Source organism: Budorcas taxicolor, chromosome 3, assembly GCF_023091745.1.
Source record: "Budorcas taxicolor isolate Tak-1 chromosome 3, Takin1.1, whole genome shotgun sequence".
NCBI lineage: Eukaryota > Metazoa > Chordata > Mammalia > Artiodactyla > Bovidae > Budorcas > Budorcas taxicolor.
Window position 1 is genome coordinate 112,603,861 of NC_068912.1, and position 288,358 is coordinate 112,892,218.

The following is a 288,358-nucleotide window of genomic DNA, read 5'->3' on the forward strand; positions in this document are numbered from 1 at the left end:
GGATCTTCCTGGACCAGGGTTCGAACCTGGGTCTCCTGCATTGGCAGGCGGACTCTTTACCGCGGAGCTACCAGGGAAGTCCCCAGATTCCCTCTTTTTATAGGGACACTTGTCATCCTGAATTTTGGTCCACTCTAATGATTTCGTTTTAGCTTGATTACCTCAAAGACCCTATCTCCAAATAAAGTCACTTCCTGGGGTACATTCTGAGGTTTGGAGGCCAACATATCTTTTGGGGGGGCGGATACAATTCAATCCATAAGGATATGCTCCAGTCACTATTGCTATGTAACAAATTATTCCAAAATTTGGTGGCTTCAAACAACCATTTTATTATGTTCATGGATCTAGTGGACCAGAATTCAGACAAGGCACAGTGAGGATACCTGTCTCTGCTTTATGATGCCCTGGGCTTGGATGCCCGGGTACGACTTAGCTGGGGCCGGCATCATCTGGTGGCATTTTTCACTCAAATGTCTGGTTGTTGATACTGGGACTTTAGCTGGGGCTATAGATGTGGACAGATACTTGGGTCTCTCCTTACTGTCTGGACTTCCTCCCAGAATGGCAGCCTCAGGACATTTGGACTTATCATTTGTCAGCTCTTTTAAAAAATTATTATTATTTTACATCAGCTCTTGCCTTAAAAGGGACTGTGAGCAAACAAGCTCCATCACCTGTATGATTTAGTATTGGAAGGCATCTTGTTTCACTTCCACCAGGGTTTACTGGTTATAAGGGATTGAGGAGAATTAAACTCTAGTTCCCCGGTGGCTCAGTGATAAAGAATCCGCCTGCACTGTAGGAGACATGGGTTCGATCTCTGTGTCGGGAAGATTCTCTGGCGAAGGAAACAGCAACCCACTCCAGTATTCTTGCTTGGACAGTTCCATGGACAGAGGAGCTTGGCGGGCTACAATCCATGGGGTCCCAAAGAATCAGACAACAAACAGCAATATCTGCAGAGGGTAGTGGGTAGGTTCTAGAAGAGTATGTTGAACAGACGTATTTTCTTAAGAAAAATATAATCTATCACAGTTAATCAAGCTGTGTTCATTTCAAATTAAATTCATTTTGAGCTAAGCTCCTTACTCCTCCTTCCCCACCAATGATCTATTATTTTCAACTTCTCTGTTTCTATCAATGATATAATAAACCTGAAACTTTGTTATTATACAATGACTAGGGCAGACATAATCATGAATATTCATTGGAAGGACTGGTGTTGAAGTGAAGCTCCAATACTTTGGCCACCTGATGTGAAGAGCCGACTCAGTGGAAAAGACTCTGATGCTGGGAAAGATGGAGGGCAAAAGGAGAAGGGGCGGCAGAGGCTGAGATGGTTAGATAGCATCACTGACTCCATGGACATGAATTTGAGCAAACTCCAGGACACAGTGAAGGACAGGGAAGACCACATGCTACAGTTCATGGGGTCACAAGGAGCTGGGCACGACCTGGTGACTGAACAACAGCAAGGCAGGCATGAGTCTACTGCTGTCATTTTAAAACTACTGTTGGAAGAAACAGTGGAGAGACAGAGAGGATGAAAGGAGAAATGTGCCTTTCCTGAGGAGTAGGTAATCAAGAATTTATTTGATTCTATAGGGATTGATATTTTTTGAGTGCTTACTGTGTGCCAGGACAATGCCAGCTGCTGAGGATGCAAAGTTGAACAATGCAGTATGTATAATGGTTAAAAGCAGGGGACTTTTGTTAGCTTTCCTCATCATCATCATTATCATGCCTTAACTTTGTTTCTTGCTCTCTGAAAGCTTATACTGGGTTACAAATATGTCTAAGGCACTCTGAAAAATGATTTGGCAGTTTCTGATACAGTTAAACAAATATTTGCCATATAACCACCAATTTCATTCCTAGGTATTTACCCAAGTGAAATAAAACCCTTTGTTCACACAAATACCTGCATGTGAATATAGCTACTTTATTCATAACCTCTCCACATGGAAACAACCTAAATATCCAACTGAGGAATGGATGGACAGATATAGTGCATACATACAATGAGATACTACTCAGCAATGAAACAGAAGAAAGTACTGAAGCATGCAGTACTGTGACTGAATTTCAGGCTCTTCTGTCCATGAAATTTTCCAGGCAAGAATACTGGAGTGAGTGGGTTGCTACTTCCTGATCCATAGCTCCAGTGTCTTCTGCACTGGCAGGCAGGTTCTTTACCAGTAAGGCTCCTGGAAGCCCTAAGTGAAAGCAGCCAGTTTCAAAAGGCTATATGCTCTATGGCTTTATTCATATGACACCATAAGGCAAAATTATAAGGACAGAAAACAGAATAATATTTTTAAGGGCTGAGAGTGGATGTTAGGGCTGAGTACAAAGGGTCATTTGGGGAAATTTTGTGGGAGATAGGACTATTATGTACCTTGATTTTAGTAGTAATTGTACACACCTATATAAATTTTTAAAAGTTGCAAAACTGTTGCAAAAGTATACTAAAACTGTTAAATTTTACTGTATGTAAATTATACCTTAAGTATATATATAAAACTTCATACTTAAAATGCTAAATTTTACTGTATATAAATTATACCTTAAATATATACATAATTTTGTGTATATATATTTTATACATATATAAAATTACAGGCACAGATGGCATAGTCTCAGAGATGTGGCATGACAAGCCACGTCAGTAACACATGATTTTGGCTTTCAAAGATGAGCAGGAGTTTTGCCTGTTGGCAAAAAGTGGAGTAAGTATTGGGCATGGCATCATAACAAGAGGGAACAACATGTGCAAAGGCTAAAACAGACCGGCATATTTGAGGACTTTCATACATAGTCATATCTGGAGCATTAAACTCAGGAGATAGAGGAAAGAAAGGGGGGCAATGTGGATGACAGAGATTCTAGAGTTCAGCAGATTGGGACTGTGAAGAACCTGTTCAAGATTCTGTGTTTCAACAAGTTTCCAAGTGATTCTGATACTGCTGGTCCATTGATGATATTTTGAGCAGTAAGAGCATAAAGGTGAAGGATACTGCTGGTCCATTGATCATATTTTGAGCAGTAAGAGCATAAAGGTGAAGGGAGAAAGTATTTCAGGAGGTAGGGAGTGGTCAATGACATTGAAAATGGGGAAGAGCCAAGTCAAGTTGTGTGTGTGTGTGTGCTCTCAGTTGCTTAGTCGTGTCTGACTCTTTGTGTTCCTTTGGACTGTGGCCCGCCAGGCTTCTCTGTCCATGGGATTTATCAGGCAAGAATACTGGAGTGGGTTGCCATTTTCTCCTCCAGAGGGTCTTCCTGACCACAACTCCTGTGTCTGCTGCATTGCAGGCAGATTCTTTACTGGCTGAGCCATTGAGGAAGCGCTTGAGTTAACATGAGGACTGAAAAAAAAAAAGATGAGGACTGAAAAACTCCAGCTATCAACTTGTAGGCTGAGCAAGCAATGGGTGAACAGTCAGGATGGAAGCCACATTAGAATGGCTGATAACTGCTTGCTAGGTACAGAAATCAGGAAAGTATGTAAAAACACCTCTTCCCTGTTTTTGACTTTTTAAAAAATTAAAGTATTTATTTAGCTGCACTGTGTCTCAGTTGAGTCACATGGGGTCTTCAGTTGCAGCATGAAAATTCTTAGTTGCAGCATGCAGGATCTAATTACCCGACTAGAGATTGAACCTTGGCCCCCTACACTGGGAGTGTGAAGTTTTAGCCACTGGACCACCAGGAAAAGTCCCATGTGCTGTTTGGCTTTGAAAGGGAACGAAGGGGTGGAGCGGTTGTTGTAGGGGGAATTGCAGGTTTTAACATTCAACTGTAAGACGAAAGATACTTGAGTATTTTAAAAGGTAAAAGGAAGGATCCTGTAAATAAGGGAGAGGATGAAGGCACAAGGAAATAACGGGATGACCTGAGAAGGGTAGGGTTGCCTTATGCACCAAATAAAAATACAGGGTACCCAGTTTAACGTGAATTTCAGATAAAGCAGTGAATAATTTCTTAGTGTATGTCCGTGATGCTGCCGGGTGGCCTGTATTTTAAAACCTGGCAATCCGCAAATAAAGAGATACTTAGGCGGAAGAGTTATATCCCGAGACGCACTAGGAGGGACTGGACCTCTAAAGTCCTCCCCAGCTGTCAGATTCCAAGACTCTAGAATGAATTCCCAGTTCTACCATAACCGTTAACAAGCAGACAAACTGCTTTGAATTTCAGCGTGTCACGTCCCCGTTTTTCTCTAGGATGGCTAATGAGCAGGGAAAACGCGGAACGAAAACCTGTGGAAAAGTTCTGGTGTGGAAAATCAGCTCCTAAACGATGCAGAGCGTTCTGAACTGCTAATGGGCTCTGGACTGGGCACACACGACGGTGAGTCACATGGCGACTGGCCCAGATCCAACTATGGACACCAACTCCACTCAACTCAAGGGCAAGCGGGGAGAGGTCTTGCCCAGGGACTCGCAGGCGCCTGCGCTCTGCCGCGGCCGCGCCCTCCTCCCGCCTGACATCCGGGGCTCGGGCAGGGGCGTGTCCAGGGAAGACCGGAGGGAGGAGGGGGGAAAGGAAGGACGTCGTGGGAGGCTGGCGGAGCGTGGAGGGAGGCGGGGCGGGGCGGGGGCGGAGCGGGGGGCGTGGCGCAGCCAGCGCGCTGTCACGTGACGTGCGTGGCGACGTGTCGGCCATCTTGTGTTGTTGAGGCTGAGGACTGACGGGTTCCGAGAGTCTCCCCTGTCCCGGACCGCAGGTAACCAGCGACTCGGTCTCACTCCCTTTGCCCGGATCCGCTCTGCGGCCCAAGCTCCGCCAGCCTGCCTGGCTCTCCTGGGCCTGCCGCCCGCTCTGGCGTCCCCGCCGCTCCGGCCCGACCCGGCCCAGCCGCATGGATACCCCCAGGCCGCCCGGCAGCCGCCTCGGCCGGCTGGGGCGTCAAGCGAACGGACAGGTCAGGTGCGGGGCCGGAGGGAGCCGCCTCCCCGGCCGGGGACACGCCGGGCCTTGGCGCGTCTCTGCCGTCGAGCTGGGGAGTCCCCTCCTCCCGGGCCCGTTGGCATCGCAGGGGGAGCCGAGGAAGGGAGGAGGGTGATGGGTGGACAGTGTCAGGCCGGCTCGCTCAGGGCCAGAGGGCTCGCCTTTCCGCTACCTGCTCCTCCGGGCCAGCCGCCCGGCCAGCCTCGGGGTGCCCGGGGTAACAGCTGCTGCGGCCAGACAGCTGCTCCTGCTCGCGCTCCTCCCCACACCTGGCCTCGGGGAGATGCGCCCCTGCCTGCCTCACCGAGCATCTGCACTGGGGAGACTCCTTCCGCGGCGAGAGGACTGGGTCTGGACCAGGCCCGAAGCCAAGGTGGAGCCATGATCGGAACCTGGGACGGAGGTCGGGAAGAGTAGAACCCATGGCAGCTTTGGGACCCGAGCCTTCACGTCAGGTTGAAATGGGCATTAGCCTTGAGTGACAGCAGTTCCCCACGAAAGCACTCAGATTTATTTCAGTTTTCTGGCTGAAACATAAACCAAGCGACCAGAGAAGAGGGTGTAGAGAAGCAGGTTGTCTGACCGTGTTCGGGAAGCAGTTACATTGCTTTGCATTTATCTAGCACTGTGGGTTTTTGTTTTTAAAACTCTTTCTTTCCCTGAAAGAGCACTTAAGCACATCTATTTTCTCTATAAGTAAGCACATCTATTTTCTCTGTAAGAAAGGTAAGTATTTCAGTTTAACTTGCAAGAGATTGAGGAAGGGGCCGGAACCAGTGACCAGCTTCTTATCCAGTGTTGTGTACCTTGGATTATACTTACTCAGTGTTTTATACCTTGGATCACAGGCAGCTTTGGTTCCCTGTGTGTATGCATGGAAGATATTTTTCCCTTACATAGTATTTCCTTTTTAGAATCTAATGATTTTCTAGATTAAAAAAAATTGTCACCGTTTTTGAACACTAACTTTTATCCTAGTATTTGCAGCTCTGGCCTGTCAGGGTTTGTTGATTTCGAACACAAATATGTTGCCTCATTCCTTGATGTTTTTATGCGTTTAACTAGTGTAGTGCTCAAAGTGAAACGTATACATTTCTGTCCCAACAAATGTTGACTTCAATAGAAGACACTAGAAAAAGCTTTAAAAAGTGGGAAGTATCTGGAAAAATGTCACACAGTCCTTAATGTCACACAGACATTTAACAATGGGAAATACACAGGTAATGGTCATGATTCACTAGAGAAGAAAAGGCTTTGGACCTTTTCTGTACTTGGCCTTTTCTGTACATTTTAGGATTTTGAGACTGAGGAGGGAGAAGGTACTGTGTGCTTCCATTCATTTCTTCTGTCATTTGTGCATTAATTTTTTTGAAAAATACTGAGATCGTACTACACTATTAGGGGCTGGGAGCAAAACAGACCAAAAATTCCTGTTTCTGTGGACCTCATTCCTAGACAGGTAAATACATACTTTTGGGTAAGATATACTGTAGTGATAAGTGATGTGGGAAAAAATGAGACAGGGTAGTGGGATAACAGGGAGTTGAGGGAGGGGTTCATTTTAGGTGGAGTGCCCTGGGAAAGCCTTGTTGGGTAAAAACCAATATTTGAGGAAAGACTCGACACAGGTAACGGAGCTAATCTCTGTATCTCCATGGAGGAGGAGCGCCCCAGGCTAGGAATCCAGGGCCAAGACCCTGTGGCAGAAGCTGAAGTGAGCTGGTCCAGTGTGGTTGGGAAGGTACCAAGGTGGTCTAGCCAGAGAGGCACGATCACAAGGAACCTAGTAGAAAAAGTGTGCCAGCTCATCGGTCCTAATGAGTAGAGTTGTTCAGTTGTCCTGGAGTCTTTTTTCACACCTCTGTGACTCTTGGAAGTCAGAATCTGGAAATTTTAGCCAGTGTGCCCACCCCTTTCCCCCCAGCAGGACACCCTTCCCTGCCCCAATTTCGAAAAATTGAGGGGGCTCATATATTTCAGGAAATTGTCATGAAATAGCTTTCTCAAAAGTTTTTAAATGAGGTTGATGATGACCTGCCTAAAAGGATTTTTCAAAAGAAATTGCTTTCTAAAAAGAGGGTCTTTGAAATATTTCAGACTATTTGAAAGTGTAGAGAAATGAATTTCCTTTGAAATTTAGACACAGATCATTAAGAAATATATCCTTGAAGAAGTGTTTTAATTCACATTTTTAATGGTAAAGAATTCCTCTTAGTGATTTCTGTGTTGTCCAGCCTAGTTTTAAATTCCTCAGGGATTGGTCCACTAATTTGTTTGTGTATCTTTTATAGCATCTTACATGTGTAAAACTTTTTGTGCTGAGTTATTTGTTCATCAGCTTTGATCTTTCAGACTAGTTCTTCAGTAATTTTATGCTAGTAGACTGTTTTTTTGGAAATTTTTTTTTCCTGATTTTCTTTCAGCTTATCTCCATATTCTTATTACTGAGCTCTCACAAATGTCTTCTTTCCATTTTAATTCACTTGAGGAATTTAATATTTTGATTTTGAAATGCCTTTGTTGGTGAGTTGCATATGTGTAAAATAATTTGTCTTAGCTCGCCTGAAAATCATGCCTGAAAATCATGAGTTGTTAGGAATTAGAGCGTCAGGGATAGTGATGCTCGAGGGGAGGTAGTGTTTTTACAAATTGCCTTTCTCTCTTTTGTTCCTTTGGTGAATTTTTGAAACGACAGTTCCAAATTATGTCTTTGATGTCATATGGGTTCATTTGCTCTCATGACTCTGCATTTTAATATTCCATATGTCTTTTTTTTTTTTTTTTTGACCTTCACATTGGAAGATGACACTATTGGTAGTGATTGCTATCTGGGGGAACCATTTTGGATGATGAGATTATTACTGTCTTATTTATCTTTGCTGTTGTGAAGGATCTTTGATCTGTGCCATTTTTGAAGACTGACTTCATTTGTAGTTCTCCGTTAGACTCTAATGACTAAATTTTTGGTACTTTTCTGTTTTATTCTATCTCTTATAGATTATAGTGGGACCAGTCTCATTAGGTTGACTCTCCAGCCTATGTTGGTGTTAATCCTGGTATATTAGAGGCAAGTTCAATGTCTGTTTTCTTCAGCAGTTTGAATTGCCTTAACATTACTTGGCCATTGTTAAAACTCTGAACCCAAGTGTTTGTGTTTTTTTTTTCCCCTCCCCTTAACCCCCACTAGATTTTATGGTGATCAGGTCTTAGGATTTCCATTCACTTTTAATGCCCTGAAGAACTGCATGTCTTTAAAAATATAAGTAGACATACAACACATACAAGTTAGTTAGACTCCTATTATTTCTTGACCAGGATTGCATTTTTTAATTTGTTTATGCTCTCAGATGACGGAGAAATGTACTAGATTAATTACACAGGAATACAAAAATGTTACCTTTCTTGAATTGCCCATAATTTTATTTGAGGTTGAGAGAGAAGAGGGCAGATTTGAAAAACAAAAGAATATTATGCTGTAGCCAAAATTAATTTTATAAAAATACTTTCAAAGTATGATATGCTTCCTCACCTCAAGCAATTAAGTAAGGAACACAATTTTATATTTTCTGGTTAACTACAGAGTTTCCTTAAAGTTGAGCTTTGTTTATACTTATACTGAAATAGGAGATACACTAGAGCTTGTTCTCTTGAGTTAGGCCTAGAGAAGAGCTTGTTACCTAGTTCTCCCCTCTTTTGCTTCTGCTTGCTCTTATAAAATGTAGAGTGCGGTGGATAAAGTTAAATGACCTTTTGGACACTGTAACATGGCTACTTTTTTTCAAAATTAAAGATGAAAGTGGCTTTCTCAAGTTGCTTTCTTGCTTGAGAGTAAAATTGTCAACTTTAATTTTTAATTATTATTTTTTGACTCTTTAGTAGCAGCCTTCAAATCATTATTTGAATTTAGCTAAGAAATCTCTCGAAGCTATTGTTTCAGTTTGTCACTTGAAATATCACTGTCTTGTGGATGTTTAAGATATTGTCTCATCAGAGCGTTAAAAGAAGGTTTTGATTTTGCAGCTGAAAGCACTTCTGGAGCTTTGCTCCTTGAACATTTTGGCAGTGGTCATACATCTTGGGGCTCATTGATTATTTGCATAGGATACATATTATATTGCCATCTTGCTAGCTCTCAGTTTTCTATCAGATATTTGGTAGTTTTGAGTGAAAATGCCAAGGAATAATTTCCTGAAACCCTGTAGTGGTGCTCATTTATTAGCTTCATCAGAATCACTTAGAACTTTGGTTTAAAAAATATATTTTTCAGTCGCATTCCAGAGCTACTGGGAGAGACTATTTAGAGTTTAGGACAGGGACCCTGGATGAAAAGCATGTCAGGTAATTATAATGTTTTAACCAGGTTTGGAATCCATTTCTTATAAAGCATATTCACAGTAAAAGTTGTATTTTTAAAGTTTCCTAAGAGATTGCTGGGTCATTTACTGTGATACTTTTATTATTTACAGTGTTAAAAGGACCTGAACAAAGTCTGCTCAAACTTCCTGCTGTGAACCAGCAGAACTTTTGAACAGGTGAGTTTTGAAGGGAAGCACAAAACTCAGGGCTTATGCAGAGAATTTTTGCTTTTAAGGCTCTGGTTATTTTTGTTCTTATTATTTCTCCTGAACTTGCAGATAGTAAATAGAAGCAATTTCTATGGTACCATTCATATCACTTGTGAACCATAAATAAGAGTAATCATACCTTTTCTGCATTGATCTTGGTATGAATTTGTCTTAAAGTATCATCATGATTTTTTGATGACATAAGACAGGAAGAGGAGTCCTCTGAGGGGAGAGGTAAGAGGGTATAAGGAACCCAAGAGCACTTAACTTCATGAAGCACATGAACTAGGAACCGGGAAGCATTCAGGAGACAGAGTTAGTCCAGAGAGCACTTTTCTCCTTGCTGGCCAGTAGGTATCATCTCATGTCTCTTTGTATCTTGCTTTGGTTGTCTTCCCACACTCTGGCCTTTCTGCTTTAGCAAACACAGAAAAAAATTGCCACCTCATTCCTGGAGCCACGTGTATGTATAAACTCAGGCTCTAGTGTCACTAGCCAAATGGTTACTAGCTCAGTGTCCCCTTTTGAGATTGCTGAGAGGGAAAATTTGATAGATTGAACTTGGTCCAAATTTCCATCATTGGTCTAGTTAGTATGGCCATGGGGTTGGGGTCTTAAAAGGTCCCACTGCTAGGAGTGGCGGCATGTCTCAGAGAAGGCGTAATGTTGCTTTTCTGTGCAGAATCACACAGAAGCTTCTAGATGTTTTCCCTTTTCCTCAAAAAATTTTCCTGTTTTTATCTTGGTGGTTTTAATTTACGTGTCCTGAAGAGTTAAAATACATGTGTATATTTTGGTGAATGAAGCCTAGTAGGTCTAACCAACCATTCTTGGAACAGTTGGTTCCAAGTGCAGTGTTAACAAAATTTCTTGATTTTGTGGGTTCAGAGGATCATGTGTGATAAAGGTTTTATAAATAACTATAAGCAGATACGAGGCTTAGTTTGGAAAAATTAATTGGTTATTTAGTTTACATTGATTGCTTTTATAAATTTTAGTTTATGTGTACTTTTTACAGTATTAACGCTTGGATATGAGGAAGTCCATAGAGGATTTGAAGGGTAGGACTTCTGTAGATGAATCTAAATTCACATTTGAGTGGTACCAGGGATTTTCACTTTGGGGAAAGGATCAGGGAGACAGCATAAACTTGTATTATGTGTTTTTGTATACTAGAGTTGCTAAATATTGAAGAAAAACTTTTTTAGTGGAGCATTTAGAAGTACTGTTTATTTTTTTTGTAGCTTGCATGTACTTGGTGACATCTAATTGCTTAAGTCGTTTTTTTATTACTCAGATCTTATTGTGTTAGTAAATTAATATATCAAGATTTTGCTGAAAAGGATAGGGATTACTTTTATTTACTTTTATTAAAAGTGACCTGTTAGAGAATGATGTGTAGAGTGACAGACCGCAAATGTGACTTCCTATGATACTTTTTTTTTTTTTTTTCAGGCAAGGTTTCTTTAGCAGATTGCAGCTAAATTAAAAAATTTTTTTTTTTTTTTAGAGTGCTACTTTATTTTTTGCTGTGCTGGGTCTTCGTTGCTTTGTGTGGGCTTTCGCTTGGTGCAGAGAGCAGGGGCTGCTGTTCATTGTGGTGTTCTGGCTTCTCATTGTGCTGGCTTCTCTTGTTGGGGGAACATGGGCTCTAGGTGCTCCAGTTTCAGTAGTTGTGGCTCCTGGGCCCTAGATCGTGGCTCGGAAAATTTGGCACACAGGCTTAGTTGCTCTGTAGCATGTAGACTCTTCCCCGACTGGAGGTCAACCCCTGTCCCCTGCATTGGCAGGTGAATTCTTACCCACTATGCCACCAAGAAGTTAGCTTCTTTATCTATAGTTACAGGTAGTAAGTGACAGAAAATTAAACCCACACTTCTGTTTAATGGCCACAAGCTTTTTCTCTACATACTGACACAGTGTTCAATACTGCTAACTTAATTTTTAAGGTAGAAGAGTCATTTCTCGTATTGTTCATTTTCTTTATAACATAGATGTTGAGGTAAAGCATGTTCAGGGCTTTGTGAGGCTTAAAAAGTGTAAAACTTTCACAGGCTCTGGGGAGCCCTCACTGGAAAAGATTGGCTTGTGGTGAGATTATCAAATAACATGGTCATGTTTATGGCATTGTAATTTTTCTTGACTAGGTTATTAAGTTGCTGATTTTATTCTCCTTTCACCAAAAGGGGGAAAAAAGAAACATTTATATATTATTCAGAAGTATAAGGTGGGGAAAATGACAGTAACAGTAATAGCTTTTTGTGTGGTGATACTGTGCCTAGAGTGTTCTTTGGGAACAAGGCTCTTTTTATTCTAGTTGTTCTGATCTTCGAGGAAGTCTTGGGAGCTCTGGCCTCTTCAGTATTGGTCCTTTGGTTGTAGAGACTGACAGAATTGTCAGAGGTATTGTTTTGGTACTTAATGATTGGTAAATCTTGGCTCAATCCTTGAAGAGATGGTTACATTCAGGGGATTTCATGGTTAGCCCCTTAGGAATTGAGATGGTTTTGCCCAAACCAAGGCTAATTGAGTAACTGGATGAAGCCATCTTGTGAGAGCAGTAGGTCAGAGAGCCTTAATTCATGTTCTAGAATCTGACACTTTTTTAATCTCTTATGTTGGTTCTGCTATTGTTAATGAAAATTTTGATAGTGTGCTGTGAGAATATGTATTCTTCCCCAGCCACAGGGTTTGGGGCTTCCCCAGTAGCTCAGTCAGTGGTAAAGCATCCTCCTGCCAGTGTAGGAGATGCAGGAGAAATGGGTTCCACCCCTGAGTTGGGAAGATCACCTGGGGAAGAAAATGGCAACCCACTCCAATATTCTTGCCTGGAAAATCCCATGGACAGAGGAGCTTGGCAGGCTACAGGATATGAGGTCTCAAAGAGTCCAACAAGACTGCGCATGTATGCATTCAGCCAGAAGGCAGAGGGGCTCATTGTATTGCTTGAGTGACGGGAAGGAAGGATAGTGGAGGATAGTGAGAGTGGGACAGAGTGGGAGATTGGGGAAAGGAGAAAAAGTTACTTCCACAACTAAATTCCTCTGAAAATTGCAAGGAAATGGGAGGAAGAAAGTAACTAAGCAGTATTGAACACCGTGTCAGTATGTAGAGAAAAAGCTTGTGGCCATTAAACAGAAGTGTGGGTTTAATTTTCTGTCACTTACTACCTGTAACTATAGATAAAGAAGCTAACTTCTTGGAACCTTGTTTTCCTTACTGGAAAATATATCCTGTAGTGATTTGGGAATTAAAAGTCTAAAATGCGCAATACACTGCCTGGCATGTGGTGTTGATAAATAGGCTTTCAGTGATTGTTAGCGGGTATAACTGTTATTACTATGCAGATAGATACATTTTGATTGTGAAGTGTCATCTTTTAATTTGAATAGAGACCTCAGTGGGTTCTGTTTTTAAGTTTTTTGTCTTTTTTGTTTTGTTTTCAATCCAACAAATTATTTGAATACCTGCTTTGTTCCAGGTGCTGGGCTAGCCATAGTGATGAGCAAAACACTCAAGGTCCTGTCTTGTGGGTCTTACAGCCTAGTGGTAGAGGCAATAAAGAAATCATATAAGTAAATTTCAGAATGTGAAAAGTTTCTCTGTCTTTCGAAAAATATATTTTTAACCTGAGATACTTTTGAAGTGTCCATTTGGATTCTTGGTATTCTTGTCATCAGGGATGTTTTATGTCTCTTGATAGGCTTTCAAATGTATGTTTGTTTGTTTAAGTTAATTTATATATTTGTTGTATTATATTTTCCTCTTTCTCTGAGATAGATGCTGTCAACTTTTTGATTTTAGATCTCCTCTACCTTTGTAAGAATTAGAGGACCCAGAGAGCTTTTGGCTTTTCAGTTATATCTATCTTTATCACATTAAGGAATTTAAAATGATTTATTGATTTAAAAATAGCAATAACTTCTTTACATGTTAACATAGTATATTTTTAATGAAAAATACCAGTTTTCTAAATCATTTTTTAAAAAATTTGCTGAGAAGAGTGACATTGTTTCCCCTTTTTAAAAATTGCTTTTTATGTCTTACTATGGAGAAGGAAATGGCAATCCACTCCAGTACTGTTGCCTGGAAAATCCCATGGACAGAGGAGCCTGGTAGGCTACAGTCCATGGGGTCGCAGAGTCGGACACGACTGAGCGACTTCACTCACTCATGTAGAAGGCAGCTGGATTCTCATAGCTGCTTCTGCATCCAGTCTGTGGCTGTTTCTTACATTAGTTGAAGTATATGAAGGAAATTCATCCTCATGAAGCCATGCATGTAGTTGGAAAATGGAGGAATATTTTAAGAGCTTTTTCAGATAATTGCACATTTTCATTGATATTACACTCAAATTGCATAGCTAGTAGTTTTTAAAGGTTAGTTGCATTGTGAAATTTGAATTACTATATATCAGTGCACTTTTATATTCCATTACATTAAAATCTATTGGTCTATTTTGTCCATTAAATGGATATTTTATATTACACAGTATCAGACCCTCCACACTCATTAATGTCAACACACATCAGAAAATCCTTTACTTATTGGAAAGTATAAGTACTAGAAAAATCTGTCAAACTCATGGTAGTGAATAGAAGTTTTCTAAAATCTTAACTTTTGCTTAAAAGCTTAAGTTTTGTAATTGGCAGCAAATAGTTGTTCTCTTTAAAGTGACAATCTCGCCTTTTTCATTTTTGAAAAAAGTGTCTGGTATATACCTAGGTCTGGATAATTTTATTTGTGTGTCAGCCCTTTCAGCTCAATATGATGTTTCATGAATGAAAGTAGGTAGTTGAGCTTGTAACTCAAAGGCCCCTAAGTGCCTTTCTTAGAGACGGTGGCGTGCAGCAGAAGTGCTTCATGTGTACTTCTCATTTCATCACATTAGGACTACTAAAAAGATGTGTACACAGGATCCAAGATTAATTGGCAGCTTTTGCTGCCTTATTAAAGGCATTCTTAAGTAAACCCGGCTTTTTTCTTTCTTGGGAATATATGGCACTGGGCAGTGAAGAACATGGTGAGTATTAGCACAGTTTGGTGCCATTACTTTGAATGGTGCTAAAGCTGTCAACAGTTTTAGCCATGACTGGTGCAGTGCCAACATAGTGAAAAATGCAGAGAATATCTTAACAGATTTGACATCTTGGATACCTCGAAAGAGGTTCAGAGAATTGCACTCTGGGGAGCGAAACATTTTTCAGTGCTATGTTTATATATATTACATTGACTTTTTAAAAAGCGTTTTCAGAAAGTAACTGTTTGAATTAGAAGCTGGAATAAACATATTGAGGCTGTTTGGGTTTCGGTGAGGGCTCTTAATTCTGGGTAGATGTAGATCTGATCACAAGCTGTCGTCTACACCAGCACCATCTAACCGAATCTTCTGCTGTGATAGAAATGTTCTGTAAATCTCCACTGTCAAATACTGTAACCACTAGCCACATGTGACTGTCGAGCACTTGACACGTGGGTTAGTGTGACTGAGGGAACCTGCATTTTTTAAAATGCAGAAAACCTTTTTTATTACCACAACTCAGTAGGCTTTACTTTTTTAATTAAAAAAAATTTTTTTTTGGCTGTGCATCATGCGTGATCTTAGTTCCCTGACCAGGGATTGAACTTACGCCCCCTGCAATAGAAGTTCGGAGTCCTAACCACTGAACTGCCAGGGAATTCCCTTGGAGGCCTTATTTTTAAGAATAATTGTAAAGAGGGAGGAGATGATGTATACATATAGCTGATTTATGTTGTACAGCAGAAAGTAAAACACAGCATTCTAAAGCAATTATACTCCAGTTAAAAAAGAACAGTTTTAGATTCACAGAGAAATTGAGAATACAGTACAAGAGAGCTCCCACAGTATACCACACTCAGTTTTTGTATTGTTAATGTCTTACATTACTGTCGTGCATTTGTTAGAACTAAGTAGCCAGTATTGCTTATTCACTAAGTTTATTTCGATTTCCTTAGTTTTCCCTAGTCTGTTTTTCTGTTTCGGGACCCTGTCTAGGATATCACATTACATTTAGTCACGTATCCAATCCATAGGTTCCCCTTGGCTGTGTTAGTTTCTCATACTTCCCTGTTGTTAACAATCTTGACAATTTTGAGGAGTACTGGTTAAGTATTTCATAGAATGTTTCTTCCAGTTAGACATTGTAATTTGTCTAATGATTTTCTCCTGGTTATGGGTCATGGGTTTTTGGGAGGAAGACCACAGCAGTAAAGTGCCATTTTTATCCCATCATATCGAGAGCATATACTGTCAACATGATTTATTACTGTTAATACTGACTTTGATACTTGGTTGACTGTTACACTTTGTCAGGTTTGACTACTGTAAAATTACTCTCCTCTTGGAGGAACTAGATTTTAAATTTTAATTGATTTAGCCACATGTGGTTAATGAGTATTGTATAAGATGGCACAGTTCTGAACAGTGTTTCTCAGTTTTAAATATTATCCAAAACTTTATTTAACATCTATTTTAATAGATGTAAAGAAAGGCAGTTTAACACAAAAGAAATATAAAATGTTAGTCTTGTAATGCATTGCTTTCTGAGGAGGCAGTCTACTTTTAGTAAGCTTATTGTTTTTCAAAATTAACTTTTTGAGGTTTAATTTATATGCAATAAAATGCCTTCGTTTTAAGTATACTCACGCTGAGTGTACATCTTGATAAGTTTTGAGAAGTGTATTTACTTCTGTAACCATAACGACAATCAAGATATGTAACATTTTCATCACCCTCAGAACTTTCCTCCTGCTTTCTTGCAGTCCTTTCGCTTCTCCCACCACTGGTTTATTTTCTGTGACTATAGGTAATTTTGCCTCTTCTGCCAGTTTTATGTAAATGGAATTATCGCATATGTGTTCTTTTTGATTCTGACTTCTGCTTAGTGTAATATTTGTGATACGTCCATGTTGTTGCATGTGTCAGTAATTAGGTTTTTTTTTTTTAACTGATGAGGCTATTCCAAGGTATGTTTATTATAGTATTTGTTTATCCATTTATCTTGCTTTGGAGCTGTTAGGAATAAAGCTGACCTTAGTTTCATGGCAGTGGGTACTGATTCAGACCTTGTTGGATTGCAGTGTTCATTTCATGCTGTAAATTAAAATTTAAGTTCTTGAAGCCAATAGCATCTATAGTATTTTTGAAGACATGTCATAAAAAAGGATAATTAACATAGAATTAAATAATATTTTTGTGAAGTTTCGTACAATAATGTGTGATACAGAGAGATGTAGACAGTTTTGACTTACGATGATTTCCTAGGGAGTTGGGGAAGGAGTCCTTTGTTCTTTAGGATAAATGTTTAGTAGTAAAGCCTAATTTTGCTTCATGAATTTTTGTCATTAGTAGATGTGTTAACATCATATTTTAATAATTATTTTTTAAAGTTTGCATGTTTAAAAATGAAGAGAGTTGGTATTGTCATATAGGTGGGTGCAGAAGGAAAATGTGTTTTTTGCTCTAATAGGTGAATTTTTCCTTTTATTTTTGTACCTTAAAGTTATTTTTTAAAAGGAGTTAATGTTGAAAAGAAATAAACTTTCTTTGACATTCATGTTGAGACTGTAAAAGTGTTTCAAACAGGCAAGGCAGACACTTTGTGGGAGTTAAAATGTACTTTGCTGTAAAAATAATTGAAGAATATTGCTGCAAATCATGAAAACAGAAAAACAATTATTAATCCTACCTCATGAGCATGTCTTTATTTATTCTCTTTTTTAAGACAGTTGGCCCTCTGTATCCATAGGTTCCATGTTCTTGGATGTGGAGGGCAGAGTGTAGAGGATTTGTGCGTCCCTGAGTTTTGGTGTCAGATAGGGTCTTGGGACCAGTCCCCCTCGGTACTGAGGGATGACTGTGTGTATAGTTAGACTCTTTGTGCAAACGTTATTGTACCTGTATTATGTTGAGGGAGTGTGCTGCTTTTTATGAGATTGTTTTCAGTCTTTTATAATTATAAGTGATGTGATAAGTGTGGTTCCTTTCTCATGTTTGAACCTTTTCATTTTTTTAACTTAGCTTTTTTCTAAAGTTTGAAAAAATGAATTAGCCTACTGCCTGAGTCTTGCTTCATTTGAATGTGGACTTGTTTACAGTCTTAAAAGTTGATATGTTTATAGATTATGTTGTCAAGATAGTGGTATAAGATCTTTTTAATTACAGAAATTTAAGTAGGGATTGAATTTAGTATTATCAGAAGATTTGCCTTTAAAATAGTTTTGCTTCATGTCCATTAAAATATTTTTACTTGTACTATTTTCCCCCCTTAGCTAAACTGTTTATGGTTTATTGTAACCTTTTTAAAATTGAGGTATAAAATATAATAAATATATGCACAAATCTGAAGTTTATAGTTGGAAAATTTTTTACATAATGTATGAGTTCTGTAGTCAGCAGCTAAATCAAGATAGTGAGCATTTCTAGCACCCCAAAAGATTTCCTCTTCTCCTTTCCAGTAAGTAGTCCCTGCTTCCATGGTGAACAGAGTTCAGACATCTGTCAGAATTGATTATTTCACCTGTTGAACATCATAAAAAGAATGTTACAGTTTATATTCTTTTTTGCTGGACACAGTGACTAATATTCATGCAATATGTTGCAGGTATCAATTAATTTCTTCTTTCTTGGTCAGTATTTTGTTGTGTAAATATATACAATTAAAAAATAACTTTTTTGAAATAATTTCAAACAGAAGTACAGAAAAGTGCAAAAAATTACTTAAACTTTCCATATGCCCTTCACCCAGTTTGGTCACCATTTTTAACATTTCCTGATAAAACTAAAATTCTTGTAGAGATGGGAATACTAAACTGCCTTACCTGACTCCTGAGAAACCTGTATGCAGGTCAAGAAGCAACAGTTAGAACCGGGCATGTAACAAAACTGGGAAGGGAGTACGTCAAGGCTGTGTATTGTCACTCTGCTTATTTAACTTACATGCGGAGTGTATCATGAGAAATGCTGGGCTGAATGAATCACAGGCTGGATCAGCAACCTCAGATGTGCAGATGATACCACCCTAATGGTAGAAAGCAAACAGGAACTAAAGAAAGAGCCTTCTGATGAAGGTGAAAGAGGAGAGTGAAAAAGCTGGCTTAAAACTCAGCATTCAAAAAAACGAAGCTCATGACATCAAACAGTGACAGACTTTATTTTCTTGGGCTCCAGAATCACTGCAGACCTTTACAACAGCCATGAAATTAAAAAAAGCTTGCTCCTTGGAAGAAAAGCTGTGACAAACCTAGATAGCATATTAAAAAGCAAACATCACTTTGCCGACAAAATTCCGTCTAGTCAAGCTATAGTTATTCCATATGTATGGATGTGAGAGATGGACTGTAAAGAAGTCTGAGCACCAAAGAATTGATGCTTTTGAATTGTGATGCTGGAGAAGACTCTTGAGAGTCCCTTGGACAGCAAGGAGATCAAACCAGTCAACCCTGAAGGAAATCAACTCTGAATATTCATTGAAGGGACTGATGCTGAAGTTGAAGCTCCAATACTTTGGCCACCTGATGCGAAGAGCTGATTCATTGGAAAAGACCCTGATGCTGGGAAAGATTCAAAGCAGGAGGAGAAGGGGATGACAGGGGAAGAGATGGTTGGATGGCATCACCAACTCGAAGGACATGAGTTTGAGCAAGCTCCAAGAGATGGTGAAGGACAGGGAAGCTTGGCATGCTGCAGTCCATGGGGTCACAAGGAGTGGTACATAGGGACTGAACAGCATATTTGCTTTATCTCTGATTTTCTTTTTTTTTCTCCATATATGCAGATATGTATATATAATTTTAATTTTTTTGTAGTTTTTTTCTGTTCCATTTGAGAGTCTGTTACAGACCTCATGCTCCTTTTCCTCCAGACATTTCAGTGTTGTTTTCTAAGAATGAGAACATTCCTCTACATAATCACAGTAAAAAATTCAAAATCTCAGAAAAGTAACATTGGTATAATACTGTTGTCTAATCCATATCTCCTATTCAGATTGTTCTAATTATCTCTTTAATGTATCTTACAGCTTTTTTTTCTTCGCTGGTTCAGGATGGAATTATACACTCAGTTTTTATGTCTCTTCAGTCTCCCTTAATCTGGGATGGTTCTTCAGCCTTTGTCTTTTGTGACATTGGTACTTTTGGTGACTTTGGTAGATTGATTTTGTGTTGTCAATTTGGACTTACCTGATTTTTTTTCAGAATTAGTTTTAGTTGATGCATTTTTGTCAGGAATATAACGTTAGTGATACTGTGTCCTTGTTAGTGTATCTCATCAGGAGGTACATGGTGCCAGTTTGTCTCATTATTAGTGATGTTACCAAAGTCAGTAACAGCCGGATGGCAGGGATGCATAGGGCAAGGCGTGTGGGAAAGGGTGGATCAGAGTGCTTTGCGCCATCCTTTCCACATCTTCAGCAACCTTGAAGCTCCCATATATTTGCTTATTCATTCACCTGTTGATGGACATTTGTGTTGGTAAACATGATAGCCACATGTCAGGTATGAATAAAGCTACTGTGCATATCTGATACTCATCTCTAGGTAGGAATTTTTCTTCAGTGTATGCCTAGCAGTGGATTGTGGCGTCGTCAGATAGGTGTATTATTTAGATGTGATAGATAACTGATAAACTGTCTTTTGAAGTGGTTGAACTAATTTGCAGAAGTGGAGTTATTAATCTTGTGTTACCCCAGGTCTGGCTAAGATATGAATAGCTGGTTGCTGGAATGGGCACACAACTAATTATTTGGTACATCTAAAGCGTGCTAGGGGAGTAGTTCTTTTTTCTGCTTTTGGGAAAGTGAAGGTGGGGAAGGTGGAGGCAGATTGAGGTTCTTGGTGTTTATTCTGTGTTAGTCTTTTGACAGACTCTGCACAGTACTGGCTGGACTTCATCCCAGGTTTGCCGTAGTTTTTTTCTGAGCAGTTTTTACATTGATACGGGAGATATGCAGTAGCAGATAATTTTTTAAAGAAAGATTCAGGGGGGTTTCAAAGGAGCGTGTGTTTTGATATGTTAGTAGCATAGTTAGTTCAGTCGCTCAGTCGTGTCCGACTCTTTGCAACCCCATGAATCGCAGCATACCAGGCCTCCCTGTCCATCACCATCTCCCTGAGTTCACTCAGACTCACGTCCATCGAGTCAGTGATGCCATCCAGCCATCTCATCCTCGGTCGTCCCCTTCTCCTCCTGCCCCCAATCCCTCCCAGCATCAGAGTCTTTTCCAGTGAGTCAACTCTTCGCATGAGGTGGCTAAAGTACTGGAGCTTCAGCTTTAGCATCATTCCTTCTAATCAATATATCAAGACTTCTCCTGGGAAGCAGTATTGGAGAACACTTTCAGAGTAGAACCTGAGCCGTTGTGCCAGGTTTTGATTCTGCTTTGGCTTCTGATTTGTCTTTGTCCAGACAGAACTTAGTATGTAGAACTGTAGCCTCCTCATGTTGATAGTGGTCGTGTGTGCTTAGAAGTCATCTGGCTCCTCGGCACTGTGCCAGGTTGTGAGAAAATGGTAAACTTAAGAGCTGAGAGGCCAGGGTCTCTCTTGTCTTTGTTGCAGACCCAACAATATAAAAGAGCTATGTTGATTTCTTCTCTTTTCACCATTGGGCATATATTTGCACTCACACAGAGTGATAGATGAGGTCCCAAAGAGGAGTTGAGGAAGTTCAGGAAAGCTAGAAAAATAGATAGAAAAAAAGAAAAATAATTTCATACTAGTAATCAGTGCTAGTGAGGGCTGATTTAGAGTCTTCAAGAAGTTGACAAAAAGGCTAGATTAAATGCATTGTCAGGCGTAGGATGTAGTATATCAAAGACTGTCAACTTTCTGGTATTAAGTGCAGAAGAAATATATTACTTGAATTCACTTATAAGGAATTTTGAATAATGGGCAAGGTGTGAAATAGCGGTTATGTAGAAATAGCCTCTTGGCTGTTTTTAAGTCAGCTCTGTTTAAAATTCAAGGGTAGCCCTTTTCTCTGAGGTCCTTATCCCTAGAATTGGAGTAGTGAAAGGAGAGGAGGGGCCAGAGGGAGGGAGGGAGGCCCTATTAGTTCTCCGTGTGTTAAACTGCTCACAGGATGTTTTTCAGTGTTATTAGGGTTACTGAGGCCCATCTTGCCCTGATAATTTGACATTATACGTTCCTTTTATCCCTCTGAGGTTCTCTCCCTGCTGTGTTCCTGCCCAGTGGTAGGTGTATCAGCAGGCAGCATCAGGATCTTCATCCCCTTCCATTCACATGCCAGTTCTGTTTCTTTAGTCAGAGGACCATTAAGTCCAAAATGCTTCTGTTGTCTGTAGTTATTAATACCTTACACAGACATTTTCTGGTTTAGGTGGTAGATTATAATCACTTTAGTGATTGTTCCTCCTCCTCTGTGGAAAATCTCTTTTCCTCTGATGTTCATGCTGTCTGACAGTACAACTGTCTCTTTCCCCTTAATTATCATCAGATCTGGACCCTGAGGCATCATCCTTCGTTTACTTCTTTCTTCTCTCTGCCATTATCTTGAGGTTACTTCAGAGTCCCTGGGATGACCCATCCAGTCTAGCCAGGCTCCTGATTCCATGGCTTACGTCCCACCTCTTATTCTTCTAGTGCTTTCATTTTTATTTCTACTGTACCTGCTGGTTGACATTACCAGCATCTCAGATTTGTAAACTCTTGTTTATCCTTTCTTCCTCCTTGTGCCTCGTCACACTTTTGCCAGTACCCTCCCTTTGCCTTCTCCCATCCAAGTACCCCCTTTGCCTTCTTACTGTTCCATTTATTGTGGTGACAAAATCCTAACCCAGATTCAGTCCTGTCATCAGCTCTCTCTCAGGCTAGGCTGGAGAAGGAAGCCCACAACCATGCAGGTGGGTGCCATCTCCATCTTGACTGGGCCTTCAGAACTTCTGTGGGTAACTGCAGTGTGGTGTCCTGGATTAGGTGCTGGAACAGAACAAGGACATTGTTGGAAAAACTGGTTAAGTCTGAGTGTAGTGACTAGTGTTGTACCAATGTTGGTGTCTTAGTCGTGACAGGGATACTGTGGTAACGTAAGTTGTTTATGTTAGGGGAAGCTGATGGAATTATCTGTAATATCTTTGTAATATTTTATAAATTCATGTGTACTAGCTGTGTACTAAGTCGTTTCAGTTGTGTCCACCTCTGTGTGACCCTGTGAACTGTATGGCCTGCTAGGCTCTTCTGTCCATGGAATTCTCCAGGCAGTAATACTGGAGTGGATTGTTGTTTCCTTCTCCAGGGATAAATTAGTAATTATTCCTAAGTTTTATTTTATAAAAAACAATACTGTTGTAGATCACAGCAGCTACTATTTCTGCATTCTTCTCAAACCTTACCCTGTCACCTACTGGCATTTGCCTCCTTATCTGAGAGGCCATCGAATGTGAATTTCCACAACTTGCTATTCCCCCACAAAAAGCTTGCAGATATCTTCAGTCACCTGAACATATTTTGCTCTTGTCACAAGTGATAGGCATAGCTTCCCCCCCCCCCCATTTGTTCTTTGAAGCCCTGTCTAGCCTGCCTTCTCACAGCTGCACTTCCATCATATTTTTGCTAAATTGTTTCTTCACTTTTTGATTGTACTAGTACTTTTCCTTTAGGATGTTTTCCTCTAAAGTGAAAGTGTAAATTTTCTCTCTACTCTGCTTCGTTTCTCTTTGCTTTTTCACAGCTAAGATTCTAGAAAAGGTGGACTGCATCTGTAGTCTTCCCTTCCTTACCTCCCAGCCTCTGAAACCTCACTCTGTCCTCACCATGCTTCTTTAATTGCACTCTTGAAGTCACCAGTGACTTCATTATGGAAGCCAGTGAAGACTTTCCAGTCTATTTTTTGACTTCAACATTTGAAACTTCTGAATTCTTCCATTAATATATATATTTTTTTGGGGGGGGCAGTGTTATCTTTATTTTAAACACAAATTAGTAACTTACTAGGAAAAGAATTACTCATAATTTCACCATTCAGAAGTAAATATTACACCTGGGGGCATATGTAGATACCCACTAAGAATGAATTTTAAGATTTATTAATTGTAGTTATATCCTCTGTATCCTGTAATCTACCTGTCTTGAACACTTAATATATTGACATTTTTTTCAAATTGGTGAGTATAGTTACTGTCACTTCTCTCTCTCCTCTCCTGGTATGTAGATCCATGCTATCTGTTGGATTACTGATACCTCTCCTTTCTCTTAACTCTTGCTGGTTTATATCCTCCTGGCATCCTGAATGATCTTTCTAAAGTGTGAATTTCATCGTGGACACTTTCTGGCCCAAATCTTTTCATAGCCTTCCATTGCTCTTGAGACATAAAATACAAAGGCTTCTGTGATAAGGGCCATGCTTTTTCAAACTGCACTTTAATTTTTAGCCTTATTGAGCTAATGGATGGATAATCAGATAATCTCCCTGAAGAACCTCGCTGTTTTTCCTTTCTGCTTTAGATACAGTGGGTGTGGAAGAAGCTAGAGTCAGCGACCTTGACTTCAGGTGAAAGGTTAGGGCTCAGGATGCCCAGCTGCATGGTCTTCTCTCCTTCCTGTGTCCTAGTGCGTGGGGTTTGGTGAGACTCTGTCTTTTCCCTTCTAGACCTCTTCTTTGAAGTAGTTTTATGGAATATTTGGATGCAAGCCTGTAGATTTGCTTCCTAATCTCTGTCTCATTATGACTCCACACTGGAGTTCAAGATGTACGTGTATATTAAGTTATTTAGGATGGCTCCTCACATTCGTTTTGTCTAAAATGGTGTGTCCTTCCTCCCGATTTCTTTTCTGTTTTTTCTTTCCTTTCAAGATTTTCTATACAGTTTCCAAAAGCACCCCACCCCCAGTATTGCATGCTGTAGATTCCATTCCATTTTTGCATCCTTTGTTCAGATTTTCCTTCTTCTCCTTTGGGGAATATTTTATGGAGTGTTTATTTGAATGGATCCTTGGTTTTGTATAAGCCAGTGTAAAGGAAGGAGGATGTGAGGGTGGGCCTTCTAGGCTAAGAGGGTGGCATGAGCATGAACCACAGAAGAAGGAGAATGCAATAGAGAGTTGAAAGTTAGCATTTGGCTTTGAGTTTGGAGGTGAAACAGTGGAAGGTTGGGTTGAGAAGGTATAGATTGTCAGATTGATGGAAACCTGAAAATACGAGAAGTTTTGACCATACACAGAGGGTTTAGAAAGATGGATCTTGTTGGATGTAATCAGAGGCAGAGTCAGGAGAGCAGATCAGACATTTTATTGTAGTAATGCAGACCTGGGTTAACAAAAGTTCAGCTATAATGTAAGAATGCAGGTGGAATCTTGAAGGGAAATGGACTAAATTTCAGGCAAAATGATTACATATGAGGGACAGAGAAGAGGAGGGGGTTTCAGATGATTCTAGGCTTTTGAGCCTGATTGACTAGTAAACTGAAAACAGTGGTGTGTTAGTCACTCAGTTGTAACCAGCTCTTTGCAGCCCCATGGACTGTAGTCTACCAGGGTCCTCTGTCCATGGTGTTCTCCAGACAAGAGTACTGCTGTGGGTTGTCATGCCCTCGTCCAGGGGGTCTTCCTCACCCAGGGATCAAACCTGTGTTTTGGTCTCCTGCATTGGCAGGTGGGTTCTTTACCACTTGTGCCACCTGGAAAGCCCCAAAACAGTGATACCTTGATCAGTTGTTGATTAGATAGATAATCTGTAATTCACAGCAGGGGTGGAATTTGTGGGAGAGTTTTCATTGCTCTTGCTGTAATAACACCCTCACTTCTTGTATGTGCTTTGTCAAGGGGAAAATGAAAATGTTAGTTGCTCAGTTGTGTCCAACTCTTTGTGACTCCATGGACTGTAGCCCACCAGGCTCCTCTGTCCTATTCTTCAGGGAAGAATACTCGCGTGGGTAGCCATTTCCTTCTCCAGGGATCTTCCTGACCCAGCGGTCGAACCCGGGCCTCCCACATTGTAGGCAGATTCTTTACTGTCTGAGCCCCTGTTTTAAATTCCCCATGATTTAGTTGGCAGAGTTCTACCTGAAGTACTAGTGGAGAGCACCATTGTAAATAAGATTCAAGATAATATCTAAACGGAATTTATAGTTAAAGGATCTGTGGATACACTGAGGGAAGTTAGAGAAACTTGGGGAACGGTGACTAAATTGGAAAGGAGTAAAGATGGGGGAAATGTATCTGTAAAGGGCTGGTCGTGGAGGACAAGGAAGGAAATAGTTTCAAGAATAAGACTATCTAAAGAGGCAGAAGAGCATGGTGGGGGCACAGCCTACAGAGTCTGGTTCAGATTGCAGTTTGCTGTAAAAATCAACTGTTTCTAATGATCACAAGTCTCGAGGGGGGGTTGAGTTGACAACATGTAGCTTAGTGGGATATAAATGGTGGCAAAGCTTATACTCGTTTTGATACTTTACTGCATACTTAGAAATAGCAATTGAGAAATAAGTCCCACTTTCCATTCCAAATAATTTATAATTCAGAGATACTGTGTCAGACAATCCAGTACATAGAAATAAATCTATTAGAACTGGGCTCATTTAATTTGATTTGGAAGGAGCAGTCTGGGGTGGGGAATTCAGAATTAGAAGCTATAGTACCTTAAATTAGATTTCTTCAACAGTCATAATTTTTAGATTTCCTGCTTTAATTCATAAAGGAGAATGAGCAGAACACCATTCTGAGTAATGTAGGTCTCTTTAGTTGATAATTAAATTGCTTGGATTACTCTTAGGTTCATAAGAGTTCTCCAGAAGACTAGCATAGGGCATAATCTTACAGAAACCCACATTATAAATGGTAGTGTGGCTCCCAGCTCAAGGCATTAAAGAAACTTCTGAGCTTTCAGTGTTTCTGCTGTATGGTATTTTGACTCTTCCTGAAAGTTTGTAGGTGGAATGAATGACAGAGGACAGGAAAAGGATTTCCTTGGTTGATGTTCTTCAGGTGTTTCGTGAATCCAGGGCTTCTGTAACTTAAGACCGCTGCCTGTACAGCACAGCCTCTAGGGGCTCCGTTTGCATCCTTTGTGGTAATGACACTCCTGGAGTTTGTATTTCCAGGACCTGTGTAGCCTTGTAGTAATTTAAAGGGTAAAAGCACATTAAATCTCTTAAGAATGATTTTAGTATTTTCACAAATAGCACAAATAATTCCGTTTTTTATTAAGATTCACTTGCTTTATAAATTCAGTCTGGTTCAAGTCTTGACTTGCTTTATTAATTCAGAGCTGTTTTCCAATGGTCAAAGTCCCATAGGGGTTTGAATATAAAACAGTTGACTAGATGGGGCTTAAAATGGTGATAAAAAACACTCCTTCAGGATGTTCCATATTACAACAAGATCTTACAGTTGTAGTCTCTACAGGACAATTTAACGCCAAGTAGGTCCAGGATCCCCTGGAGAAGAAAATGGCAACCCACTCCAGAATTCTTGCCTGTGGATAGGAGCCTGGTGGACTGCCATTCATGGGGTCACAAAGACTTGGACACGATTTAGTGACTAAACCACCCACCACTTGTTGCTCAGCTGCTCAGTCGTGTCCGATTCTGCGACCCAGTGGACTGTTGCACACCAGGCTTCCCTGTCCTTCACCATCTCCTGGAGTTTACTCAAACTCATGTCCATGGAGTCGGTAATGCCATCCAACCATCTCTTCCTCTGTGTTCCCTTCTCCTGCCACCTTCAGTCTTTCCCAACATCATGGTCTTTTTGAATGACTCAGTTTTTCACATCAGGTGGCCAGAGTATTAGAGTTTTGGCTTCAGCATCAGTCCTTCCAAAGAGATTGAGGATTGATTTCCTTTAGGAATGACTGGTTTGATCTACTTGCAGTCCAAGGGACTCTCAAGAGTCCTCTCCAGCACCGCAGTTTGAAAGCATCAGTTCTTCGATGCTCATGCTTCTTTATGGTTTGGCTGTCACATCCATACATGACTACTGGTAAAACCATAGCTTTGACTAGATGGACTTTTTTTGGCAGAGTAATGTCTCTGCTTTTTAATACGCTGTCTAGGTTTGTCATAGCTTTCCTTGCAAGGAGCAAGTGTCTTAATTTCATGGTCGCAGTCATTGTCTGCAGTGATTTTGAAGCCCAAGAAAATAAAATCTTTGACGGCTTCTACTTTTTCTGCTTCTGTTAGCTATGAAGTGATATGATCGGATGAAGTGATATGATCGGATGCTGTGATCTTCATTTCTTGAATGTTGGATTTTAAGCCAGCTTTTTCACTCTCCTCTTTCAGTTTCATCAAGGGGATCTTCAGTTCCTCTTTGCTTTCTGCCATTAGAGTGGTAACATCTGAGGTTGTTGATATTTCTCCCAGCAGTTGTGATTCCAGCTTGTGATTCATCCAGTCCGGTGTTCTGTGTGATGTACTCTGCATATAAGTTAAATAAGCAGGGTGACAATATATAATACACCATCTTGCCATACTGCTGTCTCAATTGGGAACCAATCTGTTGTTCCATGTCCAGTTCTAACTGTTGCTTCATGCCCTTCATACAGGTTTCTCAGGAGGCAGGTAAAGTGGTCTGGTATTTCTGTCTCTTTAAGGATTTTCCAGTTTGTTGTGATCCACACAGTCAAAGGCTTTTGTGTAGTCAGTGAAGCAAAAGTAGATGTTTTTCTGGAATTCCCTTGCTTTCTGTGTGATCCACTGGATGTTGGCAATTTGTTCTCTGGTTGCTCTGCCTTTTGTAAGGAGGACACTTGTCTTAATTCACAGTGGGTACTTTACCTGAGGTCTGGTCATGACCACTCCCTTGACAAGTGATTTCAGTAGGGATATACCATAATTTAATTGAGTCTAGTATGCATCACTTGTGAGAGTCTTCATTTGTGTATTACTAAGAAGGAAATAATACTGCAGAGTAAACTGATGGCATAGTTCTTTAATTACTTAGAATTTTTATTTTACAGTTTTAAAAAAATTCTTTTAAATTTATTTAGCAAATAAGTCTAACAGATTTTCATCAGGCAGTACATACTTTTTGCACACGTTAAAAGAAGTATAGAAGTAAAATAGAAGTTAATAGAAGTAAAATCAATTGTTAAGGTATTCTTCAGCTTCTAATTAGATATTCTCCAGCTTTGCACATTTTATGACTTTTCTAAATCATGCAGAACTTAGAATTGTAGAAGTCTCCTTCCTCCTCACTCTCCCCACCTTTGTAGTGTCAGGTCATTAAGGGTATTGGTGATGAAACATTTCTTAAGAGAATGCTCCAGTATTCTTTCGTCTTTTTGAAATGCAGTGATTCGGTGCTGTGTAGTTCTTAAAAGCATTCTACGCTGTTTAATTTTTTTCCCCTTTAAATATTAATACTTCAGGGCTGCTGCATGGGGCCTTGTGGATTGTGCAGTGTCAATCTCACTAACAAACCACAAGCTTATCTTTTTTATGTGTTTTTTTTTCCTTTCTCAAGTTCCGTAAAACAGTTGCAGTCATTCCTCCAGTGATGGAGAGTTACTTTACTACTATCCCATGGCTTTATTTGCTTTCTTTTTTGATACACAACATGTTTCAATTTAGAATTATAGCATAATCTTTTTGAAGGCATTGTAAGCAGCCCTTAAAATCAGCTACTAGGAACAACACAATTAAGAAGATGACAGTAATGAGCAGCTCTGACCAGGCTTTATCCTTGTGCACACAATGACAACTGTGATACAACTTCCATTGTGGGCCAGTAGCAGTTGTAGCATGGCACTCATTAAGGTGCATTCCAGTTTCAGAGAGTTTAAAGTTAAAAGCCGTATGCCTTATGTTGTTTTGGAATCATCAGTTGCTTGTGAGGTGGTGAGGGCAGTAAGTTGATCTCATTTGAGTCTGATGTGCACGCTTATCTGGGCAGGGAAAGGTAATCAGGGTTAAGTAAGAATAAGGAACTCTGCCTGAAACCCACGTGGTTGACATCTGTTGTTGTTCATTTGCTAAGTCTTGTCCAACTCTTTGTAACCGCATGGACTGCAGTATGCCAGGCTTCCCTGTCCTTTGCTATCTCCGGGAGTTTGCTCAAATTCATGTCCATTGAGTCCATGATGCCATCCAACCATCAGAAATATCTTCCAGGAAGAGGGCAGATAAAGAGTTGATTATGGATGTTAGCATGTTTCTGCTTTGCCCTTTCTGTGTTTTGATTGGTATGTAGTTTATTGGTTTTAGATCTTTTAAAGAACAGTCAGGGTGATGTGATCAATCTTGTAGATATTTATCATGTGTTTACAATATTTATAGTATTTTCTATTTTCTAAACTCATATTATTTTTTTCAGCTTTTTTGAGATGTGAAATGACATAACATTGTCTTGGTTTAAGGTGTTCATGTGTTGACTTGATTAATTTTTCAATGTATATTGCAAAATGATTATCACCATAGCATACATCTCCTTCTCATCACATAATTACCTTTTCTCTTTTTGTGTGTGTGTGAGAATATTTAAGGTCTACTCTTAGCAGCTTTCATATGCATAATGCAGTATTATTAGCTGTAATAGCCATGCTGTACCCTGGATCCCCAGAACTTGTTAATCTTAAAGCTGTAGTTTTTACCTTTGACCAGTTTCTTACCATGTCACCCACCCTTCAGTCGCTGGTAACCACCACTTTACTGTGAGTTTGGCTTGTTAAAGATTCCACATATAAGTAATACACAGTATTTGTCCTTCCCTGTCTGACATTTCACTTTAAGTTCTGATATCTTAAAATTGCTCTTGAAAGATGACTCGTGGAATTGATTAGTGGATTATTTTCACTTAATGGTCCAAGATAATTTTTTAAAGAATCACTAGAGTGTAAAGTGCTAAGGAGACAGTGGGGAGAGTTGTGGCAGAAGCTGTGAGATAGATAAGGAGAGGTCTTTAAGAATCTTTGATGTACTTCATGGTGATGGGTGAGCCATTGCAAGCAAGTAATACAAGTTGTTAATAAAATGTAAATCTGTTACCCCTCATTCCTTCCCCACTGCCTAAAGGCTGAAAAAAGGAAATCCTTCATTTGGTCTCCAGTGCCCTGCATGGTCTGCTTCCACCTGTCTCACCAGCATCTCTTGTACCCTGCCTCCTTTTCCTGTGTAAGCATAAAAAGATGGTGAATTGGAATTAAGGGTGGATTTATTCATTTTACTTTGCCAGCTGTATTATAAATAGGCATTTAAAAAACCTCATTCTGGTGACTGGTTGAGAGGAGCATAAGCAAAACATGCTCCCTAGCTGTACTTTCTGGGCTGGAATTCTGATTCAATCTTGACCAACTGTATGGAGATGTTTTCTCTTGAACAGGTTTCTCTGCATATAAAAATCTGTTGTAAACATACGGAAAAGAATGGCAGCGGAAACACAGACACTGAACTTTGGGCCTGAATGGTGAGTTTTCAAAACCTCATCCTGTTCAGAGTTGCATGACTAGTTCAGTAGTAAGGTATTTGTGCAGGTGTTGGGGGCTTATAAAATGTGCATGTTTAGAGACTTTGCTTTATGTGCCTAGTTGAAAACAATATAACCAGTCAGGAATAATTTATATTTGGTTAGTGACTGCATTTGTCCTTTATTAAGAAGTCTTCCTGTTCTGGTTGTATAATGATAATGAATTTAAAAGTCCTCATAGTCCCACAACCCTAGCAAATTATTTACTTTATGTTTGAACCCTTAGGTAGGTTGGAGTATAATTTTATATAACTGTAACATTTTATATTTATATGTTTTCTGCTACAGTGTTTTGTGAGTGCTATTCATACTGATTTGGAAAAAATAGTTTTTACTGAATTATTGTTTGAGTTTTATTTTATTGATGGGCTACATAGGTGATCCAGAATTATACTGGCTATAGCCCATCTAGAATCAGGTTAGCATTTGCTGTAATACCAATTAATCAACCTTTGAGTCTCTTACAGATATGTTTGGACCCTGAATATGGAATTCTCATGGGATTTTGAGATCCATCACATTGTAGTGTGACTCTTTCCCCCTGTTCTTCCTTTCCCCCCAAAGTTGGTGATTGAAGATCCTCGTCAGTGGCGTGAATAATGATAGTTGCTTTTCCCATTCAGACCTTGAATCAGAGGCAGTATATAAAGTAGATGATCGGAATAGTGTCGTAAATGTCCTTGATTGTTTCAGTGGTGGTGCTTTGATAAATGTTCCAGACTTCCTATAGTAACTCCCTATTTGAAGACTCTTATTAACTTAAATTATTATATGCATTTCTTTTTATATGTAATTCTTTAATTTTCTTGGTCCTTGTAGCTAGCATTTGGAGACTGAGGAGAAATCATTCGAAGTTTTAAGAACTGATGCAAGTTATATGCTTTGAGAGTTTATTTTGGAATTGTTGACCTAAATCGCCTGTTCTAGTTCTTATTTTATATTTAAAAAATAACTTTATTACCAAATCAATGTATACTTCTAAAAAAATTAGCAATTACAAGTGATCCACAACAAGATATAATTACCGTAATTTCACTATCCGTGGTAACCGCTGTAATAGGTTGGTATATCATTCTAGGTAGCTTTATGTATGCTCATTTGTGTAAATGTACATTTATTTTCATAAAAATGGGATCATACTGTACATTCAGTTTTGTAACCTGTCTTAAAAAAAAACATAAGTATCTTTTTTATCAATAAATATTTTCTGTTACCTTAAATGGTTGCACTTTATGGATGTACCATCATTTATTTAATTAGTCTTCTAGATGTAGCAAATATAGGCTGTTCTCAGTTTTTCGTTACTATAAAAAATTTTTTGATGAATATTCTTGTAGCTAAAACCTTATTCACGTCTTACCAGGTGGCTTTAAATCGTACAGCTCAGTGTGTAAACCATTTTGTGTGCAGTTTTTTGCCTTCATTTGTAACTGCTGCTCTTTTGCACTTACACACTCACATGTCTTTTCTATGTGAAAACATGGTTAAAATCATCAGCTAATTTAAGGAAGTTTTTTTTCCCCTCTAAGTCTCTCTCTGTTAAGAGTTAAGAGAGAGAGACAGTACCAGTAGTTTATCTAAAACGAAAGGAAAAGAACCACTCCTGCTGATGCTCTCTGTAGAGTCATTACACATTTAACATGGTGCTAAATGGGTTGAAAACTATGCCCATGGGACTGTAGAAGTTTTGTTGAAACACAGCCACACTCATTTGTTTCCATATTATCTGGCTGCTTTTCCACTGTCCATGGCATTCTCCAGGCAAGAATACTGGATCCCCTCCTCCAGGGGATCTTCCCCACCCAGGGATTGAACCGGAGTCTCGTGCATTGTGGGCAGATTAGATTCCTTACCATTTGAGCCACCAGGGAAACTCCATATATATACATAATATATCTCATGTATTAAGTTACTTAAGTAACTCAGGTAACCCTGATCTAGACTGCTGCAGTATGACTAGAGACTGTTGCTGTGTTTTTTCTGCATGTACCATTTCATTCATTGTGAAACTTGAGGTAAGGAACTGTGTCCAGAATAACTTGAGAATCATAGTTTAGGAGGATCACACTGAATCAGTGTGTAACTCTGAAACATACAGAAACATTTACTGATACTGTATTCTTTTTACTAACATTTTTATCATGATGTAAAACACTGTATTTGGTAAGAGTTGTATGAAATGAAGAGATTGATTTGACAGTAGGGAAGATGAGAGAGCAAAGAAAATTGTGGTAGGGACAGACCATGTATAACCGTAAGCATGGACTTTTTAAGATAGTAGAAAAGATTGAATAGAATCCTTAGGTCTTAGGGGGTAGAATCTGGTAGAATCATTAGGTCTTAGCTTATCTTTATATTTAGCATAAAGAAATGTATTCCATAATTACCAAAGCAGTTTTAAAAAGAGTGTGATATACTTAATGGAGGAGTAAATCATTTTTATATATAAAACGAGTCATTTTAACTTCAAATGTTACCATCTTAGAGGTTTTCTGACCATCTATAACAACCCCCCCCCCATTCCCTACCTCCTTTCCCTGTTTAATTTTTTCTTCACAGTCTATATAAAAACATAACATGCCAAATATTTTACTGATTTTCTTTATTATTTATATGCCATCCTTTGGCCCCTGCTAGACTGTGCGCTCCTTTGAGGGCAAGTACTTTGATCTTGATTTTTGTACACTTTGTTCATTGCTGTAACGTCAGTGCCTGGCACATAGTAGATACTCAATAAATGTTTATTAAATGCATGAGTGAAGTGTTGGAAAGTAAAGTCGTTTTTAATATTTTGCTATTGTCAGTATTTATACACATCCTTTAATAGTTCTGTTTGTGTTACTGTTGATTTCCTTTGGAATAATATCTTGGAAGTGGAATTTTAAAATCTGAAGTTTAATTTTTAAGGCTTTGGATGATATATGGACAGACTGACCACAAGAAGGATTGTATGAATTTAATTTCCATCTGTTGCCTGTTTGTTTACTCTCGACAAAAGACAAAGTACTACCTTAAAGAAAAAAAACTTTTTTATTTCTAAATCTGGTAGGTTTCTTCTTTTTAAAGAATTTTTTGTTAGTCCTAGTAATAAGATAATTCACACTCAACTCCAGAAAACCTTGGAGGAAGCAATAGTTTTATTGCTATAAAAAAGCAATATTTTTCCTTGAAAGGAAAAATGGAAGATGTCAGTTACCCTTAATCCTGCCACCCAAAGAACCGTTGTTAATATTTTGGTTTCTACCCTCCTATTCTTTCTTTGCAAATGATTGTGTACTCAAGACATTTTAAAGGAGGAAAACAAATTCATTATAACCTGCTTTATTTTGGTATTTTATTTTTTTTATTTTGAGCATCCAAAATCTGTTCAGATAAATTGGATAATAAAGGAATTTATCATAAGGGAAAGAAACGATTGCAGACAGTTAGCTGGCTTTATGGAGAAGGAGCCAAGGAACTGGTTTGGGGTTTCTTCTGTCTCATCTCCATGGCCTTAAGGAAACGTACCCAGGTCTTCCCTTGCAAAGAATGAGGTACTTTTGTTTTTCCCAAAGCATTTTGTTTAGACCTGTGTTAAAGTGGTTATGACCTCGTACTGTGTCTGTTTATATCTGTTTAGTTTACTCAGAAAAGAGCTAGTTCCATTAAGAAAAGCACTGTATTTCTCAGTTTTGGTAAGTCCATTGTTTAGCTAGTGTGGGCACTTCATAAATGTTGAATGATTCAGGTCTTATGGTGGGGGGATATAGGGCAAGAGAATTCAAAGCTGAGATTTTTAGATTACTGTTCATGATCTTTGTGGAGCTGTGAGGGAAATGAGAGACATTCTGGAGGATGGAATTTATTAATAGTCCCAGTTTTCAAAAAGAGTAAAAAGATAACTGCCATCTGAAGCAATTTGTTGTTATCCTAGGGTGCATTTTAAAAGAGAACATTAAGAGTTGTTTAGAAAACATTTTATCAAGGGCCTCATGGTTTACATCTTGGGTTAGGTAAGGAGATAAGGAGGCAGCAAGGATAAGGAACATGAGAAAGTAAAGGCGCTCAGTTGTGTCTGACTCTTCGCGACCACGTGGACTGTAGCCTGCCAGACTCCTTTGTCCATGGATTTCTCCGGGCTAGAATACTGAAGTGGGTAGCCATTTCCGTCTCGAGGGGACCGTCCCAATCCAGGGATCAAACCCAGGTCTCCTGCATTGCAAGCGGATTCTTTACCATCTGAGCCACCAGGAAAGCCAAAGGATATGGTATCTACTTTTGAATTATTTATTTAGTGGGGAAGCTGACACTTAAGTAATTTCGCTGTCAGTGTTACAAGGGGGAAGATCCCCAGAGGATGTAATGGCAACCCACTCCAGTATTCTTGCCTGGAGAGTCCCATGGACAGAGGAGTCTGGCCGGCTATGGTCTGTAGGGTTGCAGAGTCTTAACAGGACTGAAGCGGCTTAGCATGCACACACGCACGTTGTAAAAGGAGTATAATGCTCATACAGGATGTTCAGCTGCCCGTTTGATGCCTGCAGGCTTCTCATCCTTTATAGTTTGCATCCTTTATAGTTTTCCAAAACTGAGCTCATGAATTTTGCCCTTTTAAATTTCCTCTTCTATTTCATCTTAACATCACAGTGTGCCCGTTAGCTCAAACCAGACATCTTGGAGTTAGCCAGGTCATTTTCTTTTACTTTCTATATCCCTGTGTCTAGTCCATCACAATGCTGTGTCAGTTCTACCTCCAAAATACTTCTTGAACCTATTCGTTTCTCTCTCTCTTCATTACCTCCAGCCTAGTGTAAGCCACCATCATCTCTGATATAAACTAAAGGACAGGTCTTCTAATGTTTCCTGTCTCCTTTTCTTCTGTGTTGTCCCCCCTGCAGCCAGAGTAATCTTAAAATGTAAATTGGATCAAATTGTCTCCAAAATCCTTCACTAGTTTTCCATTTGTATGACTGTTTATTAGCTTTTCCTTCCATTAGCCAATTAGTTCTGTGAACATTCGTGGATACTTGTGTGTAGCCAAATACCCAGGATCTAGATCTCTCCTTTCCCTCCTACGGCCCTCTTTCCAGCCCCCTGCTGCTGCTGCTAGGTCACTTCAGTTGTGTCCGACTCTGTGCGACCGCATAGACGGCAGCCCACCAGGCTCCCCCGTCCCTGGGATTCTCCAGGCAAGAACACTGGAGTGGATTGCCATTGCCTTCTCCAATGCATGAAAGTGAGAAGTGAAAGTGAAGTCCCTCAGTCGTGGCCCTACTCTTCGCAACCCCATGGACTGCAGCCTGCCAGGCTCCTCCGTCCATGGGATTTTCCAGGCAAGAGTACTGGAGTGGGGTGCCATTGCCTTCTCTGTTCCAACCCCCTACCCTCCTCCTGCTTCTCATCTTTTCCTTTCTTCCTTTCCACTTAACCTCTCTACTTCCAGGCAGTTCCCATGGCGTCCCAGGTGAAAACAATTAGAAAAAATACTCCAGACAACAGAAAGCCTGTGTGAAGACAAGTGGACGGGAAACTATAGGTTTAAGTGGGAAATTCCAAGACCTTTTGCCTTGGCTATATTGTGAAGTGTGGGCGAGAAGAGCTTGCAGGCAGCCTTTCTATGTTAAGTTTTTGATTTTACCTGATCATTGTGTGCCAATGAACTGTTAATCGGGAGCATTTTATTCAAATTTGCTTTTGAAAGAAAGAACTGGTAGTAACGTGGAGGATGGACTTTGACTGGTTAGATCATTTAGTGTAGCAGTTGAGGTAATGAGTGTGAACAATAGAAGGTTACTTGGCCAGAGGATGGTTTGAGAGGTTTAGGATTTAAAACTGATTGTTTAGTTGCTAAGTCCTGTCTGACTCTCGTGGCTCCATCGCATGTAGCCAGCCAGGCTCCTCTGTCCATGGGATTTCCCAGGCAAGAATACTGGAGTAGGTTGCCATTTCCTTCTCTAGGGAATCTTCCTGACCCAGGGATTAAACCCATGTCTCCTACATTAGCAGGTGGTTTCTTTACCACTGAGCCACCAGGGAAGCCCTTAAAACCTGGTAGGATGTGATAATTGGGTATGGGGGATGATTCCCAGACTGTTAACCATTTGCTCAGTAGATAGTGGTATCCTTACCTGCCTTTGGGAATACCAGTGATGAAGGAGGTTTTGAGGGAGGTTTGGGGTCTGTTAGACCTAAAGGGCTGTGAGTGGTTGAATAAGAAAGCCTTACTCTGTCGGGGAGAGTTCACACCTGGAACTGAGTCATGAGCTTACACAGAAGTGCTTTTAGATTTGTACATCTTCACACATCTACGTGGACATTCTAAATTACTTTTGTAAGCTGAAGTTTGGATTTGAACAACAGTTAACAAGTGAGGATTGTGGGTGTAGGGGAGGGGTGGTTTTGGAAGGTTGCTACCTGTCAGTGACTACTAGTACTCCTGGGATTAGCACTGGACCTCCTGTGTTAAACAGATCTCCATATAGCCAGGAAGATGAAGATGATCAGGAGAGGGAAATTGCATTCGGGCCTAGTGTGGAGGTGGTTGAACTTTTCCAGAGCAGTGGAGTAGTGGGGAAAAGCCATGTTGTGCTGGGTTTTGAAGTGGTTGGGAAGTAAGGTGATGAAGATATCTCTGAAATGAAGAGGAAGATGACCAGTGCTGCATCGCCAGAGAGAGATGCTGCATTAGAGGACTTTTAAACAAATCACTATTAGATATATTGAGAGATGAGTGGAACGCTGATAGGGAAGGATGGAGTTTCTAGAAGAGAGGGCTACATGGAGCACGATTCTAGAGGAGGTAAAGGTCACTGGTGGGTTTTTAGGGAAGGATGTTGTCTAGATATGTTTCAGCTTTTGCAGATAGCTGTGGGTGAAGGAGGACTTGGGACAGAATTTGTTGATTCCTGAGTGGAGCACAGCCATTCTCCTGGTTTAGGCTACCGTCTTCTCTAGGTTGCATTATGCTTAGCTTGCCTTTACAGTAGCTGGAGGACTCTCTTTAAGTATGCATTCCGGGTCATGTTACTCTTTAGGTCTGGTAACTGTAAGAAGTGTTCTGTTCCTAGGCATGGAAAGCCCCTGGGGGTTGTTCAGTCACTCAGTCATGTCCAACTCTTTGCAACCCCATGGACTTCAGAACACCAGGCTTCCCTGTCCTCACTATTTCCTGGAGTTATCAAATTCATGTACATTGAGTCAGTGATGCCATCCAACTATCTCATTCTCTGGGGATTGTTGGGTGGATTTGAAACCTTGTGAGGAGCAGATGAAGAAATTACGGGTGTTGGATGAGTGAGCTGGAAAGCCTCTAGTGAGATATAATTGCAGATGCTGGAATGATTTTTCCATTAGAAAATGGAAGAGCGCTTAGATGTGCCCTCTAGTGGTAGTCACTCTTAGGGAACATATTAAGATATTTTAAACTGATTTTAATTATATAGATGTATATTTAAAAATTAATTTTTGGCAGACTGAACCATGACTATTTTAAAACTTTGAGATCTCACTGTTGGAAAGATTTTGATCTTTTTAGTCATAAAAACCTTTGTTTCTGACTCTTGGTTCTGCTGGCTGTGATTGTGGATAAATGGCTTAACTCCTTGGCTTTGTTTTCCCCATCTGTCATATTGTGGGTGGTTGTGAAACTTAAATGAGTATATATAACCGTCCCACCTTCAGTTCTCAGTGGATATTAATGCCATGTTTTCAGGGAAGAGCCCAAATGTTGATGAATGTGATGTGAACCACTGTGCTGGCAGGTCCTTCAGCAGTGGTTGGTTGGGTCCTCCTTTGTGGGCATGTTGTTTTCTTACTGACTTGTTTAGCCTTACAGGGAAAGACTAGAGATCTCTTCAAGAAAATTAGAGATACCAAGGGAACATTTCATGCAAAGATGGGCTTGATAAAGGACAGAAATGGTATGGACCTAACAGAAGCAGAAGATATTAAGAAGAGGTGGCAAGAATACACTGAAGAACTGTACAAAAAAGATCTTAACAACCCAGATAATCACGATGGTGTGATCACTCACCTAGAGCCAGACATCCTGGAATGTGAATTCAAGTGGGCCTTAGAAAGCATCACTACGAATAAAGCTAGTAGAGGTGATGGAATTCCAGTTGAGCTGTTTCAAGTCCTGAAAGATGATGCTGTGAAAGTGCTGCACTCAATATGCCAACCAATTTGGAAAACTCAGCAGTGGCCACAGGACTGGAAAAGGTCAGTTTTCATTCCAATCCCAAAGAAAGGCAGTGCCAAAGAATGCTCAAACTACTGTACAGTTGCACTCATCTCACATGCTAGTGAAGTAATGCTTAAAATTCTCCAAGCCAGACTTGAGCAATACGTGAACCGTGAACTCCCTGATGTTCAAGCTGGTTTTAGAAAAGGCAGAGGAACCAGAGATCAAATTGCCAACATCCGGTGGATCATCGAAACAGCAAGAGAGTTCCAGAAAAACATCTATTTCTGCTTTATTGACTATGCCAAAGCCTGTGACTGTGTGGATCACAATAAACTGTGGAAAATTCTGAAAGAGATGGGAATACCATTACCACCTGACCTGCCTCTTGAGAAACCTATATGCAGGTCAGGAAGCAACAGTTAGAACTGGACATGGAACAACAGACTGGTTCCAAATAGGAAAAGGAGTACGTCAAGGCTGTATATTGTCACCCTGCTTATTTAACTTCTATGCAGAATACATCATGATAAACGCTGGGCTGAAAGAAGCACAAGCTGGAATCAAGATTGCCAGGAGAAATATCAATCACTTCAGATATGCAGATGACACCACCCTTATGGCAGAAAGTGAAGAGGAACTGAAAAGCCTCTTGTTGAAAGTAAAAGAGGAGTGAAAAAGTTGGCTTAAAGCTCAACATTCAGAAAACGAAGATCATGGCATCAGGTCCCATCACTTCATGGCAAAGAGATGGGGAAACAGTGGAAACAGTGTCAGACTTTATATTTTGGGGCTCCAGAATCACTGCAGATGGTGATTGCAGCTATGAAATTAAAAGACGCTTACTCCTTGGAAGGCAAGTTATGACCAACCTAGATAGCATATTCAAAAGCAGAGACATTATTTTGCCAACAAAGGTCTGTCTAGTCAAGGCTATGGTTTTTCCAGTGTTCGTGTATGGATGTGAGAGTTGGACTGTGAAGAAAGCTGAGCACCGAAGAATTGATGCTTTTGAACTGTGGTGTTGGAGAAGACTCTTGAGAGTCCCTTGGACTGCAAGGAGATCCAACCAGTCCATTCTAAAGAGATCAGTCCTGGGTGTTCTTTGGAAGGACTGATGCTAAAGCTGAAACTCTAGTACTTTGGCCACCTTATGCGAAGAGTTGACTCATTGGAAAAGACTCTGATGCTGGGAGGGATTGTGGGCAGGAAGAGAAGGGGCTGACAGAGGATGAGATGGCTGGATGGCATCAGTGACTCAATGAACGTGAGTTTGGGTAAACTCCAGGAGCTGGTGATGGACAGGGACGCCTGGCATGCTGCGATTCATGAAGTCACGAAGAGTTGGGACACAACTGAGCGACTGAACTGATAGGAGTTGGACTTGATGACCTCTAAGTCCGTGAATAATTGGAAAGAAAACAAAGAACCAGCCCAATAACAATGAACACTTTGAGCACCCAGACTGTAGTTTTAATCTGTTTATTACCAAAGAGAGTCAGGCTCCCTGGTGAAATTGTTATTCCACATCTGAGGCAAGAAATAAGCTGATTTTCGAACATTTGACATACCAGATAGAAATGAAGCTCTCAAAGACTACTAGGGTTGGGTCAGAAGGACTTGGGAGCTAACCTGAAGCCTTTCCCACTAGACGGAGATGAGAGAGTTTGAGTATTGTTAAGGATAATTGCAGTGAAATGAAATACATTAATGAAAATAATTTTACTGTTGGAGGATTGTTAGTGAACCAAGTCATTATGAAAACTAATAAAGGAAAGAAGGAAAGCTGTGTCTTTTCTTATATGAGCTGTATTCTGTTGGGTAATACCAGATAGTATAAGAGGGAAGTTTCTCTTTGTAGAAGTACTCTACCTAGTAAATAAAGAAATGACAGAATAAAGTCAGTCTGTAATCTTAGTGAATTTGGGGATCTAAGCTTCGCTCTTGAAGGACTGCTTAGCCTTGCAAAACCAACCAGACAGTATGTGCCTCCTAGTGGAGTAACATACCACCACATGGATGTAGTCTTGCCAAGTCTACATCACCTGTTTACATGAAATGCAGAGAGCAGAGAAATGTATTAAATGTATTAAATTATACACAGGGATAAAGTTAGCAAAATTCAGACTTAAAGAAAAATCCTTATCTTTTAGAGATAACATTTTGAAATATTTGCAGATGAAATGAGATAACTTTTCTTAAAAGAATTGTTTCCAAACTTGAAAATAATTTCCTTTAAAAATTTTGAAAGCAAAAGAGTTCCTTCAGAATAATATTAAAGGAGGGTTAGATAGGGCTGTAGAAGGAGTGGGATGGCCTGGGGACTGGGTTGACGGGTACAGGAGAGTTTCTTCTTGATCCTTTTATATATGTTCAAAATTGTCTGTAATAAAACATTAAAAAAATAAGTAAAAAGAAACTGAAATAAATAAAACTTTATTAGTCTTACTGTACTAATGCATACTCCTTTTCCCCCCTTGTTGTTGCCTTCTACATGTAGACACATTCTGTGTATATACTGCGTACCTGCTGCTTTTTCTGCCGTTCTTGAACAATGTGCCAGTATTTATTAGTCTGCTTGACCTTCATACTTTCTGATGTACAAGTTGTAGACCAGTCCCTCTTTTTTTTTTTTTTGGTCAATACAGCTTAGCAATTTGGGGATATATTTCAATGCTTCTGTTGAATTTTCTTTGGGCTAAACTGCTTACTTGCAGTACCTTGGTCCCTTTCACCCTTGTTATCTATTACTTTATAGAACTTTCGGCTACTCCTGATGGTAGTTTTCCCTGGAGGAAAACTTGCCATTTTTTGCTGAGATTCAACTCCTTTTTAAAATAATAACATCTTATAAAATTAACTTGTTCCCCTTTTCCCAGTTTTCTTCCTTCGAGGTAATTTCTGTTATCAGCTTGAAGTATATTTTTACCTTTCTTTTTTTCCTTAGCAGTAAATATGGTTTTATTTTTTTTTCTCCTTGTACTTCACCTTTTTTTCCCCACAGTATTTTCAAATTCTCTACACTGATCATTAATTTCTTTTATTAAAAGTGAATTATGAAATGTTGGGGGCATATTTAAAAGTATCATCTTTTTTATAAGTATCTGTGTTTTGCATTTTCTTTTGGGGAGCAAAAATATTTTTTTAAGTATTTTGTTAAATATTAGAAAATCATTCTTTGAAGTCACTGTTTTAGTTTTTAACTCCACAAGTACTACTTAAGAATTTGTGTCATTTTACATCCTTGCCAATAGCTGGTATTGTTAAGAGTTATTAATTTTTATTAATCTAGTGTATGTAAGGTGATGTCTCACTTTTGTTTTAATTATATTTTACTTTTATAGTTTGGAAAAAGGTGTCTCCTCCTTACTCCCTAAACCTCTCAGGGATATGGCACAATACTTCTTAAGTTAAGGAAGTTGTCTACTTATTTGTCAGTGAACTCAATGAACTATTTTCTTAGTGAGCTATTACAGCAGATTGCCTTAGAGCTAAAATCTTGGCTACCTTGAGATAATGGCTTTTCCTTTCTGTTCTTTCGAAGAACTAAAATGAAAATCTTACATTATGTGGAAATAAAAAGTCCTTACTGCCAGCACTTTTGACACTTTGTTTTTCTATTCTGTCTGTTGTTTTAGGCTCCGAGCTCTGTCCAGCGGTGGGAGTATTACATCCCCCCCTCTTTCGCCAGCATTGCCGAAGTATAAGTTAGCAGACTATCGTTACGGGAGAGAAGAAATGTTAGCACTTTTCCTTAAAGACAACAAGGTAAGAAAGTAGGAAAGAGTTCAAAATTGCAAATGCGATTTCTGGGTGTGTACAGTTAGGTATTGCTACATGAAATAGCTATGGTTCGCTCTTTTCTTCCTGTGTGAAAACCTGCAGTAGTTCACAGAGGCTCTTGTAAATGATGCACACTCTGTGCTTTAGAGAAAACCTAAGATTTCATCACAGAAGTAGAAAGCCTCATGGAAGCAGGAGAGTGGGCAGGACTTAATGCTTTGTCTCACTGAATTCTTCACAGCCTTTATTTTTATCCCATTGTGATGGCTGAGAAAGTTTTCCCTTCTCTTTATTGCATCTGGCATTCGTCTCTCCAGTTAGATACTAGGAGCCAGAAGGGCAGATGCTTCTCTAGTTCGTTGCTTTTGAGTTAAATGTAAAATTTTTAGTGGGGAGAAAATCTTAAAATATAGTACCTCATTTTGGTTACTTATAAATGATCAAAACTCAAACAGTAAAAAGTATACTTCTGTTATATAACTAGTGAGAAAGAACATTTTCTACTTAAGTGTACTTTGCTTTTAATTTTATTAATGGATTAAGGATCAAATTTTAGTGATCGTTGCTAAGAACAGATACAGTTGCTTGTAAAATTCTCCTTACCATCTGTGGTGTGAGTTAAATGTGCACTCTGGAGTATCAGGGTCAGTGCTATATATCAAATCTGAGCATGGTAGTCAGATGGGAGGATGGGGTGAGTGACTGGGCTTTTTAAAAATGTTTGACCCTGTCAGAATATTAATTGTGACTGAATAAGCTTTTAATCCATATCTTTGATAATCAGCAGCAGATAAACCAAACAATATTTTCTTGTTTTGGCTCCATAGAATTGCAGGGATAGCATTAATCTCATGGTCATGTGTTTGGTCAAACAGATCCCTTCAGACCTTCTGGATAAAGAATTTCTGCCTATCCTACAGGAGGAGCCCCTGCTGCCACTGGCTCTTGTGCCCTTCACGGAAGAAGAACAGGTGTGTGCGTAGCTTTGAGCCTCAGGTCCCACCCTTGTTTGCTCCCACTGAGGCATGAAAATAGGAAGTTCCTCCTTAGGCTCTAAGGGGTGTCCTCCTTCCCCAGGCCTGCTTCCTTCTACTCTTCTTGGCATATGGATGCCTCTCTTAGTTGACTAGATTCTGATTGAGATTTGAGGCTGTTGAGTATTATGTAGAGATAAGGATGTGTGTTAGAATAGAGAGAAAAAGGTATTTTTCTGGGGAGAGGGCCTTCTTTTCAGAAACTTGTCGTTTTTTCAGAAGTAATCTGCTAAACCTGAATTCCCACCAGTTTTTACCACTAAAGGAAAATGTAAATAATCAGCTCACACAGTGTGCTTAAAACAGTGCTTTTCTGTCACAGATTTTTTAAAATGATAATTGTGAGAAAGTTAGAGTTTTGGGCTGTAAAGTAACAGATTCTGTGTTACAGTGTACGATGTCCATAGATAAATAGTGGAGTTTCTGAATGCAACGAACTGTGGTGATTATTGGGCTTCCCTCATAGCTCAGTTGGTAAAGAATCTGCCTGCAATGCAGGAGACCTGGGTTCAATCCCTGGGACGGGAAGCTGCCCTGGAGAAGGAAATGGTAGCCCACTCCAGTATTCTTCCCTGGAGCATCCCATGGACAGAGGAGCCTGGTGGGCTACAATCCATGGGGTTGCAAGAGTTGGACACGACTTAGCGACTAAACCGCCACCACCGTGGTGATTATAGTAAAATGAAGAAAGAAAGAGCTTTTTTGGAATGCCACTTTAAATGAAGAATCATCATTACTTTTTACGAAAACTGCTTTATTGAGACCTAAGTTACATGCCATAAAATTAAATATTTTTGTAGTTTTTAGTAGATGCAGAGTTGTGTAACCCATCACCACTATCTAATTGAGAACATTTTTCATTATTTTTTTGGGACAGCTCTGGGTGTTCTCCCTGCACTCTTGCCATGCTGTGCATGGTGAAATCAGTCTATTAAGAGGGAAAAGCCTATTAAAAGAACTTAGTGAAATGTCCCTGGTGGTTCAGAACTGATGGGGAGCTAAGATCTCACAAGCTACGAGGCATGGCCAAATAAAAATTAGACTTCTGTTAACCTACGTTAAGTTTTAAGAAAGGTGTGATATTTATTTGGTGACTTTGAGCATCATCCTTCTGTAAGCAATTTCGTTTCATTTGCGGTTTCTCCTAAATCAGGCTGTGCGGTGTGCTTAGTCGCTCAGTTGTGTTCGACTCTTTGCAACCCCGTGGACTGTAGCCCACCAGGCTCCTCTGTCCATGGGGATTCTCCGGGCAAGAATACTGGAGTGGGTTGTCATGCCCTCCTCCAGGGGATCTTCCCAACCCAGGATCGAACCCAGGTCTCCCGTTTTGTAGGCAGATTCTTTACCATCTGAGCCACCATGAGAGCCCAGGAATACTGGAGTAGGTGTCCTATCCCTTCTCCAGGGGATCTTCCCCGACCCTGGAATCTAACCAGGCGGATTCTTCACCAGCTGAGCTACCAGGGAGGTCCAAGATCAGGCTAATAGTTCCTTCTTTATTCATGAAACCCAGTATCATCTAGGGTCATCAATAAATATTTTCATTGATCAAAAGTTGTTTTAAAGAATTCATGGGAAAGGAAGGGTCCTGTCTCCAGTAATTGCTGAAAAGTTTCTTTTCAAAAATGGTAAATTTCCTTAAAAAAAATTAGACATCTGGTTATATTTTGTTTTAATTTTTCTCAAAAATATTTTTATTATGAAGCATTTCAAATAGTATAGAGAATGTTATTACAAAGACCTGAATATTTTCAACTCACATACATCTAATCTTAAAATAATTTGTGTACCTTTGTTTTAAGAAACAAATTTCTCCTTCACCACAGTTGAGACTGCCTGGGGTGTACCCCTCTCTGCATTTCCAGGGATTACTATGAATCAGATTACTTCATCATTCATGTTTTGATATTGTCATTACATATTTGTGTGTCCATATACCTATAAGAGTTTCCTTTTATAGGGTTATAAATTTTACATGAACTGTAGCCTGCCAGGCTCCTCAGTTCATGGAATTCTCCAAGCAACAATGCTAGAGTGGGTAGCCATTTCCTTCTCCAGGGGATCGTCCTGACCCAGGGATTGAACCCAGGTCTCCAAATTGCAGGCAGATTCTTTACCATCTGAACCACCAGGGAAGCCTATATTGAAGATAGCATACTGTATATTATGGAGGAGGAAATGGCAACCCACTCCAGTATCTTTGCCTGCAGAATCTCATGGACAGAGGAGCCTGGCGGGCTACAATCCTTGGGGTCACGAGAGTCAGGCATGACTGAAGTGACAGCACTACTGTATAATTCTGTTCTGCAGCTTGTTTTTTCTTTGAGTAATTTTTCGATTTCATTGTTTTTAGATTTCACATTCATACATATGGCATCAGTTTGTTCATCTCTGCTTTATAATATTTCATAAGTGAAAAAAAATAAAATACCTTTTTGCTGTAAAAGATACTCATATTTGATGATAGAAAATACAGAAAGATATGAAGAGGTAAACCTTTCCTATAAAATCACCATGTAGAAATAATTACTTGTTAACATTTAGTATCTTTAGTTTATTTTTGTGTATCTTCAGTTGTCAGAATACACCGATAATGCAGACTGAATCCAACAGCGTATCAGAAGGATTATACACCGTGGCCAAGTGGGGTTTATCCCCACAATTCCAGGGTGGTGCAACATAAAACCAATATAATATACCCCATTAATAGAATGAAGAAAAGAAAAGCACTTGATCACCTCAGTTTCCACAGAAAAAGCACACAATTTCAACACCCTTTTGTGAAAGCAAATGTAACGAACTGGGAATGAAAGTGAACTTACTTAAGGGCTTTTATGAAAAACCCACAACCAATATTATACTCAGTGATGAAAGACTAAAAGCTTTTCTTCTTGGATTGGGAACAAGATAGTATATCTACTTTCACTACTGATATTGAACCTTGTGTTGGAAGTTTCAGATGAGCTCTTAGGCTAGAAAAGGAAATAAAAAGAATCCAGATTGGAAGGGAAGAAGTAAAATTATCTCTGTTTGAAGATGACATGATCCTACATATAGAAAATCCTAAAGAATCCACAGAATAACTGTTAACACCAGTAAGTGAATACAGCACAGTTGTATGCTACAGAATCAGTACACAAAAGTCAGTTGTGTTTCCATTACTGTGTACTTAGTCGCTCAGTCGTGTGCGACTCTTTGTAACCCCATGCCCTGTAGCCCGCCAGGCTCCTCTGTCCATGGGAATTCTCCAGGCAAGAATACTGGAGTGGGTCGCCATGCCCTCCTCCAGGGGATCTTCCTAACTCAGATATTGAACCCAGGTCTCCTGCGTTGCAGGTGGATTCTTCCCTGACTGAGCCACCAGGGAAGCATTTCCATCTACTAGTAATGGACAGTTTGCAAAGGAAATGAAGAAAATTCTGTTTACAATAGTATCAAAACCAAAATACTTAGGAATAAATTTAAGGAGTATGAAACTTTATACAATAAAAAAATGAAACACTATTGAAAGAAATTAAAGAAGATCTTAATAAATGGAAAGGCGTTAGCATTTTATTAAGCGTTGAAAGACTTAATATTTAATGATTTGCTGCCAGTACAATACCCACCAAAATCCCAGTGGCTTTTTGGGTAGAAGCTGATCTTAAAATTTATGTAGGATTGCAGAGGACCCTAAGTTGTCAAAACAGTTTTGCAAAGAAATAGGACCTGTACTTCCAGTTTCAGAACTTAACTGCAAAGCTACAGTAATCAAAACTGGTTTTAACTTCCCTGGTGGTCCAGTGCTTTTGTGCTTCCAATGTAGAGGGCGTGGGTTTGATTCCTGGACTAAGGGAACTAAGATCCTACATCCCTTGTGGCAAAAAAAAAATTAAAAAATTCCAAAACAGAAAAAAACCTGTGGCTTAAGGATCGATGCACATACCAGCTGATTATAATTGAAAGTTTGGAAATAAAACCAAATCACTCCATACTGCTGGATCACTTTGAAGAAACGTTGTATGTGGGTTTGTATTACTTTTGTTCACTGCTGCCATACCTATAGTGTTTTACCCTTGCTTTTGCACTGTTACATGATTTCATTGTTTTTTCATGAGCAGTAGATCATGTGGAATTCTCCAGGCCAGAATACTGGAGTGGGTAGCCTTTCCCTTCTCTAGGGAATCTTCCCAACCCAGGGATTGAACCCAGGTCTCCCACATTGCAGACGGATTCTTTACCAGCTGAGCCACAAGGGAAACCCAAGAATACTAGAGTTAGGGAGCCTATTCCTTCTCCAGCGGATCTTCCCAGCCCAGGAATTGAACTGGGGTCTCCTGCATTGCAGGCAGATTTCTTTACCAACTGAGCTATCAGGGAAGCCCAGATCATATGGTTTAGAAATAAAAATTTCTCTCTCTCCCATCCTTTCCACCAGCCGTCTGTCTCCTTTTCTGAAAGGCAGCCTGTATTTGCAGTTTCTTGTGTATTTTTCCAAGTAAATATTGAATATATTTCCCCCTTTTTGTGCAGGTGGTGGTGTATACTAAGCTTTGTTCTATATTTACATTATTTTTATTGAAAAATATTCTCTGCAAATTTGGAAAAAGTATTCTTTTAGTTTGCATTTCTTTCCCCAGTGCAGAGTTTCTCAGATACTTGCATTTATATTTCTTTCAATTTTTTGTTCTTTGCCATTTTTGTTGGGGGGGGGATAGTAATCTTTTTCTTGAGCTAGTCCTAAACCTAACCTGTTAAATTTTCTTTTTGTGTGTGTGTTCAGTTTCTTTTTTATTGGAGTACAATTGCTTTACAGTGCTGTGTTAGTTTCTGCCGTACAACGAAGTGAATCAGCTGTATGTGGACATGCATCCCCTCTTGAACCTCCCTCCCACCCTTCATCCTACCCATCTACTAACTTGTTCATTTTTCTAAATTTAAAATTGCATTGGTTTTCATTTATGATATTTTTTAATACAGAAGCTTATTTTTATATAGCTCATTATACTAGTTTCAATCTTTTGTGATTAGTTTTCCAATTGTTTATGAATATTTTTTAATAATTGTTTTTTATTTTTTGTTAAATGACTGCCTAGATTTCTTAGAGATGACATGAGTTAGAAAAACTTTTTAGTAAGTAGGCAGAAGGACTTGGTACTAGTTACTAACATGATATACTTTAAGGGCTACACAGATTACTTGAGCAATCAAAAATTATTCAATAAATGATGCTGAAAACTGTTGGTTTTTTAAAAAGGAATAAAGTTAGATATGCAGTACACCTTCACATGAAAATTAGTTTTAGAATCACTAAAGAAGTAACTCTTCATTTTGTTTTCTTTTTTTTTTATTTTGTTTTTATAATGGAAAAGTTTATCTTAAGGTGTTAAGATTTGAATGCTGTAATTACTAGGGCTTAGTGTAAAGATTGGCTTCCCTGGTGGCTGAGACAGTAAAGAATTCGCTCACAATGTGGAGACCTGGAGTCTGATCCTTGGGTGGAGAGCATCCCCTGGTGAAAGAAATGGCAGCCCATTCCAGTAATCTTGCCTGGAGAATTCCACAGACAGAGGAGCCTGGCGTACTGCAGTCCATGGGGTCACAAAGAGTTGGACATGACTGAGCGATTAAGCACAGCACAGCACAAAAATGCAAAATTTAGGAATTCTTGACACTTGCTAGTCTTTCTTTTTATAATGTATGTTGGAATAGGACAGTACTTAGAGCTGGCAAAAGATTCATTAATATTTTGAAATTAACATCTTGGATGGTTACCTGTTCAGGAATTGTTTAGACCTTCCTAGGCTAGAGTTTTGCATACCTATTCACCCTGTTACTCCTATCCGGGAGGTAAATAATTCTAATAACCTAAAATAGCTTCTTGCTATATACATTGTTTCCTGATGTTACCTGAAGAGGCTAGTTTATCTTTAAAATGCAAGTTAACTGAGTGTGCGCACTTCATGCCCACACCCTCCCCACCACATATACTCTTAAACATACATGTACGCACATATATGAATGCATGCATGTGTAAAATATAATTACGTAAATGGTTTTCTTTGAACAAAATCAGTGCTCGAATAAGATCTTCTGGTTGCCCTTTGATTGGACATTTCCCTGTATGTCTTTATCACGTTTTAAAAGCATTCAGTTCAATTGCTCAGCCGTGTCCGACTCTGGCCTCCCTGTCCATCACCAACTCCCAGAGTTTACCCAGGCTCATATCCATTGAGGCGGTGATGCCATCCAACCATCTCATCTTCTGTCATCCCCTTCTCCTCCTGCCTTCAATCTTTCCCAGTATAAGGGTCTTTTCCAATAAGTTAGTTCTTCTCATCAGGTGGCCAAAGTACTGGAGTTTCAGCTTCAACATCAGTCTTTCCAGTGAACACTCAGGACTGATCTCCTTTAGAATGGACTAGTTGGATCTCCTTGCAGTCCAAGGGACTCTCAAGAGTCTTCTTCAACACCACAGTTCAAAAGCATCAATTCTTCGGCACTCAGCTTTCTTCCCGATCCAACTCTCACATTCATACGTGACCACTGGAAAAACCATAGCCTTGACTTAGACGGACCTTTGTTGGCAAAGTAATGTCTCTGCTTTTGAATATGCTGTCTCGGTTGGTCATAACTTTCCTTCCAAGGAGCAAGTGTCTTTTAATTTCATGGCTGCAATCACCATCTGCAGTGATTTTGGAGTCCCCCCAAATAAAATCTGACACTTGTTTCCCTATCTCTTTGCCATGAAGTGATGGGATCAGATGCCATGATCTTCGTTTTCTGAATGTTGAGCTTTAAGCCAACTTTTTCACTCTCCTCTTTCACTTTCATCAAGAGGCTCTTTAGTTCTTCACTTTCTGCCGTAAGGGTGGTGTCATCTGCATATCTGAGGTGATTGATATTTCTCCCGGCAATCTTGATTCCAGCTTGTGCTGCTTCCAGTGCAGCGTTTCTCAGGATGTCCTCTGCATATAAGTTAAATAAGCAGAGTGATAATGTACAGCCTTGACGTACTCCTTTTCCTATTTGGAACCAGTCTGTTGTTCCATGTCCAGTTCTAACTGTTGCTTCCTGACCTGCATACAGGTTTCTCAAAAGGTAGGTCAGGTGATCTGGTATTCCCATCTCTTTCAGAATTTTCCACAGTTTATTGTGATCCACACAGTCAGAGGCTTTGGCATAGTCAATAAAGCTCTATATATTACGCTTGTAATTTAAGTAACTGCTACCAGATTGTTGTATTTTATTTATTTTATATGAAAGAAAGTCACTTCGTTTATACATTTTTTATTAGATGATACATGTGTATACATGCAAAATTCACAAAACATATACAGTGAAAAACAAGTCTATGAGTGACCTAGGCTTTCTTCTTCCTCAGAATTAACTGTTATTTTCATTTTCTTATGTTCCCTTTCTAGGGTATTTAATACAGCTGCAGCTACTTTTGTGTTTATTCTTTAAAGCACACACACACATGGCTGCTATTGTACAACTGCAGCTACTTTTGTATCTGTTCTTTAAAATGCACACACGTGCACGCGCACGCCTGCTATGCATACAGTTCTACACTGTTTTTACCTAATCATCTATTTGGGAGATAGTAACAGATATTTATTCAACTTTTGAGATGTGTCACTGTTCTAACTACTTGTTGCCTGATGTGTTAAGTGCTTACAGCAGCCCACGAAGTAGGTTCCTTTTCACGCTCTATGCATGAGGGAGACGAGGCACAGAGTTGAGCAAAGGATCCACAGTTGACTCTCAGGCAGCCTAGCCTCTCCATGCACTTCACTCCAGCTCTGCCTGTTAGGCTGACTGTATGAAACTGTGGGTTCTGGATCAGAAATGATTGAATATTAGCAGTTTTGTATGATGATGGTGGTGGTGCAGTTGCTAAGTCATCTCTGACTCTTGCGACCCCATGAACTGTAGCCTGGCAGGCTCCTCTGTCCATGGGATTTCCCAGGCAAGAGTACTAGAGTGAGTTGCCATCTCCTCCTCCAGGGGATCTTCCTGACTCAGCTTTCACCCGTCTCCCCTCTTGCATGCAATCTCCTGCACTGTCGGTGGATTCTTTACTGAGTGAGCCACCGGGGAAGCCAATTTGTATGGTTAACCCTAATAAGTAAGAGTTGCCTCATATTTTTAAAAAATTGTGTAGAATTCCCTGTGTAGATAGCCGTGATTTTTAGATCAGCTCCTTTGGATTGATACTTAGCCAGTTGCCTTTTTTGCTTTCACAAACAGTACTGCAGTTAAAATCTTTCTGCTTATGTTATTTTTCACATGTGTAAGAAGAGAAATTGTTGTGTCAAAAGGTGTGGACATTAAAATATACTTTGACAAAGGTATCTGATAAATATATATATATTGCCTTTTAGAGATTATACCAACTTTCACTTTCAGCTGCAATGTGTTAGGATGTGTGAAAGAAAGCATATGAGTTTCCCTGAACCCTGTAGATGGGTGCGTTTGAGTTTCATACATGTAATACTTTGGTTATGAGGTATTCAACAGTGTCAGATTCTGGCATGTACAGTACATTTAACACTGACTTCTATTTTTTCAGTATTAGAATACATGAATCTAGATTCTGGGATTTCACAGTCTTGCTTAATTGTGATCCCAGAAGAGTTATTCAGTAACACTGCTGTTTACTGTGTGCCCCGAGATAAATTAATGCATTTGTTTCAACTAGCTTTTCTTAAAAATAATTTTTATTAAAATACAGTTTGAAATAAGTATTGATTAAGTTTGGTATCTGCCTCTAGTTTTCCATTATTAATTACATCTTGGTCTTCATGTTGTGAAGTTAACTTGATTGTATCATTATATGCCTATAAAAGTCAAAGGAAAAAATAAGTTTCTAAAGTTTACCTGAACAAATTCTATTGAATATAGTTCTCATAAAGACAAATAGTGACAGGTAATGAGGAGAAAATCACCCATATATTAAAATAAGAAATTTAGTAATGAAAGTAGAAGTTTTTCAAACCAAAATTACATGTTGATTTCTTTAAAATAGGAAGATCATATTTCATTTGATTTTGAATCCAAACACAGTGGAAACAGTTTGGACTTAAAAGAAGTAGTTGAATTGCAGAATTTTATTTCCCCGAAATTCAGTTAGCTGCTACTGAATTTGTGTACTTTAAGCCTCACTTGTTGTCTCTCTGTCCAGAGGACCCTTGCTGCAGCCATGCTGAAGCTGTGTTTTCCACACTGTACCATACCACTGCATTTTTGCACAGATGTCTTTTAGGTTCTGTGCTGTGCTTAGCTGCTCAGTTGTGTCCGACTCTTTGCCTATAGTCCATGGAATTCTCCAGGCCAGAATACTGGAGTGGGTAGCCTTTCCCTTCAGGGCATCTTCCAGACCCAGGGATCGAAGTCAGGCCTCCTGCGTTGCAGGCGGATTCTTTACCAGCTGAGCCACAAGGGAAGCTCAAGAATGCTGGAGAGGGTAGCCTATCCCTTCTCCAGTGGATCGTCCCATCCCAGGAATCAAACTGGGGTCTCCTGCATTGCAGGCGGATTCTTTACCAACTGAGCTGTCAGAGAAGTCCAAGTGTATAGAAGGTATTCAGGTAAAGATGTATTCCAAGTTTTTGGGTTTAAAACTGTCTCATTAAATTGTTTCACATGCCTAGGATTTTTATATTTCATAGATCATTTTCCAGTATTTCTATAATTGCTTCCTGCTTTACCTTTTCCTAAGCCCTGTGTGTTCCATTTATCCAGAAGTATCAACTAAACTTATTTTTGAATCCCAGACCTCCTGTCTTCCTGTGTCCCCTCTTCATGTTTGAAGGATGCCCACCCACTACTGTTCTTGTCATATTTGACCCTTTTCCACATTGACTGTGGGTGCAAATGAAGGCTAATGACCAAGTGATTGGGATTTTGTTTATTCCTCAAGCATTCTCTTCCCCTACCCACTTCTTACTTTGCCTTTCCCCGTTCATCCCTGATACCTGTCATTCTATTAAACACTAGTTGGCTTTGCTAATTCACATTGATGAGCAGAATGAGGCAAAATGATCAGTATTTTTTTCTTTATTCTGTAACTGTTGATTCAGACCTTTCGTGACGCCCGCTCATTTCCACCTTTCAGTAGTTAACCCTTTCAAACAAGATCTCTTTTACTGTGTATTCTCTGTTTATTATGATGATGCATACATATCTTGCCGCCTCCTGGGTACGTACAGAACCTAACATGGTGTAAGCATTGGTTGTTCAAGTTTGTTGATCTGAAATAGTTTAAAATTTCCAGCCAGAACCAGATTTTGGAATGTCTTAGTGTGCCACGTGGTGAATGTTTCTCATCGCTAATAGTCATTAGATGCCGGTTTATAGATGCTGTGGGAGATGGTGAGGAACAACATGCGTTTTATCTGTTTTATCCATTTTTTTTCTTTCTTTTCTTTCTCTGGCAGAGAAACTTTTCCATGTCCGTAAATAGTGCTGCTGTCCTGCGATTGACAGGACGAGGAGGAGGAGGAACAGTGGTGGGGGCTCCTAGAGGTCGAAGTTCTTCACGAGGGCGAGGTGAGCTTTCATGTGGGAAAAAAGTAATAACGGAATGGTGGAGAGAGAGAGGAGGGAAATAAATAAATCACTTTAAAAATATTTCGATATTTGATTTTCCAAAACTGTCCTTTGACATTAACTACATAATGTCCTGAACGTTTGTTTTTGGAACCATTTCTCAGTGTATCCGCTCCACAACCCCTGGTCTGGAGTAGAAGAGGGTGATTTGAGCCTAGAGACTGGAGTGTGAATGATTCTAGATGGTCCTAATTCTCTTTGGCAAATATTTGTGATCCATGTTCCTCACCCCCAGGGGACCTTACGCTGTGAGAGCCAGGGCTCCCTGAAGTGCCTTGGCTGCTGGAGTGGCACCCAGGTCCCTGCAGGCCTCTTGTGACTCGGGTCTCCATATAAGGCCATGTGCCAGGAGTGTCCCCACCCAGAGACAGGCTTTCGTAAAAGCCGTCTCCTCAGTACGAGACCTTTTTAGGGTGCAGAAGAAAGAAAAAATTACGCAACAATCCTTTATATAATCTGTAGTTTTGTATTTTATAGATTTGTCTTTCCTTAGAAGAATAATTGATATTACTTGTTCTTTGATATCTTCTCCCTACTTGGAGTTTGTTGATCTTCTGCTACTTAAGGGCATTCTTAATGTTTGTAATATAAATATTTATTTGAGCTTTTACTTCTAAGTTGGCTAAATCATAGCAGAAGTCTCAACATACCTTGCAGTTTTAAAAGGTGCTTTTGAAAGAATTGGATGTCTGCAAAAAGAAGAAGCCATTGCCTCCACACATTGCGCCGTCCAGGGTGGCATGATCCTGAATGTGGAGTATCCAAATTCTTATAGTTATTCTTTATGAAAAGAGCGATTTATACCCACTCTTTATAGAGACTGTATTAAATTGTGCATTCCTATAAAGGGGTTTCATCCAGAATGTGGGAAAGCAACTGTTCTGAATAATGAAGAGGTTAACTGAAACTCTGCTTGTAGATCAAGTGCTGTTACTAGGTTGTCCATTTGTTTTCCTTCTGAATTCGTCAGTCTCTAAAATGGTGGTTTTTAACCTGGAGAGTTGTTAGACTCAGCAGAATATACTGGGTGGTGAGATTTAAGCATGTGTGTTTCAGAAGGTCCACAGGCCATTTAGATTCCCAAACGCAGTTAGGTTCTGTTGGTCCAGAAATCGTCTGAGATCTGTGCTTCTTGGTGCTGTGATGATGGTGTTCTGAGGGTGACTGTGGCCTGCTCCTTGGATGTTGCCTGGGTTTTTCTGCAATGGGCTCGCACTGAGAAGAGGTTGCCCCTGGGGAGCTTTTCCTCTAGTGCTTTTCAGGGCATGACGGTGAGAGGTCTTATTAATTAAGAAGTGTGGCCCACAGCAGCTGTTTTTTGTTCCTCAAGTGATCACCAATGTTGTGTGTTGCAAATACCAACCAATGTCTAAATAGGTGTTAAAAACAATTCAGGTCTAGAAACTGATGAAGCGTTGATTAATTTCTTCCTGCCTTCTGGTTTGAAGTGTATATTGTTATCACATAGGATAGAACTCTTACATTCAGAATTTAAATGGGACTTGTATGAAAGATAAATACTGTAATAAAAGCAGTGACTTAATTAACATTGATATGAATGGATGACATGAAACTAGTTAAATGAATGAAGTGACTTAGTGAGAAATACTTCTGACACCATTGTCCCAGCTGTGATTCTTACTGGTTTCATGAGACCTTTAATCTGTGGTTTTGTTTTCTTCAGTTACAGCTTAATTTTAACCTGTTGGTTAAATAAATAGTGATTAGTGTAGTTTTTTTTTTTTTTTGGGGGACACGAGCAGTCCTTGACATCAGATGATTGCCCTGGCTCTTTCCAGCTTGAGAGAAGTTTGTTGTGAAAATCAACTGACTTTCATACTTCTGAATATCATGAAGCAGTAACAGTTAAATAAACGAACAGGGAAACAACTTGAATTTGTCATCTTTTTATTTTATCTGGTGAAGAGGTTTAAAAATAAAGCGTATCTATACAATCGTCAGCCACTGTCTTCCTCATTATTAAAGGAGGTATTTTTAATCCCCCCAAAGAAGAGGGTGAAATCTCAGAGATTAGGGCAGTCATTTAAATTTAACTTTATGAAAGATTCTCCATGTTATAGTTACTTGCTTCTCCTCATATGGGAACTACTTTTATAGATGATTATGGGCCTTGCACTTTGAAGAGTGTTCCTTACGTTTTACAAGCCGGAAAGCTCTAGAATCAGATTCTTTTTTTGTGCCCACTTATAAAGCTTTGGGCTCATAAGGAGGACCAGTGCCAATGCTAGTTATAACTGGCAGGAAATATTTTGTGGTTTGCTTATTTTTCTGGCAAATTTTGAACACTGTTTTTCATATTCATGTTTCCAGAATAAAATACTTTTTCAGGGTGCTATGTACTTAATGGTTTTCTTGACAAAATTGTTCTCTAAAAGGACAGGGGACTTTTTTCTTTCTCCCTAAAAATATCTTTGTAAATATCACCACAGCGTTATTTAACAGTTTGTAGCAGACTGTTTTAAGGTAGATCTTAAATAATACATCTATATTTCCTAAGGATAGAGGTACAAAACTGTACATTAAGTTGAAGTTAAGTTGATACAACTGAAAGGTAACTTTAGGATTATTATAGTTCAACTCTAGTCCTCACTTCCATTTTACAGATGAAGATACTGATACTTAGACTAAAGAAGATATCATTGTTCTATGATTACATACATAAAATTATGCATTATTATATTCCATCATAAGATCATATAGAAGTATAATTGTATCCTGAGTCAATTCTTGATAAGTGATGCTAGAAAGTAAAAATACTGTATGGATATTTGAAACAGTTATTTAATTCAGTTGTATTTAGCTTTGGAATGCATTCATTATTTTATTCAAGATTCATCATTTTTCCTTGGGTGGTTTTTTACTGTTGGAGAAGTGAGTTGGGGATAATGGCTAAGATTTTATCTAGGTATAAATACATGCCTAGGCACAATTTTTACCCGCCTCCCCCCAGTTTTCAACTTGTGTGTTGGATACAAATGGCGCACATTAGTTGGGAAATCCTCACAGTGCATAGGCAATATAAAGCTGAAAGCGCATATTGCCTTCTGCCCCCAGATGCAGTATTTGGATTTATATCCTTCTTGATCCTAACTATGCAGTCATATCATTTATATACACTGTAATTTTTTTTTAATGTATTGCTCTTTGGCCTGCTTTAGTTGTTCAACAGAATAATGTAGATTCCTTTTAATGACAATATTTTATCTTCTGTGGCTTCCTAGTATTCTACTGAACTGTTGGATCAGAATTTACTTAGCCAGTCCTTTACTGGTGTATGTTTCTGTTTTTCAAAAATTTGCAACAAAAATCTCCATATATATATATATTTGCATATTTGTGCAAGTCTTTCTGTTAGGATAAATTCTAATTAGAAAGTTGAGTCAAATTTGATAAATGTAATCAGATTGCCTTCAGTACAGGCCAGTGTGCATTTGAGTCACTGGAGCCTCTGTAAATTCCTACATGCACACTTTCTTACCAGCTCTGTGGTTTGAATTTAGTGCTGCCTGATAGTTTTCTCCAAGATTTGCACAAATGGGAAAGAGTGCCTTTGGTTGGTGTGGAATATTCTTTAAGAAGTTAGTTCACAAAATTGATAGTTTAGTTGACCCTATTAAATTATCCTTTCTATGGAGTTAAAGAAATTAACATCTATGCCTAGTTTTTTACTTTGTCTGCTCTCTTCTCAAACTCCTCACATTTTCCATTTTTATTGAAAATAATCCAATAGAAGGTTTGATTGTCATAATGGTTTACTGATCTTAGAATTTCACTATTGAGTTTTCTGTTAAGGAGCTTGATGTTGATACTGTTTCTTGTTCAGGACTGGAACTGGTACTCTTACACAGTTTTGTTTTTTTTAATATCCTCCTCTGGTCTGGCTACTTCACTGCTGTCATTGCCGTTATTGGTCTCACTGGTAAAGATTCAGTGGGCCTTGCTAAATATTAAATGTAGATATCCTGCTTTGTATATAGACATCACTTCAGAGTTGAATGTTTGGTGTTCAGCTTGTGCCAGATGTTGACATCTGACCATCATTTTCTCTGTGTTGTTGTTTCAGGCAGAGGCAGAGGCGAATGTGGTTTCTACCAAAGAAGCTTTGATGAAGTAGAGGGGGTGTTTGGCCGAGGAGGCGGCAGGGAAATGCACAGGTCACAGAGCTGGGAGGAAAGGTAACTGGAGGAGTCAAGTCTTGGGGTAAAGATTCTTGGTGTAAAAGCATTTCTTCTCTGCTTTCTGCAGAGGAGAATGTTCTTTGTATAGTTACAGAGTTGCACTTCTCAAAAAATGCTACTAATTAAAGAAGAGTTATGTTAGAAGTGTTTAAATGATCTTTATTTAAAGGAAGAAGCATTCTAGATAAATACATTAATATTTTTGTCCCTGCATGGATATTTAATAGTTAATTAGATATGCTGTTTGATTAGTACTCAGTGAGAGGCATTTTCATTTTATTGTTTGTTGCTGTTAATCAAAGCATCTTCTCTATATTGCTTGTGACTTTATATGAAGTCTTTCAAGATGAGCAAAGGCAGTTGCGCAGATAATATACAAAGATGTCTATGTGATAATATTTATAATATAGAACAATGGGAAATAAGCCAAACAACTTAATTTCAGTGTGGTTTCTTATATAATGGCATACCCACACAGTAGTTATTTGGTCACTAAGTCATGTCTGACTCTCGTGAGCCGATGAACTGTAGCCCAACCAGCCTCTTTTGTCCATGGGAGTTCCCAGGCAAAAATACCAGAGTGGGTTGCCATTTTCTCCTCCAGGGGATCTTCCCAACCCAGGGATCAAACCCGTGTCTCCTGCATTGGCAGGTGGATTCTTCACCTCTGAGTCACCAAGGAAGCCTTGTCCATAAAAGTTAGAAAGAGTTTGAGAATATTTAATCATGTGTGAAAACACATTTTCTGAAAACAGTATATAAAGCTCTGTACAGCAGATACCTAAAGTAAAACATGAATTTAATTAGAAATGTACCTAATAAAAAAAGTTTCTGGGTCTGTAAAGCTAGCTTTTGGTAGGTGAGACATTGGACATTTTTGTTTTCATATTTGTGCTTTTCTGTGTTTTCCAAATGTTAGGCAAAACCCATATATTTGTTTTATAATTTGAAAAGGAAATGCTGTTAAAGATAGGAAGGTGGGTGTCATGGATGGGAAATCTGTATTACTCTCACGTATTTTTTGAAACTTAATTTTACCTTTTCTAGGGGTGACAGACGTTTTGACAAACCAGGACGAAAAGATGTAGGTAAGACTTTCTTACTGTTTTGAAGTATTTTTATATGGATTTCCATGGCATTAGTTTTTAACAAGGCTCACAAAGGATACCTTAATTAAAAATTGACTCAGTTACTTGCCTCTCTCCAGTAGATGGGGTTGTAACATTGCTTGCTTTTAGAGTTCCATGGTTATTTGAGGGCTGTATTGCATGAAACCAGGGATAATAAATAACAACCATTAGGATTTACTTGGTTTAACTTTTTAAGTCTGTGTATTCTCTGCAAGACATATTCTTTATTAAGGCTACCTTATGAACTGAAATTTCAAGTTAGGAAGCAGCCTATTTACTCCTTTTCCAGTGCCTCTCACAGCTGAGAAGAAATAGAGAAAATGCTAGAAGGTTTACTTTTGTATCTGAGAGCAAAGGCTAAAACTGTGACAGTTTTTACTTTAGTCATTTATTCATCTGGTCTTTTTGATAAATGACAGTCTTTCCTTTTTTTTTTTTTTTGCTTAAAAAAAAAAATGCCATGAAACAACAGATGAGTCAATTTAGTAATTAACAGCAAGCTCAAATGCAAGTGAGCACTAGATAAAAGACCATATGTATCTATCATTGAAAAGTAGATTTCCCTTTTTTTTTTTTAATTTTTATTTTTACTTTATTTTACTTTATAATACTGTATTGGTTTTGCCATACGTTGACATGAATCCACCACGGGTGTACATGCGTTCCCAAACATGACAGTCTTTCTTAAAGGGCAATTTTCACATTAGGTCTATAAAAATATTTTATAGTGGCTTTTATTGAATGTTTTTTAATAAGATGTTCACTTCTAATGACTCTGGACTTTTATAAGTAATCCACTTTTGTTCAAAATGTTGTAAATTAAAAAAGAAAATGTTGCTCCTGCTATGTCTTACATTCTACCAGAATAGCAGTACTTGACTAGTTTGTTGAGACACACTGACATACTGATCAGTTGTGAGATACCCTTTGACAGCAAATTAAGATAATTTAAATACTGAAAGTTCCAGAATGATTTGTTCTTTTTAAAATTAGAGACTGTTCTTATCATGTATTTGCTTCTTATGTGTGGAGAAATGGGTGGAATTAGAAACATGTGGGTAAGAATTGTGCATGACCTTTGTGAATACCCACAGGAGAATGTAGAGGCAGAAAAAGCCCTGTAATACTCAAATTATAATGTCTGTTCATTAGGAATCATCTCACAGTAATGATTCTGTGAGGATGGAATTAAAAGATCATTAAAGTCAAATCCAGGTGGTACAGAAAGGTTCGACTCAGTGCATTTTGAAATACTTTGAAGCAGGCATAGCACGTTTTGGCTGTTAGGTTGTTGCTAGCAGTTGGTGATAAGGGCTTGTACATATATAAGGTGCTCCCCTGGTGGCTCAGATAGTAAAAAATCCACCTGCAATGCAGGATACCCAAGCTTGATCCCTGGGTCGGGAATGTCCCCTGTTGAAGGAAATGGCTTACCCATTCCACTGTTCTGGCCTTGAGAATTCCATTGACAGAGGAGCCTGGTGGGCTACAGTCCATGGGGTCAAAAGAGTAGGATGCAGCCGAGCAACTAACACAGCAACCACGCACGTGTAAAGTGGGCTTTGTGGGTTTTGGTATCTTCTTGCCTTCAGTTTATTGGGACTGTTACGCTATCTGTATTGGTTTCCACAAGCATTTTTAACATCATTTCATTGTGGTCTCCTGGACCATGTGTCCGAGACATTGTGGTCTCCTGGATCATGTATCCAAGACATTGTGGTCTCCTGGGTCATGTATCCGAGACATTGTGGTCTCCTGGATCATGTATCTGAGATACTCTCACTGATTTCCCAGGTGGCTCAGGTAAGTGAGCAATAGAGCCAAGAGTTAGAGCTGCTGGTCCCACTTTCTAGTAAATTTCCCCTCTTTCAGTTTGCACTCCATTCACCTGAAACGATAATGGGGCCTTTGCAGAAAACTTAATCCCCTTAACACAGAAGATGTGATTCTTTGAAGTGAAAGAATCATTCTCTCAGAAGCTTTCAATCTCCTAGACAAAAGTATTTGATTGCATTTTTTAGCTGTCATTAAATAGCCTTAGTATACCAACAGAGTTTTTTGGGGGGCTAGTGCGTATGTGTCTAGGGAAAGTCATATCTAATTTTCAGATGCAAAGTTTATGTATAAATAGTATGGTAGGAGATTCCTTTGGCTTGAATGGAGAAGGTCCTGCATCTGTATTGAGACTGAGAGCCCAGACAGGCCTGTCCACTTCCTAGTTATGCCACTTTGGGCATCCTCTCTGTGTGACCTGTGTAAGTGATGTGAGGCTCTTAGGAGAAAACATAACTTGTAAATCTTCAATACTACTTTATTTTCACAGGTTAGGTGAATTTTGTTACTTTATTATAGAAATAAGAAATCCTGTCTTATCTGTGTTACAGCAGTCTTGGGTTGGAAGATAAACTGTTGTTCTAGCTAGTATTTAAGAATGCCTAAGGTTTTTAAACCGCAAAAGTTATCTATTAAGTTTCTGTGTCCTTGATATACCTTGCTATTATCAGTCTTAGACCACTTCAGAGTTCTTTATTTTTTTCTCCTTTCAGTCAAAGAATAGGAAAACGTGACTTGCTGCTGTGCCCTGCTTTTCACAACTGCTTGCCTCTTTCCCTTTGCCCGCATAGGACTGGATAAGGGAGATTTCAGAAGAGTAGCAACAAATGTGTTTGAAATCTGATAGGGTGACATTTTTGGGTCTTGTTTTGGTTGAGGACAGTTTGCTTTTTTTTTTTTTTTCAATGGAAATGACAAGGATACAAAGATAGTCTTAAGTTAAACCAGAGGTAAGGGAAAGGGTTCATCCTTGCACATGTAAAATTAAAATAGCAGAGAAAGCATAATTTTCATGGAGTATTAGATTTGGAAAGAAATAATAGAGTTCATCTAGTCCAACCTCCTACTGGTGAATAAACACTCATTTTGTGTTTATAGAAAAAACTATTTGAAGTTTGAAACAGGAATTTGGGTTTGAAAATGCTTCATTGCCTAATTATTTTTTGCTTTTTCTAGTGGAGGTTTTTTCCCTGAGTTAAATTATATGTAAACCTTTTTATCTACAAAAACATAAATATGTTTGCATCTATGAGGTTTTTATACCATTGAATGGATCCTAAGTAGAAAGGTAAAGTTTTTACTTTGGTCGGAAGTCATTCAGGTGAATAGTTGTAATTTTTAAATCACTGTCAGATTAATGTGCACAATAGCTTTAAAATGGACAAAATTTTGCATCTCTTTGCCTGATACCACCCTGCAGTTTCCATCAGGTTAGTGCTTATTTTACTTGCTCTGATCACTTTCTGCCACAAATATATGAATATGTGAGTGTGTTTGAGTGTCATGCCCAAATGATTTTATAGTTAATGGTTAAATCTGTTTTTTGCTGTTTTCTTGTGAATATTTGTTCTTAGCTGTTAAAAATTAAGGGGGTAATACTTACCCCAGTTTGGTTTTATAAGGAACCGAAGGTATGATCTTTGTTGTCTTAAAAAAATTAGCAGTTTTAAAAGGATGTTCACTAAATATTATGAAATCATCATTCTACCCAGGGAGCTAGGTTTGAAACTAGACTGTTGCTCCAACTGGCAGATGAAAATGAAAAATTTATGACTGATTTACCTAGAGTTCAGCTGTGTAGAGTGTGTCCCTTTTACCTTCATTACTGGTATCATACCACATTCATACAAACTCACCAGCAGCATTTCTGTTGTTATACATAATTTGTTACCTTCACGTGCATTGATTTCAGCAGATAACCACAGAGAGAAACTTTATATAATGTTATATTTCCACAACATGTATTGTTAGCTCAGCCATTTTTTTAATGGGTGGAGGCTTGATCACCATGATGTACTCAGAAAGATGTAATCAGCATTGGAAAAAGAAAACATGAGATACGATGAAGGAAAAATAGCTGCATAATTGGCTGAGTGTATTTAATACATAAGAAAATAGGGTGCTGAAATAGATACTTCTTACTCTATCAGTCCTGTTTCAGAGATCTGAAAATTGTCAATGCTTTGTCCGTTGATGTGGATATCCAGGTCAGTCCTGTTTGGGCTCTTGGAGACCAGAGGAGTTTGAAATTCAGGAATAGTCTTGTCAAAATTCTCCATCTTGATTTGATACTCACCTTTGGAGCCTCGGGCCAACAGAGATGCAAAACAGTGATGTAACATGATCTCGGAGGGCAGGTAGGATGTCCTCCTCTGACACGTTTCTCCAGTACCTTCCTGCATTGCTGAAAGGAATACAACTAATTCAAAGTGGGGAGGATTTTCATGCTGGAGCAGAGCAGCCAGAGGACTTGATGGCGTAATAGAGTGGTAGTAGGTGAGTGGAAAGATAAAGAATGGACACTCGTCAGAACTGATGCCATCAAGGTGAAAGTCCACGCTGGTCTGGTAGAGTTTGCCGTTTTCTTGCTCCTGATAGAGTACAGCTGAGACCCGAACATTGGTTAGAGGGCTAGGTCGAGTGTTGGCCACTTGGAAAATGAGATTAGGTTTGCCATCTATGTGAGCTACTACTGCTAAGTCAGTAAAGCGAATTGAGAAAGCTCGATTTTTAGGCCGGGCAATCTTCGCCACAAAGGCACCTAAATTAGAAACCATTGAATTTCTTTTTAGAACGAACACTAGAAATGTCATTACCTTTTCTGAATGACAAGGATCTAGCAAATTGTTATACATTTCTTAGTGTCGTGCCTGCCAAATAATTCAGGAATTCAGCTTACCGATAATTTCTCATTAGCCTGAAGAGTTTTTCAAAACAGTACATATATTCTTATTTTAAAACTGATTTCAAAATGGATAAGGAAGATTCATTTGTCACGTAGAAATGTAAAACTTTAAGTTTGTTACGAGGTCAGAGAGTGGTCATTGCCTATATTCCTACCCCTGCTTTAAAAAAAAAGGTAACAGAAAATAAATGCAATTTAGTTGCCACCAGATTACTTCTAGTTGAAATAGAGATTAGATTCATATTAGAATGATTTGGGGTAGGGAAGGGACCAGTAGAACAAGTGGTCCATTGAAAAACGTTTAACTTTGAAATTTATACAAAGCCTTTTTTCTTTTAAAAAGGCTCTGGTTCTCAGGTGATTTGAGTGTATGCTTCAAGTGCATCCTCCTCCCTACCCCCCCCCACCCCCACCCCCAACTGTAGATCAGGGTTTCTTAACTACTACTGTGCCTCAGATGTTGGCAGGCTGGTGAGGTCTATGTACCTCTTATCAAAATTATGCTTTAAATGCATTAAAATAAAATACATAAAAAGGAAACCAAATATATATATGTATTTTTTCTTTTCTTCTTTCTAAGGATGTGTATTCTTGTTCTTTATCATGCAGTACTGACTGTGGTATTCTCTGGGCTCACTAGTATTGAGTAAATGTTGAAAAGATGAATTCAGGAGAAAATTCTAGCCCAGTAAAGGTTAACCAAAAAAAAAAAAAATCAAATTCCTCTGTTAGGTAAAATGACTGTCATAATATGCATTGAACATATTTATTCACTTATTCAAGAAAATATTTAGCTCCTTTGAAAAATTCCTTTTAGATTTTTTTGTTCATATGTTTTTGGCTTCTGTTATAATGATCCCTTTTTTCTTAAGTTAGGTAAAATTTAAATATAGTCAAATTTTAAAAAATTTCTCCAGTTGTTTGACCCAAGACTCTTTTCTAGTCTCAGGCATTACTTGTCAATAATGCAAATAATTATTCTGGAATATGATTACTTATAACTGACTATACCCATTCCAAAACGTACCTATGCTTTTTTAAAGAACAAAAACAATTACCTGTGATAAAAGCCTCTAGCATGAGGCCTAGGAGCATTTGTATGGCAAGGAGGGCGATTGCACTTGGACAGTCACCACTGGGGAACATGGTGCCGTAACCAATTGTGAGCTGTGTCTCCAGGGAGAAAGAGAATGCTGCTGTGAAACTGGTGATGTACTTGACGCAGATAGTGTGGTTTTCAGGTGGGGCGTCATGATCTAGTCCCAGGTCACCGTTCATCTCAGCGAGAACATACCAGAGCACTGCAAAGACAAGCCAGTGGATAACAAAAGAGGCGGAGAAGACCAGCATCATCCAGCGCCAGCGCATGTCCATTAGGGTTCCCCAGGCGTCTCGAAGATAGGCAAGGCCTGTGTGGGCGCCATCCATTTGAAGCGTGCTGTGACCATCCTTGGTGACCATCCTCCGGTGTCTCTGAGTCAGGAGAGGAGCAATAACTTTGCAGTGACTGCCATCCATCTCAGGCTGTAATGCTCTGAAATCGAGAGTGCATTAGTAAACCCTGAACTGTTTCATAGTTAATATTATTTAAATTTTGAGACTTAGTTTTATAATTTTTTTTTTGGAATGCTTCCTCGACTCCCAGGCAGGCTTTCCCAGTCTGATAGCTCTTTCTGTTTTCACATAAGGGAGCATTTACTCAGTCATTTGTTTGATAGCTAATCATGGATTGCCTTGAGATATCTCTTACTGGTTCCTTCAAGGACTGTTAAAAGTATTGTTTGTCATTTTAAAAAATTTCTGAGGGCTGGGGTTACCATTCATGTCTTTTTTGACACTTTTGTATTTTGCTTGCACAAATCCAGGCTTCAAGTATGTATTGATTTGACTAAACATTATGTGTAAATAACTTTTCATAATTAATTAATAGCTTATAACTGAATAATGAAAAGGAATGTTAAATATCTGTTGCTTTTTAAAATAGAAATCATTCAGAAGTATAGTGTTTAGCTGACTAAAAATGTTTTGAAGCCAAACTTAGTGCTAGGATAAGATTAAGCTTTTAGAGATCTGTAGTTCTATTGTATGCTTTATAATTAGCCTATTGAAAGTTTTGTAATTAGATTTTGTTTGTTTTTGTTACTTTGTGGCCTTTTTCATGGAGGCTTTCCTTCTGTGGTTGGTGGATTGCCACCCTTTTGAATATTCTAGATTCTGACTAGATAGTAAATAATTTTCTCTCTACCCAAAATAAAAAACTCCAGGTGGAGATTCCAAGGTAATATTAATTTTGGAAGTAAATGAACCAGTAGAAAAAGCTTCAAGTTCAGTGAACTAAAATAATCATTAAAGCATCAAATGGCAGTTTTTAAAACATATTCGTAAAACTAGCTTTTAGCTGTAGTCAGTTTTCAGCTGTGTTTATGTTTTCTCGTGTGGTGCATAGAAATCTAACATGTGCTTTCCATGTGACCATCCTTGCATACGACAGAGGTGCAGAGGACTTAGGCAGAGGCAGCCAGGAACAGGACAGGAGATACGACTTTGCTTCCCTTGAGTGCTCCTTTCTTCTCTGCCTCAGTCCAGTACTTGGGGCTTATATGTGACTCTCTTTTTTGAGGCTTCTTCCTTCAGAAGTAGATGCCCTTGGAAGGGTTGCGTATCACCTTCCTCCCTTTTGAATGACTGTGATATTTAAGAAGGTAACTGGAGGCGTGTGGAGCCAGGCTATTGCTTGAGTTTGCTGGATGCTCCTCTGTTTAGGAACTTTGGGGTTTTGGAGACTGCCTTCCCATGTCGGAATTGGACCTTAGCAGCTGGGTAGATACTTTCCCTTTTGTCCTAAGGCTGATTTAATATTTATTGCTGATATTAGAGACATTCTCTTATATTTTCTTTAGATTTGAGTTGCTGATGGAACACTGGGTGGACTGTTAAATTTATTTAGATTAGATGGTCATTTCAGTTTCATATTATAAATTTTAAAAATCTTAGGGCCTTAATGTCTTATAATTTATTATCCTAACAAGTTTTCATTATCATTTTATTTAGTGTTTATTTTTTTTTCTTGGCACACTATTTAATGACTCATTTTATTAGATTTTTTGATGTTTTAGAAGACCTGATCTCTACCCTTTTGTAAATTATAATAATAATAACAAAATATTCATAAATATTTCATATTACATTGTCTCTAATTCTTTGGAATCTCAGCAAGATAGATATTCCTATCCCATTTTTCAGGTGAGATCACTGAGGGTCAAAATTTTCACAGGCCATATGAATTATTTTCCAAGTCTGGCTGACTTTACGGTTGGCTTTTTGTTTTGTTTTGTTTTTAAAAATTCCAAGAAGCTGCCTAATTTAGAGAGTTTGGCAAGATACAAGTCTTCTCAAGATAATTGGTACTGCATTCACAAGACAGTCTTTGACAACCTGATTTTTAGCACCTTTAGTAGATGTTCTTCCGGTCCCCAGAAATGTCTCAAGTATCCATTCTAAACCATTGTTAGCTTTATGCATGATTTTTATGTCAATAACAATTAGTTGGATTAGCTAATATAGATTGTTGATTATGTGCCCGGAATCATACCAAACACTTCACCTGTATTGACTCATGTGAAGCCAGTAGCTTCACAGAGTACCAGAGTAACTTCTCGGGGTGTTTCTTGTTTTATTGGTATTAATACTGTTTCTTATGCCTGCATGTGTGCTTGGTCATGTCTGACACTTGGTGACCCCATGGACTGTTGCCCGCCAGGCTCCTCTGTCAGTGGGATTCTTTAGGCAAAAATACTGGAGTGGGTTACCATTTCCTCCTCCAGGGGATCTTCCTGACCCAGAGATCAAACCAGTGTCTCTTACGTCTCCTGCATTGGCAGGCAGATTCTTTACCACTGAGTCACCTGGGAAGCCCAATGTTTCTTAACTTTCATACTAATAAGTACCATTATTAATGACATTTTATAGGTAATGAAGCTGAGGCACAGTACATTTCCTAAGATCATAAAAGTAGTAAGTGGTAGTGAATTTCTGCTCAGTCCGTAGACCAGACCAGAGTCAGTGCTATATTGCCTTGAAAATAGACATTTTGACCTAGTTATTAGCCTTTGTGAATAATACAGTCTTCCATTTGACTAGTTTGTCCAAGAACCCTACTGAGTGTTCTTCAAAAATGCTTAGGCTAAGACCTGTGATTTATAGACAAGATATATATTTTCAGTTAAGGAAGACATCTTGCATGGTTTGAAGATTAGTAAAATCAGAATTATTACAGTCTAATCTTGGATTCTGCAGAACAGTAGAGTTAAAATGTGGAGAAAAGAGTTCTTACAAAACATTGCCAAATTTGTATGTTACCAGATGAGATGATAATGTTAAAAATCACTGCTTTCCTTGTGATTGTATGAAAGAAAGGACATCCTGACATTCTGACACTTGAAGGATGTGGCCATGAGTGGTACCTGGCTGCCTGCACCAAGCTGATGAGCCGCTCTGTAGCTGCGCATTGTCCGTGACTCTGACCTTTATTGTTTCTGCCTATTTTGGCGAATGCCCATTGTGGACCTGCACACTAGTGCTGTTCCACTTACGGAATCACTGACTGTTTATTGTGTCACAGTAATTTGTGAGGGAAAAGTCCGTGATTCTTCTTGATTTCAGCCTGCTTCATTAAGTTATAAAATTCATTACCTGAAGAGATAGCCTTTGTATACTTACTATAGCTAATAAAATTGATTGTTCTAATTTGGGCCTTTTTTCAGGATTGTAACTTCTTCCTTACAGATTTTGTGGCACTCTTATTCTAGGTTTTTTCAATTTTTTTTTCCTCTTGCAACTGAATAACTAAATACGAAGAAAAGCCTGTGAACAGAGGCTAATATCAAAACAGTGGAGCATTATCCTTTTTATATATAAAACCGTCCTAGATCTTGTTTAGATGGTGTTGGAAAGTAAAGTAGTTGAGAGAAGAAAGATTTTGATCCCCACTTAACAGATTACCCTGAATAATTCCGTTCTTTGTAGTCAGTGTGGTTTAGCATAACGAAGACAGGGTGGGAAATGTAGCTGACAGGGTTCTGGCTCTGTTGGTTACATAGCTGTGTCAGTTTGGGCAAGCCAGCCAATCCCCTTGGCCAGGTTTCCTTATATTAAAGAGAGAAAGAAAAGAGGGAATTAAATAACATGCCCCTTTAAAATCCTAAGTTTGTAAACTTACTACCATTTCCCTCAACTCTTACAGGTTTCTTGTATGATTGTTTTCTATATGATTTTCATCTGCTCGTGTGACTTTTAAAGCATTAAATTATTGTTGCCTAATATGTGTAGATTTTCTTTCCATCAAATTTAAAAGTGTTTGATGGACAGACATTATGCTGTTGTATTTCAAGGTAATTTTTATATCCCTACAGGCACACAAGTGCTTTTTGAATGTTTTTGTCTTGGTCTGTATTTATGTAATTCTTGTAAACTGTTCCCAGTAGAACGTAGAATAGAAGCTCAGTATGGTTTGCTTCTATTTCTCTGTGTGGGCCAAAATATATTTGCCCACATATAAATCATTTGATGGAAAAAAATTGTACTTTATAAAAATGATATTTTGGCTGCTTCATTGGTCATCAAAATAATGAACTCATTCTACTCATTAGGTTGTAGCACTCAAAATTATGTCTTTATTGTCGTGTTGTAATGTAGTAGTGCAGCTCATATTAAACAGTTAGATATAAGTAACTACAGTTGTTACATGATTAAAGTATTACCATATATTTGCTCACTTCTGGTGGAAACACTTTTAAGACTGTAGAGAGAGTCCTAATCATCTCTCCTGCCCTCCCATAATTGGGACAAACAGTGTGAGTTCTAATTCTGTTATATAAGCTCGGATATTCTTTTATATTTTCTTATTTGTAAAAGTACATAATTTCAGCAATAATTTCATGCTTAAAAAGAAATTAGGACACTCATTATTTTTCCTATGGGTTAAAAAGATAAAAACAAATTTTTTTTTGTCTCTTTTTTTTTTTTAATGCTTATTTTTGGTTTCTTTAATCCTGTCCAGAAGAAAAAGATTTTTTTTTTTTTGAAAGCCACTGAATTTTTTTCTAGGATTTTTCTTTTCTCATTTCTGTATTATAACGCAGAATTAGTACACATTTAGTAAAACAAGAAAATTTTCAATTATGCTTTCAGTAAGACTGTTACTTTGTTTCTAAAATTTAAGGAAAAAGAATAAGGAATGTATGACCTTATAGGTAATGTCTTTGTTTTAAAACTATTGGCAATATCTAGTTCTGTCCCTATTTGTCAGTTTTTTTCTCTGTTTCCCTTAAGGAAAGAAAGAGGATTGAATATTATCACAGGTACTCACCAGTTCTTTTGCTGGGTCAGCCTATATACAGAGGCAGGTCTTGAGGAAACTTTCAGTCTGTCTTTTTGATAAGGTAATTTTAATCTACAAGTCCAGTTTGTAGGTTCCTCTTCTTGGACTGGGTTTACAGTTCACATTCCTCTGTTTATAATGTCGTGGGGGCTGGTTTCAGCTGAAGCTGATGTGATTGGTCACTTAGTCTGCAGGGGGGCCAATTAGCTCTGATCATGTGGAAAAGAATGCTGGTTTGTTAGGAGGTCTTTCTTTACTCAATACAACTCTGGAGAAAGCCTCCAGAACTGACTTGGAGAAGGGGTGCATTTTTTCCCTCTAATCAGGACCGGGCTTTAGTAAGTTTGCATAATCTTACTTAAGAGTTTATTTAAAAGTTCAAAGGGATAAAATTCCCTGCAAGATTTCCTTTCAGCCGTCTTTCCTTATATAGCATGTTGAAGTGTGAGATGTTTCCTTTACTAATCTTTTTTTCCTCCATTTCTTTGGAGAACATTTCCTTGGATAAGGACTTTTAGGTATAAGTTAATGAATTTATTTTATTAGTATTCTTTTCATATCCCATCTCATCAGAATGACTACCATTAATTCTGGAACTAGTAATATAGGTTAATTCCGTTACCTGAAATCTTTTGGGGAGGGGTAAGGAGGCAGACTTTTTAATTTTTTTATGGCTGTACAGAGAGCTTGAATAAGAATACATTTAATTGTTGGTTCCTTGCATTTATCTTTAAAAACACACTGGTGTAAAAGAACTGAAAAAGTTTCTTAAGTCATGCTTCAGTGATCATTGAAGCATGACTTAAGAAAAAGTATGATGACATGCAATAAATACAGTGTTCAGTATACAGAAAATTTAACTTAATGTCTAAATATAATGTTTAGCTGGGAAATGTCTGTGATCCAGCATCCAGCAACCTCCAAATGAGCTGTGGGATGGCTTTGTATAATGCCTTTCTGAGCAACACTTTTCTCTACCTCCGTTAGCTGCTCATTTTAAAACTTTGATCAAATGTCACATGTAAGGGGATCTGAGGTACAAAGGCTGCGATTGTTCAAAGTGAAGTCATGGATAGCCTGCTGGGGAAATTATTAATGTAGACCAATATAATGCTACTTAGAAGGTGAAATCCGCCTTTGTAGATTCCTCTTCCTTCCCGCAACCACAATTAAAAAAATATATTAATTCCGTCTTTGTTTTATTAATGCCAAGCATTTCAGCACAAGTTCAGACACAGCACTGGAAACTTTGACCTTCAGAACTAGAGAAGGTAAAAGCATCAAGGAGAGACTTGTGATGTGATGCACCTTCTCTGTATGTTCTGGTAGGAATTATGCTTTCTGTCAATTGCCAGGTAACTGCTTGGGGTGGCAGAGGGAAACCAGAGCTAATACAGTGCAAGTCTGCCTTTCATAAAGAAAGAGGTACTGAAAGTGCATCTGCCATGTATCTTGAATAGATGTTATAATAAGCAAAATAATAAAGATTTTACCAAAATTAGAAGCTTCTTTCCGTAATATATTGAGACAAATGATTTACAAGATGATTGTCAAGAAAGAAACATCTCAAATGAAGAAGTATTCTGGTTTCTGCATTTTGCACTTTGAAAGTCGGCTGTGGTCTGTAAACAGTGATTCTTAGTTGCTAACTGAATGGAAGTTGTAGACCTGTTCAGGAGTGCTTCCTCAGGGGTTTAGCGCTCCCCTTATAGCAGTTAAATTCATTGGTGTTTGAATTTAATAGCACCGAAATGAGGTTAGCTGAGTTGAAACTAATATTGATACTGATGTTAGACCAACTTCACCCTAAAGTAAGTGGGCCCTCCTATTGAAACAGAACTAATGATTTAAATTGGAGATGGCGCTAAAACATTCTATAAAGGAACATAAGTGCTAGGTATCTATGACTGAATTTTTTTCCCTGCAAATTATAATGATTAAGATAGATACCAAAATCAGGTACATTATTCTTTATTAAATAAATTCAATTCTGTATCCCTAAAATGTTTCCTTTGCTTTCTGGCTAAACCATTCCAGTATATAATCCATATTTGTACCACATTGAACCTGCAAGCAACAAAATCTTTGGTTGGAGTGCAATGTCTTGCCTGTGTACCTGCGTCATCTCACAAGTTTAAAACTTTAGCCATGGTCCCCAGTGCTCTTTCTTCCATAGTGTACTTCACTTGCTTTAGAAGAGGCCTGGTCTCTTTCCAGTTCTGCATTGACGCCCACTGCTGATCATCTTCCCCAGAGATTTCAGGCAGCGTCTGGGTATATACTAGCAGATGACTGAGCTCAAGGGTTATAGGACTGTGGGGCATATTCAGACCACATGAGGTCTTTTACAGAGTCTCATATACTGCAGCCCCTCCAGTCTCTCTCTTCCAACTGGGAGCTGCTGTGTTTACAGGATCGTGTTAACCACTGGAGCAGATGATGACCCTCCTCAGGGGTTCAGTTCAGTTCACTTCAGTCGCTCAGTTGTGTCCGACTCTTTGCGAACCCATGAATCGCAGCACGCCAGGCCTCCCTGTCCGTCACCATCTCCTGGAGTTCACTCAAACTCTCGTCCATCAAGTCGGTGATGCCATCCAGCCATCTCATCTGTCGTCCCCTATTCCTCCTGCTCCCAATCCCTCCCAGCATCAGTCTTTTCCTTCAGGGGTTAGGATGGGAGAAAAATTGCAAATGTCTGGATATAGACTTTAAACTCCTCCATCCTCGTTACCCTGAGCTTTGTTTACAATTGAGGGGGGAAAGAAAATATCAGTACCTGGATGGGATTCCCTTTCACTGTTTTTTTGGTATTAGGAAATATTTTTAGTGTTAATCAAAGAATCTGTATCTGAATAGAAGAATACAGAGTTACTTGTTAGAAAAATTTGCACATAAACAAGCTTCAAAGTCTGTCCCATAATTCCACTTTGCTTTTGGAGTTTGGGCACTTGTAAGTTCCAAGTCTCACAGCTGTAGATTTTGTTGGCTGAGTGCCCTTTTGCTCCATCTGAAGTTTTCCATAAACATCATTTCTGGCTGCAAGTCAAACATGCACACAGGTGCCCTTTTACTGCTCTTTCTCCTTAGGAAGTCTACTCAATTAGACCAGACTAAAACCAATATTGCATTTTAATTTTATATTATTTTTAGAAGAGTCCTGTTTAGACTTAATACATTAAGGCAGTACCAACCAAGTGTCTACTGCGATTGGGGAAAGTATTTATATATGTAGTGCATTGTACTTTAGCACTTTCTATATATCCTGAAGATGAGTGAATATAAAATATTACAGTTTTTACAGGTAGTACAGTTTGCTCATAAAACTATCATGTTTGCCATATTGAATGCCACTGTATTTCTTTACGTTTTAGGGGTCATAGATACCTTTGAGACTCTGGCAGAAACATTAGACCCTTTTCCCTGAAAAAAAGGCTGTGCACTTCCAGTATTAAGGATTCACTACCCCCAAACTCTCTTGTTGGCTCTGGTTAGGAATATTTGGTTCAGGCATCAATTTTTAAGTTATTTAATTATGTTTACTTTTAATCATCTTGTTTACAAGTTAATCCGTTAAGATTTTTTAAAAAGTCAGCTGAAACATTTGGTCACTTAGCTTTGTCATATTGCAGATGTTACAGAAGGAGAAAGACTTAAGTGCTGAGAAAGGCCGTGTGGGTGTCCCTCGTTCATTTTAGCCCTGGTCACTGTGGAGCCCTGTAATTTTTAGACCTTAAAGGAACTTTGGTAGATACTGTCTTTTGAGTTGCCCATGAACAACTTTATCATTTAATTGTATCAGTAATACACAAATATGTATGTATTTAAACTCATTATAGAGTTGACGTTCTCTTTGGAACCCCTCCACTTCCCACCCAGATTTACAAAACTATAAATCTGCTGTAATGATTTAGGTTGTAAAGGATTTATTTTCATGTTTTAGAGCAATTCTTTGCATATGGGGTAGTTTTGGAAATGTGTATTTTATTAGATGGTACTTAAAGTCATTTTTCCCCTCAAGATACTTATTTCAAGTAAAATTGTTATATTGTTAATATATTAGTTGATCTTAACATTGCTTTAGGGGTATACATTTTGACATCATTTGTCTGCTGGAAGATTAACAAATTTAGTTCCCTTTAGGAATCTTGGCAGTCTGTAGCCCCAAGCTTTTCTGTGCATGATGTCTATTTTTTTTTTTTAAGAGTACTTTACACTTAGATCCTAGAACTTCCTCTTTCTGCTTTAGTTTTTGCAGCATTTCTGGCTGCTTCTGATGGGTTTAATTTGTGAGTAAACCCTGGATTAGGAGTTTGAACATCTATGTTCTCTTTCTGCTTTAGTCACTACTCAGCTGGTTGATGGGGTTCTCTGGTAGCTCAGACGATAACGAATCCACCTGCAATGGGGGAGACCTGGGTTCCATCCCTGGGTTGGGAAGATTCCCCTGGAGGAGGTCATGGCAGCCCACTTTAGTATTCTTGCCTGAAGAATCCCATGGACAGAGGAGCCTGGTGGGCTACAGTCCATGGGGTCTCAAAGAGTCAGACGCGACTGAGTGGCTAAGCACAACACAGTACAGCTGTGTGACAGTGAGAGATCCCCCTAGGGGTGTCCCTTTCCTCACAGGAATAATGGGAGTGATAAAGTTTGATTCAACCCTTGTGGTAACTATGAAGATCGTATGAGATATTTCAATACATTTTGTCAGTGTGTAAGCTGTCAACTCATTTGTTTATATGTGTATCCCTGGGCAGTAGACCAGGAGGGTAAGTGTTGTGTCTTAAGTCTCTTCTTTATTTTAATCCTGTGTTTTTAATATCAATATTTGTCCCTGGAGAAAGCCCTCATCTTAATGTGCCAGAGGTTTGAGTAAACAAACAAACAAAAAATGATAAAGTAGTACTATTTCTTTGGGAAAATACTCAGTAGTACTTAGCACTAAGTTGAATATACCTTACGGCCAGCAGTTTCACTCCTAGGTGAAGACCAACAGAAATGCAAACATATGCTTACCAAATTTCATATTTAAGAATGTTTGTCACAGCACAGTTTATAATAGCAAAAAAATAGAAACAACCAAAATCAGTAGTAGAGTAATATATTGTGATAATATGATGCTGAAGCTGAAACTCCAGTACTTTGGCTACCTCATGCGAAGAGGTGACTTACTGGAAAAGACTCTGATGCCAGGAGGGATTGGGGGCAGGAGGAGAAGGGGCCGACAGAGGATGAGATGGCTGGATGGCATCACTGACTCGATGGACGTGAGTCTGAATGAACTCCGGGAGTTGGTGATAGACAGGGAGGCCTGGCATGCTGCGATTCATGGGGTTGCAGAGAGTCGGACACAACGGAGCAACTGAACTGAACTGAATATATTGTAATATATTATTCATACAATGAAATCCCATATCACAGTGCAAAAGAACAACCTTCTGTTCTCTGTGATGATGTGGGTGAATTTCCTGTAATGTTCAGTGAAAGAAGCCAGACGCAGTACAGAATGAGAGAAAATATTTGCAAACAGTGTGACAAGGACTTAATTTCCAGAATATACAAACAGCTCACACAATCAGCAACAAAAACTAGACAACCTAAGTGATCTAAATAGACATTCTCCAAAGAAGAAATAGAAATGGCCAGTAGGACATGGAAGGATGCTAAATGTCTCTAATTATTAGAGAAATTCAAATCAAAACCACAATGAGGTACCCCCTCACTGTAATGGGCTAGTGTTTATGTAAATTCAGGCAGCTGAAAACAGCAGATAATAGGAAAAATCTTTGATTTGGAAACTCATATTTAAGCCACATTAGTGTACTGTGTTACAACCATTAACGTAGAAAAGCTTCACAGAGGTAGCAGCACTTAGCTTTGATCATCTTAAGTGATCTGGTGGTTTTACCTACACCTTCTTTTGAGAAGGAGAGAAAGGTATGTCACTGTATGAAATCTGTCATTTGACCTAGTAATTTTACTCTTTGAAGTTTTTTTCAGAAGAAGCGGTTCAGAAAAGCAAAACACATACCACACAGATATCTCTTCCTAAGTTATCTAGTTCTCAATAAATTAGTTATGAAGTAAGTGTCCAGTGGGGAATTACCTGGCAGTTTTGCAACAGCAGCACGGTAAACCTAGTATATATCCATTCATATTAAGTTGGGCATGACCTAGCAACTGAACAACAAAGATACATGATCACAGAGAAATAGTTGCTGTTTAAATGAAAAGTAGGTTTTGAAATAGTGGGTATACTGATTGAAACTATGTTTTAAAAATGTTATGGCTGTAAGTGCATACAGTCTTATTTCTAAGATAGAGGAATTGGTATTTTTATTTTTAGTATCTTTAAATTTTTTTTGCAACTTACCATCTGTTAGAAGAAATTATAATGACCAGTTTTTGATTGGTTAAGCATTTTGCCGTCAGTTCAGTTCAGTCGCTCAGTCGTGTACGACTCTTTGCAACCCCATGAACCGCAGCATGCCAGGCTTCCCTGTCCATCACCAACTCCCGAACTCCACCCAAACCCATGTCCATTGTGTCAGTGATGCCATCCAACCATCTCATTCTCCATCATCCCCTTCTCCTCCTGCCCTCAATCTTTCCCAGCATCAGGGTCTTTTCAAATGAGTCAGCTCTTCGCATCATGTGGCCAAAATATTGCAGTTTCAGCTTCAACATCAGTCTTTCCAATGAACACCCAGGACTGATCTCCTTTAGGTTGGACTGATTGGATCTCCTTGCAGTCCAAGGGACTCTGAAGAGTCTTCTCCAACACCACAGTTCAAAAGCATTAATTCTTCTGTGCTCAGCTTTGTTTATAGTCCCAACTCTCACATCCATATATGACCATTGGAAAAACCATAGCCTTGACTAGACGGACCTTTGTTGCCAAAGTAATGTCTCTGCTTTTTAATATGCTATCTAGGTTGGTCATAACTTGCCTTCCAAGGAGTAAGCGTCTTTTAATTTCATGGCTGTAGTCACCATCTTCAGTGATCTTGGAGCCCAGAAAAATGAAGTCTGACACTGTTTCCACTGTTTCCCCATCTGTTTGCCATGAAGTGATGGGACCAGATACCATGATCTTAGTTTTCTGAACGTTGAGCTTTAAGCCAACTCTTTTCACTCTTCCTCTTCACTTTCATCAAGAGGCTCTTTAGTTCTTCTTCACTTTCTGCCATAAGGGTGGTGTCATCTGCATATCTGAGGTTATTGATATTTCTCCTGGCAATCTTGATTCCAGCTTGTGCTTCCTCCAGCCCAGCGTTTCTCATGATGTACTCTGCATATAAGTTAAATAAGCAGGGTGACAATATACAGCCTTAACGTACTCTTTTTCCTATTTGGAAACAGTCTTTTGTTCCATGTCCAGTTTTAACTGTTGTTCCTGACCTGCGTACAGGTTTCTCAAGAGGCAGGTCAGGTGGTCTGGTATTCCCATCTCTTTCAGAATTTTCCGCAGTTATTGTAATCCACACAGTCAAAGGCTTTGGCATAGTCATTAGTGGGTGTTCTTTGCGGGGTAGAGGGGTGCGGCGCTTATTTTGCTGCCTTCATTACTTCTCAGAGCCTTAGTGTAAAAGTAGATGGAAATGAGTGTTTCAATCAGCTTGTCCAGCAGGTATTTGTATTCCCACTGTGCCTGGCACGTATTACTTGCGACTGAAAGATTACATGTGTTAAAAGTTATTTCCTATTGCTTACCAGTTTATACACATTAGGGATTTCTTTGTTCTAAATTTTTCTTCTGTGTGTACAGCTGTATTTTTCATCAAGTCATATAATAGATGTGGGAGATGTGGGCTTTGTAAAATGTCTCGTCCCTTCTTATTCTTAGCAGGAGAGCTTGGAACATCTAACCTTTCTAACCCAAGGGAAGGTGTGGAATGTACCTATAGTTGAACTCATAAAACTTGGTACTTGGTGTGCAATAAATATTTGTTAAATGAGTCAAATAAATGAAGATTAACATGAGAATTGTAGTTACGTCATTTAAACAGTGGTATGTGATTTTGGACCGTTCCCACGGGTTATCTTTTTGATCCTCAATATTCTCAGCTGTAAAATTGGAAAAATAATTTCTAATACTGAGGATTGTTACAAAGATTAAATCGGTTAACCGAGTGTTTTTGTTAACTGTGGCCGTGTAACAAGTTACTTCACAACTTGGTGGCTGAAAACAGCAAGCATTTATTCTCTCAGTCTCTGTGGGCCAGGAGGCAGCAGCTCGGCTCCGTCTCTTAGCTTAGGTCTGGCCTGGGTCTTCTGTGCAGCTTCAGTCATTTCAGGGCTCGACTGCGGTTGGATCCACTTCCACACCCTCTCACGAGGCTGTTGGCAAGCCTCAGCGTGGGCTTCTCACATGGCTGCCTCACGGCAGGACTGCTGGATTCCCTGAGAGAGAGCATCCAGGATGGAAGTTCTTAGCTCAGTATCAGAAGTGACATCTCAATCAGGTTTACTGGATTCTGTGTGTTAGGATCAAGTCAGTAAGTCTGGCCCACACTTAAGATGAGGTAATTACACAAAGATCAGAAGACAGGGATTGTTGAGAAATTGTCTTGGAGGCTGCCTATAGTAATAAGATTTTGCCCAGCAAATAATTGTACCCCCCCATTCCAAGATATTTTATTGTGTAATAGAACAACCCAGATGAACTTTTTTGGCCAGTAATAAGATTTTTCCCAGCAAATAATTGTACCCCTCCCATTCCAAGATATTTTGTCATGTAATAGAACAACCCAAACAAACTTTTTGGTCAACCCAGTACTTGATAACAACCTAATAACTGTTTGGGTAAACAGGATAAGGACTCTTTAATACATGTGAAATGGAATATAAGAGGATGAGCAGAATTTCCTCATTTTCAAATATACAATTTTTTTCACTTTAATACGATTTATTGAAAATACTTGAGATTATCACTGAAAGAATATGTAACTTTTATAAACTGAGGATTCCAGTGTATGTTTTAGATTTTCAACCACATATTTTAATGTGAAATTTTCTATAGGTTGTTATGAATTACATATGTTAGCACGTGTGGAATAGTTACAGTGACTAACAAATTTATATGGTTTAGGTTTCTTTTGTCTTTTGAAAGTACCAATTTAGTTCTCTAGGTATAACAGTCTCTCTTTCACTGTTAAAGTAACTCTTGAGTTGTATCCAGTTAGACATAACTTAGCTTTGAATTTTGTTCAAAAACAATTTGTTGTATGCCTATAATGTCCTGGGTGCCAGAATAAATGACAAGTTGTAGCTTATACTTCCTATTTCTGAGTTTAGAATCTGTTTGGAGTAAAAGAGAGGTTGACAGAATCACTGATAGAAGTTGATATTAAATACGTTGATTTACTAAATCAGATAGTTAAAAGTATTGTACGACTTAGGGAAGAAAAGGATATACTGGTAAGGAAGGATTGCCAGGTAGAAATAGGAAGGGTACAAAGCAGTCCATGTAATAGTCTGAGGGTAGTGTGGGAATGTGAATGAGGAATCCATATATACATGCGTAACTATGAAGTGAAGTGAAGTAGTTCAGTCGTGTCCGACTCTTTGCGACCCTGTGGACTGTAGCCTACCAGGCTCCTCCCTCCATGGGATTCTTCAGGCGAGAATACTGGAGTGGGTTGCCATTTCCTTCTCCAGGGGATCTTCCCCGACCCAGGGACTGAACCCGGGTCTCCTGCATTGCAGGCAGACGCTTTAACCTCTGAGCCACCAGCGTAGGCTATGCGTAAGTATAACCATGGTCAATTTTTGAAAGGCTTTATAAGAAGCTATTGATGGTAGTTTTACTCTGAGGAATCTTGTGTAGGGGACAGTTGATTTACTTTTCACTGCATGACTTTAAAAAAAGCACATTAGTTGTGTTTGGAAAAATAATTGCTCAGTCTTTGAACATTCAGCTTTAAGAAATGTGTCTAATAATATACTCATATATCCATATATATTTTATTTCTACTGCCTGAACATTGAGAGGGGCATATTTGCAGAAAAGCTTGATTCGAGCAGTTAAGTCTGTTTTTAAAATCCTTGCTGGCTGAGGCTTACAGTTACTCAATTTCTTTACAGGGAGACCAAATTTCGAGGAAGGCGGACCAGTGTCAGTGGGAAGAAAGCATGAATTTATACGATCAGAGAGTGAAAATTGGCGCATTTTCAGAGAGGAACAGAATGGAGAAGATGAAGATGGAGGCTGGCGACTAGCTGGATCGAGAAGGGATGGAGAAAGGTGGCGGCCCCACAGCCCTGGTGAGAACCCTGTTGAGCAGAAGCACGCGGGGACCCAAGGAAACAGGGATTTTGCAGGAATTCTTAAGAATAAAGTAGAAAACCTAAACCAGTAAAAAAGACACGTTTATGTTGTCACAGTCTTGTTACCACATAAAGCATTTAACATAAAAATTCCCCACACCTGTTCAGTTGATTAGAAAAAGTCACTTTTTTTTTTTCTGGGGCAGTGTGGTTTAATGGAACGCACCTGCCCTTAACTCTGAAAATGAAAGAGGATTTCATTTGGTTTATCTAAGTCTCTGAATCTTTTTTCAGCATGCTTTTTAATGTGGTAATTTTATGCTTACTTAGGAATACGTGCTCTCCCTGAAGTGAGTTTTTTTTTCTCTGCATAAGAAAGGATTTATTCTTTTTTTGTTCTGAAAATGTGATTTCTTGTTTGAAGAATAAACTTTAAACCTAGGTCAGAAGCAAAAGCATAAGTTTATCCTTTTGTCCCTCTAACTTTAGAAAAAGGAGAGAAGAATAGTCATGATTAGTGGTTTTGTAAGTTCTTCTGTTTGACTCTTAAGAAGGCTTCAAACTGTTCTTCCTGACATTAGATATGCTGGTAATTGAAGACACTGGTGCTTTGTGTCAAAGTTCGTTCCCTACCCAAGTGCTGATTCCATGCCTCATGATCGTCAGATGCCCCTGCAGTTTGAATCTTGGGTCATGCAGAACTGAAGCATACAAAGTGTGTGTACATGTCTTTTGAATTTCACATGCATAACATTATTTTGTGTACTGACTGTATGCCAAGGAAGCTTACTTTAATAGAGGAAGATATAATAACGTAATCCTGGAAAAGATTGAAGGCAGGAGGAGAAGGGGACGACAGAGGATGAGATGGGTTAGATGGCATCACCGACTCGATGGATGTGAGTCTGAGTAAGCTCCAGGAGTTGGTGCAGTCCATGGGGTCTCAGAGTCGGACACAACTGAGTGACTGAACTGAACTGATAATAATGTAAACTGTTTTCATTTACTTAAAAGAAGTTGATTAACAAATCATTGGCCTGAGTAAACATTAGAACTGGTCTTTAGGGTCGTTTATGGAGTTGTGGATAGGTGGAAACTTAGTGAAATTAATCATTGGATAGAGTCATAATCCTTTTACCTCAGCTCCTCACTGGCTGCCTCTTGGGAGAGATTTCTGTCATTAGTGGGCATTGTTTGCATCACAATTATCTAGGCAGTTCTTATCAGTCTGTGTCCTGGGCAACCAGATCTTAGAGTTCTCTTCAGGGCATTATGGGATTTTGTGCTGAGCTTGCCTGTAAGCAGAGGGGCTTGTAGACTATGTTCCCAACAAACATTCAGTGAAAGAATGGACGGGATCTGGGCTGAGTGAGACGAAAATTCCAGCTGATCAAAAACAAACAAGGCGAATGTTTTGGAAGATGAACAGTGTTTCTGAGCCCGAACGTCTAATGTTCATTCTATTAAAGTGAGTTAAAAGTAAAACATCAGTGTTATGTTCTGCCACTTACCACCTCACCCAAGAGCTTAGATTTTGGATATATATTGCCTCTTTTTTTTGTCTCCTATCTTTTGTAAATCTTTCTTTCCAGTGAAATTTGACTTTCACATCAGTTTTGTCATCAACGTGGTAATTTTCCAGTTCTTTATTAAAAGAATGGATTACTATTTATTTTAAAAAGACAGTTTGTGTGACATAAAGATATATGGGGGCTGAACAGTATAAATATGCATTAAAAAAATCTACTTTTTTAACCCAGCATATTAAAAGCAAGTCTGATTATATCACTTGTTATTAGTTACTATCTTAATATTTTAATTAATCTTTTATTAGATTTGATTAAAACCTTAAATACAGTGATTTTGATTTAAGAAAATAGTATCATAATTTAGTTCAGATTTAAGGTCTGTAGAGCAGTGGTCAGTCTTAATAAGCTATAGATGTGCCTTATCTGCTACATTTAGTTTCATGAATAAAATTTTATTAACTATTTAAGACAACAAAGCAATTATAGGGTGTAGTTTTATTAAAGTACATCTCACAGCTGGGAACGTATGGAATTGGGAGCATTAAGGACAGCAGAGCACCCACTCTGGGAGGTGAGCTTAGGAAACTTAGAGGGAAACATGAGCCACATGCCTAGAAGGATAGATTCCTATCACAGTGCATACTTAGAAACAAGAGCAGCAGACAGCGGGCTCTGGAATTCAGCTTTTGATCATGAATACTTCTTTGGGATAATGGCTCTAGTTACATTTAGACAATCTGGTTATAAAACTCCTTCATTTTCATAGGAGGCAATAAATTGTGTTTTGTTGTTGTAAGTAAAGTGTGGGAAGTGGGAGAATAAAGTTTTCTTCCCTTTTTGTAAGTGACTTATGGGACTTCCCTGGTGGCTCAGACAGTAAAAAAAGAATCTGCCTGCAGTGCAGAAGACCTGGGTTCAATCCCTGGTTGCAGAAAATCCCCTGGAGAAGGAAATGGCAACCCACTCTAGTAGAGGGACCTGGTGGGCCACAGTCCGTGGGGTCACAAAGAGTTAGACATGCCTGAGTGAGTAACACTTTCACACTTTCACATTAAGAGTCTTATAAGATGCTGCCTGTATTTGATATTTTAACATTTTGCCCTTTGGTTTTCAGTTTGATTTTTAGATCATAGGTTTTAGCAAATTGGGCCTCAAGAGTACAGTAACATTTAACTTTGACCTCCTTTTTTTTTTTGCGTATCTCCCTCGGAGAAAGCAGTCAAGGATATAAAATCGTAATAGGATAAAACTTGCATCTCTTTTTAAGACTCTCTTAGATTCAGATTTGTCAGCATTAACAAGCGGGCCCCCGCACCTGTTTTCTGTTTGCTCGTTTTTACTTAGACCTGTTCTTCTTGGGCAGTTGCTTTCTGCTGGAAAGTAGACGCTCTAAGTAATATGCAAGGGTGGATTTAGGAATGTCCCTGGGGGTATTCCACGGAAATTAAAGCTCCCGAGAGAGAGTCAAGAGATGAGAGAAAAGGGAAAGGAAAGAAAGCCTGTTAACTCTGGAAAGAGCAGTAGAGGATGCAGGATTGGATTCCAGTTCCTTTGTTATGCAGGTTACTTCTCCTGGCAGAGGTTTTGTTACATAAACTATGTAATTGGGATAGTGGGCCAGATATGACATGTCAGTGCTGTAATTTCATGACTGTTTTGGGAAGTGGGGAGGAATCAGAATTACCAGTGGGATCCTGAGGCTAGTGGGTGGACATGATGAGCCTGGTATTAAGAATTGACATAATAGCATCATGTCGTGGATATTGTTATATTATCAAGGGGGCTGATCTTATCCATAAAGAACGATCTTTTCATCAGAAGAAAGAAAATTATTTAAGACTTAGCAAAGGGGGAGCATGCATGGACTCAGGATGGAAGGATATCCAGTGCCTAAGTCTAGGCTAGGAGTGGGCCGCATGAATGACTGATCAACATTTCAGTCAGACATTCAGTTCTAGAGCTTATTAAAAGTAGATACTTTGAAGAACTGTCCTTTAAAAGTGGTTTCCTCTAAGTTTATCTTTAAAAGCCTTAGAGTATGTTGTGATAGTAGTTTATGAAGATAGCTACTGTTGTCACTTACTGAGGGTACATAGAATATAATAGTGAACTTTAAGCTTTGTTTTGTTTGCTTCATTTCCTACTTTTCTCTTTATAGGTTGATCCATTTGCATTAGCTGTCAGTTGTAATTTTCTCCTTTGTTTCCTGTCCATGGTTTTCTCTTTCAAATACTGTCATAAAACTTCTCTAAGGTTTGTGTCCTCCTCCTCATCCCAGATGGCCCTCGTTCTGCAGGCTGGCGGGAACACATGGAACGTCGGCGAAGGTTTGAGTTTGATTTTCGAGATCGGGATGATGAACGGGGTTACCGAAGGGTGCGCTCCGGCAGTGGAAGCATAGATGATGACAGGGATAGCTTGCCTGAGTGGTGCTTGGAGGATGCTGAGGAGGAAATGGGTACATTTGACTCATCTGGTGCATTCCTCTCTCTGAAGGTAAGAAATTTGTTTTAAATATTATCACAGGTACTGACCTTTTTCCAAATCCAAATATGCTGTTCATCTTTGGCTTTATTTTCTCCCTACAGAAAGTACAGAAAGAGCCTATTCCAGAAGAGCAAGAGATGGACTTCCGACCTGTAGAAGAAGGGGAGGAGTGCTCCGACTCTGAGGGCAGCCATAATGAAGAAGCCAAAGAACCCGATAAGACAAATAAGAAGGAGGCAGAGAAGACAGACAGAATAGGAGTTGGTAAGGCTCATTTTGCCCTTTATTTTTAATCAAACTAAGTTTCCTAAGTTGTTAATTTAAGATTGCTTCCTATTGCAGAAGCTAGTGAGGAAACACCCCAGACCTCCTCTTCATCTGCTAGACCAGGTTCTCCTTCAGACCAACCTCAGGAAGCACCACAGTTTGAGAGGAAAGAGGAATCCAAAACTGAGCAAATGGAAAAAGCTGAAGAAGAGAGTCGGACAGAAAATAGTCTATCAACCAAAGTGTCCAGCAGGGGGGATGGTATGTATTTATGAGAGTCAGCAAGCCAGACTTGGACGTTGCTGGGACTGGTGATTAAATGATATGATAGGCTTTGGTTTTGCCTCTTTGAACTGCTCCTAGTGGTGGATTATTGGAATAGGTTATTTTACCTGTGTGTGTGTGTGTGCATGCTTAGTCACTCGGTTGGGTCCAACTCTGTGAGACCCTATAGACTGTAGCCTGCCGGGCTCCTTTGTCCATGGGATTCTCCAGGCACAGATACTGGAGTGGGTTGTCATGCCATACCCCTGGGGATCTTCCTGACCCAGGGATCAAACGGGAATCTCCTGCTTTGCAGGCAGATTCTTTACCACTGAGTCACAGGGGAAGCCCATTTTACCAGTCAGCCTACTCAAACACTGCTTCCCCTGTGTATCTATCCCAGAATTCATCAAAACAATTAGAAGCAGCAAGGTATTATCACTTCCTAGGGATACAACCACCCTGGTATCAGTCAAGCAAACTGGATTTGGGATTCTCTGCAGTAGTTTGATTTCTGTATCAGATTCCTTTTATGTAATGGCTGTGTATGTGTCCAGATGACAGGCCTTAATGCCATTGTTTCGAAGAGGCCAAGATAACTCTGTAGAAGACCCATCACCTTTGCTAGAGAATAAGCTTAAAGTATATCTCCTTTTCCAGTGTTACTGTATTGATTTGAAGTTGCTCATACACCTTAACAGGCAGTATTAATGTTGATTTCCATGTTTCTTTTTGTATGTACTAAAAAATGGCAGTGTAATGCCTGATATGGAAAGGTAATTGATTTATTCACAATGAAAATTAGGGCTTCCCTGATAGCTCAGTTGGTAAAGAATCTGCCTGCAAGGCAGGAGACCCTGGTTCAATTCCTGGGTTGGGAGATCCTCTGGAGATAGGATAGGCTACCCACTCCAGTATTCTTTGGCTTCCGTTGTGGCTCAGTTGGTAAAGAATCCACCTGCAAATGAGGGAGATCTGGGTTTGATCGCTAGTTCGGGAGGATCCCCTGGAGAAGGGAAAGGCTATCCACTCCAGTATTCTCGCCTGGAGAATTCCGTGGACTGTATAGCAAAGGGTCAGATACGACCGAGCACCTTTCACTTTCACCACGAAAATTCATGCCTGTTAACTTGGCCTATGAGAACCTTGCGTGATCTAGCATCTGGCCTGCCTCTGCAGTTTCAGCACTAAACTCTCTGTGTACTTTGTACTCTGTTTGTCAGCTTCACAACCTATTAGTCCTGAAATGTGCCTCTTGCCTTTGTGTCTTAGCATAGTGCCTTAGCATATGCTGTTTTCTGTGCCTGAAACTCTCCCACCCCAAAGTCCCAAGCTAGGTTGGGTGTCTTCTCCTTAAACAGCCAGCACTGTTTGTGAAAAACAACATTATGAAGAACTGTTTGTTCTTTCTCTTTCCCAGTAAATACTATTTTGAGAGCTTGAACCAAGGATTTTTTTTTTCCTTCCGTTTTTTTAATGTTTGTAACAAAGCTAAATGAATGAATTCAGCAAGTATTTGAATCCCTACTGTATATATCAGGTACCATGGGACTTGCACGTTTTGAGACCTCTTTCATTTGTAGTAGTAATTTTTCAGCTATGCTATGCCTCGAAATTATTTGTGGTTCATACTTCTAAGTGTACACATCTGGGGCCTTATTTTAGGAGGTTTTAGGGTGGGGTCTAGACACGTATCTTTTGGGAAAGCTGCATAAATGTGCATTGAGGATTGAAACTCTGGACTTAACAATTTATAGGGGAAATAAAGCACGTGCATATCAGTAACCTAGGACCAAAATATGAATTCATGATTGGCACACTCCTGGAATAATCAGGAAGCAAGTGTCTTTGAACTTGTCTTAAAATAATAAGTAGAATTTGGAGTTAGGTTTAGCAGGATGAATTGGGAGAGGGCATTCCAGTAGTAGGTTGCAGTGAAAGCTACAGTGAGGAAATGGGGCTGATCCAAGCATGGGCAGGAAATCAACTTCTGTTTTTATTTAGATGAAGTATGAGATGTGAAAAGGCGGCTGGTGGGAAACATGGTTGGAACATATATTTGAAAGCTGTGTGTGAGGGTAGATTGTGTTGACAGAGGGCTGCTCTGTGACCAGTTGGTGTCCAGAGCAGTGCACTTGTAAGGGGAGGAAGTGGCAGATGAGATTTCACAGTAGAAATTGACAGGACATAGTTACTGCTTGTTGTTTATTAGGGCAAGGAGGAAGGAAGAGTCAAAGATGAATGAGGTGTGTGAGAGGATTTCCGTTCAGTTCAGTCGCTCAGTTGTGTCCGACTCTTTGCGACCCCATGAATCGCAGCACGCCAGGCCTCCCTGTCCATCACCAACTCCCGGAGTTCACTCAGACTCACGTCCATCGAGTCCGTGATGCCATCCAGCCATCCCATCCTCTGTCGTCCCCTTCTCCTGCCCCCAATCTCTCCCGGCATCAGAGTCTTTTCCAATGAGTCAGCTCTTCGCATGAGGTGGCCAAAGTACTGGAGTTTCAGCTTTAGCATCATTCCTTTCAGAGAAATCCCAGGGCTGATCTCCTTCAGAATGGACTGGTTGGATCTCCTTGCAGTCCAAGGGACTCTGAAGAGTCTTCTCCAACACCACAGTTCAAAAGCATCAATTCTCGGCGCTCAGCTTTCTTCACAGTCCAACTCTTAGATCCATACATGACTACTGGAAAAACCATAGCCTTGACTAGATGGACCTTAGTCGGCAAAGTAATGTCTCTGCTTTTGAATATGCTATCTAGGGCATCCTTAATAGAAAAAGAGTGGAAGTTTTGAGGAGCACGTTTGGGAGGGGAGAGAACAAATTCAGGTTATGAACATGGAGTCTGAGGTGTTGGTGAGAAATTCAGTAGAGATGGCCAGAGAGCAGTTGCGAGTGAGGGGACTGTAGCTCAATGGGACGAGTTCTGGGCCACAGAGAGAATGAAGATTTAAAAGATTACATGCACTGTTAGGAGTGAGAAGAAGTGGACTGAGAACAGTACCTGGGTAATCCCTATTTTTAGAGGGTAGATAGAGGAGCCAGAGAAAAATCTTGGCAAGGCAAGAAGAAGAGTGCAGGAAAAGGAATGAAGGAGAATGTTCCAGTTTAGAATTGGGAAGATAATGTCAGACCTAAGGCTCAGTGATGGGGACTAGGAAAAACCATTGTGTTTGAACACTTTGGGTGAATGCTTATCTTTGGGAGAGAAACTTTCGGCTGTTGGAGGTGGAAGTTACCTTATAGCTGGTATGGGTGGTGGTGAAGTAGAGAAAGTTGTATAGACGTCACACTGTCCTTTTAAGAAGTCTGTCAAAGAATTTGGAGAAGCTTGTTGTAATTGAACAAACAAGATTTCAAAGAGGAAACTACAGTTGTATCTAATTACTTCCATCCCCCTTTCCTCCTCAAGAGCCTGAGTACTGAGAGGTTAGAAATAGGAACCAAGACAGAACCTCTTTTGTAGTCTTTACTCTTACTGTGAAGAACCTCCTGCTCTGTACAGGTAGACCCAGTGAACTTTTTGTTACCCTGTAGAATGTGTTGAATTATGGTCATTATAAGCCGAAATAGGTAATTATTCAAAGTAATTGCAGATGTTTTTAATAAAGGTCTTTATGCTTCCCTTGTAGCTCAGCTGGTAAAGTACCCGCCTGCAATGTGGGAGACCTGGTTTCCATCCCTGGGTTGGGAATATCCCCTAGAGAAGGGAAAGGCTCCACTCCAGTATTCTGGCCTGGAGAACTCCGTGGACTGTATAGTCCAAGGAGTCATTAAGAATTGGACACGACTGAGCGACTTTCACTTTCACATGCTGAGATATGGTGTCTTTGAGGAGATTTGCAGTGCTGTTTACTGTCTTTACAGCTCAGAGACATGATGTAAAGAAGGGATTGGACTAATTCTGTTTGTTTTCAAGAGGTAGACCTGTAACTATTGGGTAGATACTCTAGTGACACAGTATGGCATTGTAGAAGCCCTTTCTGGATACCTTTTAATCTTGTTTGTTGTCACCCTATGGAGGTAATTCATCATTCTGGGGAGGAATATACACTGCTTCATAAGAAGTAGCAGCAGTGTTCATGACACGGTTCACAAATCTGTGGAGCCCATTTAGCAAGCTGCTCAACTTGATGCTTGTTATTCTTTCTGAGAGTCTCTTTTAGAGGATTTTCATCTGTCTACATTTTTTTCCCTAGAAGTGGTCCCTGATGTCCAGCAGCCCCTGTCGCAGATTCCTGCAGATACAGCCTCTCCGCTCCTCATCCTCCCGCCTCCTGTCCCCAGCCCTAGTCCTGCCCTCCGGCCAGTGGAGACGCCAGTCGTTGGTGCTCCTGGAATGGGCAGTGTTCCCACAGAGCCAGACGATGAAGAGGGTCTCAAACACTTGGAGCAGGTACAAGTCACGTAATTCTTCTTTCTTTCCTCGCAAACTGCCATAAAAATTGAAAAGCATTAAATGAATATTCAGAAATGGAACTTTTGTGCACTAGATTTTGTGTACTGAAAAACTTGTTTTTACATCTAGTATTTATTTGTATGAGTAATTGTCTTTCAAATCATTTCATGCTTTTAAGTTTCTGCTATGTAGTAGTCATTAAGTCAGGTTATTTTTTGCTCTTCTGAGGTTGCCCTGAGCTGTTTCCTTTTCTTTTTTCTTTTTGGAAATTAATGGAATGCCAGAAATGGCAAATACAAGCAGCTGTGGATAGGCACTGTATCGTCTATATTTTTCGCCTAAAGTGTAACAGGGAAAACAGAAATACCATCATACTGATGTCTCTAGAGTTCCCTAACGTTTTTATATACTGCTGCTTATATGTAAGGTAAATGATAGCTTGCTTTCTACAGAGGAAATTCTCTTTCCTTCAGGGTACAGTAATTGGTGGCAGGAAGTATTGCAGAAAGGAATAAAAACTTGTAAAAGATTTTATTTGTAATGTATTATAATTGAGCTTTTTGATCTATTAGCACATGTTTTTGCAGATTTAGTTTGTATAATTTAGGATTATTTGTTTAAATGGCACTCTTAAGTGTGTTGATAAGATGCTTAGATTTTGATCTGTTCCAGTTTTAGTCTCATTTGAGTTTTCTTGATAATTTTGAAACCTTAAGCAAGACTTGATCCCCCTGAACCTGCCTTAGTTCACAAAGTTTCCCCCTTTGTGAAATGAGGATCATACCTATTTCATGGCATTATTGGATGGATGAATTGTTGCCTGCTGTGTCCTTTGCACAGTGCCTCTCACAGATCAGGTAGTCCAAAAGAGACAGACAATTATGTGTACAAGTATTAATTTAGGATCATTTGTTTCCACAGTTCATTTTTTAATTTTTTCTCTTAGCAAGCTGAGAAAATGGTGGCTTATCTCCAAGACAGTGCACTAGATGATGAGAGACTGGCATCAAAACTGCAAGAACACAGAGCTAAGGGACTCTCAATTCCACTGATGCATGAAGCAATGCAGAAGTGGTATTACAAAGATCCTCAGGGAGAGATTCAAGGTAGGTTGTTCCATTCTACTCTAAGTAGAGAAGTATGCCATTACCTCCAGATTCTCTAAGATGGTGATTTAGTCGTTCAGTCACTTAGTCGTGTCCAACTCTTTGCGACCCTGTGGACTGCAGCATGCCAGGCTTCCCTGTCCATCACCAACTCCCGGAGCTTGCTCAAACTCAAGTCCTTTGAGTTGGTGATGCCATCCAACCATCTCATCCTCTGTCATCCCCTTCTCCTCCTGCCTTCAGTCTTTCCCAGCATCAGTCCTTCCAGTGAATATTCAGGACTGATCTCCTTTAGGATGGACTGGTTGGATCTCCTTGCAGTCCAAGGGACTCTCAAGGGTCTTCTCCAACACCACAGTTCAAACGCATGGTGATTATTTAACATTAATTTGTGTAATTGTAGAACAAAAGTCAGCGCTACAGGCTTTCTTCTTTTGTATAGATGTTTCATTAATAGGTTCCCTCCTTAGTACTTTACATTTCAATGATGGGAGGGAGTCCAGTGAAAATAATTTGAATACAAGGCAGATTGTGATCACTAATATGATGGGGCGGGGAATAGTCAGTATGCTTAAGACTCCCTCATTTCTGGCATGCCAGCTATTGACTGGGCAGTTGAGTTTCATACATTCACTGTATTTTAGGCACCTTATTAAAAAAGATGATGGCAATCATCTTGGAAAAGCTTGTTTGAATGTTTCACTGAAATGGAGTTGATATCATAAATGACAAAAGACATATTTAAAATATTTGAAAAGAGTACCATATTTTAAACTAATTGCTTAAAGTATGTGTATGGTATATAAGTTAGGTTAGGATGCGGAGAGTGTGTTGTGAAGAACATCTGCTGATTTTTCATTTCTGCATTTTGAAGTTTTTGCTTGTAACCTGAATTTCGTTGTTGACTGTTACCTGTCTTTAACATCATAATTTCTTTTCTATCCTCAGTCCCCCTCCCCTGCTTTATTCTTCCTTATAGTATCTATCACTGCATGGCACTGTGTATATTTTTTGATTATCTGAATTTGCATGCCTGTAGAATGTTTTAATTAAAACATATACAGGTGTGTATTTTAATTATATTTATTTTGGGATAATTATAGCTTTACAAATAGTTGTGAGAAATAATACAGGGAGTCTATGTACCATTTACCCAGTTTACCCCAGTGGTAACCTCTTGCAAAACTTTAACAATATCACACCCAGGATATTGACACTGATACAGTCAAGATTCAGAACAGGCTCTGAACAGTCTTTAACAGAACAAAAGTTTTAAATTTTGATGAAGTGCAATTGATTATGAATACCTTTTTTCTTTTATGGATTGTGCTTTGGTTTAATTAAGAACTCTTTGCTGAACACATCTCAAAGATTTTATCCCTTTCCCCCTCCCAACTTATAGCTTTATGTTTTGTACTTAAGTTGGTATTCCACTTGGAGTTAATTTTTATATAAGGTATGTGACGTAGGTCAAGATTTTATTTTTTTTTTTGCCTGTGAATATCCAGCTGTACTGGTACCTTTTCCTCTGTCTTTTTTCTATCTGTCTTTCCTCCCTGAATTGTTCTTGTACTTCCTTCAAGATTTCGTTGAACATATTTATTTGTGCTGGTTTATTTCTGGGTTCTTCTTTCTTTTCTCTTTTGGCCATGCTGCATGGATTATGGGATCTTTGTTTCCCAGCTAGGGATTGAACATCTGCCCCTGCAGCAGTAGCACAGAGCCCTAACCACTGGACCACCAGAAATTCCTGGTTTCTTTATTCTTTATTTGATCTTTGTGTTTGTCCCTCCAGCCAATACTGTGTAGTCTTGATTATCATAGCTGTAAAGTGAGTCCTGAAATTGGGTATACTGGTTCCTCCTGACTTCTTTTTTTCTAGTTTGCTTTTCCATATAAGTTTTTGAGTATTCCTATTTATATATACCAGAAATCTTGTTGAGATTTTAATAGTGCATATGTGTGTGCTAAGTTGCTTCAGTCGTGTCCAAGTCTTTTCAGACCTGTGGACTGTAACCCTCCAGGTTCCTCTGTCCATGGGATTCTCCAGGCGAGGATACTGGAATAGGTTGCCATATAGGGATTGTGTTAAACTTCTATCGTTTTGAAGAGAATTGACAATCTTTACCATGTTCAGTCTTCCCATCCATGAACGTGGTATGTCTCTCAGTTTTTTTAGATCTTTAATTTCTTTCATCAGCACTGTGTAATTTTCAGTATAGATTCTGCACATATTTTATTAAATTTTTACCTAAGTATATGACTTTCTGAGCAGTTGTAAATCTTGCTGTATTTCAGTGTTTATTGCTGCTGTGTAGAATTGCATTTTAGAGGTTTGTGTATTCTGTGACCTTACTGAGCTCTTTTGTTAGTGCTAGGAGTTGTTTGGTTAGAGTCCATAGATTTTCTATGTAGACTGCTGTCATTTGCAGATAGGGATGGCTTTCTTTTTTCCTTTCCAGTCTGTAAGCCTCTTTCCTTTTGTTGCGTTACTGTATATTCCAAACTGTTAAGTAAGAAGGGTGAGAGCAGACAGACTTGCTTTGTTTATCCTACTTTTCTACCTTAGGGGGAACTTTAATAATAATTAAGGGGTCATGTTAACTGTTGAGTTTTTAGGTGCTGTTCATCTGGTTAAGGAAGTGCACTTTATTTTGAGAGCTTTTTATCATGATTGGATATTGGGCTTTGTCAAATGCTTTTTCTTTTACCCAGTTCAATATGGTAGATTACATTGACTGGTTTTTGAATCTTGAATCAGATTTTCACCCTTGGAATAAACTATTTGGTCATAGTATATAATTATAATTGCTGAATCTTAGTGATAAATTGTTTGGGATTTATGCATCTTCATTCCTAAAGAATATTTTGTAGTGTTGTTTTTTTTTTTTAATCAAGATAATGCTAGCTTCATAAAATGAACTGGCAATTATTTCTTCCCCTTCTGTTTTATGGACAACATTGTTTGGAACTGGTGTTAATCCTTGGGGTGTGTGTGGTTTTTGCTTTGTTCCTTTGTACTTCTTAACCTCCTACTCTTGTTTGTTCCTTCCCCCCTTCCTTCTTCCCACTAGTAACCACTAATTTGTTCTTTCTGTCTATGAGTCTGTTTCTTTTTGGCTGTTTTTACTACTTAGTTGTATTTTTTAGATTCTACATATAAGTATCATATAGTGTTTGTTTGTCTTTGATTTTACCAGTCCATCTATGTTTTTGCAAATAGAAAAATTTCATTCTTTTTTTTTTATGAGTGAGTAACATGCCATTATGGACTTCCCAGGTGGTGCTGTTGGCAGAGACCCCACCTGCCAATGCAGGTAGATGCAAGGGACATGGGTTCAGTCCCTGGGTCAGGAAGATCCCCTGGAGGAGGGCATGGCAACCCACTTCAGTTTTCTTGCCTGGAGAATCCCATGGACAGAGGAGCCTGGCAAGCCACAGTCCATTGGGTTGCACAGAGTTGAGCATGACTAAAGCAACTTAGCACATAGCACACAGCAGAGCATGCCTTTGTGTATATATATACCACATCCTCCTTATACGTTTATCTGTTGACAGACACTTAGGTAGCTTCCATATCTTGGCAATTGTAAATAATGCTGCTGTAAACATTGGGATGCATATATTTTTTTGAATTAGTTTTTTTGTTTTATTTCAGACATGTATACCCAAGAATGGAATTGCTGGGTCATATGGTAGTTCTGGTCTTAGTTTTTTTTTTTTGAGAAACATCCATACGTTTGCCACAGGGTGTTAATTGTTTAAATGTTTGGTAAAATTTTCCATTTGGAATATAAAAATTACAAATTCAAAAATCTTGATAGTTACAGGACTGTTTATTAAGTTATCTATTCAATGCGAGTGAATTGTGATAGTTTATGTTTTTTCGATCAATTGGTCCATATCATCTGAATTTATGCATGTAGAGTATTCTGTTCTTATTCCCGTAATACCGTTTTGATAAGGGTTCTGTTACCTGTTTAATATTTTCAGGTTCTGTGGTAATCTCCAGTTTCATTCTTGAAGTTGATAACTTGTTCATTTCTGTTTTAATCTCTGTCAGTCTTGCTAAAGGCTTCTAGTCAGCCTCCTGCCTTGTCTCTACCTTACAGAGTCTTTGTTTGTTTGTTTTATATCCAGTGTCCAGAGTTTTTAGTTGCATTTGGCAGGAGCAGGGGAAAGTACATCTACTCCACCTTTCCAGATGTGGAAATTCCAGGGCTTTGTTTACTGCTATAGATTCCTGCCTGGACCTATATGATTCAGTTCAGTGCAGTCGGTCAGTCGTGTCCGACTCTTTGCAACCCCATGAATTGCAGCACGCCAGGCCTCCTTGTCCATCACTAACTCCCGGAGTTCACCCAGACTCATGTCTATCGAGTCGGTGATGCCATCCAGCCATCTCATCCTCTGTCGGCCCCTTTTCCTCCTGCCCCCAATCCCTCCCAGCATCAGAGTCTTTTCCAGTGAGTCAACTCTTCACATGAGGTGGCCAAAGTATATGGACTGGTTGGATCTCCTTGTAGTCCAAGGGACTCTCAAGAGTCTTCTCCAACACCACAGTTCAAAAGTATCAATTCTTCGGCACTCAGCTTTCTTCCCAGTCCAACTCTCACATCCATACGTGACCACTGGAAAAACCATAGCCTTGACTAGATGGCACAGTAATGTCTCTGCTTTTGAATATGCTATTTAGGTTGGTCATAACTTTCCTTCCAAGGAGTAAGTGTCTTTTAATTTCATGGCTGCAGTCACCATCTGCAGTGATTTTGGAGCCCAGAAAAATAAAGTCTGACCTATATGATTGGTGTTCAGTAAATATTTCCTGAGTTTGAAATTCAGTGCCTGGGTGCAGTCTCAAAAATGACAGTATGATCTTGGTTCATGTCCAAGGCAAACCATTCAACGTCAGAGTAATCTGAATCTGTGCCCCAGCCCCTGATGCAGAAGAAGCTGAAGTTGACTGGTTCTACAAAGACCTACAAGACCTTCTAGAACTAACAGCAAAAAAAAGATGTCCTTTTCATCACAGGGTATTAGAATACAAAAGCAGGAAGTCAAGAGATACCTGGAGTAACAGGCAAGTTTGGCCCTGGAGTACAAAATGAAGTGGGGCAAAGGCTCACAGAGTTTTGTCAAGAGAACACACTGGTTATAGCAAACACCCTTTTCCAACAACACAAAGAGACAGTTCTGCACATGGACATCATCAGATGGTCAATACCGAAATCAGATTATGTTCTTTGCAGCCGAAGGTGGAGAAGCTGTATATAGTCAGCAAAAACAAGATCTGGAGCTGACTGGCTCAGATCATGAGCTCCTTATTGCAAAATTCAGGCTTAAATTGAATAAGGAAAACCACTAGGCCATTCAGTTATGACTTAAATCAAATCCCTTATGATTTTACAGTGCAAGTGGTGAATAGATTCAAGGGATTAGACCTGGTAGAATGCCAGAAGAACTATGGATGACAGAGGATCATAACATTGTACAGGAAGCAGTGACCAAAACCATCCCAAAGAAAAAGAAATGCAAGAAGGTAAATGGTTGTCTGAGGAGGCTTTACAAATAATTAAGGAAAGGAGAGAAGCAGAAAGCAAGGGAAAAAAGAAAAGATACACCCAACTGAATGCAGGGTTCCAGAGAATAGCAGGGAGAGATAAGAAGGCCTTCTTCAGTGAACAATGCACAGAAGTAGAGGAAAACAATAGGATGGGAAAGACTAGAGATCTCTTTGAGAAAATTGAAGATAACATTTCATGCAAGGATGGGCATAATAATGAGCAGAAACGTTAAGGACCTAACAGAGAAGAGATTAACACTAGGTGGCAAGAATATACAGAAGAACCATACAAAAAAGGTCCTAATGACTAGGATAACTATGATGGAGTGGTCACTCACCTAGAGCTAGACATCCTTAAGTGTGAAGCAAGTGGGCCTTAGGAAGCATCACTACAAACAAAGCTAGTGGAGGTGATAAATTTCCAGCTGAGCTATTTCAAATCCTAAGAGATAATATGGTTAATGTGCTGCATTCAATATGCCAGCAAATGTGGAAAACTCAGCAGTGGCCACAGGACTGGAAAACATCAGTTTTCATTCTAATCCCAAAGAAAGGCAATGCCAAAGAATGTTCAAACCACTGTACAGTTGCACTCATTTTGCATGCTAGTAAGGTTATGCTCAAAATTCTTCAAGCTGTGATTCAGCAGTATGTGAACTGAGAACTTTCAGATGTACAAGCTGGGCTTAGAAAAGGCAGAGGAACCAGAGATCAAATTGTCAGCATTCATTGGATTATAGAGAAAGCACGGAAATTCCAGAAAAACATCTACTTCTGCTCACTGACTATGCTAAAACCTTTGTGTGGATCACAGAATACTGGAAACTTCTTCGAAGAGATGGAACTATCAGACCACCTTACCTGTCTCCTAAGAAACCTGCATGCAAGCCAAGAAGCAACAGTTAGAACCTTACATGGAACAGCAGATTGGTTCAAAATTGAGAAAGGAGTGCAACAGGGCTGTATATTGTCACTCTGTTTATTTAACTTCTTTGCAAAGTACATCCCTACCAGGCTGGATGATTAACAAGCTGTAATCAAGATTGTTGGGAGAAATAACAACCTCAGATAGGCAGATGATACCACTCTAATGGTAGAATGTAAAGAGGAACTAAAGAGCCTCTTGATGAAGGTGAAAGAGGAGAGTGAAAAAGCCAGCTTAAAACTCAACATTCAAAAAACGAAGATCATGGTATCCAGTCCCATCACTTCATGGCAAATAGAAGGAGAAAAAGTGGGAAGCAGTGACAGATTTTCTTTTCTTGGGCTCCAGAATCACTGTGGACGGTAACTGCATCCATGAAATTATAAGTTGCTGCTCCTTGGGAGGAAAGTTAAGACAAACCTACACAGCATATTAAAAAGCAGAGACATCACTTTGCTGACAAAGGTCTATATAGTCAAAAGTATGGTTTTTCCAGTAGTCATGTACAGATGTGAGAGTTGGACCATAAAGTAGGCTGAGCACTGAAGAATGCTGTTTGTGAATTGTGGTGTTGGAGAAGACTCTTGAGATCCCTGGGATAGCAAAGAGATCAAACCAGTCAGTCCTAAAGGAAATCAACACTGAATATTCATTGGAAGGACTGATGCTGAAGCTCCAATACTTCGGCCACCTGATGTGAAGAACTGACTCATTGGAAAAGACCCTCATGCTGGGAGCGATTGAGGGCAGGAGGAGAGGGCAGCAGAGGATGAGACAGATAGCATCACCGGCTCACTGGATATGAATTTGATCAAACCCAGGGAGATAGTGAAGAACAGGGAACCCTGGCATGCTGTAGTCCATGGGCTCGCAAAGAGTGGACATGACTTGGCAACTGAACAACAGCAACAAATACTTCCTGAATCACTAGTTATTGATCAGAGTGTGTTCATTAATTTTTATGTATAAAGTATTTGGTTATTTCTTATTGTAAAAGATCCAGAAAATGTTAGTTTTTTCCCTCTTACCAAGGCCCAATTAACCTCAGATAAATAATAAAAAATTGGTCATCTTTCTTAATTTAATTAATTATTGTTTATGGTTTGCCCAACTTCCAACAAGCTCTGACGGGAAATGAAAATTGGAGAAGAGCATATTCAGCCATGCATATTTATATTCTCTATGCCTGTGTGATACCAGATCTAACAAATACTCGCTCTTTCAGTGTGAATGCTTTTCTGAAATGAGCTTTAGAGACTGAGCAAGTTGGAGACAATTATGCTCTTTAAAATAGTTAAAACACTGCTGAGAAATTAGGATGTATATACATAAGGCTTATTTCTAAATTGTTTCTGTAGTATTTTATTAGTTTGAAGTCTGTTCACCACTTTTCCTGATAAATTACGATCAGGAGTCACCTGAAACAAGTTGTTACCTCTATCTGGGTGAGGATCAGACCCAGGAAATACTTGTTTTCTTTTTAGCTTGAAAGGATTTTTATTGCCCTTCTGTTTAATTATTGTTATTATAGGTCCCTTCAATAATCAGGAGATGGCAGAATGGTTTCAGGCTGGCTATTTCACTATGTCTTTGTTGGTAAAGAGAGCATGTGATGAAAGCTTCCAGCCTCTTGGTGATATCATGAAAATGTGGGGAAGGGTTCCTTTCTCTCCCGGACCAGCTCCCCCTCCGCATATGGTAAGTAACTTATGCCTCACTCGGAACACAGTAGACCCAGAAGCACTTGCTCTAGATGTTACATCTCTTGAAGAAGAAACTGTAGTTTCTTGAAAGTAATTGACCAGATGACAATGGGAAGTCTGACTCAGCCTACGTATGTAGCTATAATGATCTTTTAAAACTCAGGTGTCTGTGCCTGTCCTCCTCTTCCTTTCTGTCTCTCTCTCAACACACTCACACATACCCCACACTCATTCTAAAAAAATAGAATCCTCCACTAGCTTTATCAGTTCAGTTCAGTTCAGTTCAGTCGCTCAGTCGTGTCCGACTCTTTGTGACCCCAGGAATTGCAGCACGCCAGGCCTCCCTGTCCATCACCAACTCCTGGAGTTCACCCAAACCCATGTCCATCGAGTTGGTGATGCCATCCAGCCATCTCATCCTCTGTCGGCCCCTTCTCCTCCTGCCCCCAATCCCTCCCAGCATCAGAGTCTTTTCCAATGAGTCAACTCTTCACATGAGGTGGCCAAAGTGTTGGAGTTTCAGCTTTAGCATCAGTCCTTCCAGTGAACACTCAGGACTGATCTCCTTTAGAATGGACTGGTTGGATCTCCTTGCAGTCCAAGGGACTCTCAAGAGTCTTCTCCAACACCACAGTTCAAAAGCATCAATTCTTCGGCACTCAGCTTTCTTCACAGTCCAACTCTCACATCCATACATGACCACTGGAAAAACCGTAGCCTTGACTAGACGGACCTTTGTTGGCAAAGTAATGTCTCTGCTTTTGAATATGCTGTCTCGGTTGGTCATAACTTTCCTTCCAAGGAGTAAGCGTCTTTTAATTTCATGGCTGCAGTCACCATCTGCAGTGATTTTGGAGCCCCCCAAAATAAAGTCTGACACTGTTTCCACTGTTAGCATGTGCTAAAGGAAGAATATTTTGTCTTGGCCTCGCTACCAGTTCATGCATGTTTTGGCTCCTTACCTTTCCAAGTTCATTTCAGAGCTTTTACCTTTATCTACTGTGCTTCAACACAACTGACTTAGAGTTTCTCATTGCTTCTAGTTAGAAGGCCCATTCTCCTCTCCATTTATTTACCTTTTTAAAAAATACGTGCCTCTTTGCAACCCCATGGACTGTAGCCCGCCCTGCTCTGCTGTCCATGGGATTCTCCATGGACAGAGTGGATTGAATACTGGAGTGGATTGCCGTTTCTTTCTGCAGGAGATCTTCACAACCCAGGGATCCAACCCCAGTCTCCTGCATTTTAGGCAGATTCTTTACCATCTAAGCCCCCAGGGAAGCCCTTTTAAAATATGTTACTGATATTTAACTAAAAATTGGATCATAACGTAACCCTTTTAGTATGCTGACGCTGGAGACCTTTGAAGGGGAAGTCTTTTTTGCAGCAGCTGCTGGGCCTCTGCCTGTTGAGTTCTTTGGATCTGTGCCTCACTTTTCCATTTTCCAGGTTGGAGTGTCTGATTGCTGGCCCTAGTCTTAAGTGAACATAGTCAGAAATCTTTAGTCTGAACACTGGATTTCTACAGTAAGATCCATGGATTTATTCACCAGATATGTAATTGAGGATCTGTGCCAGGGCTGTGTTAGGTTCTTATGAGATAAAGATGAGTGAGTCATTTGCAACATCTGTAGCCAAGAGAGTTCGTAAGTGAGGATGGTGGCTGTCACATTGTTTTGACCGTAGCAGATAGTAAAAAACAAAAGATTTTCATATTACTACTTCATACATTCATTAACTTGCGGATATATCTGAAGTAAGTTTCACGAAACATTTGGTGCCGTGTACATATATTCTTTCTGTTTCTTCTTTTTTCCCCCCAGTATGTAAATGTTTATCTTGACCCAATAACTAATTTCACTGTCCACTGATGGGTTGAGACCTCCTATAGTTTGCAGAGCAGTGAAGAGTCGTAGGGAATTACCCTGAGATTTCTGTTGTAAATCCAGAAAAAATTCTTATATGATTGTATGTAAATTGTACTTTTACCATCTACTCAGAAATTGGGATGCGTTTTTATCTTGCACGTTTGAGAGCTGACAGCTGGCCACTTGGATCTTGGCGTGCTAGCTCTAATCCATTTCCTAACTTTCAGTTATAGGGGATGAGCCTCAGTCAGACCCAACTAAGGGGAAAGACTGTGGGAAGCTCTGCTTCCTGTCAGGTATTGCCTTTGCCCTTAAGTTAATTGTCGACTAACCTACTGTAGCTTTTATCCATGAATAGTTAAATGAGAAAGAAAAATGTCCTTGAGTTTCAGGTGAACCTCACTCAAAGGAGTTTTTCTCACATCAAATGTGTTTTTCTGGACTGTAATCAGTGTGCAGTAAAGATATAAACCGTTCATTAATGATTTGTCTTAATTTTAGTCTATGTCACCCTTATGCTTTTATATATTTCACCTTTCATTTTTCCCCTACTTTTGTCTTCCACAATTTAAATTCCATCCATGTTATTTGATATATAAGCTAAAAAAGTTTTTTCTACCCCTTACTTTTAAACTTGTGATGTATTAAAAGCAATAGAAGCACCTCTAATTTTTGGATAGAGAGTTAAACAGTTGTGAAAGCTCTTTTATATTCCATTTAATTTTAAATGTCTCATCCTCTTTAAGAAGACATACGTTGGCTCCCTGTATTTGTTAGTGCTACTGTAAAATTCTTACCATAGCATTTAATTTTACTCCATTCTGTTTTGTCCTACTTCTCTAATTTTTACATAATCTCCAAGTTTATAAATCACTTCTAAGATTCAGAGAACGATTTTTTTTTTAATTATTTGTTTGGCTGTGCCAGTCTTAGTTGTGGCACTCAGGATCTTCAGTTGCGGCATGTGGGATATAGTTCCCTAACCAGGGATCAAACGCTGGTCTCCTGCCTTGGAATGCAGAGTCTTAGCCACTGGACCACCAGGGAGGTCCCTGGTTATTTTTTAGTTATAGTATGAACTCTGGGTTACAGAAAAATGTTCAGCCTCAAGGGCTAGAGAGAAGAAAAGCTAAAATAGGGACCCTTTTCCCACCTCAGGGAATCTCTTAAAGTGCCAACACCACCTTCTTCCACTAGATGGCACTGCTTCGTTTCTAACGGTGCCTGACTTTTTTTTTTTTAATAGTTAAGTGGGGCAAAAAGAAGTCTAGGAGTACTGAATGTAAGTATTAAATGGCTTTTAGCCTCTTTCAGTTTATTTACTGGTATTTCTTTCCTTCACCCCTTGTTCCCAGGGAGAGCTGGACCAGGAACGACTGACCCGGCAGCAGGAACTCACAGCCTTGTACCAGATGCAGCACCTTCAGTATCAGCAGTTCCTCATACAGTAAGAGCAGTAATGTGGTAGGCTGCCCTGTAGCACCAAAGGGCCTTCAGATGCAATATGCTCCCAAATTTCATCTTTCCAGCAGAAATCTAAGTGTATGGGATACTTCAATCATCCAGCTAGTGGCATAGTGCCACTGTACATCCTAAGTTTGGTCTTAGCTTGTTTCTTAAATATTGGAAGTTTGCAGAAGGTGACACATAACTAATTTTGCAATGTATTTAACTGCTAAAGCAAGAATCAGTGATTTTAAAAATTAATTGCCCTCTGGATGGCTCAGCTTTGCCACAGAGAAAAAGCAGATGAGAAGGCAGAAAAGTAAAAGTTTATGCTATTAGCAGTGGTATGGAATCACTTAGATTGTGAGTCCTTTTCGTGGAAGAAGTAAGATTTGTTATCATGTGGTGCAGAGGTTGGCAGACTGAATGGCTACCTGTTTTCCTAAGCAGAGTTTTACTGGAACTGAGTCATACCCATTTGTTTGTGTATTATCTATGACTGCTTTCACACTACAGAGGTAGAATTGAGTAGTTGTGAATGGCCTGCAAAGCCAAAAATATTTACTGTCTGGCTCTTTACAGGAGAAAATTGTCCACCTCTGTTCTAGTGAAAAAAATGTTAACCTAAAATTTTCCAAGCCGAAACGTATAAATTTGAGGATTTTTATACAAGTGGGATTTTATTTTTGCAAAGAGTTCTTCATGTGGAAATAGCTATTATTTTGAACCTGTTTTATTTTCTGATAAAAGGTTATTAACATCCTAAAGGAGTTTTCCAGTTTTTGACATTCCTTTAAATTTTTTTGTTTTCACTCAGCAGCATGTCATCTATTAGTTTAGTTCTTTCTAGAATAACATATAGAACTGTTGGTGTGACTATTGTGAAGTATTATAAAAATATATTTGATAGCTATTTCTAATGGGGTTTTCTTTTGTTGGTGTGGGGGCTGAACTTTGTCTTGTAATGTCTCTGTAAAGTGAACTAAATGTGGATAGACAGGTTATACCATGTTTTACTTTTTGAAGACAACAGTATGCGCAAGTTCTGGCCCAGCAGCAGAAAGCAGCACTGTCTTCCCAGCAGCAGCAGCAGTTGGCGCTTCTTCTCCAGCAGTTCCAGGCTCTGAAGATGAGGTTGGTGCTTGTTTGCGTGATGTGCTATGTTGTGTGTGTTTTAAAGAAAGAGAGAAAAGGAAATTTTTAATCTGAGAAGTTTAGTATCAACCCACACAAAACGCCTGTCTTTGTGTTGTGTGTAAGAACATAGTTTTAAAAAATAACTAATAAATAAAGCATTTATTTGGTCTTTTTAGTCAGAAGATAAAATTTGCATAATAACCAAAGAATACTAAGAACACTTGAAAAGCAGTGTAGTCTCATGGACTTAGTAAGAAAAAATTTTGTGGTCGAGAAATTTAATCTCATTTTACCTGTAATATTTCAGGAATGATATTAACGGTGCCACACAGAGTTATACTTTTCCAGACCCAGTAGCCATTAAAGTAGGGTCTAAAGACATGGAAACTATGCTAAAAGGCTTAAGTTCCTGCTGATTCAGATTATCATTCAGGGTAGTATTTGTTTTATCTCCCGCAAAGGTGTTAGTCATTGCTCTTGAAAATTTTACTGTCTAATTTAACCAAAACCTTTTATATTTTTCCCTTGAGCCATAACCCATTCTGTAAGAGAGGCAGGTTAGATCATGTTAAGGTCTTAGTTTTAGAGATGGGCAAACTGGGACTCAGAGCAGCTGAAGGACTTAGTTGATGTAATACGCAGAAAACTTCAGAGACTGAACTGAAATGCACACCTTTTGACTTAACTGTCTGTGCGGGTTTTTTTCATGATAAATGCTACCTCTGTGACTCTTACTGAATTTTTTAAAGACAGTAGGCATATCTATTATTTGGAAATCAAAATTTGCCAATACCTTGAGAAGTCCAGAAATGTGATTACTTTGCCTGTATCCTTTTTTCTTTCCTAAATATTTTGGTTAAATATTTGGTTAAGTATTTTAGTTAAAACAGTGAAGTTTTTTGGCTAAGTACCCTTGAACTGTGGTGCTGGAGAAGACTCTTGCGAGTCCCTTGGACTGTAGGGAGATCCAACCAGTCCATCCTAAAGGAGACCAGTCCCTGGGTGTTCATTGAAAGGACTGATGCTGAGGCTGAAACTCCAATACTTTGGCCACCTCATGCGAAGAGTTGACTCATTTGAAAAGACCCTGATGCTGGAAGGGATTGGGGGCAGGAAGAGCAGGGGCCGACAGAGGATGAGATGGCTGGATGGCATCAGCGACTCAATGGACATGAGTCTGAGTGAACTCTGGGAGTTGGTGATGGACAAGGAGACCTGGCGTGCTGCAATTCCTGGGGTCACAAAGAGTTGGACACGACTGAGCAACTGAACTGAACTTAACCTTGAAAACCTACAGATAATCTGAAAATACTTCTTTATCTGTTTTTTTGAATGACAAGAACAAGTTAATCTTGTTAATTTTCTAATTTCCCTTTTGCAGAATATCTGATCAGAACATCATTCCCTCAGTAACTAGGTCTGTGTCCGTGCCAGATACTGGTTCTATCTGGGAACTCCAGCCAGCACCCTCACAGCCTACAGGTAAAAATTCAGATTGGCCTTTAGTATAGCTCCAAGGATTTAGATTCTAATAACTTTTATAATTCAATTTTTTGTTATTTTTTAAAAATCAATTTTGGGACCTGCTTTGTAGTGAATATTAATGAAAAGTGGTTTTGAAAGAAAAATTTGACCCCAGCAAAGGATTGAAAATAGCTATTAAGGAGTTGCTGGAAATTCTTTAGTAGATAGATTTCCTGAACTTGAGCCTCCTCTTTTTTTTTTTTTTGACATTGTCCTAATCCACTGTAGAAAAGTCTTTTAAATTGTCTTTAATAATTGAGAAAAAGCATAAATAAAAACGTAAGTAATGATGACCTATTCTTTTGAGTCAAGAATTCATGTGTAACTTAACCACTGTAGGTACCCAGAGATTTCGGAAATAGAAAAGGCTGCTGCTACCTCATTTTCTCATCTTTTTGCCTGGTGCTTGCTTTCCTTCTGGATATGCTGATGGATATTGTGATAAACTAGAGCCCGCTGGTAGTTCAGTCTGTTTAGAAGCAGAGCAGACACTTGCGATGAAGCTCGCTCTGGGACAGGAGAGCAGCTTCTTATGCTTCTGGATATTTAGCCATGTGTGTCAGCTCTCATACCCCTCACCTCTGTTCCTTCCTGTCTTCCAGTTTGGGAAGGCGGTAGCGTATGGGATCTTCCCCTTGACCCCGCGACTCCAGGACCTGCCCTTGAACAGCTTCAGCAGATGGAGAAGGCCAAAGCTGCGAAGGTCTGCATCTCATTCTGCCATAGCAGTGCCTGCTTTCCAGCTGCAGGACATAGACATTTGCGTATTGATATCTGTATCACTCTAGCTGCTCACACATTATTCCTTTAAATTCACAGCTGTGTAGCTGGTATAAGCACATTCACACTCTATTTTTATTGTGCAGCCTTCTCTCCCAAAAGGCCTCAAAACAGTTAAAAGTAACAAGTTTAAATTAAGTCAGTCAGTATGGGTTTGTTGACACATTAATGATCACGGTCATATATTACACCTTTCATGATAATTTCTTATTATAAGACCATAAGAAAATATCCACTACATTGCTTATTGGACCCTTGATCTGAGGCTTGAGTTCCCATATTGAATCTTTATAGTGGTATTTATTTGCACTCTAGAGTCCAAGACATACAGCTAAAAAGCGCAACGTTAACATTACATTATGTGTTCCATTTGCATATTTTGCAGGAGCTAACAGTCTTGAATTTTGGTTTTAATACTTGTCAGAGAGGTTGCCTGTCAACACCTAGTGTTATTGTAATGATTTCTGGGTTCTCATGCTTCGGAGAGAATCTTGTTTCTATTTTATATTTAGTGCATCCTTATCCCCTGAGGTAGTGATAGTGTCTTTAGAGTGTCCAGAATATGAAAAGAGTTCGTGGTCAAGATCTGTCTCCATGTGAGTTGACAGACCAGAATTCCAGTAGTCTTTGAGTCTGTTCTTGTTCCTTCCATGCTTTGTGCTTTGAACACATAGCTGTTGAAACCTTGCTTTCTTGTCTGTGTGCACATGTGTGTCAGGGATAGGGAGGATGCTGACACAGACAAGGAGCACAAGAAAGCACGTGGGTCAGCTACCTAGTAGCGGAGGTGGGGACCAGAAATTGGATGACACTTGAATAGACAGTGATTCCTGAGCTAACGTCACTTAAGGGATAGTAGAAGTTATTTCAGTTGCAGGATTTGGGGTTGACAGTAAAAGGAAGTGAAAATTAAACTGCAGTTGAAGGAAGCAATACCTGTAAAGGCTAGGAGTATATGTGAACATTCGGGCACAGGAAACAGTTAAATAACTTGGTCTAGCCTAGAGCTGGTATGTCTGAAGAATAAATGATGAGAGAGATTAAAGAAAATGAGGCAGGCCAGTAACTTGCTTGTGTCACAGTAAAGACTTAGGATTTATTTTCGAGGTGAAGGATGGTGTTAAATGTAAGCCTGGGAGAGTCAGATGTTGAGTTGGGGACCATGGGTAAAACTGGATGATGGGAAGCCAGGTGACAGACTCATAGAAATGTGCATGAGAAAGTAAAGGCCGAATTGTATGTGTGGCAAGAGAACTGGAGTCTCGGGGCTGGATTTGACCAGTACTTGGGAGCTCTATGGGATGGAGTTTGTAAAGTGGTTGGTCCTCAGATTTTTAAAGAATTCTGTAATTTTTCACACTAGCAGCTTTTGTGACATTTTAGCTGAAACCTCGTTAGACACACTGTTAGATCTTCAATCAGAAAATCCTTTGTAGGGATGAACAAAGAAATGCCAACCCAGGAGCTTCTGGTATTACTGTTAGGCCACCTGCCCTCCCTGCCGGTGGGAGGTGTGGTGTAGTGGTAGTGTGGAGCAGAGGCGTGGTTGAGAGTGGAGGCGAGAGCACTCAGTGGGGAAGAGCGTGAAACTCCACTGACTCCTGTGACCGCAGAGCTCGGAGTGCGCTCAGAGCTCTCTCATTCCCCGGCTGCTCCACACATAACTAGTGAATGGTCGTGTCTGCACGGACCAGCTCCTGACAGTACTGGTCGTGATGTGGCGTTTTCCTGTGTTTGGCTTCAAGTTTCTAAGAGTACCTTTGTGTAACCTCAGCTGGAGCAGGAGAGGAGAGAGGCAGAAATGAGGGCGAAACGGGAAGAGGAAGAGCGAAAGAGGCAGGAAGAACTCCGGAGACAACAGGAGGAAATTCTTCGGAGACAGCAGGAGGAAGAAAGGAAAAGGCGGGAGGAAGAAGAGCTTGCCCGAAGGAAACAGGTGTGTCTCTGAGAACTTGGCCTGTAGAATCGGTGCAGAAAGGGCGGGCCTGCAGGATTCCTGCCCTCCTGTCATCTCACAGGTCCTACTTCCCCTGGAGGGGGCTCCCCTAAGGCATTGGGGAGTTCTCAGCAGGACGGGGGTTAGAATGTTAGGACACTCACTTCCTTCAGGAGAAACGTCGGTTATCCGTTAACACCTACAGGAGGGATGTTCGTCAGTTCTAGTAAATCATTAGAGTTGATGGCTTTCGCATAATCTCCTGGGGTTTTATAAACCAGTTAGATTTGAGAAATAATTAAATTTTAAAGTATTTGTAACCAGTGACACTAAATGTTTTTCATGTTTCACAACCATTTGTATTTCTTTTTGGGGAATTCTTTATTATGTGCCTTGGACCATTTTCTCCTCAGGTTTTTAAAGATCCCATTTGAAAGAATCCACTGTGTAACAGCCCAGCATGTCTAGCCTTTACTACATATTTCCTTGTTTTTTGCCATAAGAGCTGAAAAAGCATCCATGTCCTCCATGGAATTCTCCATGCCAAAATACTGGAATGGGTAGCCTTTCCTTTCTCCAGGGGATCTTCCCAACCCACGGATCAAACCCAGGTCTGCCACATTGCAGGTGGATTCTTTACCAGCTGAGCCACAAGGGAAGCCCATGCTGAGATTAGATTAGAACTGCTAATATTTCTTAGAGTCACACTCTACACTAGTGTGTAAGGACTTTAAGAAGTGTTACAGTAAAAGCATCTGTTTCGTTATGTTTGCTTAGGATTTCTTCCTGAGCTATTTTGACAGTGTGACCCTTTTCTGTATATTTAATATCCATAGGACTTCAGTTCTTGAGAACATGTTTTGCGACACGTGGCTTTATTCCATACTTCTGACTGGAGAACTTAACTCTACTCACTAGGTGTTTTTGCTGCTGACTTAGGTTCTCAGTTGATTAAATAAAATCAGATGATTGGTAGCAACAGAGAAACCGAAGCTTGAGACCTTACTAGCGTTAATCAGGAAATAATGGTGCTAACATTGAAACCAGGGTGGACTTAACACATGTAGTGCTGTTTAATGACTAATATTTTAAGTACAAATTATTTTGACTCTTAATATGCCTATTCCCCAGCTCACATAAACACTTTTTACCCTAGATGTTGGTTAGATATTTTTTATATTTACTGTTAACAGAATCTTAGCAGCACGTAGCCTATTTCTTTTCAAATTATAATGTATTGATAACATTATTAGTTGAGATGCACAGAAGGGTATGCACACACTCACACATACCCTCTTTCATTCAGGAAGAAGCTCTGCGACGCCAGAGGGAGCAAGAAATTGCATTAAGGCGGCAGCGAGAAGAGGAAGAGAGACAGCAGCAGGAAGAAGCTCTTAGGAGACTGGAGGAGAGAAGGCGAGAAGAGGAGGAGAGGAGGAAGCAAGAAGAATTGTTACGCAAGCAGGTGATCAGAGGGCTTGCTTTCCTCATTTCTTCTTTGAAGCTAGGAATTAGTGATTAAGAAAGTATTAGGATATTAGGAGAGCCCATCTAAAGCTTTTTCAGGTTGCTGAAAGTTACCTAAAGAAATCTGAGTGGCTCTTCAGTTCAGTTCAGTTGCTCAGTCGTGTCCGATTCTTTGCGCCCCCATGAATTGCAGCACACCAGGCCTCCCTGTCCAACACCAACTCCCAGAGTTCACCCAAACTCATGTGCATCAAGTCGGTGATGCCATCCAGCCATCTCATCTTCTGTTGTCCCTTTCTCCTCCTGCCCCCAATCCCTCCCAGCATCAGAGTCTTTTCCAATGAGTCAACTCTTCGCAAGAGGTGGCAAAGTATTGGAGTTTCAGCTTTAGCATCAGTCCTTCCAGTGAACCACCAGGACTGATCTCCTTTAGAATGGACTGGTTGGATCTCCTTGCAGTCCAGGGGACTCTCAAGAGTCTTCTCCAACACCACAGTTCAAAAGCATCAATTCTTCAGCGCTCAGCTTTCTTCACAGTCCGACTCTCATATCCATACATGACCACTGGAGAAACCATAGCCTTGACTAGATGGACCTTTGTTGGCAAAGTAATGTCTCTGCTTTTGAATATGCTATCTTGGTTGGTCATGACTTCCCTTCCAAGGGGTAAGCGTCTTTTAATTTCATGGCTGCAATCACCATCTGCAGTGATCAGTGGAGAAATAACTCCAGAAAGAACGAAGGGATGGAGCCAAAGCAAAAACAATACCCAGTTGTGGATGGCACTGGTGATAGAAGCAAGGTCTGATGCTGTAAAGAGCAGTATTGCGTAGGAACCTGGAATGTCAGGTCCATGAATCAAGGGAAATTGGAAGTAGTCAAACAGGAGATGGCAAGAGTGAACGTCAACATTCTAGGAATCAGCGAACTAAAATGGCCTGGAATGGGTGAGTTTAACTCAGATGACCATTATATCTACTACTGTGGGCAGGAATCCCCGAGAAGAAATGGAGTAGCCATCATGGTCAACAAGAGAGTCCGAAATGCAATACTTGGATGCAGTCTCAAAAACAACAGAATGATATCTGTTCGTTTCCAGGGCAAACCATTCAATATCACGGTAATCCAAGTCTGTGCCCCAACCAATAATGCTGAAGAAGCTGAAGTTGAACGGTTCTATGAAGACCTACAAGACCTTTTAGAACTAACACCCCCAAAAGATGTCCTTTTCATTATAGGGGACTGGAATGCAAAAGTAGGAAGCCAAGAAACACCTGGAGTAAGAGGCAAATTTGGCTTTGGAATATGGAATGAAGCAGGGCAAAGTCTAATAGAGGTTTGCCAAAAGAACGCGCTGGTCATAGCAAACACCCTCTTCCAACAACACAAGAGAAGACTATACATGGACATCACCAGATGGTCAACACTGAAATCAGATTGATTATATTCTTCGCAGCCAAAGATGGAGATAAGCTCTCTACAGTCAGCAAAAACAAGACCAGGAGCTGACTGTGGCACAGATCATGAACTCCTTATTGCCAAATTCAGGCTTAAATTGAAGAAAGTAGGGAAAACCACTGGACCATTCAGGTATGACCTAAATCAAATTCCTTATGATTGATTATACAGTGGAAGTGAGAAATAGATTTAAGGGCCTAGATCTGATAGATAGAGTGCCTGATGAACTATGGACGGAGGTTCATGACATTGTACAGCACAGAGGGATCAAGACCATCCCATGGAAAAGAAGTGCAAAAAAGCAAAATGGCTGTCTGGGTAGGCCTTACAAATAGCTGTGAAAAGAAGAGAAGTGAAAAGGAAAGATATAAGCATCTGAATGCAGAGTTCCAAAGAATAGCAAGGAGAGATCAGTGCAAAGAAATAGAGAAAAATAACAGAAGGGGAAAGACTAGAGATCTTTTCAAGAAAATTAGAGATACCAAGGGAACATTTCATGAAAAGATGGGCTCAATAAGGGACAGAAATGCTATGGACCTAATAGAAACAGAAGATAATAAGAAGAGGTGGCAAGAATACACAGAAGAACTGTACAAAAAAGATCTTCACGACCAAGGTAATCACGATGGTGTGATCACTCACCTAGAGCCAGACATCCTGGAATGTGAAGTCAAGTAGGCCTTAGAAAGCATCACTAGGAAAAAAGCTAGTGGAGGTGATGGAATTCCAGTTGAGCTGTTTCAAGTCCTGAAAGATGATGCTGTGAAAGTACTGCACTCAGTATGTCAACAAATTTGGAAAACTCAGCAGTGGCCACAGGACTGGAAAAGGTCAGTTTTCATTCCAGTCCCAAAGAAGGGCAATGCCAAAGAGTGGCTCTTAATACTTTTGTAATAACCATCCCACATGTAATTATAAAAGCTGAGCAAGATGTCAAGGAATCAAAACAAGCAAAAAATAGCACCAAAGGAATCGAAGAAGGACTGCCCTTAAAAAACCAAACGTGCAGTGTGGAAGTTGATGCCTCGTTGCCTTAGGGTTCTCCCCCGTCCATACCATTAGAGTGTGTGGTTCTCTGTTGCTTAGTGTAGTTGTGAGATCACACAGCAGTGGCTGTTACCTAACTTCAGTGTAGCCAGGACCCCTGCAGCATTTTGCTTTAATGTTTAAGAACAGTAATAGATTTTTTATTAGTGGATTCTATTTTTAGAACAGTGTTAGATTTTCAGAAAAATTGGGATGGTTGTACAGTTTGCCATATTACTAGTTTACGTTAATATGGTACATTAATTATGATAAACCAATGCTGACACGTTACTAAATGTTGATGCATTTTTATTAACTAAAGGCTGCAGTTTATTAACATTTTTTCAGTTTTCCCCTCATGTCCCTTTTCTGTTTTAGGATTTCATTCAGAATATTGCATTTATTTGTCATGTCTCCTTAGCTTGTTCTTGGCCATGACAGTTTCTCAGGATTTTTTTTAGTTAAACCACTCTAAGTAATACTGGTCAGTATATTGTAGGGTAACCCTGTGTCAGAGTTTTTTTGAAGTTTTTTTTTTTCATAATTAAACTGGCATTAAGGGTGTTTGGAGAAGATCACAGAGGTAAAGTACCGTTTTTGTCACATGCCAGGGGTATATATTAGTACCATAATGTGTGGTTATTAGTGGTGACATTGATCTCCTGGCTGTAGTAGTGCTTATCGGGTTCTCCGCCATACTTTTCCCCTTTACTGTATTCTTTGGAAGGAAGTCACCATGTGCAGCAGTCCACACTTAGGAAGTAGGTTTTTGTTTGTTGGTTAGATTGACACAAAACTGAAGATTACCTGCTTTTGCTTAAGTTCTTAATTGAAACTCTTTAGGGAAATCTAAATTCTTTAGAGGTAGATAATTTCCAGGTTAGAATGTATGTTAATGCATTATTTGGTTTATTTATTCAACAGTTAATATATTCTGATAATATACCATATGCTAGTTACTGTGATTGTTTCCTGCTCAAGTCCAAAACTTTCTGAGAAATTGTTTCTGCCCTCAAGAAGCTCACAGATTATGTAGGTAATGATTTTACAAGAAATAAATGCCACATTGTAGATCTTTCAACTGAAAAATCAAAATATTGGCCTAAAATTGGCTAAAACAGCAGATAACATTATTGCCTCACCTATCAAGGTGTTCTGGAGATAAGGCAGCTGAACATGAACTTCAGTGACTCAGTGATGTGGTTGCGAGTCCAGGTGTTTCCCACGCTTCTCCCGTCATGTCCTGGTGTGTGGACTTCTTCCCGTGTGGTTCATACTCTGCTCTACCATGTCTTGCTGTGCTGACTTTCAAGTTCATGTGTTTTACCGAATGGTTAGTAGTGTCATACCATGTACCCAGGAAGGGTGTGGCCCTTCTCTCGTGCTTCTTTCCTTTCCTCTGGGAGAAATATCTTTTCTAGAATCAGTCCTTTGGCCTATATGGTGTGTCCCAATTTACACCGGAAGCTTAAAAAGCAAAGCTTGGCACTTTAAACCTTGGATGTAACAGCAGGCGCTCTCTACAAAGAAGAAGACCGAAAGGAATGGTTGCTGGATAGGTAATAATAGTTGCTGTCACTGGTTGGCTAAGAGCATCCAGAGAGAGGAGGACAATGTATAGTTGAGTGTAAGCAAAAGACAGAGGGGACATCTACCTCCTGAAGGCAAAGAAAGTCCTCGTAGAGTAGCTGATGTCTGCCCTGAGTTCTGGAGAATGGAGGGGCATGTGCTACCTGGATAAGATAGAGCATTGCAAGGGCTGTAAACAGCCTCTACGGAGGGAGGCCAGGAGAACTCCAGCGGGCACAATGGAATGGTTTTGAGGGAGAGATGCAGAAAGAAAATGATCCAGGGTACTGCTGAAAGTGAGGGGTAGAGGATGTGTGAAGGGGAGATCTCCCAGGGGCCTGTGAGCCACCAGGGGTGAGACCCTCAGATGTGAAGTCGCTTTGGGTCCGGCATTGGCTGAGGCTTTCCTGATAGTCAGTTTCCTTGCAGGTCCTGGCAGCTCTGCACCCAGCACCCTGAGGAGCTGGCTCTGCCTCAGGGTTGGAGCAGGTTCAAGGGATCTTGCCTGACGTTGTGGTGATCTCTTTGAGATCAGTATTACCACAGATGTCCAAAGTGATGTTCCTTTTATGTAGAAATTAGCAAATAAATGAAGCATGATGTTACCCAGTAAGCACGCCTCTGACCGAAGCCTTGAAAAATGACTCAGATTTGTTTTAAAACGTAATTCAATTTTATTATTTACTTTTCCTTCTGGGAAGGAAGAGGAGGCTGCGAAATGGGCCCGGGAAGAAAAGGAAGCCCAGCGTCGGTTAGAGGAGAATCGGCTACGGATGGAAGAGGAGGCAGCCAGGCTGCGGCACGAGGAGGAGGAGCGGAAGCGGAAAGAGCTGGAGCTCCAGCGGCAGAAGGAGTTGCTGCGCCAGAGGCAGCAGCAGCAGGAGGCTCTCCGGAGGCTGCAGCAGCAGCAGCAGCAGCAGCAGCTGGCACAGATGAAGGTAACGCTGGGCGCTGACCAGGCCACCAGCCGGAGGAGCTGCTTGCCCGCATTTGTGGTTGGGTGGATGCTGGCGGTGTGGTAGCATAAACTGTTCTTTATGTTGAGACTTCGGTTTTTTGATCAGCAAAATATAACATGATGCATTGTACTCTGTGTTAGGCATTTAGAGAAGGGAAGAATAAGTAAAAGAGGCTAAGACGTGAGCGGCAACATAAGCAAAAACCAAGTGGGTCTGTGTGGCTCATAAATTTAAACATCGGCGCCTACTCTTACCAGTTCAGCAGTGCTAAGGCAAGGATAAACGAGACAAGGTGACTGTCCTCAAAGAGCCCATAGACTCATGAGTGCAGGAAACTCAAACGTTTGGGTGTGTAAGTGGGAACCATCATACAGGACTTGAAACATAGCTGACTGGGGGCGGGTTATTGAAAGGTGAACTGAGGTGATGTATGCAAAGTGTTGTTTTACAAGAATTCAAAGCCTCATTTGAAATAGTAGAAAGTGAGACTGGGAGACCAGTAAAGAGAGTGTGATGGTGGTGGTGAGAATGAATAGGGCCAAGATGAGAACTGGCTAACATTAATAAGCAAAATCTGGTGATGCTCTGAATCTGAGGGATGAGGGCAGAAGTTGGAATGGCTCTTAGATAGTAGGCCTTCCGTGACTGGGAACGTAGTAGAACTGGTGATGAAATAGGAGTAATTGGAGAGGGAGGAGCAGATTTATGGTAGGGTCTACAAAACTTCTCATAGAGTGTATGGCTGGCCATGGGGCTTAGTATTCCCCACCTTCAAGAAGCTCGTAGGAGAAAGACATAAACAGAACATTGGAATACAGTGGGGTAAGTGCAGTGAGTGAGGGAGCACGGAGCAGCAGTCCTCAGGGTGTGACCGCCCGGGAGTTTGTCGATGTTGTTCAGTTGCTCAGTTGTGTCTGACTCTGTGACCCCATGGACTGCAGCACGCCAGGCTTCCGTGTCCCTCACTATCTCCCACAGTTTGATCAAACTCATGTCCGTTGAGTTGATGATGCCATTCAACTGTCTCATCCTCTGTCACCTCCACCTCCTCCTGCCCTCAATCTTTCCCAGCATCAGAGTCTTTTCCAAGAGAGTCACCTCTTCGCATCAGGTGGCTGAAGTATTGGAGCTTCAGTTTCAGCATCAGTCCTTCCAGTGAATATTCATGGTTGATTTCCTTTAGGATTGACTAGTTTGATCTCCTTGCCGTCCAAGGGACTCTCAGGAGTCCTCTCCAGCACCGTGGTTCAAAAGCATCAATTGTTTGGCGTTCCGTCTTTTTTATGATGCAACTCTTGAGCATCTATACACAACTGCTGCAAAAACCACACGTTTGACTGTATGGACTTTGTTGGCAAAGTGATGTCTCTGCTTTTTAATATGCAGTCTAGGTTTGGTTTGTCATAACTTTTCTAAGGAGCAAGTATCTAAATTTCATGGGTGTAGTCACTGTCTGCAGTGATTTTGGAGCCCAAGAAAATAAAGTCTCACTATTTCTACTTTTTCCCCATCTGTTTGCCATGAAGTGATAGGACTGGATGCTATGATCTTAGTATTTTGAATGTTGAGTTTTAAGCCAGCTTTTTTACTCTCCTTTTTCATGCTAATCAAGCAGTTCTTTAGTTCCTCCTCACTTTCTGCCTTTAGAGTGATATCATGTGCATATTTGAAGGTGAAAAGTGTTAGTCATTCAGTCGTGTCCGACTCTTTGCAACCCCATGGACTGTAGTCCCCCAGGCTCCTCTGTCCATGGAATTCTCCAGACAAGACTACTGGAGAGGGTAGCCTTTCCCTTCTCTAGGGGATCTTCCTGACTCTGGAATTGAACTGGGGTCTCCTGGATTTCAGGCAGATTCTTTATCATGTGAACCATACCACATATCTGAGGCTATTGATATTTCTCTCAGCAATCTTGATCCCAGCTTGAATTTCATCTAGCCTGGCAAGCACATTCTTGGGTCCTACCCAGACTTACTGAACGAGATCCTCTTGGAAATGGAACCCAGCAGTTGTGTTTGAATAAGCCCTCCAGGGCTTCTGATGCTCACTGATGTGTGAGACCCACTGCCCATCTGAGGAGTTCGGGAAGCTTTCCTGAAAGAAGATAACTTCCAAACTGAGCCATGAAGGGAGTGAAAATTTAAATTTAGAGAAAAAAAATAAAGGTCAGACAGCCAGTTTGGAGAATGGGGGGGGTTTGTGAGAGCAGAATGAAGTTGCTGGAGAATGAGCCATGAGGTTCCTATTTAGGCTTCATGTCTAGCAATTGAATTGCTAGGTCTGTGATGCCAGTGTCTTTAATGGTTTAAGGAACTGCCAGATTGTTGTCTGAAATGGCTGCACCATTTTGTGTTTAGTGGTTGAGGGTTCAAGTTTCTTCACATCCTTATCAATCTGTATTATCTGACTTTTTGATTATAGCCATCCGAGTAGGTGTGAATTGATAACTTGTAGTGATTTTGGTTTGAATTTCCCAATGACTAATGATGTTGAGTATCTCTATGTGTTTATTGACCATTTGTAAATCTTCTTTGGAAAAATGTTTATGTAGGTCCTTTGCCTATTTTTAAATTGGGTTCTTTTTATTGAGTTTTTTAAAGGTTCTTTATATATTTTAGATATTTGAGTTCTATATCAGATGACTTAAAAATATTTTCTCTTATTTGCTTTTTTCCCACTGGCTTGACAGTGTCCTTTGATGCACAGAAGTTTTACATTGTGATGAAGCCCCGATTATCTGTTTGTTCTTCTGTCGCTTGTGCTTTTGTTATATCTAAGAATTACTGAATCTGAGGTCATAGTTTTACAGAATCCTATGTTTTCTTCTAAGACTTTGTAGTTTTAGCTCCCTAATCTATTTTGAGTTAATTTTTATAAATTATGTGAAGGTTTGACTTCATTCTTTTGCTTGTCATTTATCCGATTGTCTAGCACCATTTGTTGAAAAGTCTATTGTTTGTCCATTGAATGGCTGCGGCATTCTCCTTAAAAAATTAGACATGTAGATTCGTTTCTGCACTCTCAATTCTGTTCAGGTGATCTGTATGATCACTGTGCCAGTAGTAAACTGTGTTGACATTACTATTGCTTTGGTGTTAACTTTGGAATCAGTGAGTCTTCCCAATTTGTTCCTTTTTCTCATAATTTTTTGGCTCTTCTGTGTTTCTTTAAATTTCTTCTATGGATTTTAGAATGAGTTTTTCAGTTTCTGCAAAGAAGCCAACTGGGATTCTGATAGGAATTCCATTGACTCTGTAGATCAGTTTGAGGAGTTTTGTTATCTTAACAATACTTAGTCTTCTGATCTGTAAACATAAGATGTTTCTATGTTCATTTAGATCTTGAATTTCTTTCGCTGTTTTATAGTTTTTAAGAGTGTAGTTTGTGTATTTCTTTTGTTAAATTTATTTTTAAGTATCTTGCTTTCATTGTAAATGAAATTTTCAAAATTTCATGTTCAGGTGGTTCTTTGTAAGGGTATAGATGTACAATTGATTTTTGTATACTGAGCTTGTATCCTGCCATCTTGCTGGACTGATTTATTAATAGTTTCTTAGTGATTTCATTAGGATTTTCTGTATCATGTTATCTGCAAATTCTGAGACCAAGAAGCGCCTACAGTTTAGCCTGTGTCTCCAGTGAATCTGCCAGTTGCCCCCTAACTGCCTTTTACCCCAACATTCACTGATTTTGAAAGTTCCCTTAGGCTTCAGCTCCTCATTCTCCACACTCTGTTGCAAATGAAGTCAGTTTCCTTTGAGAAGAGATCTGGAGCTCTCCCTCTAATCTGTTCCTCCCACCTCATCCTGAAGGCCAGAGTTCCCCGAGTCACAGCTCTGGAGCTGGGAACAGTGGTAGTGGTGGTGGTGGTTTGGTCGCTACGTCATGTCCGACTCTTGTGACCCCATGGACTGTAGCCCACCAAGCTCCTCTGTCCATGGGATTCTCCAGACAGAAATACTGGGGTGGGTTGCCATTTCCTTCTTCGGGGATCTTCCTGACCCAGAAATCAAACCTGGGTCTCTGTTTGATTGTTGCAGCCAGACTCTTTACCTACTGAGCTAGGAGGGAATTGCTCTGGGAACAGTGGCACCCACTTTTTCAGTTGAGCCCTTGGGGAGGGACCTGAGTCTCAGGTCTCCTTGGCTTACCTCTCCTGGTGGTGTGGAACCTCTGCCTTTCAAACTATAGGGCAGTGGCAGTCAGGGCCCTCATGGTCTCAGGAGACCCAGGTTCAATCCCTGGCTCTGAAAGATCCCCTGGAGAAGAAAATGGCAACCCACTCCAGTATTCTTACCTGAGAAATACCGTGCAGTCCATGGGGTAGCAAATGAGTTAGACACGACGTGGCAACTAAACAACAGTCACAGTATCTCTATGCAGTTTCCATTCCATAAGTGGAGGCTAGACATAAGTGAGCTCCCATCTCTCAGCAGTGCTTGTCTCTAACTTAGCCTCTGTAACAGGCAGCTGGAGCCAGGATGAGAACTGCTAACATCGTGCTCCTTCCGGGGAGTCAGCCCTCTGCCTGGCAGCCGAGGGGAGAGAGGGAGGCCTGTGTCCTTGGCTCCCCTCATCTGAAGTGCCAGCTGAGCTGGGGGTTGGGAGAGAGCAAGTCAGGGCACGAGTCCTCCAGACTCTCTGTTGTTACATTTCTTAAGGATTGTTCTGAATACTTCTTAAAGAAATGTCACTTAAAAAATGGTGTTGAAAAAGTAAGGTAGCAGTATCAGAGCAGGGGGAAAATGTAAAATTTTTAAATATCAGTGAAGGATATTAGGCATTCAGGGGTCCGAAAATGTCCCAAATTCCCTACTGTTTGCTTGTCACTTGGGAGAGAGTTGTTCTGAAAAGTGTGATTGTCTGGGCAGTACAGGATGTTGGTTGAACTGGAAAATGCCCTGAGGCAGTGTTGATGGAGTGATGGGATAGCATTCCTTATGCACAAATAAGACTTAAGGGAAATGGTAGAGATCTGCCATGTGAAGGAGACGTAGATTTGTTCTGCATTACTCCAGAGAAGAGTCTTGTGAATCGTGAGCAGAAAGCACAGTGAAGTATATTTTGGCACGAAATAAAGGAGGACTTCAGAGGTGCCTGTACGGGGAACAGGCCATTTCAGGAGGCAGTGAATCTGTTCTTGGTGCTGGCTGAGTTTCTGCTGCAGAGGACTGGCGATTGGTTCCTGGGTATGCTGGCGTGATATAGCCACTGGGGTTTTAGACAACAGTGGTTGCTGGCTGATTGCATCAGAATTACAAAAATATGCAAATTCTCTGGCTTTACCTTTGACTATTCATTGAATGCGGCGGGGGGAGGCCAGGGTGGCTCCGTTTTTACAGGCCTTCCGAGTGATGCTGCAGGTTTGATTGACATTGACATTGAAGTCGCTCTTTGCGACCCCATGGACTGTATCCTACCAGGCTCCTCCATCCATGGAATTTTCCAGGCAACCCAACTGGAGTGGGTTGCCATTTCCTTCTCCAGGAGATCTTCCCAACCCAGGGATCGAACCCGGGTCTCCCGCATTGTAGGCAGACGCTTTACCGTCTGAGCCACCAGGGAAGTTTAGGACTTTCCAGATGTGTCATTTCCTGTGGAGAGGAAGAGTTCATTTGTGCCCCACTTCTCCTACTTGGTACCCCGTCTTTCTCTCTTAGCTCCCTTCTGTACCTCTCTCCTCCCGGAGCACAGGTGCGTGTAAGAGAGGTGCCCCTACTGCCCACCACGGGGCATAACATGTTGAGGGTTGCTCAGCATGTTGAGATGCTCTGTAGTGTTGAGGGCACTCGTTTGGAGAGTGTCCGGTAACATCAGTGACAGTTTAAGCTGCTTTTACCCTTATCCCATCAGTTCCAGTTTTAGAGATTAGTACTGAAGAACCTTTCTATTTTGGCATTTTGTTTTGATCCACACATGTACTGTTTTTATTATCTGGTTTAGGTTTGGTTTTTGTTGTTTTTGGTTTTAAGAGCCATAAGATGTGTGAAAATTGAGTGAATGAATATTTTTCTGGCCCAGAAAGACCAATGGATTCCCTTAGAAATAATCAAACTTTTGAGAACACTAAAGTATAGAGGACTCATATTTACACTTTATTTTAGTCGATAATTTTAAGGGATAGGGAAAAAAAAAATTATCGATTAAAACCAATTTAGTCCTCATGACTAGAAGCCACAGCCTGGTTAACTCCCTTCCATGAAAGACTGATTGAAAACTGTGCCTGGCGTCAGCTGCCCACCTCAGCTTTCCCTTCAGAACAGGGTATCGTGTCCTTATGACCTCCTTGGATTAAAAACTTAGTGATTGTTTTGTTTCATTTTCTCTCTTTTTGGCTGTATATTGGAGTGTATATCAGTGGCAGGTGTAACAAATTTGCAATTTCTTAAGAGTAAATCAGGTAAAGGTGTATTGATGTATTTTGGGCTTCCCTGGTGGCTCAGTGGTAAAGAGCTTGCCTGCCAGTGCAGGAGATGTGGGTTCAATCCCTGGGTCAGGAAAAACCCCTGGAAGAGGACATGACAACCCACTCCAGTATTCTTGCCTGGGGAATCCCATGGATAAAGAAGCCTGGCGGGCTACAGTCTATGGGATTGCAAAAGAGTCGGACACCACTTAGGACTAAAACAACAATAATATTGGTGTGTTTTGAGTTGTTTTAAAATAATCTTGTGACAAGAGAAAATTAGGTAAAAGAAGCAAAATGATTGGTAGAGTAGTCATGTAAAAGGATTGAAGAAGGAAGTTTGAACTGAATGTTACAAATGGAATGGAGGGAAGCGTGAAGGTTCTGTGCACAGTGCATCATTGCCCCTCCTGTCCATGTGTCCTCATGAACTCTTCTGCCTTCCTTTTTTGCTAGCTTCCCTCTTCTTCAACGTGGGGCCAGCAGTCCAATACGACAGCATGTCAGTCCCAGGCAACGCTATCATTGGCTGAAATCCAGAAACTAGAAGAGGAACGAGAACGGCAGCTTCGAGAGGAGGTAAATTTTAAATGTGATCTAGACAATCGGTGATTCAGAATAGCCAGTGTGCATTCTGGATTAGTGTCTACTAAAGATAAACATTGTTGTCAGAGTTGCTGTGTATCCGAATTAGATATTTATTTTTCACCTCTTTAGCCTGTACGATGGTCACTAGCAAATATGAAGGATCTAATAGAAATAGCATGAAGATTGGGTACAGAAATGTTCGGTTACCTTTACCATAGCTCTCGAGAGAATAGCTCAGAAACAAAAGTACATGGGTGTTTCAGAATTGGGGGTGAGTTTTGTGCAGATAGCCTCTTAAAAATTTGATGCTTACAATGCAGAAATATTTTTCTCTAAAGGGTACTGGGTTCTGACTAACCTAGAAAACCTTAAAATATGACAGAAATACCATCTCTCTGCTTGTTCGTCTACATCCTGTAGTTCCTCGTTAGGATAGAGAGGATACAAAAGAGTGAAAGGGGTTGGGGGGCAGCAGAACGTAGTTCTTGACAGAAAGGAAAAAGAGTGAGTGAAATGGTTTGGCTCAGCGTACCACTAGCTGAGTGCCATCTGTCCGTCGTGTATCTGCTGCTCGTGTGGATATAGTTGCATCTAAGACAGACAAAATTCTCTCCCTCCATAAAGCTTACTTTTAGTTGAGGGGACAAGGATATGAAAGGACATACGGAGTTCTCGAAGGCAGTATGTGTTAGAAAGAAAAATAAAAGTGGAAAGGGGCGTAGGGAGGAGGTTGGGAGTTAGTGGTAGCATTGGTGGTGGGCAGCAGTTGACCGTCTAGCTTTAGGTGTGCTGACTGGGAAGGCCCCTCTGAGGAGGTGGCATGAGGTGACTGAGTCTTAATGGAAGTACTGTGCATGGGTATGATTTGAGGCAGAGCAGTCAATTTGTTCGAGAATGCAAGCCGTCATTCTTTATCTGGGTGGTGTGCTTCACTAAAGGCCATGAAAATCCTCTGTGCGTGTTCACCGTGTAGTGTGCATGACATCACCCAGTAGGTTAAAAACTTTCTTCGTCTTAAAATTTACCATATTTCCTACCCACCTTCAAAAGAAAAAAGGCTGAGCTTTCTCTGAAATCATCTCTCTTTTCTCAAAAGTTAACAGCTGGATGCAGAGCAGAGTGTAGCTTCCTCCTCCAAGGCTAGAAATTGTTCCAATAATTTTGGTCCCTGCTAAATGAAAAAAATAATAATGGTCATCAGAGTTGGAATAACAGGTCTTCTCTTGTTCATATTTTTGTCTGTTAGAAGTTAATAATTGCCTTGTGTTTTCATTTGATTTTCTTTGAACAGTTAAGTCTGTGCACGCTTCGAAATGTATAAAGGGCCACCCAGCAGATAGTATCCGACAGTTCTGTTTCATTCTTTCCCTGGAGGTGTCCTTTCCAGGACCCTCTAACTTGTTCAAATCTAAACATGCTTGACTTGCTGCACGTGTGCTCTGTTTCTCAAAATTTTGTCATCCGCGTGTTGTCCCAGGTGGCGCTAATGGTAAAGAATCCACCTGCCAGTGCAGGAGACGGCTTCAGTCCCTGGGTTGGGAAGATTCCCTGGAGGAGGAAGTGTCAGCCCCCTCTAGGATTCTTGCTTGGGAGAATGCCATGGACAGAGAAGCCTGGTGGGCTGCAGTCCATGGGGTCACACAGTCAGACAGACTGAAGTGACTTAGCACGCACACATATTTCTTTCCATCTTGTTCTCTGTTGTCTTTTGTGATGGAGTATTTTCTCAATCTTCTCTTTCAGTCCTTCTATTGAACTTTAAAGGTATGCTCTCTTATTTTAAAGTTCTGAGTCCATATATTGTTCCCTCTTAAGTATTTGTGTTTATAGTCTCTTTCTCTTGTTTTACTGAATACAACGTGTAACCTCTAAGAATAATGCTTACTGATCACTCCTATTTTCCCTTGCTTCTGTTCCAGCAGAATCTTGTTTGTTTGATTTGGTCTTTGGCTTCCATCTCACAGGCTGGGCTGTGTTCTCATTTAGGAAGAAGGCACTGAGGAGCTGGTGGGGGTTCAGGTGCATGCAGCACCTTGCTGGGCTTCGCTGTGATGGTGTCTGTAGTGGTCTCTTCTGTTCAGATCCTCCATCTGTTGGTATCTGTAGGTGTATTCTCTTGTGGTAGGTCAGCTTTCCTGTAGAATAATCTACTTACCTGGTTCAGCCTCTTTAAAAAGGAAAGTTTTAATTTTCTGTTGGGGAGAGGTGAGGGATAGCTGCCAAGTGTGTTGGGTGGGGAATGTAGTCAGGGTCTTAATGTTGCTTTTTACAGACTTTCAGCCTGTCTTCCTTTGTTCGAGATACCCATGCCTGTAATTCCCAAGCTTTTTGTATGAATTGACCTGTTTCTGAGCTTCCTTTTACTTCGCTTTCAACTTACTGGGTCTGTTGTATTGGCTGTCTTTATTTGCTTGCTTTCCAGCTTTAAAAAACTTTTCCGTTCTCTTTGTCCTTAAAATTTATGTTTTAGAAAAAAATTATTTTTGTCATTTTGATAGGACTTTGGAAATAAACATATTACATTTTTATGCTTAACCAGAAGTCCTATTTAATTTTTAAGAAGTAATTCTTAATTTCTTTTTATTCTCCTCTTAGTACTTCTGACTGTTTACATCTTTATTTGCAGCAGAGTAGTTAACTGTTAGATGTTTAGTTGCTTCCCAGGTGGCACTAGTGATAAAGAACCCACCTGCCAACACAGGAGATGTAAGAGACATGGGTTTGATACCTGAGTTGGCAAGATCCCTTGGAGGAGGGCATGGCAACACCCTCCAGTATTCTTGCCTGGAGAATCCCATGAACAGAGGAGCCTGGAGGGTACAGTCCATAGGATCACAGAGTCAGGCACAACTGAAGCGTCTCAGCACACACACTATGTATTTATATTCCATTTAGCATACTGGACATTTATAACTTTTATTTTAAAAACTGGAATCCTGAGATAGCTTCTCTTGTGCCTGCAGCAGAGGCGCCAGCAGAGGGAATTGATGAAAGCTCTTCAGCAGCAACAGCAGCAGCAACAGCAGAAACTCTCAGGCTGGGGGAACGTCAGCAAACCTGCAGGCACTGCGAAGTCTCTTCTGGAGATCCAACAGGAAGAAGCCAGGCAGATGCAGAAGCAGCAGCAACAGCAGCAGCAACACCAGCAGCCAAACAGAGCCCGGAATAATACGGTGGGTCCGTCTTCCTGAGCGGTTTTTGTATGGACTGGCGGTGTGAGTTATCTGTTTTGACTTTGGTGGGCTCTCTTTTTGTCTTTTTAATATTATTAACTGTAGTTATTTGTGTCTCTCTCTTTAACAGCATTCCAACCTGCACACCAGCATTGGGAATTCTGTTTGGGGCTCTATAAATACCGGTCCCCCTAACCAGTGGGCCTCTGACCTAGTCAGTAGTATCTGGAGCAATGCTGACACTAAAAACTCCAACATGGGATTCTGGGATGATGCAGTGAAAGAGGTGGGACCTAGGAACTCAACAAACAAAAATAAAAACGCCGGTCTCAGGTAGGGCTCAAAGCGATTGACCTGTGTTCCTTGGTGGATTGGGGGAGGAAGGGCATGTGAGGAGTATGATACTGGGTGGCCAGAGAAAGGTAGTTATTTAGTTTCTACTTACTTTCACCTATATCCTGGCATGTGAGGTGATAGTTTGATGATTGTTTTTCTTCCCTGTGGAAACACGTTGGTATTATTACTAGCGGCTCCTTTGGTTGCTGGACATGGAGTCTGTTGCCTGTCACGTGGTAAACACTTAATATTTTTTGTTACTGCTCTTGAATATTTCTCTAAGGTAGTCTCTAGATTCTAGCATTTTCTCTAAAATTTTAAGTTAGAGTATTATAAACACAAACTGTTTTATTTTTATGATGAATTTGTTAACATCTTACATTCATCTTTCTTTTGTTGAACAAGCATGGGTTTTAATGTTAAGTCATGGACTCAGATCCCAGCACTAGGACTTACTAGCTGTGTGACCTTGGGCAGGAGGGAACCTCTTTGAGCCTCAGTTCCCTCATCTGTAAAATGAAGATAACAATAACAGCTTCATGGGTGTGGTTGTAAAGGTTAAGTGAATATGTGTGAAGTAGTTAGTAAAGTGCCTGGCACATAGTAACTACTTAATAAATGGTAGTGTTGTCAGAGTATTTCTTCTCAATTCTGAGGGCTTAATGTGTGATGAATAGGACACTGAATAACATGTTGAGCATCTTTGCCAGGCACTGTGCTCTAGGCCTTTGCATATAATATTTTTATTCTTTTTAATAACCCAAAGAAGTATTAGTATCATTTTACAGATGAGGAAACTGAGGCTTAGCAAAATTTAAAATCTTACTGACAGACATGAGAAGAACTTAATAATTTCTCTGAAAAGAAGCCCTTATTCACAAACTAGAATGTATTAACCGAGGCTAGATTTTAATAGGTATTGAGTAAACTCCCCCACCTCCAACCCCAGTATTTCACTTTTTTGTTTTTGGGCTTTTGTTTGTTTGTCTGTTTTCATTTTCGGAGCCAAGAATTGGATTGCTGGACAGCCATCCAATGTTGCCAAGACATTATCTATGTATGGTGTTAGAGTATGATTATAATAGTAACAGTTCCTGGGAATATAATACCACCCTATTGTTTTGCTTTAGTAAATCTGTAGGTGTGTCTAACCGGCAGAATAAGAAAGTAGAAGAAGAAGAAAAATTGCTGAAGCTCTTTCAGGGAGTAAATAAAGCCCAAGATGGATTTACCCAGTGGTGTGAACAGATGCTTCATGCCCTTAATACGGCAAATAACTTGGATGGTAAGAACTGGGGAGGGAAACCCAGCATGTGGAATGGCAGAGCAGGCCCCACAAAGAGTTAGGAAATTGAAATGATGGGCTGGCCTTCAGGAGGTGAAGTCTGATGGAGGTCAAGTCCTGCACTTACTGTAAGAACTTGACTCTTTTACAGCATTACTTGTGAGAAAAGTTCTGTAATACTGTCCTGAACTAGGTTACCAGTGGACATCAAAGAGTAGGTGCTTTGCAGGCTGTCCTGTGATGGACAGGGCAGAAGAGATCATGGTTCTGTCCCGCTCACTTTTGGGGAGCATCACCAGATGAACGAAGGAGACTGACTGTTATCCCGGGGACATAGGTCAGCCTGCACGAGGGAAGACTGGGGTGATGTGAGCATCTCTCCCTTCCTGCCTTTGGGGGCAGGGGTGGGAGTTGTGACAGAGCAGGTAGGCATGCTTTGTGTGGGATAAAGCTGAGTGAGACCTGTAATGTATGCAGATAAAAAGGTTTCGGCGCAGTTTGGAGAAAAACTTGCTGCTTGTTGGTTGTTTACAAAGAGAATTGTCTACCTGAGATGGAAGCAAGTACTTCCCTCACCCGCAAATGTTCGAACAGAGACCAGTCAGCTCGGTGTGGACGGGATTCCCATAACTCGTGAGCTTTGCTGAACTAGTCCATCTCTGAAGTCTTTTCTAAAGCCAGAAACCTTAAAAAAAAAAAAAAAAAACCAGAACAGGAAAAGAATTGAAGGGTTCCTTTGCATCAGTGTGACAATAGCTGACGGTCAGAACGAGTCAGAGAAAGCAAGAGTGAAAAATAGTGATGGCTACCATGCATTAAGCACCTACCATGTACTAGGCACTTTCTGGGGTTAATATGCGTTATCCTAGTGATTTTAATTTTGGCCATAACTTACCTTTACAATGTCGGTGGTGTTATCCCCATTTTATAAATTAGGAAACGGAGGCTCAGGAAGGTTAAGTAGCTCATCAAGGTCACACAGTGAGCAAATTTCAGAGTCAAGTTTTAAACCCATGTCTGTCTAACTCTGATACTTGGACTTTTCTCCTGCACCACACTGCTTCATGTCGAATTTTTCTGTGTAAACAGAGGTTATCTCAGTGAAGCAAAAGGAGGCTGCAGCTTTATCTTCAGTATCTGTCACGGTGCCTGGCACACACCATGGCACTTAAAACATATTTGACTGAATTTAAAGAAGAGAAGAAAGGAATCCCCAGCTTACTCTAGTCTTAGACAAGCAGTTGTTTCCATCAACATAACTTAGTTTCTACCAAAATAACATTTAGTGAAACAAATATATGCATGATATCTTCATCTCTGTGATATTTCAGACGATTTGGGGCATTACAATGAGAGTGGGGTTCCCCCCCTATGACTACAGAGTAGGTTAAAGAATTTAGCATATTTAGCATAATAGCTGCATGCCTTTCCAGTTTCCATCATTCATGTCCCTGTTAGGTGTTAAAATATACTGAAGACTGACCCTGACCTCTGCTGTGTGGTATTTCATTGTTACTCTTTATGTCTTCTTCCCTCTCATGTTACAGTGCCCACATTTGTTTCTTTCCTGAAGGAAGTAGAATCTCCATATGAGGTCCATGATTACATTAGGGCCTATTTAGGAGATACCTCTGAGGCCAAGGAGTTTGCCAAGCAGTTCCTCGAGCGCCGTGCCAAACAGAAAGCCAACCAGCGGCAGCAGCAGCAGCAACAACAGCAACAGCAGCAGCAGCAGCAGCAGCAGGTACGAGGCAGCAGAGTGAGTGCAGTGCCCTGGTCAATACTGGTGTCTTGAAAGTGGAGCCTCCAGAGAAATGAAATTTTAAAATACTACCACCATTTTTGTACATCACATGACTGGAACCTTTTAATGCCAGGTAGACTTGACATTTTAAAATAACATGTCCTGAGACCTTTGTGAATTTCCCAAAAAGCAAGTGTATAACCATTCATTCACTGTTAGTCATACCAGCCCCATTTTTCTTGGTTCATATAGATGCCTCTGTCCAATTGCAAATGCCAACTTATAGATGAATAAATTTGGTTTTAATAGTTAAAATTCACCAATGGTAACTCTCTGAAGCTCCAGATCATTTGTTCCCAGTACTGACAGTACTGTACCTGCCAAATATCTCATACACTGTTGATGAGAATGTAAAGGTTCTTGTTATTCTCGGGAGCTCTATTCTGTGAACTTGCTGCCAACACAGAATTAGCAAATACTGAACCATTGCTCCTAGGGGGTTAGGTTTCTGTGGACCTGTGTTACAGCATTTTTGTCAGCTTGTAACTGTGGAATGCTGATAACCTTGTTCTGTGTGTGATTCTGTTTAAGGATGCGTTATTTAAATACATTGCTGCTTCCTTAATACTGAACTCACAGCCAGTGCCACTGTAACTCGTGCCTGAAGGAAGCTTACCTAACACACACATTTTCTGAGGCACATCACAGCCTTTGGGCCCTTTAGAAACACTAGACAGCACTTGACCCTTGGGAGCCATTTTAAACAATGGAATCACCAACAGCAGTGTGAAAACATGATCTGAAAGAGACCGAGAAAGATGCTCCTTTGCCGTGTGAGAGCTGAGACGAGGAGGCAGGAAGTGTCTCCGAGTTCTGCCTCAGCTGGGAACGTGCATCTTGGGCAGCTCAGTTTTTCACTGCTCTGTAGACATGCATATTCAGAGTGAGGACAGAAACACCACAAGCATGCAAATTCGCAGATAATGGGATCCGTGAATGAGAACGATTGTCTTTACAAGTTTCTGAAGAACAGTCTGTCAGGACTCTTGGAGAGGCTTAAGAATATTTTTAATCTTGTGGTTCTTCTACTAGAGATAATGTTTATCAGAGTTCACTTTTAGGAATGTGTAAGGTACAGAGAAGTATAGGGCATTTAAAATCTGTTTGGATAAATGGGGCTAATGCATCAACTGAAGGAAAATGAAAGATGTGAACACAAACAGCCCCAGGAAAAAAATGTTAAGGAATCAAGAGAAGACAGCGAGCAGCAGTACAGAGGCCTCGCGTGTGAGAGGGCCGCCTGTGCGCGCAGCCAGGCTCGCCCCCTGCCCGTTCCGCCGCCCTGCTCGGGAGCCTGATCCCAGTTCAGAATGCGTTGCTCTCACAGGAGCAGCACACGGTGTGAACGGCTGGTAGACCATTTCATAGTTTAGCCAGTTGGTATAAAGTATGTGAACAGTATTTTGGGAACAGATCCCTTCCGGGATTGCTGCTAGGAATGAAGTGCATGACATGAACTTTGTCTTGCTTGGTACTGGGCTCTCAGCCGGTCTGTGGGCTCTCCTCTCTGTCCCGGGGCCCAGAGAGTAAAGGACCCTTCCACCTAGAGCAGGTGGGGGTGCAGATTGCCAGAGAGCAGATTCCTGGTGAATGGTGCAGACTCCATGTGTGTCTGGCGAGCTGTTTGGTTTTTAAAATTTTGTTTCATTTTTTGCTGTGCTGGGTTGTGGGCTCCTCTTTAGTTGCGGTGAGCGGGGGCCCCTCTCCATCGTGATGCACAGGCTTTCTCATTGCAGTGGCTTCTCTTACGGAGCACGGGCTCTAGTGCACGCTCAGCAGTTGTGGCTCCCAGGCTCCAGGGCACAGGCTCAGTCCTTCCACAGCGGGTGGGGCCTTCCCAGATCAGAGATTGGACCTGTGACCCTTGTATTGGCAGGCGGATTCTTTACCGCTGAGCCACTAGGGAAGCCCCTGGAGAGGTTTTGACAACTGTGCTGTCGCAGCAGTGTGGACCCCTGGAGTCCCCAGGATGGGCCTTGTGGAGACACACAGCCTAGGGTGTGGACCCCTGGAGTCCCCAGGCTGGGCCTTGTGGAGACGCACAGCCTAGGGTGTGGACCCCGGGAGTCCCCAGGCTGGGCCTTGTGGAGATGCACAGCCTAGGGTGTGGACCCCTGGAGTCCCCAGGCTGGGCCTTGTGGAGACACACAGCCTAAGTGGGTTGTCTGAACCTCAGTGAAGGGAAGAAAGTGGCTCAGTGGACTGCCCTCAGTTTCATTGTTACCAGAATCCGTGGTAGGCGTCTGTTTCTAAACTCCTCCTCGGTAATGAGGCCAGATGGGCCATTTTCTGAGGGGGCCAAGCTTGCGTCCACTGTGTGGTCTCAGTGGTGCCGTCTTGTGTTACAGGACTCTGTGTGGGGAATGAACCACAGTGCGCTCCACTCGGTGTTTCAGGCCAGTCAGGCCAGCAGCCAGCAATCCAACTTTGAAGCCGTGCAAAGTGGCAAGAAGAAGAAAAAGCAGAAGATGGTCCGAGCAGACCCTAGTCTATTAGGTGAGCACAGGCCTCAAGTCTTAGCTGGGTGTTGAGGGTGAAGTATATGCGAGGCCTATGGTGGAGGGTTTTTCATGAAAGAAAATTTTTCTTACAAAAAAAAATTGTTTTAGCCAGTTCAAAATAAACTATTTATTGGGAATCTCTGCAAGAGCTATGCCTCATCTATTATAGGGAGCAAGAAAAAGAATATATTGTATGGTGCCTTAAATTTTAAAGACTTTTTCACATCTAACATGAATTTTCCTAAAACCCTTTCAGTTTAGTTAGAAAATAATGCTGATTAAGAACAGTAAATGTTGTTTAAAATGTAAAGTGCCTATTTGTGTGGAAACAGACCGTAATCGAATCAGATACTCAAAAAAGAACAGATGTTAGTTGATATTCACTGTAGAATAGTCTCAGAATTACCCTGCATCATGAGGTGATGTTCCAGCGTTAACAATAGTAAACCGAGGCCTAGAGGATTGAGAACGCTTCCCAGAGTCACTCAGCAGTCAGCAGCGCAGCTGGGGTTTCACAGCAGGTCCACTCTCTCTTCACTCTTCTGTGTTACAGTAGCTATTCTTTTTTTTTCCCATGACTGTCCTTACCCAATGTTAGGGACCAGTGTTGTCACACAAGTCAGCTCTGAGGAGAAGGTGACACCTGAATTGGGGCTTTGAAAAAGCAGGAAGGATAGGGTATGGTGTTCCTGGAATAACAGCATAGGCAAAGCTGATGGGCTACCTTTGTTTCTTAAACTGGCCTAACAGCCTCACCGACAAGGATGAAATTAAAATTATTCTCTGTTCATGAATGTATTCATGAGCTGTTATAAAACTGTGTTGTCTGGAATAGAATGGTTGTATTGGCAAAGATGGCAGGTTGGGAAGTCAGGCAAACCCGTTGGAGGGTGCAGTATAGACCAGGTGAAAGATACTGGTGGCCTAGGGTAGGGCTTTGGTGGTGGAGATGGAGAGGAGTTAGATGGATTTCAGAAAGTTAGGGATAGGCTTGGGCAAGGAGAAAGGAAAGGTTTAGGCAGCAGGATGGAAAGAGCTGCCCTTTGATAAAATGATGAGCACTGGAAGGTAGAGCAGGCTTTGGGGAAAGGACATGCTGTTCAGGTGTTGGTGGACCAAGTGTGACGTGACGGGGAGGCATCATACAGAGTGAAAGAGCTGATGGTACAGTGAGAGGTAGACTGCTCTGCCCTCATGGGATCCTACTTCAGAGGTTTCCTGCCCTGGAGAAATCAATATACCAGTAACAAACCTAGCTTTGAGCAACGCCCCTTGGAACTGCGCTCTGCAGGCGGGCTTTGGAAACGTAGAGGTCTGGCGCTGTTTTGCTTTCTTCTGCCTGTCTTGGAAGGTTATGTTAAGGATGGATGGATCAGTCCAAAATTTTGTCCAGTTTTGACAGAAATAGATGAATGTAGATTTTAGAATGTTTTCAGTTCTGGTTGTGAGTTCTAGCTAAAAATCTCCCACTATTTAGCTGTGGTACTTGGCTAGGGCAGTAGGGGTAGGTTCTTCTGAAAATGAGGTGTAAATGTTTTTGGACTAAATATTTGATCTGACCCCATTGTTTATTATAGATGTAAGAAAGAAAGGGACTTAAAATCCCCCTTCAGGGAAATGAGAGGGAGGTCGTTCTAGGACTAGAGTTTTAAGGAGTATATATCTTGAAAGGGAAAGAGAGAAATATAAGGGCAGTAAAACTATTCAGAAAATACTGAAGAAACTTACTTGGGTGAGCTCTTGCTTATATACCATTTAATGAGAATTTTTGCTCAAGTAAACATTCTTCTGGAAATTCCTCTGATAATTTCTGCCCCATACCTACTAACCATTTATTATTGTTTCTAATTGATATATGCCTTATTGACTTGCAGATTAAGAAAAATTAACAAATATACATCAGTCACAAGTTACCCATGAACATAATAGGAAAACAAATCAATTTTGACCCCACTGTATCCATTGAGAACGTGGTCACTGATCAGAATAGCGTTTTGCTGCTAAAACAAACCTTCAGAACAAGCCCGGCCTCATTTTAATGCTCATGTCCTCCGCAGTGCTTGTGTTTTCTCTAGCTCTTCAAGCTGGCAGGCACCATTGTGAGCCAGCATCCTGTGCTTGGATATGAGAAATACACACACAAAGTACCATTGCTCACCAGTCACAGTTTTCTTACAGAAACAGTCCCCCAAACCTTAAAGTCATGTGAGCGAGACTGTTCTAAACCTAAGAGAGTGTGGTGGTTAGAGCTGGGCATACTGGGCCTCAGTCCCTGTTTGTATTGCTTGGGGTCTCATGACACCCCAGAGCATCCCTTTTCTGTCAGGTGGGGAGGAGTGCCCTCCTCACTGGTTTTTTTGACAGGTAAATGAGACCGCATCTGCTAAAGCCAGTCCAGTAATCATTCTGTTATAGCAATGAAAACCATTTTGTGGCCCCAGGTTTCTTTTCCCAGTCCTGTCTCTGTATGACTGGGAAAACACAAATAGTTTGTGTTTTTTTTGCATTCCTGGTTTTATTGCATGTAGCTCATTTTGTTTTTATCACATTTCATTTGTTCTCGAGATGCATGTGAAGTCAAAGAAAAACCTGCTTTAGAGCCGAGTAATAGTTCATTTCACAGACTGTTCTTTAGGGTTTACGTTTACCTAAATAACTGTTATTTTCAAGTATGAACACACTAAGCCTTTCATTATTTTGATGGGAATAAAGTCCTGCAGGTTATGGGAACACAGTTGAGGGGTAGAACTCAGGTTGGGGTTTGGAATCCTAACCTCTTCCAATAGGAGGCCTTGGAAACAGCTTGTACCACAGCTTCCTTGATTAAAAAATAGGGATGTTTATGTTTTCAAATCAGGATATTTTGGAGTCAGTGTAATATAATTAAAGTCTTTTTTATTATGTAAGACATTTTTGTGTATTATTGGTACATTGAAAGTGTGTATTTGTTTGAAAACTTGAATGTTAAAGGGCAAAAAGGAGGGGGGGAAAGCTCAAAGTAATATTAACAGAGCTGCTTTTAGACTGGAGAGCTTCGCCTGTTTACTTTTTGATACTCAAACAGCAACTGAGACAGTTTGGGGTTTCATTTAGGATGGTTGAACTAAAAGCATTTTGAGACTCACTCATTCCAGAGAGGCCCTGTTAATAGTAACTTTTATCAGTCTCTGATTATGTGGAGTTTATTGAAAACTCATACATGACTGATGGCATTAGGTTTTCAGACTTCAGTAGTGTTTGTAAGCTCAGCTGTGCTAGTATTGCCTTTTCTAAACCAGATAGTATTTTGGTTCATCAGTATTGCTCAGTGAGATCCTTGCCTTTGGTGGTCTACTTACAGTAGTTTGAGCTGAATAAGGAAGTTTTTTCATTTCTGTGCTGTCTTCTGTGTGATAGGAGGAACAGCTGAGAGCTCTCAGGAGCTTGTAGCCTGCCTTCCCTGGAGCCTCCTACCCCTGGAGCAGAACCTCTCAACCAGAACTTTGGCAGTGTTTTGGACTGAAAGTGTTCCCAGTTAGTGAATGGGGCTGAAGTAGTGATTATTCTCACTCAGATGTTACAGTCATTTGGTCTAGTGGTTGTAAAGTACTTAGTGTGATATTCTTGTCCTGCCCCTGCCCCATTCTTCTAAGGTAGCTACACCTTCTGAATGAACTTCTCTCCCTGGGCAGCCTGGCCTGGCTTTGACACACACACGTGCACACACACCCCAGGCCTGGATTGAGGACTCCCTAGGGCAGTGGTTTGCAGTTCTTTTTAAGCAGTGATGCTGGTGTGTGTGTTTCTTCCCTAATTAAATTATATCAGAACCTTAAGAAATAAAACATATTAAAATAGAATCTCTCATTGGAAGGGCAAGAAAACCACTGCATTGACCTTTATCCTTTCTTCTTCCTCCTTTTAGTATCGCTGTTGGTATACTCAAAAACAGGAGACTGAAATATCAGCCCCCTGCCTGAGTTTGAGCCACAGGGTTGTCTGGGTGTGGTTGGTCACTCATTGCAGATTTTTCCCTGCAGGGTTTTCAGTCAACGCTTCCTCGGAGCGACTCAACATGGGTGAGATCGAAACTCTGGATGACTACTGAGCGCCTGCCAGACCAGACTGGCCTTCCCTCTCCTCTCTGCCGACCATGGATTCTCCAGCTCTGGACACAACACTTACTCACCATATACTCTCTGTCACTGCAACAAATCACAGAACCGATCATCTCAGGCTTTTTCTTCTAGCCCTTTGTGTCCAAGATTCTTTAAACCGTTTTTGTTGGTGCGCATCTCAGACTGTAGATGAGTGGACCAGACGCTGTGTCTCGGGGGTGGCAGTGGGGATTCCTCCCCAACAAGGCTGATTTTGGGCAGCACGTGTTTACTGTGCCGTGATTTCACCTCCTGTCTCCCAGAAAGTGTGTTGGGATCTGCCAATAGCAATTTACTTTCTCTTGTCATTTTTTTCCTTCTGTTTGATTTTTCTTTTTCTTCTTTTTCCCCGCCCCACCCCCCAAACGGGCAAGGGGTCTGACTGGTGCAATCATGAAGAGAGTTAATGGTAACAGACATTGGCCAGCAACAAAACGCCCATGGACTGTGACTTGAGCATCCGACAGAGACAGTCAGAGCTCTTCCAGTCTGCAGGTGGCATTGCCCCAGCTAACTTCGGGATTGCATCCAAGAGGCCCTGAGTGGGGTGGTATTTAGATTGATTGGTTTGATGTTGCACACCCCTCGCCCTCATTCTTTCTGAGGATCCTTTCAGAGAAAGGATTCTTGGTTTTTCTTCATTAGATAGTGACTTCCAAGCAAGCTGACTTCTCTCCTGGCATACTCCAACCTGATCGGACAAAGGAAGCCCTATGGCCTGGGAGAGGAACTTATTTTTAATTTTTCTTTCTTACAAAAACGGATTTTTTCCCATAAATATTTTTACTTCAGAGGACTAGGACCAGTTTGTTTTGGGCCTTTCTGCTGAAAATTTGTCTCGTTTTAAGAGGCAGTTAGGATCTTTACCATATGTATGAATTTGTATAATTTCATTTTGGATAGGGATAAACTGCTTCTGATAAAAGCCCGGAATTTCATCTGGTTCCTCAGAGCATTGCGTGTGTGTCTTGCTGTGGCCCCAAAAGGTTTTGTCTAAAGATTCTGGAGCGGCAAGTTGCTGGCTTGCCTTTTCTGAAAAGAGAACATGCAAAACCTGACCATCTTTTAAGACCTTCATCTGTGGAAACCACTAAACAGGAGAGTCCCGTGGGATGGAGGGGACGGGAGAGAGAAGCCTGTTCTGGCTTCGATCGTGGCCTCCTAATACCCCTTCACTGCAAATATAAATGTATCCAAGCCCTATTTATAAGCAAATACTCCTCCTGCCTCCGCCAACCCCCCACAGAACATCACCTGAAATTGCCAATCACACTTTGGTCTGCAGCCACCAGACCATCCGTCCCCGCGCAAGAAGTGCTGTGGTTTGGGCGGCTCCTGGTCGAGCGCCTTCCCTTTCTGACATCATGGCCCGAGGAAGGCTGGAGTTGCTCTGAGAGCAGTTTGGTTTGGGATGATTCTATTTGGTTTCTGTTTTTATTCTTTTGGATCAGCATTCTCCCTATCCCTTTTGGCCACCCTCCCTCCTAAACATGTACAATAACTATACAGAGACTGCTACAAACTTGTATATAGTTTTTGGATCAAACAGCATGAGGAGATGGGGAACCATTAAAAACTGGGGCTCCTGGTCTCCTTTGCTTTGTAAATTCACAAGTGGGGGTGGGGAAGAGGGACAGTTAAGATGTTTACAGAACTTTAAGCTCCCTCGGAACTTTTGCCAGTGTGGAGGAAAATAAAAAAGACCTTAAATAAAACCTCGTGGTATTCTGTCTGGGTACATCTCTTGTACTCACGCTTGTCGAGGTGAGTTTTGCGCTAAGCCATGTCCTTGACACCATGGAAAAGCTGCAGACACACAAGTGCCCTGGACGTGGAAGCAGCCATGGCTTTCTCCGGCAGGCTCGGAGACGCCGCCAGTTCTTTAGTTGAAGAGCGTAGAGGTCAGGGTAAACAGGGTAAGTTGATTCAGTGTCCGTCCTCCTTGGCCTCTCTCTGCTGATCTGTGGCTCGTCTCCTTCCCTCACCACACAGACACAGACACACACACACACACACACACACACACACACACATACACCAGCCCCTGAAGATCCCCTCCAGAACCTGCCCACACCTTCCAGATGAGACTCAACTCCACTTGTTTGGGGGAAAAGTTAAAAACACAAGTATTAGGGAGAAGGTCGGAAGATTTGGGGGAAGCAAAGTCATTTTAGTCATGGAACATTACACTTGCTTAACCAGCAGCACTGCTGCTACCTGAGGAGTTTCCCACATCTTGGAAAGAAACCACTCTTTCCTAGGAATGTTTGTTTCTGTCACAATTCTATCAGTTTTTCAGTCTCGTTTACTCTTTCACTTCCAGCAACCATGTTCTTACCTCTTCCTGTTAATGTGAAGTGAAAGTTGCGCAGTCATGTCCAACTCTTTGAGACCCCATGGACTGTATCCATGGAGTTCTCCAGGCGAGAATACTGGAGTGGGTAGCCTTTCCCATCTCCAGGGGATCTTCTTGACCCAGGGAGTGAACCTGGGTCTTCCAAATTGCAGGCGGGTTCTTTACCAGCTGAGCCACAAGGGAAGCCCAAGAATACTGGAGTGGGTAGCCTGTCCCTTCTCCAGCGGATCTTCCCGGCCCAGGAATTGAACCAGGATCTCCTGCACTGCAAGTGGATTGTTTAGCAACAACTATCAGGGTAGCCCCTTTCTGTGAATATACTGGCAAATTATCTAAGCTCTTCTTGAGTTTTAAAGTATTTGTTTTGTACACTGTTTGCTTCCAGTTGTCATAAGTCAGGATTTCAGAAACATACCCAGACAGGATCATTTGATTATGGACACTTTCCCCAAGGGCGTTGGTGTCCTGGTTACTGCTGCTACATAATGCCCCCAAATTGGCTGACAACAACCCTTTCATTTTATTGGTAGTTTTATGAGTCAGGACCTCGTAGGAAGGGCTCACCTGGACAGTTCTTCCATGGTTCTCCTGTGGTCTTGTTCAGATGTCAGCAGGGGCTGCGATCTTGGGAAGGTTCTGTTGGGTTGGCCAACACAACGGCTCACTCTTGTAAATGATGAGTGGCTGATGCTGGCAGTTGTCAGCTGGGCACTCTGCTGGGTCGATGGCTGGAGGAGCTGTCTGTGGTGGTGGCTGCAAGTAGGTGGGCTGCTTGTTCGGCTGCTGACTCCCACCCCTGGGGCAGAGGCTGCCTCATCTCTTCTGACTTTCTCTGATACTTTATTCTGTCAAGGTAGTCACAAGCCATTCAGGTTCAGGGGTTTGGGAACTGGAATGAGTGGTCAGGTCATTCTAGACGAGCAAGCAAATGGGAATTATCTTCACAAGACGAGGTTCTGTGTATACACCAAGGAGCTTGAACTCTTCACTGGCTCTGAGTTGAAAGCTCTTTTCTTAATTTCAATATAATGGTCAGTTCAGTTGCCCAGTAGTGTCCGACCCTTTGCAACCCCATGGATTGCAGCGTGCCAGGTTTCCCTGTCCATCACCAACTCCCGGAACTTGCTCAAACTCATGTCCATCTAGTCGGTGATGCCATCCAACCATCTCGTCCTCTGTCGTCCCCTTCTACCTTCAGTCTTTCCCAGCATCAGGGTCTTTTCAAATGAGTCAGCTCTTCGTATCAGGTGGCCAAAGTATTGGAGTTCAGCTTCAACATCAGTCCCTCCAATGAACACCCAGGGCTGATCTTTAGGATGGATTGGTTGGATCTTGCAGTCCAAGGGACTCTCGAGTCTTCTCCAACACCACAGTTCAAAAGCATCAATTCTTTGGTGCTCAGCTTTCTTTATGGTCCAACTCACATCCATACATGACCACTGGAAAAACCATAGCCTTGACTAGACGGACCTTTGTTGGCAAAGTAATGTCTCTGCTTTTTAATATGCTGTCTAGGCTGGTCATAGCTTTTCTTCCAAGGAGCAAGTGTCTTAATTTCATGGTTGCACTCACCATAGCAGTGATTTTGGAGCCCAAGAAAATAGTCTCTCACTGTTTCCACTGTTTCCCCATCTATTTGCCATGAAGTGATGGGACCAGACACCACGATCTTCATTTTTTGAACATTGAATTTTTAGCCAGCTTTTTCACTTTCCTCTTATACCTTCATCAAGAGGCTCTTTAGTTCCTCTTTGCTTTCTGTCATAAGGGTGATGTCATCTGCATATCTGAGGTTATTGATATTTCTCCCAGCAGTCTCAATTCCAGCTTGTGCTTCATCCAGCCCGGCATTTTGTATGATGTACTCTGCATATAAATTAAATAAAAGTGACAATATACAGCCTTTCCCACTTTGGACCAGTCCACTGTTCCATGTCTGGTTCTGTTGCTTTGTGACCTGCATACAGATTTCTCAGGAGGCAAGTCAGATGGTCTGGTATTCCTGTCTCTTTAAGAGTTTCCCACAGTTGTTGTGATCCACACAGTCAAAGGCTTTGGTGTAGTCAGTAAGGCAGAAGTAGATGTTTTTCTGGAAATCTCTTGCTTTTTTGATGACCCAGCGAATGTTGGCAATTTGATCTCTGGTTCCTCTGCCTTTTCTAAAACCAGCTTGAACATCTGCAAGTTCTTGGTTCATGCACTGTTGAAGCCTGGTTTAGAGAATTTTGCTAGTGTGTGAGACGAGTGCAGTTGTGCAGTAGTTTGAACATTCTTTGGCATTGCCTTTCTTAGGGATTGGGATGAAAACTGACCTTTTCCAGTCCTGTGGCCACTGCTGAGTTTTCCAATTTTTCTGGCATATTGAGTGCAGCACTTTCACAGCATCATCTTTCAGGATTTGGAACAGCTCAGCTGAAGCTCCGTCACCTCCACGAGGTTTGTTTGCAGTGATGCTTCCTGGGGCCTACTTCACTCCAGGATGTCCGGCTCTCGGTGAGTGATCACACTATTATGGATATCTGGGTCACGAAGATCTTTTTTGTTTAGTTCTTTAGTGTATTCTTGCCACCTCTTCTTTATATCTTCCGCTTCTGTTAGGTCCATACCATTTCTATCCTTTATTGTGCCCATCTTTGTAGGAAATGTTCCCTTGGTATCTCTTAATTTTCTTGAAGAGATCTCTAGTCTTTCCCATTTTATTGTTTTCCTCTATTTCTTTGCACTGATCACTGAGGAAGGGCTTCCCTGATAGCTCGGTTGGTAAAGAATCTACATGCAATGCAAGAGACCCCAGTTCAATTCCTGGGTTGGGAAGATCCCCTGGAGAAGGGAAAGGCTATCCACTCCAGTATTCTGGCCTAGAGAATTCCATGGACTGTATAGTCCATGGGGTCGCAAAGAGTCGGACACAACTGAGTGAGACACTGAGGAAAGCTTTCTTATTTCTCCTTGCTATTCTTTGGAACTCTGCATTCAGATGGGTATATCTTTCCTCTCCTTTGCCTTAGCTTCTCTTCTTTTCTCAGCAATTTGTAAATCCTCCTCAGACAACCATTTTGACTCTTTGCATTTCTTTTTCTTGGGAGTGGTCTGTACAATGTCACAAACCTCCGTTCATAGTTCTTCAGGCACTCTATCAGATCTAATCCCTTGAATCTGTCACTTGCACTGTATAACCGTAAGGGATTTGATTTTTAGGTCATACCTGAATGGTCTAGTGGTTTTCCTCACTTCAGTTTAAGTCTGAATTTTGCAGTAAGGAGTTCATGATCTGAGCCACAGTCAGCTCCTGGTCTTGCTGACTGTATAGAGCTGCTCCATCTTCTACTGCAAAGAATATAATCAGGTCTCGGTACTGACCCATCTGGTGATGTCCATGTGTAGAGTCTTCTCTTGGGTTGTTGGAAGAGGGTGTTTGCTACGACCAGTGCATTCTCCTGGGAAAACTCTTGTTAACCTTTGCTCTGCTTCATTTTGTTCTCCAAGGCCAAACTTGCCTGTTACCCCAGGTATCTCTTGACTTCCTACTTTGCATTCCAGTCCCATATGATGAAAAGGACTTTTTTTTTTCTTCTGTTAGTTCTAGAAGATCTTGAGGTCATCATCAGTTCGGTCGCTCAATCGTGTCTGACTCTTCGTGACCCCATGAATCGCAGCATGCCAGGCCTCCCTGTCCATCACCAACTCCCAGAGTTCACCCAAACTCATGTGCATCAAGTCGGTGATGCCATCCAGCCATCTCATCTTCTGTCATCCCCTTCTCCTGCCCCCAATCCCTCCCAGCATAAGGGTCTTTTCCAATGGGTCAACTCTTCGCATGAGGTGGCCAAAGTATTGGAGTTTCAGCCTCAGCATCAGTCCTTCCAGTGAAAACCCGGGACTGGTCTCCTTTAGGATGGACTGGTTGGATCTCCTCGCAGTCCAACTGTCACATCCATACATGACCACTGGAAAAACCATAGCCTTGACTAGACGGACCTTTGTTGGCAAAGTAATATCTCTGCTTTTGAATATGCTATCTAGGTTGGTCATAACTTTCCTTCCAAGGAAGTAAGCGTCTTTTAATTTCATGGCTGCAATCACCACCTGCAGTGATTTTGGAGCCCAAAAAAATAAAGTCTGACACTGTTTCCACTGTTACCCCATCTATTTCCCATGAAGTGATGGGACCCGATGCCATGATCTTTGTTTTCTGAATGTTGAGCATTAAGCCAACTTTTTCACTGTCCTCTTTAGCACTTTCATCAAGCGGCTTTTTAGTTCCTCTTCACTTTCTGCCATAAGGGTGAGGTCATCATAGAACCATTCAATTTCAGTTTCTTTGGCATTAGTGGTTGGGGCATAGACTTGGATTACTGTGATACTGAATGGTTTGCCTAAAGGTTTTATCTAACTTTTTATTTTATATTGGAATGCATGCTGTTAACAATGTTGTGATAATTTCAGTGGACAGCAATGGAACTCAGCCCTTTGTATGCATGTATCCTCTCTCCCCCAAACTCTCTTCCCATCCAGGCTAACTTTAGGCTTTATTTTAAACAATTATTTCTCTTTTGTGTGTGTGTGTTAGTTGCTCAGTTGTGTCTGACTCTTTGTGAGCTCATAGACTGTAGCCCATCAGGCTCCTCTGTCCTTGATGGATTCTCTAGGCAGGAATACTGGAGTGGGTTGCCATTCCCTTCTCCAGGGAATCTTCCCAACCCAGGGATTGAATGCCAGCAGCTTATATTGCAGGTAGAATCTTTACCATCTGAGCCACCAGGGAAGCCCATTTCTCTTTTAGGGGAGCTATATATACAACACATGTGTACATGTATACACACACATGTATAGTGTGTGTGCCATTTTATACACACTGTCTTACATTGATCTGTTGAAGAATTTGAAACATATTTTTTACAAAATACCCGCTCTGCATTATATATTAAAACGTCTGTATGGTCCTGCTGTGAGATGAAGCTGGTTCTCTTCTGTGCTTCTCGTGAGGTAAGTTGAGCTTCATTAAAAGAGCAATAGGCATGCACATTCTTAATCAAGTAGGTGCAGCTGAGAGCACCTTCCAAATGGAAGTTGTCCTCAGAATGGATGGGTTTTTTTGGGAACGAAAAGAGGTTCAGCTCTAGAGTGTGACCCTGACCCTGCTTCAGTGCAGGCAGTTCCAGATGAAGGAGCCACAGTGCTTGCTGGGAGCGTGGAGAGCCTGGGAACCTTGAGACAGCCAGGCGGGTGGTGTTCGTTTTGCAGATGTTGAATGCCCTGAGTGTGATGCACCCACACAGCTTTTGGTGGTGGTGGTTCTGGACAGGGCACCTGGAGCCTCTGAGAGAATAATTTCTCTCCAAGGATCCATTGGTGGCAATGTCTTGCAGCTAAAATAACGTTATGGGTTCAGTGTGTGGGAGAAACAGTGCACAGATGTTGGAAAGCGAGAGAAGCGGGCTCTTCCCTAACTGCAGCCTAACAGCTGCCCTCGCTTCCTGTTTCATTGGTGGCAAAGTGACGTCCCGGGGATGGGACACCACAGTTCTAATACTTAGTCCAGCTGGTCTTAAGCAGAGACCTCATTTCTTAAAGGTTGTTTACCTGTCCCTCTAAATCTACGAGTGCGAGTTAGTTTGCCTTGATAGGAGATTCGTTTTTCCTTTGAAGGGTCTCCTTTAACATGAAAAATAGCCCTAAAGGTCAGTAGGTCACCATTAAGTTTGGACCTATTGGAAAAGACCCTGATGCTAAGAAAGATTGAGGGCAGGAGAAGAAGGGGGAGACAGAGGATGAGATGGTTGGATGGCATCATCAACACAATGGACACGAGTTTGAACAAACTCCCAGAGACGGTGAAGGACAGAGAAGCCTGGAGCGCTGCAGTCCATGGGGTTGAAGAGCTGGACACGACTTAGCGAATGAACAGCAGCCACAGCGTAACAAGGACTTAAACGAGATGAGGTCTTGAGTGAAGTCTGGAGGTGGTCCTTCCAAGGCTGCTCTAGCTCAGGGGCCCAGGGTCTTTCTGGTTCACCATCCTGATTGTGGCTTCCTTTCTCAAGGTCACTCGTGCTCCAAGGTGGCCTCTGGAGCCCCACACCATCATGCCCGCCTTGCAGGCAGGAGGGAGTGGGTGAGGCAGACGGGAGTGCACCTCCCTCCTCAGTCATCCCCCTTGAGGAGCTCTTTTGGGAACACTGCCAAGTCTTTGTCAACTGGAAGGAAGATGCCTAACTTTTGCCTGAGTTCAGCTTTTTTCTTTTTAATTGAAAAAGATGTAAGGAGACATTGATGTAGGCTCGTGCTTCGGTCTGGGCTGGGAAGCCCCACAAGCTTGGTGCTGACAGAGCCAGTGTCCACTAAGAATCATCCTCCTGGCTTACAGGGGGCCGTCTTCTTGCTATGTCCTCACGTGGCAGAGAGAGATCCCATGTCTCTCTCTCTATCCCACCTTTCTATCTCTTAAAAATCATCTTTTTACCCCAACACGAGGATCCCACCTTCATGACCTAATCTAATCACCTCCCAAAGGCCCCACCTCTGAATTCCATCACACTGGGATTAGGGCTTCCAGCATATAAATCTGAGAGGACACAAACATTGTCCTAACAACTAATGTAACAAACTCCTACCATTTTACCAATTATTTTTTAATCTCACATTTTCTTTTCCCCTTAGAATATTTTAAAACAAATCCTGGCTATATTGAGTCACTCATAACATGTTTCAGTGCATATTGTAACATACCTTTAAAAAAGCTCATGCCGATACCACATTAATGGTATGAGTAATTCTTAATATCTAAACACAGTCTGTATATTATTTTTTTCAGGTTATCTCAAAAGTGTCTTTTTACGAAAGTTTGAGTCAAAATCAAAATCAGGTTCATGGATCACATTTGATTGCTAGGTTTTAAGTCTCTTTTAGTCTAACCAGCTTCCCATCAAAAAAAAATTTGAAAAAAAAAAGATCATTTACCCACAGAACCCCCATAATATGGATCCAGCAAGGAGCGTATTTATGGTGTCAATCCCCACAGTTTCTGTAAACTGGTAGGTCTAGAAACTTAGCTAGCTTCAGATTCTCCTCTCCCCCTCAAGAATAGTTAATTGGAATTCATCCTGTGGTATCACAGGCAGCATTGTCTGGTTGTCCCATTTTTAGTTTTGTCAGATTTCATCAGTTAATCCTGTTGCTATGATCCATTATAAAAGTTCTATTGGTCTTTTGTGTAGCAGTTTTAACATTCATTGATGATCATTGCCTAGGTCTATTATTTCATCAGTTGTTGAAATAAAGTGATTCTTTTTGAGGAGAAGGGGGAATTTTTATTTTGAATAATTTCAGGCTTAAAACTTGTAAGAACAGTAGAAAGACCTCCGACATATCTTTCATCCAGATTTTCCAGTTGCAACATTTACCCACACCTCTAGAGCTACTCCCTCAATAATGACTCTCGGTAACTGTATTTTACGAATCATTTGAAAGCAAGCTTGTAGATGTTATGTCCTTTACCCTAAACATTTCAGACTGTGTTTCCTTGAAACAAGGACATTTTGTTACATAACCACAATACAATGATTAAAATTAGAAAATAGAGTACTTGATACTGTTAATATCAAGAATTCCCTCATATTTCACCAATTGCTTCACTAATGTCTTCTGTAAGGAAAAATATGAAAAGGTCAGGATGCCATCCTGGTTGGTTTTTGTGTTTAGATGTCATATTTCTTGGTGGTGCTTTAGTAGCTAAGTCATGTGTGACTTGCGACCCCATGGACTGTAGCCCACCAGGCTCCTCTGTCCACGGGACTTCATTTCTTGAGTCTCCTCTAATCTGGAACAGTTTCTCTTTCATACCTTGGAATTTTTTAAGGGACAATTATTTTGTAGAATGCACTTAAATTTCATTTGGTACTTTCTCATGATTTAATTCATATTATGCAATTGGGCAGTATTACAACAGAAATGATATTATGTCTGTCCTTGATGTATCATATCAGGAGGTACCTGATGTCAGTAACTTTAATTACTTAAAGATGATGTCTGCCAGGTTTCTCCACTGTAACAACTTTTCTCTTTATGGGAGATACTTTGAGCCTAAATAGCCAGTTCTCATCAATCTTTGATCCACTAGTTTTAGCAGTCATCAGTGATTCTTGGCTTGAACAACTAGTGCTTGCCAAGCTTTCTTATACTTTATTAGCATTGGACATGAATTTGAGTAAACTCCAGGACTTGGTGATGGACAGGGAGGCCTGGTGTGCTGCAGTCCATGGGATTGCAAAGAGTTGGACATGACTGAGGGACTGAACTGATTAACATTCTACTATAAGGAAGAACTTTACACACACACACACACACACACACACACACACACACATGCACACACTGTAGGGTATAATCTGACACTATTTCTTGTGCACAAGTTGCCCATTTGGAGCCCCTCCAAGTTGACTTTTGTGTCCTTTTGCCATATCCCTATCATCCTTTGATCACTTTCTTACTTTGGCATGAGATATTCTAGACTCCTCACTTAAAGTCTCTAGATTTGAAATTAGCCGTTTCTCTAAGGAGCCTGCTGCTTCTGTAGAGGAGGCCCGAGGACTTGTGGGTGGAAGATTCTCCAATCTGAGTCTATCCCAATGCCCCCATCCCAGATCTCAAGGGCTCACTCGTTCCCAATCAGTACCATGAATTTCGCCTGAAAAAAACTGACACAGTTGTGGATTCAGGATTGTGATACTGCAAGCCACACAAATGCAGGGCCTGGTCTGCTGCCAATTAAGCTCTGTATCTATAAGAAATAAGAGAGTTTTAAAAGATTGTCATAGAAGTGCTCCAGGTCTTTGATCATGCCTTGACCTTCAAATTGAAAGCCATGAGCTTTTCTTTAAGCACCCAAAGCAGTAAAAAGTAGCCAGTTCACTTCATTATCCTCTTGATCATCACCACTAAAGAGCATCTACCTGATCCTTCAAGCCTTGTCTTGAATAGGCGCTTCATGCTAAACAGCCCCAGGCCTTAATATAGGCTATGCCATGTGTTATCAGATCTCGTTTTCCACTGGCAGTGAGCTCAAGCTCAAACAGGGTGGCAAGTCAAATTGGGAAGCATATCTTTAAGGGTCAGTTTCTGGGGAACCATTTCAAGTACCAAGCACTGCATTGGTCAGAGTCTGACTAGGACACAGAGTTCACTGAAGGTATTTCAAACAGAAGAGACTTAATGGAGGAATTTGTCGCAAAGATGTTGAAAGGACTGAAGAAACAAAAGAGGGAAGGTAAGGCAACCCAAATGAGTAACTCAGCTCAGAAACTGACACCCGCCTAGGCTGGAGGAGCAGAAAGAATGATCACAGGCCAGAGCACTGTCCACCAAGGGCCTGAATGCAGCCGCCTGACAAGGATCCTGGAGCTGGCGCTTCCAGGCTTCCGAGGCTACCCCTGCAGTCCTCAGCACCTGTGTGTTACTGATGTTTCTGCAGCCAGTGCTGCTGCCGCCAGAGACGCTCTGAGAAATCTGAATCAGAAAGAGAGTCACTTCTCTGCTCCCATCTCTCATCTCCTACCGGTGCCTCCACTGGAGCTGCTCACAGGGAGTCAGCTGGCAAGAATCTCTCAGGAGTGTGACCTGCGGACCTGGCTCTGCTATAGGGCATAGAAAGGTGAGGACAGGAGACAGAGCAAATGAGCAGCACAAAAAAATGAGTGAGCAAGTCAGACAGTGGTGGTGGTTTAGTCGCTAAGTCGTGTCTGACTCTTGCGACCCCATGGACTGTAGCCCACCAGGGTCCTTTGTCCATGGGATTCTCCAGGCAAGAATACTGGAGTGGGTTGCCATTTCTTCCTCCAGGGGATCTTCCCTACCCAGGGATCAAACCAGTGTCTCGTATGTCTCCTGCATTGGCAGGCAAGTTCTTTACCACTAGCGCCACCTGGGAGCCTCACTAGGTTCTATTAGGTTGGTGCAAAAGGAATTGCCGTTTCGGGTCCTGGATTTTAAATTATTATAACTAGGCTCAAACTTTATTAATCAAAATAGGAACCATTACAATCAACATAGTTTGGCCAATGAGAAAATAAATTTGTTTACTCCTATAGTAAAAAAAAAAAAAAATCCATGCTTCAGGATTCAGTGAACTCTTAGAAAGCATTTTCTATGTCCTGCTGGTTGTGGAAGCATTTTCCCTGCAAAAAGTTGTTGAGGTGCTGGAAGAAGTGGTAGTCAGTTGGTGAGAGGTCAGGTGAATATGGCAGATAAAGTTAAGCTTTGTAGCCCGATTCATTCAGCTTTTGAAATGTTGGTTGTGCGACGTGCCGCCAGGCGTTGTCACAAAGAATTGGGCTCTTTCTGTTGATCAGTGCTGGCTGCAGGCGTTGCAGTTTTCGGTGCATCTCATCACTTTGCTGAGCATACTTCTCAGATGTAGTGGTTTCTCCAGGATTCAGAAAGCTATAGTGGATCAGACCAGCCGCAGGCCACCAACCAGTGACCCTGACCCTTTTTTGGAGCCTCTTGGTCTGACCACTGAGCTGGTTGCCACTGCTTGTTGTATAAAATCATTGCACATCACAACCCAATCAAAAAATGGTTCATTGTTGTGTAGAAGATGACACTTCAAATGATTTTTTAAATTCATGGTCGGCTTATGAGGCACCCATTTATTCAGCTTTTTCACCTTTCCAATTTGCTTCAAATGCTGAATATCCATAGAATGGTCAACGTTGAATTCTTCAGCAACTTCTCGTGAAGTTGTAAGAGGATCGGCTTCCAATGATTGCTCTCAGTTGGTGTCAACTTCTGATGGCCAGCTACTAGGCTGCTCATCTTCAAGGATCTCATCTCCTTTGCAAAGCTTCTTGAACCACCGCTGTACTGTACATTCATCAGTAGTTCCTGGGCCAAATGTTTCTGATGTTGTGAGTTGTCTCCGCTGCTTTGTGACCCATTTTGAATGAGAATAAGAAAATTGCTTGAATTTGCTTTTTGCCTAACATCATTTCCATAGTCTAAACTACAAATAAATATATAATAATTAAATTAGCAAAAAACATAAAGCAAGAAATTTGTATTAAAATGATGTATAACATAACCACATTTATTTAAGAATTATTCCCATATCAGATGGCAAAGTTCAACAATGCAAAACTGCAATTACTTTTGCACCAGTGCATGTTCTAACCAGTCCTTGCTATCTAGGACTTAAGAGTCACAGAGTAGGGACAGACAGCCAATGGACACTTCATTTAAAGGCACTATTACATATGTCTGACAAAGGAGTTTTATCTGGGTGCACACACACACACACACACAAACCAACCCTAAAAAATTCAGAGTGATAGGCCTCCCTAATAAAATATATCAGCCCCCCCCAAAAAATTGAACAGCTCTTCACAAAGGAATATATTCCTGTGGTCAATAAATATTAATATAAAAATGTATTCAATTTTATTAGTCATGAAAATGCAGCCACACTTGAGACACCACAACATACCTACCAGGAGGGCCGGAAATAAACAGACTGGCAGTGCCAGGTACGGGTGAGGATGTGGGAACTGGGACTCAGACTATTGATGAGTCTGAGGACGCATTGAAAAGTGGCTCGGCAGCCTCTATAGAATCTAAACATTGTACCCTAGCCTAGCAATTCTTTTTTTTTTTTTTTCTTAATTGGAATATAATCGCTTTACAATGTTACGTTAGTTTCTGCTGTACAGTGAAGTGAACCAGCCATACGCATACATATATTCCCTCGCTCTTGAACCTCCCTCCCACCCCGCTCACTCCCACCTCTCTGGGTCATCACAGAGCTCCGAGCTGAGCTCGGTCCCCACTAGCTGTCTAATTTACACATGGTAGTGTATATATCCAATCTTCCATCTTTGGATACATAACCAAGAAAAATAAGTGTACATGTTCTCCAAAGGTAGGTATGAGAATACCTATAGGAGCCATATTTGTAGAAGTTCAGTCCTGGAAATACCCCAAATTGATACTTAAAAAATGGATAAAAGAATGGGTAATTTGTGGCAACTAAATTGCTCTGTTGCTCAGTCATGTCCGACTCTTTGCAACCCCAAGGACAGGCTTCCCTGTCCTTCACCATCTCCCAGAGCTTGCTCAAACTCACGTCCATTGAGTTGGCAATGCCATATTCAGCAATGGAAAAGAATGAGTCACTGCTACATGCAACAATATGGATGAATCTCACAGAACACTGAACAAAAGCCAGACATAAGAGTTCACGCCATACGATTCCACTGACTGGAAAGCTAATCTATAACAAGAGAAGACAGATCAGCACTTTGAGGGCACTGATAGGGAGGGGCAGGAGGAATCCTGCTCATTCTACATCTATCTGGGTGATGTTTACACAGGTGTATATGTGTATGAAAGTCCATCAAGCTGTAAGCATAAAATTTGTGTACTTCACAATATTTAGGTCATTCCTCAAAAAATTGCTGTGGAGACACTGGGCTTCCCTGATAGCTCAGTTGGTAAAGAATCCACCTGCAGCACAGGAGACCCCGGTTCAATTCCTGGGTCGGGAAGGTCCCCTGGTGAAGGGAAAGGCTATCCACTCCAGTATTCTGGCCTGGAGAATTCCATGGACTATATAGTCCATGGGGTCGCAAAGCGCTGGACATGACTGAGCGACTTTCCCTTCACTTCAGAAAATTACCCACCCCCAAAAGTAAGAGACAGCAAAGTTTCACATAAATATAAACGCTAAGAAGAAATTTAAAGAAGTGTGATGAGTGGGTGGGGAACTGACTGCTCAGAGCTGAGACCTGAGTGGGGCTAAGGAGGTAGCTATGTCCTGAGCTGAGAGACTGCTTTCTGGGAGAGAGGGCAGCAAGTGCAAAGGCCCTGAGGAAGAGTGGAGTTTGGTGTACTGGAGGAACTTTGTCAAGGCCATCAGACTGAACATAAGTCCTTAGTTTGACTTTTTATCCTAAAAGTAGTGGGGAACCACGAGGGGTGTGCTGTAGGAGGGTGTACTTTCTGAGAGATTAGACGTGGGGAGTAAGTGGAAAAGACCGCTGATGAATTTTATGTGGCTGCAACATCTGGAAGGTGGGGAGCTGGAATTTAACTGAGCAGGGATGGGGAGGCAGGGGCGTCAGGTTTGTTTTGGCAATGCTAAGTTGGAGACGCTCATTAGATGCCCTTGGGGCCTTCCGGGAGCCAGCGGGTGACGGGGCCAGACCCAGGCTGGACACGGATGTCATGAACACACGAGTGGTATTTCAAGTCCCAGACACCTGGGAGAACAGAAAGCGGGAAGAAGGGAACCAGGGCGTTTAATGCCGTGGGTTTTTCCGGAGAGAGGAGAGCTTGCTAGAAGGCTGGCTGGAAACGGCTTCGGGAGCATGGCTACACCGAGCTCCGTTGAGCACCCGCTCCCTGCCAGGGGTCCAGAGCCCAGATGTGAGCAGAGCCTGGCCCTGCTCGGCGCTGCCAGCCCACGGTGGCAGTGGCTCAGGCCTGGGCCTTGAGCACTGAAATGCAGATTCCTGGGCTCACGCGCGACCCCCTGGGAAAAAGAGCTAGAGCCGTTGCGTCTGCAGTCACCCTGGGTGAGTCTTCTGCACGTGGGGGCTTCAGAATCTCAGTGGCCTAGGTGCGTGCGTGTCTGTGCATATGCGTGTGTGAGAGGAAGAGACAGAGAGAGAAGGAGGAGAGAGGGAAAGAGCGATTTCCTCTTGCCCTCTCTGAGGGTGGGGCTGCTCCAGAGTTCAGGGAAGCAGTCAGCTCTGTGAGCTTGGCTGTGTGTGTGTGTGTGTGCGTTCATGTGTGGGGGGCGGGCACGGTGTCCCAGGAGGACAGAGTTTGCATTGATGAAAACCCTCCCCAGCCCTTTGATGCCTCGCTCCCTCTGCCCTGAAGTTGAGCAGCTCAGTCCTCGGTGCCTCCCGCCCGCTGGCCACGCGTGCCCCCCGGCCAGGATGGCGTCCTGTCTGGCCCTGCGCACGGTGCTGCTGCTCCTCTGCGGGGTCCTGGCGCCTGCGGTGCTCACAGGTAAGGGTGCTCCCAGCCACCGGCCTCCCGAGGCGAAGAAGCGCCTTAAGGCCCACCGGGCAAAGCCATTCACCGGGATGGGGTGACCATTTGGGGTGATTCCGGGAAGGGCTCCTCTGGCACACAGGCTGGCAGCTACGTGTCGGAGGCCTCTGGGACTTGTTCGTCACAGAGACTGTGACCTCTGAAGCAGGACGGTGACTTGGGGAGCAGGGCCAGGGACCTTAGCTGCCCAGGGGAGGTGGGGGCCACTCCAGCACCCTAAAATCTGAAGGAAGGCCTTGAGAATCTGGGTGGGAGTCAGGAGGGGACACCAGGCACAGGACAAGCAGCTGACAGGCAGAGGGCCCCAGATGTTAGGTCCACGGAGCTCTGCCATTTACGTTTTGAAGCCCTAGAGACCCTTCCCTGCTGGTTTTCTCAAATGTCCTTTGAGAAGGTACTATTTCCATTCTAAGAAAAACATTTCAGAGGGGAGCACAGGACCAGAAACCCCTCTGTAAAACCAGGAGGATGCTGGCCTGATGCTCTCGCACTGAGGCTTGAAAGCAGCCCGGGTCTGGGGTCTGGCGAAAAGAGTCCCGCCAGCCTCGAAGTGGTGGGTTCCCGGGGATCCGAGCCCCGGTGTGGACACAGCTGTGGGGCCCTGCGCTGGGAGGGGCTGGCCCAGACCGGCTGCAAAGCCTGAGAGGCACAGGCTTCCAGGTGGTCTCTCTCCTGGAAGAAAGCCCTCTCCTGTGGCCAGGAGGGCAGGGTGTCAGGGCTCCTGTGGGGAGTCCTGGGGCTGGAGAAACCAGTGGTTGGGGGCTGGAGACCCTCTCTGCAGCGTGGGTTTTGGGGGGCGTCTGCAGATCTGGGCATCGTGTGGATGTGTGCTGGGGAGAGCCGCGAGAGGAGGTGAGGCCTGGGGTGACTCCCGCAGCCACGCACTCAGGCACAGACCCGGGAGGAAACGGGGTGGGGGGCAGTGAGGATCCCGTGGGCCCCCGGGCTCTCTCCAGAAGCCCTAGAAGCAGCTCACAGGCTGCCTCTGCTTCTGGTTCTGTCCTCCTCGCTGTTCCTCAGGCGCCCTGCACCTCTCCCCTTCCGTGTGGCCGTGATAACCCCAGGACCTCTGCCTCCCAGGCAGGAGAGTCTCTGTAGGTCTCCCGGGCGCACAGGCTTGCGGGCCGGGCCAGGCGGCTGGTGGCCCTCAGTACAGGTTGGGAGAATGTGTGGAAACGTCCCCAGCCCCTCTGCTGGGTGCAGGGGAGTCTCGCGGCAGAACACCCTCCTTGCCTCGCCTGCCTTTGGGTGGGCGAGCCAGGGGCCTGGCGCGGTGCCCGGGGCCCTGGGGAAGTGACCCAAAGTAGGGTGGCATTTTCCGTGGCTCCCGTGGGCCCCACCCACCCCAGTGACACGGCTTCTCCCGCCCGGTGGTCAAAGCGGGTGGAGGCGAAGGTGCTGGCGCCCTGTCTGTCCCTGAGTCTGGGGCCCGTGTGGGCAGCTTCTGTCCCATTCCTGGGTGCCCACGCAGCCAAGCTCTTCCAGCTGAGGCTGCCGGCCAGAGGTGCCTGGTCGGACGGGGCGTACACGGCCCGGGTGGGTGGGTTTCCTCTGCTGCCACAGGAATGCCGGGCATGGCCTCGTGGTGGGCGGCATGGGGACCTCACCTGGCCTCACCTCCCGACTCCCCGGCTCAGGTCCTGCCCAGGGCCAGGCCAGCCAGCCCCACCCCAGCGCCTCTGGGCTCCGGTGGGGCTGCTGTTCCTCCTGCCGGTCGGGGCAGGAGTGTGTCGGGGAGGCTCTTAGCTGCCCTCCGCGGGCTAGAGGCTCAGAGCAGGTGTGCGCCTGGCCCGACAGGCCCCTGGCCCGCTTGCTCTCTGGGCTGGGGTTGGTCCCAAGCAGGGAGGCTGGGGTGGCCCTGTGGCTGAGATCCAGGCCTGGCCTGCCACCCTCCCTGCCGGTCGCCTGTGGCCACAGCTACTGCGGCGGAGGGAGCAAGCCAGGTTGAACGGGCGGGAGGCCAGGGCCCCGATGAAAAGGCCCTTCATGGCCACACAAAGGCCGTCTGTGAGCTCAGGCGCCTGGCCTCGGGGCCCAGTGGTCAGGGTAAGCGTTAAACAAACTTATTTACCGAAAGGCAGGGCGGCTGGGGGCAGTGGGGCTGGGGCTGGGGCAGGGAGGGGGAGCCCACAGTGCCCAGGCCTGTGGCAAGGTCACAAGGCCCCCACTTCTGGCTTCTCTGGCCAGAGCGGCGGAGTCACAGGATGTGCTCACACCAGTCCTTATCCCCCCACCGTCTTCCATCCTCACGTCGCACCTCTGCCCGCCTTCCACACCTACCCCTCTGGGTCCCAGCCTCCACACCTGCCCTCATGCCAGCCCCGCTGCCTGGCACTTCTGTCCCACCTTCCCCCCTCCTCAGATGGGGCCTGCAGTGGGGAGCCCCCTGGAGAAGTGCTCCTGTACCCAGCTCCCCACAAGGGTAGGTTTGGGGGATAGAGCTGTCTCCCCTGTCACCCCAGCAAACTGCACAGCCCGGAGGCAAGCAGATGAGGACAGGAAAACGGCCGCCCCCTCTCCCTGGCAGCTGCACCTCCTTGGTGGGAGGGCTGGGGACTTGAGTTCAGGCTGTGGTTCTGGCCCATGTGTGTGTGCCTTGGGGATGCCCACCTGGGCTGGCCGGGAGCCTGGGGCCCCGATGAGTTCGTGCAGCCTGGATCAGCCTTGCGGGGCAGGGGGGTCTCCTGTGACGGTCAGCTGCGGCAGCCGCGGAGCCCACAGAGGGACCAGGGCCATGCTGCCCAGGCCCTAAAGGCCTGGGGTGGGGGGCAGAGGCAGCAGCTGACGATGGCCTTGACAGCATGGTCACCAACTTGGAGGGCTGGGAGAGGCACGGCCCAACCCCCGATTCACAGGTCGGGGAGGGCAGGCCGGCGGCGGAGCCAGACTGCTGTGGTCCCGGGGTGATGGAGCCGGATTTGGACCCAGACCTCTGGTTTGGCTTCCCTGATGGCTCAGAGGGTAAAGCGTCTGCTTGCAATCCGGAAGACCTGGGTTCAATCCCTGGGTTGGGAAGATCCCCTGGAGAAAGGGAAAGGCTACCCACTCCAGTTTTCTGGCCTAGAGAATTCCATGGACTGTACAGTCCATGGAGGTCGCAAAGAGTCGGACACGACTAACTGACTTTCACTTTCACTTCGCTCTGATTTGGCTCATAGCTCAGCTGGTGAAGAATCCGCCTGCAATACCGGAGACCCGGGTTTAATTCCTGGGTCGGGAAGATCCGCTGGAGAAGGGATAGGCTACCCACTCCAGTATTCTTGGGCTTCCCTTATGGCTCAGCTGGTAAAGAATCTGCCTGCAATGCAAGAGACCTGGGTTTGATCCCTGGGTGGGGAAGATCCCTGGAGAAGGAAATGGCAACCCACTCCAGTACTCTTGCCTGGAAAACCCAATGGATGGAGAAGCCTGGTAGGCTACAGTCCATGGAACTGCAAAGAGTCGGACACGACTGAACGACTTCACTTTCTTTTCTTTCTCTGATTTGGAAGACAGTGGGGCAGCCCCTCAAGCTTCAGAGCTGGCTGGGTTTTGGAGGGTGTGTGTGGGTGTGGGTGGGGGTGCGTGCATTACGCCTGGGCTGGTGTGTCTAACAGGAAGGGTCCAGGCTTTTGCAGGGGAGGGGCAGACAGGGAGAGGGGCTGGGTGGGCCTCCCAAGTACCTTGCTCAGAGGGCCCCCTTCTCCCCCAGAGATGGCCCCCACAGGCTCTGGCAGAGGGCAGAGAGTGACAGCCAGCTCTTGGGAGAGAGCCCCGGCTCTCTAGGCACTGAGGGGCCTGTCACTCCTCTCACTTAGCTAGGGGCTGGTTCCTCTGATGCCACCCATTTTGGCAGGGCCTGATGCCCAGTTGTGGAGGCTTCCCTGGGCCAGATGCCTGGCAGCTGGGGGTGAGCTTTGGCTGGAGGTGGGACAGGGAGGTGCCTGGCTGCTGCTCTGGCTTGGGTGTGTGGTGAGCAAGCTGCAACCAGGGGGCCTGTCCGTTTATCTGGGAGACGCACAGTCTGTGAGCCTTAGACCCCAGGGCCTGCTCAGTCACTCAGTCGTGTCTGACTCTTTGCAACCCCACGGACTGCAGCATGCCAAGTTCATGTCCATTAAATCGGTGATGCTACCCAACCTCAGACCCAGGCCTTTCTTTCTGTTCAGCCCTGGGGAGCCCGAGGCAAGCATGCCAAGGGCATGGAGCCCTCTGTAGGCAGCTGCCAGGTGGCAGACCTCAGCCCTTCCAGGCAGCGACAAGAGAGCCCTGACAGAGTCACAGGAAAGTCACTGAAGTGGGTGCTAGAGCAGGGTGGCCCCCAGACCCCAGCACTGCAGCTCAGCTGGGGCCCTGGAGAGAGGAGCTTCCACCCACTGGGTGCAGGGACCTTCCACCCCAGGAGGTCTCCTCACCAGGGATGTTTCGGAAAAGGGGCCCAGGCCGGGGCAAGGCCTGGGAGCATGATAGTGGTCCCTGCCTGCAAGCTGATCCTCGCCACTGATCCAGCCGAGGCCTGAGAGAGGCGGCCAGGGACAGGGCCTGGGGAGCTGGGGACCCCGTAAAGTTTCATCATGAAAAGATCTTAAGTTTACAGGAAAGTTACAGGAATAACCCATTCCAGTAGACTCTTCTCCTGGATTCACCGACCACCAACTTTTTGCCATATTTTCTCGTATGTCTTCCCGGCTCTGTCTACTCGCTCACCTAACTTGCTGAACCATCTGATGGTTAAGCTACAGACCCCGTGCCCGTTTGCCCCTAAATACTTCTGAGAAAAGGGTATTCTCTTACACAGCAGAGTCAGTTACCCCAGTCAAGACGTGCACAAGGCTGCAGTACTCTTCCTTGCCCTGCAGCCTGGCTCACGGTTCGCCAGTGGACCCCACAGGCCCCTCCAGGATCTCACGTTGCGTTGTGTTGCCAGAACTCCTCAGTCTCTAATCCGGAACAGCCCCTCACTCTCTGTCTCTCGCGACCTTAATATTTTTGAAGACCTAGTTATTTGAGGACTGTCCTGGAATTTGGCTTTGGCTGTTCACTCATGATTTGGCTCAAGTGGAAACTGTTGGCAGAGACCCCTGCAAATACCTTTGTGTCTTCCCAGAGCACCCCCTCTCCAGGAGGTGTTGAGCCTGGAAGCAGGGTGTGGGTCTGGCTTGTCTGTGCCCAGGGTCCGGAGCGGTGTGTGTGTGTGGGGGGCAGGCCTCGGGGGTGGAGGCCCCAAGAGTGAAAGGTGCCCCAGGAACTGGCAGGGAGACCAGCCAAGGCTTGTCTTGCTGCTGCTGCTGCTAAGTGCTCAGTCGTGTCCAACTCTTTGGCAACCCCAAAGACTGTAGCCCACCAGGCTCCTCCGTCCATGGGATTCTCCAGGCAAGAGTACTGGAGTGGGGGGCCATTTCCTTCTCCAGAGGCTCTTCCCGACCCAGGGACTGAACCCGGGTCTCCTGCGCCTGCTGCACTGGCAGCCGGATTGTTAACCACCGGCACCAGGGCTATACTGACTGAACCACAACTTCCAGGGAAGTTTCTGGGAAGGTACAACCTGTGACTGTGCTGTCCGAGGCTTCAGTCCCCAGGAGCACTTAACTGCCAACGCCCACCTAAGTTTACCCTTAGCCCCGGTCTCCTCGGAAGCAGGGACACACAGTTCCCTGCTGGTGTCACTGGGACGGTGTGTTGCGATGCCCACTCAGCCCACTCCAGCATCCCTGGATCACACCCAGCTCACTCAGCAGCTGGGGTGGGAAGCCTGGAGCCTGGTCTTGAACTTGACTGGGGGTCTGAGAAGGCTGGATGGGCCCAGGGCTGGGGTGTTGCTGTGTAGCTCCTCAGGCTAGGATTCTTGAAGGGGGAGCAAGACTGGGGTGTCTGGGGCCACAGTGGGGGTGGGGGTGGGGCTGGAGTTCCCATGCCAGATTCTTGTCCTGCCCTCTGGGGGCCCCTGTGTACCCTGAACCTGCCGACCTACCAGCGAAGAAAGGGTCCTGCAAAAAAAACACTGCCCAGAGGCTGCCCTGCTGATCCAGCCCCTGCTAGGGTTGGGGTGAGGGTCTCCTGGAGCTTCCTGAACAAGCTCCGCAGACACTCCTGCCCAGCCCTCTGCCCCTGTCTGGTCTGGAGGGAGCAAAGCCCAGGCATCACGGTTTCTCCGGGTACAGAGGCTCTTGCGCTTTAAGCCTCAGACATTGGGGGGCATGTGGAGCCATGTGTGGGAGCGGGACCCCAGGCCCTGGGGCTACGGTCAAGGAGAAGCCGGGCTGGCTGCCCAGGGGTGGGGGTGGGCCTTTCCTCTCCACCTCCCAGGACGGCTGCCCCTCACCACCTGGTGGGCAGAGTCCCCGGTCTCTGGACAGGACATTGCTTCCCTGTCCTGGCGCCCTTTCCAGGGTGAAGGCTGCCCTGTGTGGGGAGAGGACCCCTTAGAAGTGTCACTGCCCTAGGCCCACAGACCCCCAGCAGTTCAGCTGGGGTCCGCAGGCACTGCTGGGGAGCATCGTGACCCCCACTGTTGTTCCCCCACCATGGTCCCTACTGCCCTGAAGCTCCCTGTGAGCCCCCAGTTCTCCCAGCTTTCTCCTGTGGGTGGCCCCCGCCACCATCAACCTGTCCCGTCCTGGGTGGGAGGCAGCCTGGCCCCAGTAGGGGGTCCAGGGCCACACGTGGGACCCCCCCACGGCCTCCGGCAAAGCACCGCGAAGCACCCCTTCCCAGTCGTTCAACGGCGGGGATGTCTCGTCGGACCTACCGCCCGGGGGACCTACTACACCTGTCCTTGGCCTTGCAGCCGAGGGCCCGCAGGAGCCCGCGCCCACCCTGTGGAACGAGCCCGCGGAGCTGCCGTCAGGAGAAGACCCCGTGGAGAGCACCAGCCCCGCCTGGGAGCCGGCAGTCAGCGGCCCACCCGCGCACACCGCCACGCCGAGCCCCGAGGACAGCACCGCCCAGGAGCGCCTGGACCAGGGCGGGGGTACGGCGGGGGCGGGAGGTGGGGAAAGCGGGGCGGAGGCGGGACACTGAGGGGTAAGGGGCGGGGGGGCGCGGGCCGGGGGCACGGTGTGCGGGGGCGGGGGGTGAGGGGAAAGGATGGGGGGCAGGAGGAAGGGGCAGTAGGGCGGGGCCGGGGGCAGGGGTGGGGGTGCGGAGGTGGGGGTGCGGAATGGGGGGTGGGGACAGGAGTGGGGGCGGCCCGGGAGGAAGGGGTAGGGGGGCGGGGGCGGGGCGCGGGGCGCGGGTGCCGGAACTGGGGTGCGGGTGCGGAGGTGGGGGTGGGCGCAGGAATAGGGGTTGGGAGCAGGGATGGGGGCGGGCCAGGAGGAGGGGTAGGGGGCGGGGCCGGGAACAGAGGCGGGGTGCGGGTGCGGGGTGCGAGCGTGCAGAGGTCGGGGGCGGGCCAGGAGGAGGGGGCGGGGGCGGGGGCGGGGGCGGGGGCGGGGAAACGGGCGGGGGCGGGCCGGGGGGAGAGGTGGGGGCGGGGGCGGGGGCGGGGGCGGGGATGGGGAAACGGGCGGGGGCGGGCCGGGGGGAGAGGTGGGGGCGGGGGCGGGGGCGGGGGCGGGGATGGGGAAACGGGCGGGCGGGCCGGGGGGAGAGGTGGGGGCGGGGGCGGGGGCGGGGGCGGGGGCGGGGATGGGGAAACGGGCGGGGGCGGGCCGGGGGGAGAGGTGGGGGCGGGGGCGGGGGCGGGGGCGGGGGCGGGGATGGGGAAACGGGCGGGGGCGGGCCGGGGGGAGAGGTGGGGGCGGGGGCGGGGGCGGGGGCGGGGATGGGGAAACGGGCGGGGGCGGGCCGGGGGGAGAGGTGGGGGCGGGGGCGGGGGCGGGGGCGGGGATGGGGAAACGGGCGGGGGCGGGCCGGGGGGAGAGGTGGGGGCGGGCCTCTGGCTGACACGGGACGCGGGTGCGGGTCGCAGTGCGGGCGGGGGTGGGTGTGCAGGGGTGGGGGTCGGGCGGGAAGGAGAGGTGGGGGGAGGGTGCGGGGCGGGCGGCGGGCCTCTGGCTGACCCGGCCCCCTCGCCCCGTCCTCCGCAGGCTCGCTGGGGCCGGGCGCCATCGCCGCCATCGTCATCGCCGCCCTGCTGGCCACCTGCGTGGTGCTGGCGCTCGTGGTGGTCGCGCTGAGGAAGTTTTCCGCCTCCTGAAGCGAATAAAGGGGCCGCGGTGCGGCTCGGCGGCACCCCAGGTGCGCGCCCCCCGAGTCTCCTTGTGTCCGCGCGTGAGTGTGTCGGCGAGCGGGGTGGGGGGTGCGGGGGTGTCGCCGTGCTCGCGGGGCGCGTGCGGGAGTGCACATGCGCCGGGTCCCCCGCGGGCGCGCGGGTGCGTGCGGGGGCCTTCGGGGTGCGGGAGCGGGCATGCGGCGCGCTCTGGCCCGAGTCCGGCGGGGACCCCTGCTCGTCCCCACCCCGGACTCCCCGCCGCCTGCCTCCCACCGACCCCTCCGCGGGTCAGGGAGCGCTGCGAGGGAGCGCGGACCGGCGGGAGGCCCCCAGGGCTGGAGAGGGCAAAGGCCAGCCCCGTGCCCACCGCCCTGCTTCTCGAGGTCTCGCGGAGTCCCAGCGGGGTCCGGTGACTCACGGGCGTCCCGGCTTCCAATCAGATGATTGGTGATTTTGTTGGTGGGGGGCATCTTCAGACTCCGGCAGCCGGCAGCCGGGGCGCTTGTCTATGGGGTCTGAGTCCCAGACCCGCACCCTCCGGATCCCTGGGGACCCCTCGACCCCCAGGAGCGAATGAGGCACGCGGTGAAGCCTGGGTGCTATGGGCCCCTGTCCCCGCTCCCCAACACAAGCCCCAGACGGCCTTCCTCGCCTGGCCGGGTCGAGTTCCAGGGGACAGTGGCCGAGCCTCTGGCACAGCAGGCAACCCCACGCGGGACGGCTGTTAGGAAACAAAAAGGGCTTTCAAGCTCAACCCTCCTCATTTCAGCCCTGAAATCTTGGGGGCTAGACCCAGACGCTGCACCCTGTCTCCCAGCTTGGCCCTGGCACTGGCTCCCTGGACAGGCCCTCTGTCTCCCATACCTCCCAGGAAGCCTAACCTTTGTGATTTAGAGAGGGATTTGTAATAGTGGCTTACCTGCTCTGGATGCAGCAGCAAAGAAGCTAGAACCGAGTCTTGGAGTGAGGACCCTAAGGCCTGGGGTAGGGGGGCTGTCTGCAAACCCCAGAGATGGTTTAACACCAGGGCCACAAGAGGATTCTTCTGAGCGCTGCAGAGAGGAGCTATCCTTCTTTCCTTATTTTTTTCACCATTATCTCTAGCAACCACCTTGGCCTCGTTGGTTTGTCTGAGTCCCTGAGCACACTTGTTCCGGCCAGTTTTCTCCACGTGGATACTCAGATGACCGACCGTACGTGGTACCCATTCACACTCCCCAAGACACGTCATGGCTTCAGAGTTTCGGCTTATAAAAGACTGTTGCATTGCTGACCGGTTTTCATGAAACTGTTTATAAATTATTACACGTAACCTCCAGCAGACAAAGCCTCCTTAGAGCAGATGACACAAGTCACTATGCTGTCTCCCAGCTCCAAAAACAAAAGCTGGATAAAGACTAGGACCAACGACCCCCCACCCCCACCCAAGAGCAGCATGGGGCTCAGAAATGGACCCTCTCCCCTTTTCCCAACTCCTAGGAAACTCAGGTGCAGGAAGACCCCCCTCCCCGCCCCGCCCCACTGGGTCTGCAGCAAGGAGGTACCAAGAGCATCAGCCCCTCACTGGGATCCGGGGGTCCCTCCCCAATTGGACCAGCATGTTGCACGGGTCTGAATCTTCCAGGGATTCATCCGGTTCTCAAAGGGTCTGAGGGCCTAAAAACCCCAACCATGTTGTGATTTCTGGGAAGATGCTCCATCTAAATCCTGGGCTTCTGATCAGCATCCTGACAAGGAGGGCGTGGCCCCTGGCAGGGTTGGTTTCCAGGCCTTCCCCCATTCTCAGAACTGGGGGGAGGGGGCACGGGGGGGAGGGGAGGGGCGTGGCCCTAGGACCCACTGCAACCTCCAGGTAACTGGCTACCGCCTCTGAAGGTGGAAAGAAGTGCCCTGGACCAGTGGCTGGCTGGATTGAAAGCCGAAGTCTCAAGCCTGGTGGTCAGATCCCCTATGGGACCACACCGCCCCCCATACCTCTGTCCCACAGTGGTCTTCCAACCCTGCCTTCTCACTCCCACTGCAGGAGGATGTCCCCCATCGCCTCAGACAGCTTATTCTGTTTGTGGAGTCCCTCACAAGTGGAGGTCCAGATCCACTTCCATCCTGAGGCCCCATCCTGGCTGCTTCCTCCTCCACGGGAAGCCTCCTCAGCCGTCTCCTTGGACAGGCCGCCTCCACGGCTGGGAGGGGGGCTCTTCTGTCCCTGCCCAGACCCTAACACGGCATTCCTGTGTGCACCAGGGAAATAAAAAAAGGAGACCTTCCTCTATTTTATACATGATGCTTCTTTTAATGCAGCCAAAAATGATATTTGCTTTTCTCAGAACCATAACCCGTACAGGATGCAGTGGCCAAGTCATTCCTTTGTGACACCAGGGCTCCTGAAGGGGCAGGTAACAAGTTATATCCAGCCGGTCAGGGAGCCAAAGGCGGCGTGGGCCCTCAGCCAAGCTCTGGCAGGCCTGCCATGAGGCAGAGGCCAGCCGTGCAGCCAGAGGCGGGTGGAGGCTTGGGGGCAGAGGCGGCCAGATGGTCTCCTGGTCCTCTGAATTGGAGACCAAGGGCCGCTCATCAAGCGCATGAGGCCAGGGTGGTCCACGTGTGCGCCTGGCCAGGTCTAACAGCTTCGGGGGAGAGGACACGTGCAGGGAGTCATGATACCTTCGCCTTCGCACTTGCCCTGGGCCCGGGGCACCCCAGGGTCTGGGGCCTCTCAGTACCAGGGGCGGGCCCTGGAGCCTGCCCATCGTCTGCCCTCCAAGAGACAGAAGAGGTGGGGTAATACTGTTTAAAATACAATTTCTCATCTACAAATGCAGCAGAGGGATGTGGGCAGCACCCTCTCTCCAGTGGGTGAGCGAGGGGCCAGGACACAAGAGCACGAACCACGTGGCAGGGAGAGGGTGGGAGCGACTCCGGCAAAGACCGCCCCCACCGAGGTCAGGCCACACCCTGCTGCCTGGGGAGGCGGGGCCTTCCCCCAGAGTCCCTCCACTGTCCCCTGGGGTCTGCCTGCCAGGCCTTGCTCCTGCCTACATCCCTCCACCAGGCGGGGGGTAGGTGTTTGTGTGTGTTGGGGGGGTGGGGTCAGGGGTCATTGCCGATTCCGGCTGCCCAGCTTCCTGCGGTCTTTATTCTGGCTGCGCTGAGGATCGTCCATCTTGTGGACACGGAAACACTCCTTGAGGTTCTGGGACCGGATCTTGGGGTTCAAGATCTCCTCGGTCATGTTGCTGGGGAACCAGCCTCGCTCCTGATCATGCAGACGCTCGCCGAAGATCCAGCCTGGGAGGGAGGGGAGACAGAAGGTCACAAGCTCTCTCCAAGTGGCCTGGGCTGGGCCTCCCTCCGGTGTGTGGGAAGCAGGCGGAAGGGAGACTCGGGAGTCCGGCCAGCCTTCTCAAGGGCCCCCTGCCCTCACACCCACTGATGGAAACGCTCAGACCAGGTGTATCCCCCAGAAGCTGCGGGGAGGGGTGCAGCCCTCCTGGGGAGCACACTGCCCGTGCACAGGGAGGTGGAGGAACCAGCCAGACCCTGCGCCATCGCGGGTCCCATGCGTATTGACTCCGGGACCCATTCCCAAGCCCTCAACAGTCTCAGGCTGCCCCACCTGTGGCCAGGAGACCCCAAGGGCCACCCTCAAAAGCGAGAGGCATCGAGGGGCTGGTGGGATGGCAGCTGGCCCAGGACGCCACCGTCACCCTCTGGTTGGGCAGCCCTTCCCTGAGCCTCAGGCTCCTGAGAGCTGGGTGGTCAGCTGACGGCGGCCAGGTCACGAACCGGCCAAGTGCCCTGACTCTCTACTCCACCCCACCCCCACATCACGGTGTCAGGGGGGCAGGCTGTGGCCCAAACTGCAGGTCCTGCTGGCAGGTCCTCGGGCAGGGCTGAGGCCTGAGGTCGGTGGGGCAGGGGCATGTCTTCTGCAGGCCACTAGGAGGGGTGTCAGGCTGTTTATATTCTGGGGATGGGGGACTAGGGCAGGAACCACAGCTCGCCCAGCACTGGGTGAGCCCCTAGGGTTTGCAGTGGTGGCCAGGGTCTTCCCCGGAGGTCGCCAGCCTGCGACCTTCCAGCCAGGACCTCAGAAAAAGGGGAGGAACTGGGGTGGGGAGAGATGCTTTGTGCACTTTGGGGATTTAGATTAGGAACAATTGATGTAGAAATAAGGGGTTCGTTTTCCAGGAGGGGGGAGCCAACCTCTGGCGCTGGTGTCAGCAGGAGTGGGCAGGAGCCCCAGGGGGCAGCTTCCTGGCCCTCATGGGACCACAGGCCTGGCGTTCACAGGCTCATCTGGAAGCTTGCCGCAATTACAGGTCTGGGTTGGGGTGTTCCTGGTCTTCATCCTTCCCACTGTAATGAGGAAGCTGATGCCAGGGCCAGACGAGGGGAAGGGGACCGCTGGGCACGGGGTAGGTGCAGGGAGCCCCTCGGGCAGAGGCGCCAGCACTGGGCCTCACCGTCCTCTGTCTTGTCCAGGATGTTGAGGATGTCGGCCAGCTCCAGCGTCAGCTCGTCCGGCTGCTGGGCCACGTACGGGTGCACACACTGGACCTGGGGGCAGTCTGAAGGGAGGAAGCGGTGGCCTGTCCTCATCACGTGGCACCCACCCTGGCTGGGAACCTGCAGAACCCGGCCCCGCCCCCCAGAAGTTAACAGGGACACGCCCCCCACCCCCACCCAACCCTTTCTAGGAGACAGGGCAGACAGGCAGCCGCTGGAAAAGGGCTCACTGGAGGGAGGGGTGGGCGTGGCTCCAAAGAAAAGCACGTCAAAACAGCCGGCAGTTCTGAACAAGTCATAGCGCGTGCAGGGGGGGCTTTTATTTAGAGTTTGAAGGAGGCTCCTCGGTCCTGGGCTGGGCCCTGGGAGCGGCCGGCCTGGGGACGCTCAGGACTCGGTGAGCGTGGTCAGGATGGCGCTTGAGCCCTTTCCTATTTTGGAACGTTTTCAGACAATTGGCCGCCCCAGAGAACACTGGCGTTTACCCCCTGTGCCAAATCCCTTCTGGTTTCCTTGCGGCACCGGTCACTTAAGACATGGTGACTTTTATGTCTTCATTAACCGTGGAAACACTTGCAGAGCTCAGGCACATCATGTCCTCCTCTGTGGGGTACGGAGCTTGCATCGGGGTGCGAAGGACCTCCGGGCAGTCGAAGCAGCCTTGCAGCAGCCTCAAAGGCCCGTTAGGCGGAGTGCAGAGGGCCCCATTCGAGGATGACCTGCAGAGTCCTCCCTGACCATCACCTGTCCCACCCGGCAGGTGGCCCCTCCCCAGTGGGCTGCTTACCGAGCAGCCGGGATGTGAAGGAAACGAACTTGGTTCTTCGGTTAGGGGCCAGCGAGGTCATCCAGCGCTTCATCTCGCTCCTGGGTCAGGAAGAGGGCAGATGCCGCCAATACAGAGCGTCAGGGACCACCCGAGGGGAACTGCGGTGCCAGGCACCCAGCAGGCTGGCCCCGGGGTCCCGAGCTTGGCAGCAGGGAGCGGGCCAGGCAGAGCCCTGCAGAACCTCCCTGGGGGCATCTTTCAAGTCAGTGGGTGAGGGTGAGTGAGCCCACGACACCCTCTGGACACGGCCTGGGGGAGGAAACACGGGAGCTGGGTGGACAGCAAGCCCCAGGGAAGGGGACAGCAGCTTTGGGCACTCACTGAGAGGACGCCTTCAGCATGTAGGTGGCCTCCCGGTCATCCGAGTTCTCGAGCAGCCGCAGGATGAAGACGTTGGCCAGCGTCTGGCCCTGGTCCTCCAGCTCCTCCGCGCGCAGCAGGCCCCGCGGGGCCGAGTCAAACACCTGGTACTTGTCTCTGGGGACCCGGGTGGCAGGAGGGGCTTATTGGTCCCCAGGACACTCGGATTCCCAGGAGACCTCCCACCCCAGTCCTGGCCAGCAGGACTGGCCCCACTGCAGCCGCTCCTCACCGCCTTCGGAAGCCCCCCATCTGAACGCCTGTCCCCCTCATCCCCAGCCCCCCACTCACCCTCACCCCTGGCGTGGATGATGGACAAGGGGCCTGCACCCCTGATACAGGAGCTGCTGGGCACACCCCGGGTGGTAGGCACTGAGCTGCAATACTTAGGAGAACCGCCACCCAGTCGGCAGGAGGGAAAAACTCAGGGGTTTAAATAAACTTGCCGGAAGACCCAGGACACTGCCCCCAGGCCCTGGTGACTCCCCATCCCGCCCACCTGCCGCTCACCCTGGAATCTGCCGGCAGATCACCAGCAGGTCGTTGAAGAGAAAGAGGTAAATCTCCCGGAAGAGTTTCTTGGTCCGCAGGGTCCGCGAGGTCTTGGGGCCGGACATTTGCTGCAGCTCGCCCTGCTTCAGCAGCCAGCGGGAGTGCGAGATGATGGGCACTGACTGGGGGGCGGGGGGGCGCCCGTGTCAGGAAAGGCTGTGCCCTGCGCACCCTGCCCCGGCTCCCCTGCTATCCCGACTGGAGCAGTCGCCGCGGTTATGGGTGCTGGGGACTGCACTGGGCCCAGGACACAGGCACTGGTGGGTGCTGGGCACACGCGGGAGGGGCACGTGTGTCTTCCCGAGTGGGCAGGTGTGTATTTGTCTGCTGTTTGTGTGTCCTCGTGTGCGTCTGTGTATACGCACTTGTGTCCTGTATGCGTCTGTACTCACGGGGCTGTATGTGCACACGTGGGTGCACATGTGTGCTATCATGCCTCACCAGGCTCAGCCTGAGTGATGCAGAATCAAAGGATGGTTCAAGTTCCCAGGGGAGAGGGGAGAACTGGGTCCCCCAGGGCGAGGAGGCTGGGCCTGCACTCCCCCACTCCACAGCTCTGGGGCGGTTACTCAGCACCCAGCACTTAGCCAGCAAGTGGAGCTACATGAGGCCTCCCCACCATCCCAAGGTCTGTATCTTCAACTGAGGCTCGGCGCCCAACGAGCCAGCGTGACCTCACAGACTCTTGGCGGGCACCGTGCCCTTGTGCCCACATCACCAGAAACCCTGGGAGCCCTTAGGGTCACTGGTGCCTGAAGCTTTACACAAAGTTGGGGAAGAAGGTGGGTAACTTCCACCCGATGTTCAAATCACCCAGGATTAAGAACCCCTGGACTGGTTCATGTCATATTCTTCTTTCGAGCTGACTGTTCAAGGTCATGCAGCCGGTAACTGAGAGCAGGCTGCTTTCGGGTCCCTGCACTGCCCTGCAAGAAAACAGTCTAGGCCAATGTGATGGCCTGGTGACTGGGGGCAGGGGAGGGCCCTCCGCTAGGGGGTCGGGGAGGGCCTTGGTGGGCGTGGCACCATGCTGAGACCCAAGTGTGGCCGTTCAGCGGGCCTGGCTAGTGGCCTGCGCCCCAGGCTGGCGGGCGGGGCCGGGGACCTGTGACTGACCTTGATCTTGAACTCCATCTTCTTCTGGATGCTGATCATCTGCTCTGTGCGGCTCATCTTCCTGACGCCCTCGTTGCACGCTTTCACCACCTGGAACAGGAAGGCAGACACGTCAGGCACCCGCAGCCGGCGGCCTCTGGCCACATCCTTTGGGCACTCAGGCCGCAGCTGAGACACTGACTGGCCAGTCTCAGTGGGGTCTCAGTTCCAGTGGAGAAAGCCGGGGCCTTGTCCTTGGTGGGATGCGGACCCCAGAGAGAACAGAAAGCAACGCTGACCCCTCGCATCACCTAAGAGAACGGTTTTCAGCAAGATGTCCTGTCTCATCTGTCAGCCTGGAAATGCCCGAGGCCTGGGATTCAGGCTCTGTCACGTGCTGCAAGGGGAGCCTCCCAAGCTTCCTGGGAGGCCACCTGGGTACCAAAGGGCCAAATGAAAGCAGATTTCCTGCGCCCTTGTTCCAAGGACACGATATATCCGCTCAGGATCACGGGTATAGAGAACAGGGCCTGGCACTCAGCATGCGGGAAGGAAGACAGTGCCCAGAGGTGCACGTATGGGGTACCCCTGCAGCGGTGTTTGGAACGAGGAAAGCTGTCCTCAACCTAAATGTCTGCCAGTGGGGCAACTGGGATTGATTAGTGCTTGTAAAGCCACATAGCCCTGTACTCTGAAGTCATGAAAAAAAGCACTGACTTTACATACACTGAGAGAATGTGTTAGTCACTCAAGTCGTGTCCGACTCTTTGTGACTGCAAGGACTGTAGCCCACCAGGCTCCTCCATGGGATTCTTCAGGCAAGAATACTGGAGTGGTTAGCCATTCCCTTCTCCAGGGGATCTTCCCAAACCAGGGATCAAACCAGAGTCTCTTTCATTGGCCGGCAGATTCTTTACTGCTGAGCCACCAGGGACGCCCACGTGCGCTGAAACAAAGGGCAAAGCCAGCTTATAAACTACAAGCCCCTTCTGCAGGGAATACAACCATGTGTGCAGGTGTCCGTCTGGAAGGGTGGGCTCCAGCATGTTGGCAGTCGGGTGTGGGAGAACTGCGGATCTTTGCCACATTTCTGTTTATGAACAGTGTGTGAATCTGTATTCACCGTTTTTATAAATTAGGGGGAAAAAACCCCACCTTTATAAAAAGTGATACTGAGAAGCAAGAGTATACCTTTCATTACAAGGAAATAAAAAGGGAGAGGAAAGCAAAAAACAACTTGAAAACAGAGACTGCTGGCTGGTGCCCCGAGACCGCCGGGGCCAGTGGGAGCTGGGGTGGAGCTCTCGTCTGACCAGGCGCATGTGTCCCGGGCGCAGCAGAGGCCCGGGCAGAGGCAGCCAGGCTGGCAGGCCACTGGCCCTCCCTGACCAGCCCGCTCAAGGCGCCAGCCTTTCGCCAACTAGGCTGGCAGGGGAGTGCCATTTTCCCCAGTATTCAAAGGGTATAGTCGCCAGAGGGGTTTCACAGCCACCTGGCCTGGAGTGAGCGACAGGAGGAGAGACCTGGGGAGAAATGACTGCCTTCAGCTACAAAGTCCTCGTGGCTCAAAGCGAGAGCGTAACAGGCAGGGAGGCCAGGGCTCTCCAAAGGGAGGAAACAGGCTACAAGAGTCAGACATTTTTTTTATTTCTCCCTTAAGCAGCAGGAGGAAACAAACTGCAAGTGTCAGATTTTTTTCCTCCTCTATACAAAACTAAAAGGAGGTTTCTCTTAAAGTTCTGTGTTGCCACGACGACACCTGGTTCCACCAGAACTTAACTTCTCTCAAACTTTGAGCTAACCAATCTGGTTTTCTTATGGAAATGTTTTCCTGAAGCTATGTTAATGATAGGATACTGAAAGAGGAACTCCCCAGGTCAGAAAGAGGGTGGCTGGATGGCATCACCCACTCGATGGCCATGAGTTTGAGTGAACTCCGGGAGATGGGGAAGGACAGGGAGGCCTGGCATGCTGCGATTCATGGGGTCACAAAGAGTCGGACACGACTGAGCGACTGAACTGAACTGAATGACATAATGAAACTATGTATTTGCTTTGGAATTTGCCTTTATTCAAAATGGTTCCACCTAAGACTAACTTTTTTCTTTTCTCAAACCTTGAGCTGATATTGACTCAACAAACCAGTATTCATATCAATTGTTTTATGGCCAAGAAATGACATCCCTCATTCCATCCTATCTCAAAAATGCATATATATTGTGGGACAGGGCCCTGGTGAAACTCCCTCAGCCTTGAGATGTCTCTTATCTGATTAATAGCTTTCTAACAGACAAAGTCCTGAATATTCATTGGAAGGACTGATGCTGAAGCTGAAACTCCAATACTTTGGCCACCTGATGCGAAGAGATGACTCATTTGAAAAGACCCTGATGCTGGGAAAGATTGAAGGAGGGAGGAGAAGGGGATGACAGAGGATGAGATGGCTGGATGGCATCACCGACTCAATGGACATGAGTCTGAGTGAACTCCGGGAGACGGGGAAGGACAGGGAGGCCTGGCGTGCTGCGATTCACGGGGTCGCAAAGAGTCGAACACGACTGAACGACTGACCTGAACAGACATAAAACAGTTTGCTAAAAACTAGCAAGAGGGTGCTCTTTCTGACATCGTTCTGATGTCTATGTCAGAAGCTTTGTCTATCTCTTTTGTACTTTAATAAAACTTTATCACACAAAAAGCTCTGAGTGATCAAGCCTCGTCGCCGGCCCTGGATTGAATTCATCTCCTCCGGAGGCCAAGTTTCCCAGCGTCTTTCACGGCTCAGCAACAGCCTTTCAGAAGTGGCTCAGAACCACCACCCAACAGCTATGGAGGCTAGTCCTTTCACTAAGATGCCCTTTTACTAAGCTGCTGCCGCTGGTATGCTAAGCGGGAAAGAATTCTCAACACCATGCCCTGTTATGGGGTCACCAGCACAACAGTGGCCCCCCGCACAGATGCCAAGAGTGGGCTTGCAGCTCCAGTGGACACCCAGAACCACACACACGTGACGGTGCTTTAAGACAAACATTTTAAGACAAATCTGCCAGCCCCTCCCACCCAGCGTGTGCTCTGCTGACAGCTTCCAGCTCTTCTGGCCGAGGATCAAGAGCGGAGATGGTTTCTCTCCACTCTGGGGCAGCAAGGGCCCAACTCGGTGGGGGCGGGCGCGTCTCCTGCAGCTCTAGGGCTGAGGGCTGGGAGAGAGATGGAAAGGGGAAAGGTGGGGTGGAGGGGACTGCAGTAGGAAGCCCAGGGCAGAGCTGCCCAGGGCCTAAGAAGAGCCAGAATTGTCCTCAGAACGTGGGCGGGGAGGGAAAAGCCGGAGCTTTTGACATTGGAAACGAGAAAGGATGAACACGCCATGATTGGGGCAGCAGTGTGGGGTTGGCGGGAGGGGTCCACAAACACGTCTGTGAGTAAAGGGCGCCCGCTGGGGGCCTGGTCCACCCTGCACGGTGGCAGCCTGGGGGGAGAAGGAAGCCCTCTGCCTGTGCAGGCCCCACCTGACTTATTTTTTGGACCCGGTGACTTTTCTGAATTGCCAGAGCAAATATGAAAGTGAATTTGCATCTTCCAGAGACAATACCAAGACAGGAGGGAGCAGGACAGGGAGGTGGGTCTAGAGAAGACAGTTTACTGGGAAACGTGCAAAGAGGAAGCGCGACTCACCAGCTCCAGTTCCTTGTGGGCATCCAAGGCGGTGCCTTCGCGCTCAGACCTTTCCTCCACCCTCTTCAGGATGTTCTGGGCACAGGAGAGTCCGCACTTGGTTTCATCTTGGACGGCCGTTCCTCCATCCCCACCCTCTGTGTGGCGGCCTCCCGGCTGGTCCCAGCAGCCTCACATGGCTGTGACACCCCCATGAAGAGAGCGGACGTGGGGCGGGAGAAGCTGCCACCGACCCGGGGGCCAAGCGTTGCACACAAGCCTTGCCTGGCTCTAAGGTGAGTCGAGGTCTCCTCCAGGACTAACTACGAGGGCCACGTCAGAGCCCCAATCTCCTTACAGCGGAGACCGAAGCAAAGGGACTGACCACGAGGCAGCAGGGAGACGGGGAGGCAGGGCCAGCAGCCCGAGGAGGGTCACCCAGGGTTGCCCGTCCCGAATCGAGCTCAACGTTTGCCGCAGCAAGAGTGGGCCTGTCATCTGAAGCTAAGCAGCAATGACCTGGAGGTTTTGTTCACTCTGGTTTTGTTGGAAAAAAAAAAAACGTATTTTTTCCAGTAGTTGGGTTTTTTGGAATTTCGCCTATAAATGGCAATTTTTGCATTGCTCTTCACATTTTACACGGTTCCTGCCTCCCGGATCTCATGCCCGTAGTTTGGACCTGTTCTCACCCCATAGGAGGGTTGGGCACATCTCAGCACAGTCCACCTCCCTCCTGCCCCATCCAGGCTGCCCCACGTGCTTCAGAACAAACATCTCCAGCTATCCCACACAGTGGAGGATCACCCCTACCAGCTGGACACCAGAGTGATGGGCACGCTTTTCACTCTCTCCTGAGCTCCAGACCAGACCCACCTCTGGCCATCCCTCAGCTGCAGGCCCCCCGCCCGCTCTGTGTGGTCACCTGTCCGTCTCTGCCCAGCAACCAAGCCAGCGACAAGCAGTCAGCTCTGACACCGCCTTACCCCTCCCTTACCAAGCTGGGGGCGGCGCTCAGCAAACCCCGCCTTTAACAGTCCCTAATCGCAAATCCATCTCCCAGCGGACAGTGTGGCTCAGGTCCACCTTGTCTCATTGGGATGAAACCTGGTTTAACGCCACCTGGGTGCCAAGAGCGCCCACCCTGACTTCTCCCTTTGACCCTAAACTTTTGTTCAATGGCTCAAAGTCCTCCCAATGGTCCAACACCGAACCACGACTTCCCCACCTCGGGAAACAGCATCATCAGTCCAGCTGCTCAAACCAAAGATTCTCCTTCCTTCTTTCTCCATGGTAGCAAGTGCAGGACTCAGTTCCCTGACGTCCCTCCAGGATGCCCCACCTCGATGCCCACCAGCCCACCTCTCTCTCTCGAGTTGCTCCCAAACTTTTGCTCCCATTTCCACTCTTGCCCTCCTGCCTGGCACTCTCCACGTGGCAGCTGCTTTGAGCTCTTAACCAACGTCCACTAAAAGGAGTGCCCCCCATCACAGGGGATAGACTCCAATGCCTCAGCTGGCCCTGCAGGCCCCTGACCAGCCTCTGCCCACATCTCCACACTCATTCCCATCACGTTCCCCCGCTCACGGCTGGCCGACCCATCTGTGGACCTTGCTGCCCCAGGACCTCTGCCTGAAAGCAGTTCCCCCCCAGATGAGTGGCTCCTCCCCGTCAGTTAAGTCTTTGCTTAAATGTCACTCATCTGAGAGCCCTTGCCGATCCCCACCCTGGGAGTGGGCCAGGCCATCACCCCTATCATGCCACCCCGATTCATCGTCCTCAGCCATGACCACTTCCCGGCTGTGTGTGTGTGTGTCTCTCTCTCCACCAGGATCTGGCTCTCCAGCAGCAGGGGCTGAGTCTCCCACTGCTTGGCACACAGGAGGAGCTTAATTAGGATTTGTGGAGCACATGGACTTCTCAGAAAGCCAGCAGAGACCTGGACTGACCAAAGGAAACGGGCGGCAGCTGAAGTTGGCGGGGGCAGGGGGAGAGAGTCGGGTACCTGGACCAACAGCTTGAGGCGGGTGATCCTCTGGAAAGGCAGGATGAGGAAGGAGGAGAGGGGCAGCCCCCTGCACTTGGGGTCCAACTCCAGCTGTGCAATCAGCTCCCGGAAGGCTGCTTTCTCCTGGCTGGGCACACAGACGAGAGTGTCGGTGCTGAGCTGCCTCAGTCGTGTCCAACTCGATGCGAACCCACGGGCTGTAGCCCGCCAGGCTCCTCTGTCTCTGAGGATTCTCCAGGCAAGGATACTGGAGTGGGTTGCCATGCCCTCCTCCAGGGGACCTTCCCGACCCAGGGATGGAACCCTCATCTCTTATGTCTCCTGCGTTGGCAGGCAGGTTCTTTACCACTAGCGCCACCTGGGAAGCCCTCTCTGGCTTGTAGGAGGCATGAGTTGGAGAGGCTTCCTTCCCATGCACAGCCTCATAGGAACCAGACAGCCCATGGGCACAGAGGATGCATCCATGCATCCATTCTTTCTCTCTTTTTTTTCTCTGCAAAACAAACCGTTCATGTACAAGTCAAATAACAATAGTGACTTCACATGCCCGGCCCATGAAAACTTAGCAAAATACGTTGTTGTGTGGGAAGGCAAGAATTCCTTGTATGGCCAAGACTATGAATCAGATGCATAATTCAACGATTTCCTCAGCAGGAAATGGTGGCAAGGTAAACCCACGTAGCAGGAGCAGGCGGCAGGCTGGAGACGGCTGCAGGGAGAGCCTGGGCTGCTCCTGCCCGGCGGGGATGTCTCTTCTGCAGACGGGTTGGGCAGTGGAAACCAAGGCTGGGGGGCAGATGCGGGCCCGGGACTGCCTGTCATCAGGGACATGGCACTCAGCCCAGAGAGTCTGCTCTCATGGGTCACACCAGTGGACCCCGGGGTACTGCAGTATCCAGAGTCCTTGCTTCCCGTGTGACTGCCTTCTCAATGCTTGTCCTCAAAACTGGCATCCGGATTCCCTCCAATCCCCACTGCAAACCCCAAATGTCAAACACCTAAATTCCCGAGGGCTCAACTTTTAAAACACCCCCAGTGAACTGCACTGATGGAAAGACCCAGCGAAGCATGAAGTCCAGAGTCACCACCCAGAGAGTCCTTTGGGGCCAGTTGAGTGTGCTAAGGACGTATCATCGTTTAAACTGTGGTCGAAACATGGCACAGAAATGTGAAGAACTCAAAAGAGGCAAGTTGATGAAAAACTTCTCTCAACGGAAACCCCAAGGAAGTTTACAAAGTGGGCAGATTAGTAAAATTCAAGGGCTTTGGCTGGAGAGGGCTTCCCAGGTGGTGCAGTGGTACAGAATCCACCTGCCAATGCAGGAGACGCTGGTTTGATCCCTGGGTCGGGAAGATCCCCTGGAGAAGGGCATGGCAACCCACTCCAGTATACTTGCCTGGAGAATCCCATGGACAGAGGAGCCTGGCGGGCTACAGTCCATGGGGTCACACAGAGTCAGACACGATGGAGTACACACGCAATCCAGATAGAGAATCACCAAAAACACTCCCTCCCCAATCCTTGCCTTTGTCTCTGATTCAAACCACTCTCCTGCCGTCCTGGGCCTCGAGTGGTCCTCTTGGCCTCAAGCTCCCTTTTCTAAACCTTGCAGAGCCCTGCACGGCTGTCTGGACACAGGTCCAGTGGGCGCCGTGGCCGACAGTCCCGGGGTCACCGTTTCCCCGGTGGCACCGAAAGCCCCAGCACGTGCCAGGCTTGGATGCCGTCCCAGGAAAGCAGAGGTCTGGGGACCACAGCTCAGGGCCAGTGTAGGAGGAGGGGGCTGCCCGGGCCGCGCCTCTGCGATGACCCCGCCCCCGGCCACACTCACAGCAGCTGCTTGTAGGTCCGCTCCTGGTAGGTCTGGTTGCTGACATAGGTGATGTAGACGGAGAAGTGGTCAGCGGCGTAGCGGTACACAATGTCACACACGTCCGAAATAACGATGTTTTCCTCCATCCGGCGCTCCAGCTCCAACAGAAACCTGGGGGGCAGCGGCTGGGTTAGGGGTGCAGGGGGGAGACTGAGGGCACGTCCTCACCAAACCAACATGACAGGAGGTGGTCCCAGCGAGGGGGCTGTTCTATCACATCAAGGAATTACTTGTTCAGGTTTCCTGGTAGATGATAACATTAGGAACATGCTAAAGAGACCTGCTCCATACATACGTACTGATGTGTTTATGAAGTGAGATGAAGATGGTAATTCACTTTGGAATGCTCCCGTGGGTGGTGGGATTGGGGGGCGGATGGGGCCGTGGGTGAACCGAGATGCTGAAATGTGGGCTGTTCTGCTGTTTCTATTTCTGCATGTTTGGGATATTCCATAATAACATATAAACAGATAGGGAAACAAATAGATACTCCTCCCCCAGCACGAGGGTGCAGTGGCAGAGGCTGAGGGGTCTCCAAGACGGCGCTGGTCTCAGTCAGCTCTCACCTCCCTGAGCCCACCTGGTTGGGGGGACTGCTGCAGGATCTGGGGGCTGCAAACAGGAAGGTGGGGTGCCCGTGTGCAGGGGGACACTCAGGAGGGTCCACGGAGAGCCACATGGGGAGCAGGGGGCTGCTGCCGCCCAAGTGCTATTTCTCATTGGAACAGGGGTGGTCGGGCCCGCTGATAAAAGCTGAGTTTTAGCTGCAAACCTCCACAGAATAAGGTGCAAATGGTAAATGGATCTCTTATCCTAACAGAATGGCTGGAGCTCTTCTTCATGATGACCAGTCAATAGATGTCTATTCCTCCTCCACTTAAGCACATCCCATCCTTCTTGAGGCAAAATATAAGCACAGTTCCAAACACCACTTCCACGCAACTGGAGAGGAGAAAGTGTAACTCCAGGACTGCACTCTGACTTGCCCTCAGGGGACCTTGGGCCCTGCATGCGCCAAGCCAGGGCCTGGTGGCATCAGGATAAAGAGCGTGTCACCTGGACACCTCTGTGTCCAGTCCAGGTGCAGGACACATGAGCGTCTGCACTGATGGGAGGGACCTGCAGGCAGCAGTTCTGTCTGGGGGACACACCGGCCTTGTTGCTGGGAGGGTGGCAGATCTCTGGGTTTATGTATTTAGGTTTATCTTTTGCCTTTTCATCTTTTCATGTGAGAGTTGGACCATAAAGAAGGCTGAGCACCAAAGAACGGACGCTTTCAAACTGCAGTGCTGGAGAAGACTCTTGAGAGTCCCTTGGACTGCAAGGAGATCCAACCAGTCCATCCTAAAGGAGATCAGTCCTGAATATTCATTGGAAGGACTGATACTGAAGCTGAAGCTCCAACGCTTTGGCCACCTGATGGGAAGAGCTATCTCACTGGAAAAGACCCTGATGCTGGGAAAGCTGAGGGCAAGAGGAGAAGGGGACGACAGAGGATGAGATGGTTGGATGGCATCACCAACTCGATGGACATGAGTTTGAGCAAGCTCCAGGAGATGGTGATGGACAGGGAGGCCTGGTGTGCTGCAGTCCATGGGGTTGCAAAGAGTCAGACATGACTTAGTGACTGAACAATAACAATTTAGTTATAGCTTATTACAGAAAACTCCAAACATTCGAAAGCAGAGAAGCCAGCGTAGCAGGCAGGCACCACCAGCCCCAGCCGCACCCCGGGTGGGGAGGAGGGACTGGAAGGCGCCCCACGAGGACGGGGCGCTGGCTCACCGCTCGCTGACGGCCATGACGTCCAGCACGTTGGAGAAGAGGATGTGTGCCTCGGACGGGTGCAGGATCTTCTTCAGCCGTTCGTTCTCCATGAAGTGGGACACCAGCAGGTTCAGGCTTTTATAGTAGGAGGCCTCCGAAGTGATGAGCTCGAACATGGCCTGGGACACCGGGCAAAGAAGACGAGAGGAGGGCCAGCGGTCAGCACCCAGGGCTCACTTTTCCCCACTCTCAGACAGATGAAAGCGCAAGTCGCTCCATCGTGTCCGACTCTTTGTGACCCCATGGACTATACAGTCAGCCCATGGAATTCTCCAGGCCAGGATACTGGAGTGGGTAGCCTTTCCCTTCTCCAGGGGATCTTGCCAACCCAGGGATCAAACCCAGGTCTCCCACATTGCAGGCAGATTCTTTACCAGCTGAGCCACCAGGGAAGCCCAAGAATACTGGAGTGGGCAGTCTATCCCTTCTTCAGAGGATCTTCCCGACCCAGGAATTGAACCAAGGTCTCCTGCATTGCAGGTGGATTCTTTACCAGCTGAGCTATCAGGGAGGCCCCTCAGACAGATGCAAAGGTTTTATTTTATTTTTGGCCACAATGCACAACTTGCAGGATCTTAGTTCCCCAAGCAGGGATTGAGTCCTCACCCTCAGCAGTGAAAGCTCCAAGTCCTAACCACTGGACAACCAGGGAATTCTCCAGATGCAAAGGTGGCCAGCACCCTTTCAGAGACCTCTAGCCTGCTCACAGTAGTGAAGCTGAAGACGCCCTCGTGTCCAAGGTCAAACACAAGAGGTCATCCATTCATCAGAGCTCCGACAGCTGACTCAGCTGACTCAGCTGACTCAAGGGTGACTCAGGACTGCTTCCTGGTGAAGAATGGCTGGGAGACTCATCCATAGAGGGAGCGCCACTTCTACACACCCAGAAAAACATTTAGAAGGAAGCAGGTCATGATGTCAACCACAGGTGTCAACAGGGGGTGGAATCTGAGGGTGATCTCACTCTTTTTTTTAAAAGTCTCTTTTTTTATTTTTGGCTGCTACACGGGCTCTTCTCCAGGCGCATCGGGTGGGGGCTACTCCAGCGTGGTGCCCAGCCTTCTCACTGCCGTGGCTTCTCTTGCTTCAGAGCACAGGCTCTAGGCAGGCGGGCTTCCACAGCTGTGGTTCCCGGGCTCTACTGAGCACAGGCTCAACAGTTGTGGCGCATGGGCTCACCTGCTCCATGGCACGTGGGATCTTCCTGGGCCAGGGATCGAACTCATGTCTCCTGCATTGGCAGGCAAATTCTTTACCACTGAGCCACCAGGGAAGCCCTACTCTTTTCTTTTTACCCTTTCAACTGTCCGAGAACTGAAGGATGAGCACAGGTTATATCTTTCATGGTCTGATTTTATAATGTAATCAATCAAGCAATCTTCATTTTGAAGAAGAGAGAAAAAAGGCGAGAAATCCATAATCTGATAAGCTTTTTGGAGGCAGCTTCTTCTCTATCATGCTTATTATGCGATTGTTGAGCCTATGAAACAACAAACTCACTGGACCTCTGTTCCCTCACGTGTCGTCTGTGAAGCAGGGTGGGAATGCCAGCTCACCCTCCTACTTCACTCACAAGCAAACTCATGACCCTTCCTGAGGCCACCCTGGGGCCACCCTCACCTTCCTCCCCACCCCCATCTCCCTCTGCTGTTTATCAACCTAGCATGGGTTCAGGTTCTATTGCGGCCACCCAGCAGGGACGGTCAAGTGGGGTGAATTGTGATCGCCCTTCCAAAGCTGCGGGGTTTCCCCCATGGCTCAGTGGTAAAGAATCCACCTGCCAATGCAGGAGACGTGGGTTTGATCCCTGGATCGGGAAGATGCCCTGGAGAAGGAAATGGCAGCCCACTCCAGTATTCTCGCCTGGGAAATCCCATGGACAGAGGAGCCTGGCAGGCTATATAGTGCATGGGTTTGCAGACTCAGACATGACTGAGCAACTAACAACTCCTCCATACCTCCCTCTACATCCCACCCTCTAGCACCTGCGAATGGGAACCTGTTTGGCAAAAGGGTCTTTGCACATTAAGTTATGGATGTCAAGGTGAGGAGACCATCCTGGATTGAGGTCTAATCCAATGACAGCGGTCCTTGTAGGAGAGATGCAGAGAGAGACACATGGGGAAGAAGGCCAGGTGAGGACCCAGGCAGAGACAGGAGCGACGCTGCCTCCAGTTCAGGAACACCCAGAGCCACCAGAAGCGGAAGAGGCGGAAACTGCCAACAGCCGATTTCAGGCTCTGGGCCCTGCAACTGGGGGAGAATTAATTACCACCCAGTTTGTGGTCATTTGTTACAGCAGCCCCAGGGAAATAGACAGACAGAGGAGGGCTGGAGCCAGGAGAGTGATGAACACTGGGGGCCCTGGTCCCCACCCAGTGTCCCGACCACCCCCCATGTCTCACACCTCCATCCTCCCCACTGGCTGGAACCCTGATCCAGGGTTTAAGACTCTGTCTATGAACACTAGCGCTCCCAGGGCCGGCAGGGACACTGGAAGGAAGAGAGGCAGGCAGGGAGAGGGAGGGAGGACCAGCATATTCTCCAGACACACAAGGCACTTTCCCACTTCATGGTCTCTGCACCTACCCACCCACCCCCCGGCCCCGCCCTGCCCCGCCCCTAGGAAGGACACACGGAAGGTCCCATCTTATTAAAAGGAAACAGACGCAGAGGTTAAGTAATGCCCCCGAAGTTACCGCTGGAGGGTGCAAGACTCAACCCAAGGGTTTTCCAAGTTGTGGACTCTGCCCCCCACTACCCACCCCTGCTGCCTTAGACGCAGACAAGGCCGGGGATCCAGTGGGGTCTGCAGGCAGCCTGCTGGGCAGCTACTCTGCTGCCTCCTTGCAAAGCTCAGACAAACAGCTGACCTGGCAAAATGCTTTAAAATAAGCAACATATTTGCAAGTTGGGCATGCTTAACAGCATAAATGGGATCTGGCCACGGCACTAGTGGTAAAGAACCCGCTTGCCAGTGCCGGGGACCTAAGAGACGAGGGTTCGATCCCTGGGTCGGGAAGATCCCCTGGAGGAGGGCATGGCAACCCATGCCAGTGCCTGGAGAATCCCATGAACAGAGGAGCCTGGTGGGCTACGATCCACAGGGTCGCAGAGTCAGACATGACTGAAGTGACTTAGCCCAGCATTGCAGAGCAACAGCCTAAACCTGCTCAGCACCAATGAGAAAGTTCACACACACACATCACTGCAGGGTGGCCCACCAGCAGAGGAGAACCCTGCCTCCCCCAACCCCAGCGTCTGTGCCTCATGCAACACAATGTGACGAGGCGCTGAAACGAGCCCGCAGCCTCTCTGTCCCCACGTCACGCGTGCTCAAAGATTCGAAACCACACTCAGCACGTCCCACTGGCCTCGCCCGCATCTGAGCCAAGGCCCCAGCACGGAAGGCCCCAGCACGGAAGGCCCCAGCACGGAAGGCCCCACCCTCTGCTCTGCCAGCGTCCACCAAGCCCTGCCCGGCAAGGCTGCACTGGGCAGAAAGTTCCCGGAAGCGCCTCTGTTACAGGGGCTGAAACAAATGACTTTTCCTGCTGCTAAATTTAAGTTTCTTAAGAAAACGTCAAGCCATTAGAGCTTGCTAATTCTAAGCAAACATAACCAAAAATAAAAAACACCCCAAACCAAGATGGATGAGTGCTGCAGATCCCAAGAGAGGAAAAGGACAGCAGTTCCAGGGTGAGCCCCTCAGATAAGGTGTGTCTGCTGAACCCCATCTCCCCCAGTGACGCCTGAGGCACACCTGGGATCACAGGTGGGAAAGGTCCCCAGCTTGCCGACAGCATCCTCATCCTGATCCCCTGGAGGACACAGGGCCGGAGGCCGCTGGGCAGAGGCAGGCGGGCCTCTCAGTCGCTGACATGCCGCGGGCGTTGGGCCTGAATCACCGCTAATTGATACCGGCTGTGCCCATTCACTGCAAGCTCACCCCCTCCTTCTCCGTTTATGGGGCAATTAGTCATCTGTGGGTTTTAGTTTTCCAGGGTGTTTGTCTTTATTTTCTATGTCAGATTACTTGCCACATCAATATGGTTGTCTTTTCCTCATCAATATTATTTTCATCCTCAGTCATTCAAGCCTTTGAATGGGCATTTGGAGTTGACAGGGATCCAGGCCCTGCTCATTTACTCATCCATCCACTCATCCACTCATTCATTCATTCACTCATCCACTCATTCATTCATTCACTCATCCATCCATTCATTTACTCATTCATCCATTCATTTACTCATTCATCCATCCACTCATCCACTCATTCATCCATCCACTCATCCACTCATTCATCCAGTCATCCACTCATTCATTCAATCATTCATCCACTCATTCCTTCATTCACTCATTCATCCACTCATTCCTTCATTCACTCATTCATCCAGTCATTCATTCACTCATTCATCCAGTCATTCATTCATTCACTCATTCATCCAGTCATTCATTCACCATTCAGTCTTCCATTCATCTTCTCATTCATCCACTCAGTTTCACTCATCCAATCATTCATCCACTCATTCCTTCATCCACTCATTCCTTCATTCCTTCACTCATTTATCCATCCACTCATTCACTCATCCATCAACTCATTCGTTTGTCCACTCATTCACTCATTCATCCAGCCACACATCCATTCACTCATTCATCCACTATTCAATCATTCATTCATCCATCCACTCACCATTCACTCATTCAATCTTCCATTCATCTTCTCATCCATCCATCCATCCATTCCCTCATTCGATCAATCATCATCCACTCATTCATTTGTACATTCATTCATCCATTCATTCATCCATCCACTCATTCATTCACTCGTCCATGAATTGGTCCAGGCCCCCAGCACTCCTCCTCTGTGAACCCCATGGACTCCCCTGCTGCCTCGCACACTTCCTTAGGACCTCCCCGGTGGCCCAGTGGTTAAGACTCTGCCTTCCAATGCAGGGGACACGGGTTTCATCCCTGGTTGGGGAACTAAGATCCCACATGCCGCAGGGAAACAAAGCCCTCGGCAACCACTGAGCCTGTGTGCTCTAGAGCCCACATGCCACAGCTGGAGAGAAGCCCGCACCACAGCTAGAAAAGCCTGCATGCCAAGGAGATCCAAGTGCTGCAGCCAAGACTCGAAGCAGCCGAATAGATTAAAAAAAAAATGCACTGGGGAAAAAAAGACTGAGTTGCAGGAACTGCTGACCACTCCCTGATGCCCCTTTGCCAGTTTGGGCATCACTTTCTGTCCAAACCCAGGAAACTCTTGGCCGTGTTTCTCTTAGTCATCACCGTCCTGTCTGAGCCACATCAACGTGTGTGACACTTCACTGATAAACAGTGGCCATAAATGTCCTGTTCTCTCACCTTGTTTATGCAGCGTTGTCAGAGATAAAATGCCAGCAAGCAAAGGATAGTAACAGCTGCTGTATGTCCAGCTCCTACCCTGCGCCTGGCGTCCTGCTGGGGACCTCCAACGTGCCACCTCCCTCAGTCCTCACCACAACCCTGGAGATCCCCCGATGGTCCCCTCTGTGTGGATGAGGGTACCACAGAGCTTGTGAATGGCAAAACCAAGGTTCACTCCTCATCCTTTGGATCTCAGGGCTCTGTGCCTGGACTGCCCTGCTAGGGACGGCCTTCCACACACACGCCCAGGCTTCCCCGAGAGCCCACAGGCCGGCGGTAGTGCCGGGCCACTGCCCCCGCTCCTTGCAGGTCGACGTGATGTCCTCCTTCCCACCCTCTATTATTAGCTCCTTCTGGCTAATTGTCTTTTTAGCTTTACATGGTGCTTGCAAGCGGGTGCATGCATGTGCATGCTAAGTCACTTCAGCTGTGTCCGACTCTGTGTGACCCTATGGATTGTAGTCCACCAGACTTCTCTGTCTGTGTAATTCTCCAGGCAAGGATACTGGAGTGGGTTGTCGTGGCTTCTTCCAGGGGATCTTCCTAACCTGGGGAGCAAACCTGGGTCTCTTGCCTTGCAAGCAGTCTCTTTACCGACTGAGCCACCGGGGAATCCCTTTCAAGTAGGTGCTTGAGACAGTTTGTTAAGGGAAAACCTCTAAACCAGCTCTCACATGGGAACCAGGCCTGGCATCGAGTGATGGGTCTTACTCTTGTACTGCCCACGGCTCACAGCTTCCACCCGAAAGCTTGGCTCTAGACCCCTCCTCCTCGTGGCCGTGGGGCCTCTCTTCCCAAGGGTGCCATTAGCTGTGCCCGCCGTTCATCCTCCTTTCCTGGCTCCAGCCGGACTGGATGCCCGATGGCCCGTCTCCTCTACCAGGTGGCTTCCTGCAAGGCCTGGCCCCGGTCAGCACACAGGAGACTGCATGCATTTGCTGTGCACCTACTGGGAGCTGTGGGCCCTGGGGATCCCAAGAGGACCAAGACCTGCCCCCTGCCCCCGGGGGGTGGCCAGCTCAAGAGGCCACCGTGCTAGGGGGCTGGGGTCGGTGATGCCTTCTGCCCTCCCCAGCTCACTCGTTCCACAGACATGTGCCCAGAGCCCCCTCCAGGTAGAGGAAGGGCTCAGTGCTGGCGACACAGAGGAACACACACATTGGGCACAGCCACTGACAGCTCTGTAGGGATGTCCACAGTGACCGGGGGGCTTCACCTTGGCAGGCGAGGGGGGAGGCAGGCAGCCAGAGACAGCAGGCTTCCGGAAGGGGCTGTCAGAGTCAAAGAACCGATAAGAGTTAGCGGTTCCCCCCTCTAAAAGGAGGGGGGACACGTGTACCCCAATGTTCATCGCAGCACTGTTTACAATAGCCAGGACATGGAAGTAACCTAGATGTCCATCAGCAGACGAAAGGATAAGAGAGCTGTGGTACATATACACAATGGAGTATTACTCAGCCATTAAAAAGAATGCATTTGAATCAGTTCTAACGAGGTGGATGAAACTGGAGCCTATTATACAGAGTGAAGTAAGTCAGAAAGAAAAACACCAATAGAGTATACTAACACATATATATGGAATTTAGAAAGATGGTAATAATGACCCTGTATGCGAGACAGCAAAAGAGACACAGATGCAAAGAACAGACTTTGGACTCTGTGGGAGAAGGTGAGGCTGGGATGATTTGAGAAAATAGCATTAAAACATGTATATTATCATATGCAAAATAGATCACCAGTCCAGGTTCGATGCATGAAGCAAAAAAAAAAAAAAAGGGGGAGAAGTCCCACATATCTCAGCCTGACTCTCTGACCACGTTTGTGAAAATGCAGATTCCCAGGCGCCTTCCCAGAGCCACTCATAACCTGTCCTTCAAGAAGTTCCCCAGGTGGTTCTGAGGCGTGGCCGAGTCTGAGACCCCGGTGTCAGGGCTGGGGTGCACCCCAGCTCCAGAGCCTCCCCATGTACCTTTCTTTCTCACGTGTCACCTGAGTGCTAAGCGCTGGGCACCTGCCCGATACCTGACTTCTGTGCGGTGCTGCTTCCTGGAGGGTGGGGAGAGGTGGAGAGAAAGCTGTCTAAGGACAGCCCTGCCCTCTGCTTTGGGCCTTGAGTCCTGCTGCCGCCAGCTGCGGCCACCCTGGGTGGATTCATGTCCTCTCTCTGCCAGGCCTTCCTTCCCGCATGATCCGACTGTTCAGGCACAAAGCTGTGCCCACTTCTGCACCTAGAAGAGTAATGCAAACCCCGCAGGCACTAGGCTGGACAGAAGTGAACGAAAAGGCTTGCAGTTAAGAAGCGGCCCTTAGAGCATCGCTTTTCGTTCTTCGCTAATGACGATGAAGCTGGATTTCAGAGCCCAGGCCGAGTCCTGCTGCAGCGTGGTCTCTAGTCCGCGCGGGAAATGCAAGGAGGGCCGCCATGGGGGCCGTGGGCCTCGGTGTCACCCTGGGTGCTGACAGCTACTCCCCTGCTCGCTATGGGGCTAAAGGGTCACTCGTTAAGTGCGAGTTAACCTGCAGGCCCTGGGGGGCCTGGTGCACCCCCACCCAAACCAGCTGCCCAAACCCAAGCCTTGGCAAGCTCACACACATCACAAGCCAATTGTTAGCTTTTCCTCAAGATGGCTTGGGAAATAGGGTAGCTTACAAAAAAGTACCAAAACAGATACAGATCTGAAAAGACACGTGCTAGAGAAGATGCTCAGCCCCGCTCACAACAAGAGAAATGCAAAGTAAAACCACAACACGGCATCATTTATGTCCAGCTCACTGATCAAGATGAATTCATCGGATGTTGTACCTTCCTGGTAAGAGGGAGCCAGCATCTTCACACACACCCGAAGTGTGAAGACAGCCTGGTGATGAGGTCTCAAAATTTCAAAAGTATATAAACTTTCACCCAACAGTTCCACTTAGCAATTCCGACAGTACGCCATTGTATAGATCTGCCTTTTATTATTATAATAATGCTGTAAAGAACATCCTTGATACATAACATTTCTAGTTGCAAATGTCCATCAACAGGGGACTGGTTGAATCAATTATGGAATATCATAAGCAGTGGAGCTCCATACAGCTTAAAAAAAAAAAAGAAAGAAAAGAAAAAAAAAACAGGGACCTCTCTTTGGGCTGATCTGGAAATATTGTCAAAACATTTCGGCGCATTGGATAAGAATCTGCCTACCAAAGCAGGGGACATGGGTTTGATCCCTGGTCTGGGAAGATTCGACACGTCACAGAGTCACTAAGCCCATGTGCCACACGTGCTGAGCCGGTGTGCCCAGAGCTCGTGCTCTGCAACAGAGACGCCATCAGAGTGAGAAGCTCCAGCCTCGCAACTAGAGAGCAGACCCCGCCTGCTGCAACTGGAGAAAGCCCGTGAAGAGCAATGAAGACCCCAGGGCAACCAAATATAAATAAAATTAATAAATTAAAAAACCCATTTTGCTAAGTTAAAAAAATAGGCAAGACATAAACAATGTGCATAGAGCTTATCATTTGTGTAACACACACAGATATTGGCCTTGAGGGCCAGGGGTTAGAAGGGGAGGCTTTTTTCACCATAATTCTGTTTGCTCTGTTTGAAATTTATGTCAAGTGTGTAAGTTATTTATCCAACAGATTTATTTTAAAAATGCTAAATGGTAACATCACTTTGTGAAAATAGGTATGTGAGTGCTCAGTCACTTCAGTCATGTCCAGCTCTTTGCGACCCCATTGTAGCCCACTGGGCTCCTCTGTCCATGGACTCTCCAGGCAAGAATACTGGAGTGGGTTGCCATGCCCTCCTCCAGGGGATCTTCCCAACCCAGAAATTGAATCAGTGTTTATGTTTGCTGCATTGCCAGGCAGGTTCTTTACCACTAGCACCACCTATTTGGGAAAGCCCAAAATAGGTATAAATGCTCGCAATATCTGATGTTTTGGGTGATGGCTACTGTCCATCTTAAAGCATGGGACAATTTGGGACTAATTTGCTGAACTGTTTGGGGTTTATCCTACGGAGACAAATATATGATTCAATGAAGGTTGGTAAATAAAACAACCACGACTTAATTTCCTGATAGAAGTATATCACTGAAAAACACGAGCAGTTTCCTAGTCAAATGGACAGTCTTCTTTGGGGGAAAAAAAAGATGAAAGTATTATTTAAGTTCTAAGTTGTAAAGACAGGTTGAAAAGCAACAAAAACACAACTCTGATTTCAGAGGCTGATCAGACCCAGACTGAGAGTCCTACCCAACTGGCTAGCTCCCTGGGAAGCCCCCTCCCACCTTGTTCCCAGGGGAATGGAGCTGGGAAACTGGTTCAGACTGGTATAGGCGGTGTCACCACAGTGCCAGCCTGGGTGTGTGTGTGCATCCTCGTTTCCATGGAGATGCTTGAAATATCATGCCCTGCTCAATTTTTTGAGCTCTGCACAACCAGTCCCCCAAGATCACCAGGACTTCGTCTTTATCTGGTCTGGGGACACAACCCACACCAGTGGCAGGGGCAACTTCTCCAGGGGATGGGGCTAGAGCAGGACCCCAACTTCTCCTTCATTTCTCCTGACACTGGTGCCAGGTGTGGTGAAAGGCAAGCAACGCGGTGACCATCCCTGCCACTCCCATTTGAACACCCAACCCTTCCTCGGTGGCCTTCTCCTTAAGTTTGTGATTTGAATATTTGTCTAGTTATTTTCTCAAACCATCACGTTCTCAATCAGTAATTGAGAAACCATTCCAAACAGGAGGGTGGGAACCAAGAGCTTCAGAGTTACATTAAAACGCAAAAAGTAAACCCAGGAAATCCTACCCGACATCTAAGAGAACATGTCCCAGTGTCAGCCGCCTACTTTTTATACTTTAAAGAGGAGGAGGGGAAACATACAATTTTATTCTTAAATCCCGATTCTTTCAGTGACCAGTTGAGACTCAGACCTACCAAAAGGCCACCAGTTGGGGGTATTTTCCTTGTGTGAATGGGAGTTCTCCAGGACCTGCTGCTTTTGTAGCTAAAGAAAGAGATGCTTCAACAACAGACTGAGCTGCCAGAACAAGTTGCCTGACTTGCTTTGATAAATGGAAAGATGACCTGACGCAGACGTCTCTGATTTGGAACATGAAATCTGAAGATCTCAGTGTTGTGTCCATTGCCAGATGTTAAATAGAAACTCACATGAAGCTCTTTAACATAAATAAGAAAAGTCAGTCCATAAAGACTCAGAGCGAAATGCACTGAAGCTCGCGTGCCTCTGTTATTCACTACTGCCTGGGACCACGGTTACTCTTATGTCATCCTAACTTACTAAAATATTTTTGGTCCGAGCCATTGAAAATGACCAAAGTATCTTTATTTTCTGTGCCCACTCTACTACACATGTAATGTTCGATTCTGCCTTTAAAAAATAGTATGTCATGAATAGTCACCTATTCTCTGAAAACATGCTTTTTAATGCTTGTGTCTTTGCATAGCTGTACACTGTCTTTAAAATAAAAAGTGCCCTGTCGGTGGGCATTAGGATTCTTCCTCCATCCCTCCCTAATTTTTGCTTGAAGGGACGGCCTAATAAATATTTGTGTGCCTTTCTGATTATTTTTCAAGATAAATTTCTAGTAACAGAAACACTAGACGGTATACAAACACGTTCTTGTAAGGAGACTGGTACAAATATTGCTCTCTCTCTTCTCATCAGCTGCGCTCGAGAGCACTCATTTAAAAATCCACCCAACACGAGGTTTTAAATGTATTTATATTCAAAAGTCTCTGCTATTTTGAAATGCCCGGTGCCTCAGTGTTGCTTAATTGTACTTCTGTCATTACCAGTGAGTTGGTTTTTTTTTCCTGTTTTCATTTAATCACCAGCCACTTTTCTTAAGAGAATTGTTTAGCCTATTTTTCTTTAGGGTGCTCATTGCTTTCTTATCAACAGGGCTTTCTAACTGATGGAAAACCCGAGTTTTGTTAATGTACACAGAAATAACTAATTTTCAGTTCTTTGTGTTTTCTGGACACATCTCACGACATTTGGGACCTCAGTACCCCGACCAGGGATCAAACCAATGCCATCTGCACTGAGAGGCAGGGTCTTAACCCCTGGACCACAGGGAAGTCCCCCAAACAAATAACCTTTGCATGCTTATTTTATAACCCACCACCTCCCTGAACTGCCTTGTTAGACCCAGTATTTTTGACTCCCTCAGGATCTAACGTAGGCAGCCATCCCTGACAGATAACGAACGGCGAGTCTGACTTTCCTTCTCTACGGGCTTATGTCTCGTTTCTCTCCTCATTGTGTTGCACTGGCCACAGCTTCCAGAACAACCGCAGGGGTATCAAGCATCGTCGTCTTGCCTTTATTGCCACCAGCAATTCTTCATTATGTAGGATGCTTTTATAGATCTGAGATGCTCTTTACAAATTTCAGCAAGTATGCTTCTGAGTTTTGTTTAGATGGAAATTGATGTACTATTTCCCTTTTGAACCTTTTTGGAGCTTGAGGTATTTTTCTCCTCCGGCCTATTAGTATGATAAATTTTGGTTTCAAACATTATACCGTATTTGCAGTAATTTCTGTGCCCCATGTTATTCTTCTAAAGTATCTCCAGATTTGATTTTCTTATGCTGTATGTAAATGTCTGCCTTAATTCAGAGCCAGACAGATCACTGTTTTATTATATTTGTGGGAAGGGGCAGAAAATACTTAACCTAAATGAGGACATCTCTTTTTACAATGTGTCAGGTTTTAAATGAACATACAATAAAATTGACTTTTTGGTATATACAGTTCTATGAATTTCGACCCTTGTATAGATTCTTGTCACCAGCACTACAACCAGGACACACAAGAGCTCCATCACTTCAAACACTCCTGTGCTCCCCACTTGAGTCACAGCCTCCCCCTACCCCTCACCCCTGGCAACCACTCACGTGTTCTCTATCCCTATAGCCTTGTCATGTTCAGAATGTCATATAAGTGGAATCACATACTATGGAAACTTTCTGACTTCTTTCATTCAACAAAATGCCTCTGAGATTCATCTGAGTTGTGTCAACAGCTCATTTCTTTTTATTACTGAGTAGTGGTAAAGAACCTGCCTGCCAGATGTAAGCAATGTGAGTTCGATCCCTGGGTCGGGAAGATCCCCTGGAGAAGGAAATGGCAACCCACTCCAGTATTCTTGCCTGGAGAATTCCATGGACAGAGGAGCTTGGTGGGCTACAGTCCATGGAGTCACAAAGAGTCGGACATGATTTAACGGCTAAACAACAACAACAATTTGTGTGAATGTTCCTGTGTCTATTTATCCATCTGTTAGAGGACATTTGAGTTGTTACCAGCTTTTGACAATTATGAACAGACTTAGTATCAACATTTGTGTACAGATTTCTGTATGAACGTAGATTTTTGTTTCTCTAGGGTAGTGGCTCTCAGCTACAAACTATTTTTGCTCCCTGGATGATACTCAGCAAGGTGGAGAGACATTTTGGGTTGTTATATGTCAGGACAGGGGTGCTACAGGCATCCTGCTGCCAGGGATGGTGCTAAACCTGCGAAGAACAGGAAGGAGAGCAAGCCCTGAAGAAGGAGGAAGCAGCCTCGAATTCAATAGCGTTGCTATGGAGACACTGCGCTAGGTAAACACCCAGGATTCGCCGGCTTGGAGGGAAGTGCATGTTTCACTTTATAAGAAGCTGTGCAGGATTCTCCAGAGCAGATGTGCCATTTTGAAATCAGAAGTGTATGAGAGTTCCAGTTGCTCCACACCAGCACCGAGCATTGTGTTTTAAGTGTTTTTAGTCCGTGTTTACTATTTTTAAAAATATTTATTGATTTATTTGCCTGTGTTGAGTCTTAGCTGTGGCAGGCGGGCTTCTCTAGTTGTGACTCTCAGGCTTAGCAGCCCTGCAGCACGTGGGATCTTAGTTCCCGGACCAGGGACTGAACCTGCGTCGCCCGCATTGCAAGGTGGACTGTTAACCGCTGGACCACCAGGGAAGTCCTAGCGTCCATTATTAGTTCTAAGAGGGGTTTCTTTTCTTTTCTTTTTTTTTGTAGATTCTTTGAGATTTTCTGCGACCACATCATACCATCTGTGAAGAAGGGAAGTTCGTTCTTTTCTAACTTCCCTGGAGACTTCCTCTTTAACTCAGGGATTACATAGAAAGGTGCTGCTTGATTTCCAAGTGCTAGGAGGTTTTCCTGCTCTCTTTATGTCGTTGATTTCTGTTTAATTTTATTATGGCGAGGTCACACTCTGTGTGATTTAAATTCTTTTAATTTGTTAAAATGCGGTGTGGTCTATCTTGGTGAATATTTCACATACAGGTGAAAAACAAAGTGTGTTCTGCTACTGTTGAGTAGAGTGCCTTAGAAATGTTAATTCATTCCAGTTGGTTTGAGGGCATTCAATCCTTCTTATATCCTTACTGATTTGTGTTCCCTAGTTCTCCTAATTACTGACAGGAGTGCTGACATCTTTATAATTGTGGATTTTATTTTTAATGTCAATATGGGTGGCGCTAGTGGCAAAGAACCCGCCTGCCAGTGCAGGAGTCATAAGCGACATGGGTTTGATCCCTGGGTTGGGAAGATCCCCCAGAGAAGGACATGGCAACCCAACATTTCTGACTTGAGGTTTTTACATTGTTTAAACTTATTTTCTTGCTTTGCTGCATTGTAGTGAGAGAGTAGGACCTATACAATTTTAATAAATATTTACTGAGCTTTTTCTTAAGGCTTATTATTCAGCCACTTTTTGATGGTGTTTACAGACATTGAGAAATAAAATATTGCCTCTTATTTGAGCACTGTGTCCAATAGAAATATAATGTGGGTCTCATATACAATTTAAGGTTTTCTAGTAATCATATTTTTTAAAAGGTCAAAAGAAATTTTAATGTATTTTATTTAATCTAATATATTCAGGATATTAAGTCAACATGTAATACAAAAACGACTGATAAGATAGTTTGCTTCCTTTTTCTGTGTCTCAAGTCTGCAAGACTTGGTATTTGTTTTTACACTCAGCCTGTTTCAGTGAGGACTGGTCACATGTCAGGTTGTTGAAGAGCCACGTGTCACCAATGGGGGCTAACGAAGGGGGCAGTGCCGCTTTAGAGAGCACAGAGTTCAGTGAAAATATCTAAAGTCAGCCCCACTCCTGTCGTCAGGCCCCTTGTATCCCTGCTATGCCCCACTCTCCAGGAACAGTACGGTGGGCACGACAGCTGCCGTGCATGTCTCTGCCTGACTCTGCTCTACTTGGGCTTCCATTTTAAGACACTTTCTCACAGTTACCTATCCCTGTAAACTGTACCTCTTGGGAATGGCCTTCTTAATCATACAACACAACATCCAGAAGATTAGGTTTAAATGAGATTTTTAAGTAGAGAAAGATACGACTGAAGAAGGCTTGAGCACCGTCAGCCTGCTGCCAGCTCCTCATCTGTACTAACTCATTTGATCTTCACAACCCTGTGTATGAGCTCAGTTTTACAGGCGAGGAAGCAGAGGCACAGGGAAGTTCCGTAATTTTTCCAACTTCTGGGTTGGGACGATCCCCTGGAGAAGGGATAGGCTATCCACGCCAATATTCATGGGCTTCCCTGGTGGCTCAGATGGTAAAGAATCCGCCTGCAATGTAGGAGACCTGGGTTTGATCTCTGGGTTGGGAAGATCCGCTGGAAGAGGGCATGGCAACCCACCCACTCCAGTATTCTTGCCTGGAAAATCCCCATGGACAGAGGAGCCTGGCAGGCTACAGTCCATGGGGTTGCAAACAGTCAGACACGACTGAGCAACTAAGCACAGCAGAGCACCCTGCTAAGAAGTAGCAGAACCGGGATTCAAACCCAGGCAGCTGGGCCCCAGCGCTTGTGTGCATAAACTCTGCGCTCCATCACCCACCCCCATGTTTTTACTGTGGGAGAAAATGTTTCAAACATATAAGCAAATTATATCCAGAATATGTGAAAGCTGCTCTCCGTCAAGAAGACAAACAAAGATAACCCTATAGGAAAAAAAGGGCAAAGAATAAGAACAGGTAATTCACAAAGAAAGGGAAACAGCCAGTGAGCATAAGAAAAGATGCCTGGGGACTTCCCTGGTGGTCCAGGGGTTACGAATCTGCCTTGCAGTGTAGGGATGAGGGCTTCACCACTGGCTGGATCCCTGGTCCTGGTCGGGGAACTAAGATCCCACATGTCGTGAAGCAACTCAGCCCGTGCGCCATCACTCCTGAGCCTGTGTGACACAGCCAGGGAGTCCGTGCACTGCAATGAAAGCCCGTGCGCCACAGGGAGGACCTGACACAGCCAATTAAATAAATACTAAGAAGAGCAGCTCACTTTATGTCATCAAGGACAGGGGGGTTAAAAACAACACACGGTTTTTCATCCTACAGATTAGGGCAAAAATCAAGAAGCTTGCTAACAAGGCTAGAGCGTGAATATATGCTTTCTTTGCTGTAGTTGTGTGAAATTTGAACTGCCTTTTGAATGGCGATTTGGTGTGTCAACTACAAATTGCCACTCGCCAGAAGCATGTGCCAGGGACTGAATAACAAGGGCTTCCCAGGTGGTAAAGAACTTGCCTGCCAACACAGGAAATGTAACAGACATGAGTTCGATCCCTAGTGGGGAAGATCCCCTGGAGGAGGGCATGGCAACCCACTCCAGTATTCTCGCCTAGAGAATCCCGCGGACAGAGGAGCCTGGCGGGCTACAGTCCGTGGTTGCAGAATCGGACACGACTGAAGTGACTTAGCATGCACGCACGCACACAAGGGCTTTTGCCATCTGCCTCTGTGGAGACTGAGCCCTGCGCTGCCGCAGCTTGTTGACCTTCAACACCCCCGGAGGGAGTTCGGGGTGGAGAGTGAGGCACTCTGTGCTCCAGGGAATGTGGTGGAACGGGTCTTTAGATAGTCAGATATTTTCAGCAACTCATCTCATGACCCAATCCTTGCATCTCCTCCTATCTAGAAAAGCACTAAATCCCTTCATGATGATATCAGCTCCTCCTGACTAGCAGAAAGCCTTTGTAAAACGAATGCTTGATTGTACTGAACTCCCCCTTCACCAGAATCTTATATATTGGCCTCGCCCCACTGCCTCTTTGGAGCAGGCTCTCAGAGCTATCTGAGGGGCTGTCTCCAAGGCTGCAGTCCTCATTTTGCCCCAAATAAAACAACTTGCAACTCTCATGTTGTGCATCTTTTTAGTCGACTGGGAGTATCCAGAAACCCCATGGACAGAGGAACCTGGCAGGCTACAGTCCACGGGGTCTCAAAGAGTTAGACACAACTTAACAACTAAACCACCAAACCACCACCACCATCATCTAAAATGCACTTCACTTTCAACCCACAATTCCATTTCCGGGTATCTATCGTACAGCTGAGGCTTCCCAGGTGGTACTAGTGGTAGAGAATCTGCCTCTCAATGCAGGAGATTCAATAGACGTGAGTTCGATCCTTGGGTCAGGAAGATCCCCTGGAGGAGGAAATGGCAACCCACTCCAGTATTCTTGCCTGGAAAAATTCCACGGACAGAGGAGCCTGGCGGGTTATAGTCCAAGGGGTCGCAAAGAGTTGGACACGGCTGAGTGTCTGAGCACGGAGTGACTGATGGATCGGACAGCTGTGGTCTCCTGGGAGCACGAAGATGAAGGCCCACAGAAGTTCTCCTAACCAAGCCCTGAGTGACCCATGCTCCTGCAAGGATCCACTGTGGGCTGGTCACAGGCTGTCCCCCACTACCCCCTCCCCTGCCACCTGAAGCTTCTCTCCCCACCTGTGAGCCCCTGTGCTTGTCCTTAAACTTATTCAAGCCAATCGTTACTTGTTCTGCAATTATGTCCTTAAGTGAAAAAAAGTAAAGAATTTTCAGTGCAAAGGGAGTTGTTTTTATGAAAGTAACCTGGAAGCTCTCAGAGGTCAGTGAAAGTCAAGTTGCTAAAAAAAACCAAAACCAGAATCAAACTGCTCTTGAATACAACGAGTGTAAAATATGGGGACAGCATCATAAGGATCGATAAGGATTTTGCACTTAAGAGTCTTCACAACTGTCTAAAGTCCAAACTCACACAGCGTGTAATGACTATAATTTATCAGGAGAAAGTGAAAACGGTCCTCCAGCCAGGAGCCAAGAAAAGGCCTGCACACATGCACACTGTTTGCATTTTGCAATGAAAATGAAACAATGAAATGAACAATGAAAATGTATTAATGAGTATCTTATTTAATTAAATAAAGCAATAATCTTTAACTGTACAAAATGACGTCACTGTTCCCTTTGGTAACTTTTCTTGCTCCGAATTCTAATTTGTGTGATAATATCATGGGTTTAGTTTTCTCATCAGTCGGATGATTTCTGGCTTTCAATGGAGGATTTAAGCAATTTACATATATGGTTACAACAATGATGTTTGCTATGAACTCTGCCACCTTATTTTATACCATTTGTGTTTTTATGCTGACCTTTTACCGTTTGCTTTCCTTTTCTTACAAGATCCCTGCTTTCTCTGCTTTTGGCTTGTTGTTGTAAGAGATTTATACCATGTTTTAAGTTCTACTGGGGTTTATCTCTAAGCTTTCCAAAGTAATTTAAATTTATTTATCTAATTATCAAGGTAAAAAGAAGAAAAAAGAATTCTCTCAAAAACTAGACACTTTTCCTTATTTTGAGGACTAGGAAAAAGGCCCAGGGTGGTAATATTGTGTGAAAAAAAAAAGCCAAATGCAAAATCGCACTGTATAATTCCTTTTATATGAAAGTCAAACTTAGGGATGGTGCAAGGGGAACAAAAGCAAAAACGGACGCATGGGACCACATCAGACTAAAACCCTTTTGCCCAGTGAAGGAACCTATCAACAAATGAACAGGCCACCAACTGAATGGGAGAAGATATCTACACACGATATATCTGATAAGGGGTTAATATCCAAAGTATTCAAGGGACTCATACACTGACCATTAAAAAACAACTTGATTAAACAATGAGCAGAGGATCTGAAGAGATGTTTTTCCAGGGAAGACACATAGATGACCAAAGGCGTGAAAAGATGCCCCACGTCACCGATTGCTGCCGCTGCTGCCGCTAAGTCGCTTCAGTCGTGTCCGACTCTGTGCGACCCCATAGACGGCAGCCCACCAGGCTCCCCCGTCCCTGGGATTCTCCAGGCAAGAACACTGGAGTGGGTTGCCATTGCCTTAGGGAGACGCAAGTCAGAACCACAGGGGGCTGCCGCTTCACACCCGTTAAAATGGCTTTTATCAAAAAGACGACCAACAGCAAGTGTTGGTGAGGATGTGGAGAAAAGGGAACATTTGTGCATTGTTAGAGCGACTTCACTTTCCCTTTTCACTTTCATGCATTGGAGAAGGAAATGGCAACCCACTCCAGTGTTCTTGCCTGGAGAATCCCAGGGACGGGGGAGCCTGGTGGGCTGCCGTCTCTGGGGTCGCACAGAGTCGGACACAACTGAAGCGACTTAGCAGCAGCAGCAGCAGCAGTGGGACTGTAAATTGATTCAGCCACTATAGAAAACAGTATGGAGATTACTCAAAAATTAATAATAGACTACCATATGATCCAGCAATTCTACTCCTGGGTATTGATCTGAAGAGAACAAAACCACTAATTCTAAAGATATCTGCACCTCTATGCTCACTCTAGTATTTACAGCAGCCAAGATACAGAAGCAACTTCAGTGTTCATCAACAGATGAACAGATGAAGAAGATATGTTATACACACACACACACTATGGAATAACTGCCATAAAGAAGAATGAAATCTTGCCATTTGAGACAACATGGACAGAACTAGAGAGTATTATGGTCAGTGAAATAAGTCAGACAAAGACAAATACTGCAAGTGTCTCAGATTCACTTATGCGTGGAATCTAAAAAAACAAATAAACAAACACAACACGACCGAAACGTACCGAAAATAGACAGAGTGGGTAAGGGTAGGGGAAGGAAAGAAACAGGTAAGGGAGAGGAAAAGGTAGAGAGTGTGAAATGTACAGTGTGGGGAACATAGTGAATAGTGAAAGCAGGTGAAGTTGCTCAGCCGCGTCCGACTCTTTGCGACCCCAGGGACTGTACAGGCTCCTCCATCCATGGGATTTTCCAGGCAAGAATACTGGAGTGGGTTGTCATCTCCTTCTTCAGGGGATCTTCCCTACCCAGGGATGGAACCTGCGTCTCCTATATTGCAGGCAAACTCTACAATGTCTGAGCCCCCAGGGAATCAGAATATAGTGAATATCTATGCAATTCTTCTATATGGTGGCATGCTGTAACTAGACTAAGTCAAAATATTTTAGGTGACCATTTTGAAATGTATAGAAGAACCAAATCACTACGTTGTGTAATAGGAACTAATACACTGTTGTAGATTAATTACATATCAAAACCAAAACAACTTATAGAAAAAGAGATCAGACTATGATTAACAAGCCCAGGGTGGGGTGGGGTGAAGTACAGGGATGGGGAAAGGGAACTGACTGAGGCAATCAAAAGGTACACACTTCCAGTAATAAGATGTAATGTATAATATGATAAATATAATTAACACTACTGTTAATTACATGTTATATATGAAAGTTAAGAGAGTGAATCCTGAGTTCTCATAAGGAAATTTTTTTTATTTCTTTAATGTGGTATCTAATGAGATGACAGAGGATCACTAACCTGACTGTCTACTCTCTGACGATGAGAAGGGGCTTGTCCAAGTTTCCTGGTGGGAGGGACTCGCTGTGGGGAAACAATGGGTCGTGCTCTGGTGCAGGGCTACGCTCAGCAAATCTTTAATCAAATGTTCTGCTGATGGTGGGGTTTGTGCTCCCTCGCTGTCATTTGTTTGGCCTGAGGCAGCCCAGTCTTGGAGTCTACAGACGCTATGGTAGAAAAGGCTGAGCCAAAGCAGAAACAGCTCCCAGCTGTGGATGTGTCTGGTGGTGAAAGTCAAGTCTGATGTTGCAGAGAAGAATACTGCGTAGGAACCCGGAATGTTAGAGCCATAAGTCAAGGTAAGTTGGACGTGGTTAAGCAGGGGATGGCAAGAGTGAACATCGACATCTTAGGGATGCAGTGAGCTAAAATGGATGGGGATGGGCAAATTTAATTCAGATGACCGTTATATCTACTACTGTGGACAAGAATCCCTTAGAAGAAATGGAGTAGCCCTCATAGTCAACAAAAGAGCCCAAAATGCAGCACTTGGGTGCAATCTCAAAAACGACAGAGTGATCTCGTTTCCAAGGCAAACCATTCGATATCACAGTAATCCGAGTCTATGCCTCAAGGACTGATGCCAAAGAACCTGAAGTTGAACGGTTCTATGAAGACCTACAAGACCTTCTAGAATGAACACCAGAGAAAGATGTCCTTTTCATCATAGGGGACTGGAATGCAAAATTATGAATTCAAGAGATACCTGGAGTAAGAGGCAAGTTTGGCCTTGGAGTACAAAATAAAGCAGGGCAAAGGCTAATAGAGTTTTGCCAAGAGAACGCACTGGTCATAGCAAACACCCTCTTCCAACAACACAAGAGAAGACTCTACACATGGACATCACCAGATGGTCAACACCAAAATCAGACTGATTATCTTCTTTCCAGCCAGAGATTGAGAAGCTCTATACAGTCAGAAAAAAACAAGACCAGGAGCTGACTGTGGCCCAGATCATGAACTCCTTATTGCAAAATGCAGACTGAAATTGAAGAAAGTATGGAAAACCACTAGACCATTCCAGTATGACATAGATCAAATCCATTATGATTATACAGTGGAAGTGACAAATAGATTCAAGGGATTAGATCTGATAGACAGAGGGCCTGAAGAACTATGGACAGAGGTTTGTAACACTGTACAGGAGGCAGTGACTAAAACAATCCCAAAGGAAAAAAAATTCAAGAAGGCAAAGTGGTTGTCTGAGGAGGCCATACAAACAGCTTAGAAAAGAAGTGAAGTGAAAGGCAAAGGAGAAAGGGAAAGATATACCCAACTGAAAGCAGAGTTCCAGAGAATAGCAAGGAAAAATAAGAAAGCCTTCTTAATTGAACAATATAAAGAAATAAAGGAAAACAATAGAATGGGAAGGACTAGAGATCTCTTCAAGAAAATTGAAGCTACCAAGGGAACATTTCATGCAAAGATGGGCACAATACAGGGAAGAAATGGTATGGACTAACAGAAGCAGAAGAGATTAAGAAGAGGTGACAAGAATACACAGAAGAACTGTATAGAAAAGGTCTTAATGACTTGGCTAACCATGATGGTGTGGTCACTCACCTAGAGCCAGACATCCTGGAGTGTGAAGTTAAGTGGGCCTTAGGAAGCATTACTACAAACAAAGCTAGTGGAGGTGATGGAATTCCAGCTGAGGTATTTCAAATCCTAAAAGATGATGCTGTTAAAGTGCTGCGTTCAATATGCCAGCAAATTTGGAAAACTTACCAAAATTTGGCCACAGGACTGGAAGAGGTCAGTTTTCATTTCAGTCCCAAAGAAAGGCAATGCCAAAGAATGTTCAAACTGCTGTACAATTGCACTCATCTTACATGATAGCAAAGTGATGCTCAAAATCCTTCAAGCTAGGCTCCAACAGTACAAGAACTAAGAACTTCCAGATGTACTAGCTGAATTTAGAAAAGACAGAGGAATCAGAGGTCAAATTGCCTACATTTCCTGGATCATACAAAAATCAAGAGAATTCCAGAAAAACTTCTGCTTCACTGACTACCCTAAAGCCTTTGACTGTGTGGATCGCAACAAAATGAGGAAAATTCTTAAGGAGATGGGACTAACAGACCATCTTACCTGTCTCCTGAGAAACCTGTATGCAGGTCAAGAAGCAACAGTTAGAATCTGACATGGAACAACAGACTAGTTCACAATCGGGAAAGGAGTATGTCCAGGCTATATATCGTCACCCTGCTTATTTAGCTTATATGCAGAGCACATCATGTGAAATGCAGAGCTAAATGAATCACAAGCTAGAATCAAGATTGCCAGGAGAAATAACAACCTCAGATATACAGAAGACACCACCATTAAGGCATAAAGCAAAGAGGAACTAAAGGGCTTCTTGATGAAGGTGAAACAGGAGAGTGAAAAAGCTGGCTTAAAACTCAGCATTCAAAAAATGAAGATCATGGCATCCATTCCTATCACTTCATAGCAAATAGATGGGGAAAAAGTGGAAACAGTGGCAGATTTTATTTTCTTAGGCTCCAAAATCACTGTGGACAAACAGGCTTGCTCCTTGCAAGAAAAGGTATGACAAACCTAGACAGCATGTTAAAAAGCAGAGCTATCACTTTGCTATCCAAAGCCCATACAGAGTCAAAGCTGTGGTTTTCCAGCAGTCATGTACGGATGTGAGAGTTGGAACATAAAGAAGGCTGAGTGCTGAAGAAATGATGCTTTCGAACTGGGCTGGATAAGACTCTTGAGAGTCCCCTGGACAGCAGGCAAATCAAACCAGTCAGTCCTAAAGGGAATTTCCCAACCCTGAATATACACTGGAAAGACTGATGCTGAAGCTGAAGCTCCAATACTTTGGCCACCTGATGCGAAGAGCCGACTAATTGGAATAGACCCTGACGCTGGGAAAGGTTGAAAGCAAAAGGAGAAGGGGACGACAGAGGATGAGATGGTTAGTTAGCGTCACAGACTCAATGGACATGAATATGAGCAAACTATGGGAGATGGTGAAGGACAAGGAAGCCTGGCGTGCTGTAGTCCACAGGGTCACAAAGAGTCAGAAACAGCTTAGCGATGAACAGCAACTACTGTGGGTCATTATGTCATGATGCATGGAAGTCAAATCATACACCTTAAACTTATACAGTCAAGTGTGTCGATTATATCTCAGATAAAACTGGAAGGAAAAAAAGGTGAGTGATGGTGGCTCTGTCTGCAGGTGGTGGAGCCCCTGGGTCTCTCGGGTAGGAGGGATGGCCACCTGCAGGGGGGCTTCTCCCTGGGTTCTAGAACCTTCCACATGGTTGCTCTGGGTGGCAAAGCCTGCTGGGATTTCCTCAGTCCAGCTCCACCTGCCTCGTGGAGATCTCCTGACCATGCATCTTCGCTTCTGGTGGGGCACGTGGTTCTTTATGTCATCTCACCAGTATCCTGTGAGAAGCTGGGAGGAGCACTGTAGGATGACTACTGACATCAGTTTCATTAAAAAAAAAAAAAAAGAGAAACCAACAACTCCTGTGGCCTTGCTTACAAATGCTCATGAGTCACAAGTGGTGTCAGACGCTAAAACCATCTCTCCTGAGTCTGCTGGGCAGGACGCAGTGGACCCTGGGTGGCGCTTCAAAAATCTAGTGTCGTCAGGCTTCTCAAGGAGCAAAGGCATCATACCACCCGAGCCTGTGTTGATGAACCTGGTCGGGGGCTGGTCTCAGCCTTGGTCATTACGTGTGAACACAGTTTGCAGTTCTGCCTTTTAAATAAATGAGAAGAACGAACGTTTCTATAGAATCTCGCACAGGTGAGCCAAGAGCTAAAGAAAGTCAGGACTGCAACTAGGAACAAGCTCAAGGGCAGGCTTGAAGCAGCATGTGAGTGGGGAGACTGGGGAAACGGGGCATGAGAGGATAAGATGACGGAACTGGATTGAACAGGGACTTCCCTGGCAGTCCAGTGGTTAAGACTATGCCTTCTAATGCAAAGGGTGCGGGTTTGACCCCTGGTGGAGCAGCTAAGAACACACAGGCCTCATGGCCAAAACCCCAAAACATTAAATGGAAGCAGCATTGTAAGAAATTCACTAAAGACTTTAAAAACAGCCCACATTAAAAAAAATCTTAAAAGAACTGCTCCAACTCTCTGTATATAAAGATATATATATATATATGACTATATATATATATCCAACACCTACATTTCTTAGCTTCTCATTTCTACTACTGTTCGTGTTTTATGGATTATTTCTCCCTGTTAGCCACAAACTATTAAGTGACTCTGTGATCCTGCCTCAGCCTAACTCACAGGCAGAGTCTGCCTGGACCATCGGATGAAGGCGCAAGAAGAGACATAATCCTAAATTTCCACACCATTTCAGGAGGGGTGGATACGCTGAGGGCTTTCTTTCAGAGACCCACTCACTCAAGGTTCAAGCGAAAATTCGAAATAAAGACGCCCAAGTAAAAAGTAAAGCACAGATGAATAGAGGCAGTTTACGGTCACAATGAATTTAGCATCACCGACTGTATGGGTGCTCACACGTGCCGTGGAGATTCTCCACAATAACAAGCAAGGGTTTAGAGAATGCAATCTTCCTATCCACAGAAACGACAACGCGGAGAACACTCAACACCGGGGTTGAGCTATCCTAGGAGCTAACTAGGTGGTTTTTGCTGCCTGTGCTTCCCCAGTGGTGCCAGCGGTAAAGAACCCGCCTGCCAATGTAGGAGACTTAAGAGATGTGGTTCGATTCCTGGGAGAGGAAGATCCCCTGCAGGAGGAAACAGCAGCCCACTCCAGCGTTCTTGCCTGGAGAACCTCATGGACAGAGGAGCCCGGTGGGCTACCATCCATCGGGTTGCACAGAGCTGGACACGACTGAAGTGACGTGGCACGCACCCACGCACGGGAAATAATGTGAATTTTCCTGCATGTTGGGGATAGAGGTGCCCTGCCAGTAACTCCTCTGGCGAACCAGCCTCACCCCAGAGAGGAAGCCTCACCCACGCTGGTTAAAATACCCGTTTGTTCTGACCGGAAGCTCTCACCCCGGGCAGCCTGTTACCTCTTGCAGCCTGATCTCCTCCGGCTGGAGGATGTCCAGCACCCCGCTGCTCTGAATCTCCGGGAGATCCTGCCAGAGGTTGAATCTCGAGTGGGGGTTGCTGAGCAGGCAGATGTGGGGCAGGGCCTTCTTCTCGGGTGGGCTTGCTGGCTCCTCCTCCTCCTCCCCTTCATCTTCCTCTGGAGCCTCCTCGCTGGATGGGCACCCGTCAGCACCGCCTTGTATTTCCGCATCCTGTTGCCTCCTGGTCTCAATCTCTTGGAGAGTTGATTTATCTCGGTATTCCTGATACAGGAGCCCTGAAATCAAATCAAACCGTTTTGAAGACACGATAGAGATTTCAGATACGGAGCTTTCCGAATCATTAAGTCACAGCTTTCAACTCCTGAAAGTGAAAAAGTCAAAGTGTCAATCGCTCAGTCCTGTCTGACTCTTTGTGACCCTATGGACTGTAGCCCGCCAGGCTCCTCTGTCCATGGGATTCTCCAGGCAAGAATACTGGAGGGGTTTGCCAGTCCCTTTTCCAGGGGATCTTCCTGACGCAAGGATCGAATTCAGGTCTCCTGCGTGGCAGGCAGATACTTTACCATCTGAGCCACCAGGGATTAAGGGCAAATGCTTTGCCTATGAAAACACAAAGAAAGCCAGGCCCCCACAGGTCTCAGGGAAGGGCCACTGAACAAACTGCCTCTGTCTTCATTTCTTGGGAAGGATCTGCACGTATAAGTTTATTTTTTCTTTCTGTATAAAGAAATCCCTGAATAGAATCAAAATCCAGTTGCACAAATAAATGCTTTTCACATACATAACCAGCAAGCAGCAAGGATCTAGAACTTGTCATGTTAATAACCAATGTGTGCAGAGTCGATGGAAACGGCCCGATTATGTTTCAGCATCCCAGCAGGATGCTTCTCACAGCCTTAAATGCTTCAGTATTAAAACTCAGGTCTATTCATCGGTGAAATGGGAGTCGTTGTAAATTCTCATTTTGAAGGAAAAAAAAACAATATTTCATCAACCTTATGATTCAAAAGGGAAACATTTCTTTTTTTTTTTCTTTTGTACTTTTAGATTTACTTTCCTGATCTGAAATAAGTGCCTTCTGAGTCTCCAAGGAAATTTTGGGGTACAGAGGAGTCAGTAAAAATGCAGCATTTCCACGGGGCAAAATTCCTTTTTGGATGTCCTGGCCACAGGGTGGGGGATGGTCTCCCCACAGAGGAGCAGCAGAAAGGTTCAGGGGCAAGAAGGCTCCCGGCCCAGGGAGAGGGGAGGTGGGGCTGCCCTGTTGGTGATGAGGCTGGGCAGAGAAGAGGGTCACCCCAAGGGTCTTATCTATCCTTCTGGCAAAAGGCAAGCCTCAGGGGAAGCCCCTTGGGCAAGCAGCTCTGGTCTACATCGTAGGAGGCCCACAGACGGGAAGAAAGAGGCCATGCCCATTCTCCAGGGGAGCGGTGATGCAGGCCCACACACCGTGGTGGGGGAAGGATGGGGCCGTGTGCCTGATTCAGGGATAGTTACAAGGCGTAAGACGGGGCCTGGTGCTGGGCGACGAGTGATATTCGGGTGATCAGTTGGCAGGGGAGGTCTGATGGCCCTATTCAGGAGATGGGGAACATGGGAGGAGGGTCTGACTGGGGATAGGGTGGTGGAGAGATGCAGGTCCACCTGATGGCTACGCAGGTAGAGAGAACTGGAGGGCAGCTGGACTGGTCTGGAGCCTGGGGGAACATTGGGGCCCTTGATATTTCTATCTATAAAAACAAAGATGGGGACCTCCCTGGTGGTCCAGTGGCTAAGACTCCACGCTCTCAATCAGGGGGCCTGGGTTCAATTCCTGGTCAGGGAACTAGATCCCACGTGCTGCAACAAATATCAAAGATCCTGTGTGCCACAGCTAAGACCTAGCACAAACTGCCCGCCCCCCCCCCAAAAAAGATGATTTTCCTGGGAAAGTTCGAACAGGGATAAGTGTACTACTTGTAAAGCACTTTCTCACGCAATGCAGTATAAATATTACCTACTCTTCCTTCTTTAATTGCTAAATACATCTAACCTGAAGAAAAAAGGAAGGGAAAAACAGACCCTCTTCTAAATCCTCAAAAATGGCTGGATAAATAATATTCATAGTTTATAAATAACAGGAACCCAATAAATTATGTGTGGGTTAAATTACTTGGCTTTTTATGCTCCATAATGCTAAATCATAACTCCTTTATGATTAGTATAGCTTTACTTTTAAAAAATGATGTGATTTTACTTTAGAATCTAGCAGATTACAACATGGAGTTAATTTGACAAAGGAATGAAAAAAAAAATCTAAATCTATGCTAAATGCAACCCAGACTGAACTGTAATGGCAGACGTTTAAAGTCACTACACAAACCGGTTCAGTGATGAGCATAAGATCTAACCATTGTTGGCAACACTGTATCAATTAATCTTCTGTGATTTCAATACTATTTTTATGGAGGTTTAAAAGAAAGGACTCTGATGCTGGGAGGGATTGGGGGCAAGAGGAGAAGGGGGCAATGGAGGATGAGATGGCTGGATGGCATCACCGACTCGATGGACTTGAGTGAACTCCAGGAGTTGGTGATGGACAGGGAGGCCTGGCATGCTGCAGTCCATGGGGTCGAAAAGAGTCAGACACGACTGAGCGACTGAACTGAACTGAAGTGAACTGAAAGAAACCAGGGGAACTTCCGTGGTGGTCCAGTGGTTAAGAATTTGCCTGCCAATACAGAGGACACGGGTTTGATCCCTGGACAAGCTGCTTTTATTTATTTATTGGTTTTTATATGTGGCTGCTTGAGGATGTGAGGCGTGGAGCTGTGGCAGCCATCCGGTGACATGAAGCCCAAAAGCTAAGACTGGAGGAGGGAAAGGGGCTAGGTGACTGTTTGACTTGAACCAACTCCAAAACTTTCTTCCTCATTCCTGGACCCATTAAAACAGAATACTTTCATTCTTTCATGTCATTTTTTTTTTAAGCTGGATATTCTATTACACCCAGCCAAAGACTCCCAATACAAGTAATTTTAGCATTTTCTTAAAACTTCATACTTCTTTTTGAAGCCTTCAGCATATGAATTTAAATACCAGTTTTCTTGGCGTTACTGCAATTACAAAGGATTATCTTGACACCCTGTGTAACCATTTTTTTGGGTAATGTGTTTATTAGCCTTAAAATTCAGATTACAATAGAAACAAAGTAGATGTAACTGAGGAACTAGATTAGCTGATCAAGTTTCGTATTTGAGACATACTGATGATGCATCATGTTTTTCAATTTTGTACATTCATTAAGCAAAATTAACTTTACCTGTAAAAGCCTGCACCTGGTGTTATATCCAAGCAGAATTAGAAGGCTCAGTTCTCATCTCTCCTAATTAAAATGATCTATATCAGGCTGGCCATGCTGCCCTGCAGAAGGAGGATAAGCAAGGCTCCTGGAGTCCTTCAAAATCTTACTTTTCGAAGAGAATCTTTTTTTTTCTTTGAATTCTTCAGATAGAAACTTCCAAAGGGCAGGGAATTTTAATTTTTAGTGAGGACTTCCTAGGCACCAAGCATTTGCTAGGTGCCAGAGACAACCACAGGACACATACGCACGTGTGCACATGCAAACACACACATGCACAATCACAGGGCCTTGAGGTCTATGATCTTCAGGGCCACCAGCAATGACAACGACAACTGTATACCATGCCACACACAGTCTTGACATCATTCTGTCCTGGCCTGAGTGGGAGCCGCCGCAGTCCAACACAGTGGTGCATAAATGCCCAGCGTCTTCCCACTTTCCTTCCCTCTTAACTCTGCGTCTTTAGGAACGTGTTGTCCTCTCCTGATACCTGGCAAAGAATCCCCTTCATTCACTGAGCTAAGTGGGAGCAGCTGGCCTCTTGTAGGAATCTGCTTGGCATAGGCCTCGAGTCGAGGATGAAGGATGTGAGAAGGAGGCAGCCTTGGCCCTGCGTGTTCAGCACATCTGTTGAGCACCTACCCGGGACCCAGCCCAGAAGCCAGAAACATATTCACCATGACACCAGGCCATGGTGGGAGAAACGCCTGGGGATGTCAGTCTCCACTGCTCACCACAGCAGGAAACAACAGGGCCAGGAGGAGCGCAGTACCCCGGTTCAGGGCTTCCAACTCCCAGCCTTGAGCTGACGCCGCTGGCTCTTCAGGAAGGAGGTCTCCGCATGCCCACGCTGCAGAAGGGAGCCTCTCTCCGTAATTCGAGGCACGGATCTCCCCACCCCCACCCCGATTTCCTTCCTAGTTCTGACGTTGATCCCAGCCAGAGGTATCCCTTTCTGGAGGGTGGAAGTCAAGGCTCCCAGCGTATGCTGAGGCCGCGGTGGCCCTCTTCGCTATAAAGGGCAACGTGACCGAGGTGGGACAAAAGGATTTTTGTGGGTGCCTGTCCTCAGAACAGCCCCTCTCCATTTGCCCCAGCAAACAAAGGGAAAAGCCGCCACCACCCAGCCCCACATGCAGGGGGCTGGGAACAAAATCCCTGGAGTCTGGCAAGGCTTAACTGTGTAGCGCTCCACCCTCAGCTTTGCAGGGGCTCAGTTCCTCCCAGGGTTCAGTCCAGAAAAACCCCAGCCAGGGGAGGAGGGAACTTGCCTGAAAAGTCTCCTAAACGCCGGTATCCCAGGGCAAAGGAAGCCCTCTTCTACCAGAGACACTTTGTGTCTGCCTGAGTGTTTGGCATGAGGGACAATGATGATCAATTTAGGGAAAGACATTTGCAAGTCAAAATTTTAATTCCAGTGATAAACTCTGCTCTGACAACACCAAAGAGCAGAAAGATCTCGAGGCCGCCCCATTCCCCACGTTACCTACTCACGGCCCTCTCTGGTGAGGACGATGAGAACTAGTTCGACGTCATCAATAGTTCTTGACTTTTAAATGCAAGTCCTCGGGTTCTTGGGATGCCTTCTCACTCCACCATCTGCTTTCACAGAGTCTCAGCTGCAGCTGTGTGGCAGCTGGACAGGCAGGCTGTGCCCCAGACTTCCAGCCACACTCTGGGTAGGCAGGTGGAACCAGGCTTCTCTCCCTAACCCGGGGAGTGAGGGTGGGGGCCTCCGAGGCCCCCACCTTCTCTCTACTGTATCTCTCCTCCCGGGAGCCAAGGTGGTCACTGCTTTTCCTCCCAGAATGGCTCCAGTCAGCCTGACTCTCTGCAGAGACCCGCGCCCCCTCCCCTCCCCGCCCCACCCCGCCCTGCCTCGCAGACTCCTCTGCCTTTCCAGGTCTACCCCAGGCCCCTGGGATGGCGGGGGTGGCTCACCGAGCCCTCCCTCCTGCATGGCCCAGAAGCACTTCACCCCTGGACTTCCTGGCAGAAGAGATAAGAGGACAGAGAGCCCTCCTTGCCCAGGAAAGAGCTGGGCAAGTACACCTGTCCAAGGGAGCAGGAAAGAAACACATTTGCTCAAGCCCAGTTATACAGCTTACTAGTAACATGCGGCAGTTTTGCATGGAACCATTAGCGCCAAACATGTTAATAACCTTCCTTGTCAGGTGCGTTCTGCCCAGGTGAAACGCAACGGCATTCCAGGAGCAGGGAACCCTGAGCCCACCAGGAGCCCTCCGATTCCCCCCAGGGACGCCGCGCCGCCGCCGGAGGCACCCACCTATTTGCTCGATGAGGTTTCTCCAGGAGTCGGCGGGAATAGGGTGGATCATCTGCAAGGCCTCGGTGAGCGTGGTGGGGCTGTCGGCGAGGGCCGGGAACTCCTCGGGCGTGGCCCCATTTCCCGGGGTGGAGGACGACTCGCTGTAGGAGGGGCAGGGCGTGTTATTTTTAAGCAGCGACCCACCTCGGCCAGCCCGCGAGAGGCGTCCGCACGGGCGGCCCTGGCCAGCTGGACTCTGCCCGGGATGTCCAGGCCGAGCGGCCGCAGCCGCCGCCGCCCCTCCCGGCCGAGCGCGCTCCACAGGCCCTTTCTGTCACCACACCAGGGCGCGACCGGGTGATTCATTCCCACCCCAGCCCGCCCAGACCTTCATGTTTTCGGAGCTCGCGGGCAGGCGTCGGAAACTTGGCGCGCCCTGCCCGCCCCGCGGCGCCGAGCGGCCGCCCCGACGGGTCCCGCGGCCAGGAGCCCTGCGCGCACTGCGCACCCCGCGCCGCGCGCGGTCACACGGCCCCCTGTGCCCTCCGGGGAGCGCCCGCCCCAGGGCCACGCGGCGCGCAGACTGGGAGCCCAACGGGACGCGTGCGCCCGGGGCGCCCGGGAGAGGGCGCGGGAGGCGGCCGGGACGGGGCCCAGGGTGTCCGGCTGGGGTGCACCCCGGACCCCAGGCGGCGTGCCGGCACGACGGGGGGCCGCGGGGGGCAGTGCGGGGCGGCGGGGTCCGCGGGGAGGGGTGCGGGGGACACGCCGTTCGGGTAGGCGTCCCTGGCCGGAGACGCGAGTTGGGGCCACAGACGCGCAGCGGCGGCGCTCGGGGGTCGGCACGGCCGCTCGTCCTCACCTGCCGGGCAGGTGTCCCGCCGCTGAGTCGCGCGCGTCGCTCTCCGAGGTGCAGCTGTCGTGGTCCACGGCGCAGGCGGCGTTGAAGGCTGCGGCCAGCAGCTCCATGAGGGCCGGCAGCCAGGCCGGCTCTGGGGCCGGGTCGGGAGCCGCGCTGGGGGCCCCGAGCCGCGCCGGGGGCGACGAATGGGCTCCGGAGCCGGGTCTCCGCGCGCCCGGCTCGAGCCTGAGCCGCCGCCGCCGCCGCCGAGCGCTCCAGCAGGCGGGCGGGCGGGCGCGCGCCTGGAGGCTCCCGGGGTTGCCACGGCAACGGGGGAGGCGGGAGGGGCGCGCGCGGCGGGGGCGAGGCCGCGGCAGCCGGGCGGGGGAGCCTGGACCCGTCGCGACCCGGGCCCACAGGGCGCCGGCTGCGGCCCGGGACCTTCCCGCCGGATCCGCGCCTCCCTCCTCGGCCGCGGGCCTTGCCCCGCCAGAGGAGACTTGGAGGGCAGGATGAGTGGGGGCCGGCGCGCTGCGATCTTGGTCTTCTCGGCCCTTCCTCGACATCTAGCCAGACCTCGCCAGACAGCGAGGCGAGCTTGGAAGGTAGGGGCGAGGTGACCCTCTGCCCGGTTCGCCCTCGAACCCCTGCGTTGCCCACGCCGCACATCCTCTGCGGTCCTTCCCAGGGACCGGCCAGGAGACCCCCGCCTCTGCCGCCCCGGGTCCAGCCCCGAGAGGGACCCTCGAGGGCGTCTGCTGCTGACCAGACTGTGGAGAGGGGGCCAGCGCCGAGGCCTCTCACGGAGGAGTCTGGCTGCCCCCAGGTACCCCGAGGCCTTGGCGGCCCGGGATGGGTACAGGGGAGCGAGAGGAGGCGGAGCAAAGTGTCCTCAGCCCTCCAGTCAGTTCCCCTGCCCGCTCACACTGACTTTCGGAAGGGCTTCCGTGGTGGCTGGCTCAGTGGTAAAGAAAACTGCCCACCAAGCAAGAGATGTGGGTTCGATCCCTGGCTATGGAAGATCCCCTGGAGGAGGAAATGGCAACCCATTCCAGTATTCTTGCCTGGAAAATCCCATGGACAGAGAAATCTGGCAGGCTACAGTCCACGGGGTCGCAAAGAGTCAGCCACGTTTAGCAACTGAACAACAACAGCCTCCGTGTTAGCTAGTTCAGCTCGCTTAGGGATACCGAGAGCAAACACGAGAGCAAACACGGGGAACTGGAGTGGAGGGGAGTGGGAGCGGTCGGGTGTGAAGTAGAAATCTAGAGGGAAGACTCCAAAACCCGACTCCAAGTCCAGCAAGACAAGTGGCTGCAATCTCCGGAGTCCTTTTCTGCGCGCAGCCCTCCCCTCTCGCCGCTCCTCTGGGCGGTGTGGATGCCCGACAGCCGTCTCTGTGGGCCAAGACCTACCCAGCTCTCCGAACGGTACCTGGGGGCAGGTCAGTACAATGTAGACCAGAGTGGAAAATCTCCCCACCTTCCCCTGCACGGTCCTCCCACGGGGCATTTGTTTAAATTAACAAATTTCCCATTTTTTGATGCAAATACTCCTGGTGGGAGGGGTTCACTGACTAGTTAGCCATTGGGTATTAATGCATCCTTGGCCAGCTGCCTAGAGCTCACAGCAAAGGTGAGAAAACATTTTAGGAAGGGGCCTTCTTGCCTCAGTTCAGTTCAGTTCAGTTCAGTCGCATAATCGTGTCCCACTCTTTGCGACCCCAAGGACTGCAGCAGGCCAGGCTTCCCTGTCCCTTACCAACTTCCGGAGTCTACTCAAGCTCATGTCCATTGAGTCGCTGATGCCATCCAATCATCTCATCCTCTGTCGTCCCCTTCTCCTGCCTTCAATCTTTCCCAGCATCAAGGTCTTTTCAAATGAGTCAGTTCTTCTTGCCTGGAGGGAACTAACTCCCCTACACAGGCTACAGCGGGTGCCCCTGGCAATCCGGGCACATTCCATTCAACAATAGGTGTTTAGGCTGACACAAACCGGTTCCTATAGCTGCCTTGTAGCCCCATTCCCCTGCGAAGGGCCAGAACGGACAGGTCTGGTCTCTTCTTGCCCTTAAGGCCTCAGGATATTTGCACGACAACCATCTGGTCATCTCTCTTTCCAACCCGAGCCCCTCCCTTCCTCGATTCATTCTGAGTATCTCCAGACAGCCCTCTCTCGAGCTCTGCACTCTCATCTGTCAACTGGCCATCTCCACCGAATGTCTGCTAAATACTCCACCAGTGCGCACATTCCCCCTGCTGGATGCCTCCCCAGCCAACCAGGAGACCAGGCAGAACCCAGAGCCAGCCTTGAGTGCTCAGCCAGCCTCGAGTGCTCTTGTACATCATGTCACCCCCCTGGTCAATGACTCACTGAGTCCCTTGAATCCCTAAAGGCTTTCAAAGCAGTCCCCTCTTTGGTATTTGGAACACCCCCCCACCCCCCCACCCCCCGCCCTCTGTTCAGGCTTCCCTTGTGACTCAGCTGGTAAAGAATCTACCTGCAGTGAGGGAGACCTGGGTTCCATCCCTGGGTTAGGAAGATCCCCTGGAGAAGGGAAAGGCTCCACTCCAGTATTCTGCCCTGGAGAACATCACGGACTCTATAGTCCACGGGGTCGCAAAGAGTCAGACACAACTGAGTCACTTTCACTTTCACTCTTTCTGTCCAGCCTTCTCTCTGTCCCCCTTTTAACCTATGGGTCTGCTTTTGTCTCTTCTCTGCTTACAAACCTCTGTTGGGGTCCCAACCCCTGTGGGTGAAGGCCACCTGCTGGCTCTGTAACAGGCTCTTTACCAGGTATGCCGCTCCTTGCCAACTTCCTCTGCTAAGACTCTGCCCACTCCACCCCCTAAGTCCTCACCCTTCCTGGTTGAGGCTCCCTAGGGCATCGCCCCTGGGCCTTTAGCTCCGTGTACCCGGCGGCACTGCCTGGCACTGTATTCGAGGTGAATGGGGCTGTCCCTACAAAGAGACAGGCACTGGTCTCCCTGGCGTCCTGGTGTCTTTCCTCAGGGTCCCAGGAGGTGCAGTGGGTGGGCAGTCACTGGGACGGGCTGCTTTGCGCAGTTTCAGCACCCCTGAAACCTGGTATAAAACTAAACGGAACCTGGGAACATAGTGCTGCACCGAGGGGGAAAGATGCCTTATTTTAAAATCAGAAAATATTCAAGTGAAATTATGTATATTAAGATGAGTATAATAAAACCTTCCAATTGAAAAATAAGCTAAAAATATCCTTCTAATTATAAAATCAGTTTAGAAAGTCACTGAGTTCTGAAGGCATAGCACCTGAAGCTACATTCCATTCCCCATGTTCTATTTTCTATCACACTTGGTGCTTACTGGGCAGGCTATTATTAAAATCTCTAACTGACATTTTGTTCTGAATCATTCACAAAATAAAGTACAGATAAATATTTCAAGTATTTATGCTCCATTAGTCCATAGTTGTTGCTCTGTAAATGTTTGTTAAGGAATTAATGATATGTTTCTTAAAAAATTTTTTTTAATTTTTATGTATTTTATCTAAAGATTATTTATTACTTTGGGTTATAAAAGGTAAATATTAGAAACAAAGTGGATTCTTATGTATGTAGCAACCTCAGCCTTCAGGAGTTCTTATCTATGTTTACAAAACATAACATTTCATGTTTATAAAATGTTAAATTTATTCTGAGGGAGAATTGTTAAAAGCAGAAGGAAGCTTAGAAATGATCTGCTCCAGATCTTATTTTGAAAAAGAAGAAGCAGAACCAGAGGGCTGAGATGACAAACCCAAGATCCCAAGGCTGGCTAGTGGCCGATTTTGGAAGTCTGTGCTAGCGAGTCAAGACTGCACTGTGTGGGACAAGGAACTGCAAATTTCTGTTTTCTTATTCTAAGTATTTTTAGGGGGACTTCCCTGGTGGTTCAGTGGTTGAGAATCCGCCTTCCAGTGCAGGGGACTCAGTTTGATCCCTTGTTGGGGAACTTGTTGCGATCCCACGTGCCTCCGGACAACTAAACCTGAATGGCACAGCTAGAGAGCCTGTGCGTGGAAAGGAAAGATCTCATGCAGTCAAGTAAAAGAAACGAATAAATAAATACTTTTCAAGAATTTAAGGTCATATGATATACCACCAGATTACTAAACGTTAAAATGCATCTGTATGCTTGAATCTAATTGGAAAGTGATTCTGTAGTGAGAAGATAATCCTCAAATATACACTTAAAATCTTCTAAAAACAGGTACTTGCTAACTCTTAATTAACTATATATTTTAAATCAATAAACACAATTTATTTTTGTCACTCTTAAGACTTTTTCAGTTGCCTTGAAAATCAACACATTTAAACCAGAGAGGCAGTGCCAGCCGTCAATCCACAGAAGCTAAGTGGACCTCCCAAGTTAGGACAGTTAGGAAAAGGACAAGACGTAGTGTCTCTCACTGCAGCTCCAAGAGAAGCCATTCAGTTCAGTCCAGCTGCTCAGGAGTGGCTGACTCTTTGCAACCCCTTGCACTGCAGCACGCCAGGCTTCCCTGCCCATCACCAACTCCCGGAGCTTGCTCAAACTCATTCCAACGAGTTGGTGAGATAAGATGATTTCCCCCCAAGAAAATGCTTCTGAAAGTAGATTCTTCTGTTGCATAGTTGGAAGTATTTTACTGGTGATGTGGAGGTGGAGATTTTTCCTTGCTTTTTACCATGAGGCTCATTTGTAAATGTGGGATCGTCACATGTTATGGAAATGTTTCAAAGACAATCAGTTTATCCCTGTTTATTAATCTTACCTAAAGAGAGGTCTGACCTTTTCCTTGGGCTCCTGGGAGGTGACTTAGTAAGCCATTGGAATTGGCTAAAGAGTGTCTTTGCTTACCCAGGGGCTGGGGCCACATCAGATAAGGTAGAGGCTTCGGGCTGTGTGACAACAGCTCAGCCTCCAGAGGGGCTGAGGATGGTGGTCAGCCACTTGGGTACCCAGTCAGTTCTAGCTGATGGAGCCCAAGTAGAAAGCCTGGGCGCCCAGGCCCAAAGGAGCTTCCTGGCTGGCAGCATTGTCACATACTCTTCCCCAGGGACGTTGGCTCTGTCTGCAGTTTCATAGGGACAAGACAGCTGAAAGTTCCGACTGGAACTTTCCCAGATGCTGTACTGTGCATCTCTACCCTTGTCTGATTTAAAACTGTAGCTTTTCACTGTAATAAACCATAATCGTAAGTAATAGCCCTGAGTCCTTCTCATGAATTTTGGAACTGATGAGGGTCTTGTGGGCTGTCCCCAACTTTGCAAACCTTGAACCCAGCTAGAGGACGGTGACTATGTTCCTCTTACAGCCTTCAGTTTTCTTCATCTCTTTTTCTCTCCCTCAGTCTGCCCCATACACAGCTGGCGGGTTAGTTTTCCTCAAACACATCTGTTTCCACCCATCTGCTGTCTTCAGTGACCTCCCCCACCCCAGTACCTTGCTGGTACTTCCTTGCTAATGGAGTTAAGGTGCAGCCTGGAGTGGCTTCTCTCTCCCAGAATGAGAGAAGATATTCACTATACCTATGATAAAGGTCTCCAAAATCAGCAAGGGAAAAACAAGCAGAAATACTCAATCAAATATTGGCAAGAGATCTGAACCGTCAGTTGTAAAAAGAAGATGTCCCAAAGGCTGAAATGGTGGGAAATGATTGGTGTTTTAACCTTCATTACTAGTCAAAAAAAAAAATGAGATATCACGGCATCCATTCTGACCCAGGGAGCTGAGTCACCCCGAGAGCAACCACAGCTCTGTCTTTGCTCTGCTTGCTCTCCCCTGTTATCACCCACTTTCATGGTTCCTCTTCCTAGGGACCTGAGGTGTGGGGATGGGGCAGCTCTGAAGACGTCGTTTATCTCTGCATCTCCAGCATCCTGCCCATCCAGGAGTGATCGGGAAACAGTCAGGGAATCAAAAAATGTGGGGAAGTTGATAGCTGTTCTGTTGCCGTCTTTCTTCTGCAGTTGTTGAGTATAGCTAATATTATATTATAGCTAATACGCCCTTGGTATTACATCTTGCCTTTCTTTGGTTAATGAAGATATTTCTTTAACTGACCTCTTTGGGAACTAGCAGGCTTCTGGGGTTTGATGCATCAAGTGTTGAGGCTGTAACTGACCTGCTGTGGTGAATCAAAAAACCTATGAAAACTGGATTCACTGTTTTGGTGAAGTGAGAAAAAGATGTCCTTTTCATTATAGGGGACTGGAATGCAAAAGTAGGAAGTCAAGAAACACCTGGAGTAACAGGCGAATTTGGCCTTGGAATGCAGAATGAAGCAGGGCAAAGGCTAATAGAGTTTTGCCAAGAAAATGCACTGGTCATAGCAAACACCCTCCTCCAATAACACAAGAGAAGACTCTACACATGGACATTACCAGATGGTCAACACCGAAATCAGATTGATTATATTCTTTGCAGCCAAAGATGGAGAAGCTCTATACAGTCATCAAAAACAAGACCAGGAGCTGACTGTGGCTCAGATCATGAACTCCTTATTGCCAAATTCAGACTAAAATTGAAGAAGGTAGGGAAAACTGCTAGACCATTCAGGTATGACCTAAATCAAATCCCTTATGATTATACAGTGGAAGTGAGAAATAGATTTAAGGGCCTAGATCTGATAGATAGAGTGCCTGATGAACTATGGAATGAGGTTCGTGACATTGTCCAGGAGACAGGGATCAAGACCATCCCCCTGGAAAAGAAATGCAAAAAAGCAAAATGGCTGTCTGGGTAGGCCTTACAAATAGCTGTGAAAAGAAGAGAGGTGAAAAGCAAAGGAGAAAAGGAAAGATAAAAGCATCTGAATGCAGAGTTCCAAAGAATAGCAAGAAGAGATAAGAAAGCCTTCTTCAGTGATCAATGCAAAGAAATAGAGGAAAAGAACAGAATGGGAAAGACTAGAGAACTCTTCAAGAAAATGAGAGATACCAAGGGAACATTCCATGCAAAGATGGGCTCAATAAAGGACAGAAATGGTCTGGACCTAACAGAAGCAGAAGATATTAAGAAGAGGTGGCAAGAATACACAGAAGAACTGTACAAAATAGATCTTCACGACCCGGATAATCACGATGGTGTGATCACTCATCTAGAGCCAGACATCTTGGAATGTGAAGTCAAGTGGGCCTTAGAAAGCATTGCTACGAACAAAACTAGTGGAGGTGATGGAATTCCAGTTGAGCTGTTTCGAATCCTGAAAGATGATGCTGCGAAAGTGCTGCACTCAATATGCCAGCAAATTTGGAAAACTCAGCAGTGGCCACAAGACTGGAAAAGGTCAGTTTTCATTCCAATCCCAAAAAAAGGCAATGCCAAAGAATGCTCAAACTACTGCACGATTGCACTCATCTCACATGCTAGTAAAGTAATGCTCAAAATTCTCCAAGCCAGGCTTCAGCAATACGTGAACCGTGAACTTCCTGATGTTCAAGCTGGTTTTAGAAAAGGCAGAGGAACCAGAGATCAAATTGCCAACATCTGCTGGATCATGGAAAAAGCAAGAGAGTTCCAGAAAAACATCTATTTCTGCTTTATTGACTATGCCAAAGCCTTTGACTGTGTGGATCGCAATAAACTGTGGAAAATTCTAAAAGAGATGGAATAGCAGACCACCTGATCTGCCTCCTGAGAAATCTGTATGCAGGTCAAGAAGCAACAGTTATAACTGGACATGGAACAACAGACTGGTTCCAAATAGGAAAAGGAGTACGTCAAGGCTGTATATTGTCACCCTGCTTATTTAACTTCTATGCAGAGTACACCATGAGAAACGCTCGACTGGAAGAAACACAAGCTGGAATCAAGATTGCCAGGAGAAATATCAATAACCTCAGATATGCAGGTGACACCACCCTTATGGCAGAAAATGAAGAGGAACTAAAAAGCCTCCTGATGAAAGTGAAAGAGGAGAGTGAAAAAGTTGGCTTAAAGCTCAACATTCAGAAAACGAAGATCATGGCATCTGGTCTCATCACTCCATGGGAAATAGATGGAGAAACAGTGGAAACAGTGTCAGACTTTATTTTTTTGGGCTCCAAAATCACTGCAGGTGGTAACTGCAGCCATGAAATTAAAAGACACTTACTCCTTGGAAGAAAAGTTATGACCAACCTAAATAGCATATTCAAAAGCAGAGACATTACTTTGCCGACTAAGGTCCATCTAGTCAAGGCTATGGTTTTTCTTGTGGTCATGTATGGATGTGAGAGTTGGACTGTGAGGAAGGCTGAGTGCCGAAGAATTGATGCTTTTGAACTGTGGTGTTGGAAAAGACTCTTGAGAGTCCCCTGGACTGCAAGGAGATCCAACCAGTCCATTCTGAAGGAGATCAGCCCTGGGATTTCTTTGGAAGGAATGATGCTAAAGCTGAAACTCCAGTACTTTGGCCATCTCATGCAAAGAGTTGACTCATTGGAAAAGACTCTGATGCTGGGAGGGATTGGGGACAGGAGGAGAAGGGGACGACAGAGGATGAGATGGCTGGATGGCATCACGGACTCGACGGACGTGAGTCTGAGTGAACTCCGGGAGTTGGTGATGGACAGGGAGGCCTGGCGTGCTGCGATTCATGGGGTCGCAGAGTCGGACATGACTGAGCGACTGAACTGAACTGAAGGGAAAATGTGGTTATTTCCAAGATATGTTGAGGATGAAATTTGGATAAAATGAGATTGTGAGTTGCCTCTGTACACATCAGTTACATGTTAGATTGTAGCCATTAGGATTTATACACTCTTAGTTGGAACTCAAACTGTGAAGGCATTAATACCCTAGTTCCTTCCATTTAGACATTTAATCATTTTAAATCACTTTACAAATAATATAGTTAGATCTAATTTAGTCCTATATTAAGTAGACCATTTTGTAAACTATAGTATGCTATACACATAGAAAATGATATTATTATTATTATTTGGAAGTCTGCACTTACTGTTTGGAGAAGGAAATGGCAACCCATTCCAGTGTTCTTGCCTGGAGAATCCCAGGGACGGGGGAGCCTGGTGGGCTGCCGTCTATGGGGTCGCACAGAGTCAGACACGACTGAAGTGACTTAGCAGCAGCAGCAGCACTTATTGTAATGGAGAATGCATTGCCTTAACTATTAACCAAATGTAGTAAAATTATTTAAGGTATGACACCAGAAGGAAAAAGATGTCCATTCAGAAATACAATAGGCTTGAAGGCAAAGCATATATTAATAGTTGACAAAATTAATAACTAGACGTTGTTCATACATTGTTCCTTGAAAATTGCGAATAATTGGATTTTAGAGAAATGCTTTCTTTAGCAAGAAGTAAGTAGAGCAAAAACTTATTTCCTGCTGAAACAAACCACCTTGCCCTTAACATCTACTAGAAAGAATGTTCTATGTTGAGTCACCAGGACTAAACGTTCAAGAATTTAGAGTCTCATAAAAAGACCAAGAAGTCTTTGGTAGAGACTGGTCACTTTACAGGAGCTATTACAGGCTTGGATGAGGTGCCCTACCAGACAGGGTGCCTGCTTCCAGGCCCTGACTGCCCATCACCATGTTGACAAAAATGCCTTTCATCCCAGGAATTCAAAGCTTTTGACTACTGTTGGGAGTATCTATTTGAAGGCTCTGAAATAAGGGAACTGGTGACCACAGTGTGCAATAAACAAAGGAATGTTATAATAAAGACGAAGCAAGATATTGCAAAATCATATCAGATACACAGAAGTCAAAGAATTAAAAAACCGATCAGCCAGTGTTAGCCAAGCCTTGTGAACTCTTGTTTGCTTCTGGAGGTGGACGTGTGAGTTGATGCAACCTTTCTAGAGGGCATTCACTTTGTGAATCTGCAAATGTTCATACTCTTTGGCAACTCTTTGCGACCCCGAGGACTGCAACCCACCAGGCTCCTCTGTCCATGGGATTCTCCAGGCAAGAATACTGGAGTGGGTTGCCATTTCCTCCTCCAGGGGATCTTCCTGACCCAGGGATCGAACCCAGGTCTCCTTCATTGTAGGCAGACGCTTTAACCTCTGAGCCACCAGGGAAGCCCAAAGAGATTGTACTTCTAGGAATGTATCCTAATGAACCGTAGGAATCTATGTGAAAAGTTAGTGATAAGAATGTTTATTATGGTGTTATTTATCATAATGGAATAGTTGGAGTAGCCTAACTGTCCAATAATAGGAGATTGACCATTTAAATTTTGACATCTCTGTACACACTGCAGTATTTAAAATGGATAATCAACAAGGACTGATTGCACAGCACAGGGAAGCCCGGCCATTGTTAGGTGGCTGCCTGGATGGGAGGGGAGTTTGGGGAGAATGGATACATACATATGTATGGCTGAGGCCCTTCGCTGTTCACCTGATACTATCACAACATTGTTAATTGGCTATATTCCTATATAAAATTTTTAAAAAAAGAAAAAAAATTATGACATGTCTGTAAAATATCATTAAAGTGATATTTTTTTGTTGGAGCAGAGAACATACTTTTATTTATTCATTAAAAAAATATTCACTTATCTGGCTGCATCGTGTCTTAGCTGGGGCAGGCCAGTTCTTCATTGCAGCACACAGTGAGGTGTGCTTCAGTGTTTCCTTGGCAGGTGGGATCTTAGTTCCCCAGGCAGGGATCAAACCTGTGTCCCCTGCATGCAAGGTGGATTCTTAACCCCTGGACCACCAGAGAAGTCCCTGAAATGATTTCTGAAAAATCTGGAAAGATGCCCAGAATATATTGACTAGAAAAGTAGATTCCCAACCTGGATGGTAGTACAATCTTATTTTGTTTATAGAGTTAGACTTTATAGACTTTTAAGCATACTTATACGTTTGAAAAGGACTGGAAGAATATTTCATAGTACTAGTAGTTGATCGGTCAGATTCTGAGGGAATTTTCATCTTTTAACTCATATGTGTTTAAAACAATTTTTTTTTTTTGCAATAAATGTGTCACTTATGTAATAAGGGGGAAAAAATTACTTGAAAACATCAATCCCTTAGTGGGCATACCCTTAGAACATGAGTTTGAAGTGTTCATATGACCATAGGGAGTCCTGATGAAGTTGAAAAGGGGAGCTGAGTACAGTTCATTAGGGTACATTCTCTAGATGTACTTGGGGGAAAAACAACTCAATTCATTACATAAACCTATCTTTTAAAAAGCTCTTCAGTTTCCAAAGACTCACGAATTTAAGTTTTACAGTAGATTACTTCCTGGCATCTCTAAAATTAAAGCACTTACCTGATATTCTGATCTGCCTGGTTGTATAAATAGTCTTTTCCCCCCAGAAATCCCCCATTATCTTCCACAAACCCACGTGTACACTCCAAACCAGAATGCTGCTTTTTTTTCCCCACTGAAGTCCTGGTCTCATTAAAGCAGTCATCAGAGAAATGACTGCCTCCAGTAAAAGGCAGTTCTCCTAACATCACAAGCCTTTCCCTGCCCTCCTGAATGGCTGTATCCCAAGTGCGCTGGCTTAAACGCCACCTCCTCCATGAAGCCCACCCTGCATCCCATCCCATGGCTAAGGATCTCCTGTAGCACTTCACCAGGGCTGCTCTTGAGGTGTGATCATTTTCTTGGAGAATGAGTTCTCTGTCCTCTTGGACTGTGCATGGAGACAGGCCTCAGCCTGACTAATGCTTCCCTCCCCCCCAACTATGTCAGCAGAGACCTTGTGCATCCTGGACATTCAAGACATCATCGCCGAATGAAGGTGACGTGGAGGAGGCTTGAAAGCACAGGCGTTCTTTTGGTCTCTTCCCAGTTTCTCAGTAAATTACAGTCAGAGATATGTTCACAAACCCTTTCCTCAACCTCCTCTCCTTGCTACTCCCTAAGCAAGTGAGTGTACTGGTAGCTGAAATACCATCATTTCCTGGGGGAAACAGCAGCTTACAAGCAGAGAAGTGAAATTTCATTCTTGTTTCTTTACCTATTTGTTTTCACCCCTCCCCTGAGCTGACCAGTTGATGCTTCTTTTCCTAATTTTAAACCCGTGTCTCATTTTTTCCACACAGTAAAGATTGCATGCTAAATTATTGCTATTTCTAATGTGTTGCTCAGCCCTTGGAGTAGCTTTTATTTGTCACAGAGTCAGCGGGATCTCGAGGCCTGTTTCTTTGTTAGGCTCAGGGTAAGATGGTCCTTATTTGTCTCTCTTTTCTTCCTAACAATGAGGGTCTTTTGTAAGGAGTCTCAGACGGGGGTCTTAAGCTCAGCATTCTTGCATTTGAAATTAGCATTTGTTCTTTAAAAAGAAGGAGACTCTAACCTGTCATCAGTTGAGTGTTTTCTGTAAGAAGTGATGGATTTTTACCAGGAGGAAAGCCTCGTTGACACTGTGAGTCAGAGAAATGACAGAATAGAACCGGAAAATTCCTTCCTGTTGAGAGCACCTGAGCATACACAGTGTCCCTTCTTAACCCAAGGCCTCCGTTTCCTTCACAGGCTGTTAATCTCCATTGACTGTGTGTGTCTTAAAGATGGAGTGCACTGAAATTTCTGCTATGACCAACATGAAAATCTTCAGGGGATAATACAGGCGCTTGTGCATTGCTGATGGGAGAGCAAAACTGTCCGACCTCATATGGAAGGGAACTAGCCCGTAACTAACAGAACCACACAAGTTCAATGGACCAAGTGTGTGCGTGCGTGCTCAGTTGCTTCAGTTGTGTCTGACTCTGTGCGACCCCCTGAACTGTAGCCCACCAGGCTCCTCTGTCCATGGGATTTTCCTGGTAAGAATACTGGAGTGGATTGCCATGCCCAACTCCAGGGGATCTTCCCGATCCAGGAATAAAAACCACATCTCCTGTGTCTCTTGCGTTGAAGGCAGATTTTTTTTTTTTTTAAACTGCTGAGCCACCAGGGAAGGAGAAGGCAATGGCACCCACCTCCAGTATTCTTGCCTGGAAAATGCCATGGACGGAGGAGCCTGGTAGGCTGCAGTCCTTGGGGTTGCAAGGAGTCGGACACGACTGAGCGACTTCACTTTCCCTTTTCACTTCATGCATTGGAGAAGGAAATGGCAACCCACTCCAGCGTTCTTGCCTGGAGAATCCCAGGGACAGAGGAGCCTGGGGGGCTGCCATCTATGGGGTCGCACAGAGTCGGACACGACTGAAGTGACTTGGCAGCAGCAGCAGCAGCACCAGCGAAGCCCCAGACTGTTTGTGTCCCCCTACAGACCCATCCAAAGAAGATGGAGAAGCTGTATACAGTCAGCAAAAACAAGACCTGGAGCCGACTGTGGCTCAGATCATCAGCTTCTCATAGCAAAAGACAGGCTTAAAGAAAGTGGGGAAAATGACTAGGCCAGCCAGGAATGACTTGAATCAAATCCCCTATGAATATGCAGTGGAGGTAATGAATAGATTCAGGGAATTAGATCTAGTTAACAGTGTGCCTGAAGAACTATGGATGGAGGTTTGTAATATTGTACAGGAGGCAGTGAACAAAACCATCCCAAAGAAAAGGAAAAGCAAGAAGGCAAAGTGGTTATCTAAGGAGGCCTTACAAATAGCTGAAGAAAGAAGAGCAGCGAAAAGCAGGGAGAAAGGACACGGTATAGCCAACTAAACATGGATTTCCAAAGAACAGCACGGAGAGACAAGAAGGCCTTCTTCAATGAACAGTGCATAAAACTAGAAGAAAATAACAGAAGGGGAAAATCTAGAGATCTCTTCAGGAAAATCAGAAATATCAAGGGAGCATTTGACCCAAAGATGGGCACAATAAAGGACATAAATGGTAGGGAAACTAGTAGACACTGAAGAGATCAAGAAAGATGGGAAAAATACATGAAAGAACTGTACAAAAAAGATCCAAATGAACTGGATTACTACGATGATGTGGTCAACCACCCAGAGCCAGACATGCTGGAGAGCAAAGTCAAGTGGGGATTAGGAAGCACTGCTGTTAATAAAACTAGTGGATGCGAAGGAATTCCAGCACAACTATTCAAAACCCTAAAGAATGATGCCATCAAGATGTTGCATTCAATATGTCAGCAAATCTGGAAGACCCAGCAGTGGCCACAGGACTGGAAAAGGTTAATCCTCATCCCAATTCCCATGAAGGATAGTACTAAAGAATGTGCTAACTGTCGGACAATTGCAATCATCTCCCATGCTAGTAAGGTCATGCTTAAAATCTTGCAAGCTAGGTTTCAGCATTATGTGAACCAAGAAAGTCCAGATGTCCAAGCTGGGTTTAGAAAAGGAAGAGGAACCAGAGATCAAATTGCCAACGTTCACTGAATCATAGAGAAAGCTAGGAAATTCCAGAAAAATACCAACCTCTGTTTCATTGACTATGCCAAAGCCTTTGACTGTGTGGGTAATAATAAACTGTGGAAAGTTATTAAAGAGGTGGGAATACCAGACCATCTTACCTGTCTCCTGAGAAACCTGTATGCAGGTTAAGAAGCAACAGTTAGAACCATGTATGGAACAACTGATTGGTTCAAGATTGAGAAAGGATGGGCTGTCTGCTGCCACTCTGATTGTTTAACCTATGCCCTGAGCACATCATGAGAAATGCCAGGCTGAATGAGTTTGAAGCTGGAATCAAGACAGGCGGGAGAAACATCAACAGCGTCAGATATGCAGATGATACCATGCTAATGGCAGAAAGCGAAAAGGAACTAAAGAGCCTCTTGATGAGGGTGAAGGAGGAGAGTGAAAGAACCGGCTTAAAACTAAATATTAAAAAAGCTAAGCTCATGGCATCCAGCCCCATTACTTCACAGCAAATAAGAGGGGAAAAGGTGGAAGTCTTAACAGATTTCCTCTTCTTGGGCTGTAAGATCACTGTGGATGGTGACTGCAGCCATGAGGTCAGAAGACATTTGCTTCTTGGCAGAAAATCTGTGACAACCTAGACAGTGCATTGAAAAGCAGAGTCGTTACTCTGCTGACAAAGGTCCATATAGTCAAGGGTATGGTCTTCCCAGTGGTCATTTATGGTTGTAAGAGGTGGATCATAAAGAAGGCGGAGCACTGAAGAACTGATGCCTTTGAACTGTAGTGCTGGAGAAGACTCTTGACAGTCTCCTTGGAGATGCTGTTGATGTATCTCCTTGGAGAGCAAGGAGATCAAACCAGTCAATCTTAAGGGAAATCAACCCTGAATACGCTTTGAAAGGACTGATGCTAAAGCTGAAACTCCAGTATTTTGGTCATCTGATGCAAACAGCTGACTCATGGGAAAGTTCCTGATACTGGGAAAGATTGAGGGCAGGAGGAGGAGAGGGCATCAGAGGATGAGATGGCTGTGTGGCATCACCGATGCAATGGACGTGAACTCAGCAAACTTCAGGAGATGGTGAGGGACGGGGAGGCTTGGCGTACTGTAGTCCATGGGGTTGCAGAGCTGGACACACTGGGTGACTGAACAGCAACAACAAATTCATATGCTGAAACCCTAACCCCTGGAGTGACGGAGGTGGGGCTTTTGGAGGGTGATCAGGTCATGAGGGTGGGGTCCTCATCAATGAGATTAGTGCCCTTATAAAAGAGACCCTCGAGAGATCCCTTGTCTTGGTCTTGGCTTTCCCAGCCTTGAGAACTGTGAGAAATAAATGTTTGCATCTTACAAACCACCCATTCTATGGTATTTTGTTAGAAGCGCCTGGTTGGATTAAAACAACAGGCATTATCCCCTTGACCCAGCGATTCCATTTCTCAGAATTACCCTGAAGACATGTCCTGAAATATGAAAGAAAAAGTGCACAAGGTCATTCTCCATGGCATTATTTTGATAGCAAAATATTGGAAACAACCTACATACCCATCCAAAGAAGGTTGGCTGAATACACCATGGTATAGTCAAAGGATGAAGCAGAACTGAGAACGAGGACGGTGTTTCTGAACTGGCATGGAGTGATTTCCAGAGCTAGGTGAAAGAAGCAAGGTATGGAAGACCACATGCGATTTGTGAACTAAAGAAGAGGAAGTCATATAATTATACACCCCACTGCACCCCTGTCCCAAATAGGAAACACAGGAAGGGAAAAAGAGAAACTAGTAAAGATGGTTATTTCCAGAGTTAGGGTAGACAGTAAGATCTTTCTGAGTGTACTTTTTATGTAGTTTTGAATATATAACCATGTAGATGTTTTTACATATTCAAATCATTTTTGAAAAATTCAAAGTATGGGGGAGCATCAAATCCTAGTATTGAAAATGAGTTGAAACAAATGAACCCAAGTAATTATCAAATTGATAGCATAATGAGAGAAAAAAGTTCAAGCAATTTTTAAAATATGTTCTGTCTTTTGCTGTTACTGAGATCTATTCTAGGAATAAAAAAGAGAAAAGACATTTTAAACTTTACTTGGTAGGTGTTCTGGATTGAGTTGTGTCCCCTGAAAAGATATACTGAGATCCTAATGCCTGGTACCTTGAATGTGACTTGATTTGGAAGCAGGGTCTTTGCAGATGTCATGGCCTTAAGATGATGTCATACTGATGAGCCCTAATCCAGTAACTGGTGTCTTAAAAAGAGGGAAATCTGGGCACAGAGACACAGACACATAGACAGGAGAGCACTGTGTGAAAATGCTGGCAGAGACTGAGGAGAAGCATCTGCAAGCCAAGGGTGACCAGCACCCCAAGAACCTAGGGGAGAGGCCTGGGACACGTTCTCCCCAGCAGCCTTCAGAGAGTGTGGCCCTGCTTCATTTTGGACTTGTGGGCGCCAAGACTGTGATAGAACAAAGTTCTGCTGTTCTTAAGCCACCCTTTGTGGTGCTTTGTTGCAGCTGCGCTAGGAGGCTAATATGGGAGATCCATTACTGGTTGTGGTACAGGTAGAATAGCTGTGAGATTCTTCTTTGTGTGTTCACAGAGTAGAGCATTATCCTATAGGAAATACACCGATGTGGAGAACCGAGGGCCTCATGTGGAATAGGGAGGGAGGGGAGGAATGCTGGGTGTCGGACTGGAATTGGAGGTGTCCGTGTGAACTCACAGGTGTGCGTGTGTATACGCACACAGGCACACATGTTTCATAGCTCTGTCGACTGTAGTAGCAATGACTTTCCAGTAGTAATGAGCACATAGAGCCCAAAGATCTTGGTTTCTAAATATTATTCTGCATTTTAAAAATCCTTTTGGGAACTTGGACTTCTTGGAGAGATGACTGACTCTAGGACTGGGATGTAGAAATTGTATTAAGATCCTCCTGTGTCAGATAATGAAGAAGTGCTCAAGGACATGAAGAAATATATCAACGGGACATAAAAGCCAGCTTCAATGGCTTTTACTGGCTAAATTTGTGACAGTTTGAACATCAACGGGAATAAGACACTAATAGATTCAATGGATATATTGAATTAAACCACAAAAACAAATAATTACCAAGAATTCACAGTAAAACTCAAAAACAAAATAAAACAAAAAACAAAGAAGAGGACTTCTTCATTGAAGAATATCGGTTAATAAAAGAAGGAAGAATAAAAGAACATGCCCATTTTGCAATTCCCAACGTAATGGTTGATTCAGGAAGGATCATTATGGATGTTAAAACCACTGAGTGAAGGAAAGAGGGTATATACATGGTCTCAAACTATCACTTTTACAGATAACTTATTAGTTGCAAAAGGAAAAAATTATAGCTTTACTTTGGAGCAATCTGGCAGCATCTGAATTAACCAAATGCTCAAATTTAGCATTAGGAATAGCAGGCCAGCTGACATTAATGCCTCTGGAGGGTACTGTTTGAAGTACACACCACCTGGATGCATTCTTGCTGAAAATGTTTAACATGAATCTAACCAAGTGTCTGGCTCTGACTCTCAGAGCTGGAGAATACAGGGAGTAAAGGAACAGGTTACAACTCTGCACAGGGATGTAGTCAGACAAAGACACAACGGAGGCCATTCTGCAGTTGATAAGCCTGGATTTTCACAAAGTCAGTCATGGGAAAAAATGGGGAGACTGTTGAGATTATAGGAATCTAAAGGGAGCATCTGACAGACGCCGTGCTCAAAATTTGATTAGACCTTGATTCACAGGTTTGGAAAAGACCCTGGTTCTGGGAAAGGTTGAGGGCAGGAGGAAAAGGGGGCAACAGAGGATGAGAGGGTTGGATGGCATCATCGATTCAATGGATGTTAGTTTGAGAAGACTCCAGGATTGTGAAGGACAGGGAAGCATGGGGTGCTGCAGTCCATGGGGTTGCAAAGAATTGGACACAACCGAGCACCTGAACAACAATACAAACCCCAGCTGTAAAAGGGATTTTAGGGGAGAATTCCCTGGCAGTTCAGAGGTTAGGACTCAGTGCTTTCGCTTTGGTAGCCTGGGTTCAATCCTTGGTCAGGGAACTGATATCCTAAAGCCAAGAAAAAGAAGATATTTTGGGAAAAATCAGAAGAAATTTGAATGTCAACTGGCTATTAGATAGATTATGGAATGACTGTGAATGTTCTTAGGTGTGAGAAGGGCATTGTGAATATGTAGAAGAATAATCTTATTCCTAGAAGCTTTATGATGGATATTTAGGGGAGAAGTGTTTGATGCCTGCAATTTACTTTCCCATTATTTAGTGGAAACAGAGGTGGGAGAAAGAGCATGCAAATACGCTGGGTGTTAATAGTTTAGAGGGTCTAGGTTAAGCGTACGTTGGAGTTCATCGTACTTTTGTTTCCATTTTTCTGTAGGTTAAATTTCTTTCTTTATAAAAAATTGGGGGAAAGGAAAAAAAGTACTTGGAGAAAGAGCACATTTGATTTAAAGAACTGTATTAACAATCATTTGTAAATGCATTCCAATGTAAGGTATAGGATATTGGGTTAGGCATGGTATAAAGGCCTTTGCTAGGTGAGGTGGCCATAAGGCGGCCCCAGGGGAAGGCAGAGCTTGTGGTCTTCTGTCCACTGCCGACCCCCTGGTACCTAGAGCAAAACCTGGATCCTAGTAGGTACTCAAGAAACATTCATCTGACACAATGAACTGTGAATAGCTCAGTGATAAACACCTTTATCTGATTTCTGATTTGTTTTTTCAGGAGAGACTCTTGGTCAAAGTTTAAGAGCATTTTTATTGCTTTTCACGTATTTCATGAAATTACAAAATGTTATACCAATTTATACTCAACCAGAGTCTCTCTCTGTACCCTTTCTGGTATTCAGCATTTGAATTTTAAGCAATTTGCCAATGTGGTACATGAAAAATGATATCATGCTCTGTTTTGCTTTTTTTTTTTTTTTAACTAGTGAAGTTGGTTTCTTGGGTGTGTTTATGATGGCTTTGTATTTTCTTTTGTGAATAATCTTTTTGAAACCATGGGGAATCATTAGTCAAATCCACGTCTCCTGCCTTTATGAATCAAGATCATTTTAAGACTTGCATGTCTTCCAAATGGGGTTTAGCCTAAACAATAAGATGTTTGCCTGAGGTGTTTTCCAGGAACTTGGAGTCAGCTGCGTCTAGTTCCAGCTCGGTTGGTAAAGAGGGGCTAGGACCACTGACGCTCCAACTAGGCACCAGCAAGTGTTCACTTGGAGACCCTTCGACATCAGAGTGCCGAAAACTGCCCCCTCACATGGTGCCTAGAGCCTCCATTTTTGAACATGCAGAGGCCTGTAGCTTGGTTTCACCTGCACGGGAAGACAATGCCTGAATCTTTCCCCCAGTCTCCTCTCCCCAGCTCCCCAGGCTTCCCTCATGCCTTGGCCTGCCTTTTTCCTTTGTAAACCCTTTCCCTGCTGCAAACCTTGGCGTCTCAGCATTTTGACTTGCTGCATGTGGGGCAAAGCCAACCTCGTTCAGTGATGTCTTTGGTATCTTTTGCTTGTTTTAATTTTTAAGATAATATGGCTTTCCAGTGGATTAGTATGTTCAGTAAGCTGTTTTGTTTGTATAAGTTTTGTTTTAAAGCATGACCTGGGAATTCCCTGGCAGTCCAGTGGTTAGGTCTCCATGCCCTCACTGTTGAGGGCCTGGGTTCAATCCCTGGTCAGGGAACTGAGATGCCACAAGCCACACAGCACTGCCAAAAAATTAAAAACACAGGCCATTTTGTAGGGAAAGATCATTTCTAAGATATATATGAGTGGAAGATCAGTGAGGGCTCTGCGTGCTGAGTCTTGGGCAGTGGGGTTGACTCTGCAGCCCTCCTCCCTCCTCCCCCCACCTCCTCCCCAGGATTCCTGACTCCACTTTCACACTGGAGGGTGGGGCAGGGTCTTAGGCCTGGAGGTGAGGGTCTCAGGAGGCAAAGAGGGGCCTCACAGGCTCTTTTGGTCCAGCCCCTGCCTCAGTCAGGCTAGAGAGCTGTATTCCAATTTTACCAAAAAGACAATTAAGAGGGCAAGACCTCTGTCCCTGGACCCGTGCTGTCCCAGGACCAAGTGGGCAAGGAGGGGCTCGGAGGGCCTCCTACTCCTGGCGGTTGCTGTGACCTCAGGTCACTTCCAGGAAGTCCCCTTGCTTCTGTCCCCCTGCCCTTGTCTGAGACAGTTTGTCCTGAAACGGTCACCATCAAAACCAGACTTTTGCCTTATCTGTTGGTTCATTCTCTTTCTCACTAACCTATGATTGATGTCACCGCACGCTTCAGAAAAAAGGAAGAAGAGCTGACAGATGTGCACGTGTGTGTGTGTGTGCTCAGTTGTGTCCGACTCTTTGTGACCCCACGGACTGTAGCCCACCAGGCTCCGCTGTCCTTGGGATCCTCCAGCCCACTCCACTGGAGTGGGCTGCCATGCCCTCCTTTGGGAGATCTTCCCGACCCAGGATCGAACTTGGGGCTTCTGCATTGCAGGCAGATTTTTAACCATCTGAGTCTCCAGGGAAGCCCCCTTAAGGAAGAGCTCCTAGGAAATATGAGGGAGGGAGGCGAGAAGCAAGGAGATGAAATGCCAGGCTCGAGGGTTTCAGCTTGAACCTCAGTCTCAGCTGCTTCCACGGGGGCTCTGGGACATGAACCGCCCCTTGGTCACAAGAAAGCGGAAATTTTATATGTTGGTGCCATTTGCTACTTGAGGGCTGTGAGGATACACTGTGTGTGTAGGTATTTATGTGCATACATCCCCCTGGATGGCAGGGGAACAGGAGAAAGGCAGATGGGGTCAGACGAATCTGATGCCAACCATTCTGCCCAGCATATCATGTATATAGTTAGGATTTACTTTCTAGCCCAGTTTATAGAATGTTTCGAATGTGATAGTTACCTATCGTGTATGTGTGTGTGTGTGTGTGTGTGTGTGTGTGAGAGAGAGAGAGAGTCAGCGCATTCATGTCCGACTCTTTTGTGACCCCGTGGACTGTAGCCCACCAGGCTCCTCTGTGCATGGGATTCTCCAGGCAAAAGTACTGGAGTGGGTTGCCAGTTCCTTTTCCAGGGGATCTTCCAAACCTGGTATCGAACCCAGGTCTTCCACATTGCAGGCAGATTCTTTACTGTCAGAGACAACAGGGAAGTTATCTGTTGCCATGTACCAAATGGCCTCGTGACTTTGCAGCCTACAGCAGCACTTATCCTCTTAGGGAACTCCCTCAGTCCAGGAAGCACATGGTTTTAGGCTTCTTTCATAGGCTGAGGTCCAGCTGCTGCCTGTGGGCCTTGCGTTGGGTTCCCTGGTGTCCCCATGACGTGGAAGATGGCTTCCCCAGGGCGAGTGATCCACGAGAGGGAGAGAATAATGCCTGCTTCCTTCTATGACCTTGACTCCAATTCACACGCCATTACCCACATCTGTCAGTTAGAAGCAGTCACAAAGTCCAGCCCACATTCAATGGGAGGCCGTGAGGCCTGGGCAGTGGGTCATTGGGTGTCCTGAAGGTGGAGTACCCCGCATTCCTTCAGCTTTTGGCCAAAAAATTCTGAGGACAACCCATGTTCCTGCTCTATTTTGCGTCTGATATTCGCCAAGGCAGGAGTTCCGAAGCAGACAAAGACACTGAGTCCTTCCTGCCGAAGCCGCTGGCCCTTTAGCCCTGTTGGGGGGCCGGGAGTTACTTCAGGCAGCTCGGGGTTTTCCACCTGTGCCCCCTCCCAGGCCCTGCCTCTGGCCCTCTTTCCATGTAGCAGACTCTTGCGGTAAAATGCACTACCTGTGATTTGGTGTTCCGCCTTGAGCCCAGATCCAGCATGTCGCCTCTTTGGCTCACAACACAGGTTCTTAGGTCGCTCCCCAGGCCAGGCGGGTGGCCTTGTCTTGGCTGGCACGTGACTTTGCAACCTGGGAAGACCTGACTCCTGGCATACTAATTAAAGTTGGCCAAAATAGAGCAGGCGCGGAGTCGAGATCTTAATTTAGAGGTTTTGTAGTTGCATGACTTGCGGTGTCAGGATTTGGGAGGCCGACAGTGCCAATTACCCACGTTAGAGAAAGAAAAGCCGGGTGGGGGGAGGTCTGACGCTCTCTCCAGGGCGCTGCGTGCTGCCGGCTCTTGGTGCTTCCAGGGTGCCAAGGGCCCTGTCACTCACTCTGTTCTCTCTGTAACCTACCCCCGCCCCATTCCCTTCGGTGCAGTGGAAATCCCAGTACATTGTTTAGGGGCAAAAGAAGTCCTCTCTCCCACAAATTAATTTTTTAAACATTAATTTTAATTTTTATTTGGCTACTCCATGCAGCATGTAGGATTTTAGTTCCTCAACCAGGGCTCAAACCCATGGCCCCTGCAGTGGAAGCTTACAGTCAGAACCACTGGACCACCAGGAAGTCCCTCCCATGGATTCTTGTAAGAAAGATGACTTGCTTGACCGTATCGCTGTTGTCAGTGTGACAGGAAATTTTGAGTGGCAGTTTTAAAAAATTGAAGTATAGCTGATTGACGATACCAGTTTTACTGGATTGGGTAGTCGTTCCCTTCTCCAAGGAATCTTCCCAACCCAAGGATCGAACCCTGCATTGCAGGCAGATGCTTTACCATCTGAGCCACCAGGGAAGCCCGGTTCCAGATGAACAACATAGTGATTCAACATTTTTACAGATTATGTTCCACTGAGCCCCGTTAAAGTTATTATAAATCATTGGCCATGTTCCCTGACCTGCACATGACATCCTTGTGCCTTGCTTTTTTATGCCCAGCAGTTTGTGACTCTATCCCCCTCCCCCATCTTGTCCCTCCCTCTCTTCCCACTGACAGCCACTACTTTGCTCTCTGTATCTGTAAGTCTGTTTCTGTTTTGTTGGGTTGTTTATTTTTTAGATGTCTCACGAGTGAAAGCATACAGCAAGTGTCTTTCGGTGGCTGACTTATCTTGTCACGTGAGCCAGAGGCAGGAGGCCGAGGAGAGGCTTAGTGGAGGCTCTGCTGCTAGAGTTGAAAGGTGAAGAAGGGAAACACAAAGCCTGTGAGGGCCTGGCACCCTCCAGGGACAAAACCCAGGTTACCAGGGGACGAAACGGCCGCAAAACTTTCAGCGGCCTCCAGGAGGGCTCTGGAAGTTTCCCTGGAGAAGGGAATGACTACCCAATCCAGTAAAACTGGTATTGTCAATCAGCTATACTTCAATTTTTAAAAAGGAGATACCAAGAAAAAACTGCCACTCAAAATTTCCTGTCACACTGACAACAGCGATACGGTCAAGCAAGTCATCTTTCTTACGAGAATGCATGGGAGGGACTTCCTGGTGGTCCAGTGATTCTGACTTTAAGCTTCCACTGCAGGGGCCATGGGTTTGAGCCCTGGTTGAGGAACTAAAATCCTGGGTGAGAGGCTGGGGCTCACGCTTCAGGCAAAGACCTGGACTACATGTGCTCTGCGTGGTGACTAAGGCCCATCTTTAAAAATAAGGCCAGAGTCAGGCTAGTGGAAACTGGAGATAGGAATATAAATCCAAGGACAATACGTAAGAACCAGGTAATGCAAGAATTGTTAATACGTATAAGAATTACAGAGGAAATTCAAGCTGTTCAAGCTCTGACAGATGTTTATCAAGGACCTACTATGTGGCAAGCACTGTTTTAAATATTTCCCGTACGTTCTTTTGTTGCTTTCTCGGGACTCTGTAGGGTAGGGTGTGTGTCAGTTTCTCTGTCGTGTCCGACTCTTTGTGACACCATGGAATGTCGCCTGCCAGGTTCCTCTGTCTATGGGATTCTCCAGGCAATAATACTGGAGTGCCTTGCCTTTCCCTTCTCCAGGGGATCTCCCTGACCCAGGGATCGAACCTCCATCTTTACATCTGTCTCCTGCATTGGCAAGTGTGTTCGTAACCACTAGCGCCACCTGGGAAGCCTGTAGAGCAGGGTAATACCTACTAAATTTCAGAAACTTCTGCTGCGTGGTATTTGCTTTTATTTTTATATACCAGCCAACATAAATTTCACTATAAATTCTGGGAGATGATCTCTCATTACATCTAGTAACTTTTTACTGATTACTGTGTTTTTTCATGGAGAAGGAAATGGCAACCCACTCCAGTACTCTTGCCTGGAAAATCCCATAGTAGATTAGTTAACTTCATATATCATTTTCTACAAGAAAATAGTACTATTCACAAAACAACATTTTGGGGGGGTTGTATTTTCTAACTTTGCCATCTTTTTGCTGTGAAGTTTTGGCAATATAATCAATTGACTTTACCAACCTAGCTTTAAAAAGGGATTAGTGTATCCACCTCTCAATATTGGTGGTTTAAATCTGTGACTGCTATTCCTACACAATCAACATACTCAAATGAATGAGTGAGGAACAGGCAGTAAGAAATCAGGCCAGAGGATCGTTGACATACATCCTTTTATGAGAATTAAGTGGCACAAGCTTCTCAGTGATCTGCCAACAACGTGACTCTCCCCTGGAAGAGGTGTTGTGTGTTGCCTTCAGGTCATGTAGTCAAGCTCAGTTCTTTCCACAGAGCATGACCTGAGGTGATTGGAGTCTAGAAACCTTTCCAAGCATCTAGAAACCTTTCCAAGGAATGCATCAGAGCCACACAACGAAAGCCCAACAATAGCCTCCTGGACCGTGGGCTTTAGGGCACTGAGGTTTTCTGGGACATTTCCAGGGAAGTGGTTCCTAAATGTGTCCCTGAGTTACCAAAAATGGAGTTTTCTGATAAAAAGCGGCACTCAAAACAGTGGAGGTGCTTAATAAATATTCATTAAATGAATGAACACATAAATAATAGGTTCCTCTGGCTTGCAGGGGTGAAACGTCTGCCAAGAGTAATGATTTTTGTTTTAAAGCAGTTAACCATAAAAATGATTCATTCTTTGTACCAATATATGGATAATAGAACAGATCACCTATGAAGGCAACTGGTGATTTTGTGCTCAGGGCTGTCACGCACAGCTGCTCAGGTTGTGCACTGCCTAACACCAAGGTGTTCCATAGATGACAGTGTGAATGGCTCCTCAGACAAAAGACACTTCATTCTCAAATCCATGACGGGGAGGCAAACATCCACTTCATTCATTTACCAACTATCTTAGGCCTAGGGATATGACCAGGAACAAAGTATCATCTGATAGAAATGATAAATCATCAGGAAATAAATGTGATGGGGATAGTACATGGTGCTACGTGAGCTTGAGAGAGAAGCTTCTAATGCAGCCTGTGGCAGGAAGTGTGAGGGAGGGACGGTTGGTGGGGGGGGGGGGGGGGGGGGCGGGGCGGTCAGGGAAGGCTTTCTGGAAGAAGCTAAGTGAGACCAGAAGAATGAATAGAAAGTATCCAGGCAACGCTGATGGTTGGGGGAGAGCAAGGGCCCTGAGGTTAGAGCACTTGTAAATCCTTGATGAGTAATAATGGGTATTGACCATCGTTACCAGCACTTTAGTTTTCTTCAGAACACCTCCATTGCTATCATCCCCAGTTTAAAGATGCATGAACTGAGTCTAAGCAAGCCTGAATAACTTGCCTAAGGTCACATCTAATAAACGATGGAGACACATCCTCCCCAAGGCCAGGCCAGGAGGTAAAATTCATGACATTAAGCATTCAAAGAATTAGAGAAAGTACAACTAATAAGATACAGGATTGGTACATCAAAAGAAACAGAATAACTCACATTACGCTTAAGGGACGGAACCACTAAAATAATAAATTTAAGATCAACATTAGGTTACTGAGAAGTTGTTATAAGTAGCCAAACAAACAAAATAAAAGGACTTATAAGGGATTATATCAATAGCTTTAAAAGAAACAAGAAATAATAAGTTAAAACCTACAAATCCTCAAAAGCTTAGGGATTTAAGTAGTAAGATACAAACAAAATGGGATGGGGGGAGGGAAGGAATTGATAGGAAAGCAAAGTCAGAAGCACTGAATTTTAATAATGGAAATAACCAGAAAGGTAAAATGCAAAAAGAAAACATTTAAAAGGTGATTTAAATAGAGGGAGAATAAGAAGGAAGATAGGAGGGCATGGCAGTCTACTCCAGTGTTCTTGCCTGGAGCACCCCATGGACAGAGGAGCCTGGTGGGCTACACTTCCGTGGTGCTGCAGAGAGTCAGACAGGACTGAAGTGGCCACACGTGCACCCAAGAAGGAAGGTAAAGAAAGGAAGCCTAAACATTTAAAGAATGATGGTGAGACAAACTAGAATAACTAAATTAAGGCCTGCTGCTGCTGCTAAGTCGCTTCAGTCGTGTCTGACTCTGTGCGACCCCATAGATGGCAGCCCACCAGGCTCCCGTGTCCCTGGGATTCTCCAGGCAAGAACACTGGAGTGGGTTGCCATTTCCTTCTCCAAAATTAAGGCCAAATAACCCTAAAAGGACAATTTAACAAATGGGAAGATGTCAACAGTTTAATTGTTACTTTCAAACTGTGGTGCTGGAGAAGACTCTTGAGAGTCTCTTGGACTGCAAGGAGATCAAACCAGTCCATCCTAAAGGAAATCAGTCCTGAATACTGATTGGAAGGACTGATGCTGAAGCTGAAACTCCTATATTTTGGCCACCTGATGCGAGGAGCTGACTCATTGGAAAAGGCCCTGATGCTGGGAAAGATTGAAGACAGGAGGAGAAGGGGATGACAGAGAATGAGATGGTTGGATGGCATCACTGACTCCATGGACATGAACTTGGGCAAACTCCGGGAGATGGTGAGGGACAGAGAATCCTGGTGTGGGGTTGCAAAGAGGAGGACACAACTTGGCGACTGAACAACAACAACAGTTAGAAACACCGAAGACATAATTACGTAGGTAAAACCCATGCATCAAGCTCAGGCCAGTGCCTATGATTATTATTACTATTAATTCAAATGTTAAAGGAGTTAACAAGTCTAAGAGACTGTCCTTTTAACCCCTTAAGATCTGAGTCCTTGCAAGTTCTCGAGCCTGTGTCTAGTCTCCTCTAGGCTGAGCAGGAGTGGGGAGAGCTAGGGGTCACACCTGCCCCAAGGTCACCCTAAAAGAGCCACTGGCCCCACAGCCCATGTCAAGGCCTGGTAGGGAGGTGAGAAATAAGCTCCTTCAACCTCCCAGAGAGAAAAAATGGTGCGAAAGGCTGAAAATAAGATAGAGCTGTCAGAAGTATATGAAATTAGCTGCCTAAACTGTGAAACATAAGTCACAGTTATATTTGTTCTGAGATAGTGTAAGAATAGAAACAATTTTGGAGATAGAACATCTAAACCTCTCCAGTCACCATGTCCAAGTGGCCTGAGATCCTTTCGAGTGTGTCGCTGTCCTCTGTTCACGTTGCACAGCTGATGTTCACACTCATGGTACTACCAGGGCTTAGCTAGTGCCCGGGGGGGGGGGCGGGGGGAGAAGGGGTGCTGGAGTGGAGGTCACCTGCCGATGCTCTGCTTGCATTTTTATTGCTGAGGGTACTGGGCCTCCTGTTCTTCTGGGGGAGCTGGAAAAGCGGGTTATCTCCAAAAGGCGTCTGGGCAGGCAAACCCCTCCACATTAGAGCTGCTGTCTTCCCACCGGGGCTGTATTTACCTATCCCGGTGACATCATGACCTGACTTTGTGAGAACCTTGGTTGGAGCAGTCCTGGGCCCCTGCTGCAGTAGTCTGCACAAGTGTGCCTTTAAGGCTTTGTCAAGTTCCCAGGCTGCAACCTCTGCCCAGGGAGCCTCCCTGCCTCTGCAAATATTGAGTGCTTCTGGTGGTCAGCCATGTGCTAAGTGCTCAGGGGGAACAAAACTTGGCATGGTCCAGCTTTCGGGGAGCCTACGGTCAATGCCCCCTGCTGCTGCTGATAAGTGCTCAGTTGTATCTGATGGTCAACACCCCCCAGGTCACCATGATCAGTGGTGAGGGCTGATGATTCTGCCCAACCTCCTGGAGAGTGGGACAGAGGCAGGGGGATGCGAGTGGGGGCTGAAGGGTCTCTCTACATCCAGTGCAGCTCAGTTCAGTTGCTCAGTTGTGTCTGACTCTTTGTGACCCCATGGACTGCAGCACGCCAGGCCTGCCTGTCCATCACCAACTCTCGGAGCTTGCTCAAACTCAAGTCCATTGAGTCAGTGATGCCATCCAACCATCTCATCCTCTGTTGTCCCTTTCTCCTTCTGCCCTCAATCCTTCCCAGCATCAGGGTCTTTTCCAATGAGTCAGTCCTTCCCATGGCCAAAGCATTGGAGTTTCAGCTTCAGCATCAGTCCTTCCAATAAATATTCAGGGTTGATTTCCTTTAGGATTGATTGGTTTGATTTCCTTGCAGTCCAAGGGACTCTCAAGAGTCTTCTCCAACATCACAGTTGGGAAGCATCAGTTCTTTGGCGCTCAGCTTTCTTTATAGTCCAACTCTCTCATCCATACATGACCACTGGAAAAAGCATAACTTTGACTACACAGACTTCTGTTGGCAAAGTAATGTCTCTGCTTTTTAATATGCTGTCTTGGTTGGTCATAGCTTTTCTTCCAAGGAGCAAGAGTCTTTTAATTTCGTGGCTGCAATCACCATCTGCAGTGAATTTGGAGCCCCAAAAAACAAAGTCTGTCACTGTTTCCATTGTTTCCCCATCTATTTGCCATGAAGTGATGCCATGATCTTAGTTTTCTGAATGTTGAGTTTTAATCCAACTTTTTCACTCTCCTCTTTCACTTTCATCAAGAGGCTTTTTAGTTCTTCTTTGCTTTCTGCCATAAGGGTAGGGTCATCTATGTATCCGAGGTTGTTGATATTTCTCCCTGCAATCTTGATTCTAGCTTGTGCTTCATCCAGCCTGGCATTTCGCATGATGTATTCTGCATGTAAGTTAACTAAGCAAGGTGACAATATACTTCTTTTCCGACTTGGAACCAGTCTGTTGGTCCATGTCCAGTTTTGACTTGCTTCTTAACCTGCATACAGATTTCTCAGGAGGCAAGTCAGGTGTTACCAGGCATGGTCTGGTGTTACCATCTCTTTAAGAATTTTCCACAGTTTGTTGATCCACAGAGTCAAAGGCTTTGCCATAGTCAATAAAGCTGAAGTAGATGTTTTTCTGGAACTCTTGCTTTTTTGATGATCCAACGGATGTTGGCAATTTGATCTCTGGTTCCTCTGCCTTTTCTAAATCCAGCTTGAACATCTGGAAGCCCTTTTTATTTATTTATTTATTTTTTAAAAAATAAGCTCTCAAAAATATAATAAAAGCCAGCTTTTTGTTATGGAAAATTTCAAACACATACTAAAGCAGACAGAAAAGTATAATGAACTCCCCTCACCAGCTCAGCAGTTGTTAAAGACTCATGGCTTATTTTCTTCCATCTTTATTCCTCCCCATGCCTTCTTGGGCCTGCATGATTTTGAAGCAAGTCCCAGATATCTTATCATTTCATCCAAAATCTTTCAGAGTGTATCTCTAAAAGAAAAGGACTTTAAAAATAGCCCTTGTATCTTTAACATGCCTTTAAAAATTTGCCATTTCTTAGCATCATCAAGGGGCTTTCCCCATGGCTCAGCAGGTAAAGAATCTGCCTATAATTCAGGAGACAGAGGAGACTCAGGTTCAGTCCCTGGGTGGGGAAGATCCCCTGGAGGAGGAAATGGCAACCCACTCCACTGTTCTTGCCTGGAGAAATCCATGGACAGAGGAGCCTGGCGGGCTGCAGTCCGTGGGGTGGCGAAGAGTCAGACATGCCTGAGTGACTGAGCATGCAGCATCATCAAACATCCGATCTGAGTTCAAATTTCCCTGATTGTCTTTGAAACTTTCCCTCAAGAAAAGGGAAAAAGTGTTTGTTTGAAACAGCATTCAAGCAAGGTTTGCGCGTTGCAGTTGGTTGACGTTGCCTGAAAACCTTTGGATCGCTACTTCACTTTTGTTTTCTGCTTGTACTTGGTTGAGAAATTGGGTCATCCGTCCTGCCTGGATTCTGTTGATTGCGACTGCAGTGTATCTCACTGGCGTCTCTTTCTCCTGTGTTTTTTCTAAATTGGTAGCTCTGGAGACTGATTCGAGTCAGGCTGCATTTCTTCAGATCCGTGTTGTCACAAGTGATTGGCTGATGGCAAACCCTACAGCGGCTTCTTTGAATCAAAGAGGCAGCCCCCCAACCTGCAATGACTTGGCATTTGTTTCTTGTGTTTACAGATTGTAAAGACTGTGAGACTCTGCTAGTGACAACCTGAACTAGCATTTATGAACATCTGACAAGCTGCCCCCAGGGCTACAATACATGGAACTTCTATATATCCATGGAAATGTGTACAGTTCCCTATATGGAAACTGGTCCTTGTCTCATATCAGCATTCAAGACTCATGAGGCTTTTCTTTTTCTTTCGCTACTGATAAGAAACCTTATTTATTTATTTTTTAATTGGAGGGAAATTGCTTTACAATGTTGCCTTGGTTTCTGCCCTAAAGTGAAGTGAAAGTAAAGTGAAGTCGCTCAGTCATGTCCAACTTTTTGCGACCTCGTGGACTGTAGCCCACCAGGCTCCTCCATCCATGGGATTCCCCCAAGCAAGAATACTGGAGTGGGTTGCCATTTCCTTCTCCAGGGGATCTTCCCCACCCAGGGATTGAACCCGGGTCTCCCACATTGCAGGCAGACGCTTTAACCTCTGAGCTACCAGGGAAGCATCAACCATAAATATGCATACATCACCTCCCTCTTGAGCTTCCCTCCTCTTCCCCCAGCCCACCTTTCTAGGTCATCACAGAGCACCCGTCTGGGCTCCTTGTGTTACATAGCAACTTCCCACCAGCTAGCTATTTTACCCGTGATAGTGTATACACATCAAGGCCACTTCCTCCATTCGTCCCACTCTCGCCTTCCCTCGTCCATTCTCTACATCTGCATCTCCAGTCCTTCCCTGCAAATAGGTTCGTCCGCAACATTTTTCTAGATTCCATATACATGCGTTAGTCTATGAGATTTGTATTTCTCTTTATGATCTACTTTGCTCTGTATAGCAGGTTCTAGGTTCATCCACCTCACTACAACTGACCCAAGTTCATTCTTTTTATGGCTGAATAATATTCCATCGTGTATATGTACCACACCTTCTTTATCCACTCATCTGCTGATGGACGTCTGGGTTGCTTCCATGTCCTGGCTACTGTAAATAGTGCTGCAGTGAATGCTGGGGTACATGTGTCTTTTCATGCATGAGTCTTTAATGGCAGTGAGGGATTTCATGCAATGATCGTTCTGGAGCTGGATCCAGGGAACCTTGTCACAATATTTAATAATTAGGAAGGTTTGGCTGGACCGACTAGAGCAGAGCTGTTAACGCTTAGTGAGGATGTCCTTGGCTGCCCCCTAAGTATAAGCCCTGGGGTGAATCTAATGCTTAATGCAGGCTGACCATCCTTGGAACAATTAGAAACTTCTGCAGTTCCCTCAGGTCAGGGCCAGGAATAGACAAACATGTCTTCACTGGGAAGGTCAGTGGACAAATATTTTAAGAAGCATCAGCCTGCCCAGTTCATGCAGAAAAATTGCCCTATGTGAAATTTTATAATGTAGTTTAATTTTATACAGAAATGTCAATTCATAAAAAGCACATGTTGGCATTCTATCCTTTTCTCATATGTGTGTATCTATATTTATCAATTTGGTGATTTTGTGTATGAAGTGATTTCTGGGACATTGCATCTATAGTAAAGACCCAACTTATAACATCTTGACTTGAGAGGACTTCTAAGAGACCAATCTGGTGATGAACTGGGGGTACCTTAGGGCTTTGCCCACTGTGGGCATTTCAACAGTAACACCCTCCTTTGCACGGCCAAGTTTATCCTGCAATACCTCTATCGGGGCAGCCTGGGAGGGGTGGGAGAATGTGGGGTGTGGAGTCTAAGCCTCTGATTGATGGTCTGGCTGTCTTACTAGCTGTGCAACCTCAGGCTAGTTACTAACTTTGAGTCTTAGTTTTCTAATCTGTGAAATGGGAATAACATAAGAGACTTTAAAGTGATAGTATACATCAGTTCAGTTCAGTTGCTCAGTCATGTCCAACTCTGTGATCCCATGAATCGCAGCATGCCAGGCCTCCTTGTCCATCACCAACTCCAGGAGTTCAGCCAAACTCATGTGCATAAAAGCCCTCAATAGAGATGAGTTCCTTTCCGGTATTCCTGTTTCTGGCACATCTATAGTAACTGTGTCCCCCTCCTGCTGCACTGCCCACCAATACCGCTGCTTGTGGTCGTATGGAAGAGGACTCGCAGCACACCGTTGGGTGAGCAGTGGATGATTCTAGAACCTCTGGGGACAGGCACTGACCACCAAGAAGAACATACTTCTAGCACATGGAGGACTGGTTCCTTGGCCATCTGAGTCTCAGAAGACAATAGCCCTCTCATTAGCTTTCAGCCCCTACTGCTCTGATTTCCATTCTTCTACTTCTCACCTCAGCCAAGTCCCTTTGAGCATTCCCTCGCGTGGGAGACCCAGACTGTAACTACATGTGACATGTTTTGGGTGCCTGGCTCTCCTTCACACACTTCTCAAAGATTCTCCCCAACACAGGTCCCTCTGAATTGGGAATGACCTCATTAATCCTGCCTCTCTTTTTTTTTTAGCTGATTGGCCCAGAGCTAAACACCTGGCCCCAAGATGGCTAATCAGATTGTTTCCCTTCGAAATTCTTTCTTAGAGATCCGAAGGTCCCCACTGACTGTGGAGAGCCAAGGTGAAAAGTCATATCAGCTATGGCTGCCATTTGGGGTCATACGCAAGGTGACAAGCAAGAGAAGATGGTCTGAGAAGAGAGCAGGCGGATAAAGCAGTCCACAGAGCAGAAAGCAGTCAGCCCCTGGGGCCCTGAGGAAAGGAGGAAGTGGCTCTCCTGATGGCATTTCCCTTCCGATTCGGGTGGGTTTCACCTCTTTTACTTGGATTCTTTGAGCTTCCAGCATCCTTACCATGTGCCCCTTTCACTTGAACAAATTTGTGTGGCTCCAAAGGATGAGACAAGGATTCCTCCTCCCCCCACTTCTGCCAATACCACAGGGGAATTCCTCACAAGTGTCATGAGATGGGAAAAAACAAACAGAAGTCATGATGATTGGAAAGAAAGGAATAAAACTGTCTTTATTCACAGAGGGCAGGATTGAGGGCATGGAGAATCCAAAGAAGCATGCAACAGAGCCACAGGTGACCTTAGTCAAGGTCACAGGGCCCTGAGTGGACACGCAGAGACCGATGGCGTTCCTGCTGCACTGGAGAAGGACGTGGCAGCCCACTCCAGTGTTCTTGCCTGGAGAATCCCAGGGACGGGGGAGCCTGGTGGGCTGCCGTCTATGGGGTCGCACAGAGTCGGACACGACTGAAGCGACTTAGCAGCAGCAGCAGCATACTACTAAAAGTGGAAGTGAAAGCCACTCAGTCGTGTCTGACTCTTTGTGATCCCGTGGATTGTCCATGGAATTCTCCAGGCCAGAATACTGCAGTGGGTAGCCTTTCCCTTCTCCAAGGGATCTTCCCAACTCAGGGATCGAACCCAGGTCTCCCGCATTACAGGCGGATTCTTTACCAGCTGAGCCACAAGGGAAGCCCCATACTACTAAAACAATTGAAAAATTAAATTGCAAAACACAAGCATTTAAAATAGGATCAAAATTATTCAATACTTAGGAACAAATATAAATAAAAAATGTACAAATCTTCTATAGTAAACTATAAAGTCATTGCTGGATTAACTTAAGGAGTACCTAAATAAATGGAAGATTAGGACACGGTCATTGATTGGTGCCTTAAATTGTCCAATCTTCAGGTGTCAATAATCTCCAAATTTATCTATAGAGATAATGTAATCTTAACCAAAATCCTAGCAGACTTTTTTCAGAAGATAAATTGACGAACTGATTCTAAAATTTATATGGAAATGTGAACAACTTAAAATAGCCAAGACAATCTTAAAAAAGAATAAAGTAGGAGGGTTTACTCTACCAGATTTTAAAACTTATCATAAAGCTACAGTATCTAAGACAGTGTAACATTGGCATAAGGAAAGACAATTAGATCAATGAAACAGAATAAAAGTCCAGAGAAGACCCATGTGTCTACAGTCAGTGGATTTTTGGAAAAGCAAAATCAAAACCAGAGCAAACACAACAGCAATTCATTGGGAGAGCCCAGGAGTTCTTTTTAATAAATGATGCCAGAGCAACTGGATATCCATATGGACCATAGACCTAAATGTTAAAAGTATAAAGCATCCATAAGAAAAGCATAGGAGAATATCTCTGAAGTACTCAAATCTTTCTTAGAAGGGAAAAGGACAAACAATAAAAGAAAAAAATGGTGTTAGTTGTCAAAATGTCTGCTCTTTAAAAAACAGGACAATTAAAAGACAAGCCACAAACTAGAAGAATGTATTTGCAATTCATTCATCTGATCAAGGGCTTGTGGTCAAGAAATAGAAAGTATCCAACAAATTAAGAAATAATAATAAATGGGCCAAAGACTTGAACAAGAACTTCACATAAGAAGATACACGAATGGCCAACAAACATACAGCATCATGAGTCATCAGGGGAGATGAAACTTAAAACCCCAGTGAGAAACCACAGTGTATTAGAGTGGATACAGTTACAAAGACTGACCATTCCAAGCACTGGTGAGGCTCTAGAGCAACCAGAACTTTGATATCTTGCTGATAGGAGTATAAAATAGGCAGTCAATCATTTTGGACCATTACTCGGCTGTCTCTAATAACATTAACTACTAATGTTGTGTGCACGCTTAGTCGCTCAGTCGTGTCTGATTCTTTTTGACCCCATGGATTGTAGCCTGCCCAGCTACTCTGTCCATGGGATTCTCCAGGCAATAATACTGAAGTGGGTAGCCATTCTAGTCTCTAGGGGATCTTCCTGACCCAGAGATCAAACCCAGGTCTCCTGCAGAGATTCCTGCAGGCAGATTTTTTACTGTCTGAGCCACCAACATTAATGTTAACACATATTAACACCTATCCTAAGACCCAACACTTCCACTTCTGGGGACACACTCTGGAGTAATGAATACATACATCCATAAAAAGACATTTCTAGGAACATTCATAGCAACTTTGTAATAGTCAAAAATTAGAAGCACTCCAAATATTCATTAACAGAAGGATGGATAAACAAACTGTGGTAATAATTCTCAGCAATAAAAGAACAGTCTTACACACACACACACACACACACACACACGAATATGAATCTCAGATATGTTGAGCCAAGTGAGAGAGAATCAGGATGACATACTGTCTGATCCTATTTTTATGAAGTTCAGGAGCCAGCAAAATTAATCTAATGGTGCTGGAAACCAGAAGATGTTTCTGACAAAGAAGGATGGTTATGAACAGGAAAAGGGTCTTAGCTTCATGCCTAATGTTCTAGATCTTGGCCTGGTTCATGGCCAACTGGGTGTACACATGTGTAAACATCCATGGCTGTGGACTGAACTGTAATCCACCACCTCTGCCCCAAATTTTTATGTTGAAGCCTTGACTCCCAGTGTGATGGTATTTGGAGAGGGCGTCTTTGGGAAGGTGGGGCTCCCATGAAGGGGAAAAGACCAGAACTCACTTTCTCCCTCCCATGATGTGAGGACACAGCAAGAAGGCGGCTGTCTGCAAGCCAGGGAGAGAGTCCTCCAGGAACCCGACCATACTGGCACCCTGATCTAGGACTTCTGCCTCCAGAACTGTGAGAAACCAATTTCTGTGGTCTCAGTACCCAACACATGGTATTTTGTTATGGCAGCCCGAGCTGATGCATTCATTAAGCTGTACACCCAAGATTTGTATATTTTGTTGTAATGTAAAATTTATTTTAATAAGTACTAGTAAAAATGCCTTTATGAAAGCATTTACTGTAATGGCAATTACAAAAAAGAGAGCTAAAATATTTGGGGCCCAGCATGAGATAACATTCAAGTCCTTCTTCAGTTGCTTCCAGTCTTTGCACATTGTAGAGTTCTCTTTTTAAAAAAAATTTTTGAAGGGGTTCAAATTTAGATCAGAAGCTCGCATTTACATACACAGATTACCAAAGAGTCAGAGATTATTTTTCTTTCTTAGAGCAGAGAGGACCTTGGGATTTAGCAGGAATGGATGGTTAACAGCACTGGGAAAGTGACCATGGGCACTGAACGAGAGATGCTCAGAGTCAACCACGGCACTCTATACGAAGGACGCGATGTACAAAGACAGGGACACAGAGAGACGGGGGATGGCAGAGACCAAATCACTTTACAGAAATAGAGATCTGAGCCTCGGAGTGCCAAGGTGCTAGTGGAATGAGGAGCGAGCGGGAGAGGAGGGACAGCACACGGGACGGTACCCCAGACACCGCATGCCAAGCAAATATTGACATGGCGGCTCATCAGCTGTTGAATGGCAGTGTTTCCCAGGAGAAATTCATATCTAGAACTTCACATAAAAGTGGCAACTCAGAGCTGTGGAAGCCCGACAGCCCATCAGGAACTTTTTGTCTAGAAAACTTTTCCATTACAGGTACATGATGACCTACCTGGCCATAGAAATCCAGCTCAGAAAACATAATAGAAACAAGGGTCACAGGGGGCTTCTGAGACTGACCTGGATACACTCTCCGAAACCTCTGTCCTCGTGAACCAAGACAGAAGGAACACAGGTGACCTCTGTGGGCCAAGCTGGACTCACTGGGAGGCCAACAGGAAGCGTTCTCATCTCCCCCATGACTCCCCACTTCAGCCTGCTCTGTGGGTTGGAAGTGCCTGCCCAGCCTTGGGTGAAATTTCAGGCAGGCCACGTGCAAAGCTTTTCTAGTCACTCTTGGCTTATGAACAAATGGCTTCTTTCGCTGGGTATAAAAAGTGCATCTGAAAACTCTCAGAACTCCAACTCCTTCCGCCCATCCAGGCCTCCTGTGAAACCTCTGCTTCATGCTGTCTTCTCTCCATCCCCCAACTGCATTTTGGGTCTCCAAAGCTTTTGGGGGCTCCTCAGAAATGCCATGTTGGTGGGGAGGTGGTCTCTGACTGCAGTTCCTGGGCATGTACAAAGCTCACAAGCTGGTCACTCATGACTCTCCAAGTTTCTATAGCCACTTCCTGCCAAGATCCACCTGGACCCTACCAGACAGCCTTTTGGGTGAAGTCCTTTTCAAAGTGGTTCAGAGGTGGTTCCTTTCCTTGGGGTCCACACTTGATTCTAAGAAAACACACACCTCTGCCCTGCCTTTGGTGTAAATAACCCCCTACCAGCCCTCTCTCCTCACCTCCCATGCAGGCTGCCAGCCAGCTCACCTTGAGATGTTTCACCCCTTGTATCTCCCACATTTGAGATTTCTAAGACCCCTCTCCCCCATAACCTCTTGCAGCCCCCCTCACCATGGTCAAAGTGAGAAGTGTGTCAGTTAATTTGGTGTATCAACTTTCCTGGGACATGATGCCTAGATATTTGGTCAAATGTTATTCTGGATGTTTCTGTGAAGGTGTTTTGTCAGTTCAGTTCAGTTCAGTCACTCAGTTGTGTCCGACTCTGCAACCCTATGGACTGCAGCATGCCAGGTTTCCCTGTCCATCACCAACTCCTGGAGCTTGCTGAAACTAATTTCCATAGAGTCATGGATGCCATCCAACCATCTCATCCTCTGTCATCCCCTTCTCCTCCTGCCTTCAATCTTTCCCAGCATCAGGGTCTTATGAGTCAGTACTTCACATCAAGTGGCCAAGGAATTGGAGCTTCAGCCGCAGCATCAGTCCTTCCAATGAATATTCAGGACTCATTTCCTTTAGGGTTTACTGGTTTGACTCCTTGCAGTCCAAGGGACTCTCAAGAGTCTTCTCCAACATCACAGTTCAAAAGCATCAATTCTTTGGCACTCAGCTTTCTTTATGGTCCAACTTTCACATCCATACATGACTACTGGAAAAACCAAACTTTGACACTATGGACCTTTGTTGGCAAAGTAATGTCTTTGCTTTTTAATATGCTGTCTAGGTTTGTCAGAGCTTTTCTTCCAAGAAGGTGCTTTCAGGATGAGAGTAACACTTAAACTAGCAGACTTTGAGTTAAGCAGATGACCCTCCTTAATGTGAATGTGTCTCATCTCCCAAAGTGTTGAAGTTCTTAATAGAAAAAAGACTAACCTCACCCAAGCGGAAAGGAATTGTGCCGGCAGATGGACTATGGGCTCAAATGACAGCAGTAATCCCCAACTGCTGGCCCGCCTGCAGATTTTCGACTCAGCAAGTCTCCACAGTTGTGGGAGCCAGTTCCTTGAAATGAATCTCTCTCTCTCAAGCTCTCTCTTTCTGTCTCTCTCTCCATATCCTGTTGTTCTTTTTCTCTTTCTGACCTGGACAGACTCAAGGAGCAGCCTCCCATAGGGACCAATGGACAATTGAGGGCACCCTGACAATTCCCTCCAAACAAAACCTGGCAGCTACTCTCATCTCTACCCTCTTTTTAAGAATTGAATGTTAAGACATGAAAACATTTATGTGATAATTGGGGAGGAGCCAGTGTCCCGAATCCTGCCTGTTGAGCCCTTGACATGGGCATTCTCATCGTCTCTTGGAGTGTCCTGTATAGGTGGTTGGACGCTGATGATGTTCTTGGCTCCTGAGATTTATCAGAGACAACAGGAAGCAGTGGCTCCTAATATATAATTCTGTTCAGTTTGGTTGCTCAGTTGTGTCCGACTTTTTGCAGCCCTATAGACTGCAGCACGCCAGGCCTCCCTGTCCATCAACAAATCCCAGAGCTTGCTCAAACTCATGTCCATCGAGTCAGTGATGCCATCCAACCATCTCATCCTCTGTCATCCCCTTCTCCTCCTGCCTTCAATCTTTCCCAGCATCAGGGTCTTTTCCAGTAAGTTAGTTCTTTGCATCAGGTGGCCAAAGTATTGGAGCTTCAGCTTCAGCATTAGTCCTTCCAGTGAATATTCAGGACTGATTTCCTTTAGGATTGACTGGTTGGATCTCCTTGCAGTCCAAGGGACTCTCAAGAGTCTTCTACAACACCACAGTTCAAAAGCATCAATTCTTCGGCTCTCAACTTTTCTTTATGGTTAAACTCTCACATCCATACATCACTACTGGAAAAATCATAGCTTTGACCAGATGAACCTTTGGTGACAAAGTAATGTCTCTGCTTTTTAATATGCTGTCTATGTTGGTCATAACTTTTCTTCCAAGGAGTAAGTGTCTTTTCATTTCATGGCTGCAGTCACCATCTGCAGTGATTTTGGAGCCCAAGAAAATAAAGTCTGTCACTGTTTCCATTGTTTCTCTATCTATTTGACATGAAGTGATGGGACTGGATGTTATGATCTTGATTGTTTTTTGAATGCTGTGTTTTAAGCCAGCTTTTTCACTCTTCTTTTTCACTTTCATCAAGAGGCTCTTTAATTCTTCTTCACTTTCTGCCATAAGTGTGGTGTCATCTGCATATCTGAGGTTAATGATATTTCTCCCGGCAATCTTGACTCCAGCTTGAGCTTCATCCAGCCTGGCATTTTGCATGACATACTCTGCATATAAGTTAAATAAGCAGGGTGACAATATACTGCCTTGACGTACTCCTTTTCCTATTTGGAACCAGTCTGTTGTTCCATGTCCAGTTCTAACTGTTGCTTCTTGACCTGCATACAGATTTCTCAGGAACCAGGTCAGGTGGTCTGGTGGAACAGACCAGGTCTGGTCTATTCCTATCTCTTTAAGAATTTTCCACAGTTTGTTGTGATCCATAGAGTCAAAGGCTTTGGTGTAGTCAATAAAGCAGAAGTAGATGTTTTTCTGGAAATCTCTTGCTTTTTCTATGATCCAGTGGATGTTGACAATTTGATCTCTGGTTCCCCTGCCTTTTCTAAATCCAGCTTGAACACCTGGAAGTTCTCGGTTCATGTACTGGTGAAGCCTGGCTTGGAGAATTTTGAGCATTACTTTGCTAGTGTGTGGGGTTGCAAAGAGTCAAACACAACTGAGAGACTGAACTGAACTGAACTGAACTGAGATGAGTGCAATTGTGTGGTAGTTTGAACATTCTTTGGCATTGCCTTTCTTTGGGATTGAAATGAAAACACCTTTTCCAGTCCTGTGGCCACTGCTGAGTTTTCCAAATTTGCTGGCATATTGAGTGCAGCACTTTCATAGCATCATCTTTTAGCATTTGAAATAGCTCAGCTGGAATCCCGTCACCTCCACTAGCTTTGTTCCTAGGGATGCTTCCTAAGGCCCTCTTGACTTTTCACTCCAGGATGTCTGGCTCTAGGTGAGTGATTACACCATTGTGGTTATCTGGGTCATGCATATCTTTTTTGTATAGTTCTTCTGTGTATTCTTGCCACCTTTTTAAAATATCTTCTGCTTCTGTTAGATCCATACCATTTCTGTCCTTTATTGTGGCCATCTTTGCATGAAATATTCCCTTGGTATCTCTAATTTTCTTGAAGAGATCTCTAGACTTTCCCATTCTAACATTTTCCTCTATTTCTTTGCACTGATCAGTTAGGAAGGCTTTCTTGCTATTCTTTGCTATTCTTTGGAACTCTGCATTCAAATGGGTATATCTTTCCTTTTCTCCCTTGCCTTTAGCTTCTCTTCTCAGCTATTTGTAAGGCCTCTTCCAATAACCTTTTTGCCTTTTTTCATTTCTTTCTCTCAGGAATTATATGTAACATATACTTGCTGCTGCTGCTGCTAAGTCGCTTCAGTCGTGTCCGACTCTGTGCGACCCCATAGATGGCGGCCCACCAGGCTCCTCTGTCCCTGGGATTCTCCAGGCAAGAACACTGGAGTGGATTGCCATTGCCTTCTCCAATGCATGAAAGTGAAAAGTGAAAGTGAAGTCACTGAGTCGTGTCTAACTCTCAGCGACCCCATGGACTGCAGCCTACCAGGCTCCTCCATCCATGGGATTTTCCAGGCAAGAGTACTGGAGTGGGGTGCCATTGCCTTCTCCAAATATATACTTACATGTAAGTAAATTAGCTCCTTGTTACTATATCTCTATATAAATCAAGGCCCTGTGGGGAAAGTAACATTAGGAAGCAAAGGGAGCCTCACCACCTCCTGGTGGGACAGGTGGCCCAGTCCATGCTTCCCAAGGACAGATATGGAAACACAATTTCTCATAACCATCCAGGAATTTGTAGAGTGTGAAGTTTCCAGGAGTGAACTTAATGAAACAATGAGGGATTGGCTTCAGGATTTTGTCACCATCGTATTTATCATAGTGTAGCTTACAGAATAGCAGAATGAGGGCCACCAGGACCTCCCTGGCGGTCCAGCGGCTAGGACTCTGTGCTCCCAATGCAGGGGGCTGGATTCGATCCCTGATCGGGGAGCTAGCTCCCACTTACTGCGACTAAGAGTTCTCATGCCACAGCTAAAAGATCCACATGCCGCAGTGAAGATCACAGATCCTGTGTGCCTCAGCAGAGACCTGGCACAGTCAAAGAAATAAGCAAATACACACACACACACACATTTATATTTACATAGCAAAAATGTAAACCTCCTCCAGGTCAGAAATTGCTATTGCTTCCCTTGTATCCATTCTCCTTTCTTCTTTCCTGTGGAACCAATTTACTGGGGGCAGAAATAGACCTGATTTGAAAACAACATACATTTTTCAGCTTCCTTGCAGGTGGAGGTGGCCAGATGACTGACTTTTTGACCCAGTTTGGCCACCAGTTGTTAAGTAAGCTTCAGGGAATCTCCTTAAAGGAGGGCAGACTCGGCTGGCAAGTGCCCGCCTATCCTTTGCTTTTCTCCTTCCCTCCATCTAAACTGTGGCTGTGATGGCTGGAGCTCTGGGAGTCGTTTTGACAGATGGTGGAGGAAAAGCTAGAAGGGACCTGGGTCCTTAATGGCTTGAGAAGCTGCTGTCACAACTTTCCAGACTTCTTTCACACAAGAGCGAAATAAACCTCTGCCTTGTTAGTCTGTGTTATTTGGGTTTTTTGGTTACAAGAAACTAAATTCAGTCCCAGCTGATATAATATCCAAATAGCCAAACAACAGGAACATGATGAATTAATCACAATCCAATCATACTATAGATTATTTTATAGCCTTTAAATCATGGTGTAGAAAAATATTTAGTAATATGATATACAGGCATACTTTGTTTTATTTCACTCGGCTTTATTGTGCTTCATAGATATTGGAAAGGTTTTTTTTCTTTTACAAATTGAAGGTTTGTGGCAACCTTGTGTTGTGAGATGATGATTAGGATTTTTTAGCAATAAAGTATTTTTAAGTTGAAGTTCGTACAGTTTTTTAGACATACTACTATTGCGCACCCAGTAGACTGCAGTATAGTGTAAACATAATTTTATATGCATTGGGAAACCAAAACACTCATGTGGCTTGTTCTTCTACAAAATTCACTTTATTATAATGATCAAGAACCAAACCCTCAATATCTCAAAGGTGTGCCTATATTGTTAAGTCGGTTTCAAGATGCCGTGTATTCAAGATCCCAATATAGGAAGAGAGAACATGCATAAGACATAGGAAAAAAGACTTGAAACAGTTGCAACACACAAAAACTTCTGGGTGGTGGTAATGGGGTGAGTTTTCTTGTATTTAGTATCTAAAGTTTCCTAATTTTGTGATAGGAGGGCAACAGTGGAGCTTTTTTTTTTTTTAAAGGAAGTTGTAGAGTTTTTAAAAATATGAACAACTGAAACACTTGTGTTATATTTTAAACACAAGACGCTCTTGTAGCTCTGCCAAGACTTTGCAGATCAAACCCTGTTACACTGTTTCATGAACCAGCCCCTCGGGATTTGCTGTCTCTTACCTTGTTCTCTTGGCTCCCGGGTCTGTCTGGGTTGATATCCTCCAGAGATGCTTTCTGCTCTGCGGTAAATTCAAGGTCAGGGGTTCATTGACAGAGTTCTCATTTTCCAGTGGATCTGCGACGGTGAGAAACGTAGGGAGTCAGAAACGTGTATCTCCCGTTTTCAGGCAATTCTAAGAGACTGTAGCAGCTGTCATCCTGAGAGGGGAAGGAAGTGGAGTGAAAAGGATGCCCTTCCCCTCAAGCCCCTGAAGAGGAAATTGCCACTCTTTGTGCTCTATTAAATGACCTGGAATGCCATCACTAACGAAAGTCGTACTTACAGTACAAGACATTTCATAGCCATGCATATATCCATCCATCCATCCATGCATGCACAGTCGAAGAAAGAAAATCATGAATGAACCTGAAAACTTGGATACAAACCTGGTTAATGTCTCAGAGGACAAGAGAACCATAACCTGGTGTTATCCTTTCTACTGGACAAAATCCTTTGCAATTTACCAGTTGTTTAACATCTAACTTTACAATGTCTGAGTCCTAATAGATGTTAAGTAATAAATCACCTCCCCTAGCGTGTCAGATCAGCTTAGGTGGGACTGTCAGTTAATGTTCTACTGTGACTTTGAATGGATCATTTCAGTTCAGTTCAGTGCAGTCACTCAGTTGTGTCTGACTCTTTGTGACCCCATGAATTGCAGCACGCCAGGCCTCCGTGTCCATCACCAACTCCCAGAGTTCACTCAGACTCACGTCCATCGAGTCAGTGATGCCATTCAGCCATCTCATCCTCTGTCGTCCCCTTCTTCTCCTGCCCAGTGGATACCCCTCAGCAAATGAAACAGAGATTGTCCTCACTTTCCAGACCCAGATCACAAACCACTGACTCAGAGCACCAGCTCCTTTCCTTCTCAGGGGGTGGAAGGGAGAGGCCTGGTGCTGGGTGGCCTGTACTGTCTGCTCCTTGGCAGAAGAGTGTTTTCTCCTTGGACCCTAGATCAGGGGATGCTGGGCTGTCTTGAGAGTTAGCTTCAAGGAGGCAAAATGAGGGAGTCACTTTACAAATAAAACTGTAAGTCTAATGAGAGTATTTATAGTCTGAATGTAAGTGATGTCTTTGGTTGTGGGAGGGCGTGCTGTGGTCCCTACACTGGGGTCAGCAGCCTCCATTTGGCTTGGAGGCCACAAACTTGAGGCTCACGCATGCTAAGACCTTTCAGTTGTGTCCGAGTCTTTGTGACCCTATGGACTGTAGCCTGCCAGCCTCTTCTGTCCATGGGATTCTCCAGGCAAGAATACTGCAGTGAGTTGCCATGCCCTCCTCCAGGGGATCTTCCCAACCCAGGGATCGAACCCACATCTCTTACGTCTCCTGCATTGGCAGGTGGATTCCCCCATCGTCAATCCCATTTCCCTTCAACCCTCATCTCAGACACAGTCCCACGGCCACCTTTTCTTCTGCTCAGGAAGACCCCCACCCTGACCCTGGGCAGCTGTATCTGCTCTCTTCTGCTTGCCACACTCTAACTTTGTAAGTCCCCAGTGGGGTAGCTGATAACTCCTTGGGACCATTACACACTTGAAACGTGGCTTGTGTGACCAGAGAAGTAAATTCTTCATTAAAAAAAAAATTTAAGCTAATTTAAATTTATATGTAAAAAACAGAGTCAATTTCATTATTGGAAAACTTTTGAGGATATTTGGAGTAATTTGAGGACTGTCTCTACTTTAACTTCTGGCTGTACATTTAATAACTTTTCTGGCTGTAAACGACTCTTTAACTGTGCATTTTATGAAATCTAAATCCAGATCGAGAATTTCTGGTGAAAATTTAGTATGCAAATTGAGAGAGATTGTAAGAATAAAATACTCAACAGATTTTCACAACAGTGGAAAAAAGGAATATAAAATATCTCATTACTAATTTTTATATTGATTATTGACTACATGATAAAGTGATGGTATTTTGGATGTATTGGGTTAAATAAAATGCATTGTTAAAACCAATTTTAGTCATTTCTTTACTTTTTAATATTACAGAAATTTAAATGACTTATGGGGCTTTCACTGTGTTTCTGTTGGACAGAGCTTCTCTAACCCTCTTCTCTGCCCAGGTTCTGGAACCAGAAGAAGGTGAACTCTGGCTCAAGCCATATTGTCACTAGCTGCATGATCTGGGATAAGTGACTCAATCTCTCTGGGTCTCAGTTATTTTTTTTTAATCAGTAAAATGGGTATGGTAGGAACCACATTGAAATGCCTGCCTACCTCAGCCACTGAGCACCTACAAGTGCTCAAACAAGTTAGCTGCTGTTGTTTCTGGCCATGTCTTAATGCAACCCTCAAGGCTCCCCTCAAATATCGTCTTTGTGGGCAAGGGTCTAGTTCTTTGCCTTTGCCTCTCTTGTAGACGTTGACTCATTGCTTGCAATAAAATGACATCGTTACAGTATTGTGGTTTTTCTCAAATGGTGGAGACTCCCACTTCTTTGTATGTGAGTATGTGCTTTTAATTATTTTAAAAATTTTATTTATTTCTGTGGCTGCCTGTGATCCTAGCTGCAGCACGCAGGGTCCTTGCTGCACTTCCTGGATGCTCTGGCTGTGGCACATGGGCTCACTAGCTCCGTGGCACATGCGATCTTTGTTCCCCAACTGTGGATCGAACCCACATCCCCTGCACTGCAAGGCAGATCCTTAACCATGGGACCGCCAGGGAAGTCCCTGCTTTTAACGTTTACGGAAATTTTCAAACATATACTTAAGTTGAGAGAGTAGTGTAGTGTATCAGCCACCCTGCTCCCATGGCCACAGTCTTCCCATCCCCGTATTGCTCTTGCTTGGCAGGGTACTCAACACACGGTTCTGTTTGTGGTCGATGGCAGACCACCACACTTCCTTTGCTGCTCCCTCCATTGAGCAGTGGAGTCAGTTTCTCCATCTGCTGTCTTCAGGACTGGCCTTGTGAGCTGCAGGGGCCTTAGACTGTGGTGGAAGCGACTGTTGGGCTCTGGCCTGGGTCTCAAGACCTGGCGGCTTCTGCTCCTGCTCTCTGGGAACCTGCCACCTCGTGGACAAGCCGAGCTAGCCTGCTGGAGGGCCAGCGACCACAGGGAGCAGAGACAGACAGTCCCAGCTGAGGCCCTCTGGGACCAACCAGCTCCCTAGCGGCCCGAGAGGCTGTCCTTGACCTTCTAATCCCAGCTGAGCCGCCAGTCCATGCAGAGATCAAAGTGGCCCGGAGCCAGGAGCCATCCAATCAACCCCCAGAATCAAGAGAAATAATAAACATCATTAATTCCGTCTCTATGTTTTAAGGGTGGTTTGACATGTGGCAAAAGGCTACTCGACAGATTTTAGCACAAGTTTTGGAACGAGTTAAGGTCTCCCCAGCACACGCAGGGCAGCGTGCTGTCTGTCTCCCAGAAGCTAAGAAACTGTCACCCTCTCTACAACCCCAGCATGCTGTTCACCCAGCCCCTAGGCCAGCCACTGGCAGAGGGGGCTCAGCTCTGACAAACCCCATTTGTAAGCGTTTCTGGACTTATTTCTGCTCAACAAATATGCTTTGAACAATATGCTTTCAAATATGCTTTGAATATGCTAGATAAAATGTGCCAGGAAGTGGTTTAAAAGATTAAGGGAAAGGGATTTCCCTGGGGGTCCAGTGGTTAAGACCCCATGCTTCCAAAGTAGGGGTCTCAGGTTGGATCCCTGCTCTGGGAACTCTTGGAACTAGGATCCCATTTGCCATGCAGCAAGGCCAAAATTTTTTTTTTTTAAATGACGGGATGCTGCTGTAAAGCTATTCCCAAGGTATTGTTGTTCAGCCACTGTCATGTCCACCTCTTTGTGATCCCGGGGATGGCAGCACACCAGGCTTCCCTGTCCTTCACTATCTCCTGGAGTTTGCTCAAACTCATGTCCACTGAGTTGGTGATGCCATCCAACCATCTCGTCCTCTGTTGCCACCTTCTTCTCCTGCCCTCAATCTTTCCCAGCATTAATCCCAAGGTATTAATCTCACACATTTTCAGGGCAAAAGAAACTCTCTGAAACTCTCTGGCTATCGATGGAGAACAGGATAGACTCTCACCACCCAGGAAACTCATGTTCCTGGACATCCGTACACATAGACAGCACCAAGGCTCCCTCCTAGAAGGCATGGAATCTGGGGGTGTACTGAGCCCTGGAACAAGACATCTCTTTTAAATAGAAGCCAATCTTACTGGATCATTTGGTCAACACTTCCTCCTGTAGTATCTGCATCATCTTATTGGGGGAATTTGAATTCTTTGGATAATGGCTTCAGAAAGTTCCACCTTATTGGACCTGTCCTTGATCATTCTCGATGCCTTTTATTCTCCTTTCATTTAATAGGGGCCTTTTAGCTCCACTGACTCCAGCTGGATATTAACCAGCAGCTGTGACCGCCGTGCCTGGTACTGACCTGCTGGGTGGCCGGCGTTCCCCTCAGAAGTGTCTCTGGCTTTGCCTCTGCTTCGGAGTCTCATGGCACGATTGAAGATGGAGTTTCTCTGGATTGGCTTGGTATGGGATGCTTTGTCTTGCGCCTCCTGGTCGGCATGGGGCATTCTCGCTTTTGAGAGGACCTCAGGTCTCACACTGGCCGGCTCATCAACTGCCCATGAACCACTCACTGATTTCTCCTGTGGCTTCTCCAAGTCCTCAGAGTCCCTGGTCTCCATTGAAATAAGTCTGATTGTTTCTCGGCAGGATGACTAGAGATCAGTAACTCTTCTCCAACATCCCTGGTCTCGAGTGCTCTAGGAGATAAAGAGACCAGTTTTCCGTCAGGGTCATCAGGCTAAGGTTGCCATGCGGAACATGGAATTCCGCTCCCATTCAGTTGATGAAATTTGCAATAATCTGTGCATCCTGGTGAACCACATCTTTGTCGACGAAAATTAGCAGTTTAGCCACCGCAATTTAGATGCATTCATGTCTCATTTTATAATTGAGGTTTGTTCATTCTACTCAGAAGCTGCACTTATGGGGAAAATGCTGAAAGTGGCTTGTGGAGCTAACTGGCAAGTAAACATTTGCTGAATAATTTAAGACAGTGTAGCAAGACCGGTGTGGGGAGGAAAGGAAGATGTATGGACCCAAAAAAGAGCGAGCTGTGGGAAGAATAGGAAGGACTGTCGGCGAGTGACAGGTCCCGAGATAGTAAATTTAGAGATGGGAAGTCTGAACCCTGCAACAGCAAACCTCTTGCCGTCCACTGGGAGCCAAGTCTAGTAGGTGGCTTAGTGGCCTCTCTGATAAGATGAGGCTGTCCGGCAGCTGCAGGAAGCACAAGGCCTCCCTGATCCCACGGTTACCCCCTCAGTTCGAGTAATAGAACCGTTACCTCCTTCTAGGGTGACCACGGGCTTCCCAGGTGGTGCAGTGGTAAAGAGACCGCCTGCCAATGTAGGAAGTGCCAGAGACTCGGGTTTGACCCCTGGGTCGGGAAGATCCCCTGGAGGAGGGCATGGCAACCCACTCCAGTATTCTTGCCTGGAGAATCCCATGGACAGAGAAGCCTGGTGGGCCACAGTCCATGGGGTCACAAAGAGTTGAACACGACAAAGTGCGCGTGCGCGCGCACACACACACACACACACACACACACACACACGAAGAATCAGCCCAGAGACCGGAGCACTATGGCGTTAAAGACTGACAAGCGTTAAGATGGGATCCTGCCCTAAGGAAGCTCAGTTGGGGGCAGCAGGAGTTCCTTCACTGTCAAGGTCAGCTATGCAGCCCCAGCAAGACCACCATGGTCCCAGCATCCAGGTCTCTGATCCATAAATGCCGCGTGTGCACCGTGGGAGCGATTGGACAGCTGCTGTCCTGCTGGCTAAGCCCGGCGTCCCTTGGAGAATCCAGCTGCATTAAAAAAAAGAACTGTTTCTTTTTGGCGGTGCCAGGTCTCGGTTGGTTGCCGCGTGTGGGCTTTCTCTAGTTGTGGTGAGTGGGGGGTATTCTTCATTACGGTGCCAGGCTTCTCACTGCAGCGGCTTCTCTTGCGGTCGAGCACAGGCTCTAGAGCCAGGCTCAGCAGTTGCGGCTTCCGGGCTTAGCTGCTCTGGGATCTTCCCAGACCAGGGATCGAAGCCGTGTCCCCTGCAGGCAGGTTATTTATCACTGAGCCACCAGGGAAGTTCCTGGCTGCAATTTCAGGTAGCCAGAGAGGAGATAGCAGTGGCTAAGAGGTCACATTTAGGTGCTGGCACCTGGGAGGGCATCGTTTATTACAGACACAGCAAGGAACCCACAGCTTGTGGGCAGGTTGGGCGATTTGCACTGAAAGCAGGTTTAACCTGAGTCAGCGAGGGTGGTTTAGTTGCTGAGTCATGTCTGACTCTCACGACCCCATGGACTGTATAGCCCACCAGGCTCCTCTGTCCATGAGATTCTCCAGGCAAGAATACTGGAAGAAGTTGCCATTTCCTTCTCCAGGGGATCTTCCCAACCCAGGAATCGAACCCAGGTCTCCCGCATTGCAGGCAGATTCTTTACAGATGGAGCTACGTGGAAGGCCCTCGAGTCAGCAAGATGTAACTACAAAGAAAGTTCAACTGTTCTCAGACAATGACATAGAAGGGGAGAGGATGGGATGGTTCTGTCCCGGCCAGGTGAGCGGGAACCCCTGCTCTATGCTCTGGTGAGGACCTGCCCTCCACAAAGGGGCTGAGTGGGCGAGCAGAGGAGCCCCCGGAGGGACAAGGTCATTACAGCTAAGCCCTCTGAGGCCCGGGACAGGAGGAGCTGGAATGAGGACCACAGGCAAGGACAGAATTCAGCTGTGGATTTCAGAGCTGTCTGAAGGTGGCCGTGAATTCTTGGGTCACTGGAGGAGTCCAGACAGAGACTGTTGGGACTTTAGGACTCAGTGACTCTGACCTATGCCCCCCAGGCCCAGGGCCTAGAAACTTCCATCCTGAGGCCGTTCTTAGCTTAGAGTTGATCGGAGGCAGTAAGTGGGCGGCATCCCCTGGGCAGGTAATGCAGGGGTGAAGAATCTGCTGGGGCCAGTCTGAGGAGGTCTCTGAACTGGGTTTGTTAACTGTATGGTTCTGAGTTCTGACAGACATAGACAGTTCATGTAACCACAGTGGAGACACAGGACATTTGGTCACCCTGAAATTCACATGTGCCATGATAGTCAGCCCCTCCCCTGCCCCTGGCCCCCAGAGACCACTGACCTGTATCTCTTCCCCTAGTTGGCCTTTTCATGACTATTGTGTCGATGGAACTGCAGCCTTTGGTGTCTGGCTTCCTTTGGCTGGTGTGGTGCATTCGCCACACAGCCCAGTTCTATCAGTAACGATCGCCAGTGTTAAGAATTCGTGGAAGCTAATACAATATATTGTGAAGGGCTCTCTGCTGGCAGTCAGGAAACTTAGGTTTGAATCTCCATATCCTGCTGCTTGTAATCACCTACTTACATGGGGCAAGTCAGGGCCTCAGTTTCCTGTCTGGGAAACACGGGGTTGAGTGGGTGTTCTTGGGGTCTCTTTAGCCAAGCCTCAGGGTTTTCTTGGTGGCTCAGATAATTAAGAATCTGCCTGCAAAACAGGAGAACCAGGTTTGATCCCTGGGTTGGGAAGATCCCCTGGAGACAGGAATGGCAACCCACTCTAGTGTTCTGGCCTGAAGAATCCCAGAGGAGCCTGATGGACTATATAGTTCATGGGGTTGCACAGAGTCAGACACAACTGAGTGCCTAACACTTTCACTGTACCTAGATTTCAAATTCTGTGATCCGGGGAGACTCAGAGAGCCCTCAGAGAGAACCTCACGGTGACAGGAACCCTGGAGAATGTTCCCAAATGTCCCTATCATTATCTTTATATGAGGGAGCTCTGAAAGCCTGAAAAAATGTGTTCCATCCTTAAGACACCATGGACACATGTACACATGCAAACACATAATCTGTGAAACCTAGAAAAAGCGGTTCTGAGTCCACCTCAATTACTGCCTACTTCAGGCAGATGTGTTCTAGCTTCGCAATGTTTTTATAATTGCTACACTTCTTCCTTATCCATTACATGCTGGAAAGCCCGACAGCCCTCCCCTGTCTTCGATTATTTTTCTTAAACTCCCAGTAGCTTTAAGGCCCATACCTTCCTGTTCCAGATAGCTTCAGGGTGGAAGTGCGGGGGGTGGCTTTGTGATTGGAAGGGGGCCCTTATGGCAAAACCGCATAGCATCCATTCATTAATTAGCTCACTCCCTCGTGAGCATGGGTGCCGTGTTGCCTACGTCTGGCACCTGCTGGTGCAGCATCCACATATCTGTTCCATGTCAGCCCACACTCCCCCCTTAAGAAGCTCCAGACGGGCCGGACTCGGCCTGTTTTGCTCGCTGCTGTTCCTGGTGCCTGGACACAGCAGCACGCTGTAAACACGTGTTGCTTGCAACAACAAACGAATGGTTGCGTTCCTTCTGTGAAGTGGCGGTGATCATTAGCATCATTTCATAGATAAGGAAACTGAAGCTTTGGTCACTTGCCCAGGATTGCACAGGTGGTAAATGGTACAGCAAGGATCACGGCACATCTGTCTGACTTTGTTGGGGGAACCTGTGATGGGGTCAGAAGATGCTGTTGTAAGGACTGGCTGGAGGTGGGTCCTCTCTTCTTGCTAGCTGTGTGGCTGCTGGTACATGAGCCAAGGGCGACCAATAGACCTCCGAGCACTGGGCTGAGGGCCAGGGGGCCTCCTTGCATGAGTCAGTTGCCTGGGAGGTCAGGACTCACGGGAGTAGGTGATGATGAGGGGCATGGGTGAGCTGCCCACAAGCCCAGCTGTGATAATGCAAGACAGCTGCTGGAGGGGGGCCGGATGATGCCATGCTGGGCTCTAGGATATGCGTCTCCTAGACCGGGGCTTCTCAGGCCTTCATGTGCAGGGGCTCTAAAGACACAGATTCTGACTCAGTAGGTCCAGGGCGGGACTCAGGATGCCAATGCTGTGAGTCTGAGGACCAGCCTTGAGCAAAACCACAGCATCCTCAACAGATGTGGGAGTGAGTGGACCCCAAGCTGCCCTTTGCTTTGGGCAGGTCTGGGAGGCATTGCCGCTGGTAAGAAGTCCTGCTGGACAGCAGGGCTGGGATGGAAGAAGGGGAGAGGTCAGGGAGAGGACTGAAGCAGGTGCTGTCCCTTCGATGTCCCCTTCTGCCTCTTACAAAGGAAAGAAGTGCTGGGGTGGAGGGGTGGTGGAAAACAAGAGGATATGGAGAAAGTGTCCTCCAGGGGCCAGGGCGTGAAGCACGTGTGGGCTCTAGACGAGAGCCCTGGGCGCCTGCTCTGAACAGGCCTTCTAGGTGCTGGGGGGCCCAGTAAGACCTGGCTGTGCCTTCCTGTAGCTAATGGGGGCCACAGGAGGGAGTAAGGACTGTAGGGCAGGGAGGCAGTGATGGACAGGAGCAGTGCGAGGTGCTTTGCCAGGAAGGGTTGTGGTGAACAGGTCACAGGGAGACCTGAGTCAGGGAGCTTCATTCTCATGCCAATCGGAACATCCTGGAGGGTAGCTCAAGGTCAGGGTCTAGGGCCAGGGCCTTGGGCTCGGGCTCAGCCAAGCAGGGTTTAAGCAGGGGGAGACCCTGGTAGCTTCAGGCAGGAACACTTGGGGAAAAGGCTCAACAGGACCACACTGAAGACTGCCTTCATCTCCAGGGAGGCTCCAGGGCACTGCGACCCTAGGATATGATAGCTATCCGGGGGATTGTGACCTGAAAGGGGTGGGAAAATGAAGGCCCCTTAGCTGTGACTTGACATGACAGCAGATAGGGCCTGAATGCACTGACTCAGGGGCAGGCAAGTTGGGGCCCTAAGGAGGAGGCAGGCTGGCTCAACCCAGCTCATTGGCATCATTTCATTCCTGTCCTAGAATTGAACTGGCGCCTAAGACTCCTCCCAGGTAAGCAGCAGTATTTGCCTTGAGCTATAAATGACAAAGACCTTTTTCTTTTCTTCTCTTTCTTCCTTCCTTCTTTGTTTCTTTCTTTCTCTCTTTCTCCCTTTCTTTCCTTTTCTCTCTCTCTCTTTCCCTCCCCTGGGGCAAGGAAGGAAAGCTAGTGAGGAAGATTCTGGGCACACCAGATGAAAAAGCATGAAGTTTCTGGCTTGGGAGGAAAGCCTCAGCATGGAGGAAAGTCGCCCCGGGAGCTGCTCTGCCGTCGGGATGACCTTCACTGTGAGAATCACAGGTGTAACACGTGACGGCTGCAGAAATTGTTGAAAAGCAGTTGACCACAGGGAAGACCGCTGCTGCCCCGGAGCCTGGAGGAGATGCCACTGGGAGTGTCTTGGTGTTCTCAGTGGGAACAAAGGAGAGGAAGGGAATGGGAGACCCAAGAGAACAGGAGCCTCAGAGAATCTGAAGCGGAAATTCAGAAAGTGGGGAACAGGCGGTGGCGGAGGGGCCGATCAGAAAGGCAGCGGGAGAAGGGGAGTTGGGGTAAGGTCCAGACACCCATGGGCTCTGCACATGGGGTGAAGCTCCGGCTGTGCTGTGGCTCTGCTGGGGGGCTGGCTTGGCTTCAGGAGGTGGCGGGGTCCTTGTAAGACCCAGACCAAGGTGAATTGGAAAGTTGAGTGTATAGAATATAAGGGAGCAGAGAGGGAGGGGGGGAGGGGACAGGCACAGTGGGGCAGGAGGGCTCAGGTTCAGTTGGGGGGCCTCTCTAGAGCAAGTTTGTGCAGAGGCCTGGAGGAAGCTAGGGAGGAGCCTGGGGATGATGGGAGGCAGAGCTTCCAAACTGGATTTGTTGACTTGCCTTTGGCTCAAGAGGGAGAAAAGCAGAGATGAACCTTGGTTCTCCTTGCAGGTTGTTGAAGTGATACACTGGGAAAGAAAGCAGGACTTTGAAGGAGACATTAGGCCTGAAATCAAAGAGAAGACACGTTTGGCAGGAAGCTGGACTTGGAAATGGTCCTTTGTGACCGTTGCTGAGCCTACCAGAGTACCCTGGAAGGCTGAATACGAATTACAGTGACAATTCCTTGACAATGACTTAACAATAACAGTTTCTAATCCTAACTGTCTCTTTAGAAGTGAGAACAATAGAACACAGGAAGATAAGGGATGTTCTCAAGGCCGTGAGGCTGCTGCGTTCCTCTGGGACTACATGCTTCCCGCTGAGCCTCCTTCAGCATTGCATCCGAGCAGCCCGGGACACAAACACGCAAGACAGAAGTGGGTTAGACACAGGGACAAAATTCCTTTGCAGGATAAAATGGACAGCAATAGATCAAGTGTGAACAGCGCTCCTTTTCCCAATAATGCAACAGAAATCAGTGGAATTAATTTTAAACCTGGGACCGAGACAGTGGTATAGAGAGGGTAAAGACATTTCTTTTTCACAGGACAGTACTTAGATGCCAGAGAATGGTGGAACATTGATATGAATGCAACTCTATCCATCTATCCATCCATTACCTAGCTATCCACCATCTGTCTATCCATCTGTCTATCCATCTATCCTTCCACCCACCTATCTATCCATCATCCATCCATCCACCGACCTATCCATCCATCCATCTAGCTATCCATCCATTTATCCATCTGCCTATCTATCCAACTATCCATCTTTCTACCTATATAGATGGGCTGGCCAAAAAGTTCATTTAGGTTTTTCCATAAGATCGATCGATCTATCATCTATCCATCCATCCATCCATCCACCCATCCACATTACACATAACCTACAACATGAGGGAGGAGAAAGTCAGAGGCTAAAAAACCAAACCAAAAATTCTTGCTGGAAAAAAAATGGTTAGTGACAAACACAAGGGAGAAGAGGTCAAAGCACCATGGAACTGTTTCACTGTGGGCAAAGGAGGAAGGAAAAGGCCAGATGGAAGGATGTGGGTGTCTCCTGCAGGTTGTGGTAGGCACACAGGAGGGCAGAGAAACTTCAGGTAATGGAAGTTAAAAAAATTAAACCTTTTACTTTAGATTTGTAGAAAAGTTGCAGACATTGGAATTTCTAAAGCAGCTCCTCAAGGAACTAAAGAGGTTCAAGCACAATAGTTAGGAGTTCAATATTTGTAGGTCCTCACACTTCAGTGGGGCTTCCCAGGTGGCACTAGTGGTAAAGAACCCACTTGCCAATGCAGGAGACATAAGAGATGCAGGTTTGATCCTTGGGTTGGGAAGATCCTCTGGAGGAGGGTATAGCAACCTGCTCCAGTATTCTTCCCTGGAGAATCCCATGGACAGAGGAGTCCGGTGGGCTATGGTCCATAGGGTTGCAAAGAGCTGGATGTGACTGAAGCGACTGAGCAGGCACACGTGCATGCGTGTAGAGGAGAAGCATAAGACAAGCTGAAGGAAGCATCTCAAGGTGTAGAGCAGGATTTTCCCTCTTGCTCTGGGACTGCTGCTAAGGCCAAACAGGGCTTAGTTCTACTGAAATTTCTGCTGTAGCTTGCATCAGCCAGCCAGCCACCATGAGGGATTACTGAAGGAGGAATGCCTCCCCCCAGGAATCCTACCGTTATAGGACAAGAGGAAGGACTTCCCTGGTGGCACAGAGAATAAGAATCTACCTGCCAGTGCAGGGAACACTGGTTTGATCCCTGGAAGGGATCCAGGAAGATCACTCATGCTGAGGGGCAACTAAACCCATGTGCCACAACTAATGAGCCAGAGCTCTAGAGCCTGTGAGCTGCAACTATTGAACCAGCATGCTGCAGCTACTGAAACCCATGCCCTAGAACCCTTGCTCTGCAACAGGAGAAGCCACCACAACGAGAGGGGGTTGCCCCTGCTCCCTCCTCCACCCCTAGGAAGGAAGGAGGGTGTTGAGGTGGCTCTAGACCAGGTCTCCCACCCCCATCTCCCATCTCCCATCTCCCATCCCCCATCTCCCATCTCCCATCCCAACAGTCTAGCCTGTGCTAGAAGAAAGGCAAAGAAACTTTGAACAGTGTGAGTTTAAACTTTGGAAAACATGAACATGGTTGAAATGGGCAAAGGATATGAAGAGAGAGCTCACAGAAAATATGAATCCTTAACAATCCATGAGAGATTTTCAACCCAATGCCTCATAAGAAGAGAGGAACTCCAAACCACACTGAGAATTTTTTTTTTTGCACCTATTACATTAGCAAAGAATCAAAACTTTGAAAAGTGATTGGTGAAGCTGAAGAACCAGAGGCATCTCCCTCCCGAATTGTCACTGGTAGGATTTTACCTTGATTCCATCCCAATGAAGGCAGTTTGGAACCCTCTATCAAGGTAAAAAGCATATATGTTTTCACCCAGCAATTCCATCAGCAGGAATTTGCTCTATGGATCTACTTGCAGATGTGGGAAGTGGCCTGTGTACTAGCGACTCAGTGTAGCTTTGTCTGGGAGAAACAGATTGAATTTGCTGCAATTTTAATCAGAATCTGATCACACTGTTCAGTTTGGTTCAGTTCAGTTCAGTCGCTCAGTCATGTTCAACTCTTTGCGACCCCATGAATCGCAGCGCGCCAGGCCTCCCTGTCCATCACCAACTCCCAGAGTTCACCCAAACTCATGTCCATCAAGTCAGTGATGCCATCCAGCCACCTCATCCTCTGTTGTCCCCTTCTCCTCCTGACCCCAGTCCCTCCCAGCATCAGGGACTTTTTCAATGAGTCAACACTTCACATGAGGTGGCCAAAGTATTGGAGTTTCAGCTTCAGCATCAGTCCTTCCAATGAATACCCAGGACTGATCTCCTTTAGGATGGACTGGTTGGATCTCCTTGCAGTCCAAGGGACTCTCAAGAATCTTCTCCAACACCACAGTTCAAAAGCATCAATTCTTCAGCGCTCCGCTTTCTTTATAGTCCAGCTCTCACATCCATACATGACCACTGGAAAAACCATAGCCTTGACTAGATGGACCTTTATTGGCAAAGTAATGTCTTTGCTTTTTAATATGCTATCTAGGTTGGTCATGGAGAAGGTGATGGCACACCACTCCAGTCCTCTTGCCTGGAAAATCCCATGGACGGAGGAGCCTGGTGGGCTGCAGTCCATGGGGTCCAGAACAGTCGGACACGACTGAGTGACTTCACTTTCACTTTTCACTTTCATGCATTGGAGAAGGAAATGGCAACCCACTCCAGTGTTCTTGCCTAGAGAATCCCAGGGACAGAGGAGCCTGGTGGGCTGCCGTCTATGGGGTCGCACAGAGTCGGACACGACTGAAGCAACTTAGCAGCAGCAACAGCAGGTTGGTCATAACTTTCCTTCCAAGGAATAAGCGTCTTTTAATTTCATGGCTGCAATCACCATCTGCAGTGATTTTGGAGGCCCCAGAAATAAGGTCTGACACTGTTTCCACTGTTCCTCCATCTATTTCCCATGAAGTGATGGGACCGGATGCCATGATCTTCGTTTTCTGAATGTTGAGCTTTAAGCCAACTTTTTCTCTCTCCTCTTTCACTTTCATCAAGAGGCTCTTTAGTTCCTCTTCCCTTTCTGCCATAAGGGTGGTGTCATCTGCATATCTGAGGTTATTGATATTTCTCCCAGCAATCTTGATTCCAGCTTGTGCTTCTTCCAGCCCAGTGTTTCTCATGATGTACTCTGCATATAAGTTAAATAAGCAGGGTGACAATATACAGCCTTGACGTACTCCTTTTCCTATTTGGAACCAGTCTGTTGTTCCATGTCCAGTTCTAACTGTTGCTTCCTGACCTGCATATAGGTTTCTCAGGAGGCAGGTCAGGTGGTCTGGTATTCCCATCTCTTTCAGAATTTTCCAGTTTATTGTGATCCACACAGTCAAAGTCTTTGGCATAGTCAATAAAGCAGAAATAGATGTTTTTCTGGAATTCTCTTGCTTTTTCCATGATCCAGCGGATGTTGGCAATTTGATCTCTGGTTCCTCTGCCTTTTCTAAAACCAGCTTGAACATCTGGAAGTTCACAGTTTACGTATTGCTGAAGCCTGGCTTGGAGAATTTTGAGCATTACTTTACTAGTGTGTGAGATGAGTGCAATTGTGCACTATTAGATATGGACCTAACAGAAGCAGAAGCTATTAAGAAGAGGTGGCAAGAATACACGGAAGAACTGTACAAAAAAGATCTTCACAACCCAGATAATCATGATGATGTGATCACTCATCTAGAGCCAGACATCTTGGAATGTGAAGTCAAGTGGGCCTTAGAAAGCATCACTACGAACAAAGCTAGTGGAGGTGATGGAATTCCAGTTGAGCCATTTCAAATCCTGAAAGATGATGCTGTGAAAGTGCTGCACTCAATACGCCAGCAAATTTGGAAAACTCAGCGGTGGCCACAGGACTGGAAAAGGTCAGTTTTCATTCCAATTCGAAAGAAAGGCAATGCCAAAGAATACTCAAACTACCACACAATTGCACTCATCTCACATGCTAGTAAAAGTAATACTCAAAATTCTCCAAGCCAGGCTTCAGCAATACGTGAACCGTGAACTTCCTGATGTTCAAGCTGGTTTTAGAAAAGGCAGAGGAACCAGAGATCAAATTGCCAACATCCGCTGGATCATGGAAAAAGCAAGAGAATTCCAGAAAAACATCTATTTCTGCTTTATTGATTATGCCAAAGACTTTGACTGTGTGGATCACAATAAACTGTGGAAAATTCTGAAAGAGATGGAAATACCAGACCACCTAACATGCCTCTTGAGAAATCTGTATGCAGGTCAGGAAGCAACAGTTAGAACTGGACATGGAACAACAGACTGGTTCCAAATAGGAAAAGGAGTACGTCAAGGCTGTATATTGTCACCCTGCTTATTTAACTTATATGCAGAGTACATCATGAGAAACACTGGACTGGAAGAAACACAAGCTGGAATCAAGATTGCTGGGAGAAATATCAATAACCTCAGATATGCAGATGACACCACCCTTATGGCAGAAAGGGAAGAGGAACTGAAAAGCCTCTTGTTGAAAGTGAAAGAGGAGAGAGAAAAAGTTGGCTTAAAGGTTAACATTCAGAAAACGAAGATCATGGCATCCGGTCCCATCACTTCATGGGAAATAGATGGGGAAACAGTGGAAACAGCATCAGACTTTATTTCTGAGGTCTCCAAAATCACTGCAGATTTGATTGCACCCATGAAATTAAAAGACACTTACTCCTTGGAAGAAAAGTTATGACCAACCTAGATAGTATATTCAAAAGCAGAGACATTACTTGGCCGACTAAGGTCCGTCTAGTCAAGGCATGGTTTTTCCTGTGGTCATGTATGGATGTGAGAGTTGCACTGTGAAGAAGGCTGAGAGCCAAAGAATTGATGCTTTTGAACTGTGTTTTTGGAGAAGACTCTTGAGAGTCCCTTGGACTGCAAGGAGATCCAGTCCATTCTGAAGGAGATCAGCCCTGGGATTTCTTTGGAGGGAATGATGCTATAGCTGAAACTCCAGTACTTTGGCCACCTCATGCAAAGAGTTGACTCATTGGAAAAGACTCTGATGCTGGGAGGGATTGGGGGCAGGAGGAGAAGGGGACGACCGAGGATGAGATGGCTGGATGGCATCACAGACTTGATGGACGTGAGTCTGAGTGAACTCCGGGAGTTGGTGATGGACAGGGAGGCCTGGTGTGCTGTGATTCATGGGGTCGCAAAGAGTCGGACACGACTGAGCGATTGAACTGAACTGAAACATTTCCATCAGTGGAATCAGATGCAGTTGTATTTATCAAGAAAGAATCCTAGGGTATCTCAAGAAAACAAAAGGGTAGAAGAGTATCATGTTTTCCCCAGTGTAAAAGAGGAAAATAAATTTATGTTTATTTGGATGTGCCTGAAAACTTCTGGCAGGAGTTACAAAAACTTAGTATCAATGGCTACATATACACATGTACTTTTATTAGAGGAGGGAGCCTGGGCAGATGGAAAATAGGATTGGGAGGGAGGCAGATTTTACATACCATTTATTATTTTTTTTGTGTTTATAGGTTATGTCAATGTATTAACCTATTCGAAAATTAAGTAGATAAATCTTTTGAGAAAAAACAAATGAGAAGGACAGAATCTTAGACGCAGAAATGTATCGATTCTAAAAACCGAAGGAGATGGAGAAGTTATGGCATCTGTCAGGAAGCCACTGAGAGCCCTGCTCGGCAGCAGGGGGGTGTGGACAGAAGACAGCCAGTGGCCATAACAGGGAAAAATAAAGCTGTCTTCTGTTTATACCTTCAAGAAACCAGTACAGAATAAGAATGAACTGTTAATGGGCTCTTTTAATCCCCTAATTAAAAGAGTCTCAGAGTAATTTAATAGAACAGAGGCAGTTTCATAATCAATAGGCGGTCTTAATACAATATAGCTTACCAGTGGGTTAGCAACAGAATTATACACAAGTCTCCAGGAAAAAACCTTCAGAAATAAGACTAGAAGGAAAAGTCATCATGAAAAAGGGCACCAAGCAAGTCTCGAATGCAGCGGTGCTGAAAAGTCAAGGCATGATGCCATGTTCATCTTTATTAACTTGTTCCTTGGGGGCTTAGCTAAAGTAATGAGACATAAAACAAATGTTGTCAGAAAGGAAGAGGAAATAAACTGCAATTTGCAGATGATATGAATGCCTAGAAAGCCCCACGAACCAATGGAAACTATTGGAATTATAAAGAATTCAGCCCAGGGCCAGAATAGGATAGATTGACTTCATGTCAACAACAGGAAAATAGTGAATTCCCAATCGCAGTAGAAACAAAATCAGAAAATGTAGGATAACTGCATAAATAAATATAAGCTATGTAAAGGAAAAATGTGGGAAATGGAAGAAACTGACATCTTTAGAAAAGCATGAGTTTTTTTTTTTTTTTTAAAGAAAAGCATTGGTTTTTCTTGGATGGGAAAATGGAAAATTAAAAACATGTTAATTCTCACCACGTTAATATAGAGTTTTAGTGCCATTCCACCAACAAATTCCAATTTAAAAACTTTCATTGGAATATTTTCATAAAATGAAAATGAAGCTCATAGGCAAGATTGGCAGATAGACAAGATTAGCTCAAATTTTGAGAAATCTAGGTAATAGAGAGAGTCGCTTTTCCTAAATATCATAGAATGCTGCAATAATAAAAGGTGTGTGGTCATAGAATAAGGGAGTCGTCAACGAAACAGAATGCCAGCTCAGAAATGAGTACTTATCTACTAAAGTGTTTTATAGAAGAGGTATCACAGATACAAAAAATGGAGGGATTATAAAACCAGACAAAAATGTCACAAGAAAGGAAAAATATACACCAATATCTCTTATTAATATAAATGAAAGAGACCTCAATGCAAGACTAGCAAACTGATACATAAAAAAGATTATACACCATAACCAAGTAGAATTTATCCCAGAAATGCACAGTTGTTTTAACACAAAAAAATTGATTAATATAACACACTATACCAATGAAACAAAAGACAAAACTACATGATATCTCCATTATTTGGCATCAATTAGCACTTGACAAAATCCAGTAATCCTTCATGATAAAAATATCCAACAAAACAGATAAAAGAAGAAAATTTCCTCTACTTGATAAAGGGCATCTATGAAAACCCCACATCTAATATCACACTTGTTAAAGACTGGATGTTTTCTTATAAATCAGAAGAAAAGAATGCCCACTCCCTTCACTACTGTTCAACATTGCACTGGAGGTTTGAACCAGAGAAATCGGTCAATACAAATAAATAAAGGATACTCAAATTGGAAAGGAAGGCATAAAACTCTATTTGCAGATGACATGATCATGGGTTTAGAAAATCCTTTTGAATGGTGGTGTTGGAGAAGACTCTTGAGAGTCCCTTGGACTGCAAGGAGATCCAACCAGTCCATCCTAATGGAGATCAGCCCTGGGATTTCTTTGGAGGGAATGATGCTAAAGCTGAAACTCCAGTACTTTGGCCACCTCATGCGAAGAGTTGACTCATTGGAAAAGACTCTGATGCTGGGAGGGATTGGGGGCAGGAGGAGAAGGGGACGACAGAGGATGAGATGGCTGGATGGCATCACGGGCTCGATGAACATGAATCTGAGTGAACTCCAGGAGTTGGTGATGGACAGGGAGGCCTGGTGTGCTGCGATTCATGGGGTCACAAAGAGTCGGACACGACTGAGTGACTGAACTGAACTGAACTGAACTGAAGGAATTCCGTAAGAAAACTTTTGGGAATAAGTTCAGCAAGATCTCATGATATAAGATCAACATACAAAAATACACTGTATTTTTACACAGTAGGAATGAACATACCAGAAATGAAATTTTTTAAAAAGAATGTCACTTATAATATGATCAAAAATTTAAAAAAATACAAATCTAACAAAGCAGTGAAAAATTTATATTCTGAAAAATATAAATATTGCTGAAAGAAATTAAGGAAGACTTAAATAAATGGAAAGACATTCTATTTTCATGGATGAGAAGATTCAATATTAAGGTGGTGTGTGTGAGCGCGCTAAATCGCTTCACTCGTGTCTGACTCTTGATGACGCTAGAGGCTGTTGTTCGGCAGGCTCTACTGTCCAGGGGATTTTCTAGGCAAGAATTCTGGAGTGAGTTGCCATTTTCTCCTCCAGGGCTTCCCTGGTGGCTGAGACAGTAAAGAATCTGTCTGCAACGTAGGAGATCCGGGTTCAGTCCCTGGGTTGGGAAGAGCCTCTAGAGAGGCAACCCACTCCAGTATTCTTGCCTGGAGAATTTAAAGGATAGAGGAGCCTGGCGGGTCACGCTCCATGGGGTTGCAAAGAGCTGGACACGAATAAGCATCTAACACATACACACACACACACACACACACACACACACACACATACACACACACACCCCTCCAGGGGATCTTCCCAACTCAGGGATTGAACTCGTGTCTCTTATGTCTCCTGCCTTGGCAGGTGGGTTCTTTACCACAAGCGCCTCCTGGGAAGCCCCTATTAAGGCAGTACGGTTCCCCAAACTGATCTAGATATTCAACACATTCCAAATCAACATCCCAGCTGGCTTCTTTGCAGAAATTAATAAAATGATTTTAAAATTTATGTGGCAATTCAAGGACCCATGCCAAAACAATCCTGAAAAAGTATAAAGTTGGACTTACATGTTCTGATTTCAAAAGTTACTACAAAGCAACAGTAATTGAGATAGTGTGTGGTACTAAAACAGGAAAGGGTCAGTGACTCATTCTCCTTCATTCAGGGATAAAAATCGACCTCAGGAGAAATTCTGAGTACTAAGGGATTTCCCTCAAGGGTTTTTATGGTACCCTTTTTCACTTCTCACACTTGTTTCTGTATTTGGGGCTGTGCTAGGTCTTCGCGGCTGCGCTCAGGCTTTCTCTAGTTGCAGCGAGTGGGGGCTGCTCTCTAGCTGCGGTGCAGGGGCTGCTCACCGTGGTGGTTTCTGTTGTTGGGGAGCCCAGGCTCCAGGCGCACGGGCTGCAGTAGCTGTGGCGCTTGGGCTGAGTTGCTCTGCGGCATGTGGAATCTTCCTGGGCCAGGAATCGAACCTGTGTCCTCTGCACTGGCAGGTAGATTCTTAACCACTGGACCAGGAGGGAAGCCCTGGGGGAGACTTTAGTGGCCTTTCGGAAGGAGACTTGGACTGGCCCTCCTCCCTTTGAAGGAATGTTTGGTAAACATTTGGAGGGATTATCTTGAGCTGGAGTAAATACCCAGAGGTGGTGCCTCCCGGTTGTCTGTTAGCTTCCCATGCAGAACAGTGGAGGGGGTTGGGGAGAGCTGACATCCTTAAAGGAAGCGGAGCGTCCCTCCTGGGCCCAGATTATCCTCATAAAGAACATTGTTCTGAATCTCCTCCAGCCCACAGGCAGACAGGCCACGGAGCCACATAGCTGCATTCTCTGGTTGTCCCCACTGTCCTGAAGCGTCTCGCCTGGAAAATTCCTTGGCAGGTAAGCCAAGATTCTTCTGCTGGTTTCCAACCCGGCCCCCACCCCAACCCAGAGTCAAACATCCACAGAATGCCTCTCTTTGTGCCACCTGATTTCCTGGTGTCTCCTCCAAGATAAACTGTTTATGAAGGTAACTGAATGAAGCAGCTTGTTCTCGGGAAATATTACCTATAAACCAGGGGCGAAATGGGAGCAGCAGCGTTGACCCAAGATGACAGTGTCAGTTTTAGGTGTGTGGACCTATGGCTCCTCTCTGGTTTTAATTAGCCAGCCCATCCTGTCTTTGTTGAGGCCACTTTTAGGTTGAAGTCATAAAATCTTATTGGCCGAGGATCAAACAACGGTCAACATTTTACTCTCTGTAACCCGGAGCGGAACCCTAGGTCATCCCGAAGTGAGTTCAACCAATTACTAGGCTATACAACGAAATGGGAGGCGATGCTTCTATTTTACCTTGTCATCTATTAAAAAAATTTTTCTTTTTAAATCTAAGTATGGTAGAATACAGAAAGTGCCCATATTCTAAGTATAGAGGCTGACTGCTTACCTCTGTAACCACACCCAGGCCTCTGAAACTCTCTCCCGTTTCCTCCCCAGCCCCCGAGGGGAGTCTCTGACTTCTAACAGCAAGGACTAGCTTTGCCAGTTTCGGTCCTTTGTGTGAATGGACTCGTTCACAACGTTCTCTCTTGTCTGACTTCTTCCTGTGACACTGGGCCCTGATCGCGGGGACACTTGGCTCTCCGGGCTCTGTGGTTCTCACGATGCAGGGGCCTCAGAGTCACCTAGACAGTTAAATACAGATTCTGGGGGCTCCACCCCGGAGCTTCCGGGTGCCGGAGGTCAGGGGTGGGGCCCGAGAATCTGTGTTTCCAACAAGTTCTCAGCGTTTGCTGCGGCTGGTGTGGGGACCACACCTGGAGAACCACCCCTCCAGTTTGACAAGGCCCATTTTGCCCTGGAAAAGGACATCATTGTTGCATCTGGAAGCCTAACCAGAGAGCCTGGGGAAGGACGGGAGAGCGTGGAGGCCAGAGCTGGCGTCCTTAGGGGTCGCTGGTTGTTAGCCAGGGTGAGAGAGAGGATTAAGTCCCCCTCCTGTCTGCTCCTGACGGGGACTGCTGTGGTTCATGACTCTTGATTTATGAGCTGGGCACACCCGAGCCAGGGCTTTCTGGCTCCTCAAGGCGTGGGTGGATACAGTGGAGATTTCCAGACCATAAGCTGGTCAGACACTGGCCGGAGGCCCCAGCCTCTGGCCACACAGAGCACTGGTCAGCTCACTCCCTCACTTACCCCTGCCACTGCTGACTGGACCCTGGCTGCCTCAGCCTCAGAGGGGCCTTAGGTGAGGGCTGTCCTTCTCCGTCTTCCCTCTAACATCTGGCCTCCTCCTCACTTGAGACATGAGTGGACGAGGGCCCGAGAGCACAGCCTCCCTCGCTGCTCACGGGTCGAGTCCACTCCCATCCCGATGTCCTCCTCGTCCTTCTCTTCTCCTGCTGCCCCTCTCTCGGGATCTCATCTACTTCCAGGGTCTTCACTCCCAGAGGCGCCGGATCTGATAGCCCGAGGGTCCTCCTGGAGTCACCGTGCTGCCCCCCACAGGTGGACCCCCAGCCGCAAGTCCTGCTGGGGTGGGGAAGGGCCACGCCTGCAGGGTAGGAGGAGACTCCTGGTCACCCAGGCCGCCCCATCCTGGTCTCTGAAGAGCTCAGGACTCAGGCTTGAAGTCTGAGGAGGATAGTGGTGACCTGGGTCAGGAAATACCGACCGAACTAAGACATCGACTCAGTGGGCATGAGTCTGAGTGAACTCCGGGAGATGGTGATGGACAGGAAGGCCTGGCATGCTGCAGTTCATGGGGTCACAAAGAGTTGGACACGACTGAGCGACTGACCGACAACAACTGAGACGCTTCTGGAGGGGAAATGCCCAGAGCTGCAGACAACGGGTCCTTGCTCTCAGAGGAGCTCAGGCATCGTTTTGTTTCCAGCACTTTCGCTTTGATTCATTTGCTCCTCCTACACAACCCTGGGGAGGGAGGGTACCATTGGTAGTCACATCTTGGAGCTTGGAGAAACTCGGTGACTTGTCCAAGGTCGCGCAGCTGGGAAGTGACTGAGACAGGATTTGAACTCTGGTCTTGCTGGTCCCAGAACCCTGCTGCCTCTGGGAGGAGGGGGGTGAGCACAGGAGAGGGTGGAGAGGTGCCCTGGGAGGTGGAGCATGTGGAAAGTCAGAGAGGGCCAGGGAGAGAGCGCGGAGCAGGGCATGAGGCATGGGGTGTCTGGGGGGGCCGGGCCGGCAGGCTCCTTTAGGCACTCACGTCTTTTTAGCACCCCTCTCCTTCCATGTGGGGAGGCTTTACAGGGAGCCCTGGGCAGTTTGGGTGCAAAGATTGAAGCCAGGTATGGGGGTGTCTTTCCCTAAGTGGCTGTGGCCCACAGTCGCCTATTTTCTGACTTCTCATGGTGGCCCCTTCCAGCTCACTTCTTCCACCCCAGCTAGTGTTGAGCAGTCTAAGGCTGAAGCTTCAGGGCCTCCGGAGTCCTGGCATGGCTCCAGGGATGGGCCCCTGACACATCCTTGACCCTCAACTCCCCATCTGGAGGGCAATGGTGCTCTCCAGGCTCCCATGGAGTGAAACTGGCCAGTGGCGTCCTGAGTGGGCTCCGTCCGCTCACACCTGTGTCTGCCCCATGCTGGGCTCCGGGCTGTGAGAAAGCAGAGGCCCCTCAATCAGGGCCCCAGAGAGCTGGCAGGAGGGAACTGCCTAACATCCTCTGTCATCCCAAACATGAGCTCGCTTTTCCTCTGGCTTTGCTTTCCTTCTGGAAGCGTCTCTTATTTGTGCACTGAAAGTTGCAAGAATTAAATGGGATTATGGCTCCTGGCACAGCATCAACACCCAGAACGATACTCCCAGGCTGTGCTTTTTACTCTTTGCAAGCTAAATGAATGAGCCACTTGTTTAACTTGTTTTTGCATTTGGGTGTTAAAAAGACTCCAAGATTATAAAATGGATATAATAGTCAACATAGAAAAACAGGTATGGACTTTGAAAACAAAATAGCTCTAGGGTCCCTGAGAGCCTTGTCTCTGTCCCAGTGAGCGGAATCTATGCCTCATCTCTGGGGACTGGCTGGTGGCAGCTCCCGAGAGTCCCGTCCCCTCCGGGCACCACGGGGACAGCAGCCCTTCTCAGCTGGTGGGGGGACAGGGTGTAACCTACTTTCTCAAAGTGAAGGGAGAGCCAGCTGCTGCAGGGCTGTCCTGTTGCTAAGAGAATTTTACCTACTCCGTGGACACCGACCCTCTGTCCCACACCCCCACCATTGGACAGGCTGTGAGCAATAGGAGAGAGTGAGTTGGGGACAGGGCCATTCCTTCTGGGGTGAGTGGCCTCTGTCGGCCACCGCCCTTGGCAAGCTCCCGCCCTCCTGTGGGCCAAGTTCTGGGGACCAGCCAGAGGGAGGCAGGCCAGGGCGGCCGAGCTCCCAGGCACAGTGCAAAATAGACTGTGTGAAAGTGGGCGATGTCATCTCAGTAACCAGACAGGGATCTTCATGTTCAGAAAGCTGCCCTCCCTACACTGGGACTCGGTTGGATTCTAGCAGTGGGGCCATTCGCACGGTGGAGCTGCCGTGAACTCATGTATCCACCCAAATCCTAGAAGAGTTATAAAAATGCCTGCCTGCTAAAAATGACAAGACCTGGTGATGTCTTAGTCAGCCAGGGCTGCCTTAACAAAATACCATAGACTCGAGGCTTAAACAACAGAAATTTGTTTGCTACCGGTTCTGGCATCTGAAGTCCTATATCAAGATGGTCAGTTTCTGGGGTTTTGGTGAGGGCCCTCTTCCTGGCCAGCAGATGGCCACCTTCCTGACACATCCTCCCATGGCCTTTCCTGGGTCGTGCATGAAGAAGGAGAGACAGAGAGAGAGAGAGAGAGGAAGAGGGGTGAGAGAAATGGTGGTGAGGGGGGAGAAGGAGAGAGAAAACTATATTCTTCCTCTTCTTATAAAGCTACTAACCCCATCAGACTGAGGCTGAAGCTGAAGCACCAATGCTTTGGCCACCTGATGCGAAGAACGAGCTCATTAGAAAAGACCCTGATGCTGGGAAAGATTGAAGGCAGGAGGAGAAGGGGACGACAGAGGATGAGATGGCTGGATGGCATCACCAGCTCAATGAACATGAGTTTGAGTAAACTCCAGGAGATAGTGGAGGACAGAGTAGCCTGGCGTGCCGCAGTCCCCGGGGTCGCAGAGTCAGACACCACTTAGCCACTGAAAAACAACAACAACAACCCCATCAGAAGAGTCCCCCCCCCCCCCCATGACCTACTAACCCTAATACTTACCTAATATTAGGATTACTTATTAACCATAAATATTAACCCTAATATTTCCCAAAGTCCTCGTCTCCAAATGCCATTACATTGCAGGTTTGGGCTTTGACATATGAACCTTGGAAGGACATTAATACTCAGTTTATAGTACTTGGCAAGGGAATGAAGATGGTACTTGCATCTCTGGTTGGGAAAATCTCTATCTTAACCTGATTTCTCAAAATGGTTCTGGGGAGCAGGGATTTGTACAGAAGGCAGCCATCCTTCCTTCTTCCTGCTCCGGAGTCCTTTCTACAGTGTTTGCTTCATCCTCAGCCCTGGACAGGGAGGACCCTGAGTACCACCACCCCTACCCCCCCTGGCCATAGCTGACCAGAACAGGGTGGGCCTCTGACCCCAAAGAGTGGACCTCTGACCCAGAGGAATCAAGCCAGAGGCTGAGCTGAGCCAATCAGACTCCCTTTCCCAGAGATAAGGACTGAGATGGAGATCAGGCCAGTAGGCAGGGGCTCTGGGCTGGATGGCCATGGGGGTGGGGGAGGCATTTTGAATTAGCCATAATTGGCCATGTATGTGTGTAGCAGGGACAGATGGTGTGGAGGGACAGACAGATAGACACACACACACACACACTGAGGGAGGGAGAAATAACTTTCCCATTTCTCATTCCTGGTTAACAATCAGCAAGCTGGGGTGTTTGTTTTGTTCATGTATTTTTCCCATAAAATCTCTTAAAACCTTTTCTTATCCCACCCTGAAGGGTTTCTTGTGTATTATTTCCCAGTTGTCCAAATTTGGCCTTTCCTATGTGGGAGACCCAGGTTTAATCCCTGGGTCAGGAAGATCTCCTGGAGAAGGAAATGGTAACCCACTCCAGTACTCTTGCCTGGAAAATCCCATGGATGGAGAAGCCTGGTAGGCTACAGTCCATGGGGTCGCAAAGAGTCGGACACGACTGAGCGACTTCACTTTCACTTTCATTTGTGTAGATCTAGGTTTTCACACTGACTTTAGGACGAGAGTTAAACTGGTCAGCTGTGTCCTGAGCGGTTCTGTCTACTCACTCACTGGGCACGGCTGTGGCCCCCCGGTGCTCAGCCCTGGCTCTTGAGACAGACAGGGTCTCCTCACAGATGTGGGCCCCAGGGGGCCGGCAAGAGGGAATCTCCTGACATCCCTCATCAGCCCAAACTCTGCTCCTCCTCTGGCTTCTCTTTCTCTCTGGTACCTTCTGTCATTTCTGCGGTGCTGGTAGCATCCCAGGGCCTTTGCCTGCCTCCCAGCCTGGTCCCGGGATCTCCCCACAGCCCTGTGGGTAGCAGGGAGGTTAGGCAGGCCCTGAGGAAGGTTTACCCGGGAGGTTAGGTCAACTGAGGCACATGGAGGCATGGGCTGTTGGAATCGGGACCGGTAGAGTGTGCCTGAGCCTTGAAGGTGGGCCGAGAGGGACGTGGGGACAGCCAAACAGAACAGGCTGCTGGAGGCGGTGAAGGGCCATGAGACATGGGGGCAGACAAGCAGAGGGGCTGGGGTTTCTGTTTCCGCCGGGGTGACTAATTCAAGATGGAGGTATTTTTAAAAGCAGACAACCCAGCAGAGTCATCAAGGGACTATGATTTCTTTGAATTGTCTCTCATTCAAAATATTCATGAGATTTGGATGAATCTAGACAGTCCCTCCCTGCTGTTTACAGCTGCAGGAGATTTGAACCAGTTGCTGATTCTAGGAGGTACAGCAGTCAAACATGCAAAAAAAGCAATAGTTTCGTGTTCTATGTATCTTTAGGAGAAATCTAATTAGCACATCAAAGCTGCGATTTCATAGGTATTAATGCTGAGGATGAAAATAGAGAATTCAATGTAAAGCCAGTCTGCAGACAGTATTAATGGCACAGATGGTACAAGGATATGTCAAGAATTTTACATGTGGAGAGTAAGTGATTGACATTCTGGAAACACTGAAGTGACTTGAATGAACCAGACATCACCTGGTTCCTTGCTCTTTGAACTGAGGCTTTCTTCCCTCACTCTAAGCCAGTGGTTCCCAAAACGTGGTCCACTCTGAGCAGCAGCTGCAGCGTCTGGGAGCTTTTAAGACATGCAGATTCCTGGCCCCACCCCAGACCTTCCAGAAGCCCTGGCAGGGAAGAAGGTGTCTTGGGGGAGGGGACAGCTGGGCTGTAACAAGCTCTCCCAGGGGTTCAAGTGAAGCCCTGCTCCACCTCAGTGAGTCTGGAAGTCGAGAATCATGTGCAGCAGTGCATGTCTGTGGAGTCCACCCAAGTGGATGGTCTCCTCCAGGCAGACCAGGGCCCATAGGGCTGAGGACACAGGCTCAGACCTGCACTCGGCAGAAGAACTCCCAGGCCCTCTCGCCAAGACTGAAGTCACAGGCCCAGGCCACTCAGACCTCTGACCCCAAATGAAGGTCTGGGCAGTTGGTTATGGGTAACGTTCTTTCCATTCACAGCCCATCACTTTCTCGGGGAGCTGGAAAGCGCTTCACCAGTTTCTCTCATTCTAAAGACGAGGAAGCCAAGACTCTTCCAGCAGAGCTGCTCAGGGGCACACAGATAAGGCTCAGCTTCTCCCCTGGCTTCCCAAGCATCAGCCTGCATGCAAAGCCTCCTTTCCTGCAGGGAATGGCTGGTCAGGTGCACGCGGACCACCTTTTCCTGTCCCTTTGACATGACAGACATTACTAATCAATCACAGCACTTTCCCCCTCTAAGCCAAGATTGGCCTTGTCTTCAGTAGATTCACTGCCGATGGTGACTGCAGCCATGAAATTAAAAGACACTTGCTCCTTGGAGGAAAAGTCATGACCAACATAGACAGCATATCAACAAGCAGAGACATCACTTTGCCAACAAAGGTCTGTCTAGTCAAGGCTATGGTTTTTCCAGTAGTCATGTATGGATATGAGAGCTGGACTATAAAGAAAGCTGAGTGCTGAAGAATTGATGCTTTTGAACTGTGGTGTATCTAGGACCTGCGAATTTGTTACCTTATATGGCAAAAGAGTCTTAGCAGATGTGATTAAGAATCTTGAGATAAGAAGATTATCCTGTATTATCTAAGTGTGTTAGTTGCTCAGTTGTGTCCGACTCTTTGCAACCCCATGGACTATAGCCCCCCAGGCTCCTCTGTCCACAGGATTCTCCAGGCATGAATACTGGAGTGGGTTGCTATGCCTTCTTCCAACCCAGGAATCCAACCACGTCTCTTATGTCTCCTGCATTGGCAGGCAGTTTCTTTATCACTAGTGCCAATGGGGTAAAGAGCCCTTACTTGATAACAGTATTAGAAGTCCTAGCCACAGGAATGAGAAGACAAAAAGAAATAAAGGGAATCTAAATCTATAAAAGAAATCCAAAGAAGTAAAACTATTACGTTTGCAGATGACATGATGCTATACATAGAAAATCCTAAATACACCAGAAAAAACTACTAGAAGTCAGTGAACTCAGTTGAGTCTCAGGATTCAAAATTGATACGCAGAAATCTGTTGCATTTCTATACACGGCAAACTATCAGAGAAATTAAGAAAATAATCCCATTTCTAATTGCATCAAAAAGAATAAAGTATCTAGGGATAAACCCAGATGGCAAAGAAGCTGCTTGCAATGCAGGAGACCTGGGTTTAATCCCTGGGTCAGGAAGATCTCCTGGAGAAGGCAATGGTTACCCACTCCAGTATTCTTGCCTGGAGAACTCCATGGACAGAGGAACCTGCCAGGCTACAGTCCATGGGTCATAAAGAGTTGGACATGACTGAGCACCTATCACCTTCACTTTTAAGGAGATAAAAGACCTGTACTTGGAAAACTATAGGATGTTGGTACAATAAATTGAAGATGACACAAACAGATGGAAAAATATATTGTGTTCATGGGTTAGAAGAATGAATATTGTTAAAATGACCATACTAACCAAGGCAAGCTACAGATTCAATGCAAAATGCCAATGACTTTTTTTTCAAGAACTAGAACAAATAATTCTAAAATTAGTATGGAAACATGAAGACCCCCAATAATCAAAACAATCTTGAGAAGGAAGAACAAAGTGGGAGGTATCATGCTCCCTGATTTCAAAACCTGCTACAAAGCTGTGGTAATTAAAACAGTATAGTACTGGTGCAAAAACAGACACAGATGAGGGGAACAGAATAGAGAGCTCATAAATGACCCCACATTTGTACGGGCAATTAATCCACAATAAAAGAGACAAGAGTATACAATGGGGAAAAGAGAACCTCTTCAGTAAATGGTTTGGGGAAAACCAGACAGCTACATGCAAAAGAATCACACTGGACTTCTCTCTCATACCACACACATAAATAAATTCCAAATGGATTACAGACTAAACTGTGAGGCCTGAAACTAGAAAACTTCCAGAAGAAATCACAGGCAGCCAGCCCTTTGGCATCAGGCTTAGTAATATTTCTTTGGATATGTCTCCTCTGGCAAGGGAAACAAAAGCAAAAATAAATAAATGGGACTACATCTTTTGCACATAGAAGGAAACTATTGACAAAATGAAAATGCCATCTACTGAACGGGAGAAGATATTTCCAAATGATATCTCCTACAAGGGGTTAATATACAAACTGTACCAAGAATTTTCACAACTCAACACCAAAAAAAAAAAAAAAAAAAAAACTGATTAAAAAATGGGCAGATGATCTGAATAGACATCTGCCAGAAAAAGACAGATGACCAACAGACTCTTGCCAAGATGCTCAACATCACTAGCCACCATCAGTTTAGTTCAGTTCAGTTCAGTCGCTCAGTCGTGTCCAACTCTTTGCGACCCCATGAATCGCAGCACGCCAGGCCTCCCTGTCCATCACCAACTCCTGGAGTTCACTCAAACTCATGTCCATCGAGTTGGTGATGCCATCCACCATCAGCAAAAGGCAAATCAAAACCACGATGTGATACCACCTGTCAAAATATCTGTTATCAAAAAGATAACAAATAACAGTGATGGTGAGGATATGGAGAAGGAGAATCCTTGTGCACTGTTGGTGGAACTGTAAATTGGTGCGGCCACTGTGGAAAACATTAGGATGGTTCCCCAAAAAATTAAAAATGGAACTACTATACTATCCAACAATCCACTCCTGGGTGTTCACATGAAGGAAATAAAAACACTAATTCTAATATGCACCCCTATGTTCATTGCAGCCAAGACATGGAAGCAACCTAAGTACCTATCAATAGATAAATGGATAGAGAATGTTTGGCACACACACACACATACACAATGGAATATTACTCAGCCACAAAAAAGAATGGAATCTTGCCATTTGCAACAACATGGATGGACTTAGAGGGTATTATTATGCCAAGTGAAATAAGTCAGAAGAGAAAAAACAATAATGTATGATTCCATTACATGAGGGAGCTATGAAACAAAGCTAATGACCAAATGCAAAAAACAGAAGCAGCATAAACACAGAAGACAAAGGGGTGGTTGCCAGAGATGAGGAGAGTGAGGAAGGAGAGAAATAGCTGAGGGAGATTAAGAGATGCAAATCTCCAGTTGCAAGATACATGAATCACAGATATGAGAGGTACCGTGTGAGGAATATAGCAATAACTATATAACACCTTTGTATGATGACGTATTTTAACTAGACTTCTCCTGATGATCATGTTGAAATGTATAGAAATATCCAACCATGTTGTGTAACAGGAATTAACATAGCACTGTAGATCACTTACATTTCAAAAGCAAATGAACAAGCAAACTCAGAGAAAAGGAGATCAGGTGTGTGGTTACCAGAGGTAAGGGGTGTGGAGAGGAGGAGTTGGATGAAGGCATTGAAAAGGTACAAATGTCCAGTTATAAGGTGCAAGGTTCAACAAGATAATATAACACTGCTGTGTGTTACCTATGAAAGTTGTTACAGAGCAAAGCCTGAGTTCTCATCACAAGGAGAACTATTGTTTATTTCTTTAATGCTGTATCTATATGAGATGAGAGATGATTACCAGACTTACTGTGGTCATCATTTCATGATGTATCACTGTGCTGTCCACCTTGAACTTACATAGTGCTGCCTGTACATTATATCTCAATAAAACTGGAAGGAAAACATTTTTGGAGCATTAGGTTTTTGCCAGAAACAATGCCTTTACTCACCAAGAAATGTTTACTGGAGGAAAATAATCCTTGGATCCAACATGCTGACACGTCAAGGGAGACTTTGCTGGTGTGTGGTCTTCCCAGCTGACCCCTGGCAGGTGTGAATGGTGTGGTCAAGGAAGGGAGATCCTCAAAGCTGGACAAGCTCAGAGCCTGTGAGGAAGATTGGGTCAAGTCTTCAAAGAAAGCCTGTTCTCTAAGTCTGAGGGCTCTCAGGTACACCCTCCTGTTTTGTTCTCAGTTCTCTAACTATTGTGAGCTGACAAATTCTCTTCCTATTTTTTTTTTTCCTGGCTGCTCTGCATGGTTTGCAAGAACTTGGTTCCCCAACCAGGGATTGAACCCAGGTCCTCAGCAGTGAGAGCACTGAGTCCTAACAACTGGACTGCCAGGGAACTCCCCCTCCCTGCTACTTAAAATCAACTTGTATTTTGGAAAAAAGCATTCATTTTCTTGCTCAAGGCTTATTGGGATAATAGTAGTGAGAACCACACTTATTACTCATTGAGCAGTTCATCATCGATTCATTCGTCATCTCATGGAACACTCACAGTGAGCCCATATGATCATTACTGTCCGTGTCCCAAGTCCTCCATTTTCACAGTAGGGAACTCGGACGTTCAGAGAGGTTAACTGCCTCAGCCAAGGTCACACAGCCTGTACTTGGTGGAGGCAGCCTGGCTCTGGCAAGGTGGCTGAGAGTATCATTTCTAAACTATTTCTCACTGCTTTTAATTTAGGATGTTCTTCTTTAAAGCAAACAGCCTTTCCCGAGAGAACAGACATATGAGATTACAGAAAATTCAGAAAGAGATAAAAAGTAGGCATTGATCCAGCCTGGGCCCCAGTGGTTACACAAGTGTCACCTTGCCTTCCACGGCCTGTTAAAAGATGCTGCATATCTACCCATACTTCTTTATTTTGGCAGTTTCTGTGCTATTTTGCCAGTGGATACACAAATCAGCTTTGATAATGTTTTTGCAAGCATAGCTTAGGTGGGTCTGTTTATCTTTGTTTGAGCATCAAGATGGCTTCATTCTGACCCCTAGCTGGCATCTCTCCCTGTTTTACCCTTGACTTGTAACCCGTATTAGCCAACTGCGAGTGACTTTGATCTCAGCTCTGAACCAATTCCAAAGAAGCCAGAAAACCGTAGCAAGTTAGTGCCAGAGGACGGCTCTGATATTTCAGACACCAGCAAAAATTGTTAACGTGCCAGGTGCCTTTTAAATCCAGAAATAAAGAACCGCAAAATCATTTTTAAAGTTCAAAGCTAACTTCCTAAAAAGGACCTCAGCAGAAAAGAGGGCTTTTCTCCAGCATTCAAGAATCCACACAGGAATGTTGTTGTCACTCAGACGAGAGCAAAATATCTTTATAGATGTCCTCACTTTTATGAGCAGATTTACATCTAGAGAGCATCATGAAAAACAAAGCCCATTATGCCAAGGCGTTATAAATTTAAAATACTTGGAAGCTTTTTGTCCCATTAGTGGAATTTAATGGGAATCTGCTTTGGCTCAAGAATGACAAATGAATCAGCTGTGAACAGGAAATTGGGTTTTCTTTATCTACTTATTTGGACTGCAGTAAAAGGGTTCAGGTAGCTGACAGGCCTGGAATGGAGGTGGGGAGCTTGGGAGAGGGGCAGGGGCTCTGATCATCTTATCACATCTTATTGCTGCTGGCCCAGGGCAATTGGGCAGCAAACGCTGACCAGCTGAATGACGGGTTCTCTGAGGAGTCAGTCCTCAAGGAGCACACTGCTGGGGTGGTTTGAAACATGGAGATACGCAAGTCATACCGAGGGCTTCCCCGGCAGCTCACATGGTAAAGAATCTGCCTTCAATGCAGGAGACCCAGGTTTGACCCCTGGGTCAGGAAGATTCCCTGGAGAAAGGAATGGCAACCCACTCCAGTTTTTTTGCCTGGAGAATTCCAAGGACAGAGGAGCCTGGCAGGCGACAGTCCACAGCGTCACAAAGAGTTGGATATGACGGAGAGACTAACACAAGCAGGTCATATAGACTAGCCCGTGGGATTGAGCAATGCTCCCCAAGTCAGCCACCCAGGACCGACCCTTGTCACTTCTGGACAGAGCCGAGGGGTCAAGGTCCTCAGGTCCAACTTGCCTGCTGGTTCCTCATCCCAGCTGGTCCCTGACCCAGTGGCTCCCAAACATCTCTGACCTTTTTAAGGCATAGTCCAAGCTGCTTATCCACTGGAGGGCCCGGGTTTTGGAGGGTTTATTTCTGATAGGAAGTGAGTGAGGGAGTGAAGTCGTTCAGTCGTGTCCGACTTTTTGTGACCCCCCTGGACCATAGCCTACCAGGCTCCTCCATCCATGGGATTCTTCAGGCAAGAATACTGGAGTGGATTGCCATTTCTTTCTCCAGGGGATTTTCCCGACCCAAGGATCAAACCTGGGTCTCTCGCATTGCAGGCAGACGCGTTACCCTCTTAGCCACCAGGGAAGTTTCTGATAGGAAAGATAGTCATTAAATAATAATGAATCAATGTCCCATCTTAAGTTCCTCAAAGACCTGGATAACTAATGGTCAGAACTCCTGGCTGTGGAAGACACCAGCGCTGTTGCACAAACCTCCAGCCAAAAGTGAAGGCGATGGGGGCAAAAGCCAGCTAGTGCTGGAGTCCAGAAGTGAGGAGTGGGTGCCCCTGAGACATGCTGGCCATATAGACCCCTGCTGTGATCTCTGGGAGAGCATCTGGGTCTGGGCTTCATGGGCTGGGGCCACCCCCCTCAACCTTCCTCTTGCACTAGCAAACCTTTTCCATGAGGATCCTTTAAACAAAACTCCTGCTTCCCCAGGTCAATGCCTCTGCCTCTGCCATTCTCAGGCCCTGCAGGGCTCCCATTTCACTTTGTTGAAACCCTGCTATTCCTTCCTTGGGAATGTGTTCTATGTAATAGAATGCTATTTAAAGAACTTGCAACATTCAATAAGGGTAAAGTGTGAAAAAATGACTACTTTATTTTCCAAGAGAGATTTACTTCATCATATACGAAACTATACTCATCAGCTCTTCTTCTCTTGTAGAATAACTAAGAAGGGATGTAAGGTTGTTTAATGATGCTCAGTTCAAAGGCCACCTCCTCCATGCAGGCCTCCCTGATAGCCCTCTGATGATTCCCATTACTTTCCCTTCTGAAGGTAAGGCCTATTAAGGTAGAAAGATTGAGAGATGGCTTGACCCAGACCGCCAGGTCATTAATCAGCCACCTGAGACATTCTCCCAAAGGAAACCCACTAAGGGATGCTCTAGGCATATGCCCCCTCTTTAGTGCTCAAGGCTTTTGCCCAGACCCAGTCTGGTCTCCCCGGGAGCTGGGCTTTAAGAACCTCTATTAGCCAAAGAAAGGAGTCAGGCTGACAGTTTTCCCTGGGTATGTCCTGAATATCCAGAGGCAGAGCCCCACCCACTGAGCTCGACGGCTCCAAAGTTGGGGAAAGGGAGCCCAAGGTGCAAGTTCCTCCTGCAGCCTGGCTGCTGTGCTGTAGCAGTGCCCCGAAGATGCCAAGAGGGGGGTTCTGGAAAGAAACAGCCCACAGGCTCAGAGATGTAACTCCCTGCTTGGTCGGTCAAAACACCTCTCAGCCCCACGACCCCATACCCATCCTTGTATTTGGGGGTGGGGCGCTCTGTGCCCCCTTCATGTAGGAGGAGCCTCTGTCCTGGTTCTCCTCTGCCAGCCTGAGGGCAGCCCTGGTACCGTGTGTGCCCCCAGCTCCTCTCTAAAGTCTCACCTGCCCCAGGTGCTTGGCGATGATTTGATGAAAGAACAAAGGAAGGACTTCAGCCTTCCTAGGGTGATGCTGGTAACTTTAGAGCGCCAGCGCTGACCCCTACTTAGGGAGGCGATGGGCTCTCGGACGTGGGGAAAGGACTCGTCCTAGGAGTTGTGCTGTCTGATGTGGGGCTGGTGGGTCGCCAGCCGCTGAGACGAACAGTGGCTGCAGTGTAAATGGTGGAACCAGCAGGCACAGCGACTAGACCCGGCCTCCTTCCCTGGGCTGATTTGTCCACCGGTGTAAGTTTCCTGGGCTGCTTTTACAGAGGCCAGAGATGTCTCCCATGGGCAAGTTCTGAAAGCAATGATCTTCCTCCTTCAGTGATCTCCGATCGCATGACCTCCTGCCTTTCCCATAGGGAGCCCCTTCCAGGGAGGGTTTTCAAGACAATGTGGACCCCAGGAAAGGGTAGAGTTGAGGATGGGGTCAAGGAAGATGGTCTATTGAGTGTTTTCACAGACCAGAAAGCCTAAGACACCTCCCGGGTACCCTGGTTTCTACTGCTGCAAGGCTAAGCAGAGACAAGGCAGCCAGGATAGGAGCAGAAAGGGAAGAGGAAATCTGAGGGCAAGAGCCAAGAGGGAGACGGTATGGGAAGCCAAAGGCGCAGCCGGGGGCAGGCACGTTGGGACATTCCCACCACAGGCATTTTTCCAGCCACCATGGGCAGAACTCGGCAGAACTGTCACTAGTCCCAGTTTGGTTTAGCCAGGGACTGTGAACATCCCGGATTTTATTTAATTGGCATGTTCGATTCTGTGCAACCCTACGGACTGTAGCCCACCAGGCTCCTCTGTCCATGGAATTCTCCAGACAAGAACACTGGGGTGGGTTGCCATTCCTTTCTCCAGGGGATCTTCCTGACCCAAGGATCGAACCCCAGTCTCCTGCATTGCAGGCAGATTTTTTACCCACTGAGCCACCAGGCCTCTTTTTAATTTATGTTTTGGGGTTTTTATTTGCTAGTGTAATTGATAAGCTAGATCTTTTTTATTGAGCTATAGTTGATTTACAATGTTGTATTAGTTTCAGGTGTTCAGCGAAGTGATTCCACTATGCATAAATAGATACCTATTGTTTTCAGCTTTTCCACCTTAGAGGTTATTATAAAATATTGACTCTGTGCTCTACAGTCTGTCCTTGTTGTTTACCTGTTTTATATGTAGTAGTGTGTGTCTATTAATCCCCAGTTCAGCCCTCCCCTTCCTTTCCCCTTTGGTATAACCACAAGTTTGTTTTCTATTAATATGTCTGTGGGTCTATTTCTATTTTGTATCTATGTTCATTTGTATCTTTTTTTTTTAGATTTCACGTATAAGCAGTATCATATGATATTTGTCTCTCTGGGCTTATTTCATTTAGTATGATAACTTCATGATCCATCCACGTTGCTGCAAATGACCACCCAAAACTTTAAACCTCGGTTGAGAAGAACAATCTCCCGAAGATTGCCGCATCCGAGAAGCCTGTGTCCCCAGACGTTTGAACTGCACCAGGCACTGGCTGGATGCCTGCCAGGGGTGCAAGTTCAGCAGGTGGGAGTCTGGGGCCTCTGAGATGGGACCCTGAGTAGCAGGTGCGGAGGCAGGGGAGCAGCCTTGCAGACAGCACTCCCCTCACCGCTGTGACTTCCGTCCCCTGCGTGTGCTCCCTGACCCTGAGACTCGAGCCACGGGAACGTAGTCATCCCAGTTTGTTTAGCCCTTCACGGTTTACATGTACATTTATTTTTAGGGCTGGAGCCACGGGCGTGTGACCCATGCAGTCACAGGAGACTGTGGCCGTAGAAGGACCCCTCACTTAGTTTAACGCTCTGCAATTGCAGTTCTTAATCATGTTAACATGCTTAATTCTTGGAATTCTTAGTAATGCTTGATCAAAGTGAAAGCGAAAGTCGCTCAGTCATGCCCGACTCTTTTTGAGTCCATAGAATTCTCCAGGCCAGAATACTGGAGCAGATAGCCTTTCCCTTCTCCAGGGGATCTTCCCAACCCAGGGATCGAACCCAGGTCAAGGGGCTCCCTTAATCATTTCTCACGGGGCGCCGCAACTTCTGCGGCCCGTCATGTTCATTATCTCACTTGTTCCTGAAGCCTTCACAGGAGAGGAGCCTGGAAGGAGTTATTACCCCAATTCCCAGGTGGTGAAACTGAGTCCCGGAGGGGAGAATGGTGAAGCCAAGGTGAGTGAGAGACCCAGGGCTGGGCGGTTTTCTCTCTTGCAGCTCCTTCTCAGTGAAGGGTTAAGTGGGCTTGCCTTTCCCTTCGCTCACCTGCCT

The 288,358-nt window shown here is 44.9% G+C and overlaps 4 protein-coding genes across 5 annotated transcripts; 2 read left to right on the plus strand and 2 right to left on the minus strand.

The window, feature by feature from the left end:
* Positions 1–4,684: 4,684 nt before the first annotated feature.
* Positions 4,685–136,580, plus strand: GIGYF2 (GRB10 interacting GYF protein 2). Of its 2 annotated transcripts, none has more exons than XM_052636571.1 (30): positions 4,685–4,729; positions 7,951–8,020; positions 9,420–9,485; positions 30,813–30,896; positions 42,756–42,885; positions 43,776–43,871; positions 54,356–54,467; positions 58,612–58,723; positions 59,774–59,814; positions 81,057–81,236; positions 85,047–85,264; positions 85,357–85,519; positions 85,598–85,783; positions 89,987–90,183; positions 91,133–91,292; positions 99,312–99,478; positions 102,707–102,798; positions 103,824–103,931; positions 105,316–105,416; positions 106,061–106,161; positions 108,013–108,174; positions 109,481–109,639; positions 114,396–114,632; positions 121,516–121,638; positions 124,611–124,820; positions 124,951–125,153; positions 126,287–126,441; positions 127,989–128,185; positions 130,594–130,741; positions 134,766–136,580. In XM_052636571.1, exons 4-30 carry the CDS (start codon positions 30,856–30,858, stop codon positions 134,831–134,833), a joined length of 3,867 nt encoding a protein of 1,288 aa, XP_052492531.1. In that variant the 5' UTR covers positions 4,685–4,729; positions 7,951–8,020; positions 9,420–9,485; positions 30,813–30,855; the 3' UTR covers positions 134,834–136,580. The 2 variants fall into 2 exon arrangements, with proteins under 2 accessions (XP_052492531.1, XP_052492532.1); XM_052636572.1 differs by having other exon boundaries at positions 85,065–85,264.
* Positions 63,828–66,112, minus strand: KCNJ13 (potassium inwardly rectifying channel subfamily J member 13). Its single transcript, XM_052636573.1, has 2 exons — positions 65,653–66,112; positions 63,828–64,450 (listed from the first exon to the last, which is right to left on the minus strand). Exons 1-2 carry the CDS (start codon positions 66,110–66,112, stop codon positions 63,828–63,830), a joined length of 1,083 nt encoding a protein of 360 aa, XP_052492533.1.
* A 14,592-nt stretch (positions 136,581–151,172) lies between the features above and the next one.
* Positions 151,173–160,612, plus strand: SNORC (secondary ossification center associated regulator of chondrocyte maturation). Its single transcript, XM_052638274.1, has 4 exons — positions 151,173–151,245; positions 158,057–158,239; positions 159,300–159,450; positions 160,529–160,612. The coding sequence occupies exons 1-3, from the start codon at positions 151,173–151,175 to the stop codon at positions 159,407–159,409; spliced, it is 366 nt and encodes a 121-aa protein (XP_052494234.1). The 3' UTR covers positions 159,410–159,450; positions 160,529–160,612.
* Positions 160,613–162,518: 1,906 nt separating this feature from the next.
* On the minus strand, positions 162,519–207,905 carry NGEF (neuronal guanine nucleotide exchange factor). The gene is made up of 13 exons (XM_052637708.1): positions 207,792–207,905; positions 206,948–207,090; positions 201,294–201,592; positions 176,082–176,242; positions 174,255–174,407; positions 172,420–172,549; positions 170,439–170,513; positions 166,788–166,877; positions 165,630–165,793; positions 165,081–165,236; positions 164,718–164,797; positions 163,888–163,992; positions 162,519–162,709 (listed from the first exon to the last, which is right to left on the minus strand). The coding sequence occupies exons 1-13, from the start codon at positions 207,896–207,898 to the stop codon at positions 162,519–162,521; spliced, it is 1,854 nt and encodes a 617-aa protein (XP_052493668.1). The 5' UTR covers positions 207,899–207,905.
* Positions 207,906–288,358: the final 80,453 nt, after the last annotated feature.

Excerpts from the sequence above, each read along its gene's own strand:
- GIGYF2 (XM_052636571.1), top strand. The coding sequence starts at position 30,856 with ATGGCAGCGGAAACACAGACACTGAACTTTGGGCCTGAATG. Across the intron at positions 54,468-58,611 it reads AAGTTCTTCACGAGGGCGAG|GCAGAGGCAGAGGCGAATGT; the intron begins GTGAGCTTTCAT and ends TTGTTGTTTCAG. Across the intron at positions 99,479-102,706 it reads CAGCTCCCCCTCCGCATATG|GGAGAGCTGGACCAGGAACG; the intron begins GTAAGTAACTTA and ends CCTTGTTCCCAG.
- KCNJ13 (XM_052636573.1), bottom strand. The coding sequence starts at position 66,112 with ATGGATGGCAGTCACTGCAAAGTTATTGCTCCTCTCCTGACTCAGAGA. Across the intron at positions 64,451-65,652 it reads GCTAGAGGCTTTTATCACAG|GTGCCTTTGTGGCGAAGATT; the intron begins GTAATTGTTTTT and ends TTTCTAATTTAG.
- SNORC (XM_052638274.1), top strand. The coding sequence starts at position 151,173 with ATGGCGTCCTGTCTGGCCCTGCGCACGGTGCTGCTGCTCCTCTGCGGG. Across the intron at positions 151,246-158,056 it reads GGCGCCTGCGGTGCTCACAG|CCGAGGGCCCGCAGGAGCCC; the intron begins GTAAGGGTGCTC and ends TTGGCCTTGCAG. Across the intron at positions 158,240-159,299 it reads GCGCCTGGACCAGGGCGGGG|GCTCGCTGGGGCCGGGCGCC; the intron begins GTACGGCGGGGG and ends CGTCCTCCGCAG.
- NGEF (XM_052637708.1), bottom strand. The coding sequence starts at position 207,898 with ATGGAGCTGCTGGCCGCAGCCTTCAACGCCGCCTGCGCCGTGGACCAC. Across the intron at positions 207,091-207,791 it reads GCGGGACACCTGCCCGGCAG|CGAGTCGTCCTCCACCCCGG; the intron begins GTGAGGACGAGC and ends CCCCTCCTACAG. Across the intron at positions 165,237-165,629 it reads ATCTGCCGGCAGATTCCAGG|AGACAAGTACCAGGTGTTTG; the intron begins GTGAGCGGCAGG and ends CCGGGTCCCCAG.